General features: G+C 38.5%; 5 protein-coding genes across 15 annotated transcripts; 4 read left to right on the forward strand and 1 right to left on the reverse strand.

Moving 5' to 3' along the window:
• Positions 1–3774: 3774 nt before the first annotated feature.
• SYT2 (synaptotagmin 2) lies at positions 3775–27258 on the forward strand (the record flags this gene model as incomplete). The annotated part of the gene is made up of 8 exons (XM_083360582.1): positions 3775–3967; positions 5007–5167; positions 11771–11896; positions 12747–12914; positions 20694–20861; positions 21313–21430; positions 24808–24941; positions 27052–27258. The coding sequence occupies 8 exons, from the start codon at positions 3775–3777 to the stop codon at positions 27256–27258; spliced, it is 1275 nt and encodes a 424-aa protein (XP_083216708.1).
• Positions 27259–40108: 12850 nt separating this feature from the next.
• PPP1R12B (protein phosphatase 1 regulatory subunit 12B) lies at positions 40109–158229 on the reverse strand. Of its 10 annotated transcripts, none has more exons than XM_083361076.1 (25): positions 157905–158229; positions 145799–145929; positions 142701–142819; positions 141164–141323; positions 136339–136483; positions 133273–133347; positions 126312–126385; positions 125461–125606; positions 122468–122580; positions 117554–117754; positions 116534–116616; positions 114784–114909; positions 110723–110908; positions 100630–100720; positions 99754–99951; positions 96353–96536; positions 95272–95384; positions 93400–93441; positions 65021–65037; positions 64451–64586; positions 63338–63442; positions 63059–63109; positions 60396–60446; positions 50315–50494; positions 40109–45267 (listed from the first exon to the last, which is right to left on the reverse strand). In XM_083361076.1, exons 1-24 carry the CDS (start codon positions 158178–158180, stop codon positions 50360–50362), a joined length of 2958 nt encoding a protein of 985 aa, XP_083217202.1. In that variant the 5' UTR covers positions 158181–158229; the 3' UTR covers positions 40109–45267; positions 50315–50359. The 10 variants fall into 10 exon arrangements, 9 of the variants coding, with proteins under 9 accessions (XP_083217202.1, XP_083217200.1, XP_083217201.1 ...); XM_083361074.1 differs by having other exon boundaries at positions 63059–63112; XM_083361075.1 differs by lacking the exon at positions 50315–50494 and adding an exon at positions 111548–111730 and having other exon boundaries at positions 63059–63112.
• An 18366-nt stretch (positions 158230–176595) lies between these two features.
• CSRP1 (cysteine and glycine rich protein 1) lies at positions 176596–210090 on the forward strand. 2 transcript variants are annotated; one of them, XM_083358271.1, is made up of 6 exons: positions 176596–176797; positions 191294–191409; positions 200250–200418; positions 206334–206463; positions 207545–207638; positions 208270–210090. In XM_083358271.1, the coding sequence occupies exons 2-6, from the start codon at positions 191298–191300 to the stop codon at positions 208344–208346; spliced, it is 582 nt and encodes a 193-aa protein (XP_083214397.1). In that variant the 5' UTR covers positions 176596–176797; positions 191294–191297; the 3' UTR covers positions 208347–210090. The 2 variants fall into 2 exon arrangements, with proteins under 2 accessions (XP_083214397.1, XP_083214396.1); XM_083358270.1 differs by having other exon boundaries at positions 176597–176803; positions 191297–191409.
• Positions 210091–218541: 8451 nt separating this feature from the next.
• PHLDA3 (pleckstrin homology like domain family A member 3) lies at positions 218542–224062 on the forward strand. Its single transcript, XM_083357724.1, has 2 exons — positions 218542–219049; positions 221794–224062. Exons 1-2 carry the CDS (start codon positions 218686–218688, stop codon positions 221940–221942), a joined length of 513 nt encoding a protein of 170 aa, XP_083213850.1. The 5' UTR covers positions 218542–218685; the 3' UTR covers positions 221943–224062.
• Positions 224063–252193: 28131 nt separating this feature from the next.
• On the forward strand, positions 252194–264643 carry TNNI1 (troponin I1, slow skeletal type). The gene is made up of 8 exons (XM_083357661.1): positions 252194–252270; positions 254747–254781; positions 257059–257100; positions 257389–257520; positions 258722–258811; positions 259986–260162; positions 262036–262146; positions 263727–264643. Exons 4-7 carry the CDS (start codon positions 257395–257397, stop codon positions 262141–262143), a joined length of 501 nt encoding a protein of 166 aa, XP_083213787.1. The 5' UTR covers positions 252194–252270; positions 254747–254781; positions 257059–257100; positions 257389–257394; the 3' UTR covers positions 262144–262146; positions 263727–264643.
• The last annotated feature ends 12324 nt before the right edge of the window (positions 264644–276967 follow it).

The following is a 276967-nucleotide window of genomic DNA, read 5'->3' on the forward strand; positions in this document are numbered from 1 at the left end:
GAAGCCCCATTAGTGGGATGCAGGCAGCATGCAAAACCACACCCCCTCTGGCTTGCAGTAAAAACTCTCCATGGAACTGGTCCCTGGTGCCCAAAGGGTTGGGGGCCACAGCTTTAGAGTAATGAAAACCAGTTTCAGATATTTATTTATTTTATTTATTTATTTTATTACATTTATATACCGCCCTTTCCCGAGGGACTCAGGGCGGTTTACAGGGTAATTAAAAACCAAATATATGGAGACACTGGACCTTGATAGTGGTGAGTTCTTCATTTTTCACTTTATAGTCGACTTTAAATTTTCCTTCACTCTGGTCTTAATTTATATGTGGTATATATAGAGAGAGATGACTTTTCTGTGCTGTCCAATTGTATGTACCCCATGCACAAAAGCCAAAACAATGATCTCTGAAATGCTGAAAGTCTCCTCTGATAAAAGATTCTGATGCTCTCTGCCAACTTCCCACAAGGAAACTCAATGGGGAAGCCAGTAGGAAGTTGGAAGTAATTCACACTCGCACTGCTTTTTTGCCTGCCTGTGGTCATTCTGTTTCTCTATTTAGGTAAGAAAATATCTCTGAAATGACCCAATCAGACATGTGTTGTATAGGGTTGTGGTTTTTTTTTTACTATTTATCAAATCTGTCTTTAATTCACTGCATACTTGCATGAAATAGTGTGGAGATTGTTAGCTTTATGATATTATTTGTTTTTCTTAGGTTGGATTTTTTTTTGCAAGAAATCATGATCTAAGCTGCAGTTAGCACCAAGTCCTGCTTTTGTTGACAGAGTAGAACTCCAATTTTACTTGAAAAATATCTACAATCAATTTGATTTTGATATTGTTTCCATGGTAGTGTCCATGTGCTACACTTGTTGTTTAGGTTGTTGGAAAAAGATACTGCTACTAATATCAAATTATCCTGGCAGGACTATGTCACCTACTTAATTTTGTATATAAAAGCCTTAATTTTCTCATTATTCCAGATGCTATTTTCCTTCCAACTTAAGCATTCTAGTCACCTATGATAAGTTTGATATCATTTTTGAGTTTTGTATCAAGAAGCTATTGTCACAGGAGAACTGCTTGCAGGTTGTAAGCTTTGGCTGAAGAGAGTTTCATGCCATTAAAGCACCCTTTGTTCCTACCTTCCTCTTCATATGTTCCAAATCCATATGGCACAATTTTACTACAGTCATATACAGTGGTGCTTAAAAGTTGGCAATTACTTTTGGATTTTCAGTATATCTACAGTAGTCCTAAAATTAAATAAAAAGAATGTAAGTAGAAAATGAATAAAAAAAACATATTTGTACATTGATTTATTGAGGAAAATGATCCAAAGCTACATATTTCACAAACTGTAGACAGGTAGTAATGTTTTTTTGAAGAGTAGTTGTTTTCTCCTTACAGTTCTGCCATATGCACCATTGTTGTTCAATTTCTCATGATGGTGGTCTCATGAAAACTGTTGCTAATGCCTTTAGTTCCTTAGATGTTGTCCTCAAGTTATTTGACATCCCTTGGAATATTACACATTTTGTAATTGATATTATCTTAATTTGTGAACCACTCCCAACTAAGGAGTGGTTATTAATTAATTAATTAATTAATTAATTAATTAATTAAATTTTTATACCGCACTTCTCCCGAAGGACTCAGGGCGGTGTACAGGGCAATAAATATCGAAATACAAAATACAAAAGTTAAAAATAAATAAATAATTATGCCCAGTATAATACAATAATTAAAAACTATGTTAAAACCAAACCCAAACCCCAAACCCATCAGACCAGGCTGGATTGTTCAAATAAATAGGTTTTTAGATCGCGTCAGAAGGAGCGAAGGTCGGGGGCCATCCGGAGCTCAACCGGCAAGTGGTTCCATAGGTCTGGTGCACCCACAGAGAACGTCCTCCCCCTGGGGGCCACCAATCGACATTCTCTGATCGGAGGCACCCTGAGGAGGCCCACTCTGTGGGAGCGCACTGGACGGAGGGAAGTTGACGCCGGCAGCAGGTGCTGCCGAAGATAATCCAGACCCATGCCATGTAGGGCTTTATAGGTCATTACCAGCACCTTGAATCTCACCCGGAGGGCAACCGGCAGCCAATGCAGCTCGCGGAGCAGAGGTGTAACATGGGAGCATCGGGAGACCCCCAACACCACTCGCGCGGCTGCATTTTGCACCAGTTGAAGCCTCTGAGTGGTCCTCAAGGGCAGCCCCATGTAGAGAGCATTGCAGTAGTCCAAACGAGAGGTCACGAGTGCATGAGTGACTGTACACAAGGCATCCCGGTCCAGATAGGGCCGCAACTGGCGCACCAGGCGAACCTGGGCGAAGGCCCCCCCTAGTCACAGCTCCTATATGATCTTCTGAGAGCTGTGAATCTAGGAGGACCCCCAAGTTGCGAGCCCTATCTACGGGGGGTAATACCTCACCCCCCATAGTAAGAGATGGAATAATCTGCATTTCCCGAGATGCTGGCACGCACAGCCACTCAGTCTTGTCAGGGTTGAGCTGAAGCCTGTTCTTCCCCATCCAGACCCGGACCGCCTCCAGGCAATGGGACATCACGTCGAGGGCATCACTGGGGTGGTTTGGGGTTGAAATAAAAAGCTGGGCATCATCAGCATACTGATGATAACCAACTCCAAAACCACGAATGATCTCACGCAGAGGCTTCATATAGATGTTGAACAGGAGGGGCGAGAGGACCGATCCCTGAGGAACTCCACAAACGAGAGGCCTCAAGGTCGACCTCTTCCCCCCTGCCAACACCGACTGCGAATGTCCCAGAAGGTAGGAGGAGAACCAATGAAGAACTGTGCCTCCCACTCCCAACCCCCTGAGACGCCGCAGCAAGATACCATGATCGATGGTATCAAAAGCCGCTGAGAGGTCTAACAGGACTAGGATAGAGGAACAACCCCTGTCCCGAGCCCGCCAGAGATCATTCACCAGCGTGACCAATGCCGTCTCCGTGCTGTACCCGGGCCTGAAACCCGATTGGTACGGGTCCAGATAATCAGCTTCCTCCAAGAACAAAGGGAGCTGATGCGCCACCACGCTCTCAACAACCTTCACGAGATACTTCCCTAAGGGGGGGTAGTAATGATGCTGCATTGCTTCCCTTTGTTCATGATCTGCCAGACATTGGACTTGTGGAATCTAAATTCCTTGGATATAATTTTCTAATTTTTCCAGTCTGGTGAGCATAACCAATAATTTTATTTTTTATTTTTTTGAAGTTTTCAGAAATCTCCTTTGGTGAAGCCATGACACACTTGTACATACCTACAGTACAGTAAATACACAGAATTCTGTTGTTTAAATAAGGCAGGACTTCCCATACTTGCATCTGACTATCATCCTTGATTGAAACACCTGATTCTAAATTTTCCTTCAGATGAACTGATAATTCTAGAAGTACACATACATTTGCCACAAATATGTAGTTTTTCATCATTTTCCTCAGTAATAGGCATTTCTGATAAGAGAATTGGGCAATGCAAAGATTATATGTGGTCTTCCTTGTCATTTCACTTTTCATCTAAAGGAGAGACAATCCTTTATAAGATATTCTGAGATACCAGTGCAAATATAAATATAAACAAACTTACAATAGGTATGTAAATTACTTTGAAAAGCAAAATATTAAACCTTGTATATTATGCATAGTGTTACTGTCAATACTAGGAAACATTCTAGGAAAAGTCTGGGCTGACTTTGTAATGTCTCTGTGGTTTTCAGAGTACCTAAAAAGCAGTCAAGATGACTTGGAGCCTTTTCAAAAAACATCCCAAACCTGAACCCATAATAGCAGTTACTACAGGTGGTCCAATACCTCCTACCACTACAGTGGCATCAGCAGTCTCCCAGGAAAATGCAACACAGATCTCAAGTACGGAGGACAATTTTGCAAAATTTAAAGAAAAGCTTATGAATGAAATAAAGCGTATACCTTGTAAGTAACATGATCTTATTTTGGATGTATCTGGTATCAATGTAGTTCTGGGTCTAATTGTTCCATCCTTGCCTTTTCTAATATTTTGCATATCTGTATAATGCAAAAGTTAGACGCCCACTTACCCTCCTTCCCCTTTTATTATCAGTTGCAAGAAATATAATTATTTATTGGATTAAAGAGACCAAACTACTAAAGGATCTTTCTTGAGAAAAGTTGAAGATGGGCCTGAAATACTTTTTTTTTCATTTAGTGAAAAGAGAAAGAAAAAAATGAGAAAGGACTTATTAGAAAGGCTATGTTAATCTAATGGTAGTTTTAAGGTGAGGTAATGTATAGTACGTAATTTGATGCAAACATATTGACTTAATATTTAACAAGTCACCTGAGGTGATGACTCTGTTTATAAAAAATCAAAGAGGGGAAGAAATGTTCTACATTGGGAAAAGGTTCTGCATTGGAAATAGATTATCCAAAGGATCTGCCATTTGAGTAGCAACATTCATAAATGTTCCTAATTTATATCCCTTCCCAATCTCAGTTTGTGCAGCAGTGATGATGTAAGTTTTGGCAGAGATTGATTCTGCACTTAAATAATTACCCCAATTTACTTGGCTACTGTATTGTATCTTTGTTTCTTTAAATGTGTTTTCAATAGTTGCTTTTAATGTTTTGATCTAAATTGTGTAGGTGACCCTGAATTGGAAAATATATAAAAAATGCCATTTTAAAAAAATAAGTTGGTCACTGCAAAATGTGAGAAGAAGCCATCTGCAAAGAGCCTGTCCCAGGTAGTTGAGGCAGCTTCACCCTCTGGAAGTCTTAGAGGAGTTGCTTCAGAATCTTCCTCTGCCATCTCTCCTCGCATTTGAAGTCACGGCCATGGGCAGAAATGGCTTGGGGCTGCACAAAGAGTGCAAACTTTTCCTTAAAAGGATGTGCACAACCTTAGAAATGACATTTGCTGGCTGTACATGTAATGTAAACCTCCAACATTTCCTGCTACCCCTTTCCCCACATTCTGCATTTATTTTCACAGTGCCGCCATGGGCCCTTATTGCCATTGCTGTCGTTGCCGGATTGTTGCTGCTGACCTGCTGCTTTTGCATCTGCAAGAAATGCTGTTGCAAGAAGAAGAAGAACAAGAAGGACAAAAAGGGGATGAAAAATGCTATGAACATGAAAGATATGAAAGGCCAGGTGAAAATATATCATTGGATGAAGACCAGTTAGGAAACTGCAGTTATTTAAGATATGGGGGGAGGGGGGGAGAGAAGCGCTCATGTTTCTGGTGGGCTTACCTAGAGTGGCCATAAAGATTGATCTGCCTTAAAAAAATATACCAAACCAGAAATAAATTAGAACAGGAGGGATAGAAAAGTTTATTGTAGTTTTAGTAGTCAGTGATTACTCTTAAAAAAACAACAGAAGAGGTAGAAGATCAGGACATTATGTCAGGTTGAAGAATTCAGAAAATAAGAATGATAGGCACTGTTTCAGGTGACAAAATACATATTCTCACCTTTGTTCCCTCTTTTTTTCTGAGCATTTTTTTTCATAAAACCAGTTGCTTTTTTTCTGTATTTGATACAACAAAGGTCACTTTATTTTATTGTCCTATAATCTTACTTTACTACAATATCATAGTTTAATTTTAGTATGGCTTTACTACAGTATTACAATTTAATTTTACTTTATTATTTTATTTTAGCACAAAAATATTATGTTGCTATTATTTTGGCAGTCAGTTTCTACTATAATGACAAAAATAAGGATACATTTCCTTCCTTAGAAACCAGGGGCTTCTAATTCCATTTGTAATGAATATTTTAAAATATTTATTGTCAGAAACCTACAGTTCTCAATTGTATATATCAAACATTTCTTTATGTATTATTTATTTATAAATTTATAAAATTTATTAATTATCTGAATTCCAAAAGTACAGTAAGTAGTATACAGGTAAATGTAACACAGAATTAATATAAGGTACACATATTTTTCAAACATTTTTACAAGTAACCAATTTATAAATTTTGGAAGCAACGAAGTGGTTTTTTTAATCTACTTCTTTTGCATATATTTTATTTTTTTCTTAAATTAATCAAGGGTCTTTCTAGGAAAATAACTGCTTTTTTCTTTTGCCTCAGAATTTGTCAAAACATTACATTTCTTAGCTTGTGAGAAAGCATAATAAGGAACTCAGCTTCTGCTATACAAAAATAACTTCTATGTAACCTAGGAATGTGATATTCAGTGTCTCCAGCTATTAGAGGAAATATGGGATATAGATCAGGGGTGTCAAACTGCCGGACTGTGGGCCGGATGTGTCACGGCGAAACCGCACCCATCTCATTGCCAGCAATGGAAAAAAAAGTCACTATATGTCGCAACACATCACATGATATTGCGAGTTTGACACCCCTGATATAGTTTAAACCTAACAGTAGTATTTGAAGTAGATCCTTTTGTGCTTGCAGTATCAAGCACTGTGTTCTTGAGGCTATTCACAACAATTTAGCTTTCAGCCTGTTTGTTTTTTGGTTCTTCAACTACCCATTAACTACCCTTAACATTTCTGACAAAGTTGAGGTGGTTGTTGAGCTGGGAAATTTGGCCAACTCTAGTCTGACACCGCAAGGAATCAAGTCAGATTAAGTAACAATGTAGGCAAAAAAAAAAAAGATGTACCAACACAAGCCCTTCTAAAAGTAGGTTTTCATTTGGCAGCAATCTTTAATAAAGAAAGTCAGAGTATCCATATCAAGAAAAGCATCATCATTCTGGCTATTGAATAGTGACTCTGTGGAAAATGTGGTGCTGTCAAGAGGATATTTTTTATCAGAGAGTGACTGGGAATTCCCACAATTCAACACTTCTCAACAGAGCCATGTGGGGAATGCTACACTATAGAAATCTGGGAGTCAGTCTTCTCATAAAGAGAACATAGTCCCAGCTTTCTTTCTGCTGAAATTGGGATGGTTGTGACAATATAATTAGACAACCAGTTTGGTGTAATGGTTAAGGCACCAGGCTAGAAACTAGTCCCACCTTAGGCACAAAGCTAGCTGGGTGATCTTGGGCCGGTCACTTTTCCTCAGCCTTAGGTAATGACAAACAACTTCTGAAATTCTTGCCAAGAAAAGTGCAGGGACTTGTCCAGTCAGTCTCCAAGAGTCAACACTGACTCAAAGGGACCAAAGAAAAGGACAGCAAAATTAGGCACATCCTTAGCTATATTCAGGCATTCAGAATTCCAGAACTCTCCACGCTTTTGTAGATAATTGCCTATTAAGCATGATTGGCTGGAAGAGAAAAACAGTAATGCATGCAATCTGTGGGTCTTTGAATAAAGACCCTGCCTGGCTCATGATGAAGCCAGTGGCAGAAACAGTTGAAAATACAAAGGTATTTTGTGGCATATTTTTTCTTCAACGTGCAGTATAAGTAGGAGACTAATATTTGTATGACATTGGCAGCAGCAGAGCTTATCTTGGATGCTTACCTGAGAGTGCTTCAGATTTAAGAATGCCCGAATAGAGTTATTCAGTATTTTATTTCATGCAAGCACAGTATTATGTGGATGGTATGTATTTTCTGGATAGATGCTTGGTTATATCTTCCAGATTTCTAACCATAGCAAAGTAAAAATAGGAAAATAGAAACAGGCAAGTTTCAGGCAAGTATCTTTTTTATCCCTTCCTATTGGAGGTTGCAGTGGTTCGAAGTCTAACCTATCTAACCAGTATGTTTCGGGGAGTATAGCCTATAGCATCTGTCTAATATTTACATATAAAGGAAAGAGATGGAGGATATTGTTATAAATGTATCCCCAACACCAAGATGAGTTTGATAGGCCTTTCTGTTAGTCTTATTTATAACCAACACTCTTTTCCCCATTAGAGCTATGGTTCCATTTTAGTCTGTTGAGATAACATAGATGGAAAATGATCACTCACAAAAAGCACAAGAGGATTTATGCAAGGATGGTCTCAGGAAGCAATTTGTCAAAGACCATCCATAAAACTCATAAAAAATTTCTTATGTAGTATCTCATCTCAGTAATTCCATTATTTTATTGTTCAGAGTTATAATACCTGTTTTATAAGCATAAATCAGACTAGTTCAATAGCAAATCACATTAGCAATTAATCTTGAAAAACATCAGGGTATGAATGGTGATGGCTTCTTCTTTCATATATGGATACTTTACTTTAATAATGTGGAGAAACATTTGGTAGTCCATCACTCAAACTACATTAATCAGGCAGTAATCATAGTTGTTTGACTGCAAGATGGGCAGCTTCTAAATTTAATAAATATATACATTTGGCATGACATACTCTAAGGATGCAGAACTCCAACCTTTTTCTTTATTTAAATTGCCCTGTTGTTTAGCTGTTGTAGCCAGTTTTGAGCTGGATTCTCTCTCTACAAAGGGTTTCCTCAGTTGAGGCATGAATTAGTTCTCTTACCAAACCATACAATAAAATACTAACCTCATTTTAATAAAGAGATATATAACTGCAGATGGACTGTAATTCCCATCCTGTCTCACCATTCAGTATTGACCATGTAATTTAAGATTGAGCTTAGAGTTGTTGAAAGCAGGAAGCCATTTACTAGTCATTCCTGATTTAGGATCACAGACTTGAAAATATATTGGAGATCATCTAATCAAGCTTGCTGCTCAGCACACATCTGCAGTATAAAATATAGCTACAACTTCCTTGACAGAGTCTAGGCCATTTTCTTATGCTGAAAAATATTTCCTGTACTATTTCCAACTGCTATTTTTAGTCCTGCCCTTTACAACAATAAAGAGCAAGTTGCTCCGTTTTCAGATATTTGCAGATCCCTATAAACTGAATCCTTTTCTCTGGCCTAATCGTATTGTGGATGTATGTTTTTACAGGCATACAAGAATAGGTACTCGTAAATTCCCTGAAGAATTGCAGAAGGCCCCAGAAGATGTATGAAAAGTTAGTGTTATGAATCACATCTCTAATTACTAATGAATTCATATCGCATAAAAGGCATAAGGATTAGTGATGGACTGGATTCTTTATATGTTGTGGACCCAGTTTTGACTTCTGGTATTTACAATGCCTGAGACCATGGCAAGCTATCAAACAGAGAAGACAACACATGGCTGAATTGGATTTAACCCAGCTTCCTAAGAATAGAAACCATCTGGTTGTTTTGTTTACATTTTTTCCCTTTAAAAGCCAAAGGACTGAAGGCTTTTATGTCCATGACCTCTGTCTCTATGAAATGAGCATGTTCCAAATTAAGTCAACGTTTATGCAATCTACAGTTTATGAAATAATACTCAGATTCTATTAAATTAGAATTTCCAGTTCTCATCACTGTGTTATTCATATCTGAGCAAATATTGATTTCAGCATCCAAGATTTCAGAGAGAAAATTGTTGTGGTTATTAGTGTGGGATATCTAAATACATCAGGGATTGAGATTTACAACCCTCAAGACATTATTTTTAGGTAAACAGGAACTATGGTAAAGATGACTACTAAAGGCAATTAAATTTCACAAGACATTTTCAGTTAGGCCCTCCAGTCATAGTAAGAACAGTTCAAGATTCACAAATGGAAGTTGTGACAAACTGTAAGGAGAACAAACACTTTCCTTTGCCGCGACTATTTTGCCCCAATTTTTATCAAGGAAGCAAAAGATAGCAAGAATGCTTTTCTCCTCTCTAACCTTTGCAAGTCGAGAATCTCACTTGGCTAGATCATTGCAACTATGTGTCTTTTCTTTGCAACTTTATTTTTCATTCTTGTTCTTCATAAAGGGCCTTTCTAGTCACAGGATAGGTCATCCTTGAGAAACTAATTGGTTGTGTTTTCTCTGTCTCTTTCTCTCTCTTCCCTTATGTATTTCTGTGCTTTTTTTTTTTGGGCTTCCAGAGAAACACAGGTCTACTAATACCTTCAGTATTCTTTTATGGCGCTATTTACCATTAAACATGGAAGATGAAATTGGTTGATATAAAACACTATCTTTTGTTTCTCTGATTGGATTAAATGAAACTGAATGCAAAAATAGTGATGTGCCTTAAGCCAAAACAAGATACCTTGATAAGTAAACTTTTTGATCTCCCCAAAGCAGGGCACTTCAGTTTTGAAGCAAAAGCATAACGGAGACCTACTTATGTATTTTTACCATGCTCCTTGTTGAGGGCCTTACACTTGCTTTTACAGGGATACAGTAACACAATGGAAGCGAGAGCTCTGTTTCCATTAGTTTCTTTGGGAAATTGGAAAATATTAGAATATTAGATAGAACTTATTCTATCTGGGGTACCCATCCTTTTTATAGTGCGCCTTAAAAGGTGTGGAATCTACAGTTTCTCAGGAGTACTGTGTGGTGCTGATAATTTGTAAAGTTTTTGTCTCTATAATGCCCTTCTCTTCCTTTTCTGTGCTCTCTTGGTCATCCTTCTGTGTTGTTCTGTCTCCATCTTTTCTGACTAACCTGGATGTCAACACACGGTAGGTCCAATTCAAATGTCAACTCCCTTTGAGGCACAAAAGGGACAAGGGAAGAGGGTTTATGGGAATTAGTCAACAGTGGGCCCACATTCTATACTTAGACTTTGTATAAATTATAGAGTTAAACTTGATGTTATACTTTAACTGAGAAAGATTTTTTTAAAAAAAATCTTTAATTTCTAGTTAAGAAAATGTATAATTAGCTAATCAGAATGAGGTCCAATCCAAATACAAGGTGCACTAACTGAAATAGGCAAAATCTTTTATTTGGTTATCTGTATATCTCATCAAAGCTGAAGCTCTGCCTGAGTTGAATTCATGGAAGAAGCATCAAAAAGGCTTCTCAGTGACACTATGAAGGTCTAGGTATGACAAGTAAAATACTGAAAGAATTATCCAGCATTATTGGCCTGTACATGCTTGCGAGACATTCTGTTCTCAATACTACCATATTGAGAACAGACATTAGTATTTATTTAACCAACTTTAATAAAATGTAATTTAGAAGTATGAGAAAGAATAATGAATGTGTGCTTTGGATAACCTGCATGCATATGCATGTATGAGTGTTTGAATCTCTTTAAAAATTAAGAAAGAAATCATTGGGGTTATTTAAGATTTCTGTTTATTTGGCAATCCCTTCAATGAATTTCTTTATGGGCAGTGCATATGTAAACTGCTTTGTCTGCCTTGGCTACTCCATTTCTCATTGATTTCTCATTAGAGATTGGTGTCATTTGCTAACATACAGTAGCTGGCTTCTTCCAGGATATGGATACATTTGACCATGTTGGCTGAGGAACCCAGGAAATTGCCCACTAAAATATTTAGTAGCTGCTAGACAGGAGAAAGCAGAATTACACTAATACCACTGTTGCAGCGCTTTCCCTGAAAAATTGTAGAATTCACAATTGCTGATTAGATAAGAATTTAGGAGTCAATTATATATAAGATAGTTTGCCTTTAAAAAAACAACCATTGAAGTATTCAAGCTGTATCCTTCACTAAATCTATCAACAAAGAAGAAATAGATTCTCTGTGCATTTGAGATGTGTATGAGAGGAATAAAAAAGTTGCATGTTAGTTTTCTAAATTAAAGTTATGAAGAAACTCACTTCCCCCTCCCCTTTTCATTTGGCCTGGAAATCCATGCTTCTATTGCTATGGTAAATCTGAGTTTCTATACTAACATAAGGTATTGTGTATGTGTATGTGCCTGTATGTGAAAACAAGGCTCTTGATGCATAGTCACTCTTTATGGAATCATGTGTTCCTGTTCCTTTTCTAGAACAAACAGGATGATGATGATGATGATGGAGATGGTGATGAGGAAGGAGAAGAGGAAGAGGAAAAGGAGCCCGAGAATCTGGGCAAGCTGCAGTTCTCCCTAGATTATGATTTCCAGGCTAACCAGGTAATGTATACACATTAATAAATGTAAATAAGAGAAATTTCATTCCAACTTCCTCCACTGGGAGTGATAATGAGGACTGAAGTTTTAAAATTCTTAAGAAAATAGACTTGGAATTGCTGCCAGGCCTTGGGTAGCTCTAGGCCAGCTTGAAAATAGCACTAATAATACAGGAATCAGCCTGATGGCGGGAAGGAGTATGGAGACCCAGAGAAGAGTAGTGCACAGAGATGTTGATTTGAAGCATTAATTGGTTTCTCTGAGTACTGGAAGCTTAAGTACTGGGAGTCTATTTTTAGAGTTCCTTATTAGGTAAACTCCTGGGGTGTATGCAGTTATCTGTGACAAATATTCATCATACATAAAAGGTACTAAGGTTCTACATCTTGTTATCTTAGCAGGTAAACAATAGCTCAATCTATTGTTTTTATTCTATTTCAAATTCCATTTCTTTCTTTTTAAGTGAGTATATATACTTTTGATAGTGCTGTGACCATAATATCATGAAAGAGATACTTGATGACATCTCTCTATCTAGAAGGCAAATTCCTAGGAATTCTTGATAGAGCAGGTGAATGGCTCACCTGAATACTTCTAAACTGCAATTTGCACAACTCATGAGATATTAGAATAGATTTTCCATTTGTCCTAATCAATCATATGCTTTTCTTTAAATGAAGTTCAATATAGCATTAACAGCTCCATCCCCTTCCTCCAAATAACAGTAAAGACGATTAGGAACTGGATAGTAATATAAGTGAGACGTATGTTAAAGATAGGAGGACTAAATCAGATAGTTACCTACTTTGATTGGAACATGCTATTTCAAACCATTTTTTTTCTTTCCCAACAGCTCACAGTTGGAATCCTCCAAGCAGCTGAACTCCCGGCATTGGACATTGGAGGTACGTCTGATCCTTATGTCAAAGTCTTCCTACTTCCAGACAAAAAGAAGAAGTTTGAGACCAAAGTACAAAAGAAGACCCTCAATCCAACATATAATGAGACTTTTGTCTTTAAGGTAAGATCTCTAACCTGCATATTCTTTGTTTGATTAGTATGTTGGCCTTCAAAATAATTTTGCCTTCAAAATAATTTGTATACATCAGTGATCAATACCCAGCCTCACCCCAAATGGAACTCAAAAGGGGAAGACTGGCCCAAAATGTTAAAGCTTAAGGTAGCAAAACTAATACTTGTAACTATATTAAATACCACTTTACAATGCCTTGGTAAGGCCACACCTGGAATACTGCATCCAGTTTTGGTCACCACAATGTAAAAAAGATGTGGAGACTCTAGAAAGGGTACAGAGAAGAGCAACAAAGATGATTGGGGGACTGGAGGCTAAAACATATAGGGAAAGGTTGCTGGAATTGGGTATGTGTAGTTTAATGAAGAGAAGGGTGAGGGGTGACATGATAGCAGTGTTCCAATATCTCAGGGGCTGCCACAAAGAAGAGGGAGTCAAGCTATTCTCCAAAGCACCTGAAAGCAGGACAAGAAGCAACGGATGGAATCTAGTCAAGGAGAGAAGCAACCTAGAACTAAGGAGAAACTTCCTGACAGTTAGAACAACTAACCAGTGGAACAACCTGCCTCCAGATGTGGTGAATGCTCCAACACTGGAAGTTTTTAAGAAGAGACTGGCCAGCCATTTGTCTGAAATGGTATAGGGTTTCCTGCCTGAGCAGGGGGTTGGACTAGATAACCTCCAAGGTCCCTTCCAACTACTTCTTCTTCTTCTTCTTCTTCTTCTTCTTCTTCTTCTTCTTCTTATTATTATTATTATTATTATTATTATTATTATTATTATTATTATTATTATTATTATTATTATTATTATTATTATTATACAATAGAAGACAGTAGTTCTATAATAGCCTACCAATAAATGAGAAAGAGTATTGAAACTTAATGGAGAAAAAGAGTAAGACGTTTGAAAATTTAATAGCAAGAATTAAAATGGCTAGCAGGTTTCAACACTGCCAGGATACTGAAAAAGCTGACTAAACAATACGTGACCCTAGCAATTATGTCTTAGGAAATAGATGTTAGTACCACTGTGATTAAATTCTCTAAAAAGTTTAGTTTTATGCATTGTGCTGTTAGTTATATGCTGTATGCCAATATACATGTTAGTAGCATTGTGATTAAATTCTCTAAAAAGTTTTCTTTTATGCATTACTGTATGCCAATGCATGTGATAGTGCTGTGATTAGTTATCTAAAAATTTTAGTTTTATGCATTTTACGCAGTTCATTTTGAAGAAGCAATCTCATTTGCTTCACTCAAGAAAAAATGCTACCAGTTTGTCTTGACAAAGCAGTTTAGGTGGCCTCTAAATTCTGTAGGGCAGGCATGTCAAACACAAGGCCCGGGGGCCACATGCGGCCCGCGAAGTGGTTTCATGTGGCCCGCGAAGCCATCCTGGAACAGTGAGGGAACGGCCCACCCTGCCTTGGCCCTGGCCCAGAGACCCTCAGATCTGTCCCACTCCTGCCCAGGCCCCCACCCTTGATGCGAACCATGTAGAGCTGGCCACACCCACTCAGTAGGCCATACGCACTCTAGCCACGCCCACCCAGTAGGCCACGCCCACCCTGGCCACACCCACCCGGCCCCCTGAGGGCAACCGCAATGCTGATGTGGCCCTCACTGAAATTATAGTTTATAGTTTATAGTTTATTTGATTTATATACCGCCCTTCTCCTTGGTGGGACTCAGGGCGGTTCACAGGGCATACATAAGAAACACTATACAAAAATTAAAAAAGAATTAAATCCATGCCCAATTAAAAACAAAAGTACAGATTAAAAACAATTAAAAGCCCATAATCCCCCATCAGGCCAGACCAGCTAATTCGAACAGATGGGTCTTCAGGCCCCGACGGAAAGTTCGAAGGTCTGGTGCCATCCGGAGCTCCACCGGCAATTGATTCCATAAAGCCGGAGCCCCCACAGAGAAGGCCCTCCCCCTGGGGGCCACCAGTCGACACTCCCTGACTGGCGGCACCCTGAGGAGGCCCTCTCTGTGGGAACGCACAGGGCGGAGGGGAGTCGATGCCGGCAGCAGGTGGTCCCTGAGGTAACCCGGACCCATGCCATGTAGGGCCTTAAAGATCGTAACCAACACCTTGAACCTCACCCGAAAGACAACTGGTAACCAATGCAGCTCGCGGAGCAAAGGTGTAACATGGGAGTACCGGGAAACTCCCAAGACAACTCTCGCGGCCGCATTCTGTACCAGTTGGAGCCTCCGAGTGGTCTTCAAGGGAAGCCCCATGTAGAGAGCATTACAGTAGTCAAGGCGAGAGGTCACGAGCACATGAGTGACTGTACACAGGGCATCCCGGTTCAGATAGGGCCGCAACTGGCGCACCAGGCGAACCTGGGCGAAAGCCCCCCTAGTCACGGCCACTATATGCTCTTCCAAAGTAAGCCGTGAATCTAGAAGGACTCCCAAGTTGCGAGCCCTATCCACGGGGGGTAAGAGCTCACCCCCCATAGAAAGAGATGGAACATTTGGAATGTCCCGGGATGCCGGAATGCACAGCCACTCAGTCTTGTCAGGGTTGAGCTGAAGTCTGTTCCTCCCCATCCAGACCCGAACCGCCTCCAGGCAACGGGACATCACGGCGAGGGCATCACTGGGGTGGTTTGGGGTCGAAAAGAAAAGTTGGGTATCATCGGCATACTGATGATACCCAACTCCAAAACCACGAATGATCTCACCCAGCGGTTTCATATAGATGTTGAACAGGAGAGGCGAGAGAACCGACCCCTGAGGAACTCCACAAACGAGAGACCTAGGGGCCGATCTCTGCCCCCCTGCCAACACCGACTCCGAGCGTCCCAGGAGATAGGAGGAGAACCACTGAAGAACTGTGCCTCCCACTCCCAATCCCCTGAGACGCCGCAGCAAGATACCATGGTCGATGGTATCGAAAGCCGCTGAGAGGTCTAATAGGACTAGGACAGAGGAATGTCCCCTATCCCGCGCCCTCCAGAGATCATTCACCAGAGCGACCAATGCCGTCTCCGTGCTGTACCCGGGCCTGAAACCCGATTGGTAGGGGTCCAGATAATCCGCTTCATCCAGGACCAGAGGGAGCTGATGCGCCACCACACTCTCAACAACCTTCGCAAGAAAGCGAAGGTTGGAGACTGGACGAAAGTTGTTCAAAACGGCTGGGTCCAGGGCAGGCTTCTTGAGGAGAGGTCTCACCACCGCCTCCTTCAAGACGGTGGGGAAATAACCCTCACTCAAAGAAGCAGATATAACCGCCTGGAGCCAGCCTCGTGTCCTCTCCCTAGCTGCATAAACCAGCCAGGAAGGGCACGGGTCCAACAAACATGTGGAGGAGCTCAGCCTCCCCATAATCCTGTCCACTTCATCAGGGGTCACAGAATCAAACTCTTCCCAGATAACATTGACAAGACCGCCCGTGTCCTGATCGCCTGACTCTGCCCAGCTGGAGTCCAAACCGGTCCGAATCCGAGCGATTTTATCCGACAGATGATGACTAAATTCCTCGGCACGACCTTGCAAGGGATCCTCCCTCACCTCCTGATTGAGAAGTGAGCGAGTCACCCTAAACAAGGCGGCCGGGCGATTATCTGCGGACGCGATGAGGGTGGAGAAGTAATTACACCTCGCCACCCTCATCGCTGCGAGATAAGACCTAATATAGGTTCTTAACCGCAACCGGTCGGGTTCGGATCGGCTAGACCTCCAGCAGCTCTCTAGGCCCCGTTTCCGGCGCTTCATCTCCCGGAGCTCCGCGGAAAACCATGGAGCTCGCTGGGATCTGCGCCGGGTCAGGGGCCGCAAGGGTACAACCCGGTCAAGTGCCTCAGTGGCTGCCCTTCCCCAGGCTTCCACTAAGGCATCAGCCGAGCTGTGAGCAGTGGAGGCAGGTGGGGACCCCAGCGCCGCTTGGAATCTATCAGGATCCATTAAGCGTCTGGGGCGGTACCATCTAATTGGCTCCGTACCCCCACGGCGGGGGGTGGCAAAGCGGAAGACCAGCCGCAGGAGATGATGATCGGTCCATGACAGGGGCATAATAAATGGAGAGCCCCCACCTAGATCATCCAACCACCGTCTAGATAAAAAAATCAGGTCAAGGGTGTGGCCTCCCTCATGAGTTGGCTCTGAAATTACTTGCGTCAGGTCCATGGCCGCCATGGAAGCCATGAACTCCCGAGCTAGCTCAGATGAACCTCCCAGGGATGGTAGATTGAAGTCTCCCAAAACTATAAGTTTGGGAAACTCAACCACCAAACCCGAGAGGATATCGAGCAGCTCGGGCAGGGCTGCCGCTGTGAGACTAGGCGAAATGTACACCAGCAGCAAGCCCAACTGCGCCCCAGGACCAAATCTCATGAAGAGAGACTCACACCCGACTATCTGAGAAACGGTGGCCTCCCGCGGACATAAGGTCTCCCTAATGGTAACCGCCACTCCCCCACCCCTACCTTGAGCTCGTGGCCGGTGTAGCACCCGGAAACCTGGTGGGCAGAGGTCAACCAAAGGGACCCCACCCTCTGGGCCCAACCAAGTCTCCGTGATGCAAGCCAGGTCCGCATGCTCACCCTCAACTAAATCCCTAACGAGGGGAGCTTTATTAACCACGGACCTGGCATTCAGGTACACCAGCCGGAGCTCAGGAGGCTGCACATCCCCGCTCCCGGGACCTCGGGGAAGAACCAGAGGGTCGGAGCGCCTCACCGCTTGAAGACAGCGGAGACGGCCCTCCCGGTAACGATATGGCCCCCTGTCTATCCGCCTGCTGCCTTTCCCCGTCGTGGGAATTGGTAGTCCCACGACCCGCTCAAGAGCCCCAGATGTAACCACAACCCGCTCCCCCCGAACGCCGTCAGACCCAGGCCTGGCCTGCAACAAAGTTGTTTGGCTACCCCCCACCGCCAGACAACCACTACCCCCCACCCCCTCCCCAACCCCCTAAAAAATTTAGCTAAAAAATTAACCAGGGGCCTCTTATTAGGTTTATATCGAGAGCCCCTGACCTTTCCCGGCCATCTCTCAGGGTCCCAACAATTGGGCCCCTCATCGAGATTAGGGAAAGAAAAGAAGGCGGGACGCACCCAGGAGAGGGGGGCACCCCTGAGGGCGAGCAAGTCCGTGTCGGAATATTGATGCATCCAGTCAGCAAGTCCAGAGAGGGCAGTCCAATGATTGAAACCAACAGGAGGATCAAAGGAAAGGAGTGGGACATTTGGGCCATCCACCAACCACTGCCACTTGATTGGATGCTCCCAGAGGCACACCACAACCCGTCCTCTCACAACGGGACGCGAGTCTGCCTCCGGGGATGGTCCAAAATGCCCACCCTGGGTGGGGCAACACCCACAGAGCTCCCACCTCTATGGGGCTGCCGATGTAAAACAGGCCACTCTCCCACTGTGGCCTGTACCCAGGTCCGTCCCAGTCCAAAGGGGAAAGAAGGAGGCAAATGGAAAGTTAATAAATAAGATAATAAATAAGTGAATAAATAAGTTGGCAGTCCGTTGTATCGCCATCGTTGTCACAAATGTCGTTGCTGCTGCCATCATCTCAAGCAGCCAAAAACCAACGAATCGCTGTCGCCATGGTCGTCCTCTCCACCGCCCAAAGCAGCCCGAGGACGCCGCCGCCATCGCCACTTCCATCGTCAGCAATAACTCAGAACCCGCACAAAGGGCAGCCCTATCAGTAAAATAACAAGCAGCTGTCTTCTCCGCCGCCAAACGGCCCGAAGACGCCGCAGCCGCCAACAAAACGGCACAAGCAGGTCCAACAATAAAATGTCTCCACCGCCGCCGCCGCCATTGCCACTGCTGCTGCTGCCGCCGCCGCCAGAATAATCTGCGAGCTTCTCATACAGGCTCTCCTCCCCTCTCACGGAAGCGCCGATCAGCTGGGGCTCTGAAGACGCCGCGAGCTCCAGGGACGCCGAGAACGCCGCCGAAAACGGCCGAAAGTCGTCCGAAGCAGCAGCGCCGACCCGACAGCCCAGGCAGCCCAGGACAGATGAAAACGCCCCTGCTGCCGACCGCAGCCTCCTAGGAGAGGTCCAGAGACACCAGGGCAGCAGGGACCGGCTAGCCGAAAAAGCCGAACCCAGCAACGCCGCGGGAGACAAACAGGCGAGGGAAAAGCGACGCGCAGATGGAACAGGCCAACAGCTGAACTGCCTCCTCATTTGCCTCATAATTCATTTCGTGGATCAAAATCCACATCCCCTACTCAGCGGGCCCAAAAAGACCCCCTGAGGGACTCCAAAAGGACGCCCCCATAGCCGGAGCTCACGGAGCTCAGCCTGACACGTCCGCCATCTTCAAAAGCCGGAAGTAAAAAAAAAAAAAAAATTGAGTTTGACACCCCTGCTGTAGGGTAATGTTTTGGAATATGGACATAATATAAAGACGGACATAATATTTGTCAAGGCCAATACTGAAAGCTCTTCAGCCTTTACCTTTGAAAAACACTACTCTCCTCTAGTTAGTGATGGGAGTGAGACATGCTAGCTAGGAACTTCTCCAAGACATTGTGGCTAGAAGACCTGCCTGCCTGCCTACCTACCTCCTAGTGCCCAGGAGCTTCACTCTGCCTTGGAAGCAAAGGATTGCCTCTATTACTTCATCCAACAGTTTTGAATTGAACCTTCACTGAAATAAAAACTCATTTGAAGTTTCATACACTCTCTAAGCATGTGAGAATATAAGCAATATTATGTTAGTATGACTTTCTGCTAAAGAGAAAATGGGCAGATCCATTTTTTCCACTATTTAATATGAATGTCTGTCTTTAAACCATTCATTAACATCTACAAGCCTTTTTTATTACTAGGAGAATAAATGGAATTTTAAAAATCCAGATATTAAGTATTATGCATTTTTTCTTCTTGTATTGCAATTTTTAGTCCACTTTATTAAGCTGATTCTCATATTTACTCAATATACTAGAGGAGTAATTTTATTTTTAATTAGTAACCAGATTTTAATCATAATGCTTTCCTCCTTTAAAATTCAAAATATTTTGAAGACAATATATTATTTAAAACAGCAAATTAAAATCAATAGCAAAATAAGAAATAATTTGAGGCAAAATAAGCATCAAGTCAAGCCAAAGGAGAACAACCATTCTTTCTACACAAAGATCTGGTCATTTTTGTAAAGCTTTTAGATGCAGGGACGTTGCTTAAAGTGTCCCTTTAAAGAGTAGTTTAAAGAAAACTCTTTACCAGTTTATCTTGAAAGGTAATGTGATGCTCTTGAAATCTTAAAAGTTGATTATTTCTTGAATGGTACTCTAAAGGGGAGCTTCCACCCTAAAACTAAACTAAGTACTTTAGTCTACCATTATTTCATAATAGTGAATATACTTGAAACCAAAGCCACTTGCTTCTACTTTTTGAAAAGTTGTTCGTTTCTTGGTACAAAAGTGGCTGACCATTTTTTGATCCTAGAATCAGAATGTGAATGTAAGTTTAGAAACACTGGAGATCTTTATAATCTTTCAGGCATTTGTACTTTGTTTTCATTATTTTATTCCTCTTTTGCAAGGGCATTAATCAAATTTCATGAAATTAGGCAGCCTATATCACTAGACTAGATGAAAAGAAAGAAGTAGTCTCTTCTCTATTTCTTTGTTGTCATCTAGTGGAGAGCCAGGTTTTTTGCTCCCAAGGTAGGTTATGGCTACACAAGACCTTTCTAAAATGTTTATCAATGTTTCCTTTCAAATGCTAGAAATGCTGTATTACTGAAAAAGTTCTTTGACTTTGTTGTAACAGATTCCATACCAAGAGCTTGGTGGGAAGACTTTGGTGATGGCTATCTATGACTTTGACCGATTTTCTAAGCATGATATCATTGGGGAAGTCAAGGTACCCATGAATACTGTGGACTTAGGACAACCCATTGAAGAATGGAGGGATCTAGAGAGTGCAGAAAAAGAGGAAGTAAGTGTTTTCTCCACTTGCGGTTTGCGCTTCAAAGAACCTAAAGGTGGTAAAGTTTGCAAAAATCTTGTGGTCTATCTACTTTGTAGGGGAGGTTGTCCTCCAAAACTAACAACTTTATATAATATGTTTTGTACTACAGCTCCCATTAGCCCCAGTCAATATGATGATAAGGTAATCTAAAAAGGCATCTGTTTGTAGAGCACTTCTGGGAAACTAAGTAATCTGGTTGTATCCTATGTACCTGGCAAAGGCAGATTCACTTTTCCAGCCAAAGGAAGAGTAACAGAATCAACAGTAGACTGCTGGTCTCCCACGTTTACCGTAAAAACTGCCCAAAAATAACACATTACAAATAAGATAGTTACATTTCTTTCTATCGCAGGCAGAGATAATTTATAAGACACAGTAGGAACTTTGAGTTCATTGTTTTCCCAATTTCCCTCAACAGCCAGAAAAACTGGGAGACATCTGTATCTCATTACGATATGTACCCACTGCTGGGAAATTGACTGTCTGCATACTGGAGGCCAAGAATTTGAAAAAGATGGATGTTGGAGGACTTTCTGGTGAGTGAAAATCAACAGATACCAACTAGATGACACCTCTGAGCTATTCAGATATCTGTCAGTACAAATAGTTCTCCTTCAGGCATTCTGTAGTCAAAAAGACCATTAGAGAGTAGCAGAGATACAGAAACCTAAAATACTATTTGCTATCTAGTGTTTGCCCATGTATTTTTGTAGCTTGGTTAATATGCTTACTTTCTTTTGCAAAATCTTTGAGTACAAAGCTTCTTTAATTTTTTGACATGAAAACAGTCATCAGCGCATGTGCTTGCCAGAGAATTTTCATGAATAGCAGCTAGATTCCAAGATACACAATGAACGTGGGCAAAAGGCTGAATGTGAAGGTAGCAGCACAACTGGAGCATCTTGCCCGTCTGTATTTTAAATTATACCTCCAGTTCCTTATTGTAATTTTCTCAACAAGAGGAAGAATCCAAGCACGTTCAGAGCAGGCAAGACAGAAGGATATACAATCCCTGCCAATCAATAAACTTCATTTCTCCAAAACTCTTACAATAGTAAAGTTAATTAATATGTTAATGAAATAGCTGGAAGCCAAAAACCAAGTTTGGAGAACACCAACATTGTAATATGCCAACTCTTAGCTACACATATTATCTACTTTTCAAATCATTCTGGCCTAGATGTTTTAAAAGCTGGGGGAGCACAGAACAAATATGATTCTCCCAAAATGTACATTTCATAGCCTGCAAATGCAACAAATTAGTATGCCACAAAGATGGGCCTCAGATAGCAAGACATTTTAAGAAGAATCTTCCTGCAGATCTTAACCATCAAGTTTCATAGTGAGGAGGTAGTCTTTTAAAGTCAAACTTTAAGTCACTGAAGACTTTAAAATAAAAACAAATATATTAAACCATGCTTGGTAAGCAATTGGCAATTAGTGTAGAGGTTTCTGTATAGGCATCATAAGGTACCATCTAAAATACTTAAAATAAAAAGCATAAAATACCAGTCAAAAGTGCAGCATTTGGCACCTGCTGCAACTTCTGAATATTTTTTAATGGAAGCATTTTACTCATAGATTCATGGGTCTTCTGGTCCAATCCCTCCACTGGAGCAAGAATCTTTATACCATGTCAGACAAATAGTTGTCCAACATTTGCTTGTGAACTTTCAGTGCTGGATTGCCCAAAATGCCAGGGACAAGTTGTTCCATTCCTCTTAATAGCTATTATGGTCAAAAAGATTCCTCATTATTTCAAATGTGGACTCCCTGTATAATCTATCCATTGGTTCTTGTTCTACTCTTGAACATTATCCACACCCTCTTCCTTGTTGACAGTCCTTCAAGTATTGGAAAACTGCTTGTTGTTAAAGACTGTCAGATATGAGCTCTTGTCCTAATCCTCATTCCTATTTCAGGAATGAAAGATTTTATTTATTTTATTTATTTATTTAATTAAATTTCTATACCGCCCTATTTCCGAAAGAGTCAGGGCGGTTTACAGGGCAGCATAAAATACAATATAAAAATAATATAGAATTAAAATACATTAAATTAATTAAGCCCAATTAAAACAATATTTTAAAAGCTAAAACCCCTTCAGTCCAGGCCTGATAGATCGAAAAACCAGGTTTTCAGGTCCCGGCGAAATGGACGCAGATCGGGGGCGGTCCTAAGTTCCACGGGTAAATCATTCCAGAGGGCAGGCGCGCCCACAGAGAACGCTCTTCCCCTAGGAATAACTCGCCGGCATTCCTTAACCGGCGGTATCCTGAGAAGGCCCTCCCTGTGGGAGCGCACAGGACAAAGGGAGCTTGATGCCGGTAGCAGGTGTTCCCTCAGATAACCCGGACCCAAGCCATTAAGGGCTTTATAGGTCATCACCAGCACCTTGATGGAGTTGTAAAATCACTTTCTCCTTTTTGAACATGTAAAGATACTGTTTCACCACCAAGGCAGAACTCTCATAATCTAGTAGAAGTAACTCTCACCAAAACTATAGTTTAAAATTATAGAATATGCAGGAAAAGTTCATTTCAGATGTTTGGCAACTAAGTATACAAAGTCTGGTTCTGAATGTCAGAACAAACCTGAGGGTTTTTTTCCCCTGAATCTATTGAATGGTGATTCAAAAACTCTGTCCCTACAATGGACAATCCTTGAATACCCTGTTCTCTATAGTCTTTTTATGAACCACATCTCTTACCACTGAAATCCATTTTGGACCTATAAGGAAAATGGACTGCTTTTCTACATTTATGTTTTAAAAAATAACATAAGGAAGAGTGCTGCTTTATACTGAATCCTGACAACTGCTATTTAACATTTTTTTCTTATCACAAACTTGAATAAATAAATAAAATAAAAACATATTTAAGCTAACTGTGTGTGGTCTGGTGACTCACTATCTGAATTCTTAGAGAATCTTGCAGTCATGGGTTTGAAAGATTTAAGGAGCAATGAATGGAACCTTTTGTCTTCTATGACTTAAAAAATCATGTTAACAAGGTTTACATTATTTCTTTTCTGCTTTCCAGTATTCATGCAAAGAAAGATAAAAGGAAAACATTTTTAAGCAGAAAGATTGTTTTAAAAAGAAGTAAACCAAAATTCTAACAAAGTAGGAAAGAAATAAAACACTGTCCTGGATCAAAGCAAGGAAAAGACTTAAAAAATAAGGAAATGGGGCAAGATAGGGCAAAAATCCACTCACTTGGACTGTTTTCTTGCAGACATGTCATTACCCAAACTAAGTAACATCATCTGTAAATAGGCTAAATGAAATGAAATGAAATGAAATAAAATGTAAATAAGTAAGTGAGTAAGTAAATAAGTAAGGCTTCCCTGGAGATCTAGAGAACAAGTTCTACAGTATAAATGTACTGAAGCTTGATGGACAGATATATCATCATCATTATATCAGAATCTTGCAGAAAACATAAGAACAGAAGCAGCAGCCTCCTGGATCAAAACTCTGGTCCATCTACTCCAGCAACCTATTCTCACAATAACAAACCAACTACACAACAAGTGTCCCAGTAGAAGACTTCATATCCAGTCATTCTGCCATCAAGGTTAACAGCCATGAATACCCATGACTACCATGAATTGGTCCAACCCTTTTTGAAATCAACCAAGCTGGCAGCCAGCACTATATCTTGTGGTAGCAAATTCCAAAGTCCAGTAACATATTCCATAAAACATTCTTTTCTCTGTTCTGATTATTGAAGGATTCAGCTTCATAGAGTGACCTCTGGTTCAAATACTTGGGGAAAAGGAAATTGTCCTTTCGTTCACTTTATATATGACATCAACTCTCCGGATAGCCTGTGCTTGATGTTTCGTCTATATCTTTGAGTGGCTTATTTATGCATTTATCTAGTTTCAATTGTATATTCTTATGTTTCAGATCCCTATGTGAAAATTCATCTGCTGCAGAATGGCAAAAGGCTTAAGAAGAAGAAGACTACAGTCAAAAAGAAGACCCTGAACCCCTATTTCAATGAATCTTTCAGCTTTGAGATTCCCTTTGAGCAGATACAGGTTCCCATGTTTCTTATTTGAGGGTGTGGGATGATGCAGGCAGCTCCCAGAAAACTTTGGGTTGGCATATTTCTCCATTATCTCTGACTGCTTCACAAAGCACAAGGGGCAGATCCATAATCTGACACAGGCACTTCTCCATCAATGATGGTTGAACCTTGGAAGGGAAATGAGTTCAAATGGTGCCTCCACAATATCTTGAGTAACTTATCATTATGGCCTTGACATCATCCAGACAGTTGGCCATGCTTGATGGAAATGGTGATAGCTGAAATCTGACATATCTAGAGGGTGTGTGTTTGTAGCAGTTCTTGATTCCCTTTCTCCTAGAATACCTTCTCCTTCCTTTATGCCCCTTTAATAAACGTTTACTTGGAATAAGATTGTACAGGGAACTTTTCAGCAGAGGAGGTTGAATATGAATCCACTGATCCTTATACATTATTCTGATACAGTATCAGACGGATCTTTTGTGGAGCTCAATAGGATAGAAATATTGTAAAGATTTAAGTTTAATTTATATTTCTGAAGTCTCTACTAACGTTATACTGGGACCAAGGAAGGGAAATTATATATTGCATCTTTGTTTTAAAAATTTAGTGTTTTCCACTTGGTTATGTCCAAGTCTGTGATCATGCTGGTTGGGAACTTGGAGAATTAATAGTCTTACCACATACAGAGGATTCAGACTGGGGAGGTTTAAGTTTTTATAAAGGAGAGGTAGGCAGGCAAGCAAGCTGATTAGTTGGCTAGCTATTAAAGCTGTTGCCAAACATCTTTGCTGATGTTCTCAGTCATATTAACAATCCTTGAATATCTCTCTCTCTCTCTCTCTCTCTCTCTCTCTCTCTCTCTCTCTCTCTCTCTCTCTCTCTCTCTCTCTCTCTCTCTCACACACACACACACACACACACACACACACACACACACACAATGTGTCGATGTTCCTCTTGGGTTTAAATCTGTACTCTGAAGATCAGCATGTAGACTGGGACCTAGCTTTATCATGAAAATAATATTTCCTTTCTCTTTGGAGAAACATTGGCCTAGCTTCAGCCTGAAATGATATTTACATGAAGAATTCTTTCTACTTAAATCTTGGAGGTTTTGGAGGTTTTCCAAATACTCTAAATATTTAATTTTATTAATTTAGTAAATGAACTATAACATGTATTATTCACTTTTTAATATAGTCATAGTGTGGGGAACAAAATAAGATTAAAATAATAAAATTAGAGCAAATGACTAGAATGATAACATTAAACCAACAGATTAAAATATTAAAACCAGAATGACAACAGCAACCAGGAATAAAGCAGCATCAATTCATGTAAAAGTCTGGATGAATAAATACATGTTTTCTAGTACCAGCTACAAGTGAAAAAATACTAGATTATATTTTCAAGATCCTCTTCTCTTTTCCCATGAATATTATCATAGATCTTACTAGCCAGCAGTGTGCTGCAGCTGCCAAAAAAGTCAAAGCACTCCTGGGCTGCATTAATAAAGGGATAGAATCAATATCACATGAAGTGTTAATACCACTCTATAATCCCTTGGTAAGATCACACTTAGAATATTGCATCCAGTTTTGGTCACTAGAATAAAAAAAAAGATGTTGAGACTCTAGAAAGAGTGCAGAGAAGAACAACAAAGATGATTAAGGAACTGAAGGTAAAACACATGAAGAACAGTTGCAGGAATTGGGTATGAATGAAAAGAATGGACAAGGAGTAATAAGATAGCAGTGTTCCAATATCTAGAGGGCTATCACAAAGAACAGGGGGTCTACCTATTCTCCAAAGCTCCTGAAGGCAGGACAAGAAGCAATGGATGGAAACTAATCAAGGAGAGAAGCAACATAGAAATAAGGAGAAATTTCCTGACAGAACAATTAATCAGTGGAATGGCTTGCCTCCAGAAGTTGCAAGTGCTCTGTCACTAGAGATTTTTAAGAGATTAGACAATCATTTTTATGAAATGGCATAGGAACTCCTGCTTGAGCAAGGACTTGGACTAATAAGCTTCCAAGATCCCTTCCAACTCTGTTATTCTGTTATTTTGTTAATTTGGCCTTACTAACCATCTCTGTTTTCTTGCTTCTCTCCAGAAAGTGCAAGTTGTAATTACTGTTCTGGATTATGACAAGTTGGGAAAGAATGAAGCTATTGGAAAAGTCTTTGTTGGCAACAATGCCACAGGCACAGAGCTCAGGCACTGGTCTGACATGCTGGCCAACCCTCGCCGCCCCATTGCCCAGTGGCACTCCTTGAAACCTGAAGAAGAGGTGGATGCAGCTCTTGGAAAAAACAAATAGGCAGCTCCATTTTCCAACATCGCCTAATGAACATTCAAAGTGATCCAGAGCTATCAATACCTCAGTTAGGCAACATTTAGTTTTTGTTCTCTTTTCTAAGCTGCAACACTCTTTCTTTGATGGCTGCAAGGGAATCCGGATGAACTCAAGAGTATCCAGGAGGAAGTGGTTTAAAATCATGGTGGTTCCTTCTTTTTACATTCTTCCAAGTAGTTGGTTTGCTGCATGTTCCACCATCTCTCTGTGTATTTTCTCTTCAAGTGTACAGCAAGCTTTTTACTTGGGTCTTCCTGAGACCACCACAAATAACAACACAAAACAGCTTTGCTTTTGCTTGTTTTGGGAGTTTCCTCCTTAAATGAGACCTTGTGCTACAGGATGATACCAGAGCCTGAAAATGTGAGATGACCAGATACACTGTGCTTGCTTTAGAAAAAAAAGCAAGGTGTATAAAAAGGCACTCCTGCAAAACTGTGTTCAGTGAGGTTTGGCCATTAGCCATCTATCAGGAATATTCGGGAAAAGCAATACTGGCACTGGGACATCTCTGAAGATGTGGATAAGTAGTGGATTAATTCTCTGTAATAAGAGGACTAAGGTTTGAAACATACAAGTTGCCAAATGATAATTGCCTGTAATAGCTATCTAATATAGTGGGCCTTCTGTTAACCTTTGAATTTTCTGTTCTTAATTAGAACAATGGAGCAGTACCAGGAGATCACTGGAGCATGAAATCTACAAATGCATGCTTCTGTGGAAGACAGAGTGCAAAAATGTCCTTTTTCTTGGGGGGAAAAAACCCAAACATTGTGGGATATTTATGTCGGGCTTCACAAGCTATCAATTTATGTGAATATTTCACTCTTTCTAAGATAGTCATCTAATTGGTAGCAGTGTCAAGCTTAGATGCATCAGAAAAAGCTACGTCAAGAGTTTCAGGCAGCTTTGCAAATCTGATAAAAATGATAGGCCTCGGTTGATTTGCAGACATTTGCTATCATGCCTTGTTACTGCCATTCTTTTAAAACCACACTAGACTTAAATCTGTTGAGTGTTACAGATTGATTGGTGGAAAATGTTTATATTTATGAATTTGGAATTTAAATGATGTGAAGAAAATGCTTGAGACTGAGGACTGTGTTTTTCTAATGCTGAAGAGCAGGAACTTTTAGATGGTGATGGGTTAGAAACATCAGGAAGCAGTGGCGTAGCGTGGGGGGTGCAGGGGGGGCCGGCTGCACCGGGCGCAACATCTGGGGGGGCGCCCATTAAGCTCGCCGGAGGGGGACGATTCCGCTTCACCGAGGGTCGGAGGAGCGAGCGGGTGGAGCGTAGAAAGCAACCGCATTCGCTGCGCCCAGCCAGAGCGGGATCCCGTCCTCTCGCGGCTACGGATCGCCTCCTTTCTCGGGTGGGGGTGGGGAGGCTTGGCGGCGTCTTGCCTCCCTCTCTTTCTCCCACCACGGTTCTCCTCCGCTTGGCTCTCAACCTGCAAGCCCGGCCCCCCCGCCCCAGCTCCCGCCCCCGTCTCTTCCTTTCCCAGAGGCAAAGGTAACAACTGCAGCTGCCGCACCTGTGGCTGCTTGCTGCTGCTGCTCCTCCTCCTCCTCCTCCTCCTGCCGTATTGACTCTCTGCGGCCACTCGGTTCCCCCTGCAGGAGGCGATCGGGACCGCCCCCCCCCCGACACACGTCGCCAGCAGCGAGAGTTTCCAGCCAGGCCGGCGAATCTTTGGGGCGAGGTGCCAAAGAGAAGGAGGCGGCTTGGCTTGGATAAGCAGCATCTGGGCAGAAAATAGGTCGGGCGCTGCAGCAAGTATGAACTCTTGGGGTTCAGCCTAAGCAGGCAAAGCTGCAGGGTGGGTTGGTTGGCTTTTCCGGCTTTGGAATAACCTTGGGAAGCTGAGGCATTGTAAGTTGGAAGTCATTGTTTGTCGCCTAACATGACATAACATGACATGACATAACAAGATGGAGAAAACTAACCAATTGTGGGATCATAAATCTTGTTGAAGCCCATCATCGCTCCATGTGATGTATGCACTCAATCTACAAACGTAGTCCAAGCCTATTCACATCTGTTGTAAGGTCATTCTCTCGTGGGGTTTATCTTGACGTCCACTAAGAGTGGAACAAACATGCCCCATTAACCATTTTCAACACCATGTCCTCTCTGTCTCATCCTAAATCACAGCTGAGGCACCTTAAAGTTGCCTTGTTTCAGTTTTAAACTAGCATTTTCCCTCTTCTCCAGAGACCCTTTTTTGCCTTGAACCTAACTCAGGGGTAGGCAACCTTGGCTCTTTTATGACTCATGGACTTCAACTCCCAGAATTCCTGAGCTAGTGGAAGAGACTCGAGTGCTAAAATCCACGGGTTAGGGGGTGCAAATTACTTGCCTTGCCCCGGGTGCTGACAACCCATGCTACGCCACTGTCAGGAAGGTCCATCTAGTGGCTAGTAGAGTGCAATAAGTATCTTAAGAAAGCTTAATTTAGAGCTTAATTTAAAGAAAAAGTACTATCAGTTGGGAATTCCCCCTTGTCTCCCCCTCACCCCCCCACCAGTCACATTTAATTAAGGGAGCAAAGCCAGAAATTAATGGGAAAGTGAATCCATTCCAATCAAGAGACCAAAGATACATCAAAAGCAACTGGGCCTTCTCTTGTCTGGCTGCCAAAACATTCATGATTTCTTTGCTAATCCCAGAAAGTCAAGCCATATTATCTTTGTTACCAAGTGCTTGCACTGATTTCTGACACACACACCCCCGCCCACCGCCTCTGTTTTTAATGTAATGCCAGATACAGATACCTTTTCAGACTGATGGTAGTGGAAAGAGGTTAAATGGGGGCTAGGAACTAAGATTTTGAAATAAAAGCTTCTTTTTAGAGTTTAATATAGAATTAGGAGTTAATGAAAAGAGGGTGAAACATCAGAACCATGAGTCTGGTAAAGTTTGAGAGAGTAGCTATTCTATCAGTGACCACTGAATTGCTTTCGTCTGGGATATCCCCGGGGATTAACTGATTGGGGTTGATAGAAGTAAAAGAATGATTTCCAGTTATGAGGCTGAGTGAGCAGAGCTGAGACTTGTGTCCGACTGGTGGCTGTGTAAGTATAGATACAATAGGAACAGATTTTTGAATCAGACAGTTTTAAGAGGAGAGAGAAAGAAGAAATCTAAGGTTCCAGTGTATTCAGCAGTTTTTTTTTTCCTGGCTGTACCTATTTGTCTTGCATCTGGTCCTAAGTTCTAGCTTTAACCATCTGCCAGCATTGCCTTCAAGGGTATTAGTTGCTTTGTCTTTGTGCGAGTTGTGTTCCCTGTAAGGGATCAGGGCCTAACAAAAAGCAGGTTGCTAATACACAAAGCATTCCATTCTGGTTCTGAGTAGTGCTATATATTCAAAGAATAGTTTGCTTCTCACCTCCTTTTAAGTTAAGATAGAAAAAAAGAAACCTTCCAAGTGAGGTCATCTTTATAATTGCTGCATCATCTAGACCAGCATTTCCCAACCTTAGGAACTTGAAGATGCGTGGACTTCAACTCCCAGAATTCCCCAGCCAGCATAGCTGGCTGGGGAATTCTGGAAGTTGAAGTCCACGCATCTTCAAGTTCCTAAGGTTGGGAAACGCTGATCTAGACTGCGAATAAGGACCAAAGTAATCAAAGGACTGCTTGTTCTACTTGTAACTAAAATGTAAACAAATCAAACCATGAACCCCTGTCTGAAGGTGAAGCCAGAAGGATTTTTGAGCTTCCTGTGTGAGACCTCCAAGGATAAGAATTAATGCAAATGATAGACAGGTCGATACAGATGAAAATTGCACAATTTGAGTTAAGACAGTTGATTCTCGTTCTTAAAGCATTTCATTCAATTCGTTGTAAGCATTCTTCTTTTTTTTCTACCTATTTTAACCTGATTAACTCAATGTACAATTAGTGAGGAGGGAGAAACATTACTATCTGCTTAAATGCTTCAAAAGAAACTGCCTTGGCATATCCAAGCAAAGAGAGAAGACAGTTGAAAGCTTTCTGTATGCGCTCCCCAAATCCCCTTCCTTGTTTAATTATATCTAAATAGCTATAATTTTACCTTGCTTCAATGTGAGCTATCACACTTGGAACTTTGACCCTAACTGCACATAGGGACTATTGAAATTGTTCATCACTGGCTCTGAAGAAGTGTATGTAATTGTTTACATGCTTATTGAGAAAAATTAGACTTAATTGAACTTTTCTGTGGACATAAGTTTGATGCAAGCTTGCTCTACAAAGAAAAGGGGTAAGTGAAATGTGTGCCCAATTCCTCTATTGTGCCTCTTAGCTTTAAATACTGCCAGCTGGCAACAATATAAGATTTCAAGCATCATTAATGCATCCTGGTGGAGCTCTGAAATCAGATATGAGTTTTGGTTTAGACTGCATCTTCACTGATCTTGAGAGCAGAACTGCTCTAAGGTGAGAATGTTCTGAGAAAAGGATGAATCTCTTTCCACTAAAAGCAAAAGTTTGACAAGTAAGGTACCTTTCCTGGTGGGATTATAAACTATTGAGGGGATTGTTACCATATCATGTCTAAGGTTAGCTGGAAGAAGGAATGGAATTTTGCTGATCATATTCTTGTTGGGTCTTCTGCTTTTCAGGGTAAGCAGAATTGAAATTAGGCATCATCTCTTTAAAACTGTTACGTATGAGACAGAGGGATGGAAGCAGTTCCCCTTAGAGTTGCCTATAGTTTGGATAGGGTCTGACAAATTCTTATTTTTGCTGTAATCAATTCAAACAGTGATTGTCAAAGTTGGCAACTTGAAGATGCACGGACTTCCACTCAAATTCTGGCAGTGGAAGTCCACACATGTTCAAGTTGCCAAGTTTAAGAAATACTGAATTAAAATATTGTCTCCAGAGACAATAGTTCTTTTGTCTTTCCTTTTTATCACCAGTGGGGACTGCAGAATCCTTTCCACAGCTACAGAATGTGGGATCAGTTCTGGTTTTGCACTCTCCATTGTTTGAGAGTAATGTTTGCTCTGAGTTGCAAAAACATCCTCATCATTCTGTCATTAATTCATTTCTTAGCTTCTTTTCAAGAGGTCATTATTTAAAGGCAGACACGTTAATAGGAAACATGCACCATTTAAATGTATTGATTTGTACCTCTGATCTGACCTGAAATGAACACTTTTTAGAGAGCCCTCAAACTTCATATTCCTTTCTGGCTTGATTGTTTGTACTTATACTGTAAGTTGTATCCATTATAACTCACTCCTTCATTCATACTACAAAACAGATGCCTACCTGAACTGCTTAACTGCATTGGTGCTTATAACCCAGGATAGTGCTTCTACTCACATTGTTACTTCACATTTGAAGAATATTTCTGCCAGAAGAAAGACAAAAAAATGTGCTGAAAGCAAAGGCTCTGATAGTCTTGGCTTGTTAATAATATATTGGATGCACATAGCAATTCATGTTAAAAGGTATATATCGTCAGTTTGATTGACTTGAACAGTGGAAAGAAGATGTCACTGAGGTGCAAGAAGGCTGCTGTATTCTCACTAGCTTAGAATAAACAGTTGAGTATCTTCATTTTTAATAGTTCATATGGCAAAATGGCTACTTCATCATGCAAACCTGCTTTGGTTCCTTCTGCTAATCACCCAGGCCATCCTATCTGAAAGCAGGGAACTGGAAATATTAGTACTAATAAATCAAAACATACCCTTTTATTGAATACAGCTTCTATTTTTATGGTTTAAAATGGTTTAACAGTCAGTGTAATATATTTTGTTGAGTTTCTTTTCTGCATAAAAGGGTTGAGAAAATGAATCAATTAAGCCATCTAAGCCTCATTCAAACCCCATCATTTGTGTGTACTTATGTATAAAATGATTATAGAGATCTAATATTAACATAAATACAACCTTCTTATAAATGATGCATGACAACAAACACAGTATTTAAGTAAAAGCATGCAAAAGCAAAACTCGTACAATATGTGGATTATCATTCATTTTCTAGAAATACAGCCAGGCTACAGACTTATTTTTAAAATGTGGTGTGAATGAATTTATTTTACCTAATGCAATAGAGGGTGATTGTAAAAAAATCAGAGAATGGTCGTAACAACATACATTTATTTTCAATAAAAAGTAATAATTTTTTAAAAGAAAAAAAAGCAACAAAGCATGCTTGGTCCATTAAAATATATACTCGGTGAAAGCAGGGAGGGGTTGGGATAAGATATAACACCAACAAGATGGCAGTAAGTTTCATCGGTGTCTTGTATAATATTTGCAAAACTGGTGGCATTTTTACTATGTTCAGATAGCCGCAACACTGCAGCTTCAATGTTCTGTGTGGTGTTGAAACCTCTACTGTTGAAGCAAATTTAGAAGCCATATTAGATCACGGGCTGCCAGGATCCTGAAACAGGGATTGGCTAACAGGTGATCCTTGCTTTCTCTGCTTCCCTGTCCCTGCTTTCTTTGTCTGTCTTGCTGTCCAACTGTTATGTTATCCACTTGGGTCACTGATGAGTGATAAGGCTGGCTTGAGGCTGAGGCCCTGCCTGGGGTCTGACCTTGTTAGGCTATGAATGGCATTGGTCTGAAGCCTTTTCTTAGCCTGTGTATAGGGGCTCTGGTGGCAGACTTGGGAAATGGAACATCTGGCAGGTTTATCAGTACTCGTAACCTATTTGGCTGTTCCTCTTGGCAAGATTAGGATATCAGTGGCTGTATCTGAGACGCTGACCATCATTTGAATTTCTCATGGTGTTACTCTGGCATGTTGGGGGAAATTTAAATGCTGGGCAGTTTTCCAGAATAGAGAAGCAGTAACTGACACTGGAGCTCTTTCCTTTTTGCTTGAAAAAAAAAATAGAGCTATTTGGCATATACTAGCAGTTTGATCATTTCTGTCACTTTATGCCTGGCAACAGAGTATAAAACATATGCTTTCAAAATTATTTGGAAGAAATGCTTCAGCTCTCACGACTGCTGCAACTGTCTTACTAAGTAGCCATCTCTTTTTCAAGACTTAGTTGGAATACTGAGAAAAAGATACTACTGCTTTTAAAGTGAACTGTAAGTAAATTTTTAAAGCTTGCACAGCTTTACTGCCTAAAATAGTGGCTGCCTTTTTCAGTAAGAATTCTTAGTGGTTAAGAGACCCACAACTGATGCAACCATGTTTTGTGTACTTGGACATTACACTTTGGTGCAAATGATTGTGTTGCACAGCTTCAAACTGAGGAAAGATTGGTGAGCATATCAAGATTTATGTTATGAAGGTAGCACGTTTTAGCTAGAATTTTCAGAATGCTATCTAGCATAATTTAACTAAAATCACTTCTGTGCTTAAGGAATGTATGGCAAAGAGGCCTTTACTTCCTGTAATTTTACAACTGGTTGTTTATGGATAAGAGGACCAGGACTCAATCCTGAGAGAAACAGGCTAGTGTTTAAAATGGTGCAGTATTAATAAAGTATCTGAAAGATCGTCAAGGCAGTTTTGATTAAGACAGTGTACTTGGTCATCAGGGACTGCTAAACTACTACTCTTATGCTACTTGAACTATAGAAATCTAAGCAGTGATGCAGTGCAGAAGTGTTGCAAATGGCCCAGGAAGAAAAATACAGTGCTAACTGGGATTTTCCCCACCTGCTTCAAAGTGCCAGGTGCCTTTGTGCCTTTAGCACTATATTTATGAACAAAGATCAGCATATCATTATTTGACCACCTAATAGCACTTGAGGCTGCTATTAAAGGCATAACTGCAAAGGGAGATGATGGCACCCCAATCTCCAAATTAGAGCAGCTGTATGAAGAGATGGTCCTGATGACCCACTTACAGGCTAGGTTACAAAAGGCTTCAGACTTCTGATACTCAGGTGTAGGGTGGGACCGCAGCTCCTTCCCATTCCAGCCATATTTCCTCTTTGTGATGTAGAAGCTTCCCAAACTGATTAAATTTACTGGAGTTTTCATCTTCAGTTATCTTCCCTACTTCAGGTGCAACATGAATTCAACTCCCCTAAGCCTGCAGGAAGCTGCTTTTAATGCTCCCTACCCTATCCTCATGTGGACTGTTTCTGTCTTTATTGTCAACCTGTTATTTTGTAATGATATGTGTCTCCTTATTAAAGAAATTAGCTGAAATATCTAGATGTTCTTTGTGTTTATTTACAAAGTAGACACACACAAACTTGTTGGATCTTAGAATTAAGAATAACTAAGAATTAAGAATCAATTAAGAATTAAGGGACGTGGTGGCTCAATGGGTTAGGATGCTGAGCTTGTCGATCAGAAGGTCGGCAGTTTGGCGGGTCAAATCCTGAGTGCCGTGTAGCAGAGTGAGCGCCTGTTACTCATCCCAACTTCTGCCAACCTACCAGTTCGAAAGCACGTAAAAATGCAAGTAGAAAAATAGGGAACACTACGGTGGGAAGGTAACAGCGTTCCGTGCGCCTTTGGTGTCTAGTCATGCCAGCCACATGACCACGTAGACGTCCTCGGACAAGCGCTGGCTCTTCGGCTTTGAAATGGAGATGAGCACCGGCCCCTGGAGTCGGAAACGACTAGCACGCATGTGCAGGGGAACCTTACCTTTACCTTTACTTAAGAATTAAGAATAAATAGACCAAGAAATTGATTGTGACAAGGATTATAGACAATTTTGGTAACTGCATGATGATTTTGTCTCATTGTACAACTTTTAAAAATTGCTATTCCTGTAAGACAAAGAAACCGAAGCTTTTTGGATGAGAACTGAAATGTCTTCAAAGAAAAACAAGAAAGTCCAGTTGCCTCGTGAAAAAGCACTTTGGGGACTGGAGTTCAGGGTCCAAATACAACATAGTTAGGGAAACACCAGATTAATATAATCTCAATCATACAGTATAAACAATCTTTCTAAGGCCACCAGCATTTCTATACAATCCTTTCCTTCATTTCTACATAGCTTGCCTTTTATATTTCCAAAGAGCTTGGTTTAAAATCAATCACTAGCAAACCAGCCAAATGTGCAGTTAAAGGTGCTTGGAAAATATATTTCTGACATAGGCGCAATCATGCATTGACATAAATGAGAAATCCAAATTAATAAGGTCTTACTTCAAATCCTATTTCAGTTTAGATAAAATGTACCTCAGATCTCTAAGTGCAACTGATGGATCAAACTACAAACCTGAAAGATTGCAGCAAAGTGTTATTAAAATAATATGCATAGAAATACACTTTGAATAGTTTAGATAATACTGTTGCTTCCAGGGGTAGGCAACCTTGGCTCTTTTATGACTCTTGGACTTCAACTCCCAGAATTGGCTGAGGAATTCTGGGAGTTGAAGTCCACAAGTCATAAAAGAGCCAAGGTTGCGTACCCCTTTAGATCCAAGCTTTGGACATCTGCAAACAGGCATGTCTTTGAGATTCTTGGAAGAAGAACCCAGAAGAGGATCAGATTGGGTGGCACACACACACCGCTATAAAAATGAATTCTTCAAAGTAGGATACTTTTGCACTTGTATGTGAAACGTAGGCACATTGCTGCAAATCTTCACTGGCCTCAGCAGTGAAGCAGACCTTCCTTGCTAAACTGCAAATTTTCTCCCCAATTACTGTACCATCAGGTTTGCCTTCCTTAGAGTCTCACTTTATTTTTGAGGTCATTAAGGCAGAAACTGGATCATTTCTAAGTTACAAGAAGGGAGGAGGTGAGTTTTCTTAGGAAGCTCCTGAAGAATAACCTTTTGAACCTGATTCAAAATAAAACACTTTTGTTAAGTCAAATACATGTGCACCCATTTAGACTCGTTTCCGGGTTGGCTCGCTGTTGCTACGATTGGACTTTGTCCTGGATCAGAAAGCCTTATGCACAAATATGCTTCCTTAAATTTTCCTCCTCCTTCATGCACAAAAGAGGCATTCCATTGACTGTGAATTAAAAAATTACTGGCCAACAGGTGGGGGCACTGGCATTTCAGAGTTCACATTTCTGATGAATTCCTGGTTTGGGGCTAACTATTATGTGGAGAAAATCTGAAAGATAAGAGCAGCTAATTACATATTTCTCACAAATCAACAGCAGAGGTCCTTCCAACCTGTGCTTTTCTATTCTGTAATCATAAATTCAATTGTGTACAAGAAGTTACTTGTTTTCCAGATTATTCTGCTTATTGAAACTGGGCTTGATTATTCCCTCTGGTATAGGATTTAGGCATTAGGGTGATAGGTGGAACATTGTGGCTGTACCTGTAATTTTTCTAAAACCTTCCAATAAAAAACTGTCATGTTCTTCCTGTTGTCTAAAAAGAATAAACATGGGTAATTCCTACTGTTGAATCTTTCTCCAAAATGCTGACAAACTAAACTGCAACAAATGCAGGTTATGCTTCAAATTTTGCACAAACAAGCACCCCAAAGCCAAAACCTTTTTGTAGTGTATATGAATGATTAACTAACTATTTGGGGAAAAAGCACAGTATTAAACACCTTATTGAGCAATGTATCCCCATGACAATTCCATTGTGTGTGGGGTTTTTTCAACTTTTAGATTGCATAATTTTTATTTCACTTGTAACAAAGCAGCCATCCATTGACTTCTGAGATGATGATGATAATAATAATAATAATAATAATAATAATAATAATAATAATAATAATAATAATAATTAGTAGTAGTAGTAGTAGTTAGTAGTAGTTGGAAGGGACCTTGGAGGTCTAACCCCCTGCTCAGGCAGGAAACCCTATACCATTTCAGACAAATGGCTGGCCAGTCTCTTCTTAAAAACTTCCAGTGTTGGAGCATTCACCACTTCTGGAGGCAGGTTGTTCCACTGGTTAGTTGTTCTGTCAGGAAGTTTTTCCTTAGTTCTAGGTTGCTTCTCTCCTTGACTAGTTTCCATCCGTTGCTTCTTGTCCTGCCTTCAGGTGCTTTGGAGAATAGCTTGACTCCCTCTTCTTTGTGGTAGCCCCTGAGATATTTGTGTAACTTGGAAACAGCAAGAGTAAACATACTTAATTTTCTCTTCTGGAACAGGGCCAATAACCAATTTATCACTGATGTGTTTTATGGAGATGCTTTAGAATATCCTGCTTGGTATTGATGGAAATGCTCTGTGGTCAAACTAGAAAAGTGGGGAATACAACTTGCAATACATGGGTACCTCAGTTGCCTTAGTTATCTGCCAGCCTATTACATGCTATATACCAGGGGTCTTCAAACTTGGCCCTTTTATGACTTGTGGACTTCAACTCCCAGAATTCCTCAGCCAGCAAAGCTGGCTGAGGAATTCTGGGAGTTGAAGTCCACAAGTCATAAAAGGGCCAAGTTTGAAGACCCCTGCTATATACAGTAGTCCTGTCAGCTACTGCAACACACTTAATGATTTCTCCAAAATATCCCAACCTTTTGATATTACATGTGAATATCTTCTGTAAAAAACAAACACAATTTCTTAGCACAAGATTGCTGTCATAGGTGAGATGCATAGGTGAGATGCAGCCATGACAATCGCTTTTACATGTAGGAGTTTTGCCGTGTGTGATGGCAGTTCATAGAACAGTGTTTCTGTCTCTGATCAGGTTGGGATGCAATGGCACACAAAGACACCAAAGTCACCTGGTTTTCCTTGCCTCCTATCCTGCAGAAAATAGTTCCTTCCTCTGCTAACCAACCACTCTTTATAGAATTTTAAGCTGGTTTAATGCAACATACTCTTCATCTACTGTGTGAGTGGTTCAGCCTCTCCAGGAAGAAAAAATGCTTACCTATCTATGTAAATGAAGCAATGCAGCAGGGAGCAGGGCCACGTGTTCATGTCTACCAGGGTTCTGGTATTTATTTAAAAGTTAATCTACAGATTAGTGCCTCTTCCAAGTACACTAATTAGCACTCCCATTAACAATGACAGGGAAAGCCACTGGTAAATTAACAGAAAACAAACCCCATTCCCTTCTAGCACTGATGAGGTTACCTAGTTGGATCATCAGCAAGAAAACAACCAAGCTCAAAGAACACCAGGAACTCCATAGATTAGTGCCTCTATACCAGACATGTCAAACACAAGGCCTGGGGGCCTGATCCGGCCCGCGAAGTGGTTTCATGCGGCCCGCAAAGCCATCTTGGAAACAGTGAGGGAACGGCCCCCACTGCCTTGGCCCTGGCCCAGAGACCCTCCTCCTGCCAGAGACCCTCAGATCTGTCCCACTCCTGCCCAGGCCCCCATAGGCACCCTTGATGTGAACCATGTAGAGCTGGCCACGCCCACCCAGTAAGCCATATGCACTCTGGCCACGCCCACCCAGTAGGCCATGCCCACCCTGGCCATACCCACCCGGTCCCCTGAGGGCAACCGCAATGCTGATGCAGCCCTCAATGAAATTGAGTTTGACACCCCTGCTCTATACTGAGACTGAAACTCCATATTTGCATATTGAACCAAGTTGCAGGCAGATAGCTCTATTTATCATTTGTCACTTTGGGGAAAAATGGGCAGACAGATCCTATTTCAGAAAGTCATCTTAAACAGCAAGGCAAAATGTTCATATGGCTACTTCATCACAATGTGAAATCCTTAACTTCCTCATATCAGAATTCCTAGTCTGACTTGATTCACCACATCGTTCAGACAAATTCTCAATAGCGCTGCTTCATTTTTACATCTGATTATGCTTAGCACTATAATCTTGGGCATTATTTCTTAAGAGTCAAGCAAATGCAGTACTAATATATGAAGTGGTGAGGAAACTTGAATCAAAAGAGAAATTGTTTTCATCATTAAGGAAATAAGTCTCACTGCAGGAAAACATACGCTTTCATTAGTTAAGACATTTGGACAGTTATTAAAGCATTTGTTTTATTCATTTATAAATACTATTGTGTTTACAAGCATTATAGATGTGAATATTATTCTCAAACTTTCAAACATATAATACTTAGAATACTATGTAACAATCAGGAAAACAAAAACATTCATCTCAAAATTTGGAAGGCCACTCAAAATAAGTTGCATAAAAATACATTCTCTTCCTTCACGCACAAGCCACTCTTTTCTCCAATTAGTTATGTACAAAGAATTGTAAAATGTTTTTTAAAAACAGATAACACTTAGAATATTTGCATGTGGGAAGTTAATGAGCCAACAGTAGGATGCTGTTCTTTTTTCAGAAATAGCTTTTACAGTAAGAGATTTTGACTTTCCTCAATATTATATCCTAAACAGGAGTGGAAAGATACACATTTTAACATAATTTGGACCCTTCTGTTGGCTCAAGAACATACAGAGTTATATCCACCCAGAGTTCAACTTTCCCCATGAAATAAAGGAATCTTGGGGAGTGGATGAAATCATCAGTAAGTTGCTAAAGAGTAATCTTGGTAAAAAAGCAAAAACAAAAGCTAACTCTTCTTGGAACATGCTGCCTTTAGTAGAATCACACAAAAATATTTCAAACACAGAATAAATGTGATCGAAACACACCATTCAAAGAAAAAGTCTTGGGAAACTGAAGGCTTGAAACAAAGATATTATAGTTGCCTTTGAGAAGCAGACTTTCTGCTTCCCATATTTAATATCCTGAAGTCAAACGCTTTCCTCTCATGTTAGCTAACATGGCAGCAGGCTGAGTGGAGCTGGAAGGTCAAAGTCAGGAAAACAAAGCCTATTGTACCAAAGCTGAAGGACTTCATAAAAATGCATATATGTAAGTGGACAAGGACAATTCTTTGTGAAGGAACATTCAATTTGCGAAAAATCCTGTCAAAATAAGTTCATTTTTAGGTTCTGGTAAGCACTAAAATAATTGAAAAGTATGTGTTGAGAGACATCTGCATATACACTGTAGAAGTCCTATTGGTGTACACTGGGGCCTCTTCTTCAAACTCTCCACAATTTTGGGAAACGATTTGGTTACTTTTCACATCCTGGTAATTTGAAAGAAGAACTTGATGACCCAATGGCTCAGGTTTAAATGGGGGCAAAGGACTACATTCACAATAATAAAATATTTGTATGGGTTGGGTATTCATTAGATGTCCCAGAAGGGACACATACTTTTTTTTTACATTCATATTGTTCAGTTAGGGACAAATGTTAACTTTAGTCTAAAGCAGGAATGGGGGAAGTGAAGGCTTTTGAAATTACTGAACTACAGAATCCTCAACCATCATGTTCAATGGTGACGGATGCTGAGATTCCAGGACCATTTGAAGAGTCACAAGTATCTCATTTTTGTCCTAAGAAGTAACAAACCTTAATCTTTCATATATCAGTGATAGTCCATGGGTTGTGTTTAATCTATATTCAATGCTTTATCAGCAAACAGAAACATGTTTAGCCTTATACTTGAGTAATTCCATGGGAATAAGTGTTTTAAATGGTAATTATTAATATAAACATCCCTTAAGAAAAAAAAGAAAGTGATATGTCAATGACTTTAGATTAGTTTCCAATAGTAAAAATCAAATGCATATGCATTGGAAAATGATCGTTAGATTCATCTAATGCTCCCTGATCATCCAGATTTCACCCATGAATTGTTTCCATTAACAATAAAATAATATGGATAGAAACAAATAAATACTAAGTAAACTTTTCTTAAATACAAATGTACTCATATCTACTTGCTCTTGCACCTACAAAACCCTGTCTTCTGAAAGCTTTTCTCTCAACCTTTTATGTTCTATGAGTTTATCCATATTACTAGGAAGACAGCCTTCTTGTAACGTAAACCAATCTAACACTAAATGGCTATTAAGACTTTCTTCTCTATAGTTTCCTATACTTAGTTTTTTTAACATGTAATACCTCTAATTTCATATGAAACTTAATTTTTAGTAGCCAAATCCCACTGAACATTTCTTTCAGTTTGAAAGGAATAAAATTGTGTTTCTTCTTATGCTTCTTAAAGTACGTGCACAAGGATTTGGAAAAATTCATAGGGAAAAGCTTTCAGAACCAAGAACCAAAGAAGAACCATTCCATTCCCATTTAAAATAAAAACTTCTATTATCCACAAGCTTGAAAGCATTCATGTCACAGATTAGACTTTCAACCATTCTCCTCTATCATTTGCAGATTATGCAGATAACATGTTAGCTGACTGCACAATTAAAACAGAACATTCATCTGAATCTAAACTTAATTAGGTCAGAGCAATAACCAATGACAGGGAGTAATGTTTTTGTTCTTGATATCTTTTAAAAACAAGGAGTCCTGAATTCTTGAGAAAAGTTTACTTGATCATATAAAAAACTTAAAATAATTGATTTAAACATGAATAGACCTTTTGTCTATGCACACATTCAACCCCTCATTAAATCAGGGAGTTTCTTGGAAATATTTCCTGGTTTCAAATGAAAATTTTAGAATAAGCTATTAAACCATATACTAGTTCTTGGGTTGGTAGTTATAGTGTTTAATTCAAATGAAATAAATAACTTCCATTCAAGATTTTCCTTTTCACCATTTTTTGAGAGAAGGAACAAATCTCATTCATATTTCAGGTTTTGGAACTGGGCTAAGATTTTCTTTGCATCAGGATAAAAAATGGGTTCATTTTAACAGTTTGAAGGTGGTTTGAAATCCTTGAAAATATAAGAAAAAAAATATTTAGGCCTAAACCGTTAAGATGTTGTCATTCATCTTAATGACATCCATGGAATAATCAGTTTTTACCCCACTGCCTCCCCCAAATAAAAACATTTTTATGGTGACATAATGGCATATTGGATTGTTTCATGATTAATCAGCTCAGAAAATTCTAGGCAGAATTCAATTTGATCTAATTCCAACTCTTGACTAGATGGGGCACAATTCTTCATAGTATGCTTATTAATGTTTCTCCTTAGATTTTTGGATATTAAAACTGAGGTTGGTTTAAGTTACTATATTCCAGGTATAAAATAACAATAGTAGTATGCAGGAACTCTTACAGAATGATTCATTTTTCATTTTCATGACTGTTTACGATACAGCTTGACAGGACATACTAAAAAGATTTTTGTTCATATCCCTCTGCAATCCTCTATGGGACTGAAATAAGTTAGGCAGTAGAAAAGCAATATCATGAATAAAATTCATTGCAATGACAAAATGTGTTTAGCTTCCATATATAATTGTTAGACTTACTTTGAAACCTGGACAATATCCAAAGTTCCCAAAAAGGTGAACAGAGGAAACCAATAGGCTGCTGAGAGCCTCAGAGCTAAACCAGAAAGCTCTAAGTACAGTGAATGCACTGATCACTACATCCGACTTTGATACGTTTATACAACCAATATCTTAATTAGTCACCTCATAGGTGGCAACTCCTGGCACTTAACAGAATTCTGCCTTTCACTGTAGCTAATAAAAGCAAGAAGAACACATGAGTACACAGAACAAAAAGATGAAAGAGAAAAGGTCAGTCATCTCTTTGTTATAGTAGTCCACAATAGATTTAAAAAGTCACATTGTGTTGATTATTGAGCAATGATGGCAAAATGGTCTGAAGACTACTGCTCACTTGTATCTATGTTTAACTGCTTTTCTTACATCTCAAAGGCTCTGTTCTAATCAAGGTGAAAACGGACTAAAAAGTGTAGCTTCAAAATGAGATATCATGCTTTGGAATACAAAAGAAGAAAGAAAAGAAATGCAGTGGTCAGGATTTGGAAAAATATATTAAATGCTGCAAGTGAAATCTCAATGTTATAACCAGAGAAGCACAGTCTCTGAAGCCGCTAGTATTCTGAGAATATATAAAAGTTAATGTATTCATTTCCAGTATGACCAGAAACCAGGGTGTGAGTGCTACTGATCTTACTGTTGACATTAAAGACAAATGCATTTATGTTTACAACTGTGCAAATGAAACATTGCATTAAATTTCTCAAACATTAGTATAATTTTATCAAGGCTCTCCACCAAGACTGAGAGAGCATTTTGTACTGGACTAAGCACCTCTAACCACCAGCCTTTTTTTAATCTCTGAGAATACTTTCGTGTTTTCAGTTTTTCGCCTATTGAACATTATCTTAAATCCAATTTATTTGTACCGCAATGTTATTACTTCACTGGTAAATTAATTACTTTGCTTATAAAGATATGCTGATGGATTGTGAAGATACATCCTGCATATTTTATACAAGTGGAAATCCAACCTAAGCAATTTTTGCTGTTAAACGTCCTTCCACCAGAATTCTTGACAGAAAAAGGGACTGTAATGTGAGTTAAAGAATGTGGCAGTTATAAGGTGTAATCATCTATTAAATAGTCCTAAAGAAAACAACCATGAAACAAAAATAGTAGGAAGCATCTTGAGGAGGGTTGAAAAGAAGAAGAAACAATTATTGGGCCCCAATATTAAAGTATATTAAGTACTGAGAGATACGTAGAATATGTATTTCCAAGGCAAGACACCATTATGAGACTCCCAAAGAAATAAGCCATCCTGTTTTTCACAGATTGCAGACTCCCAAATTCCAGGAAGAAGAGTAATTCCATTTCACTCCCTATTCCTATTCCATGACAGTATCTTAAGACATGTTCGATTGACACTATAGTCACTTCTATATCACTTATTACAGTAGATACTTCTTTACATCAGATTAAGGTTGGATGCATACAGGGTTTACAGCAGATGGTTTAAGTAGTTGAGACAGTGCCAATCACTCTTTGTCCCTTTGAATAAATTACTCCAATACTGTAAAAATAATAAACTTGTGGTGAGGCATGCTTTTAGAAGAAAGGGGCGGGGTAAGCACTGTGCAAAATAAAAATGCCCAGCAAGTGCAAGGAGCTGTGTGTGTTGCCAACTGGTCCATGGCTAAATTGCCAGCAGTTCTTTCAATCGGAAAATCAGAAGTAGGTGGCAGGGTTGGCAGCTTGTGCACAGAAATCTCCTCTTTCTGCCCATCCTTTGTTCAATATGTTACTTTGAGAGTTTACTGATGACTCGGATGAGTGCTCCATTCTCATCTTTCAGTCGCTGATTGTCTGACTTCAGCTCTGTCAAAACCTGTTTCAAAGACAAGATAGAGCATCAAAACCTTTCTGAGCTGATTACCCCAGAACATTCCAGCCACTGGGGGGGGGGTAATCTAAACAGTAGTAAGCTCTATTCATGAAATGGCTCTTGCTTAGCATATGGCCAACTCTCCTTACTCAATGTAATAGTATTTTACCTTCCTAAAACAGATGAGGGAAATTATTCCAGATATATGCAGAACAGAAAATTATGTGTTGACCCACATGATTTCACTGGTCGATACAAAGCAACAAATGTTGCCTTGCTCTTAGCCATATCAAGGCATAAAATACCCCAAATCAGTCAAGTTATTTTGATGCATAAGACAGAAAATACTATAACCACCTCTCTTCAGACATATCTCTCTAAATAAGATAACTAATAAACCTCTACCCTTTTCATAACATCCAGTTTTCTTCTTAATAATAAACTTAACTAAATTTGGAAAAACAATAGTCTTCTTTCAATTCTGAAAGGAAACTGACTAACTTTAAACACTTTAAGCAAATATATATATATATATATCTCATTTTTGTGTGACAAATCAGTTATGGATCAAAGAGCCTGGTTTAGGTAGATCTTCTTTTACATATTATAGAGTACAAACATACAAGTAACAGTAATGATAAGTTGCTCAAAAACTAGATCTTATTATTTTAATTATTTTAATTCCTATTTCACATACCTGTAGGGAAGAAAATGATATGGACTTCTTTGTAGAAAATGTTTTTAGTAAACATTTGTCAGTGTTTTTTTTTTCTAGACTGAAAGTGGCTTTTACTTTTTTATGTGTTCCCCAAAATAAACTAATAAAAGGTACTTTAGGTTAAATTTTCTTCATTTTTGAAATGTAAAATGTTATTATAGTTGATTAACAATTTGGACTGTGAAAAAAGTGGTATTAATAAATTGTGCTTAAAAATGCCAAGTGATTCTTAGGCAAGGACACTCAAGAGTAATCTACTTTGGGCCAGAGATTTGGATTCTTAATAGTTTACAAAATAGGACGGCTTGTGCACATATTTAATGAATATGCCTCCACTCAGCTCCCAAGAATTCCTATAGATAGGCTTCTGTTGAAAGAAATGACAAAGTGCTTGGTAAGATGAGGAGTACTGAAACACCTTCAACAGCTGGTCCCCAAAGAAAGGGGATCATTTATCAGTGAGGTGGAGCCACAAACACAAATTTATTTGGGATCTCTTGCCAATAAGAATGCACAATTGGCCACTAATAACTCAATGTATCTCTATTTTCATTTGATAGGATAAAAAATGTGTACAAATTCTTAGGTCAATCATGTTGAAATTAAGCAATCCTTAAAATGGTTTACTCATAAAAAGGAGAGGCAATATTTTGATAAGGCATGATGAAGGAAAGGAATCTAAATTAATCAACAAATCAAACAAATAAAAAATATTTCTGAAAATGCATTTAATCCCTACTTTTCCCTTAAATCATCCCGGAATTCTTTTCTCTACAGGAGGTGACTGACTGACAAGGTAACAGAATCTACTCAATTTAAAGGAATCCAGAACTGGTGAGACTATTTTAATCAAGGCTGACTCCACAATAGTGGGTTAGAAAAATAACATATGATTTTGCTTATTTGTACACAAAGGTTTTTATCAAATCTGTGGTTCAACTCTGAGCTACACAATGTGATTTTAACACAGTACTATACATGCTATAGATGGGTATGACTGTGAAAGTGGAAGTGCAATAAAAATACTGTGGATCCTTTCATTTATATATTTTGAAGAAAGTTTAGCATGGACTGCCAAAAGAATAGTCAATCTGGGACCAGACAAAGACTGACCATTTGCTTAATTGAGCATGTGACGCAAATGGATGGGCTGGGAGGGGTAGTAGGAGGCTTTGCAAGGTTGACAAAAGTTTAAGAAAGGGAAGGCTACAGATAAAGTGAATGACTAGATTTTAAGAAATTTGAGAAAATTCTTGGAAGAGCTATCGGTTATTTTAGTTATGCAATTTATCTACTTTGGGCAGTAAACAGCTATCTATATCTATATCACACTGTACATACACACATACATACATATACTGTACATAAGTTTATGTACTGTACATATGTTTATGCATACACACCCACTATTTATTACCAATGGTCCCATAATGCTAAATATATTCTGGAAGAATCATTTCTTTACTAATTATAGAGGCCATGAAAGCAAGCTCATCCTAGTCCCACGGGATAGGCTGTTCCATAGGGGGAATCCCTCACAGAGAATTCTTGCCACCAGGCTTCCTCTCATCGTGCTTCCTAACAGATGGAGATCCTTGATAGGTGCTCTCTGGCCATATAAGGCTTTAAAAGCAGTGATGGATAAAACTATACAACTGTAGGTTATCAGCATGCTAATTTCAATTTCAGTCGGTGCATGGCATCTCCCAAGACCTTCATGAAAATACTAAACAGGAAAAGGGAAAGGCCTAAGGCCCTATAGTACTCATATAAGAGAATATTTGAGGTTTACTTTAATCCCCTTCCACAATTCCTGTACATGCAGTGGAACCACTGTAATCTGGCACCTCCAACTCTCAGAACTCCCATGCAATCCACATATGATACTGTGGTTAACAAACACTGAGAAATCGAGGAGACAAGATTGATTACACTCCTTCCTTTCAAGTCCTATGAGAGTCCCATGAAACAAAAATAGTAGGAAGCATCTTGAGAAGGGTTGAAAAGAAGAAGAAACAATTATTGGGCCCCAATATTAAAGTATATTAAGTACTGAGAGATACGTAGAATATGTATTTCCAAGGCAAGACACCATTATGAGACTCCCAAAGAAATAAGCCATCCTGTTTTTCACAGATTGCAGACTCCCAAATTCCAGGAAGAAGAGTAATTCCATTTCACTCCCTATTCCTATTCCATGACAGTATCTTAAGACATGTTCGATTGACACTATAGTCACTTCTATATCACTTATTACAGTAGATACTTCTTTACATCAGATTAAGGTTGGATGCACATAGGGTTTGCAGCAGATGGTTTAATTAGTTGAGACAGTGCCAATTACTCTTTGTCCACATATGATACTGTGGTTAACAAACACTGAGAAATCTAGGAGACAAGGTTGATTACACTCCTTCCATTCAAGTCCTATGAGAGTCCCATGTGGGACCAATATGATTTCCACATCATATCAAAGTCTGAATTCAAACTATCATGAATACAGACAAACTTTGGCCCTGGCACTTTTTCAACAACCTTTCCACAAAAGCAGAGTTTGAGGACAGGGTAAGTTATCCATTTCTGTTGGATTCAGGACTGACTTCTTGAAGAGTGGGAAAACTCACATCTCTGCTAGAGCTACTCTTCCCTCAAAGAAGCATTGATTACATTCTGAAACCAATTCACAGTCCTCCCCATGATGTTCATTAGTAAGGGTCCAATCCACATGTGGCAGAGCTTAGATCACAGAGACCTCTGCCCACTCTTAGATTGCAGAGAATTCTGTTCTTGGATATGCAAAGGGTCAAAGTTATTCCAGGTATCATCATATAAGGTATCACCTCTGTAGATTCTATACATCCAACTTCCATCTTGGAGTGAATACAGTTTCCAGCTACTGCTAGAGATAAGTCAAGATGAAGAGTGTTTGTCCATGACAGCATTAGGAGTTAAGCTTGACTTGATGGTATCTATACTTAATTAATTAAGGACAGATACAAGATGAATTTACAACAACAACAACTACGATTTTGATAAACATCAAGTACAATATTTTAAAATTGAAAACAGTAGAACTGAGACACAAGAATATGAAAGAAATGCTGCCTTTTCAAGATCAAGTCAATGATCTTCAGAATTTCCTTGGAACCACAAGAATTAGAAGTCATTATTTATTCACTGAACACATTTATATACTGTAGCTGCTCATCTAACTAAGGTATTCTGAGCAGTGAAGAGAAATAAAAACATCATCCAAAAGGTACAAATCCATTAAAGGAAAACTAGATCGAGGCCCTTAAAAACCTCACTATTGGCATATTAAATATGGCCATGGCTATGCTAGAGTTCCATTAACATCTTAAACTCAGTGTCTGGAGTAAAGGAAGTTTTCACGGCCTTCAGGGTCAATGCTGTCTATATCTCAGGGGAAACAGATCCACCGAGGATAGCAAAGCATGCTCAATTTCTTATCTGGTGAGATCAGTAAAAATCATTGGGATTCTACAAGTAATCTGGCATCATGCTATTCAGGGCTTTAAAGGTTACAACCAAAACTTTGAACTGCACTTGGAAGCCTACTAGGAATTAGTGTAGCTCATGTAGCCTTGTCAGTTGGGTGTACTATGACACCCAATACTGCATGTGCTAATGAATTCCACATCAATTGAAGCTTCTTGAATGCTCTTCAAGGGCAATCCAAATAGACTGTAATGTAGTAGTCTTGTGACACAACTGGTCCACAAGATATACTTATGAGAATACTCTCCTGACTACTGCTGCCAGCTGCTCCTTGAACAGGACCTGACTGATCTAGAGTCTTAACTGCATTATTAACTATCTTCTCTGGCATAGAGGTTAATGAGAAGAGGTTAATGTGAAAGATGTAGTTCTACTGTATTACAGCATTATTGAAATGTCACTTTCTAGATGATTACAAGATATTAATGAAAAAAATCAAGTAACTTACTACTGGTTCTTATATCTCAACCACACACCTATATTCTGATCGTTCATTCTACTTCTTTCATTCACATTTTATTCAACACTGTCTTTAAAAGGCAAAGTAAAGCCAAAATATTTTTTAACTTATATTGGAGATTTTTCTGATATGAAACTCAATGGAGAAAATGCATACCTTGAAAAGGAGCAACTCTATAAATCAGGAATGGTATCTCCAAAATAAGGACTATACCTTGAAGGAACAGCACTTGAAAAGGAAATTATTCAATGGCATATTGCTATTGGGGTATCATCCTCCTTATTAAACACGTTTAGGAAGAAAGTAGAATGAGTAGTTGATAGCTCGAACAGATAATAAGAGCAAAGACCTGCCTGGAAGAATGGAAGGAGAGGTGAGATCAACTGGAAGGGGAGGTGCTATAGCTCTTCTGACTCTGGGGGCTCAGCGGACTGCGAGAGCCTGGCTACCACCCGGGTCAAAGCCCTGTTTTCGGCCAGCAGTTGCTCATTCATCTGTCTCAAAGTGTGAATCTGTTTGAGCTGATGAAGGTTCTGTAAAGTGAGACATGGAGGAGATAGACAAAGACAAAACAAAATATAAAAAGCACAGAAACGTGAATTGTGAGGGGAAAAAAGAGCAGCAATGAGAGGTGGACAGCAGTGAAATTGCAAAAGAAACTCAACAACACACTGAAGTGTTAGAAACACTGAAAAGAAGCCAAAGAGGCTGTTCCTTCTGCTCACTTTTCAAATTTAAAGGTAAATTTATCATCATGAAATAAACAATTTTGTAGCTCTGAATGCAATTATAGAGAGAGTTTGGTGAAGTGTTTAAGATAACATGCTAGAAATCCAGACACCATGAGTTCAGGTCCTGTCTTAGGTACAAAGCCAGCTGGGTGACTCTCTCAGTCCTAGGAAGCAAGCAATGGCAAATCATTTCCAAACAACCTCACAAGAAAACTACAGATTATCCAGGCTGTTGTCAGCAGTCAAAACTGGCATGTGCACATTTGTACAAACACACACAAACTTAATTATACCTGTAACAGGCATCAGGGCAATTCTGGGCATAATTTTCCCCCCACTGTCAATTAATGAAAGATTGTCATCTAAGAGCTGGATGCAAAAGTTAAGTGTCTTCATGAATCTCTTCCCCTGACTCTTCCCATCATTTAATGTATATTAAAGGACCAAGAGCCAAAAAGTATCAGAACATCTAGCAATATTTGAAAAGGAGAGTGAATTTGTACAAGTTAGTGATTCTCTGAAATCTTTCACAAATGCAGCCTATCAGTTTGTCTGTGCTGTGCTTTATAATGCCCTTTTCAGTTAAACTGTTCAAGCATTAGGCATCATTTGTGCTGAATCTTTTAAAACGCAAAATTTCCATTTTAAAATATGTGAATATTTCTAACAACTTTATTAAGAAATACAAATAAAATTTAAAACCTTTATTTTCTTCAAAAAGTATCTATTGTAATAAAGATTTCTATTTCTTTTTTTTTTAGAATTTTAGAAAATTTAGTTTAGGATATAACCTTTATATAAGAAACCATTTTTTTTTAAAAAAAAAGGAGATATGTTCAACTATATTCTCTAAAACAGTCAGTCATTGGCATCCTTCAGTCTCGAGAGACTACGGTATCGTGCTCTGGAAAGAGGTCCTAAAGCAGCATCTGGTGTGGCTAAAAAGGCCAATTCGAGAGTGGCAGCCCCTTCCACACTGAGGACAGATACAATCTGTCCTGTCCAGCCCCCAGATTTTGCTGGTTCCTGGACTGCCTCTTTGCCTCAGCCTGCTGCACAAGTGTCTCTTCGAATTGGAGAAGGCCATGCTGTGTCTTTAGCCTCCAAGCTGAGGGATCAGAGGTCAAGGTTTCCCAGCTGTTAATGTTCATTCCCAAGGCCTTTAGATCCCTCTTGCAGATATCTTTATATCGCAACTCTGGTCTCCCTCTGGGGTGCTTTCCCTGCACTAGTTCTCCATACAGGAGCTCTTTCAGAATCCAACCATCAGCCATTCTCACGACATGCCCAAGCCAGCATAGATGTTGCTGTTTCAATAGTGTATACATGCTAGAAATTCCAGCACATTCCAGGACTGCGCCATTTGGAACTTTGTCATGCCAGGTGATGCCAAGAATACATCGGAGACAGTATGGAAAAACAGTATGGAAGTTGGAATGAAAGGTGAAAAAAAATGAATAATTCAAGCAGTATATAATTAGGCCACTAAATCTGTCTATGACAGATTTGTGTTTTCTTAAGAAAATGTAAGATTATTTGTCTAATAACTCAAAATGTAAATGAGGCAGAATGCAGAAATGAACAAAATTATTTAAAAGGTACTCACTATAATTATATTCCCTAGCATATTAATGCTAAAATTATTCTGTTGAAAAACTGAATGTTTACGCCCCAAAATACAAGATAAGTATATCCTTGTAATAACAATTTCCAGAGAAATCACTATACAGTAAATCTAACACAGTAATCTTGCTTTTGATGTTTTTTGGAGTTGATTAGAATAGTTTACAAGGGCATGTAGAAGCAATCAGTTTCCAAATTACAAATCATAACTGTAATTATATTAAATTACAGGCTCCTCCTCTTTATTTCTGCCATTTCAAACACATTAATTAAATCTTGCTCCAGATATAACCACTTTATTTCATACTCCTAGAATTTCTCAGTCAGCCATGCTTTAGGCCAGGCATGTCAAACTCACGATGTCACATGATGTCGCGTGACATATTGCGACTTTTCCCCCATTGCTGGCAATGGGGTGGGCGTGGTTTCAGCATGACGCATCCGGCCTGCGGCCTGGCAGTTTGACTTGCCTGCTTTATGCTAATCTTCAAAGCCACTCATGCTCAGCAGAAATGTATCTGAACATTTGTGCTTCTTACTCTTGTATTTTTAAAGCACTCTCTATTCTAACCAGGAATATAAATTCTGGCAAGTATATGGTCAGATAAGAGATAGCATAGCCCACAGCTGGATAGTGGGAGAGGCAAGAGGCTCAGAAGAGACTCTTCTCAGGCTGTAATGGAGATGGGGGGATTGTACTTTCAGTCTTGCAAGATAGATCTCGGCTTTGCAGAGTAGATCAGATAGGAATCACAACCAGGTGAACTAATTCTACTTTATTTAAAGTTGCATTGCCAAAATCTTGCAGATCTGAAAGAACAATTCTTCTGAGCCTCTTGCCCCACCTACTAGTCACCTGCTGTCTCTTATCTGACCATTCCCTTGACACCATCTTAGCCTAATCTCCTAAGGTCTTTTCCAAATACCATCACAGCAATTCTCATGTAATTACTGCAATGTGTGTATGAAAGAGATTCATTTTCCTGTTGGGCGAAGAAAGTATATAAATCTGCCATGCTCTCAAATCTATTGAAATTAGAGGGGACAAAAACTGGTTTCAGTTGGAATTTGCAACCCTGAGGAGGAGGGCAGGGCATGAGCTTTTTGTTTGTCAACTCCTCCTCCTTCCCACAATTTTAGCTCACCTTTATTTTGATAGATAGTTAATACATGCTAAAAGGTAGCAGTTTTTAAAAAAATCTATTTTATATGTACTGGCAGCCAATTTTATCTATCACGCATATCTCCCAACTTTGTATTAGAGGAGGTTTTGAGAGGTTTTGAATAGAAGAGAAACTAAATTAATTCTCTCCTACTTTAAATAAGTTTTAAAAGCACCCTGCACTACCTCTGGATGTTTCAGACATTCCTTTGAAACTGTGGCTTGCACAAATTAGAACAGTCTTACTCTACTCTGAGATAAAACACTGAAGCACAAACGGTTAAAATCACAATATATGTAGTTCAGTAATCTTGTTCCTATTATGCCGACATGTGGCAACAAACAGCTTTAAGTGTTTTGTGACAGTTTAGATTTTTATGTCTCTGTAAGTGAGCTGCAGACACTAAGAAAAAAAAGTTGCTATACAACAGAATAGGAATGTGATTCAAAAGTGAGCTTTTTGAAAGCTTGATAAGCCTAAATAAAACAACGGCATTGGCAAGACTGAGGTACAATGTAGGTATATTTGCTATATTAAGTCAAGGTGACTCTAGTATAAAAAGAAGCTGCAGACAGATACAGCATATGATGCAAGAATGGACGTCATTCAAAAAATGTAGACACAATGAAAATGGTCTCTATTATTCATTCTCTCTCTCTGTCTCTCTGTCTCTCTCTTACACACACAAACACACACACACACAAAGAGAGAGAGAGAGAGAGAGAGAGAGAGAGAGAGAGAGAGAGAGAGAGAGAGAGAGAGAAGTGGCAGACCACCGTATTTGTTTAAAAAGTTACCTCAATAAATAACTCATGAATAAGGCCATCGGCGGTTTTCATAACTTCACACATACACATTGTGTGCTTCAAAACATTCCAACAGAGTCAGTTTCACAGCTATTTACTTCATCTCTCATTAGTAAGAGGTGAAATGTCCACATTTACAGTAGGTTATTTTAAGTCTTTTTTTCAGAAAAAAAGAATTTGATAGTTATACTATCACAGTAGGAAGGCACAATGTAACTCTAACTGCATTCTAATATTTCTTCTAATATTGCACATTATCAACAATAGATCAAATGCATTCCCATTTCAGTTCTTTTAATAGTTCATCTATAAATACATTCAGTCATGTAGAAAGATCATACCTAGATAGGTGATGCAGCCCATCTCTTGAAGCTGGACTGCAATGTGAACTACTGAAATGTTTTCTTTTAAAGAGACAGAGTACAATTTAAATAGAGCTCAGCTTCAAAAAAATTAATAAATAAACATATGGTAAAATCAGTTTAAGTGTTTCCGTTAATGGTTATTCTGAAACTGGAACTATCCCCAATAGGTCAGGAATTTGCTTTCCTCACAATCATGTTTTTAGAGGTTCAGGAATTCTTATTCTTGAAACAGAAATATTTCAGAAGCCAAGCAAATCTGTAATTCCCTCTTATATAATAGAAAAATAAGCACCAAGAGAAAGACAAACAAAACAAAGGCACAAAAGTTTCTATTGTGCAGACAAGCAGTGTTATCCTGTCAAATCAGTTTTACATTATCAGGCCACTAAGGACAGCATAACAGACATATCACCTTACTTCAGCAATCAGAAATTGCTGTAACAGGAGAATGACAGTTCTTCAGAGCAGGTGTTTTGGAGAGAGGTGTATCAAGCAAGAGGAGCTACTTTAGAGGACAATTTCTGCTCCAACTCCTCAAGCACTAACTAGCTTTTTGTTAAGTCTGAAAAGAACTAAAAGCCCAATAAAGAAATAAGAAAACCAGAAGCCTGACAATAGCTGTCCTTTTAATGAATCCACTAATATCAAGAGACTTTTCCCTAAATTGTGACATGGAATAGGCATATTTCAAGACTAGGGCTGAAGAAGAGAGAGAGAAGCTAATTTACAAGAATTCAATGAATTATGCAGGAATAATTTCTCCTTTTGGATCAGGTCTACAGCTCGGTAGTTCGAGACCTGAGTGCTGTGAGACAGAGTGAGCTCCTGTTACTTGTTGAACCTAGCAGTTTGAAAGCATGTAAATGCGAGTAGATGAATAGTACTGCATATAAGCATGTGATAATGCTGCATATAACAGCATTCTATGTTTAGTCATATGCTTTGTGCAGCAGCATGATGCCATGATATCCAAATGATGGCGGAAACGTCTCTTGACAAATTGTCAAGAAGTGGAGATGAGCACTCCTCCCTAAGTCAGTCACAACTAGTGAGGTAAAACCCATGGGGAAATATTTACCTTTACCTTTTTAATAGCCGCTTTGGAAGAGGAGATGGATGCAGGATTGTTTTGTTTTGGTGGACTTAAAAGTTTGAGTGATCTTTGAAAAAAATATTATGCGCTTCTATAGTTTTGTGAGCAGGTGGTTCCATCATAAAACAACATGTTTTAACATGGCCATTTTGGTCAGATAACTTAGAAAGTATAAAGGTTGGGAAAAGTTGCTATGTAAAGATATTCTGTGTAAGATTCCTACATTTCCAAAGGCTAGGGTTCATGAAAGTTGGAACTCTTAAGATTATTTGTAGAAACCTTCAGGGAATTTTCATGGCTAATTAAAGAAAAAAAATCCTCAATTTATGCCAAAGTCTCAGAAGTAGATATACATTTGAGAAGAGCGGGACTGGCATCTCCAGTAGTGACATGAAAGCCCTTGATACTTTTCCCATCCACAAGAGAGAGGGTTACAAATCAAGTGCACCTCTGTCAACAGCTACTGGCTGCAAAACAGGTGGAAAGGTAGGCAGACATTTCTAAAGACAGCAAAGGGACAACATTCAACCTTTGTCATCATGACTTCTGTTTGGTAGTTCTGGTAGTTTCATTTTGTACAAATCATGGACATTATTTATCACAGTATTACTAAAACATCTTCAACATCTCAGTTTGTCTCTGGTCCCAATTCAAAGATACAGATTTTAACTGTAGAGAATCTGTGGGAGGTACTTACTAAAGTGCAGCCCTATGACTAGGAAGACTAAATTTCCATTATGACATTTGGCCAGCTGCTGTTTCTTAATTCAGTCCACCTAACAGGTTATTGTAAGGACAAATAAAGAAGATTTGTACATAAACTGCCTTAAGCTGAAGAAAAGGTGGGATAAAAGATGAGATGATATATTGGAAAGAAGCCTGTTTTTACATGTTCCTATTCACATGATTAAATTTGAGACTTTAATTTAATTTAATTTAATTTTAATTTAATAATATTTCTATACAGCCCTTCTCCCTGAGGACTCAGGGCGGTTCACAGGGCAGAATAAAATACTAAATACAAACATTAAAAAGAGATTAAATGATTGCCCAAGTTAAAACAATTGGAATACAATTCTAAAACCCCAAGATAAGATTAAGAAACCAAAAATAAAAAACCCCACCAATCCCCATCAGGCTAGGCCGGCTTGAACAAACAAAAACGTCTTGAGATCGCGACGAAAGGAGCGAAGATCGGGCGCCATCCGGAGCTCTACCGGCAGCTGATTCCACAGCTCCGGAGCGCCCACAGAGAAGGATCTCCCCCTGGGGGCCACCAATCGACATTCTCTGATCGGTGGCACCCTGAGGAGGCCCTCTCTGTGGGAACGCATAGGGCGCAGGGAGCTTGATGCCGGCAGCAGATGTTCCCTAAGGTACTTCCGGCCCCATGCCACGGAGGGCTTTAAACACCGTTACCAGTACCTTGAATCTCACCCGGAAGACAACTGGCAACCAATGCAGCTCACGGAGCAGAGGTGTAACGTGGGAGTATCGGGAGACTCCCAACACAACTCTCGCGGCTGCATTCTGTACCAGTTGGAGCTTCCGGGTGGTCCTCAAGGGCAGCCCCATGTAGAGAGCGTTGCAGTAGTCCAGACGAGAGGACACGAGCGCATGAGTGACCGTGCACAAATCATCCCGGCTAAGATAGGGCCGCAACTGGTGCACCAGGGGAACCTGGGCGAAGGCCCCCCTAGTCACAGCTCCTATATGATCTTCCAAGGTGAGCCGTGAATCTAGGAGGACTCCCAAGTTGCGAGCCCTATCTACGGGGGGTAATAGTTCACCCCCCATAGCCAGAGGTGGAATATCCGAATAAACCCGGGATGAAGGTATGCAAAGCCACTCAGTCTTGTCGGGGTTGAGTTGAAGTCTGTTCCTCCCCATCCAGACCCGAACCGCCTCCAGGCAACGGGACATCACGTTGAGGGCATCACTGGGGTGGTTTGGGGTCGAAAGGAAAAGTTGGGTATCATCAGCATACTGATGATACCCAACTCCAAAACCACGAATGATCTCACCCAGCGGTTTCATGTAGATGTTGAACAGGAGAGGCGAGAGGACCGACCCCTGAGGAACTCCACAAATGAGAGACCTCGCGGTCGACCTCTGCCCTCCTGCCAACACCGACTGCGAACGTCCCTGGAGATAGGAGGAGAACCACTGTAAGACTGTGCCTCCCACTCCCAATCCCATGAGACGACGCAGCAAGATACCATGGTCGATGGTATCGAAAGCCGCCGAGAGGTCTAATAGGACTAGAACAGAGGAATATCCCCTGTCCCGAGCCCTCCAGAGATCATTCACCAGCGCGACCAATGCCGTCTCCGTGCTGTGCCCGGGCCTGAAACCCGATTGGTACGGGTCTAGATAATCCGCTTCATCCAGGACCAGAGGGAGCTGATGCGCCACCACACTCTCAACAACCTTCGCAAGAAAGCGAAGGTTGGAGACAGGACGAAAGTTGTTCAATACAGCTGGGTCCAAGGCAGGCTTCTTGAGGAGAGGCCTCACCACCGCCTCTTTCAAGACGGCGAGGAAGATACCCTCACTCAGAGAGGCCGATATAACTGCCTGGAACCAGCTGCGTGTCCTCTCCCGGGCTGCATAGACCAGCCAGGAAGGGCACGGGTCCAATAAACATGTGGTGGTGCTCAGCCTCCCCATGATCCTGTCCACTTCCTCCAGAGTCACAGAATCAAACTCCTCCCAGGTGATATCGACAAGACCGCCCGTGTCCTGATCGTCAGACTCTTTGCTTAAGATACCATCCTTGCTGAGATATATACTAAATGAGCACTCTTGGAACAGAACTTTGCCGTGCGGGTCTCTTTATTATTTGCAGCTGATACTTTATTATAACATTTTAACACTTTTTGCTGCAATAGAACTTTATAAATTATGTTCTTTCTACTATTTTATAGTTACACTTTTAATTATGCTTTTAGTTTCAGTTTGTATAATTTCAGTTTAAATTTTAGATTTGTTTTTAAAGTTGTGTAAGCTGCCCTGGGAAAATTTATTTTGAAAGCTGGATTATGTACTTATCAAATATATAAATGTATACATTAGCATTTTATAATTATGGTGAGGTTGGTTGACATGGAATTAAAAAAATGATTCTAAAAAACACACTCTGAAGCCTTCCAACTCTCTGAATCCTCAGAGATATTCCATTTCACATAAAATCTGAGGTAGGGATCCTTACTCTGGAAATCATGCTTCATCCAAAATAAGTGTTCATGACTTTCTTACATAATTACCAATTGTGCATTTAATTTATATAGTAATTAAGGATAGAGAAAATACACGTAGCAAAAGAAATTCAACTAAACATCATCAGTAATAATTTCAGAAGATACAACGGATTTCTTGCAAGGAAATGTTGGCTATTGGCTCTGTTAAGTGTCAAAACCTTTGAGACTTTAAGTTTTAATATATTGATACTAGGTTAAAAAGTTCAAACTACATTCTCATATATTGTAATATGTACCAAATTTACATGTGAATAATTGTGGATACTAATCCTGGATATCTGTAGAGTCATAGTAATAATAAATGTCAATACATATACATATACACACACGTATGTGTACATGTATGTAATATCACATAACAATCACAGTCAATGTTTCCCAAGTATAGTAGCAATTTTCTGATGTGTGGCCTTTAGTACCCAGAATTTGCCTGTAAGCATGGCCATTGTTAAGAATACTGGGAGTTGAAAGCCATACATCTGAAAATTGCCAGGACTGGGAAACATTAATCAAGGTGCAGAAACCACCTACATTATTTAGTAACTTCTCTATCTTTCAAAATACACAAAATGATTATTCATATTTAATGGACTTAAAATTATTGATAAAAAGTTTTCCTTTACCACATAATAGCACTACAATCTTGCCTTAAAGTTGCAATTCTTATGACTCTTTTGAATACATATGCTTAAAACAGTAACATTTAAGGCTTATTTTAATCTTTCATCTACTGTTGGTTTTTGGAAACAGCTTCTTGTTTATTAGTTATTTCTTAAATTTATACATATTTATAACTCTACAAGTAGCAAAACTATTGCCTTCCAACAGAATATTTTCCCACTAAAAATATAGGAAGCATTTTTGATAATATGAACTGATCTTCCCAGTGTTTCATATTTAAAAAATCAAGTAGGAATAAAAGCTTCATTTTTATAAATCATAAGAATTCAGGTATATCCAAAGACAAGGCATTTGAGAAAGGAATGTAATAAGAAAGACTAAAATATTTGACTTACAAGGAGGAAAATCATTTATAGGTAAAATACTGTTTCAACTTTTAATTAACATTCAGTTGAATCAGTAGGCCAATATTAGAAAGGCTTAGAAGGAATCCTTAGTAGCCAAGTTTGAACACAATACAGGCACAGATAACAACGTTTTGGTAAAATTGCTGCAGAATAGATTGCATCAAAATGTGGAAGAAAAATGTTAGAAAATGCTTCCAACTCAACCGGAAAAGTATACCTGTTAGCCAGCACCGCTGTTTTGAATGAGTGAATTTAGTTAGAAGATTTGTATAAGATTTTAATTATGATTAATTCTATTCCTACATGGCAATTTAAAAGATGCTATTGGATTTAGAAGATGGCAGATAAATGGTACATTTTCATACCTTCATCTCTTCTTCCATTTCAGAAAGTTTCCTTTCAAGGGCTCGTTTTTCCTGTTCAGGAAATATTTTCACAGTAATCATCTTTCATGAGATTTGAGAAAGTACAATAAATCTCATAGGCTTAAGGGTTTTCAAATACAATACAGTCTTACTCCAAGGCAAAAATCCCCTCTGTGCCATATAATACTTCCCGTTACTCAACTCTTTTTCATTATCCTTTCTCGTTTCTTTCAACCCCAACTTCGAATGGACACAGTAGCTGTATTCTTTCAATTTTTGATTCTATTTGTTTCGTCACATGTGCACATTAGAGCCAAACCAATTTCCATACATCAGTAACAGATCTTTTTTTCTACTTAGATAACAAAAATGACACAGCAAAGGGCCAAAATCTTGCCCCAAACAATTAGATATTTTATTTAAATAATGGGAACTATGCACTGGACATACCATTCCATAGCAAACAATGTCGATACCACTGACACCCAACAACCAACATCCATCTTTTTTCCCCCAGAGAATAGCAGCAAAAAAGAAAGGGGATGGTTAGAATTAATTTATGACCAATAGAGTTTTCATTTCATTTTGGTAAGATTGGCTGTTAGGCACTCTACAAGACTATTAAAAGTCTTATATACTGATAGGGCTTGGAAGAAACTTAACTTTGTTACTAATTAGGCTTGATAATGATTATATAACATATATGCGTTTCACCTGTAGGTCTGAATCACAGGTAGTCCTTGACTTAAGAACACAATTAGGACAAGTAATTCTGGTCACAAGTCGAGTCACCTTGGTGTAAATCCAGCTTAACCAACAAAAATTGGCAAAAAAAGTCTGAAATTGTGATCACATGTAGGTGGGACACTGGAACTGGTTGTAAATATGCACTTGTTGCCAGTCAAATTGTGATCATGTGACTAGGGATGAAGTGATGGTTGTAACTTTCAGTTTAGGTGATAACTGACATTTTCAGAGCTGTTGTTAAATAGTTGTTAATCGAAGACTACCTGTATGCTGAAAGTTTTTTTTAAAAAAACTATTATCCTCAAAAGTAACCCTTTCAAGTAATTGGAATATCAGATATTAATGTTGATATTTTTAACAATTTTGAAACAACAAATTATTCTTACTTCAGATTTTCAAAATCAAAATGAAATCAATAAATACTCTTATTTATTATATAGCATTTACTGCCATACAATGAGAGCAATGTGTAGGTCATATATAGTATTAGATTTACCATACTGCAAAATCCAAGCAGTTATAACCAATTCTTTAAAAAATAAAGTTCTTTAAAGTTAATAAAAATACGGTAAGCTAGCCTGAGAGCTTATTGTTGTTGTTAGTTGTGAAGTCATGTCTGACCCATTGCGACCCCATGGACAATGTTCCTCCAGGCCTTCCTGTCCTCTACCATCTTCTGGAGTCCATTTAGGCTCACGCCTACTGCTTCAGTGACTCCATCCAGCCACCTCATTATTTTTTATTATTATTATTATTATTATTATTATTATTATTATTATTATTATTATTATTATTATCATCATCATCATCATCATCATCTAAGCATAAGTATCAGCTACCATTTCTTGAGGGCAGGGCCCTATTCTCCATCACCCCAAACCAAAGCAATTTCTAGCCTTCCTTTCATGTATTACAAATAGTGTATTGCATCTTTTGTTGCTAGAAATGGTATTGTCCAATTCAGTTGCTGAATTTCACTTCATTGTAAACAATCACCTCCACTCCAATTGGCTACTGTGTCATGTGGCAGGATCTAGACAATGTTGCCCTGGGCTATTTGCCCCACCTTCCCAGAAGGTAGGAACCTGAGATTTCCCCCCCCCCTTAATTTCATTCTACCTGCTCTCCTCCTTAGTTCTACTCTATTTATCTGCCTGCTTCTAATATGTTTGAATCCTTAGCAATTATGAATAAGGGTAGAAAAGGAGCCAAAGAAGAGAAGGAGTCAGATTGTTGGACTAGTGATACACTGGATCTTTTATTTAACAATTTAACTGGTATTAGTGAAAAGTTGAATCTTCGTGTGTGTGTGTGTGTGTGTGTGTGTTTTCTCACCAATTAGTCAAAGAAATGGTAGATTTCCTCCTCCATCACCTTTTTTGAACCAGGTGAAATTTACTGGGGCTCTACCAGTTTCCCCTTCTAGCAAAGTGACAAGAATGTGAAAATGGCTCTTCCGTCACACTATATAAGAAGGGAGAATGGAAGGGTGAGTTGGTGGAAGGTGCTCCCACAAAATATCAGAAGAAACAATGAAAAAGAAAGTGATTGGTATTTTCTTTTCCAGTATGGATGGAAGGTATAAAGAAGCAGGGGAATCCACCAATGGCCAGCCATGGTAAGCTGGTTCTGATAGAACACCATGCTGTCAACATAGAACAAAGGAATGAAATCCAGAAATTAACTTCTTAAGCTGCCTTCATTTCCAGTTTACAGAGAGGAGCCAAATAGCGTAAAATGCAGTGCAGAAAAGTTCTGAGAATTCAAATAAGTAACTTCAAGAGCTAGGTATTATCCAGAAATAATTGGATGCTTTGGGAATCTTTTGCTAGGAAAAGAATAATATTTCTGTTTTGCTTTGCTTTTCAAAGTGCTAATGCAATCCAAGTAGATTCTGAAAACCCATAAAGACTTACCTTTTTTTCCATCTCAAGCATGCTTGAACGATCTGAGCTTTTCTCCAGTTTCTGCTATTGAAAACAAACAAACAAAAAACTTTGTTGCAAAGTAATATTTTTTTGCAGTATTGTTTAAAACAATAATCAAGTATTTATCAGAAATCCAGACTATACATAGATTATTGCACTCAGTGTTTTTTCAGGTACTATTAATTCTCTTATCAACAATAATAAACACTTTTTTATTTGCCTAGGTTTTTTTTTTAGTACATCCCTGATTTCCTAGAATTTATTTACCTGAGTTAGTTTGTCCATTTTTGACTTAGTATCTGCGAGTTCCACCTGGGCATCTTGCAGTTTAGATTTCAGTTTCTGATTTTCAGACAGGGCACTCTCATACAGCTAAACAGGAAAAAAAACACAAAAGTGGAATTATACCTCAGTATTAGATAATATTCCATCTACTGAACAATCGATGGTGACATACTGGAGAATGATGGTTTGCAAGACTTGCTATTTCATATCCTCTAGAAAATCAAGTTTTATTGCAGCTCATTTAATTTTCAGCCAACATCTTCGGGTAACTGCATAATTTCATGACAGTCCTGCATCACTCCAGGCATATCCTTTTAGTTCATGTGGAATGAAAGTACAGCCTGGAAGTGCTTCTCATAGCAATATTTTGAACTTTACCAGATAAAATTCAGTTTAAAATGATGGTTGGTAAATTATTTGCAATTTGCAATGTTTCATATAACATTTTGGCTATTGATCTTCCAAGTAAACCAAATATACGTTCAAATGCATCTCGGAAAATTACTGAAAAAATTAGACATTATATTCAAATTGTACACCAACATTTTCTTATTCCATACAAAGGGAAAGGAATCAAAGTCAACAACTTCATGGAAAAGGCAAACATAGGAATGCAAATACAGTTATTTGTAATATTATCCAGGCACATTATTAAACTTATTTGAAACTGGACTTTAAAATCATTTCCTTGATATATTTCTATTTCTGTCTTTTATTGGGGCTTTGAATCTGTATTATTTCATTGGCTTCTTCACTGGTTTCCAGCCACATTTGAAACCGCTTGTATTAAAACTGATAAAAAGAAAACAATGGGGAAGAAAAGAAGAAGAGATAATCTTATCCAGCGATACAAAAAGGATAGTGTAGGAATTGGATTTGGCCTGGAAACATCTTTGTTTGCAATTCCCAAAGACTTCCAAGTGGGTAAGGTAAATATTTTGTATTTTGCATTGGGAAAGGTTAAGAGCAAAATAGGCTTTACCACCTGCCTCCCATGATACCTGATTCCCTGGGCATGTGGCTATTGAGACAATGAGAGAAGCCTAGCGCAGGCTTCAAATGAAAAGAAAAAGACAAATTTCAGCAGCGGCCCACCTTTTTATAATCCTTGATACTATCATCTTCTGTTCTGCTGCTGAGAGCGGCTCTTCTGGTATAGGCACTGCTGCGGCCTGAGGGTCGGTCACTAGGGGTATCACTAGTGACAGTGCTTGAACTTGCTGAATCCAGCCTGAAGTTAGATATAGTTTAAAGCAGGTTCATTCACTTTCAAAATCATTTATAACTTCAGGGGGGGGGGGGGAAAGTTCTTACAGAAGAGATACCCAATGCAAGGACAGAAAAATAACAAACTACTAAAAAATATTTACCTTTAGCTTAACATGCGTAGAAGTGAAAGAAAGAAAGTTCATTCAAAACTGACAGGAAAATATCATATTTGAAAGGCAAAGGAATTCAGATGAGAGGCGACCACACTGGTCAGATAAAAGATGGTAGTCTTGAAAACAAATACAAGGCCTCATGGGTATAGTTCCATAAGCAGTTAAGAAGAAGCTATTCATTCTGAAAATGTTTATGTTTATGTTTATTGGATTATATACCGCCCTTCTCCCGTAGGACTCAGGGCGGTTCACAAGGTATTTAAAATAACAATACAAATCTTACCTGGAGAGCCTTTCATGCTGTAAATAGAGATAAAAGAAGCTTAGATTAGCAATAGCAATAATAAACAGTTTTAACATTATAGCTGGAAAGCTGAAAGTATGACGATTATGAAAGTAAATGACAAATAACTATACTACAAATCCAGCAGGGCAGTAGCTCTGGAACTTATCTAGCAACTCTTTGAACTATTTTAAAATATTGCAGAATAACTGCAGTATTGGAGTTAAAAATCTTTCTTAAAACATACCATCAGATATTTCTGGCAACATCAGGATGACCCTGGTTAGACTAAAGTATCAACACGAACTTTAAAGAAAGTGTTTATATGGAACATATTTATATTAAATAAATGCAGAAGTGCCGTATTACCTGAAGCTCTTTTTATAACATTGAATTCTCATTCTTATATTACTAACTAGCATAGACAGTCTTATATTTAGGCATTTGTCATTTGTTACAGAAGAATGAAACACATATTCACATTCAAGTACACTATTCTTTCTGGAGATCTAATATCTAATGGCAAAGATTTTTCCTTAAAAACTTTAAGGAAACTTTCTATCAAAAGACTATATTTGTCAAACTAAGTGGTTTGTTTTCACATTAATTACATAAATAATTACAGAAAAATCTGTGAGCATTTATGTATAGGAAAGATCTATAAGCACATGCAGAGATATTAAACTATATACGTCTGACAATAGACATTTCTCTTTACTACTTAATTCTGAGATACTGCTTTGTATATTTAATAAGTCTTGATGTAACTTTTTAAATCAGAATTTATTTTGATTGCATTTTTTCAGTATCGATCTTAAAAATAATCACATGCTTTCTGTTTCATATGGAAATTGTACTACAGTTATATTAATTAATCTAAGTAATGTTTATCACATTCTGATGTGCAGCTGCTGTTATTTCTTAGATATTTGTTCTCAATTCTGAAACGGAACTCTTAAAATTTCTTTACTTAATACAAAATTGACAAATCTGCTCCAATTTTTTTTATAAACTGAACAACTTATAATTTATTATATTTAAACTAGATAACCTAAGCTTAAGATTTAAGGCCACATTAGCTTTCTAAATTTCATACTTATAACTTAAATCTATGAAGTAAATTATTTAGAAGTAAAACCTCATTTTATGACAATTATAAAAGTCATGTTTATTTTGCCAAGCAAATTGTTTTCTGACCATCAACATTTCACTATCCAACATTTGGATATTTTTCTGACAATGGCTCTAACAAGTTTTGCTGCCTAGAATAACTTAATACACCATTATTTTGTACATATATTAGGCCAAAGTTTCTTTTGCCAAAAATAGAGAAATACAGAGATATATGAAAACTAATGCCTATGCTTTAAATAAATAAAATTAGTTTTAATGGAAGCTTTCCATAACATGTCAAACATATGGAGGTAATCCACTTAAAGTATAGCAACGTAAGTATTTATATTCCACAAAGCAAAAGAACAGCATCTAACCATCCTTGTTTGGGCTTGCAAGCTAAGCAGGATTGAGGCTGGTAAGGACTTGGCTTGGAAACCACCATAGAATTCCTTTTAGCTGTAAACTACACTGGGAAGTAAAAAAATATATATTCTGGAAGAATGTGGCAGGAAATGATTTCTGTTATGCAGAAAACTGTATAGATATGACCATGTAGTCACCAATCAAGCACCAGTAGGGAGATTTTACTTAGAATACTTTCAAACAGAAAATTTGTCAAAAGAGGAAAGCACAATTCCAATTAAAGTACTGAGGCCGGCTAGTTTTCTCTAATAACATTACTACGAAGGAAGTATCTGTGTGAATATGCAGCATTCATCTATTTAAGAGGGGTACACGGCAAGGACTGTATTTATTTGAAAAGAAGACAACCCTGCATTTCCAACAGTTTCCCTTTTTATTCTACTCTCAGTACGTTCAAGAAGCCCTCCTATTTTAAAGACAAAGTGAGGGGGAAAAATTAATCTTTCTAGCAGACAAAGTTGGTATATCATTCTCAGGCATATCATGTACTGTATTCAAATATAAATGTAAAAAAGTGGGTTTGAGAGTATGTGTGTGTGCGTATAATATATAATTTCTATGACTGAGGAACAGAAAGATACGCCATCTTTCCCTAGCAGTGCCTTACTGAAAACGTATGTCCAGTTTTACATTTTAATTAAATACATTTTGAGCATTACATGACAATACAGCTTAGATGTGGTACAAAGAGAAATCAGAATTAGGGAATGGTACAGTTATAGCAAACAGAATGAAATAATTTATTAAAGCAAGGGGTATCATGCTGACCACACTTTTCAGGAAATTAGGTTCACTGAAGCAGAAGGAATTGTAACTCAGCTTTTGCCAAGCTAGTCAAGTGAATAAAAAACTAAGTAAGTCACAAGAAATTATTTGAATTTTTCTAGAGTACCTATTGGAAAGCTCCGGCCTCTTCTGTGCTTGTAATCCTTACCAATATTTGGTTTGTTGCATCCCACATAAATCTCGATTGCATAATAAAGGTTATTAAATCTAAAGCTGAGACTAGAGTGAATTTCTGTGTCATAGACTGCTTTTTTTTTAAAAAAAGCTGAGTCTTTACTTAATGCAGCATTGTTAATGAATGCATTTTAATTAAAACTGCAAAGCAGCTTGCATGATATATCCAGCAAAATTGCTTACAGGTTTTTCTTAAAGAAAAAAGGCAAATATTAATTTGGTATGGCAAAGAGAACATCATGTAAAGAAAATGGACCTTTTCTTATTTGTTTTGGTGCCTTCAAATCAAGTGTTAATTTTTGACAAATGTGTGTACAAGTTTTCTTGGCAAAATTTCAGAAGTGGTTTCCCATTGCTTCCTTCCTAGGACTGAGAGATAATGACTGGCCCGAGGTCACCCAGCTGGCTTCATGCCTAAGGTGGAACTAGAAATCACATTCTCCCAGTTTTTAGCCTGAGATCTTTAATCTCTAGGATAGATAACTACCATTGATGATGGGCCACAAACTGTACTGTAATTGGTATGGAATGTGATTGTTCTTTCTGTATTTAGGCTATTAATAGAGTTGAAAGGGAACCTTGCAGATCAGAGCATAGCATAAGAGAAACAATATGTTTCTTTGCACATTAGTATCTTCCACATCCCTCTATAAGAGTAAATGCAGGAAACAATGAGAGGGAAAGTGTCAAACAGTTAGCTAATAACTGAGAGTTTATATTTTGTTTCCTGAATAGAAAGCTGCAGCAAAACCAAAAGAGAAGCAACAGTTTAAAAGCAGTAACTCAGCCAACCTACAGAACACTAAAAAGAGCACCTGAGAGAATTTTCCCAAACTATTTTTGGCTGACCCAACTGTGAGCCTGTGGCAGTAGTGAAATAAAGAAAAATGAATAAATGAAACTGCATTGCTATGAATTTTTTAGTTTCATTGTGCTTCCTTTATTTCTGTTTTTAATAAAAAGGAACAGGGCTAGGTACTGGAAATTATTCTGCAATGTTGACAACAAAGGGATTGTAAAGAGCCAGGAAAAACATATCGTTTTGATTGTAGATACGTGTAGGATTATGGAACATTATAAACTTACTTTTAAAATTCAAAAGCATTCACAGATGGTATAAGTGTAATTAAAAGCATGTTCTTGAAATTTTTACAAGAATGCAGTTTTGAAATGGGGAACTGGGGCATAAATAGCCACTTACTCTTTACCAAAAAAAGAAAAAAACTCATTAAATTGGCTTCAATTATTTACTTCTGTTATCAGTACTTAATCCCCCCAAAAAAGGAACAGAGAAAGGAGAAGACTCTAATATTTATATTTCTGCAAACAAAAAAGATTCTACTACAATTTCCAACACCTGGGTTCAAAAATTACAAAAGTATTTTAAACTCTGTAGCAGAATTTCGTTTGCATCATAGTGTTCCAAATTTGTGCCCAACTATTGTGCCCAACGTTAATATACTATACCAAAGGGGAATTGTGAAATGCCAATTGATTCTCCCTTCGCGATATTTTACAAAAATATTTTATATTTTCTTTATTGTTGGTTGCATAATTTCAGACACTGAAAAATCATGTACAATATATAGTGCAAATAGTAATAACACAATTAGATCAAGCTATGTGAGATATGAAACCCTTAATCTAAAAAGAAGGGGAAACAAAAACATGTTACCCCTTGGATGATAGAACTGAGTCTGTCCTTCATTTACATCTTGTTCCACTGTACTGGTATGCAAAGGAGACAGGAACTTTAGGGTATTTCAAATTTCATGAGCAGGGAACAGCTTCTTTGATATATATCAGTCCAGAAGAGATGCAATCCAGTATCCTTACATGGAATGTATATCCAAATTTATAATCCCAGTATGTGAATGTGTGGGATAGATTTTTGCATTTAATAGTAGTGGTGGTGGTGGTATTAGCACTGTATTTTATTGAGTGTATGCTTATAACTTATTTACTAGTATTGGACCTTTCCACCTAAGGAAGAAAGAATACCTAGTTGACCTTGAAACATACTGAGTAGCATTTTAATACCTGGTAAGTATTTGGGAGGTTGATACCAAAAAAGTCCAGGAACAAGCTAAGTTAGGATGTCAATCAAAGATTCCAGAAGAAATTTAATTTACTTACAGGTTCTTGCCAAGACAATAACATGCATGAGAATCACTGCAAGAATTGGTTCCCAGAATGACAAAAAATAAAACAAACTATTAGGTAAACACCCAGCTGTGAACATGTCTTTCATCAGTAAAGATATTGTCTCCTCCCTGGTTGATTAGAAAGCTATTAGAAAAAAATGCTACCCAATATACAGAGTGATATATTGATTCTAAATGAAAGTAGTTTAACTGCTCAAATATTTTTGTAATTCTATTATAGCCCCAGTTCTCCTGCTAAAGAAAGCATCATGCCCTGAAAATAATCACTTTTGGTTTAAACAGCTTTTCTATAATATTAGCAATAAAAGTGAACCTTAGCAGGAAAATATGAATCAAGGAAAGAACAATTATGTACATGATTGTTAACATAATTATGCATAACTTTTCTTTCCTTGAGGTTTTCCAACTCATATTTTCCTGCTAAGGTTCACTTTTTATTACTAATAATTATGCTGGTGATAGTATATGATTTATTATATAATTTCAACTTCTACTGGCACTTAATAGTTTTAACTCCCAATAAGTTAAGCCCATAGTGTATTACATCAAAAACATGGGTTCAACATTTAATAACAAGGTAATCAGATTCAAATATGATGAATATCAAAATTTATATTACAATATTGTAGCTGTGCTTTTGTTCTTCTAGGGGTCATGAATTCAATAGGCATACATGCTATGAAAACTGGGCCTTCTCCCTTAAATGCTATTTAGCGTTAACATACAAGAAATGCAAAATAGACAATAGCCAAATTGCAGCCCACACCTGGAAATTGTTCCGAGGACAAGATAAGTATATAAAAATATATAGCAAAAGAAATCTCAATTAATGGAGCCTCGTTTCCTTCCTTAATTAGTTCTAGTTTATTTAGTGTTTATTCTCTCTTCTGAAGCCAAAAAGAACAAGAAAAAAATGAAATCTGATGCATATTTTTATTGAAAAAGCTGAGAAACATGCTCAGATGTTACAATTAGCAATAATAAAGTTTAACTCTTCATTATATTGTTTCATATTTGCTTTCAAGCAAAAAACTATGCATTATATGGGAAACATGTACCTGACTTGAAGATTATTTTTCTGTTCACTGTTGAACTCTGATGACTATGAAGGACTAGGCCTGACATATTAGTATTTTTGAAATTCTGAGTAGCTAGAATCTGTTTTCTTAAACAGATTAAAGGAAGGAAGCCTTAAAGGTCTTCTCTTCCTTCTTGATTTTTGTAGTCAGCATCTTCTAGAAATGAACCATTTTATAAGAAACTGCATTCAATATATGCCTTCAAGTAACATTATTGATATTGTTGCTATTGTGTCTTACATCTGACCTTCCCTTGGGCAAATGATTAGGCACTGGAACAGACAGGTCTTTCATCTCACACGGAACAGCTGTTCATATAAGAATATCACTGTAATTCTAATATGGTCTTTATGGGAGTAATATGAAATGTTTTTAACATCAATAATATACCAATTTTAATATAGGAAACAAGTTCTAGCATTGCTCTTTCATTTCAAGAGTAAAACTGGAAGACAGTTCATTATAGCATAAGGTGGCTATTGAAAAATCATAATCAATTCTGAAACCTAGAAGAATCTACCTTCTTCAGTTACCTCTTCCAACACTGATAGTATGAATATTATGTATGGAAGCTATTTACTGTCTTACATTTTTCATCACTAATTGGAACAGTAGTCATAGAAAGTAAATACTTTACACAAAGTAGATTATAGGAATAAGACAAAAGGCAATGAGACAAATATTACTAAGGCTATATCTATCTATCTATCTATCTATCTATCTATCTATCTATCTATCTATCTATCTATCTATCTATCATCTATCATCTATCTATCTATCTATCTATCTATCTATCTATCTATCTATCATCTATCTATCTATCTATCTATCTATCTATCTATCTATCTATCTATCTATCTATCTCAAGTTATCATTAATGTTTCTTAAATATCATGAACATTTTGAGAGCCAGATTGGTATATGGCCTTTGGCCATAGTTGCCTACCTACTCTTCAAGTAGAAGCTGTGTATCCAGGAGGACCCCCAGATATACTCCAAGTCTGAATAGAGCAGTGTCATTCTGTCCAGAACTAAAGATCAAAATCCTTCAGTTCCCAGATCCAGGGAATTCAGAATCCATAGCCACTCTGTCTTGGCAGGGTTGAGCCACAATCTCTTCTACTGTTTCTAGTTATCATACCTGTCAGATACTAGGACAGAATCTCTTCAGCTTCACTTGGATAGCTGTCAAAAGAGATGTATAACTGGGTGTTATCAGTTTATTGGTATTATTTCACCTCGCAGTGATGGATGACTTCAGCTGGTGGTTACATGTAGATATGAAAAAGAGGGGGGAGAAGTTAAGAGTCCTGTGACAGCCCACAAAGCACAGATGGGGGGTGCTAAAGCTTGACCATTCCTCTACCACCAACACAGATGGTGCTTCAAAGGAAGGAGAATCATTGCAAAAATGCAAAATATTGTCCACCACTCCCAGTCTCTGATACAGAGGTATTACATGGGTTAGGTTGATGGTATAAAGTTCACCTAAAATCAAGAGGGCCCACTGTTTAATGGATCACTCCCATTCTAAGCTTGCAATAGGTCATCAATAAGCACTATTTCAGTACTATGCCCTGGTCTGAATCTCAACTGAAAAGATAATCTGCTTCGTCCAAGGCTCTCTGAAGTTAAGAGGCCAAATGAAGACATTGTTGGAAACTGGATGAAAATTGTCCAGATTAATTGAATCCAAGAATGTTCTCTTGAAGAAGGGGCCTATCACCATCTCTTTCAAAGCTAGAAGAACCATTCCTCCCCTCCAAGGGGCATTGACTACCAATTGGACCCACTCATGTGGATTCTTGGAGGCCTCAATCAACCATGAGGGACATGGATCTAATATATATGGGCGCCGCTATATTTTCAAAGTCCCTATCCACCTCTTCATGATTAACAGGCTTGAACACATTCTAGATAGGTGCTACAGTCACATTCATAGGACGCAAACTTAAGAGTGAAACAGAGCGACTTTATTCACCAACTGCTGAGAAAAGCTTCACAGTGAATCTGTAATTGCTCCACCAATTCTTACTGAGCCAGAAGGGCCTGCTGGCTGACACTCAAAGACATAGTAATGTGGATAATAAGCTTTTTTCACTGCCCATTTTCCCACAAGCAAGATTCCAACAAAAGTTCTTACAAGTAGTCCTCACTTAACAACTTTAATTGGGACCATATTTTTTGTTGCTAAGTGAAGCAGCCATTAAATAAAACATCATGTGACTACATTTAGCAACAGCATTTCCAGTAGTCATTTCCTGGTTGTAGTTGTTAGATGAGAACCTCATGTTTCTCCTGCTCTGCCCTACTGTGTGCTGCCCTATACTGTTTCAGTTCCCACCATCCACCTCTCTCCCAATCTCTGCTCATTTGGCCACCCTTGTTCTCCACCACTCCAGCCACCCTGTACCTGACCATTGCTGTTCTCCCCAGCTGCCCTTCACCATCTTTTTCCTCCCTTTGCTGACAAGGCACACTAGGCTGAAGCACCAGTTGGCCATGTGGTGGACATGTTTTCAGCAGCTGCCTTGGCTGGGTGCACTTTGTCAGCAGTGAGATAAAGATGGCAAAGGTCAGTTAGGGAGGCAGATATGGTGCAAGGTGGTAGGGTGCAGGTCAGAATATAGGGTGGCCAAAAGGCCAGAGATGGGAGAGAGGGGCAGTATAGGGAGTTTACATGCACATGCAAGCACCCAAATTTTAATCACGTGAACACAGAGATGATTCAACAGTCATAATTTCAAAGACCAATCATAAATGCCATTTGTTCACTGCTTTGAATGGTCACTGACCATACCTGTCCTTGCTTTGGTTTGTGTTAGGGTTAGGGCATTCTTGATTAATTCTCTGTAGGCCCTCTGAAAACCAGGGTACCTACCAGGATCTGTCCACAGAGACAATCACCAGGACAATCTTAATGCCATAGATTCTTTCCAGGTGATGACCAAGGCCTCAACTGAACTCTATATAAAAATCTTAAGAAGAAAAAAAATCTAAATTCTCTCTGTAACATAAAAGGGTCCACGAGATACCTGGGATAGGCTATTTCACTTTAGACTTACTAAATTGAATCCTAAGTCTCAGAGCTACAGATTTTGATTTACTGCTTCATTTTATGTCTATCAGTAAAACTTTAGGCTTTGCTTCGTTATGAATTTTGCTATGGTATGAAAACTCTAAAATTCTGGTTTTCTTTGTTGTGAAATGTCTCTATAAGTTTGTTATCTGCTTTTTCTTTCTGAACATTGTAAAATTAATAAATTCCATTGCCACTCTCTGAACTTCTGTTTCACCTTTTTTTCCACTAATTTGAATGTGTAATTCTCTAAAGATTCAAGGTGCTGGTGATGACCTATAAAGCCCTAAATGGCATGGGCCCGAATTATCTTAGGGAGCACTTGCTGCCAGCATCAACTTCCCATCATCCTGTGCGCTCCCATAGGGAGGGCCTCCTTAGGGTGCCGCCGGTCAGGGAGTGCCGGCGGGTGATCCCCAGAGGGAGGGTGTTCTCTGTGGGCGTGCCTGCCCTACGGAATGATCTGCCTGTGGAACTCCAGACCGCCCCTGACCTTCGTTCGTTTCGCTGGGACCTGAAAACCTGGTTCTTTGATCTATCTGGCCTGGACTGAGGGGTTTTAAGTTTTTAAACTTTGTTTTAATTTGTTGGGCTATTAATTAATTTAATTCCTTTTAATTCTATTTCTATTTCAATTTTTATATTGTCTTTTAAATTTTGCCCTGTAAACCGCCCTGAGTCCTTCGGGAATAGGGCGGTATATAAAACTAATTAATTAAATAAATAAATAAAGCCATTCTTTCATCTTATTGAAACAAATATGTTGCTCTCTCTCATTGCATTGAATAATCTGCTAAAATGTCACAGACAACTTTTTATTTGATTGCCCTGTATGTTAATTTCAAATATTGTTTGTGCCGTCTTCCCGATACTGTCATTTGCTCATTATTTATTTGCTCTTATGCCTAAGTCTTAAACAGTAATATTCTATAGTTTTGAATGGTCATTATAGTTTTTATAGTTCCATTTTTGGAGTGCCAGAATGCATCAACCTGTTTTATTAGTCTGGTGCTGCCTGTAGGCTCCAGAGCTTGACAACAATACGGAAGTGGTTACTATTGCCTTCTGAGAGGTTTCTTATCAACATTCTAGTCTTGCTAATGTTCCTGAAATTCTCATGTATAATTAATCAGCTTTCATGATTAGCCAAACTCAGCTAGGTGCTGCTATCTACATTGGCCCTAGTCTAATGAAAATGCTGAAAGAAATGCTTCCCCATCTACCAACCCCATAAAATTTAGAAGAGGAGATACATTGCAAAAATATAGTCTTAGAGCAGACATGTCAAACACAAGGCCCAGGGGCCGGATCCGGCCCGCAAAGTGGTTTCATGTGGTCCATGAAGCCATCCTGGAAACAGTGAGGGAACGGCCCCCACTGCCTTGGCCCTGGCCCAGAGACCCTCCTCCTGCCAGAGACCCTCAGATCTGTCCCACTCCTGCCCAGGCCCCCATAGGCACCCTTGATGCAAACGATGTAGAGCTGGCCATGCCCACCCAGTAGGCCATACGCACTCTAGCCACGCCTATCCAGTAGGCCACGCCCATCCTGTCCATACTCACCCGCCCCCGAGGGAAACCGCAATGCTGATGCAGCCCTCAATGAAATTGAGTTTGACACCCCTGTCTTAGAACAATTAGCTTCAGATGACTCAAGCAAACAAACAGACCCTTAAGGGAAAACTAAAGATAAAATCAAGTTAAATCTCATGAAGGCTTGTGCCTTCATGACCAGGCTCTAATTATTCTACTTTGGATACATTATTCAAAGAGTCAACTCTCTGGAAAAGGCTCTAGTGGTGGGAAAAGTGAAAGGGCACAGAAGAACAGGACAAAAAGCAATAAGCTGGATGGATTCAGTAACAGTAGCATTAAACAATCTGAAAGACCAGATTAGGGATAGATCATCATGGAGGAAATCTATTTATAAAGTTGATAGGGGTCGATGCATAATGATACACAATTAATAACAGCAGAGTAAATAGTCAATTGATTTGTGTGTTGTGGGAGTCAAAAAGAGTAAAAAAAGAGCATGGGGCGAAAACCCCAAACCAAAGCCATTCATGTTTAGTTTCTTGCCAGTACTACCTGTACTGTTTATTTACACAATTTTCCAACCTATGATTGATTTATCTTTATTTTATTTTATTTATTATATATTTACTTATTTTATTCTGCAATTATGCAAATCAATTTAATTTTAAAATTAAAATGTCTACATAGGATTGACATAGCTATTCCATGTTGTAATTATACAGAAAAGAAGCAAGAAAGCTACAAAAAAAAGAGGGTAGGCATGTAGATGAAGGGTGTCTTTTTAACTTGTTTACCATTTGGCGTAACAAAGGACTGATTTATTTCCTTAACAATGAATGTTGCTGAGCCTCTTAATTGAAAGAAGAAAAATGCCTCATTAAGCAATCAACTGAATAGAGAGTATAGATATGGTCATTTTACATGGCTTCAATGCTTTTCAAACTGGAAGATATTAATACTCTCGGTGTTGCTACTGAAGAGGAGAAGAGAGATCACAACAATAGCAAGAGAACTGAGTGCAAAGGGATAAGACACAAGAAGGCAGGAGAAAATAAATGCAAGGTCAGTTCAGAAAGCTGGATGGAGGTAATGAAAATTACTAATGAGGCACAACGAAGCAATGCGGAGCTGTAATAAATACATGGTAATAGAAATAATGGGATAGGAATTCCTGAAAACAGCAACCAACAGCAAAAATAACATGTGATCTTACAACTTAAAAAAAAATGTTAACAATGATTGTAATATTTTTTTCCAGAGATAAATTCTCAGCCAAGAGAAACATTCTTCATGACTTGAAGTTAAAGGAAGTAATTCATATTTTCCATCAAATTTGCAAAACAAACAGAAGTAAACATATGCCACAGCATTATAAAATAAGCATTAGGTGTTAGTTTGCCTTTATTTGATTCTTTAGAACTGTTTTTAAATTTTCATAATGTGATTGTACTGTATGAAAAAAAAATCCCCACATCACCTTTAGCACTAAAGTAGATTTGTAGGGGACATTCGGGAAAATGAGAAGATCTGGGATTCAGTATATCCAACCAACACCATGGAAGCACCCTAGGTTTCTGCCATCACAAAAGTAGAAAACTCCTGGTGAAGAACAAAGTTCATACCGTTCCGAGATTAAAGGAGTGCAATCTTTGTCCCATTTTTGGCACAGCAAATTTCTTTAATCTGGTACACCAATTCCTACTTTTTTTTTACAAATAAGACAATGTGGACACTACATATCTGTGGGAAGTTTGTAATGACCATTGCTATAGAGAAACACTTCAAACAGTTCAGTACTCCCTAGTGATAAAAAGTAGGAGTACTGTTTTGATCAACTAATATTACCTCGTCTCTTTTTAAGCTTCTGAGACAGAAAGGGAGCAATTAAAGAAAATGTCTGAAGAATCTGAGTCCTCAAGTTTCTTTGTAATGCCTACTTGCAAATTCGAAGTTTGTCATTTGAAGAAATAATATGAAACAGAACAATGACAATTGCTGTGTGAGAGATCCAGACTATTTATACATCATATCATTACATCAATATTACACCAAACTTTAAAATGAAATATTTAAATATGTTGGACTTGAGAAACACAGCAGTTTAACAAGCTGTTCAGGTTTTGTCTCATTTCTATTTTAAAAAAGTATGTGCTGGTACAAAATATGTAGCTAATGCAAATCCTGATCTTTATGAAGAAATAGGAAGCAGTAACTACAGATAAAATTAAGTGTTTTCAAGTCATTAAAGTTTCCTTCATAATAAAGCCTTGTTAGGGCTTTACTGTACTCCAAGACGTTAAGGTCAGAAATGAACTGTGCACGGAGACTACATTTAGGATATGTAATGTGTAATTAAGACAAGCCCTTAGGAAGTTGAAATAAATATATAGAAATTAAGTGACTGCTTACTCTGAACGTCTTTGCAATCGGGGAAGGAGATGATGGGGGAGAATCAGATTGAGACTTTTTGCTTCGAGTATACTCCTTATTCCTGGTATACAAGGAAGACATGGTCCATTCAGGGTGGTAGCAAGGCAACTTTCAGTAGCAATAAGATAGTACTCCTCTGTCTCTGGCTGAAGATGTTTAGTGATGTCTAAAGTAAGAAGAAACTGGTTTGACAATTACAGTGTTTTATCCATTCTTCAAAGTTTTAAGTTTCTAAGCATCCAGATAATGTTTGTAAAAACATATTATAGTCAGCAGTATTTCATAATTCTTTAATCATAGCAAGATAGAACCAGAGCGCTTCTGTAATCATACAGAGTCAGCCTCAAAACTAAATCAGTCTTCAGATCTTCTAAAATATTTCTTGCTAAACAACAGTTTCCATATAGCAAAGCCAGGATGTTTCCAGATAACCAAACAAAAGAAATCTGATCACAAAAATGACAAACCCTAAAGACTGGTAATTTGTCCAGCTAGGAAGAGAGTTCCAAGAAAAGCATTTTTAATCCACAGCATTTATGAGGCAGATCTTCATTGCTGGAACTGAGCTGCATCATCAGTGAGAAAGTACAAATAAGGAAGGAATGCTGCTTCAGAAAAGGGCAATCCAGATGAAGCTGTGTTTTGTTCCGTCCTCCAAATCAGGAACGCCTTCACACACTTGTGTCTTCCCTCCCCTTTTGCTATTTTCTGACATTCCAAATTCTTACTTGCTCAGTGAGGAATGCTGGAGAAAAGCCAAAGGCATAGATTCACTTTCAACTTGGGATTTGGACTGCTACTTGTATGAGAAAGTAAGCTATCAGTTCCAGAAGCCCAGAAAGCTTCAAGGTAGACATCTCAGCAGAATTCAGCAAGCTTGTACAGACTAAAAATCTAACCATTGTTTAATATAATTGTAAGAAGAGCTTACTGCTTTTACAAGATTTTTAACAGTTTGGAATCAACATTAGGTAGGTCAGGTACAAGGAGTGGAAAAGTAAAGTCTCTTAAACTTATTAACTGAAACAGATTACTAGATTTACATAAGATATATTAAATTATATCTCCATAAGGAACAAGTATTCTGTTAAATTAACTAGCACAGTTCATAAAACAGATTCCTCATAGTTATATATTTGCTAAATTAGTTTGGATGTCATCACTTTACTAAGAGGTGCATATAAACATCACACTTATTTTAAAAAGAAAACATTTCAAAATCCCCCACTTTGTGAACCCAACAAGCTTGGTTTTCCAGAATTAAAAACACAGTGGCAGCAGGCAAATTCTGTATGGTAAATCCAGATTTAGTATTATATAAAAGTAAGATTGATGAAATAATAAGACTTGATTAGCTATTACTTATTACCGTCAGACTGATTTCAATGGTTCTAATTTAACCGTGTTTGGAGTCAATCAAGTTGATTACAAATCTCAAATTAAAATTTCCACAAGTATTTTAAAAGGCTTTATTATCATTAAATTGCATGTAAAATAAGTATATAACAATCAAGTAAATCTTACTTTTGCCTGTTAGAAATTAGAACAATTACCACCATTGTCACATTTTCTGCTATTCAGGAAGAAGTCAAAGATATAAGGAACAAGAGGTTGTTATTCCTGCTTTGCTGGACAGGACACGAGGAGTAACAATATCCTTTTGGCAGTTCAAACTTGCCCTAGGACAGTGGGAGAAATGAGACTCTACCTCACGTGTTTTTCAGTGTCCCTTCCCTCATAACTCTGCTTACTAACAGAAGTACCACCTGTTCTGATGAGCAGTTTATTCATTTTTTACTGCCAGACGAGAAGGTTAACATCTCTAGAAACATTACAAAAATTATTTTGGCTGCTATTGCTTTATGCTGCTTAATCCATTTCTAATGTTAAGGTCTTGTGACTATACGAAATTTTATTATGCTTTTTATACTGTTTTACATTTTTTAAAGCCTTTGTTATATTCCACCATTAATCAACCACAATAAGGTTCTCCCTATGTCTGTGTGTGTGTGTGTATAGACAGACACACACACACACTTAAACACATTTAACAGCTTAGTAAAAGTAATGTAATATTTTATTCATGAGGTAGGTTGATAATTTTATTAATCCATTTTAAATATTTTTTATATTCTGCATCTTGTATTTATAGTGTTTTGTAGTAAGAATAATTTTGTTTTTGTTAATCAGTTAAATTGTCTATGTATTTGAATCTTGCAAAACTTGTTACAAAAATGTAAATAATGCTGACCAATGACAATAATAAAGATAAAGAAGGAAAGGTCATTTTCTTAGGAAACGCAGTGTGCAATTTTCAAAAAATTGTCTGTTTACACTAAACTTGCTTGTGAAGGTTGATTTCTGTGGATCCATGTAATTGTCTCATATCTCAAAAAAAAATCTAAATGCACATTTGCTGATTTTTTCCCTTTTTCTTCATACTTGCTTGGCAAATGATAGCAAATAAAAGCAGCCTAAGATGCCAACGAAGAGAGTATGAAACCATTTTGAAGGAAATCTAGCTTAGCCCTCCAGTTAATAATCTCCTAATTATAAACATGCATAATCTTTTTAAATATTATGTCAATATACCCAGAACAATAGAGTTATTCATAATCGGCAGCAGTTTAGCTTCTTCTAGGAGGTACTTAGCAGAGTGAGAAGGGAAAGCAGAACTTTGCATTTAAAGGGAAAACAAATCACGCAATTCAGTTTCTGTTGAGCCAGTTTTAAGACCCTGAACTTACCGATTATAAACATTCCAATTTAAAACTTTAGAAAAGAACTAAAAAGGACACTTGGCTACAAATTCAGAATTACTTCAACTGATTCTGCCTCTGTAAGTAGCACTCATAAACCTATTCTCCCATTTTAATAATTTCTATGGGAATGCCACAATAAAAGATCAATCTTGGCATTGTTCTAAAAAGGCTATTAATAGAACATTTTTAAAAAGTTACAGTTTATGTTTCAGCTCCAGTTATTCAAGTCCCTAAAATGGCATTTTCTCCAAACCAAACAATAGTTCAGTTCAACAAGAACACTGCAGGGAGAGGAGAGCTGTCAGTAAGATATATTGCTTATTAATAAGGACCTTTCTTCATTCTCAAAACATTCTCATTAGAAATGAAATTTAATATTTACATTTACAGCATTTATTAGCCACCTTTTGAAGATAACATTTGTAACAGGATGAATCATTCTTTTAGTTTAGTTTAGTAACTAGAAATTAATGGAACCAGAAATGTAATACTGTATACTGGTAAAATATACCTTGACGATTTATTTCAATATATTAGCTATAGTAACTGCAGAAGTTCTTCAAGAAACCTATATTCTGCTAGTTTTCAAAATATTTTATAAGGCAGTCTATTCCATAACAGATAGTCTATATGTTTTGCTTGCCTCGAATTAATTCAGAAATTATCCAAGATTTAATCATGGAAAGAATTATCTTCCAGCTAGTTAAATTACATATCCCAGTACATCAACTAGAGGGAAGATCAAGGAGCCTAACACTGTTTTCTCTTACCTATTGCTCATCTCTGTCACTAATTAAGAGATAAGCAGCAAAGTTGAAAAGAAAAAAAATTGGTAAGTCGACTAAAGAAAACTGGATATTCTGCTGTTCAGATTTTAATATGAAACAAAAAAAGTTTAACCATTTACTTCTCAATAGAGTTTTTAAAAACCTCGATATTAAGAATTTAGTCAGTGTCAGAACTCACAATATTCAATATATAACCTTCTGAGGAACCCTTTCTGAGTTTCAGAAAACACAACAGAAGCAAGCATGAGACAGTGATTGCTCCCTTTTCTTCTATGTGGCTAGTATGTGTGATGGAAGGAAAATCAACAGAAAGCAGTTTAGGATAGCTTTATAATTCTACTTCCACAATATTCATATTGTACAAAACCTTTGGGAGCTGGCTTGCATGAAATTATTCTGCAAATATTTATACAAAATGCTGTTATTTGGGAGGCAGCAAAGAGCAGTCTCAAACCTTCACCTAGTCTAGTGAGCACTGTGGATTTCATCATACCTAAATAGAGCTCATATATACTTAAGATACTGAATCTTAAGATACTGAATAGTTAAGATACTGAATGCGCTCCCACAGGGAGGGCCTCCTCAGGGAGGGCGTTCTCTGTGGGTGCGCCTGCCCTATGGAATCAATTGCCAGTGGAACTCCGGATCGCCCCCGACCTTCGTTCGTTTCGCCGGGACCTGAAAACCTGGCTTTTTGAGTTAGCTGGCCTGGACTGAGTGGGTTTTAAGGTTTCTCAATTCTAATTTTAAATTTTGGGGCTATTGATTTAATTTAATTTTATTTTTTATATTGTATTGTTTTAATTTTGCCCTGTAAACCGCCCTGAGTCCTTTGGGAAAAGGGCGGTATATAAATTTAAATAAATAAATAAATAAATAAATAAATAAATAAATAAATAAATAAATAAATAAATAAATAAATAAATAAATAAATAAATAAATAAAAATAAATCTGGGTTTTCCCATTGCCAAACTAAATAATTTCATCCATGAACACAAACAATCACTTTAGCTATCTCTAGCAAAATGAATCTCATCTACCCAGCTTAAAATGCACCATTACACTAAAGAACATTATCTCCATTTTCTACTATATTTCCGATACACAAAGTCCATACTGGCCTTTTTATTTCTTTAATTTTCTCTCCCATAGCAGTGAATGCTCACTGGGTAACTTGGGGACAGTCTCCTTTTCTCAGATCAGCTTAACTCAAAGAACTATCATGGGGAAAATGGGAGGAGAGAGTTATTGTGTAGCCACCTTGAGCTCCTGAATAAAAGGAGAGATATAAGATAGACAGATAAATAAATGAGGGTGAAGGTTCATTTTCCAAGCTTGTGGGTTGGTTTCCAAACATTTCATTACCAGGCTAGGTAACACCTTCAGTGGAGTTTAGGAGATGTCAGTGTCAGTGTTCTTCTGTTTATAAGGGCTTCAGGTGTGGGTGTGTCAAGTGAGAGCCTTGTGATGGGTCTTGTAATGGGGAGGTTACAGCAACTCAAGGTCATTAGGAGGTGAGAGGAGATAAATAATCAAAAATGAGCTGAAGAAATTATGCAATAATTTCCAATAAAAATACCACTTGATATTTCAATTGAAGATTCATTAATAGTCAAAGTAACTCAATCTGAACAAAGCATGAGATATAAGTAAATTCTGTTTACGGTTTGCAAAATTATGACAAGTGTTTAGAAACAAAGTTAAAAGAAGGGAAGTGCAACAGTTCAAGGAAGAACTACCATGTCTGTGATCATGACATGATGTATGATTATTGAAGGGAGACAGAATAGCTAAAAAAAAACAACCACCTAGAAAATAGAAGGAATGTAGTATCGGAATAAAGTCTATTGCTTGTTTTTGCATTTTGAATAGGAACATACCACACTACAACTTTTAATTTCAACCTCCACTTTCAATCTTACTGTTTAATCTTCTCTAACATGCAGAATCTTATCACTTCAGAGAGCTACTGCTTTTGGAAAACTTTCATATGACTCACAAGTTGATACCTAACAAATGAATGTTTGCTTTTGTTTTTTTGTTGCAGTACTTATGAACCACCCCAATCTATTCTGGGTGTTGCAAAGTAGAAACAACAAAATAAAAGAAACTACCAGAAGCGGCTGGTAGTTAATTCTTTAAATACTCATTAGAACAGAAGTTCTTCAGATACTTGCAATAGGGATTGCATGCAAATCTGGGAGGATGGTATTCCACTGCATGGGAGTTGCTACTGAAAAGCACTCTACCTTATACTAAAAACTGTATACTGTGAAAAGGTTTTGTGTTGTCAGGTACAGAGAAATTGGCTCTAGTCTAAGCTAAACTGATGTAAAAACAATGCAGCTACTTCCTATAAAAGAAAATAAATCAAGTTTTTTGACTGCAGTCAACTGCTCTAACATCAAGCTTCAAGTTCTCCCAATGCAGGGGTGTCAAATGGCCGGCCCGCGGGCTGGACATGTCACCAGGAAACCCCACCCACCCCATTGCCAGCAATGGGAGAAAAACCTCTGATACATTGTGCGACATCACATGACGTCACGAGTTTGACATGTCTGTCCTAATGGGACTGTCACAGAAGCTCCCTTTCAGCAATTAAACACACAGAAATTTACATGTCCAATCAGACATCTGCCTTTCCTGACTGATATACTGACTGGCAGTCAAGCTTTTTTTCTGTTTGTTGAACAAAATAAGGGTCACAGAAATTCCTTCTGTATTAATTAGTATTGTAAAATATTTTTTTTCAAAATTAGCCACAGATTTCAAGTCTTATTTAGTTTATCCATAACTCTGATTAAGAAGACAAACAGAAAGGCAGAAATCCACAGGAAGAACAATTTTCTTTCATCCCCCACAGGCCATAATCTTGGCACATTTGGGAGTTTAATCACATTTAGGTAAATTTTAGAAACAAACAATTTCATTTAAATACTGTATAAGTGGCTAAAGAGAACAGTATGTACATGCAACAAAAATAGCTATAGGCTAAAAAAATGAGGAAAGAAGATCCATTCCCACTTGAAGGCCATTTTCTAGGCTTCAAGCCAAGATATGCATGCTAGACAGACCACTTTTCATTCAAACACTATAATTTAGTATATTAGTATTTTATCATTTATAGCAAAATCCATAAGTTTAAAACTATAGTATAATGAAAGTATTTAAAATTCAAAAGTAATTTTTGTAGGGTTTTTTGTCACTTGAGACACAATAACATCTGAAACAGAAAGCAGATGCTGTTTAACAAGTCAAGAATTAGGTGAAATTGCCAAATTGCATTTTATACTACATTTGTTAGAAAAATGGTGCTGGTCAAAGTTAAATATACCTTTCTATAAAGTCACTTAGCATGCAGGTCAATTATCGAGGCCAAAAAAAGAGCATTAAACGTGGTGTCACAGAAAACTCTTGAGAATATAATAGATAGTCAAGAAAATAAACACATTTACTCTCCTTTGGACACATTATAGTACGTTAAGACCTAGGTCTTTAGAGAAGCTCTAATGCTGGGACAAGAGGAAGGAAGGAAGGGAGGGAGGGAGAAAGGAAGGGAATGAGGGAGGGAGATGACCAATAGCGAAGTGGATGGATGCAGTTACAGTGGCAATGAATCTACTCTTGGGAGACCTGAAAGACCAGGGTAGCATTCTTCATTCAGACCATCTCCACTTTAGAAAAATAACATTTTCATGGACCAAATATCATAAAATGCAATATACATTACTGCAACATTGTATAGCTTTATTAATTTTTTAAAATAAAAGTAAAAAAAAATAAAAAACTAACATGAAACTAAGTCAAGAGAGAGGAATACTAGACAGAATAAAGAAAGAAATAGCAGAGATGCAATAAAAATATTATAGAAAAAATACACAGAAAAATGACTTCTGACTTCTACAGCAGATATAAATCTTAACTTCAGCTCTTGCTATACAATTACAACATAATAGTTTTTTATAATCCATAAATAATGCTTGTCATCAAATCCATATGCAATGATTTCATTTTACAAGTTTCTAGTACAAATTAAGATGGTCTACTTTATTTAGAAATTTTAATAGAACTTTAGGGTAAAAACTTTTTTTTTAAAAAAAACTGATTATTCTCAACTCCCTCTTCAGATAAAGTTTCATCATTCTGAAACAAGGCTACTGAATTAGACTGAAGTTTCTGTGGACTTTTCTGATAGTTATTTATGTTACTTGATTCTGACATAATAACAACCATAACAGAGTCAAAGCAATAGATCTTTGACATCAATCTTCAAAAGATTAGTAGCATAGCTCATTCTCTTAAGATGGTGATTTGCTTGGGAAGCATTTCAAAGAAGACAACATGCCACAGAGATTCAGATAATTAAATGTTCTGAAGTGGTCAGTACTTCTCTGGAACAAATACAGAAGGATTAAAGTTGGCTGAAATATTAGCTTGATCATTTGGGAAAGAAGGAAAATAAAATTACTTTTAGGAATTATCTTTCTCTATTATTACCTTTTCCCTTCTTCCCATTCATTTGGTTTTTTTTAGTTTTTTAAAAACATTTTATTAAGTACAAGAAATTAAAAACATTGAACATAGTGTATCATCTTTGACGTATATCTTTGTCTGATCATTCCATATTGGTAACATTGCATGTAGTACATTAGAAAGTAACTATTACATCTTTATATACCACTATACATTCCCAATTAACCTTTTCCTACTTATATCCATTCTATCGACTTCTTTTTTCCCTCCATTTGTAAAATTTATTCCATACCATGTAGTATTCTGTTTCATCCTGATCTTTTAGTTCTTTTGTCATTTTGCCCAGTTCTGCGCAATATAAGATTTTCCTTATTAGCGCATCTTCGCTAGGAGCCTCAGCTACTTTCCAGTTTTGAGCAAGCAAAATTCTTGCCGCCGTTATGAAATGTATGATTAAGTATGTATTGGCTTTATGTTCTTTTCTAATATTCCTAATAATAGTGTCTCTGGTTTGTATTGAATTTTTTGACCCGTCATTTCCATTATCCATTTCCAAACCCTAAGCCAATAAGTCTGTGCAAGCCCACCAAACATGAAAATATGTACCCTTTTCCTTACATTTCCAGCAGGTTGGTGAGTAACCACTATAGATTCTTGCAAGTCTGGCCAGCGGCAGGTGCCACCTTTAAAGCATCTTATAAAGATTTTCTTTATAAGGTGTCGCTAAAGTAATTTTATTATTACGTTCCCAGATTTGCTGCCATTGATCCAAATTTATAGCAAGCCCCAAATCTATTGCCCAGGTAACCATCGTTTCTTTAACTTGTTCCTCATATAATTTATATTCTAACAAATATTTATATATGTTTTTAATTTGTTTTTTCTCCGGACCTAGTAATATTTTATCAAGCCTCATATCTTGTCTATTAATTCCCCACTCTTTCTTGTCTTTCACAGCTTTTATCTCTTTGATTCCGAAGGAAGACCAGGATGCTACTTTAGTTAAAAATTACAGACCGATATCGCTTTTAAATACAGATTATAAGATATTTGCTAAGGTTTTGGCTAATAGACTGATGAGGGTTCTGCAACAGGTGATTCATGGGGACCAAACGGGGTTTATTAGTGGAAGACAAATGAAAACTAATGTGAGACATATAGTTGATGTGTTAGAGTTTTTGGAAAGGCACAACCAGATCTCTGCTGCGCTAATCTTTTTAGATGCTGAAAAGGCTTTTGATCAATTGAACTGGCAATTTTTGTTGAAAGTTTTAGACAAAATGGAATTTGGGGAAAATTTTTTACAACCGATTAGGGCATTATACCAAAAACAAACTGCCCGAATTATAGTTAACAATAGTTTGACAACAGTATGTAATATTGAGAAGGGCACAAGGCAAGGGTGTCCGCTATCGCCCTTGTTATTTGTGTTAACATTAGAGATATTATTGGTTAAGATTCGGAATTCGGAAAAAATTAAGGGGATACAAGTTGGAGATCAGGAGTACAGATTGAGAGCATTTGCAGATGATCTGGTTGTTACAGTGACCCAGCCAGAGAACTCTGTTGTGGACCTGATGGAGATAATAACACAATATGGGAAGGTTTCTGGATTTAAAGTAAATATACAGAAAACTAAAATTTTGGCTAGAAACATGACAGTTTCGCAGAAGGCTCTCCTAGAAGGATTAACTGGATTTGAGATTGTTAAAAGGGTTAAATATTTGGGGGTGATTTTGTAATATTTTATCAAGCCTCATATCTTGTCTATTAATTCCCCACTCTTTCTTGTCTTTCACATATCTCGCTTGTATTTGAAGATAGGACCACCATTCCAAAACAATTCCCTGTTGTCTCAGCTCTTGTCTTTGCTTTAGATGACCGTTCTCTGACAAAATGTCTTTATATGTGATAACTTTATCTTGCCTATATAAGTTGGGGTACATGACTGCTTCTAATAGTGAAAGCCAACCTGGAGCTTCTATATAGTGTTGGCTTTTAACAATATTCCAGCTTTTTATTAGCTCTTGTCGAACTTTGTGTATCAAGAAATAAATAAATAAATAAATAAATAAATAAATAAATAAATAAACCTTTATTGTCAAAGTACAACATGTGTACATTGAGATTAGCTGAGCCTCCCCCCGTGCTCTCTCCCCCCAACACACAGTGACAACGAACCCTCCATCCTACCACACCATGTGAACCAACTACACCACACACCAGCCTCCCAAGTCAATTCTGCATAAGTTCACAGAGATTATGTCCCATTTAAAAGCCTAACAGCCCATGGATAAAAGCTATTTTTCAGCCTGTTGGTATGGCTGGCTATATTCCTATATCTCCTACCGGATGGTAGGAGAGTAAAGAGATACCGTCCAGGTTGTGAGTAATCCCTGAGAATCTTCCTCACTCTTCCAAGGCAACGAGCCCTGGCGATGTCATCCAGTGGTGTCAGGGAGCAGTATTGGTGGTTTCTGCTTTTTCCCGTCCATAAATGGGCATCCCAACCCATGCCCCTCTAAATATAGGCATCTTTTATTAGTAATCCAGTCCCTAATCCACGTCAGGGCCGCTGCTTGATAATACAACTCCCAATCCGGAAAACCTAGTCCCCCTCTCTCTGGCATCCTGTAAAGACTTTTGTTTTATTCTCACCTTCTTGCCTTGCCACACGAAATCTAAAGTTAATTTGTCCAACTCTTTAAAAAATTTTTGTCTAATTGGATTGGTATATTTTGAAACAAGAATATCATTTTAGGTAGGATGTTCATTTTCACTGCCGAGATTCTTCCAAGAAGCGAAAGGTTTAGGTTTTTCCAGCAGTCTAAATCAACTTTTGCTTTATTAGTTTTCCATAATTGTCCTCTTTGATTGATGAGCAGTGTGCAGAAATAACAATTTTCAAGTATTTTATTTTAGGAACTATTTGTACCCCTAATTTCTTGGTAAGATTTTCTTTTTGTGTATTGGTCATATTTTTTACTATGATCTTTGTTTTGTCCCTAATTATTTTCAAGCCTGCCATATATGGAACCTATAAAACCATCATGAACAAAGATTTGGTTATATAAATATATAACCATAGAAGAATTTTATTTTGTATGAGCAATTTTTACTACTTTTGAAATTATAGAAATTTCAAGCACAATTAATCAAATATTGTTTTCTTTATAATTATCTTTCAAAATTAAATGTAAGATGACACAATATTTTAACATTAAATATGTTTAATGTTTAATTAAATAAGAATGTCCACAGCATCCTGAATGGCCATGCATAAAATTGCCCTCTTATAGCTCTGCTGAGTTCTGTTAATACAGGATTCTCAAAAGGCAACTGGACTTTCTTCATTTTTGTTCCTTGAAAACATTTCACTTCTCATTCAAGAAGCTTCTTCAAGTTCTGGTTGAATGGGGGGGGGAGGAGGGGTATGGAAGGATTTATATTCCTTAGCAGTTATTAGCACTTTGAAGGTCAGTCATTAACTGTCTGAGATTTGTTGAGCCCACTTGGGGGTTTATCTCTACCCTTAGGTCACCTGAATCACAGTGAAATGGGACTGCGAAAGGACTGTGTTGTAGACAGGAGATAGGTGTGTTGTATCTCTCCCTCTCTGTTGAGGTAGGGCTGTTCAATTTTAATGTAAATGGCCTCTTTGACCCCTCTTTCAAACCAGTGGTCCTCTCTGTCCAGAATATGGACTTTGCTGTCTTCAAGTGATCAAAATAAATATACTACTTACTTCTAATACTTAATTTTTTACTTCGAATATCACACGGATTCTCAAACTTAGAAGTACTAGAAATGCTCGCGGTAGGCTTGCATAGCAAAACAAGTAACAAAGCTCAAGAGCAAACTGTGGAAACCTTATAAAAAAATTGCAGCAGGTTTTCCTAGGCAAGCCTGTAGTTTGGTTGTAGGGAGTAAAGTGCAGAGTAGGCTTTGCTAATCACTTGGTGACTTTATTCTGATATCCTGCAAATAGCATATATCACAGAAAAAAAATATTTGGAAAAAAAAAACAACTTTCAGTAATATTTTAATGCCACAGATAATTTCTGATTATCAAGCTGATATATTAGAAACTTCTTCCCATGTCCATTCATAATTCAATAATTATTTTATCTTAGCTACCTAAAATTATCTTCACTCTCTTCTAGGGATGTGAAACTTATCCCAGTATCACTGCATTGTTCTAGGAAATAAAACGTGCAACAGGAAATAAGAAAGAAAGAAAGAAAGAAAGAAAGAAAGAAAGAAAGAAAGGAAGGAAGGAAGGAAGGAAGGAAGGAAGGAAGGAAGGAAGGAAGGAAAGAAAGAAAGAAAGAAAGAAAGAAAGAAAGAAAGAAAGAAAGAAAGAAAGGCATCAGAATCCACATATTCACTGAAGCAGTTAAAAGTATAATACGCTACTATTTAAATAGCTCTTCTTCCCAATCAGCTACAAGAAATTCATCTAAATGCAACGACTAAGTAAACATGCAATAGCTTCTGACAGGGGCATACCTCACCATATTAGGTAGTCAATATCCCAGAAAACAGAAAGGAGAACATAAGCCTAATAAAGTCATTGCTCTTAAGAGGAACGAAGTTTCTGATAATAAAGCAAAGAAAAGAGAAACAGATACCACACAGATCAGCAGAAATAGCCCTATGATTGAGAATTAGAAGGATTTAAGCAGGGCTCTTTAGCAAAAATGGAAGTGTAATTTTATTTCTCCAAGGAAATGTGAAATTAACAAGAAAAACAAGATTGTATATACTTGCATAAAAGATACAATTTCTTCCCAGTCAGACTCAATTAGTGGTATTTTTGTTTTACATCCATGTAATTTTTTTCACAACACTGCATACCATTTACGCAATTCCCTTTGGACGTAAGTTATGTATGCAGAATGTGGAAAAAGTATAAGAAATAGTAAGTTAAATAAATTAAAAGCATCAAATAAGAAAAAGACAACAATACACAGTTAAAACTAGTTTATACAAACAGCAAATATTCCACTTCTCCAACTTTGCAAACTTTGCTTTGCTTTCTTCATGTCTACATATCACTGCATACACTGGTTTTCCATTCTAAACCACTCTGCACATTCCATTTATTCTTGTATATGTTTAATTCAATCAAATACTGCTCTTGTAACATTTGGTAACTAAATTTCAAATCCACTTGTACTCCTGCCACATGCAGAATTTTCTGTTAATAGTTAAGGACATACAGTTTTGGTAAGCTAAAAGTGCAATGAAGGTCTGGTTTTACCTTATACCTAATCATGATACTCTATGCAAACTATTATCTCTAAGTTAGATACAACCTTGCAAGTTAATATACTGTTACCTACAACTCAGAACACAAATATATGCAGCATACCAACGTTCACTCAGGATGCAAAACAATTACAATGGACATTCCTCCTTAAATCAAAACTCCCTCAGAAATAAATAACAAATGTGATTCCCACTTTCACATACTCACTGATAAAGACTATTTCATATAACTAGTTCCCAACATTGTGTAACCTAACCTCATGCTTATTGCAATAAGCCTGCCTACTGTGAATGAATGTTCTACAGTATAGTACTCACAGATATGGTTTTCTATGCTCTTGAATCAAACACATTTTCCATAGTTTTAGTGCTCTGGATATTAGTAGTTTCAGGTAGTAATTCAATGTCTCAAGCACTACTGGATTTATGCTCAGTATTTCAAAAATTAGATTATGTTAGCCATGACTAAATGATTTTCTTTACAGACAATTACAGTAAACAGAAAAAAAATCTGGAATAGAATAAAGCATTATTAAAAATAATAAAGACCATTGCCACTTACAGATAAATCACATTCAGAAAACTAACAGTAAAGTGTGCTTCTTCTGCATTTATAGAATGAATTTGAAATCTTTCTATATTTAATATAAATTTTCAAAGTCTCATATTTGATTAAAATTATTCCGAATTCTCTCAGAGTTTATGTCTAATATAAAAATGCAAAAGAACTGAATAAAAAGTTCAGGTTACTTTAGAGTCTTAAAACAATCTATAACAGAGTTGGAAGGGACCTTGGAGGTCTTCTAGTCCAAACCCCTGCCTCAAGCAGGAAACCCTATACCATTTTAGACAAATGATTGTCCACTCTCTTCTTAAAAACCTGCAATGTTGGAGCACTCACAACTTCTGGAGGCAATTGTTCTAACTGTCAGGAAATTTCTCCTTAGTTCTAGGTGTGTCTTTCCCTGATTAGTTTTGATCCATTAATATAATATTAATAGCCTTGGTGGAACAGTGGGCTGATGCCTCCTTAAGTAACACCAGCTGCCTGCAATTATTGCAGGTTCGCATCCCACCAGGCTCAAGGTTGACTCAGCCTTCCATCCTTCCGAGGTAGGTAAAATGAGGACCCACATTGTTGGGGGCAATTAAGCTGACTTTGTAATAATGCCGCTTGGGGGGTGTATGAAAGCCCTAATAAGCAGGCATATACATAGAATGAAGGCTACTGCTAAGCTTGTAAGCCGCCTTGAGTCTTCGGAGAAGGGCGGGATATAAATGGAATTAAATTAAAATAAAATAAAAAATAAAATAATATTGTCAGTTTTTTCCCATGGTCTACAAAAAAGAGTAATTTACTATCCTATTACTCAAATGTAGCCTGTTTTCAGTTTTTCCCTTTACTATATTGATCATTGGTTATATGTCTTTTAAGCAGACTCTTCTAACTGGCCTATGTGTCATTACATATAAAGATATTACACTGTCATACAGTAAATCAGATTTGACTAAAAAAGGTTGAAAAAGCCAACTGAAAAAAGAACCAAAGTTTTGCCTAATTTCTGAGTGGTTTAACTGTTCCACATTATTAATCAACTTGGATAAAATTTTATAGAAGTAAAAAAATCTGATGTAAATTGTTTTCTCACTTTATGTTGTAGAAAGCATCCAAAAACCTACCACATATTGGTCTAGAGATTATTGGTCAAGATTATTTGATATTTTTCTCAGTACAACTGTCACTTCACAGGATGAAAAATGAAAAACTATCTTATTTTCTATACATTGGATTTCTTAATATTTATATAGAAAATGTTTTTTTGTATTCTACTCCTGTTGTTTTGCCACTTCTGGTTTTGGCAAAAGCATAAAACTGATTTATGGCTTGGCCATTCCAATCATATCATAAATCAGTTTCATCCATAAGTGGCTGAGCAAAATATAAAACATGTTGTATTTGTTTTCATAAGCAGTGAAGTCTTGTTCCAAAGATTCTGCCTTGCTTTTATGTTCTCAGCAACTCCCTCTATAGCCTGTCTTTTATTATTACATATCAAGCTAGTAAGCTATAGTTTAGAGAAATACAAATAAAAATACTGATTATCATCATTATTATAGAAGGGTAAGAAGAGAATACCTATTACAAGGGAGAGAAAAATAGTCCAAAATGTAGTGGGAATGATTTAAAATCAAATTGTTTCTTTTAAAATGTAAATGAGTTGAAAAAACAGTCTTGGAACCAAAATTTGACATGAAACAGCTCATGAACAAATATCTATCTATGTCTGTTTGCTTACCTTGTCCTCCATTACTTCTTCAGTACCATCTATTTCTTCATCCTACAAAATAATCATACAAACGTTTGAAATAAATGAGTTTTCTTCATAAGCGAACTGAAAAACATACTTAAAGAAACCTACCAAGGCAGACAATACTCATTTTTATAGTATTTAGAGAATACTATATCAGAGAATACCAGAAAAACTTCTGGTAAGTAATATTAATTAAAGCCCTGAAATTGTTTGAATGTTTGAACATGAATTTCCAGCTAAATTGCAAATTAGCTGACTGCAAAATGAGTTTAGAACATAATGAAAACTATTTTTAGAAAAAGTTCTCCTAAGAATATTAGAAACAGAGTGGCTAGATATACCTTATATCTGTATCTCTTATCATAATATAGTAGAAGCATGCTATCAATATGCAAGGTCTTGATTACCCATTTGAACAGGATGTTTCATTACCCATTTGAAACACTATAAGTTTCACTCTAACATGTTTCTTATTTCTCCAAACTGTGAGTTGTATGACTGTGATTTCTGAGACTTGTTAGTGCAGGCTTTTCAACTTTTTCACCCATTGTACCACTTTTAGGATATGCAACATCCAAGGACCACCAGTTAGTTGCCTAGCAAGGTGTCAAAAACCTGATGATCCCCCCCCCAAAAGGAAAAAAAGTGATGAAGTACAGGTAGTCCTCAATTTACAACAGTTCGCTTAGTGACTGTTCGAAGTTACAATGGCACTGAAAAAAGTGCCCCCCAAGCCACAACTGAGCAAGATACCTGCCTGCCTGCCCAGCGGCGCTCTTCCTCCTGTCCAAGGTTTTCATTGTTGTGAGGATTCTGTTAAGGATTGGCAGTGGGGGTGGGGTGGTGGGTGTCTGGTTTTTATTCCCCCCCGTCCACTGGGTGGTTGCAGCAGGTTTTGGTCACTTCACATGACCCTGGGACACTGTGACCGTTATAAATATGAATCAGTTCCCAAGCATCTGAATGTAAATCACAAGACCCTGGAGATGCTGCAACATTCCAGCTGATTGGTGCTTCTTCTGGGCTTAGCAGAAGCGCCAGGATCAGCGCCGAGCTCCAGCTGGAGCCTGGCACTGATCCTGGTGCTTCCGCTGACAACCCTGCAGCTCCAGCCATCTCTCGCTCAGGCTTGTATGGTGCTGACACCGGTTCAGATCATTCCCCTCCCTCGCTACCACTTTTCAATGATGGTCACGTACCACCTGCCAGGTGCCAATGTACCACAGGTGGTACCCGTACCACTGGTTGAAAAGCCCTGTGTTAGTGGTTACTGATGTGAAACAGCATGTTAAGCAGTTCATGGGCTTCTAAACCAGCTAGATAAATTTCAAAATTGATCTTGGAGTTTCAGTAACTTTCCAAATGTGTGCTGGAGATTGCAAAGAATCTGAGAATTACACCCAGTAGTTCAGTTAAGGAACTATGATTTAGCTATATTCTAGATAAGATGATGAGCAAAACAGTGCAAATACATGACTGCAATGAACATTTAAAAGTTTGACAGACTAATTTGTAGCAAAATACTATTGAAGCTCTTGTGAATCGATTAATTACTTAAGCTTGCATCCAACAGTACTACATTATTATTTTAATTAGGGTTGTATACAGTAAGCTATTGTTTGCATTTGATTGGTTTTTAATCAATTTTATTCCTACCTTTAGACTAATTTGACTTTCTAAGCAATATAACAATTATAGTTTCGCTTGTATACATTGAAGGTCTTTTGTTTTAGAATTACATAATGCCCTATGTCCTTAACAATTAGGTAGGGGTATATGTCTATTCCTCTATCCATCCCAGTGGATCAGAATTTAATCTTTCATTCTTTGGTTTCATTTATGAATGACAATACCTACATCCTTTGTAAAGAAAGAGATTCCAGTGCCTCTCCGTCTTTCTTTTGGTCGCCTTCTCTCTCTTACTGACTGCTTGTTTGAAGTTCTGTCATCCAGGTCCTGACCTTCGTATTCTTTTAAAAGAAACATAGCTTTAGCTAAAAATAGTAATTTATTCAACCATGGGACCATTTTCAAAAGAAGGTAAGATAGTACTCATACAGAGGGATTTTTTTTTCAGCCTTATCATCTACCAATCTATATTTAAATGTTTAACACCAAACCACTCGGTCTATCTAGTAGAGGTAGTCCTCAGTTAATAACCATTTGTTCAGTGGCTGTGATTTGCATCTTTTCCTGATGGCTTCCCAGAAGCAAAATCAATGGAGATGCTGACAGGAAAATTGCCAGTGGCTTGGATAGGTTTCTCCCACCCACGGACACCTCACTGTGCTTGTGCCTCTCCCTTGGTCACTTGTGCACACTTGCATACTTTCTCCCATCTGGCAACAGCCACTCCAAGCCCTAACATACTAGTGCTGCATCTCTCCACCACCTATGCACTCTTTGTTCCCTGTCCCACCTGACAGTCACTTACCTGCCTGCTGGCCTGCTTGCAAGCCTCCCGGGACTTGCAACTTCCTGCTGGCTCCCCCACCAACTTTGGTTGTTGGAAGGCAGCAGGTAGTTGCAAGGATATACTTGATGAGTGACCAACAGCAATGGTTACTGAAGGGGTTGCTAAGCAATGTGATCACATGACATTAAGCTTTATGACCGTCTTGCTTAGCAATAGAAATTCTGGCCAAGTTGCCATCATAACTCAAAACCTGTAATGGATTCAAATATTGCAAGAGATTACTGATTCAAAAAGAGAAAGGGAGAATTACTATTCTTCCCAAAGAAAAGGTACAAGATTGGCCGCAAATAATTGTAATAAAACTACTTGAAGAAAAGTATCCTCTCTCTCTCTCTGAGTGTATGTGTTTGCGTGTGAGTGTGAGTGTGTATGTGATGCTGATGGGCTGATATATTTAATATGCCTTTCATACAGACACAGATTCAAATAGTTATAAAATATAGCAATATAATAAATAAATACCATTTTTCTCCATGTTGCCAGCTGATGTGCTTTGGTAATCTGCTGAGCTCAATGAATCAGGAGATACAAATCTATTTGTCTTGGGCATGTGAGAACTTGAATAAAGACTGGAAGTTAAGGAAGGAGAGACAGCAGTTGTAGGTTTGTCTTGTTGTGCTAGGTATCTCAATCGACGACTGGAAGACTGGAAGAAAAACACAGGCAACAGCAATTGGTACAAAGGTAATGAACAAAGGCTACACGCTCAGATTAAAACTAACAGCATTATATCCCTTTAAGCAGAGTTGAATATATATGTATACAAAATAGTACTCATTATATTCTTACTGTTATGTATATAAAAACCAAGTGTAAGAGCTATAACTAGGTGAAAAAAGAGAATATATATATAGTCACTCATGTTTGGATCAACACATGATTCAACAAATGTAATGTGTAATGGGGCTCTCACTTCTAAAACCCTTATGTGGGCCTAGTTATTTGTCTGCTCCGGTTTCTGACTGTCCTGTAAGATTTGACAGTTGGTTCTTTCTGGATCCCATCAACTAGGAGCCAAGGAAGCAGGGCTTCACTGCCATGGCATCTTCCCTCTGAAATAACATTCTCTCCCCCCAAACCCCAAATTTCCATGATCCCCACCCAACTGGCCTTTCAAAGAGCACTGGAAACATGGCTCTTCCCCCAGGTCTTGGGTTAAGGGTACGCAGAGCTTTTTTCTGTTTTAATCGCTGCTGACTTTATCTTTCAGAACTGATTGGTGTTCCCTCTTAATGACACTAATTTTGAGTGCTATCTTTTTATTTTATTGTTTGTATATATTAAGCAGCTCAGTGTAATTGGAGTTTTGGTGACCTATAAATTTAATTAATAAAATAACAAAAACAAAAACCAGAACTTTTTGGACCAGGATTGATCACCTCTACCCACTATAAACATTATATTTTTTATAGTTATGATCAACATGTACCTGCATCTTAGTCCCACTGATGATTTCAAAATGATTTAGATTGCAAATAATGCAACTAACCAATCTTAATTTTTTTCAGGACTCTGAACAGAATATATTTCAAATGAAAGAAAGCTTCATTTTATATGTATTAGAAAAATAAATATTAGCAATTATTTTCTGAGATCTTCAAATATCTAGATCTTCTTTTTCATTGGGGCATATAATCATCAAATAGATATTGATATGAGTCTTTGCTGTTGGCAGCTGATCAGGAATGGTATTCTGGAAGTATAGTAAAGTACATTAACTCAGTATACAGGTGAAAAAGGCAGATTCTCTGCTGTACTTTCCATTTAATAAGAATTGAAAATAAAATTGACAGGATTATAACTCTGTTTACGATGCTATGGCTAAACATGGAATAAATGTTGTATATAAAGGATACATTATCTAACTAATTCGGACTTCAGCTTCTCTGAGCCCAGACCAGCGTGGGCAATAACAAAGAATTGGGGAACAGTAGTCCCAAGCAACTAGACAGCAGCAGGTTGCTTGTATCTACTCTTCATAGTTCAGGTTTCTCAATCTCAAAATGGATATGTGCATACATGAAAATAATTCCTCCTCTGAGTAAAAATGAAAAACTGAAGGCAGAAATGTATAAAATTACTTGTTATATAAATAAAATTGTTAACTGTAAGATTTTTATACTCAAAAAGCAGTAATAGGCCTAAACTGATTTTAAAAGGGGATTAGATACATTCATGGAAGCAAATACTAATAGTTTTGATGGCTATATATCAGTTCTAGTATCAGAGCTGATTTGATATAATACAAGTAAGAGGGTACTATTATAACCATTCTCTACTTCTGGGTTTCCCATAAGCACCTGGCTGACTTTTCTCTGATCTGGCAGAACTCTTAAATTATAATTATTCTTGTTCACATCTTCCGCAGAAGCTATTTAATGACATTTAAAAGGCATTTATCAAGTTATGACATCTGGCCCTGCCCTTGAAATAAAATGTCAACACTACTAACACAGATTTGTTCCAACAAGTTATACTTGGACAGATCATAGTCATTGTCATTGCTGTGACAATGCATGTCCACGCTCTGACAACTGAGAATCAGCAGCCATTTTACTTTTGTTTTTAATGTGCCTTTTCTGTTCTTTTAGAGTTCAGATGTAGATGGGGAATGGGGTAAATGCTTGAGGTTTTAGCTAGCCATAACAATGCAGAAATGTGGGAACTCAAGGATGTTGTCTGATAAGCTTTTGGCAGGCTGAGGAGCCAGAGAGAAAAGCCCAGGTTTTGCGCTAATTGGGAAATGTGATTTATGACAGCTTTTGTGGGGTGGGAATTGCAACTTGTTACTTTGTAACTGGGGGAGGGAATCTCAGTTTTGGGTTCAACTATGTAAGTGCTGATACTTTGTTTCCTAATAAAATGTTCTTTAAGGAAGAATTATTGCCTTGAAGTTCTTTTATTGGTTTCATCTATTAGAACCATGACAGTCATTCTGAATACCGTGTTTCCCCAAAGACCCAGCCCGATAGTAAGCCCTATCTTGATTTTGAGGGGATGGGCCTAATAGAAGCCCTATTCCAAAACTAAGCTTTAGTTTTGGGCAAGGCATACCCTTAAAAATCAAGCTAAGGCGGGAGTAAGGGGTGAAGCTGCCCCACGCACCCCACACCCACTTACCTTACTGGTAGGACCACTACAGTCAGGCCTCCCACACCCCGACACCTGTCACACCACTGCTTGACTTCTTCTGTGGCCACTTGCTACCACTTGTGACGGGCCACCATGTAGCGCAATGCGCCATTGCTGATCCTCCCGGCAGGACGCCGCATGGCGCTTTGGGCCGCTTCTGTTGCTGCCGGCAGGGGGCCATGTGGCACTTCAGGCGGTTTCTGCTACGGAAACAACCCGAAGAGCCATGCCGTATCCTGCCACAAACAGCAGAAATGGCGCAAAGCACCATGTGGTGTCCTGCCAGGAGGAGCAACAGTGCAATGCGCCACATGGCATCAAGCCACAAGTGGCAGCAAGCAGCCGCAGAAGAAGTCAAGCAATGCCACGACAGGTGTCGGGGTGTGGGAGGTATGGCTGTGGTGGTCTTAAGGTAAGACATTCTCTGAAATTAAGACCTAGTGCTCTTTTGGAAGCAAAAAAATATAAGACCGGGTCTTAATTTTGGGGAAACATGGTATCAGTATAATCAAATCTGCTGATTAAGTGGTATATTTCTTCACAAAGATCCATTGCTATGGTATAAAAAAAAGAAAAACATTAGAGAAATGAAAAGCTACTTCTTTTAATAACCATCTTGTAGAAAAGATCGGATACAAATTAAATAATACTTTTTCCTTCAAACATAATTCAAATCTGTTACTCAATAATTTTGAAGAAAAAAAAAGGTTTTTTGTATGGCTTCCACTTACCTCTTCATCCAAATTTCTAGTCCATGGTGAGTTGGCCTCCTTGGATTCTGTTCTGGCAATATCTTCTTGTTTTCCACAGCTTCCGTCGCTAGTTCTAAGCCTGTCTGATCTTTCACTTGGCTGTTCCTGAGTAAATCGCTCTGCTCGAGACCGGCTAAAAGTTTTCTCTGCCTCTTGCAGGTCTGTAAGTGTTATACCCTGACAAATAAGACAGTCTTTTTTAATGTGGTGTCTCTTTACAGCAGGGGTCCCCATCCCCTGGGTCAGAGACCAGTACCAGTCTGAGGCCTATTAGGAACTGGGCTGCATAGCTGAAGGTGAATGACAGGCGAGTGAACAAAACCGAAACCACCTCAGGTCCAAGGAAATTTTTTTCCATGAAACCAGTCCCTGGAGCCAAAAAGGCTGGGGACTATTGCTTTACAGTCAATAAAAATCCCTTCATAAATTATCCTTCCCACAGTGAATAAGCTTAGTAAAATTCTAATCAGGGCATAGTCAGTCCGATTAAGTAAACTCAAAGTTGGGAATTGCTACTTCAAAGTATGCTAACTTAATTATCTATTAAATATAGCATTTCCAAATATTCAATATGAAGTAATGGCAAATAAACATTTCTTCTCTGATGAAAAATAATTAGCTTTTTAAAAATAACAATTTACCTATCATATATAACTTGTTAATAATATTCTTCCTTGAAAATAGATATAAACTTTGAAAAATAATATAAACTTATTTAAAGCAGGCCTTTTAATGACCAAAGATGTGTAAGATTTTTTCCATTCCAAAGTGGATTAAAGAAAAAAAACTACACAAGACAAATTAAATAATTTAGAAATCACATTACCTTCTTCTATAGAAATTAATATTTCTTACCTGGGTAGATCTGCGAGTCTGACGAGCTTGCCTAGATCGAGCTTTCCTTAGAGATTCTGCTTCTTCATCTCTTACAGGTGTCAGATATGACCTAAAGTATAATAAAAAAACAACAATCCTTTAAACAGAAAAATAGCTTATGCCAATAAAAATTTCTGCTTATTCAAACAGTCCAGGTTTTCATCTGCTGCAGGGTATGAAGAGGGACCTTACATTAAAAATAAAACATGAAAGCAATTAAATTATTGAGTTAGGGTTAGGGTTACTCTTAATCAGTACAGCTTCCTTAAAATGGATACATTTAAGAATACATTGACAATATATAATTTTGAATTATATTAAATTGCAATATTATACATAGGCTATGTTTTAGCTATAGATGGGGGTCAATAAAAACCACCTGGGCAACTCTAATTTGAATTTCAAGTGTTATTTAGCAAAAACATAAATTGGAAACTATATATTGGCATTTCCTCCCATTTGTGTTTTGCTTCCTTCTATGCTAGGCACAGTACATTTGCATTTGAATACAGGGTGCAGTATTCCTGTAATGGCATATTTTGGGATATTTGGCTATGTAAAGATCATATGTGACAAGGCCTTGAATCCTAGGTCTAAATTCTCCTTGTTCAAGTTTCTTTCCTGTTGTAACATCATTACTACTAAAAAAAATAGTGTAGAAATTATTGTATTCTGTTTCCACAGTGTCTTGCACTTTATTTTTTTTAATAAATACCTACATCCAAGTTATCAAAAAGACTAACACCTTCTCTTTCAGCACACCCACCAAAATAAAGGTTAGTCATGACACAGAACCTGAGAAATTGAAAAAAATGAAATAGTTGATGAGATCAGCCATGCTAATTGGAGCTCATGGAAAAAGTATATAGGTAGTCCTCAACATACGACCACTACTGAGCCTAAGATTTCTGTTGGTAAGCGAGACAGTTGTTAAGTGAGGTTTGCTCCATTTTATGACCTTTCTTGCCACAATTGTTAAGTGAATCACTGCAATTGTTAAATTAGTAACATGACTGTTAAGTAAATCTGGTTTCTCTATTGATTTTGTTTGTCAGATGTCAATGCTGGGTTTTTTTTAGTTTTTTAGTTTTGCCAGCAGCTAATTTCTATCTTCCGTTTTGCCACTCCCCGTCGTGGGGTTGTTGAACCAACTAGATGGTTCTGCCCTAGGCGCTTAATGGACCCTGAGCGGTTCCAGGCGGCGCTTGGGTCCCCACCTGCCACCTTAGTTCACACCTCGGCCGATGCCTTAGTGGAAGCCTGGGAAAAGGCAGCCACGGAGGCACTCGACCAAGTTGTACCCTTGCGGCCCCTGACCCGGTGCAGATCCCAGTGGGCTCCATGGTTTTCCGCGGAGCTCCGGGAGATGAAGCGTCGGAGACGGGGCCTAGAGAGCTGTTGGAGGTCCAGCCGGTCTGAATCCGACCGATTGCGACTAAGGTCCTCTATGAGGTCTTATCTCGCAGCGATGAGGACGGCGAGATCTAACTAGTTTGCTACCCTCATCGCGTCCGCAGATAATTGCCCGGCTGCCCTGTTTAGGGTGACTTGCTCCCTCCTTAATCAGGAGGTGAGGGAGGAGCCCTTGCAGGGTTGAGCTGAGGAGTTTAGCCAACATCTGTCGGACAAAATTGCTCGGATCCGGACTGGTTTGGACTCCGACTGGGCAGAGTCTGACGGTGAGGACATGGGTGGTCTTGGTAAGGTCATCTGGGAGGAGTTCGATCCTGTGACTCTGGAAGAGGTGGACAGGATTATGGGGAAGCTGAGCTCCACCACATGTTTATTGGACCCGTGCCCCTCCTGGCTGGTTTATTCGGCTCGGGAGGGGACACGAGGCTGGCTTCAGGCAGTGATAACTGCTTCTTTGAGTGAGGGCAGTTTCCCCGCCGCCTTGAAGGAGGCGGTGGTGAGACCCCTCCTCAAGAAGCGTGCCTTGGACCCAGCTGTTTTAAACAACTATCGTCCGGTCTCCAACCTTCGCTTTCTTGCGAAGGTTGTTGAGAGTGTGGTGGCACATCAGCTTCCTTTGTTCCTGGAGGAAGCTGATTATCTGGACCCATACCAATCGGGCTTCAGGCCCGGGTACAGCATGGAGACGGCATTGGTCGCGCTGGTGAATGATCTCTGGCGGGCTCGGGACAGGGGTTGTTCCTCTGTCCTAGTCCTATTAGACCTCTCGGGCGGCTTTGGATACCATCGACCATGGTATCTTACTGCGGTGTCTCAGGGGGTTGGGAGTGGGAGGCACCGTTTTACGGTGGTTCTCCTCCTACCTCCCCTGCTCTCTGCACCTGCGTGACTATCTTATCATGTAACCATAGTGAATCTCACATGTCCAGCCATGTTATGGTTTCAAACTGTTTTGTGCGCATGTCTAGAAAAAGTTTCTCACAGTTACTCTGTTACTCTTCTTTCTCTTCTGCCTGACGAGAGAATGTAGTCAGTTTAGGTCTTTTGTTTTCTCATTAAAAGTTTTACAGTAGAATATGCCTCGGATTTCTTTCTTTGATGTTCACCATGCGAATGAACCACGGTCCATCCTCTGATAGGAAGTTTAATTCTTCCGTGACATTTGGTAGCATGGATTGTTTTTATTTCATGATTTATGGCTCCTGATAAGAGTTTAGGCGATTCAGATAGCTAGTCCAGCAACTGAGGAATGCTGTGATCTATTTGAAATATGCCATGGAGGAGAAGAAGGAGGAGAAGAAGGAGGAGGAAGCCCGTTAATCAGTCTGTTGCGGAGGCTGCTGCTGAGGAAGAGACAGCTATTTCATAGGAACAGCTTCCTTCCAGTTTACAGACTCTGATTGCATCTGCTACACATCTTGATGAAGACCAAGCAGCTTCTGATTCCAGGTCAGTCGCACCATTTTCTGATTTTCCAGACCCTCAAGCTGATGCCCCAGTAGTAACATATGCTCATGGGGATCAGGCTGATTATGAGAGGCATGGTGCTAGACCTAAGGCTTCACTAGGGAAGGAAGTGATGTATTATCCCCCTAGCCCTGAGCAAACTATGCATGAGAAGGCTCTTCAAAGCTATTGTCATCAAATTGAGATGTTTGAACAAGAGCTGCAAAAGGCGAGGATGTGTGCAGCATGGCATACGAAGCATGGGAGAGCCTCTGCAAAAGTTGATCACATGATCCCAGGACACTGCTACTGTCATAAATATGAACCAGCTGCCAAGCATCCAAATTTTGATCACATGACCATGGGGATGCTGCAATGGTCGTAAGTGTGAAAACAGTCATAAGTCACTCTTTTCAGTACTGTTGTAACTCTTAACAGTCACTAAATGAATGATTGTAAGTCAAGGACTATCTGTAAAGTAAAGTAATGCTCTGACTTTATCTGATCCTCTTTGAAAACTATCCATATTGGTGTCCATGATTACATTTAGTTGTAGTAAATTTTAGTTTAACTATGTCCTGTGTAAAGTAGGATTTCTTTTTGCCTATCTATAATCACCAATTTTGATCTTCTGAAACAATGAATGATCCCAGATTCTAATACTGTGAAAGAGAAAGAAGAAACTTATTTACTTTTGTCATGTCCTTCCTAACTCAACTGTTTTGATAAATGTATATTCCATGTTTCTTCAAGAAAGTCAAACCTATCTACATAGCATTCTCTCCTCCACAAATATAATTTTGTGAAGTAAACGTGACTCAAAGGCACCATTTGTCCCAAATCACTAGTGAGTATCTGTGGTTGAGTGAGGACTTAAACCCTAGTTTAGTCCAATACCATTACTGTCATTTTGCAATATTATCAGCCTAAGAAAAAATTGGAGGAGAAGGTATAATGAACATTCTTGTCCCCAAATTCCTAAAGGAAAAGTAGCATAGAAGTCAAACAAATAATGGCTGAATAAGATTTAATTAACACTGTATAGTATTGTCATCTATATTATGATTTTGAAAATTGTAAAGTACTTTAGTGTCAGGCAGATTATTTTAGTTGAATTCATCTGAAATGATGGGACACATTTTCAAAGTAAACAAAAGGAACAACATAATTCAAGAAGCATCATTCAAAACTCAAAAGTAGTGGAAAGTAGTATCTCATTATTATATGAAATATGACATATGATAAATAATATCTAGCTAATTTGTGGTTTAGACAACTGATTCTTCAAGTAGAAATTAGCAGATAACTTTAAAAGTTAGAAAGTATTCCATTTGAGATTAAAAAGACAGCAAGTCATCTACTGCCATCTTGTGGAATGAAAAAATCTAGAAAGATGAATATCTACAAGGGAAAAAGACAGGCAATTGTTTGCCTTAATTACAAAAGACTTGTAAGATTATACTTCCCTCTACTTTAAATATCAGGATGTATGTCCGCATAACCATTTAAATGTTAACTTTTACTACTAAAATGTTTGCTTGAAGGAAAATAGTTAAAACTTTAGCCAAACTACTCAGTTTACAAGTCTGCTCACAGTTCCAGCACAAGGTAGATAAACAATTAACTATTATTTTCTGAGCATAAAGACCTAAAAAGAACATTGTTAGTTAAATATTGTGGTCAAATTAAGCAAGCATGCAAAATCAATTTAATTAAAATTAAAAAATACAGCGCAATAGACAATACATAAATAAATAAAAGGTATTTTAACTATTTTGTTGGGAGGAAACAGCAATTTTAGAATAACATTTTAGGATATCATTAACATACCCATATTTTTCTTCACATCCTTTGTAATGATTGCAAGTATATAGGTTTATATGCTTGTATTTATAAGTTATAAATACAGTTAAATAAGTTACTTGCTGCTCTGTTTTATCTGCCTAATTTCCCTTCACCTTCACTTTCAAAATTAAGTCTAAAGATCACCAAGAATTCCCACCTTGAACCTTTACAGACAGACTGCCCAAGAAGCTGAAATTCTTGCAGGGACCACCGCATAGGAAATCATAAATTCAATAATAACATACAAGTCCTGACCTCTTCAACAACAACAAAAAAAATGCAGCTTGCTGTCTGATAAAGCAACAGTAAACTTTTCTCTTCCGAACATGGAAGTAATAGGAAGTCTGAAATAGCAGACAGAATTCTTCCCTATCCTACATTATCATCAGCACTGGCAGCTTGCTTTCTAAGAGGACAAACTTATCGCAAAGCAATTAACAATGAAAGCAGGACTGATAAGCACTTTCAACAGTAGGTGTTGGATGACTGCAAGCTTCTTTAAGCCTTAGTCCTTTGCTGTCCAACCCTAATATAGCATGAAGGGACAGATTACTTTTAGTTCCCTACAGACTAAATTCGTTAAGAACATTTAACCAGGTTAAGGTTAACCTTAACCAGTTTAAGGATGCAGTGAGTACACAAAGTACTCTGGCTAGTTCTTCTGGGCCTAAGCATAATTATGCAGACATAGACTGTTTCGTTAATTTATAGTTTTGTTTATTGTGCAACTTCAAATTCAATTGATTTAAGAAGACCCAAGTTAAAGAATCAGTCACATCTTAAAAGGACAATTCTGGAAACCTTTATTTTAATGAAAATATTACTGAGTGCTATACACTATACAAAAACTTGTACACTAAAAATATCTGATTCTATAACTTACAGCATAGGAACCCAAAGCTTCAAGCCAAAGCTTCAAGCCAAATTTAACCAACAAAATCCCTCCATCCTCTGAAATGTTTCCTGAAGCCTCTCTTCGGCCTGCTTTCTTTTTTTCTCTTGATACTTGCAACTTTAAATACTTCAGATAAGCAAACAATATCCCAATCAAGGAACTGGGGTTTTAGCTTTTAATATTGTTTTAATTGTTGGGCTTATGTAATTTAATCTATTTTAATTTATACTATTTTTATATCATATTTTATGTTGCCCTGTAAACTGCCCTGAGTCCTTCGGTAATAGGGCGGTATAAAAATTTAATTAAATAAATAAATAAATAAAAAAAATAAAAATAAACTGCCAAACATGTTAACAATAAATAACAACCCAATCAAGCAAACACCAAGATCACTCCCACCAACAGGGACAAAACAAACCACTAGTATAAAAGAGAGCAAACCCCACGGCCTACGAGCACTGATGATGTTACCTAGTTTGATAATAAAACATCTGCAAGAAAACATCCAAGCTCAGAGAGCACCAAGGACCACATACTTTAAATAAATGGCATCACATTAAAGCAATATTTACTGTTTGTTTTTCCAAAAGTAGTATAAAGAAGCCTCTCAACATTCTCTCAACATTTGCTTTGCTGATACTATGTTCTAGAAAGAAGATACAGACAGAGCCAAAAGTATTTGTACCTTCCACTTTTTCCCAAACAATCCCAATTTGCCATAAAATAAGTTGCAACTGATACAAGTAAATGGCCACCGCTGTTCTTTATTCCATAGTACATTGAGCAGGAATTTTACTTTTCATATAGGCCTTAATATATTCTTGTAAATAATAAAACAAGTGAAAATAGCCCGGACATAATTTCGGTACTTATAATAATTACTTATAACTGGTGCTTACTATTTACAAAAATGTGTTAAGTCATAGATCAAAAACAAAGTATTCTCTATGGACTACGGAAGAATGGATGGTGGATGCCAAAAGTTGGCCACATTGGTAGCTTAGCTTCTCATCTATCATAGTTTTCATAGAGAAGGGACACATATAAGTTGTCAAAAACAAAGAAATCTTAAAAACATTATTTTTTTAAAAAAAATGAGATGGCAAGTAGACATTGAAGAGGCTGCGGGAAAGAGTAAAGGGGGAATCTAGCTAGTAGTAAAGTTGTTATCATAGCTTATGTGAATTGAAAGAGAGACTATTGGAAATGGAATGTTGTTCTGTTGGTTTCTATTCAGTGTAAGGCTAGCTGGGAAATCTAAAATGAAGTGAACAGTTGACCCTAATGAGGATTTATGGGATGCAGAATGAGACTTGGAGAAGACAAAGTTAAGTGTTTGAAGGTATAATCCAAAATAAAAAGAACACTGAAAAGAAAAAGCACCATAGGAAACTTTTTTTCAAAAGCCATGGGCCACAAATTAGATAGAAGTACAGAAAATCAAAGGCTTGCTTATCTGAAGATCATTAGCCAAAGTGAGATTGTCTGTCAGGTCTATAGACTATGAAGGATGGTATTTTGCCCATACATTTGACAAGCCCTTTCCTTAAACACATATGGAAAAATAGGACTAGTCCTAATATCTAATGATATAAGGGAGTGTTTATATGTTAGGAACACAATATGTTATGATTGTATAATGAAAGATATGGCAAAAACTATTTTGCCATGTTGTGCTTACTAGAAAAGGGGGCAAACTGCCCCCACAAAAAAATGTAAACCCATTAGCAGAAACTTGAAAGTGCTTGTCTGCTCCTACAAGGCATGGCTGATACTAAAATTGTTTCGTACTATTTCTGTAAGTTCCACAAAAAGGAACAAAAACTCGAACCTGTGTTATTCTGTTTGTTTCAATCAGATACTGGAACATATCCTATCACACCTACCTGAATATACTGTAATTCCATACTAGCAGGAGCCGTGGTGGCACAGAAGAATGCAGTATTGCATGCTGACTCTGCCCACAGCCAGGAGTTCGATCCTGACTGGCTCAAGGTTGACTCAGCCTTCCATCCTTTCAAGCTCAGTAAAATGATGGCCCAGATTGTTAGGGGCAATATGCTGATGTTGTAAGCTGCTCAGAGTGCGCTGTAAAGCACTGTGGAGCAGTATATAAGTCTAAGTGCTATTATTATTCATTCTTTTATTAATAAGGTATATTCTGTACTAGGCAACTGAATGTCTCCGAGCTTTTGGGAAAATAGTCAGCTTGATGAAATAATTCAAGGTAGTCTACCACAGCTTACATCAGTTATCTGGAAAGAGATCAGGCATCAGACCAGTTCACAAGAAAGCTGTTAAGAAAAGGCTCTGTCTTAACAGGGCTGAAAAGTAAATTGGATTCTAAAAAGAAAGTAATCCAGTTACTGATATATGTGGCAATTTTATCTTACCAAAGATAAAGTTACCCCTGCAACTGATTTTGTTAAAGAAGAACAAGAACAGTATTAAAGAGGATTCTTTTCCTTTATTTCACCTATCAAAAGCCTAGCAAGTAGTATAATAGGAACAATCAATATTTCTTTGCTATTAATATATTAATCTGGAATGAAATGCTTAGGAACAACACGGTGGAGCTCAAGTTCTGTTTCTATCAGGCATTTCTGATCTATTAATAGAGTTATATAGCAGCCACTTCAAATTGATACTGTCCAATATTGTTTAGTTACTAAAATGTATGCAGCGCAAACTACTTTTGCTGATATTCATGCACAAAGGACTGTCCCTATGTTTCTCCTTTCTAGATATTACTGGAACAGGTTAAGATTGGATTACATCAAACGTGCTATCAGCAAAGTATGAATCAGAACTGTACAATCAGAGCTCGTACATAAAACCTGCAGATAGGGGACTGAACAAAGAATTGCACTTTCCAGATATCTTTCAGCACCATAAAGATATGAGAGTGAATCAAGAAATTAGAGCATCCAAATCAGTGGAACAGCACACTTTTGAAAGGAAGGACATTCCAGAGGGCTTACTTGTTCCTCCATAAAGTTAGCAATGCATTTAAATTTTAATCCAGTGACTTCAAATAGACAAGCAGCCTGTTATGGAGGCATCTTAATGATCTAATATTAGTCTGGGAGTTTATGTTATTGTTGCTAAGAGAAAGCTGTAGCTTTGGGAACAATGAGTTAGATAAATGTCCTACTGTGACAGCTGCCACTAAATGCTGACATCCCAAACTATAATACCTGGAAATATCTATCATTTTTCATGTTAAGCTTCTATTAAAAAACTTCTTAAAATATCGAGTGATCTGTCTTTCTCAGCACCTATTTTAAATCTGCGAATTGCTCCTTGTTTAAAAGTGTCATATGCTTTTAGCTAATATGAATATTCAGCAAAGCCTAATCAACAAGATCCTAAAGGAAATCAACCCTGACTGTCCTTTGGAAGGACAGATACTGAAAGTCAAATACTTTGGCTACCAAATGAAAAGAGAGGACTCCTTGGAAAAGACCCTGATGTTGGGAAAGACTGAAGGCAAAAGGAGAAGGAGACAGCAGAAGATAAAATGGTTGGATAGTGTCATCAACGCAGTGGCATGAGTTTGGGTAGACTCAGGGAGACAGTGGAGGACAAAGGGGAGCTGCCGGGCTATGGTTCATGGGGTTATGAAGAGTCAGATATGACTTAGCGACAGAACAACAACAAAATCAACAAGAAAATGAAACAATTGGCAATTCCAAATTCAAATGTAACTCTCATTTTCTACCATGATCCACAAAATAATGTCCAAGGGTCATTAAGTTGGTTAACAAAAAAAATATGTTTTGAAGCATTCCCTTTTAAAGAAATGGTAATTACAAAATGTGTGAGAAGAACTAATTTATATTCCAGAAATCTTAGATCAGATAGCAATCAGACTGCAATTTATTTGCTTGAACTTACAATCAAAGAGCAGATCAAGAATAAATCTGTAAAATTATGAGCAGATACTTGCAGTAAAATGCAAGCGGAATTTAAAAATGTGTTGAGAGAAATTCTAAGATTCAGTTATACAAACAAAAATTCTTTAACAAGAATTAATAGATAAAATGTAAACGCTTTTTACATTGATTCAACTTTTTAAACAGAATATTCATAACTCGTTCATCCATGGAAGAATTACCAAACCAAAATTGAGTCAAGGATCCATTTACTTCACATTTCCTGAATGACAACACTTATATCAGGAAATAGTTCATAAAATAGTGAAGAATTAAACTCTCTCAAATATGTTATTATATAACATGAATTTTAGTGTGAAAGTAATTTTTATATTCAAAAGTATATAACATGGCTGAGAGCACAACTTGAACTGTGCTAAATTATATGACCATGTTCTAACAAAAAGCAAAGCAAATTGACACGATTGTTAAAAGAAGGCAAACAAAAATTGGAAAACTTAATATGGTCTTACCTACCAGTGGATCTGTGTCATGCAGTAAATGCAAAGCATAACCCCATAAAAGGTTCACTAACCTCCTTCGATCCCTGGCATCACCAGTAGATGACTCTGTTCCAGTCAGTGAGTTAGAATTAGTAGTTGTAACACCATTGGAACTTCCAGGTACAGTGAGATTTGTTATGACACTTAATGGAATGCTAGAGGAGACAGCCTCTGTGCTCTTCTCTGTGGTAGAGTCACTTTGTTGTCGGTAAGGGGCTCTGAAACATACAAAATGACCTCATAAATAATTGTAAAACACCTTAGGAGAAGGAAGAAAAACAAAGTGAATTTCACTGTTAACAGAACAATTATCTGGGACATTTTTTTACAGTAATAGTGCTTTCTTCTTAGTGCATAATGACAGTTAATATGATTAAAAGTGTTAGAATAGGAATGAAGATAGATAATTCCCCAAACATTGCCCACCATCAGGTTCAGCTAGCCATTGATGTGTGCCGTTGTGCCCATAGTAAAAAAATGACAATAAAGGTGATCTTATCTTAAGCAATTGAGCACAAACAACAGAAGAAAAAGTTAACAACCAGAGAACTGTAATTAAAGAATCCAAGAAGAAATATCTTAATATAAATCAATCAGAATAATAAAGTTGAGTAGCTTTGAGGTGTGTTAGGATACAAATGTCTATATCTCTTTACAGCAGGTGCTTCTTTCTCAGGATCGTACAGCTGCTCGCCTTCTTATTGCCTAAATAACATATTAGTTGCAGCAAAACCATTGGGAAGAACATTCAGAATGAAATATTATGCCACCAGGAAAACCAGTGTCTTGACAGCAATAATACTGGGTTCCTTTATAAGCCCTCGTCATTATGATCTTGGCATATTATGCTCCCTTACCTGGTAGACTGGTAAACTGATGTTGTAGTGTTAGACCTGGTAGATGTTGGGCAAGGGGCAATTTGCCACTCTGTGCCCAATGAGGTAGATGAATCAAGAATAGTAGATGAGGTAGTAGAAGATGCATTGCGATTAGCTGAAATGTAGGGAGTGCTGATTTCACTACTTCTACCAAATGAAGCACTGTAAGACAGCAGAAAAATCAATTTCTTCATAAATTCTCTAGATATAATACTAAGACCAGCACATGACCTATTCAGTGCTCAAGAAATATTCCATAAAATGAAAAGAGAAATTAGAAATCAAGAATTGCTCTTTGGGTTACGATCAAGTGCTTATCATAATTGCCTAAGTTAAGTCAAAGAAGCAAGATATTGGATCAAGATTGAAGAGAACAAGCAATAAGAGAAGAAGAAGCAAAAGAAAATATGTGTTCATTGGCAAATATGTACCTAAATAAAATTATTCTGTTTGATAAAAGAATGAATGAAAGAGTCTAGACTAAGAAGAAAAGGTCAGAAATATCAAAGTTTTTTTTTAAAAAAAAAGTTTGCTAAAGTAGAATTCAAGGATGAATGATAAAGTGTATATGAAAATGCAAAAGACAAAGGAAACAAAATTATTCCTAACTTCAAGTTAGCCTGCACAAAAATATGGATATCAATACGAATTCCACAAAACCTCACAATCCTACATTAAGTTTTATAATACAGGTTGCTGAACCTATCAAAGATAATCGATAAATATCTCCACTTTACTATATTCAGGGAGGCACGACTCAGAAATAAAAAAAAATCATGTCATATTGATGATATATACTAACAGCTAAAATGATTTAATATTGTATTTGACTAATCGTATAATTATGTTTAAAATGTTTAAAATACTACATACAATATTTAATAAACTTGGTATAACATTCACATCTTGATGCTACCATGATTCTGCTTGAAAGAATGTCTACGTTTCCATAATAGAAATGGATTCTCATAGAGGATATATTAGTAATGATTGGTAATGATCAAAGAAATCATAATTCAGGTTGCTGCCAATACAAGAACTTTTTAGAAAGCATAAAAATATTTCAGAAAGATCACTAAGATGCAGCAAGTTCATTCAGCACTTGAAAATTGCTTTCTAGAAATGCATCAGAAAAAAAGATATGCAAAAAAATTAAGTGACTAAATGAACCAATTCTCAAATTTATTATTGAGTGTTTTTGTGGATTTATTCCTATTGAAAGATACAGGTGAATTGTTTTGTTAAGTACTAAACACTTGTAAGATGTACAAGAATAGTAATAGAAACTACCTAATGATCAACATATTCAATTAAATTGGGACATGAATCACAGCAATAAAAAATTCCTTAGAGATTACTCATAGGATCAAGATGGAAAAAAAAGAGATAAGGTTGAAAGATACATGCCAATGTGAGCAATAGATCTGACATTATGTATGCAGACTGCAGCATACAGTAGAATACATCAAATTTAATCCTTTCTTAAATAAACAGACTATTGTACCGGAAACAATATAAAGCAGACAGTCAATAATGCAAGAGTTTAGATTACAGCTTGCAACTTATCTGTGATCAGATAAATTTTATATTATCAAAATGCTGTGATTGTAAACAGACTAATTAAAAATTAAAATTTCTACTTTTTGTTGATCTAATAGGCAACAATGAATAAATAAATATCAAATACTTTAAACTCAACATTCTACTTAAACTAGCGAGTTGGTTTAGCAAAATAAAATGCCGCTATGAAAAAAAACCTGAAGCTTCTCTTATGTTTGATTACGATCCAGCTCTACATTTCTTTGGATTCCTATTATGTTGTTTCCTTAGGATATTCAAGAATTAACAAAACGATTTATCCTATACCTGATAATTTGAGCAAACTAAGGATTCTATGGATTGTAAAATCCAAGGACACAAAAGCTGCAACAAATCCTTGAATCAGATTAGAAGAAATGCAGAGTCATATAAATTTAATAAATAAATAAACAAATATTTTCACAAGAGTGTTTGTAATAGGCCTAACTAATAAGAGCATAAACAAAGAGGTCATTAAAATATTTAAAGCTATGTTTATAATACTGAAATATTTTTTAAAAATGAAAACGAATTGCATTGCAGGTAAGAGACTATGCCTATTATCATGGGAATTTATTTCTAATTGAGTAATGGGTCTATCTTCTATGTTCTTCTCAAGCTTTTGCCACCTGTATTATCCCAAAGCTTACCTAAACACGTGCTATCTCTTTAAAGACAGCTTGTGAGGGGGGAGGAATAATTTGTTTTGCCATTAGACTATTGGGCTGACATTACTGAGTACAATTCATTGTTAGGATAATTTACATGGAGAGGATTCAAAAAGTAATATAGCTTCCTTATCAGAACATAACTTGAGATTAGTACACATTTTAGTTACATTATCTAATGTGCCATTCCTGATATAAATGCCACATTCTCAGCACATAAGCTACTGCTGCCAAAATGTTTTCAAGTCTACTTTTAAACTCATCTAGGCTAAAAAATTGGCCATGTCTTATTCAGATTTATCCAAAAAATCCTGGATAACTCCTACAAATCTCCAGATGTTTGAATTGCACATCCTGACCTCTCAAATATGGCTTGTCCCCAGACTGTAATAACGCTGAAATAGATTTTTTTAAAAAAGAACTATATTTATTATTTCTATTAATGATTTGAATTGTTATTCTTTATAGCTACACTAGTATATATTTATGTCAGACTGTTTGTTTTTAAGATTAACATGATCTCACTACTTTTATTGATCTGCATAATCTTTTTTCAAATAACCCTTTCTCTGTAAATAATAATGTCTGCATATTTGTTTTCCAGGTTTTTTTAATTACTTCAAAGCAAATGAAAAAAGTGTATCATATTAATTTGCATATCACACAAGAAACAAAATTTTCTTCAATGATACCCACAACCTCCACTACAGTTTTAGATTAAAATAATACTTTCTTATATTTCACAAGTTATATTTTCTATATGGATAAAGTTTTTCATATAGAAAAAATAAAATGTTGATAAATCATTGGTCTAATTATGCAATCAAAAGAGGCAAGTAGACATGCTATATCATTTATCTTTTGGCCTTCTTTTTTTCTGGTTTTATGGCAGTCAGAATTTTTCCTAAACTATTTAAAAATAATACAGCCTTATATGCTTTTCCACCAAAAGTTTTAAATACACCTTACCTTTTCATATAGGTAGATACATAGGTGGAAGGTGTACCAGTTGTAGGGGCTTCATTCCCCTTTGGATCCTCTCTCCATTGTTGACGAGAGTAAGGACCACTCCGCACCAAGTTAACAGCAGATTCTCTAAAATGGCAAATTGGGAAAGAGATGGGGTAATTACAATTTTGTGTTTTCTATTCTTCAATTCTGACAATCTATGATAAGACACAAAGACTGTGTTAGGATAACATTATGTTATGCGTGGTTTAGCCCCAAACATAACCAAAGTCCTCCTCCCTTAACCTATATAAGCTAAAAATCACCATTCTGAGGTTCACTTTTAAATTGCTAAATCAACTGAATGCACTTTGATGAATTGTTCTGTTCAGCAGTGCTACTAAGCTGCATTCAGTTGGCACACTAAATTAAAAATAAATAAGGGATAACAGCAACCTCTTAAGCTCAAAACCATTAGAATTTGCTGGGACTGAGCATGTCACCAAAATCACCAACAGCATTGAGAAATACGCAGGTAGTCTTTAACAGCAGTATTTGAACTGTAATCACATTCTGATCTATTTACCCAAATCCAAGCAAAATGCATGGTTGCCAAGATCAAGCTAACACTGGAGAAAAAAATACTAGAAAATAAAAACCAGCTGTTTAAGACAGAGCATTTTATATAAATATCTTCTATGTTCCTGAACTGTCACTAAATGCTTCAAATATACCCTGAAAAGATTAAGGATTAAAGAATGATTAAGAATCAATTTTGAAGGACAGTTCTAATAGATAACTTTAAAATATTATGTAGTTTGAGTAAAGTGAAAAATATATATGAACATGTCCTGTGCTCCGTGCTTATTTTTCTATTTTATAGTAACTGAAATATGTCATTCTAAAATGGATATGTCATGTGAACGTACTGTACATGAAAAAAATATATATATTCAATTCTCTCATCATTTTTAAGGTGGTGATATAAATGAACTACAGCCTTGATGCAGGTCCAGAAGAGATGCCAGGGGCACAGTCTTTCTCTGTTATCGGTGAATGGTTTGAATATGTTGGGTCTGAGGATTCTTATGACTGTGAGCTTGGCCATTTGTTAATTCATTCCATGCTAGCTAAGTCCATCTAGAACAGGAGTCTGCAACCTTGACAACTTTAAGACTTGTGGACTTCAGCTCTCAGAATTCCTCAGCCAGCATAGCTTAAAGTCTTAAAGTTGTAAAGGTTGCAGACCCCTGATCTAGGAGGTGACCCGTGGTTGGGTTTTAGCACTTGTGAATTCTTGTTTGAGGGAAAAGGCTGTTCCTGCATCTCATAAGGAGGTGTCACGTTTGTCAGATGGAGAGTTATATAAATTTGAGAAATAAACAAAGAATAACTAATATATAATGGGAACATATATTACTGTATCAGAACAGTATTTTAGTTATATAACTTACATAACTTTAGTTATAGCTTAATGATAAAATGACTTGGCTGATCTCCATATGCTAAGCAGTCTTGGATCTGGTTGGTATTTGAATGGAAAAATTCTATGAAATAACAGGCCTACTGGCTAGACCAGGAAACTGGGGGGAAAAAACACTGCCAAGAAAACTATGCGAACTTGTTCATGGATTTGTATTTTATTGCAAAATGTAACCAACGTGTAGGAGAAATAAGGAAAGAGAGGGGGAAGGGAGAAAAACTGTCCCACAGATTCAGGTCATAAATATTTACTTCTATAAATCAGGGGCCATTACTGAAAGGCTCTTACCGGTTTTCCTTTTCTTCAACGTCACCTGTATTATTTAATCTTCGAGGGGATATTGAAGCAAAATAAATTCTATTATCCTTGTCCTGTTGAAATGAGAACAAATTCTTAACTTACAGCAATTTTGGGTCAAAAAATAATTATCTCAAACAGTGGCTGAAAAAATTATACAATTTTGAAATAAACTGTTTGAAATTAATTGCTTACCAAATTTTTACTAATAATTGCGCATAAATCCATTACAGTATTGTCTCAATTCCTACTTTAGAAAAATGTTTTACTTTTGTACAATTGTACAAAAACTTTGTACAATTTTTCTATCTCATACATTTCAGGACATGAAGCTTGTTTCAAACCCATAATTTTCTTATATATTACATACTGATGAAACCGGCAACTTCAGGAAGACATTAGGGAGAGACCAGTACCCTGGACCACCCAGCACTGGAATGTCTAAGGGCTCAACCCCTTCTTCCCCAATAATATTCGGAAGGATACAGAGAGGTTCTTTATCTCCCTCCAAGTGATCAATAGCCAGATATTAATAGATGGCATAACGTATCCAGAATCCATTTACTTGGAGACCAAGTATCAACTACAAGAATTATCTTGGACATTTGGATCCAGGAATGGTTTTTTCAAACAGAGCACATCATTGCCTTTTCCAGGACCAATAGCATCAGAGCTGAACCAATCCACAGAGAAAATACAATTAGAAGTAAATGCTGGATAGCATTGACCATGGTCAAGATCAGCATCAATATAATCTGTGTCCATAATTTAAAGTGAAGGAAAAGTGTTAGTTTTTGAAAAATAGAAGATAGATAACAATCTACCATAGGCTCCATTCCTCAAATGGAGTTTAGTCAATGTGTGTATAACAGAAAAAGCAAATCCTAATTCAAGTTAACAAGTATAACACTACACCAAAAAAAAAACCAACAACAGCAATTAGATTATTTAGCATTATTTTAGTTTTCAAAACATGGATTTCAAAGTCAGGGAAGCCAAATTATTCTGTACCTTCTCTTGGTTATCTAATAGTGCAGATATCCGAGGGGTTGAAGAAGAGTGGTAGATGGAGCTGCCTTTCTCTTTGAGAGTGTCAGAGGGCATGCTGCCCTCACTAAGTGCATTTTGGCTGCTAGTTTTCCTCAAACTTAGCCTCCATGATGATGGTGATTCATCTTTTTGTTCTTCAGTCTTGTTGAGCAATGGATTACACTGTAAAATATGATAGAGTGGCTTGACATAGCTGGAACACTCTCAATTACCTAATTCCAACACTATGAGTGTCAACAAGTGAACAATGACTCAGAGAGGTTGTAATTCCTTTCACTTTATGTCTTTAAGCAGACTTTAGCCAGTCATGTTTCACTTGAATTCCTGCACTAAACAGCAGCTTAGATTCAATAGCTTAAATGGCCCCTTTCAGCTCTAAGAGTTTGTCCCCTCTTGAGCAACTAAAATGATCCCTTTATATCTCACAGATGTTTTAAAGTTACTCAAAGGGGATCTCCGGGGTACATGTTGGCTTGAGAAGGACATATACAGTGGTGGGATTCAGCTGGTTCATACTGGTTCAGCAGAACCGGTAACTAAGTTTTGCTGAGTTCGGAGAACCGGCTGAATGAACACTGCTTCTGGAAGTCCGTTCTAGGCCTCAGAGGCCTGGAGGAGGCCTCCCAGGCCTAGAATGGCCCGCTGGAAGTGCATGAATGCCACTTCCAGAAGTTTGTTCTAGGCCTTGGAGGCCCAGGCCTGCATCCAATAAGAGAACTGGTTGTTCAGGTATTTGAATCCCAACACTGGACATATATGTTCTCTAGGATAGCACATTCTACTGAATGACAAAACAATTCACCGCCCTGAGTCCTTCGGGAGAAGGGCGGTATAAAAATTTAATAAACTTAAACTTAATTGCATATTAAATGCCAAGACAATTGTATCAAAATATCATTTTTTTCTAATTAAATTTATATAAAATGTGATACCTACATTTATAAATATGTGTGTTCCCCCCTTACATGTACACCCACACCAACTCTAAAATGCCAATTTGCCCATGTTAGTCCTTTTTAAAATCATGCATTATTCGATCTTGTTTAAACATATTACTATGATTTTTTTCATTTTAGAAGTGAGAGTCTGACTCATTCAAAACAAGTTATAATATATATATCAGAGGTATTATTAAAATACTTAGGTTCCAATAAACAGTTTAATTTAAGCTAAAAGTTCAACCCCTACTAACCATTTCAACATCACCTAAATAAATCAGAGGTATTAAATTAATTTATACTGTAATCCAATTAGTATCTAAATAGCCACATGCCAATTGGAGTGCTTAAATTGATTTGTCTAATAGGTTTTAGATGTTACATGATAAGCCATATTTTAAATCTGAGCTGGTCCTAAATCCTATGTGATATACTATTAGTAGTAGTAGTAGTAGTGTTGTGACTATTTTAAATGTATTGACTGTCCAACTCCAATTGATACTATGGTAGCAGATTGCTAAATTTCCATGCCTAAGTCAATCTCTAAATAGAAGTCCACATGTGAAAAAGAAATAAGAGTATTTCTGGTTTCTCCAAGACTAGAATCTAGAGTACAAATCACAAGAAGATGTATACTCTGATCATAATCAGTAAGAAAGTTAATTAAAATATTTGGAAAGAAATATCATCATTCAAACTTACAATAAAAGCAATTAGTGCATAGTAGACACTGGAGGCAGGTGATGGTGACATAAAGAAATATCCTAATTCTGACATACTAAAGCCAGCAGACTGATATAATGCTTTTGAAGGATTCATCTTTCATTTTGCTCTTCTGTGTCTATGAGCCACTCCACATGCAGCATTTAAACCCTCCCATAGTATGTTTGCAAGGCTACATGCTATTATTAATATTGGCCAGCAGAAGTGATTAACTGCAGCTCTGTTGCAGTGCATAGGAAACTACTGCAAAAAAAGATGCAACCTTATAAGCATTGTGGCTTTGCAGTAGGCCATTTCCATTGTAGTAGGCCATTCCCACTTCAGTCAGCCTATTAGTCCTTGACTCTCCCCTCTTATTGTAATTGTTAACTCAAAGCTATGCTTGAAATTATAAGCCACTGGTTAAACCACTTTAGCATCTTGAGAGTGTCTGAAATTGTTTTGTTAGAATGTGAGTAAATAGTCAATTGGCCAGTTCTTTAAACAGAAGGCAGGAACTAAGAGAACTTTGAAAGAAAAAGGAAAAGAAAAATATATAGTTGACAATTGGACAGAGACAAAAAGAGTAAGAAAATAACTAGTGTATCTTAAACAAAAGGGGAGGAAAAAGTCTGCTAAGACCTTGAGACAAGCTACACATGCCTTGTGTAATAACGGAACATTTATCCTTAAAAATAATTTTGTATGATATGTTCATAGAATGTTATTTGTTCATGACCAGTATTCATGATCAATGGGTAAATACAAGGTTGAAAGTAATACTTGCTGCCAAATGTCTAACACACTTTGCTACCACATAAAGAATAAGAGATAGCAATATCAATATAAAATCAAACTTCAATCTCTGAATGTTTGTCTTTTGATTTTCAGTGATATTTTAAAGAATACTTATCTAACTTGAAATATACTTGGAATAAATCATGCAACTTCTGTATAAATAAATCCTGATTTTGTTCCATTCAGCAATGTTGCAAAACATGTTCTCATCCCAAATTCAGAGCAGCAGCTCTGCAGCTTCCACCACAGTGAGCAGCTTTTTAAAAAAGAAAGGAAAAAAAACCCCTGATCCCTGTTACACAAATGAAGCATAAGGTAATGGCAAAACCGGAATGCAGGGGACTGATGGGATGTTGATTTTTCCATTCTCCTATTGATCAGAGAGGGAGCATTGGCCAGCAGATGCAAAATTCTCAGCAACTGCAGAGAATACAGTCATAAGAGGTTTTGAAAATGATCCCTGTAGCCTTTTCATTTTGCAATCTGACCAAAATTATCTCGTTTAGTTACAATTGGCTATGTATTAATTACTAATTAATATAGAGAAATGAGATGTTTTAATTACTTGGGTTTTCATAGCACTCAACCTTTTTATTTTTCAGATGGATTACTACTCATTTGTAGCTTCCACAGCCCTCTTCTGTATGTTTGACTCACAGAGGTGTCGTCTCCTGTTTATGGCAGTTGAACATATTTTGGAAATATCTAAAGAGCAAATGATAGTTGCTCCTACAGGTTGCTCCTACTGCGAAGTTAGTTAGTTAGTTAGTTAGTTAGTTAGTTAGTTAGTTGGTTTATATACTGCCTTACTCCCGAAGGACTCAGGGCGGTTTACAAGGCAAAATTTAAAAACAATACAATATAAAATTAAAATAAAATTAAATTAAGTTATTCAACTTTTTCACTGTATTCCAGGTATTATCACTGTATAGATTCCAAAGAGCAGTAACATTAAGCACAGCTCCTCTTTCTTCATCCTAATGGTTAATAATTTCCCAAGAAGCAGGAACATTTTTAACTAAACCTTACATTCAAACAAATGGTTCAATACCTTACATTCAAACTAATTTAACCTATTTAATGAAATGTACTTATATAGCACTACACAGCTCACTTTTATCATAAGGAAATTCACACTAATTTCTTCCAATCTATGCTTTCTGTTTTACTGAAAAAGAAAATGCTTAAATATTAACATGTTCAATTCCACAATTGAGCTGTTCTAACATAGCTCCCTCAGAATGTTCTTTGGAGTGCATAATCAGTGCCAACTTTAAAATATTTACAATTCAAAGAAATATCAACATTCTCTTATATGAACACTTGCAGAAACTATGTCTTGATTATAGTGCTTTCAGTTGTACATGATACAAAAAAAACTGCAAACAACCTAACAGCTGTCCAATAATCTCTCTTAGAATTCAGCATGCAGAACAGACAGTACAATTTTCATGCATACTGGTACACATTACAGATACAATCTTACATTTTATAACACTGACTATCTAAGCTCCTGATAGTTTATGACAAAAACAACATCATAATGAAAAAGTAAATATTAAAAACATTTCACAAATTGTTTAAATAATGCCAAAGGAGGTCAGTTCTCCCAGTCTGACTGCGCATCTATTACAGTCAATAGAAACTCAACAATGATGAAAATAACTTAGATATCAAGTACATTTATTACTGACTAGAAACTCTTTAGGGACTTTTTGCTGAAAATGGAAAAAATGAATTGGAGAGTTATGGATCTCGTGATTAGATAGAGTAAAATGTGATGTAATTTTAAAGAGGGAAGATAGATGATAAATGTATTTATAATTGTTGTGAAACAAGATTGGGAGCTGCTTCTTTACATTTTTTCTTTTTCTTTTCTTTTTCCCCTTTTCATTATTTATCATTGTTTACCCTTTGCTCTTTTTCTTAAATTTGTATTGTTTTTAATATTGTATAAAATTCTTCAATAGGAATGATGAAGATACTGAGAAAAAAACATGATTTTTTCCAGACTAAACAGATGAACAATTACAGAACTTAACACCATTGAGGACATGAACCCATTTAAGACCAGGATTTTTGCAAAAAACTGCAGTCTGGCATTTCTGTATAAAATTAAGTGTATACAAAATAAGCATAATATTTACTACACTTTTTATGGCATTGTGTTGCTGATTAAACTGTAGAAGGATGGGAAACAACGGTTTCGGTTCAAAACCAAACAAATACCAACAAATATGTCAATCAACTCAAAGTCAGTTCTTGAAGGTTATTTACCACAGTACTATGTTTTTTCAAAATAGAACATAGCTTCATTCTTTGAATGATTACACAAAGTAAGTTCCATTTAATAACTGAATTTAAGAAGTCATTCTTTACAAGATTGAAACTTTAAATTTAATCTCTAACCCCTTACCTTAATTCACTGTCTACTTACTTTTCTAGCAGGAGCCATAGTAACAGTGTTATGTTCTGGGGGTAGTATTTGTTCTGTGATGAGAATTCTGGATTCATGATTGGAATGGTTTGCAATAGACTCTTCTTTGTTCTCTAAGAAGATGGGTGACAGAGGATGTAAGATTTGCAGACATTCTACAATAATTCTAGATTTAACTGAGTGATGTGTTCTGGGCATTCTAGTCCCGTTCTTTTGAAATGCTGCAGTTAAACATATATGCCCATTTGAGTTATTGTAAGTTAATCAGTATATATTTAAAAACCCATTGTCCTACTGTATAGTCTGAACAAAATGTTGCCACTGTGGAACAGTGATTTTTTACAATACCTACTGATTTTCCACACATTATTTTAGAAAGGGCTATAAAAGTCAAGAAACTAATAAATTCATTCATTCAATCTGAAGATTTTGATCCCAAATTTAAATAAGTGCGAAACTACTTTAATCTAGGCCATGATTGATTCATCAATAATTGCTGTGCCTGAATTTATGATAAAAATATCATTTGAAACTGGTTCTGAAATGTAAAATGAATGAAGTGGCAATTTTTTATGTGCTGTGTACTTTGTCCCAGTCTATTTTAGATTGAACTCTGTCTTTAAAAGAGATTTTCATCAGGCCTTTAGAAAGAGCTAAACATCAAGTACTAAGGAAGTATTAAGTTTGAATTTTTGTACATTTTATAAGATGGCAATAAATGGTAAGAACATTGTCAGGCACAAATTTCTGGGAATGCAGAAAGCTTCAGATCATCCTGTGATAAGAGGTCAAGATAAAAATGCCTAAATCTGAATACCAGAGTTGGGTATACATGCATCCTACCCCCCAAAAAACCCTACAAACTGCAAGTCACATCTTTATACTAAAAGTACTATTTCAGAAGATGCACATGAAATGTGCCAGTATGAAGTTGCAAGTTCTTGCATGCATTCATTTATAATACTCTATATCTGAAAGTTGGTGTCAACAATAAACATTGGCCAGCCAGATACTACTTGATGCAAAGTTGAAAAGAGACCTCAAGAATTAAATGAAACTTACATTTCTTTTATTAAAATAATTCCTTGACCACTTTATCTACTTCTGTAGAAGCAAATAATTTTCCAAGGTGACAAAGAGCACCAACATTTCCTAAGCTTAGGCATGTTCAAATAAGGAGTTCAGAGATGGAACTGATAAATTATGTATATCCATACCATAGGTTTTTGCCATTAATTCTGTATTTGCTTTGATGAGTAATTACTTGTTTTGATACAACTGACAGTACAATATAATGCTGCACCGAAGCAATATATCTTGTTGCAGTCTTCCAATTTTTAATCTAAAAAAATATGTAGATAGAAGTCTCCTAAATTTATGCAGTACCATGTGCATTAAAAAGCCACTAATGTATCTAAGAAAAGTGAAGGAAGCTGAGTAATTTTTCAGGGAAAAACACTGCTGTAAACAGTCATTTATTGTATGAAGAAATATGTTTAATTATGACTGTTCAATAGATTTGAGCATTACTTGCTATTTGCCTACCAAAGGACAAGGGGCTAGGGATATAGTGAATCATTGCCATCAATGCTCTCCAGGTACTTCCTGAAGAAAGTGGGTGGGACTTTGTAAGAATGTGTAAAATCATTCCAAATATGAACCTCCATGAAATTGCTCTTTCAGGCACTTAAATTTAAGAAAACTCAGACCACTTCCAAAATGCAGAAAGCAGCTTCTTTCATACTTGGAACAGCTTTTTCTGCATTCAAACTGCAAAATCTTGTGAAGTTTCACAATCATTTGAATTCCATAGATGCTGATTCTTGACCCTGTTAATGTGAAATGATAGAAAATATTTGTAGCTTGGGTGGTAGATGCTAGTGGTGGTTTGTTCTCTGAGCCTGCTGTTTAGCTTCCAAACATTTTATCACTAGCCAGGTGACATCCTCAGCAGGGCTTTGGTTGAAGCATCTTGTTTCAGTTCTTCACTGCTTTTATTGACCTCATATGGTCATGTGTTTGGTGAGTCATGTGACTGGTTGGTCATGCTGTGTGACATGCCATGTGACTGGCTGGTCATTATGTGTGAAGGTCACCAAGTGAAAAAGTGGTTGGTGCTGGGGTTGGTTGGTCACTCAATTGATACTGCTCCTTATGGGTCCATAGGCTGTCTCCAAGTTGACATGTTTGTTGACAAATCAATTGGTTAAATGCCAGGCTTTGATGAATTCTCATGCATGGCATGTGGCGGATAGAACAAAAATCATTGGCCATGCCATCACATGCCACGCAAGTGAATTCATCAAAGCCTGGTATTCAACCAACAGATCTATCAACAAACATGTCGAATATGAACCCATAAAGAGCCATATCAATCGAATGGCCAATCATCTGGGCACATGGTCTTCCAACCACATGACATGAGATCAATAAAAGCAGAGAAGAACTGAAACAAGACATTGCAACTGAAGCCCCACTGAGGATGACATCTAGTCTGGTGATGAAACATTTGAAAGCTAAACAGCAGCTTGGAAAAGAAACCACCACCAACACCTATTAATGTGATTGTATTGAGGCAGAATTACTAGTAAACAGTAGACTAGATTACTAACCAAGTGGACTAAATGTAACTAGGTTACTGTCATAAGAAAAAACTCTCAAGGGGGAGCAAACAGGTTTAAATTTACTTAATGGTGAAGGAATGCTTACTTGGTTGGCACAGAAAAGTAGAGAGAGAAACCTGGAGGATGGGATGCATTAAACTGTCTGGAATTCTAAAAACAGGGATTTCACATTGCAAGATATTGTCACCAATCTTAACTAGCAACACTCTGTATTTGAACTGACTGTCTAAAGTGTATGCTTATGTAAAAGTTCTAAAAATGACTTCAGCAGTGCAGTTTCATACAATTTTCTTGCTCATAAAAGAAGGGAAAAAAATCTGTTTAAAATATATTACTTTACTTATTTATTTAAATAAATAAATATATTACCTGCCTCCTTTTCAGTATCTGACTCTGAAACTTCATCTTCTTCGGCTTCTTCCTCTTCCTCAGAGCTGGAACTACTAGATTCCTTGCTCTCTTCTTCTGTCTCTAACGATTTCAAAGTATCCGCTTCATAAATAATCTTCTCTTTGCTGAGGTAAAAACCAAGAAATGTATTTAAGAGAAACAAAAAATAATCAAAGTAAACTGGTTAAGAAATTGAAGACTGCCACACATGAAATCATTTCTGCAGAAAAGTCGAGTGATTAACTAATTCCCTTTATTAAAATTCATGCCCCCATTTCAGTATCACAAGTTTATAGCTTTTATGAATATAATGGAACAGGAAGAGAAAGCTACTTGAAGGGAAAATATATTTTTTTAAAAGGAATTGGCCAGTTTCTTTAGAATCGCATCAGCAGAGTACTGAAATTCAATAGCACAAATTATGAGTAGTTTTAGCCCTGGAGCAGAGTACTTTTTGATAAAACAGCATTAAAAATGAAGCAGAGCTTGAAAAAAAATCTGTTTAAGCACTTGAGCTTTAGAAGCTCAAATTAAATTATACTAATTTATAAAATTTATATTCTACTACTTTTCAAGGAAGTCAAGACATCACATATGGGGAATCCCTCTTACTTTATTCCTCTTAAGAACTACTTGGTATAGTAGACGGAGCTAAGAAATAATGACTGACCCAACCCACTTAGTAAGATCCACATCTGGATGGGGAACTGACTCAAGTTTCCTGGATTCTAGTCTTATGTTTCAATCTCTAGTGCTCGCTTCCTCCACTCCATTAATTTAACATCAAATTTCACAATAAACACAAAAACATTTTGGACAAAGAATCTTACTTTTTGAGAAGTCCACTTTGTACTTTACCATTCATATCAGCTTCAATTAATTTGTTTGATTCTTCACTACGGAGCTGTCAAAAATGTAATTGGAAAAATATGTCAACAAGCTGTTTCTGTTCTGTCTAGCATGTCAGCATAGGCAAATGGCAGGATTACAACTCTTTCAAGCACTTCATTTTTAAGGTAAGGAGAATTTATTATGATAAATATATAAAACTGAGATACATATATGAAACAACCATACTGAGTCACTCACTAAGTTTTTCAAAACAAAAACATCAAGGCACTTCTAGTCCAACCCCATTACTTCATAATAATCTGCTTTTGAAATATGAAACCAAAGCATCAATATTCTCCAAAGCACCTGAAGGTAGAATATGCTCCAAAGCACCAAGATAGGACAAGAAGGAATGGATGGAAACTAATCAAGGAGAGAATCAACTTAGAACTAAGGAAAAAAATCCCTGACAGAAAAATTAATTAGTGGAACAAATTGCCTATAGAAGTTGTGGGTGCTCCAACACTGGAGGTTTTTAAGAAGAGATTGGACAAGTATTAGTCTGAAATGGCATAGAGTTTCCTGCCTGAAGAAGCAGGGGTTGGATTAGAAGACCTCCAAAGTCCCTTCAAACTCTGTTATTCTTTCATTCTGTTAAACTGGAATAAGTCAAAAGTTTAAACTCACTGAAGCTGTTAGGTTCTAAAATATACTAACACGTATTTACACACATACATAATTAAATTCAGGAGACCAATCAGTAAGCAAAATTAAATGTTTCTTGAATGGTAGGGTTGGCTTCCTGGTCTAGCCAAAGGAAAAAGCTGAGGAAAGAAAAAAGATGCTGACTGGCCAAATGAGGAGCCTACATAAGTCATAGACTATCTATACCACCTCTATGATTTCTCCTGATTTCTTTTCAACCTACAAACCTTACACTTTAAGCCTCAAGGCAGAATTAACTTTCAATATTTTGCATCTAAACATAAGTACATAAACATAAGTATAGCATAAACTGGAACTGGACCACTCTCTAAAGTAACAAAAACCTGGAGGACTTTCAATTACTGTACTAGGAAATATGCTACCCCTTTTTGTAGCAAGATCATTTTCATGTTTTATGCATTATTATTCTGAAGAAAAACTGAAAGAAAAATGTTTGTATTCTTCTGGAACAGAAGTTATTTATATTAGATAAGCCTCTATATTGGCCTACGAGCACGCGTGTGCGCACACATACACACATACAAAGGGAGAGGTTGCAGCAGTTTTAGAAAAAAAATCTCTATTCCTTTTCAGAAATGAATGTTTCATTATTAAATTATACTAATATTATAGTTCCAAGTTATTTCCTTCAAAGAGAAAGTTTCAGAATTAATTTACCCTTTTAGTATATTTTTTGTGTTGTTTTTTTAAAAAAAACATTTATGAAATGGGGAGATAACCCACATTCCCTAAGAAAAATAGACAATCTGAGGAAAACAAACTAATGGGAAAATGGATACAGATACCACTGCTATTTTTTTAAAAAAAAAATCTCTCAGAAAACTAGGCAACTTGGAATGGACTGTTTATTCAGTTAACAAAGTTATGTGGACTTGAGTTCCCAGAATTCACAACATATTGGCTGGGAAGTTTGGGAGTTGATATCAACGTATCTTAAATTGCTAAAGTTGAGAAATACTGATATAGAGGATTTTAATTGTTTTTGAAATAGCTAAACATTCTTCAGTTACTTCCTCTCCCCTCATCTCCATCTGGTACTGTCCCCCACATTCTGTTTCATAGCTTTTATTTATTTATTTATTTATTTATTGATGGGATTTATATCCCGCCCTATCTCCCGAAGGACTCAGGGCGGCTAACAACAAAACATATAATAAGTACATAGATCAAGATAAAATGAAATTGAGAACATCAGTGCAATAAAAAATTAGAGAATTTAAAAATGAATTAAAAATACTAAATATAAATTAATTGAAATGCCTGTCAGTCTAGGTCAGCCTGGTGGAACAGGTGTGTTTTGAGGCCGCGGTGAAAGGATTGGAGGTTTTGGGCCATCCGAAGCTCAGGGGGGAGCTGATTCCATAGGGCTGGCGCTCCCACAGAGAAGGCCCTCCCCCTGGGGGTCGCCAGCCGACATTGCCTAGCTGACGGTACCCTGAGGAGGCCTTCTCTGTGTGAGCATACTGGACGATGGGAATTTGTTCCCGGCAGCAGATGGTCCTGCAAGTATCCTGGACCTAAGCCATGTAGGGCTTTAAAGGTAAGTACCAGCACCTTAAATCTCACCCGGAGGGCAACTGGTAGCCAATGCAGCTCACGCAGGAGGGGTGTAATATGGGAGTATCGGGGAGCTCCCATCACAACCCGTGCAGCTGCATTCTGCACCAGCTGAAGCCTCCGGGTGGTCTTCAAGGGCAGCCCCATGTAGAGAGCATTACAGTAATCAATACGGGAGGTAACGAGTGCGTGGGTGACTGTACGTAGGGCATCTCGGTCCAAAAAGGGGCGCAATTGGTATATAAGACAGATCTGTGCAAATGCCCCCCTAGCCACGGCTCCAATGTGATCTTCAAAACTGAGTCGTGAATCTAGGAGGACGCCCAGATTGCGTGCTCTATCAATGGGAGGTAACATCTCTCCTCCTATAGTCAGAGATGGAACCTCTTGGACTAAACGAGATGACGGTATGTACAGCCACTCAGTCTTGGCCGGGTTGAGTCGAAGCCTGTTTTCTCCCATCCAAATCTGTACCGCTTCCAGACAACGGGACATCACATCAAGGGCATCACTGGGTTGGTTCGGGGTGGAGATGAATAGCTGGGTATCATCAGCATATTGATGATATTTCACCCCGAAGCTACGGATGATCTCTCCCAACGGCTTCATATAGATGTTGAACAGGAGGGGCGAGAGCACCGAACCCTGAGGCACTCCACAATTAAGAGGCCTAGGGCTTGACCTCTGCCCTCCTGCCAACACCGTCTGCGAACGGTCCGAGAGGTAGGAGGAGAACCAACGCAGAACGGTGCCTCCCACTCCCAGCCCCTCAAGACGACGCAGTAAGATACCATGGTCGATGGTATCAAAAGCCGCTGATAGATCAGGACAGAGGAATAACCTCTATCTCGGGCCCGCCAGAGATCATTCACCAGCGCAACCAATGCCGTCTCCGTGCTGTGCCCCAGTCTGAAACCCGATTGGTACGGATCTAGATATTCAGCTTCCTCCAGGTTCAAAGGGAGCTGTCGTGCCACCACGCTCTCAACCACCTTCGCAAGGAAGCGAAGGTTGGAGACAGGACGGAAGTTGTTTAAAACAGCTGGGTCCAGTGCCGGTTTCTTGAGGAGGGGCCTTACCACCGCCTCTTTCAAGGCAGCAGGGAAGTACCCTTCACTCAGTGAGGCATTGATAACTGCTAGGAGCCAGCCTTGTGTAACCTCCCGAGATGCATAGACTAGCCAGGAGGGACACGGGTCCAACAAACATGTGGCGGCACTTAGTTTCCCCATGATCTTGTCCACTTCATCCGGAGTCACAGGATCGAACTCTTCCCAAATGTACTCGGCCAACTTCATCGTTTTCCTCTCGTTAGATACTGCCCAGTCAGAGTCCAGACCAGCCCGAATCTGAGCAATTTTGACCACCAGATATTTACTAAATTCCTCAGCCCGTCTATGTAGGGGGTCCTCTCCCGTCTCTTGACTTAAAAGGGAACGGACCACTCTAAATAGGGCGGCCGGGCGATTATCTGCGGACGCAATGAGGGTGGTGAAGTAGGCGCGCTTTGCCACCCTCATTGCCACAAGATAGGATCTAGAAAAGGATCTTAACTGTGTTCGGTCAGACTCAGACCGACTGGCTCTCCAAATGCTCTCTAGGCCCCTTCTCTGGCGCTTCATCTCCCGCAGGTCCTTGGAGAACCAAGGAGCGAGTCGGGACTTGCGCCGGGTCAGAGGCCGCAAAGGGACAATGCAGTCGAGCGCCTCCGAAGCAGCCTGTTGCCAGGCATTAACTAAGGACTCGACCGGGTTGTGGGAGAGGGAGGTGGGAATCGGTCCAAGCGCCATCTGGAATTTATCTGGGTCCATCAGGTGCCTGGGGCGGAACCACCTGGTCGGTTCCGCCTCCTGACATCGGGGGGTGACGTGACGGAGGCCCAACCGCAGGAGGTAGTGGTCTGTCCATGAAAGGGGTTGTGATGTTGGAGTAACCCCACCCAGTCCATTTAGCCACTGCCCAGAGACAAAAATTAGATCCGGCATGTTTCCTCCCTCGTGAGTTGGGTCCTGAGTAATTTGAGTCAGGTCCATGGCCGTCATGGAGGCCATGAACTCTCGGGCCACTTCTGATGCACTGCCCAGGGAAGGTAGATTAAAGTCTCCCAGTACCATAAGTTTTGGAAATTCGACCGCCAATCCTGAGATGGCGTCAGGTAGCTTGGGTAGAACCGTTGCTGTGCAGCTTGGAGAGAGGTATACAAGAAGTAAGCCCAACTGACCACCAGGACCCCATCTTAAGAGGAGGGATTCACATCCGTCTATCTGAGGGGCAGTGGCCTCCCGCGGATGGAGGGTCTCTCTGATAACGACTGCCACGCCACCTCCCCTACCCTGAGCTCGAGGCTGATGTAGCACACGGAAACCTGGAGGGGATAAATCAATCAGAGGGACCCCTCCCTCTGGGCCCAGCCAGGTTTCCGTGATGCATGCCAGGTCTGTGTCTTCCTCCTCAATCAAGTCATGGATGAGGGGAGCTTTATTCACAACAGACCTGGTATTAAAATAGATCAGCCTGAGCTCAGGAGTCAGTCCTCCCTCTTCCCCAGGGCAGCAGGCGAGAGCCAGAGGGTCAGAGCGCGCCACAGCAAGAAGATAGCGTGGGCGTGATCTCAGAGTACGATATGGCCCTCTGCTCCTCCATCTGCTGCCATTCCCAATTACTGTGGGGATCGGTATCCCTGTCCCATCCCCCTAGTTTACAAGACTCTCCTCGGCCCTCATATTGCCGCGACCATTGGCCAACTTAGGCTGAGACAGGTCCGGTGGGATCTTCCCCTCATTCTGCTGGGCCTGACCCTCCCCCCTCCCTAACCCTTCAAAAAATTTTAAAAGAAAACCCAAGAGCCTCTTCTTGGCGCCATGCCACCTCTCGGGGTCCCAGGACCCGTCATTAAGGAAACGGCGGCGTAGGTCTGATGGCCATCTCTGAGAGAGGGGGGAAGCTCTCAGGGCAAGTAGCTCACTTCTGGTGTAAGCCATCAGAGGTGGAAATAGGAGTAAAGGACGAGCTGGTTGGAACAACTGCATATCAAGACCACAGAGCTGAAGTAGTGGCTCCTGAGAACATGGTCACCCTCTCACAGTGATCAGGATCTCAGGGGTCACCATCCAGCTCTGGGTAGGTCGCAGGAGGAGAGAGAGTCCGGTGAATGCTAGCATAGTCTGTTGGTGGATAACTTCGTAGCTCCGGTGATGAGCGGTGGTAGTTCATCTATTTCCATGCCTAAGATGTCATCGCGACCGAGGGGCTGTAGTCAGTCTCCGGTGAAAAAATGAAGGAGGGATTATCTGGATTTAAAGTATGATCCCGAGAGGATAACTGCTATCTCGGGGGCCTTTCGGCACATCCCACCTCCAAATAAAGCTTCAGGTGGTCCCTGGTGAATTCCGCCCTCCAGACCAGATATAGGAGGGTTTTAAATGGCGCTCTAGCCTACAGACGGTGGCCATCATCCCACAGACCTCCGTGGGGGGGGAGCTCGATGATCTTATAGATGGGCAGATGGGGGGCAGCAGCCACCAATTCTGGAGCCTCGCCGTCCGGGCTACCTTTCTGGGCAGCCCCAGGTCGTTACAGTTCCTCCGCAGGTGGCTGCAGGACTGGACCGTTTGTCTGTCAAAGTATAGAAAAGCTATACTTTTCTCTTGCCCCATTGCCATCCTGTTTCTCCCCTTTGTTTTTGCTGAGATGAGAAATGCAAATAGTGTATTTCTCTGCATGAAAGTGGTTTCTGTGAGAGACTGTGAATGGCTCTGAGTGAACAGATAACAGAAGCAATTTTATAATCTTAGGTAACAAGCATCAGTTTTAATCAATAGATATTAATTTGTAATGCATATTTGTCCTGACCTTGCCATTTGCAGAAGTATGGCATTTGGCAAATGTATATGTATAAATCTGGTATGTGTGTTATATATGTATATCACCCACATATATTATACACATTCATATATTTACACGTAAATGGCAACATTTTCAGAACTGGTATCAACTAGTTGCAATGTAAGGAAAATGAGCACTACACATCTCTCTCTCTCTCTCTCTCTCTCTCTCTCTCTCTCTCTCTCTCTCTCTCTCTCTCTCTCTCTCTCTGGCCATTTTAAATTCACATTTATCTTCTTTTAGAGCAGCCAAGAAAAGATATTCAAATGCTGTGATAGGTCTATTTCCTATGACTCCCCATGGAAATGAAAAGGCAGGATAGGAAAAATAGGCTTTTAAGTTTGGTGTCAGAGAAGACTCCTGAGAATACTGTAGACAGCCAAGAAAACAAACAAATCAATCATTGAACAAATCAAGTCAGAATTATCACTTGAGTACAAATTACCAGGCTCAGATTATCCTACCTGTAACATTTTAGGTAGAAAGCTAGTGGATGGACTCAGTAACGGTGGTGATGACTAGACTATTGGAAGATCTGAAGGTGAGGGACAGATTACACTGGAAAATATCTATCTTTTTGGTCACTAAGAAAAATGACCTGGTGGCACATAATCAGTCAAACAAGTAATTTTATCTATGTTATTTTTACTGTTTATAAACCACTTCAGTCAACACGTATGCTTTATATGTAACCATCACAAAACACACATTTTGTTGCATTCCACTACCTAAGAAATCATAAGAATAATATGGACAAAAATTCTTTGATTAAGAGGGGAACCCAGAACCTACCATATTCTGTTTCTTCTGCAACATCTCTAAGTGTTCAACCAATCCCTCATCAGCAACATCGAATGGTGTTTGACCCTAAAGGCGTGTATAACAACAGCAAACATTTATTCTGGACTTGACATTTCTTTAACATGAAAAAAAGATTATTTATGTCTTTGTGAAAAACAAATTTAAAAATATGCAAAACTACAAAAATTTCAAGGTAACCCTTTTTCTTAGAAATGCTTCCTGTGTATTTTAACTTGTACTCGTTGCCAAATTAGCTTATACCTGTATTGTAGTATGTATTTTTCATCATATAGCCAGATATAAGTATGGAGCAGGAAATATACGGCTATTTGACATATTGGGATGTCAAAATATCAGATATTAACCACAAATAAAAACATGCTATAGCAATAGTATCAAAATTATATGTTGTATCAGGTGAATTAGAGCAGATACAATATTCCTAATCCAATTTCCAATCATTCCGCTTTCTATGACAATTTCTCCATGTTAGTCCATGGTTGAAGATTATGCCAGTGCTAATCTTAATATTAAATGGATAACCCATGACCCATTGCGCCATCATTTCAGAGATATTTCCTTACCTAAACAAAGAAACAGAATGAACGCAAGTGGGCAAAAAAGCATTGGAAGGGACAGTGACTTCCTGCCAGCTTTCCTTGTAGGAAGCTGGCAGGGTGCATTGGAAATCCTGATCACGTGACCTCAGCTGACCAAGGCAGCATAGCAGCATAGTAGCACTGACTAACTTTGCCAAATTTCAATCTCACTGAAGACATGGGTCCCAGATTTTGGATGCATTCTGTAAATTAGCCCACTTGAGATACGCTGATTCAAAAACTGTCCTCATGTAATGTATCATTTTGCCCAATTGCGGGTTACAAACCATTAAACACATAAGAGTTTTAGCAGTATACTGGACAATCCATTACTCATTAGGTCATCCTTTTGCAGATATTTCCTTACCTAAACAGAGAAACAGAATGGCTATGGAGGATTGCTATTGTTTGGGTTTTAAAATTAAATAATATCTTTTTATTAAAGAACAAAGAATAGCAAGACAATCGATTTATCACTGCTACTTTAATTGAGGAGTTCGTAAGACAGAGGATGCCAATTATCTATCCTGACCTTTCCCTATATACAGCTGAAACTAGCAGTTTCTCCAGGGAATGACAGTGGCAGACTTTGGCCACGGTGCCAATATCAACAAAAATATTACATTGTGCATTTTGCCTCACTCTTTCTCTGTTGAGTTGCTTGTTATTGAAGGCAGGTATTGTCATGTTGATATACTTTTGCAGTAATTAGTGTTTGTCACATACTAAGTTGATCTTCCCTTTCCTCCTCCATCTTTTCTTGCTTCCTTATTCTGTACTTTTATGATTCTGGAGATGTGCAGCCTTTTCATCCTGTTTCTTGACCTCTCTCTTCCTTGCTCCATCTCGATATTTGGAGTCATCTCTTGACTATGACATCACCACCACTTATATTTTTTTAAACCAGTGATACAGTGCATGTTTGTGTGCCAGAGAAGGGGCACATAAAGCAATAAAAATACCTAGCCCTTTCTTCATGCACCTTAAACTTGTTTTGTTTTTTTAAATTTAAGTGTCACCCAATGAGTCAATTCATTGCTTCTTGGTGAGGGCTGGGCAACAGTCATGGAATGTTGAAAATGTAAATCACACAACTTACCCCATTTGAGGTATCTTGGTTCAAAAATTGTTGCCCTATGATGCATCATTTTGTCCAGGTAAAGATCATCACAACTAAAGTTTCAGTAGTCTACGGATTAGTATATCACTAGCTGATTTTTCTTTTCATAAAAATGTATAAACTGACTCTGAAATTCTCATTAGCTACAACTCCAGTCACAATGAAAACAGTTAAAATATAGAAGCAGATGACAACCTGTTGTATGCATTTATGTCCTAGAGAATAGGAAATAAAGCTCCCAAGTAACAAAGTAAAATTACTGAATTCCATAATTTCTTCGTCAACCAGACTACCCACAAGAGTTTAAAAAAACAAACAAAAACTTTTCGGAGAACTGATGGGCCCAGTCCAGAGGCATTTATATTGTCAGATAAATTAGCTGGTTTCAAATCTGTTTGGGTACTTCTCATGAAGTTTTCTATGTATACTAGCTTCAATTCACTTATGCAATTATGAAGAAGTCTCCATGAGGTCTCCTTTTAACCTCCAACTACTTAATTTTTGAATCCACGTGCTGTGATTGTTGGGAATCATTTTTTTTAAAAAAAATGCAATTTGTCACTTAATTCAGGGTCATTCAGGGAGGGATTCTTTATTGGTTTTTTTTTAAGCTGTCCTGCTACATTCTCTTGTTTTTGTATCTACCTCACCAAGTTCTTTCTGTCCTTCAGTTGAAACATTTTGCTATCTTATTCATTCAAATATAGCATCTTGCATTCCTATAAAGAACTTCAAATTATTAGTGAAGGACCTATTGAATTCTGTTCTAGATACCATACCAGACATAGATACTCCATACGTTCTTCAACTGTCCACTGAAACTGTTTTCTTGCAGATATATCTATATCTATATATAGATATAGATATAGATATATAGATAGATATAGATATATAGATATATATGCCTGATTTTCCTACATAGTTTTGGATCCTTTCTCATGTTTTCTTCCCCAAACTGGGAAGAATAACAAAAAAAAACTTTATAATACTCATTTTATAAAAGACAAAAAAAGAATGAATATTTTTATTTATGCTGTTGGCCCTGAAGATATTAGGTGAACTATTACAGTAAACCCATTGTCATGGTCAGGTTAAAATTACAATTTAAAAATAAACAAAACAGAAGAAAATAGTATTCTAAACAGCATACAGAATACATTTTTACCTGATACAGAGCATAAAATGTACATAATGCAATCCATTTAAATGTTGAGTAATGCTGAACCACCGATAATAACATAAATCAATTTTAAAGCTCACCATTCGACATTTATTTTTTAAAAAATCCTTCCTCTCTGGGAGTATTTATGGTATATTGCTAGTCTAAGACTCACTAACCAGCTTGTTCCTGATGTCCATATCACAGAGTGCTTCAGCCAAAATAGTGCAAGCTTCTTTCACCCCCCAGTGTGCAGCAGCATGGAGTGGTGTCCATCCATCATTGTCCTGAATATTTACATTAAACCCAGCTTGGATCAAGAGTCTAAGGAAAAAATAGTAAAGATGGCAGCAATTCAGTCTTGTAAGTTAGGAGACACTGTAAGCAGCATGCAGTGGCTTTGTGAATGAAGCTTATCCTATGACAGAGATTAGTGTGATCAAGTAGACAGCTCTAAATGGTAAAAAAAGAAGTCAAGTTTAAGGAAAAGGATAAAATAGCTTCTTCCTAACAATGATGGTAATTAATGATTGACCTTAGAGATGGAATTGAAGAATCCGAGAAAAAGAGAGCTCAAACAGATTTTTAGGAAATGCCTTAGACAAGCAGAAGCAAATCTCAGAACCAGCCAAAGCTGAAGCAGTGGCATTATCTTGTGGATTAACTTCTGCACAATGACATTTAAAATTATCATAAATTAATCTTATTGACAAAATTATTTAGCCCACCATTGTCCAATTTAACTGCAGTTCAGCACAAACATATTCAGAGGTCATCTCCAGTCATGTCTGAAATTAAAACTAAGACTTGCAAATGTTTTATCTCTAGTTGTTCTTTCTTCTGGATGGAGTCTTTCTTAGCATAACCTGGGAATGAGTCAGAAGCATTTTAGGATTCTATGGCTACCATTACAACCATGGGTCTAACATCAATCCAGATTATAACAGGTCTGATTCACATTTTCTGCATCTCTTGAACTCAGAGACAATGGGGTTCTGAAAGCAGAAGGTTTTACAGAACAACCAATTGCCATGATCAGATAACTTTCTTGTAATCATGATTTGTTAGCCCCACCAAACTCTTCAGGAGCCATTAAAATGGCCCACTTGGGCTTTCAGAGGGTGCTTAGGAAATGAACAGACAATTTAACAATTTTATTGAATAGCTAACTAACTAATGCAATATAGGCATGATGAAGGCACTAGATAGGATAGTTCTCAAGTGGCCTCTTCCTGTCTGCTGACCCAGGAGCCTTGGATCTGGGAGAAAAATCAAAAGAATATAAAGTAGTGCTGCAGAAAATAAATAACACAATTGGCTATAGTATATAGCAAGCTCATATCTGAGTCTAAACTGTGATGATAAGTGTAAGAAAAGGTTGGCGCTTCTTGGCATCTTTTGTATTAGTGGAATGTCATCCAGCCGCAATGTCACTTACAAATGGGCCCAAAGAGCTTAGCATTGGCCACTGAGACTTCTCTAAGCACTTTATTAATAATATCATTACAGCTTATTTTGTAATTACAATGCTGGCTGGCTGGCTAGACTCTGAAGAGATTCATCTTGTGATAACATCTGAGATTTGTCTAATCCTGGGAACGATAAAATGAAGAACACCCTTTGTGAGTGATCTAAGTCCATATATACTAATATGCCATGGAATAAAAACTATTAGGTTCAAGTAGTGAATATCTTTGGTGTGAAGAGAATAATAATACTATCAATCCTGTCAGACCCCACGAATCAAGAATGACACATGGAGTTACTTAAGAGTAGTTTCCTTTATTGTCCTTCACTTATAGACAAGATCCTGCCAGCCTAAAGCTACTATATACATACAGATATACCCTGGGAATAGCTAGGGAGGAGTCATTTTAACCCTCTTCATGCCAAACAAAGCTCTTCTATTTCTTTGCCCTCTGGAAAGCAGCCCGGCTCTCCTGGGATTCCAGGCTACATTCCTTCACAAATCATTCTGGGTAGCCTGCAGGTGGTGCAGAGTAGGAGCCACTGTTTTGAAGTTGCAGAGTTTAAACTAGCACAAATGTAGAGTTTAAACTAGCTACTTTATTACTCTATGCCAAGTCCATAGGACTCTTGCTGGTGATGACCTATAAAGCCCTAAATGGCTTGGGTCCAGGATATTTCAGGGAACACTTGCTGCCGGCATCAAGTTCCCTTCGTCCTGTGCGCTCCCATATGGAGGGCCTTCTCAGGGTGCCGCCGGTAAGACTGCCGGCGGATAACACCCAGGAGGAGGGCCTTCTCAGTGGGTGTGCCTGCCCTTTGGAACCAGCTGCCCGTGGAGCTTAGGACTGCCCCCGACCTTTGGTCATTCTGCTGGGACCGGAAGACCTGGCTCTTTCAGCTTTCTGGCCCAGGCTGAGAGTTTTTAAATGGGGTTTTATATTTTTTTCAGGGATCAAATTTATTTATTTTTAACTGTTTTTAACTTTTGTATTGTATTAACGTTTTTAAATACTTTGTAAACCGCCCTGAGTCCTACGGGAAAAGGGCAGTATATAAATTCAATAAACGTAAACTTAACTTAAACTTAAACTCTTCCCAGATTGGCAGATATATCTGGGAAAGACTAGATAAGACTCAAAGGCTGTCTCGTGTTTATGTAACAAGTCAATGGTAATTCCTCATTTGATACCCCCTCCCGCCTGGGACAGTTGTTCTCCAGCACTGACAGATGGAAGGATTAGACAAGTTATTGCAACCTTCTGTTTCAAGTGACAGTTAATGTTACTTTTTTACTACTACCCCAAAAGGAACCTATATACCGTACATATATTACTGAACTTAATATATGGTGCAGCACACATATACAATTATAACATTGCTTCAACTGGAGGTCAGTTCCAAATCAATACTCCATAAATCAAGTCATAACTGTTATCCCATTAGTTTCTAAGAATCTAAAATTAAGTAATTCAACCTAGGAGGAATTGTTGTAAAGAACTAGAACTCAGCACCCTTCCATATCACTACAAAATCTCTTACAAGACAAAATAAAAATAACAGATTTCAGAGATTCCAGGATCTCTTAATACTGATATCTCTAAAAAGTCAAAGGAATCATTCTAGGTCTAGGAAATGTTCAAATGTAAAACATATGACATTTCTTGAATGGAAGTAATAGAGGAATAAAAAATAAGGAATAAAAATGGTTTATACAGCATTGGCAAATACAGAAAGCAAGCTTTCAAAACTGAGATCAAAAAGTTCTGCTTTCCCAAAAATGAGCACTTAATGAACAAAAGAAATGTGTTGTTCAGTTTTTCAAATGCTGATGCTTCCAATACTGCCATTCTGGTTTTCAGTATGCAACAGTAGCAAAAAAAACAGGCAGATATTTATTTATTTATTTATTATTGGGATTTATATGCCGCCCTATCTCCCGAAGGACTCAGGGCGGCTAACAACAATAACGTACAATAAATACAGAAGTTAAATAAAAATTAAAATTAAAGGCCCCTGTAGAATAAATAAAAATTAAAATTAAAATAAATTAAAAATTAAGAGTTAAAAATTAAAAACATAATTAAAATCCCTGTCAGTCCAGGTCAGCCTGGTGGAAAAGGAGTGTTTTGAGGCCGCGGCGAAAGGACTGGAGATCTGGGGCCATCCGAAGCTCGGGGGAGCTGGTTCCATAGGGCTGGCGCTATTACATGCAAGTTAACTGATATTTTCTCTGAAGTTGATAAAACAAGCAAATCTTATCCCTACATAGCAAAAGTGTGTGGAAAAGCCTTTATCCTAAAAGTAGAACCCTAATTTGTATTTACTAAGTTTGATGTACCTTAAAAAGAGAGACAGGCAACTGTTTACCATTCCTGTACTGTATTTGAATATCTGCTTAAATTTTTTACCAATACATAAAAAAAAGAAATACCACCTGAAAAAAGATGTCAAAGTTAACTTCATAAAATCAGGAAAATAAACAAGTGAAACTTGGTGCTTCTCTCATAAATTGAGGGCATATATTGGTCCAGTATCTGATTTTTTTATTGTAACCGATACTGTGCTTCAGTGGCTAAATGGCCTAGACATTGGTATTTGAACATAGATCCTTTTAACATTTATATTTCATTGTGATTTACTAATCTAGGTGAAATGTTAATATATATTGCCAATCCACGTAGGATATGTCTACACCTAAATAAATAGGGAAGGGTAGCCCATGCCACAAACAACATCATTATTTCCACTTTCCTTGGAGAAACCAAGGCAGGAGGTAGAAAATGCCAATCATAAATTTTATTTATTAATCAAATTTATATAGCTGCCCATTTCACAAGCAACTCTGGGCAGCAGACAATAATCCAGTAGAACAAAAGAAATATAGAACAGTCATTATCTAAAGCCATTATCTAATAAATATTACAAACATTTAAAACTATAAAAGCAAAACTAAAACAGAACAATAATAACAGGCAGAGGAGCATTAGAGGTGCCACCCCACTAATTCATAACAATCTTATAAAATTCTAACACGACTGGGTTTGACTATTTTGCTAAACTTTAACTAAATTTCTCATAGTTTCTGCCTGCTTCACTAGGCCCAGAAAGGAGGAGATGCTCTGGGTTTCTTTCATCAATTAATGTATTACGGTAGCTTCTCTGTGGATGTACCTGCTCTGTACAACAGCATCTCTCTGGAATTCTACTCCTGCAAGCCTTTTGAAAGGCTCTGAAAACTGGTCATTTCCCCAGGCATTTGGGCCTGGGTTTGGTTATATGAACTCTGCTGGTGAGGTAATTTTTAATGATTTGTGATCTTAAGCTTGGATGTCAATATTTTAAATCTTGAATCCTACCCAGAGTCACTGATATGAGATGGGCAACCATATAAATTTATCTGTAAATGACAAAATAAGCTGAAACCTAACCAACTACATTATGGCTCACAGTGTATTTGAACCCAGCAATGTAACTCTTTTTGGTTGCAGTTATTCTCATAGTTTAGTATAGCAAACAATAAAAAGAGATCAGTACCTCATCACCTCACAGTAGCCTTTAGCTGCAGCTACGTGGAGAGCAGTAGCACCTGTTCGAGGGTGCTTTCTCTGTTCAATTTTCCTTCTATTTAGCCACTGTCGGGCATCTTGCAACATTTGTTGTTCTTCTGCTTTTCTGGCCTGATCAAGATCCACTCCTGGAGAAATAGACTGCAGGTGTAAAAACACTTCGAGGTAGAATAAACAATGATAAAACAGAAGGGGAGCTAAATATCCACATTATTACAATGGAAGCAAAATTAAGATTTTTTTGACTACATATTTTTAAAAACATTTTTTTTTGCTCTTAGGGGTATAGCTTTTTTATAATTCTACTGAATAATATCTGATGTTTTCAAGTCATTCTGAAGAACAACTGGCACAATTACTAGTTTGTATGGCCAATGATTATGCTTCATCATCAACAAAATGCTGAGATGCTTGTTCATGGAATATTTGCAGAAAGTTATAATCGATGATAGAAAAGCCAGTTTCCATCTCATGGGGTGAAATAAATCTACTAAAATTCCCACCTCCAGAGCATACTGGTTTCCTTACTGAGAAACTTAGATACATTATTAACACACTGAAAATGAAAAAAAAAAACATACTAGTCAAAACTATCTATTTCAGCATTTCTCTAGAGTCAAAATATCAAGATGTTTTCATATGAATCTTTATAGGAGAATGGAACATTTTTTATACTAAGTTTATTTAGGAGAATAAATCAATTAGCATATTGATAATTATGATATAAAAATAATAATAAGTCACACTTTTAAAATGACACATTTTATCTAAAATTTAAAGAGATTCCACAGAAAATTAAATATATTTAGAAATGAATGGAACAAATAGTTTGCAGACACCTAAAAGACCATCAATGTTAATTTAGCTTTTTATCAGCTGAGGAGAATCAAACTGGCTTCATTTCTGAGATAACATACTGTAATTGGCAAGAACTGCACTTTCCGCAGTACTTTTCTTTATAGCTTTTGGGCAACCATCCATATTTCCTATACAGTAAACGGCCAATCACCAAACAGTAAAAAACTCTCAAGGGTCTATGAACTAGCTGTCTGTATAAAATTATCCTTTGTAATTTCATATGAAATATAAAGCAACATTTTCCATATGTCAAACTCGCTTTCTCCTCTTCAGAGGACACTTAGAATGTCTATACAGAAAGAGTGAATGAGTGTTCAAGCTGCAGTGCCAAAAATACACCGGGCAAGAAATTTGGATGGTGATCATATGGGATAGTTAAGTTTTGTAAGCATCCCACAGAAAACCAGTATGTTGCTGTAAAATTTTGTTTTACACATATACAAAATTCATTCTACAATAATACATATGCAATATTTTAAGATATTTTCAGAATGTTTATCTTCCTTTTCAAAAATCATAAGAGGTGGAGCCAAATTTAAGAATAAGTGGATTCTATTTCATGCCACGCATCTCTGTTCCTGAAGAAAGAGCAAGAAAAAAATCCATCAAACAAAATCTAGTGATAAGGAGATGCCTAATTGCCTTACCCTGTTTCTTTACTTGTTCCAAAAGCAAATCTTTCATGGCTGCTTCCTCTGCAAGGTCAGATGGGACTTCACCTTCACTGTTCACAGCAGCAACACTGGCCCCGTGACTTATCAAGTACCTATATGGATGAAAAATAAATGAGACTCAACTTCAACACAAGCTTAATTTATGTGACCCTCAAACAAGGCAAGTCATCAGATAAGAAATATTCCATCACAGGAAAGAAGCAATGATAGTTAATTTTTCAGTTAACTGAGAAACTGTAATAGGTCTATAATCTTTTGGAAATACCAGGGATTTTTCCCCATGTTAGTAATATTAAACTACTTCGTTTTTTTAATGCAAAGGGATCATTTATTCCAAATATGCATCTCTCTCGTTCATCAAACCTTTCTATGCAAAAAAAAGATTACAATTCAAAAAGTTGAGTTGATTGTTATGGTTTGGCCAATTTATATATTCTCATCTCAAATTCCTCTTGCCATTGCAGTATTATAAAGATCATTATCAAACTTTACAATGAAATCATATCTTCTCAGAAATAAGTCCCACTGAGTTTAGTGAGACTTACCTCCAGGGAAAATATGGACAACAGTTCCACTTATTAAATTTTCTGAAGTTTGCATTCCTTACATCTCAATTGGTTCCAACAGTAAAAGGAACTCTTAATATCACTGCACTGGATCATCGATTATATTTATCAAAGAAAGCTAATAGAGACTGTCAAATATGGAACTCACCATCCCATCCCATTGCAATAATTCTGTTTTGAAAGAAACATTCTTGTACAGTGGCATTCTTCTGAAAGTGTTATATTCCTATTATTGATGCTATAATAATGGGTAGAATAAGAACTTTCCGAAACTGAGGACCATACCATTTCCCAGAAACCAAGGACCCAAGGAGTTACGTGCTATAATGCTATCATCAGTGGAAACTGGGATGGAATTTTCAACCTATTTTTCCAGCTTGGATAGGGTATGTTTATTATCATAATTATCAGAGATTCATCATTAAACATAATGATCAGAGATTCATCAACCTTATCAGAAGGTGAGGATTAGGCTTTGCTTTATTAGAGGTAGTCTTTGCTTACTAATAACCCTTGGGACCAGGACTTCTCTGTGAGGCATGACACCACACAATTATGCTGATTTATAATAGCAGTCCCAGTTGCTCATTAGGCAAATTCCACATGGTCACAGGGTTCCGCCGTCACATGATTACCATTTGCAACCTTCTGGTGGCTTCCTTCTTGACTCTGCTTGTTAGAAACCAGCAGTGGAAGTCGTAAATGGTGACCACATGACTTCAGGACTATGACATCGTAATTGCAAGCCAGTTGCCAAGTGCCTGAATTGTGATACCATGACTGTAATGGCCACAACTATGAGGACCCATCATAAGTGCTCCTCGTTCAGTTCTGTAGTAAATTCGAATAGTCACTGAATGAGTAGACATTAAATGAGGTATCATCAATATGCTGATGATATTCAAATTTACATCTCTCTCCCTGGTGATCCAAGTGATGTGACAGCTACCTTCTCAACCTGTCTGGAGGCTGTGGATGAATGGGGTACAACAGACTTCAGCTGAACCCTGGTAAGATGGAGGGAGTGGCTATGGGCTCAAGGGAACTTGGAATCTGGGGATTTATTATCTTTAGTTCTGGATGGGGTTGCACTACTCCATACAGATTCCATGCATTATCTAGTGTTTCTCCTAGCATTACCACTCCTGCTCAAAGAGTTGTGGCTAGGAGAGCCTTTGGAAAACTTTATGTTGTGCACCATTTGCGCTATTTCCTGGATTGTGAGACCCTGCACACTCGTGTCTCAATTGAATTACTGCAGTGTGTTCTACATGGGAGTACTCCAAGTATTTGGAAGCCACAACTAATGCAACTGATGCAAAATGTTCCAGATAGTTCTAGAGGCCTCTCAGGTGGCAGATGTAACATCATGAGTTGTCAGTTTGCTTCTGGGTCTAATTCAAGGTGTTGATCATTAGTTTAGTTAGCCTTTTATGGCATGGTCCACGGTATCTGAGGAGCAGTCTCATCCTAGTGGGACCAGTCCATCCCACTAGTTCCAGTGTAAGAAGCCTAGTTTGGATCTCATCTGCCAAAGAATTTTAGCTGGTGGGATTCAGAAAAAACGCTTTTTCTGCTGTGGCCCATGCCCTCTGGAATAGTTTCCTGCTAAAGTTTTGCCCCCAACACTCCTGGCCTTCTGGAAAAGCCTGAAAACCGGTTCTGCTGGTTGGCCTGGGGCTACCTTGAGGGGTGGCTGACAGGGTAGAAAGAAGATCCCCAGCCTGATATTGCCACCCTCTTTTAGTTTCCTGTCTAATCCTAATAATTTTAATTGTTTTGTATTACTTTTACTTTTTTAATATATTGTAAGCAAACCCACAGTTGCTGTATCTGTGAGATGGATGGCATAACAATTTAATGAATAAAGAAATAAGGGCTACCTGTGTTACCACTGTTGTTATTAATTTTTCCTTTGTAGCATCTCAAAAATGAAATAACAGCTGCTATGCATTTGGAATCTATTCCATTAACTAAAATTCAACATCTCTGATGTTATAGAGTCTTCGGGTATCAAAGATCCTATTTACTTTTCATAGGATTTCTCTAAGGAACTAATTGCATGTAGTGTTTTTGATGCTGTTAAATAATAATACCAACACAACATAATCATCCTAAATTTAAGACTTCATGCACTGCTGAAGTGTCTTAAAATGTAAATCAGAGAGAGATATTAAAATCAGAGTTACCATTGCAATATCCTGACACATTCAGCTTATTGTTTTTATTAATTTGATCCCATTATTCATTGGGTTTATATCCCATCTTTCTACTTATTTCGAGCATTCCATCATTTGCCCTGAAGATTTAGAGGACTGCTGATAATTTCTATTGCTTCAGCTAATACTTTGTAAAGCATACTCATACAAACAGAAATGTACCTATGTTTTAGCCTCTTAGGTACTTGCTTGTGAATTCATTTAAAATTATTGTCTCTCTCACAACATCTGAAACTGAAATACCGGTAAATCAAATGCTCTTTCTAGTCACACTGAACTCACTCACTCTGCTATGTTCAGATAACCACAAGATGCAACTGCATGAAGTGGGGTCCATCCCTCGTTATCTTGCTGATTTACATTGGCTCCATATTCTACCAGAAATTTTACCATGTCCAGGTTTTCATCTATACAGGCCTTTGGAATAAGAAGGGAAGTGGGAATGAAAAGAGAGAGAAAGAGAAAGATTAAAATGAGCAAATATCACTTTCCGTTTTAATAGATGTAAATGATAGCAGGGACTTCACTCTCATACTGAGCCTGCCTTTCTTTCAGCAACCATTGATATCTTCATACAGCCTGGTTCTCCTTTCACTATGCAAACAAACCAGGAGTCAACTCCCCACAAAATGATCTTTTTGGTATTCATTTTAGGAATGGCATCAAATCCAAGAAGCAGATTAAAAGGTGGAACAAGTTATTCCAGGAAAGCTTCAATGAAAGAGATTATGTCAGGACATTCACTGGAATGATATATGGGAGAACTAAAGCAAGTAAGATTTCTGCAAAATACTTAAGAGCCTATTAGAAAAAAGGAACCATTACTTAACTTAGAGAAAATAACGTAGTAGGGTTTTGTTTGTTTGCTTGCTTGCTTGCTTGCTTTTGTGTTTGAGTCAGGTTTGGAGATTTTTTATTATTATTATTATTGCTGGCAACAGTGTGGAGAGGTGTCTGAAGTTCTTTTGGCAAAATGTTTGAAGTGGTTTGCCATTGCCTCCTTGCTGGGGCCGACAGTGACTAGCCCAAGACTGTCAATTCTAATCTCACCTTAGGCACAAAGCCAGCTTGGACCAGTAACTCTCTCTCAGCTTAGGAAGGAGGCAATGGCAAACCACTTCCAAAATCTATCCAGGCAGTCACCTAGAGTCAACACTGACTCAAAGGCAAATCTAAAGATAAATCTATCTTTATCTTTATCTTTATCAGAGATCTGCACAAAGTGTTTGTCTTCTCAAGTAGGTTCCAAACATAAAATGTTCAAGGAACCTAAACAACTTTAAGAAAACAACATGTGCAAACTTTATGATAGGTCAGGTGTATTTTGTGCACTGAATATGAAAACAGAACTGATATACATATTGAATAAAATAAATTGTTTTTACAAGTATAATATACTGGCTTCCCAATAAACAAATTATTTAAACGAGAAATAAAAAAGTACTTGGCAATGCTTCCTACATGCCATAAAGAACTATGTCTATCAAGAGTCAAAATTGGGACATTCTGCAAACATGCTAAAATATTAAGCAAATATCAGGCTTGTGCTGCACATTTGTTTGCAAATAAATTATATACAATTGTATAAAAAGAACTACTAAGTATAAACTGCAGTGTAAAAATAACCACTAAGAAAATAATCGATGTGGAAAAGAAATTTACAAGTTATTCCACTAATAAGAATCCAGAATATAATGGTGAGCTCACATATCCAGAACGCATAAAATAAAAATACTATATGACTCACATGAACTCTTTGGGAAATGATCTGATGAGTTGCAGAATGCTACCTCCTATATTCTATGGCTTCAGGATGTTCTCTTAGCCACTGGCTAAAATGCAAAACCCATAACAAATAAAATACAGTACACAAGAATAACAGAACTAATAGTTTTCTTACTGGTACATGAGAGAAGCATATAGAACCACTTATTTAACTGCTGTTTAAATCCCTTACTATGGTTATTTGACTGGCAAAGCAAAGCCTAACAGCTGAAATCCATTTTGTATAACAAGCCCTAATATAGTAGAACAAAAACTGTGGCTTGCAAGTTGTACGCGGTCAACCAACCTGCCAGTAGTGGGATTCAAATATGTTAACAACTGGTTCTCCGTGTGGATACCATTTCCAGAAGTCCATTCTAGGCCTGGGCAACAAAAAATTAGCTACCGGTTCTGCCGAACTGGTGAGAACCAGCTGAATCCCACCACTGCAACCTGCCCACCCCAATATCAACTGCTAGCTATTATATAGATGGGGCCATTTATTCCATTAGTTTTATAATACAAGAAAAGGTATACTAGGTTCAAAAGAGATGCAAAGAACTGGCAGACATGATCTCAGAACCACTGAACTATATTTTTCAAAGATCCTGGAGCACTGGGGAACTACCAGAGGACTGGAAGAGAGCTGATGTAGTTCCCATATTCAAAAAAGGGAAAAAAAATAGATCCAGGAAATACAGACCTATCAGCCTGACCTCAATACCTGGGAAGATTCTGGAAAAGATAATCAAACAACAAATCAGCGAACACCTTGATGCGAACAAAGTTATCACTAAAAGCCAACATGGGTTTGTCAAAAACAGATCATGCCAGACAAATACTTTTCAATACTGTTTCATTTTGTTGCCTATCTTACTCTGTACACCGCCCCGAATCCCTCGGGAGAAGGGCGGTTTATAAAAACAAACAAACAAACAAACAAACAAACAAATAAATAAATAAATCTTATTGCATTCTTTGACCAAGTGACAAAACTAGTGGACCAGAGGAATGCTGTAGATATAATTTACTTGGACTTCAGTAAGGCATTTGATAAAGTAGATCACAACCTACTACTTGATAAGATAGAAAAATGTGGGTTAGATAGCATCACCACCAGATGGATTTGTAGCTGGCTGACAGGCCGTACTCAGCGTGTGGTCCTCAATGGAACTGCATCTACATGGAAGGAAGTGTGTAGTGGGGTGCCCCAGGGCTCTGTTCTGGGCCCAGTGCTCTTCAACATCTTCATCAATGATTTGGATAAGGGGATAGATGGGGAACTCATCAAATTTTCAGACGATACCAAGCTGGCAGGAATAGCCAATACTCCAGAAGATAGGCTTAAGATACAGGAGGATCTGGACAGACTCGAACACTGGGCACTATCTAACAAAATGAAATTCAATTGTGAAAAAAGTAAGGTTCTACATTTAGGCAGGAAAAATCAAATGCACAGGTATAGTATAGGTGGTACCTTGCTCAATAGTAGTAACTGTGAGAGGGATCTCGGAGTCCTAGTGGACAATCACTTAAATATGAGCCAGCAGTGTGCTGCAGCTGCCAAAAAAGCCAACACAGTGCTAGGCTGCATTAACAGAGGGATAGAATCAAGATCACGTGAAGTACTAATACCACTTTACAATGCCTTGGTAAGGCCACACCTGGAATACTGCATCCAGTTTTGGTCACCACGATGTAAAAAAGATGTCAAGACTCTAGAAAGAGTACAGAGAAGAGCAACAAAGATGATTGGGGGACTGGAGGCTAAAACATATAGGGAACGGTTGCTGGAATTGGGTATGTGTAGTTGAATGAAGAGAAGGGTGAGGGGTGACATGATAGCAGTGTTCCAATATCTCAGGGGCTGCCACAGGAAGAGGGAGTCAAGCTATTCTCCAAAGCACCTGAAAGCAGGACAAGAAGCAACGGATAGAAACTAGTCAAAGAAAGAAGCAACCTAGAACTAAGGAGAAACTTCCTGACAGTTAGAACAACTAACCAGTGGAACAACCTGCCTCCAGAAGTGGTGAATGCTCCAACACTGGAGGTTTTTAAGAAGAGACTGGACAGCCATTTGCCTGAAATGGTATAAGGTTTCCTGCCTGAGCAGGGGGTTGGACTAGATCAGGGGTGTCAAACTCAATTTCATTGAGGGCCGCATCAGCATTGCGGTTGCCCTCAGGGGGCCGGGTGGGTAAGGACTGGGTGGGCGTGGCCTACTGGGTGGGCGTGGCTAGATTCGTATGGCCTACTAGGTGGGCGTGGCCAGCTCTACATCATTTGCATCAAGGGTGCCTATGGGGGCCTGGGCAGGAGTGGCACAGATCTGAGGGTCTCTGGCAGAAGGAGGGTTTCTGGGCCAGGGCCAAGGCAGTGGGGGCCGTTCCCTCACTGTTTCCAGGATGGCTTCGCGGGCCACATGAAACCACTTCACGGGCCGGATCCGGCCCCCGGGCATTGTGTTTGACATGTCTGGACTAGATGAACTCCAAGGTCCCTTCCAACTTCTTCTTCTTCTTCTTCTTCTTCTTCTTCTTCTTCTTCTTCTTCTTCTTCTTCTTCTTCTTCTTCTTCTTCTTCTTCTTCTTCTTCTTCTTCTTCTTATTATTATTATTATTATTATTATTATTATTATTATTATTACCTAAAGTGAAATTACTTTTTTCCTCACCTTGTAAAAATAATTTTCCTGTTGTTCTTTTTTCTACTATTGTCCACATCTGTTGTTTTGAATGCATCACACAAATCACTGCTTTTTTTTTTAATCTTGGTCTTTAACCAATGCAGTACATATTTTCTTAGATAAATGTTATCCTTTTTATTTACCTTTACTTTATACATCTTTTTTGCTTACTTTTACAAATATATAATCTTTCTTTTTTTCTTTCTCTGATTCATTTTTAATATTTATCCCTTTTATATTCCACGTCACAATAATCCAGACAGCCTGAGAAACACTGAAAGCTGCTACCCATAGTAGCTTTAGTCAACCAATGCTATCACATAACGCTTTTTAGAAAACTATAGAAAGTGTACACTAGATTACCAGCTTAGTCATACCTTTGCAATTTGCAGTATCAGTAGTTGTGGGATTCAGCCAGTTCGTACCAGTTTGGTAGAACTGGCAGGGCTTTTTTTCTCATAGAACGCTCAGAATGGAGTCCCGGCACCTTTTTTGGATGGAACCTTGTAGGGTAGGAAAGGCAGGTTGTATGACATGTGTGAGTTCCGGCACCTTTTTCTTTTACAAAAAAAGCACTGAGAACTGGTAACTAACTTTGGTTGAGTTCGGAGAATCGGCTGAACCCATGCTGCTTCTGGAAGTCCATTCTAGGCCTAGGAAGCCTGAAGGAGGTGTCCCAGGCCTAGAACAGCCCATCGGAAGTGCATGGATGTCACTTCCAGAAGTCCATTCTAGGCCTGGTGGAGGCCTACCAGGGCCTAGAATGGCCCGCCAGAAGTGTGTTGATGTCACTTCCGGAAGTCCGTTCTAGGCCTCAGAGGCCTGGAGGAGGCCTCCCAAGCCTAGAAGTGCATGGATGTCACTTCCAGAAGTCCATTCTAGGCCTCGAGTTCCAGGCCTGCATGCATGCAGAGAACTGGATGTTCAGGTATTTGAATCCCACCACTGAGTATCAGTATCAATCAATTTTGGCCCAGGTTGACTGCATGCACAACCAATGCTCCATTCAACCACCACAATCCCTATGTGACTTAGCATCTTTAATGTAGAGATTGGTTTGCAAGCCAATACATTGTTGCCCCATCTTAACCGATGATGAAATACATATGGTGCACTATATAGTGCACCGGTACATACTAAAATGCTAAAATGTCAATCATGTAGATTAATTTGAATAGATATTATAATTGAGTTTATTTGGCTACTTACATGTTAATTTATGGAACTAGGTTTCATGAAGAATAATTTGTTTTTAATTGTACCCTGACTTTATTTTGCTTGCAATATTGTACTATTATACAATGCATTGTATATTTTACAACAAAACATTGTCTTCCTTTGCTACTTCTCATTTCCTACCCTCCAAATCAATAAATAAAACAAACAAAACCAATGAGAAATTAGTTAACCATGTACTTTTAAAAGTGATTGTGTGCTTTTTTTCTAAGCAAGTCCAAATTGTTTCTAATTTTATTAAATGCTCATCCAAAAAAGGACAACTTTTTGGGGATTGTAAGGACAGTTTTTCATATTTGAGATGTTACAAAGGCACTGAGTATGTATGAGTCAGCAAAGCATGACCCAGTAACTGTAACTCTCACTTGAAAATCAGTTCTAGGTTCACTAATGATTTACATTAAAATAATTGTATTATTACAATCTTTAGAGAAGATAAAATGAAATAACCTTTATTGTCATTTTTTACTGCGGGCACACTGGCACACATTAAAAATGAAATTCTGTTGCTTGCTCTCAAAGGTGTACACATACATAACACACATATAAACATGCTATATAAAACACATGTATATAGTTTTAAAAAGTAAGAGAGATTAAGTACATAGGCATGATTTGGGAATTATTACAGATAAAAAAGACAAAGGAAACAACAGGTGACAGAGCAGACAAAATGATAGTGATTGGTTATAACAGAGTCTGGCTCAATATTATGGACTTCTGTTTTGTTTTTTCTTCTTCTTCCCTTTTTAAAATGATAATGGAAAAATAACCTGGTGCATTTGCTTGGATTTTGCACAGTGTGTAAATCAAGGCAAAGTTATATACGGCCATTTTGCTCTTTTCTCTTCAGTCAAACTCAGATTTCCTTTTTTCTTGCAAATGTTCAACTAAATACATTGTTCTGTACATTGCCATGTTTGCATGTTGACTAAGGCAACTTAAAAACCTCACTTCTAAATGGATAATATGATATATTATACATTTAGAGAAGGGGAGAAGCTGCACCTATCAATTCTGCCCTGCTGCAAATGAGGACTCTAGAAATAACTGGCATTTTTTTCAGATCCACACTTTCAATTAGGTTTATGGATAATCTTTACTCTCTAAGAATGTAAGGCATAGTCCCATTTTAAAAACTGCCTTGTCTTGCTTTCAGAAAATTTTAAGATTGTAGATTAAATGTATCTAATATATATATCACACAGAAAGCTCAAAATTACATGGTAGTATAGGTAGTCCTCGACAAATGAGCCCAGAATTTATGTTGCTAAGTGAGAAATTTGTTAAGTGAGTTTTTGCTCCATTTTACAATTTTTCTCGCCACATTTGTTAAGTGAATCACTGCAATTGTTAAATTAATAACACAGTTGTTAAGTGAATCTGGCTTCCCCATTGACTTTGCTGGTCAGAAAGTTGCAAAAGATGATCATATGACCCCATGTGCAATGCGACCGTCATAAATATGACAAGCATCCGAATGTAAGTCACATGACACTGGAGATGCCACAACTGTCATAAGTGTGAAAAATGGTCAGTGCCGTTGTAACTTTGAATGGTCACTAAATGAGCTGTTGTAAGTCAGGGACTACCTGCACACACAGCAGCATTAAATCAGATCAACCAGCAGATTGAAGCAACAGCACCTGTTTGTCTCTTAAAAATTTGGTTTCTGTAATATTTAATCAAGCCAAATTCAATTCAAAAAGCAATAATCTAAAGCACAGTTTCTATTCAATCTATGAACCATACTTTGATGCCTTTTGAGTAACTCTAGCTCAAGCACTCCAGAATCTTTGCCACTACTGTTATATTGTTGCAAAATGCTTCCAGATTTGGTCTGGCATACTATTCATTTCCCTGCGATCTAATTTTAGCAGTTTCTTCCGCTAAAACAGGTACAAGTTCTCACAGTCCAGGGACCATTGCAGTTTGTTGAGCATGTCTAGGGATGAATTTCAAAATGAAAGAACTAAGGCCCTACTTAGGAAGAGGATTTCAGAAATTTTAAATAGTAAAGCACTTCCCTTAAGCACCTGCAAACCTTAAAATTACTATTTTGCCTCTTAAAAGTACCCCAAAATACAAAGGGAACCATTTCTATCTCATTTAATTGGGTAAAACTAAGGCCAAACTTATAGCATTGTTTTTCAGGCTCAAAACATTCTTTCTTGTATTATTTTGTATAGAAAGATAGAACCTTGCTACTCATGAAGCAAGAATAATTACTGTGTATTTTTCAGGGCTTAAATGCTGCTCCAACCAGAACAGATTCTTAGCAATTCCCACTCTGCAATGATTCCATAAAATGAACAACTAAAAGTCTGACCTGCAGAAGAAACAGCATGAGGAAAATACCCACTCAAATAACTGATCCATTCAAAAATAATAATAATAATAATAATAATAATAATAATAATAATAATAATAATAATAATAATATTTTGAGTAACAAGATACATCTCTTTACCTAATTATATTACTCTTAAAGCATTTTTATAGGCAGATTTTAGATTCAATAAGTAATTTATGAGCGCTTTATAGCTCAAACTAAAGTTCAAAGGCACTTTAAAGAAACAACAGTAGCTGCTTGGAAGACTAAAGTGAACACGTTATAAATAGAAGCCTGTTTTTCATGTGGTCCGGAAATGGATGGTGAGCAGTTGTTGTGTCAGATCAGAAGTTTAGAATATCCATCACCCAAGTTTAGCTAGTCCTGAAAGGACACTGACACATAGAAGAGTAATACGTGATCATTCAGAAGCCTTCTGATGATTAATGCTAAACTAACAGAAGGTAGAGGTTGCCCATATATGAAGATGGCTAAGTTGTATTACTGCATTTAAACAGTGATTTAATAGACAACTTTTATCTTGCAGTTATTGAAATTTAGCCATTTACAAGTACGGAAAAATGCCTGAAGTGTGCAAACTGGAATTGTAGAATAAATGTAAAAAGGGGGTTGGGTGCTATTCTGCTATTTCTCCAGCAGGAAATCTATAATTGATCCATAATTCCTTTTGCAAATGTTCACAGAAGGACTTAGTTCCACTCAAACAAAAAGAGCCGAAACAAATAACTGCAACAAATATCCCTTATACCAGCAAATTATACTGGAAAGCTATGGAATTTTATAAGACTATATGAAACTGTATCCCATTGTTAACATTTTCTAATTAAAATAGTTATTCTAATTTCATCATAAATCGTATTTCTGAAAATGTTACTTTTTCATAAATTTTGATATTTTAGATATTCTCACCCTTTAACAGATTCACAGGGCAGCAAACAAGACTTAAATTGACAATAAACCAAGTAAAACAAAAACCTAGAATTCTTCAGAAGCAGAATTAACAATGCTAAGAAAACTAAAAAGCCTGGGAAAACAGGGACTTTGCCTGATGTTGAGCTGACGGTTAAAATATATCTTCAGCTGGACAAATCTAGGAAGAGCATTCCAAAATGCAGGTTCCATCCTCGACCTTTGCAGAAATCCACATCTCAGATACTGGGAACCCACTAAAAGACTATGAGAAGGTAGATTTATGACAAACAGTGTTATTTGGACTTTAGCTCCAAATAATGTTTTTTTTTTAACAAACACATTATCTGTTCTTTCACAAACCATTCAAAAGTGGCCTGAATAATTTACATTTGATTATGATGTTAAAAGTAAGTACACTTGTCATTTGTGATCTAAGCAGATAGAAAACGAAACCAGTCATAACACAACATGTATTAATGTCCATCACTCATACCTGCCCCCAAATGATAGTGACCTCTAAACCAAGCTTCAATAGCACACCACTGAAGCAAGGACCTGTCAAGTACATTAAAGGCAGAGCAACTAACAGCAAATCTTAAGATTTTGTACTTGGCCTGTCACCAAGGCCTTTAGTGCCAGAATGAATAGAACAAAGATGAGGATGAGTTTAGATAATGATGCACACTTTTATTTTTGACTCTCGGAGGTGGTTCAGCAATAAAGTCACTCGTTGCCAGTCCTAAAAACACATTTGTTATTACTAATTTTAGTAGAAAGCAACAAATAATTCAGGATCTCTCACTTAAATAGAATGGAACAATTTCCGGTGGGCTCAATATTGCACAGGCTTTACGCCTAACTCAGTGGGATCATGCTGAAGAAAACCAAGCCGGAGGATGAATGCCACTGTGTCATCAGTCACTGTCCCTGATTTCACACAATACTTATTATATCTGCCAAATGTTCAGCTAGGAGTCATATCCAGAACTCTCTGAAATAAATTGTTTTACTGGCAAGATGCTACTCTTCTATATGGAATATCATGGATACTGTTTACATATCATATCATTTTTTCAGAGCTGGAATATCAGGCAGTAAAGCAAGTCATTTTCTTCAGGAATATGCAAGACTATGGTTATTTTCTACTGTTTAATTCTTGTGAAGGTCACAGCTAGCATATTGAGAGATTATCAAAATACTATCAGAATGAAGACTCCTACAAAGCCCTCAACGACAAAACCCTCAAAAAAATCTGAGAATGTATGAAGAAAGCTGCACCATCACATGAAGGCTTATTAGATATATTAAAAATTGCATGGTCTACAATTATGACCAAACCCAACTCTGTCTTCTTAGAAGCCTTTGTGTCTATGAATATTTGAAAGGTGTATGTCATTAAAAAAAGACTAAAAGTATGGTAAGATTTCCATTGGCTGGGACATAATTCCTTGCCCCTCCCTATATCTAAAATTATTTAAAAATGTATACCAATGAAATATTTTGCATACTATATAGGTGTTCGTATTACTGAAATCTTACTTAGGCAATTTGTGTCCATCACATAATAATAGCTAAGTAAATAATAGACAAAACATGCAAGCTTGCTAGGTATTTCTCAGTGTTAAATATTTTCACTGTTGCATTAGAAAAAGTAACACAACACGAGTCTAAATAAAAGAATTAAATTTTGATGGTAGCCTCATTTAGGGAGCAGACTTTTGAGGATGCTTCTGGTGCTCATTGCACGTTAGGAATTCTATTAATAGAATTCAGTGTTGCTTATCTTAGGCCTTGGCACCTTGTGGTCTCTTTAAAGGTTGCCAAGGGAAAAGATTTTGAAAGTCACAAGTATCACAGCAAGTCCAGTACAGGACACATTAAAGCTACAGACCACACAGCCTATAATTTTAAAATATTTTATTATTTTAGCAGCATGTTAATTATTTGAGGTCATTGGATTATGGTCATTATGGATTTTCATATTCTGCAATATTAACTTCAAATTAATGTTTTGTTTTAGAACCCTAAGAGTTCTATTAAGGAAGAATCAACAAACAGGGGAAATACTCTATATACTGTATATTGTGACAGGTATTTTTTACTGAGGTATATTTCATCAGAAGTAATATTTCCTACTGGAAGTAAACACAAATCAGGATAATTTGATATCAAAAATTCTTGTACACTTCTCCATTTAAAGCATGTTACCAAACTAACCTGACCTTGCTCATTTCAAAACAAACAAAAAGAAAAAAATCTCTTCCCTATATATTTATACTTTTGATGATGAAAGCAAAGACACAATAACTTTAGACTAGTCAAATGTATCTTTCCCCTTCAGATTCAAGATTACAGAGTATAAAATGTGTATTAGTAAATTGCAGTCTATATTTCAGCGAGAATAATTATTTGGGTAGCAAAAGTTTTCTGGATAAAAAAACCACAATAATCCTAGTAACAGAAATAACAGACAAACAAAAGACTGTTGGGGTTATATTATAGGGGTTAATTCATACAACATAGCCACAGGAACAGTACTTTTGTTTATATGGCAAAGGTTTTTTTTAGATTACGTTCAAATAAAACAAAGCCTAGAAACAAATAAATAGAAGAACCGATGTCTAAAATCTGCTGCATTGCCATTACTATGCAACTAAGTATGTATAGGTAGAGATCTTGTTTACTCTTAGTTGAACTGTTCACAGGCATAAGCCTAAACCGGGCTGTCCATTTCACCTAGATGACTTTTCATGTCATCTAGGAAGAAAAGGAAACACGGGATGGGCAGGAAAGCAATCTGGTGACTATGGAGAGTCCCATCAATCTTCCCAAGGAAGGAAGCAATACAACAGTATTAAGTCTAACGGTGAATGAACAATTTCAGGACTTACAGAAAGGAGCCCTGGGAAAGGGTAAAAAGGCAAATTGAAGGAAAAACAATCGGTTCATTCACCGAATTAACCCTCTCCACTCATCTGAGAAACCATCCTCCACAATCTCAAGCTTTGTCTACAGCCTATTACCCTACGCCAGCCATCTCCTCTGGGCAACAGCTACCCTAAGCCCCAGCGGTACAGGACTTGCTCGCAACCCGTCCGAAGGGCATCCCAAGCACAAGCAAAGGACTGGGCAACGATCTCTCATCCATCGCTCTGGACCAGGGGTCGGCAACCTCGGCTCTTTTATGACTCGTGGACTTCAACTCCCAGAATTCCTGAGCCAGCTATGCTGGCTCAGGAATTCTGGGAGTTGAAGTCCACGAGTCATAAAAGAGCCGAGGTTGCCGACCCCTGCTCTGGACGGATAAATCCCCGGAGATTCCAGGGATGACGAAGAGGGGAGAAAAGCGACCACTTGCATACAGCCGCGCTCTCGCCCTCCCCATCCCCGGCAGCTTTGGGGCGTCGAGGTGTTGCGGGCAGGTGCTCCGCCCTGGGTTACCTGATGCAGCGCTGTCAGCCCGTCTACGTTGGCCGTGTTAAGGCGGGCTCCGCGGGCCAGCAGGCGCTTCACCTCCTCGGTGTCTCCGCTGGAGCAGGCGGCCAGAAAGACGGCGCCGTCCTCGAAGCGCACACGGCCCCCAGCGCGGTGACGGCTCCGGGCGGGAGTCACCGGCTCCAGTTCGGTCAAGGAGCCTTTCCAGCGCTTCAGCTGCTCCGCCCGACGCAGCCTCGCCGATTCGGCCCGCTTTATCCCCAGGTGGCCCGGCTCCGACATGGTGGCGGTAGCGGCAATGACAGCCGACCTTCCCCGTCGGTCTAAGAAGTGCTAGGAGCGCGCTGACTGCCTCAGCCCGCTGGAGAGCGCGACGGCCCGACCGCCATCTTCCCAACTCCCCCTCCCCCCTCCCCGGAGTTTCTGTGGCGCGAGCGCAGAGTTCATCTTAAAGGATCATGGGAAAAGTAGTTCGAAGGGACTTCATTGAGTGGGTGTCCCAGGGAGGAAGATACTGGTCTTCCAAGGTTGTCTTCTCTCCCTGGAGTCGGAATTAAGGGAGAAGTGGTATAACCCAACATTTTTGCTGACACGAAAAACAAGTCATTTTTATTATTACCACTTTCAATAAGCACGTTTGAGCATTTTCCCCAGCAGCAGGTAGGTACTTCTTGCGTACCTTAAGGCAGTGTTTCTTAAACTTTTTTGCTCTCAGCACCCTTCTCACTTTGAAAAGCCTTGAGAACTCCAAAATAGCCTTATGTGCATTATAACCACTAATTTTTAACATATTAAAAATTAAAATTGATGCATTTGTGGAATATGTATTTATTGAATCACAAAAATAACCATATTAAAGTAAACTCATTTGATATTAACAGAAATATGCTGGTCATTTAAAAATACACATTTTTAGCAAATAAAAATAATGAGAAGAGTGACATTGATTTAATTTTTTGTAAATACTTTTAGTATCTGGCAAATAATATATAACTTGATTGAAGTTACACCACACCTGACCTCTTAATAGTGTCCCTGGTACTACATTAAGAAAAGTAGTAATCAATCCAAATGCAAATTACATTTCAACTAATTAAATTTAAGTATAGTTAGTACAATTGCTTCCCAAATGTTTACTTGATAATTTCTCGCTTTTAGATAAAAAATGCACAATTTGGTGACAGCTTTTGAACATCTCTGGGAGCCACATATAAAGCCACATATAAAGGGAGGAGTTCGATCCTGTGACCCTGGATGACGCGGACAGGATCATGGGGAAGCTGAGCTCCACCACGTGTTTATTGGACCCGTGCCCCTCCTGGCTGGTTTATGCAGCTCGGGATGGGACACGAGGCTGGCTCCAGGCAGTGATAACTGCTTCCTTGAGGAAGGGTAGTTTTCCCGCTGCCTTGAAAGAGGCGGTGGTGAGACCCCTCCTTAAGAAGCCTGCCTTGGACCCAGCTGTATTAAACAACTTTTGTCCGGTCTCCAACCTTCGCTTTCTTGTGAAGGTTGTTGAGAGCGTGGTGGCGCATCAGCTCCCTTTGTTCCTGGAGGAAGCTGATTATCTGGACCCATACCAATTGGGTTTCAGGCCCGGGCACAGCACAGAGATGGCATTGGTTGCTCTGGTGAATGATCTCTGGCGGGCTCGGGACAGGGGTTGTTCCTCTGTCCTAGTCCTATTAGACCTCTCAGTGGCTTTTGATACCATCGACCATGGTATCTTGCTGCGGCGTCTCAGGGGGTTGGGAGTGGGAGGCACTGTTTTTCAGTGGTTCTCCTCCTACCTTCTGGGACGTTCGCAGTCGGTGTTGGCAGGGGGGCAGAGGTCGACCTTGAGGCCTCTCGTTTGTGGAGTTCCTCAGGGGTCGGTCCTCTCGCCTCTGCTGTTCAACATCTATATGAAGCCTCTGGGTGAGATCATTCGTGGTTTTGGAGTTGGGTATCATCAGTATGCTGATGATACCCAGCTTTTCATTTCGACCCCAAACCACCCCAGTGATGCCCTCGACGTGATGTCCCGTTGCCTGGAGGCAGTCCGGGTCTGGATGGGGAGGAACAGGCTTCGGCTCAACCCTGACAAGTGGCTGTGCGTGCCGGCATCTCGGGAAATTCAGATTATTCCACCTCTTACTATGGGGGGTGAACTATTACCCCCCGTAGATAGGGCTCGCAACTTGGGTGTCCTCCTAGATTCACAGCTCTCCTTAGAAGATCATATAGGAGCTGTGACTAGGGGGGCCTTCGCCCAGGTTCGCCTAGTGCGCCAGTTGCGGCCCTATCTGGACCGGGATGCCTTGCATACAGTCACTCGTGCTCGTGACCTCTTGTTTAGACTACTGCAATGCTCTCTACATGGGGCTGCCCTTGAGGACCACTCGGAGGCTTCAGCTGGTGCAGAATGCAGCCGCGCGAGTTGTGTTGGGGGTCTCCCGATACTCCCATGTTACACCTCTGCTCCGTGAGCTGCATTGGCTTCCAGTTGCCCTCCGGGTGAGATTCAAGGTGCTGGTGATGACCTATAAAGCCCTACATGTCATGGGTCCGGATTACCTACGGGAGCACCTGCTGCCGGCATCAACTTCCCTCCGTCCAGTGCGCTCCCACAGAGAGGGCCTCCTCAGGGTACCACCAGTCAGAGAATGTCGACTGGTGACCCCCGGGGGGAGGGCGTTCTCTGTGGGCACGCCAGACCTTTGGAACCGCTTACCGGTTGAGCTGCAGATGGCTCCCGACCTTCGCTCCTTCCGACGTGATCTAAAAACTTATTTATTTAAACAAGCCGGCCTGGTCTGATGGGTTTGGGGTTTTAACATTGATCTTAACTAATTTATTGCATCGGGCACAATTATTTAATGTTTTTTTAACTTTTGTATCTTGTATTTTTGATATTTATTGCCATGTACACTGCCCTGAGTCCTTCGGGAGAAGGGCGGTATAAAAATCAAATAAATAAATAAATAATAAATAATAAATGTAGCCTTCGAGTCTCAAGATTGAGCCCCTGTAAATTAACAGAATTAAATGGCAACAAGGAAGGTCTGAATTGATGGGCCGTTTCCACACATAGAATTAGCCAAGTCACTTGTTTTTTTATTCAGAATAGTATAGATTAGTATATGCAGTGTTTAAAATGAACATGGATTATAAATACAATAAAGAATGGAAAAAAAGAAGGAAGATCATCTAATTCAAAACCCTATTCAATGAAGAAATCCACTATTACAACATTCCCAATAGATTTATTCATTCATTCATATGGCTGCCCATCTCAAACAGATAATTCTGGGCAGGTACTATCATCCAGCCTCTGTTGAGACATTCCAGTGAAGAAGAATCTACTATCTTCCCAGATGGTCATTGGTGAGGAACTCCTGATTAGGAAATGTTTTCTGATCTCCAATCAAAATCTATTATTTCCTTATAGTTTAACTCCCTTGTTTCTTGTCCTCCCAACTAGAATATATCTGCCAAATCTTCTTCATGGCAGGCTTTCAGATACTTGAAGATAATTATAGCTAATGTGTCTCCAATTTTTTCTGATGAGTTTCATTCCAATCCTTTTATCATTTTGGTTGCTTCCTATTGAACATGCTCCAATTTATCAAATGTCTTGCTCACAAAATTTGACCAATCCAGAATAGAGAGAAATAAGTGCTTTTCTTGATGTTTACACTATAGTCGTCTTACTTATGTTATACTGTTGGCTCAGATTCAAATTTTGATCCACCAAGTTTACCTGAATCCTTTTCACATGTACTGTTGTTACCCAGTATATCTCCCTTATATTTATGATTTTGTTGTTTTTCTGCCCACATATACAGTTGCATTTTTCCTTTTGAAATTAAACTTTCTGGTTTCTATCTATTTTTTTCAACTTGCCAAGATCCTCCTAAATCCTGATACTGTCTTCTAAGATGTATATAAAGAAATCTAAAGGTCTCTTTAGAGAGAAAACCAGAGAAAAATATGATTTGAGGAGTTCTGTTGTAATCCTGTTGCTATCATACTATCTTTGCTAGGAGAAAGACTACCTTCTCTTCTTCATTTTAAAGTTCCCCACAGCTCTCTTTCTTGCTTTGTGAACCTAAGTTGCTTTAGCATTTTAGATATTCTTGTAAAATGATGATCCTTTATTAACTATAAGCCTCACCATAGAGTTTCATCAGTAATTTGGAAAACTTGCTATTCTGGAAAGATAAAAGAATGAGAATGTGTGCTTCAGCAGTGTAGTTTTCACATTAATTAACATGTTTATTTATTTAAATTCTTTTAATATTGTTAGCGCCATCTTGTGGGTGATATTGCTCTTAGCATTTTAGACTTGTTAGAATAAAATAATTGATCTAAAAAGGGTCTTCTTTTGAATTACTGGGTATCATTTATAGAAAACATTAATTTTATAAATATGTTAGGAAATTCCTACAGCAAGACAGAGGAAGCCAATATACTATACAGCTCTATGTTATATTTATAAATGTATCCATTACTATGGCTTTCATCTATACCCAGGTGGCGAACCTATGGCACGCATGCCACAGGTGGCACACAGAGCCTCTGTGTTGGCACACACATCATCACCCCAATCCTAGGCCTTCAGCTGGGTTTTATAAAAACTTTTCGCTCTAGGCATCCACCACCATGTGCAAAAATAAATAAATGGCGATGTCCATTTTCCTGTATGAGTTCATGGTGACCTAACCCTAAGTGGAATTTTCCTCCAATGGGATTTTCCCATGTATTTTTCCAGGAAACATAGATAGGGCAGCCTAGAAAAGTAAATACCCTCCTAACCATACCCAAGCACTCTGAGTTTGTTGGTGATATCCATTTTGCTCTATGAGTTCATGGTGACTTAATCCTAATGCTAAGTGGAATTTTCCTCCAGTGGGCCATGTCCACTTGGCACTCAACAATAAGTGGGTTTTAGGTCGCAGTTTGGGCACTCGGTCTCTGAAAGGTTTGCCATGATTGATCTATACTGACCACTGTGAAGCAACAACTACGGTATGTATTTCTCTACTTCAGGCAGGCATTATTACTGTTAAATCAAAAATTAGAATTGAAAGTGTTTTCATTGAATATCTTTGTTTTCTTCAGCTATTATTATGTTGTTTCCAAGTGTTATCTGGAGCAGTCTTTGTGCTATAAAATGTGCAGTTCTTTCTTTGAATTTTCTGATTGTTCACTAACATTCCTCTTGCTAATACAGTTTGTCAAATGGAGAATTTAGTTTTTCTACATGGGATTATTGTTCAACTTGTTTTGAATACTATTCTAAAATTAAGCTGTTATATAAGGTAATGTCTAAGAACAACATTGCTGGCCTTTTATTTGCTGTTGCATGCATTATGGTATGCAAATAGAAAGTATGCAATTTTGAATATGTATCTACTACAATTAAAAATATTGTGTTTTTAATAATTCATCCTGTTGAACTTTTATTAATTTTTCACCAGGGCAAAACATGTCAATTCTGCTCATGAACTGGGGGTGGGAGGGAGATTTGTGTCATCCTTTGGACATATTGTTAACCAACAGAACATTCTCACCAACCAAGCAAAAATATAATGCTAGAGCCTACATCTTTACTTATCCAATATGTAGTGTTCATGTTGGATGATACAGTAACCCAGAAAACAATCTTTGCTCATGGTAATTTTATCATGGCCCTCACAAAACTGTATTTCAGTCATTCTGGGAAGTGTTTGATCTCTCCTGTTTTTTCTTTAATAATTCCAGCTACAATAAGAAGATTCTCAGAATCTATGAGATAATACATGACAAAGGAGTCTCCATCTACTGTAATCTCCATCTAATCTCCATTTTTCAGAATGTTTACCTATACAGACATATGCATGATAATACAACATGTTGAGTTCTATTTTGTAGAATGGAAATAGAACCTCCAATTCCATTTGTGTATAAGCCTTTGCTAGGCTTAGCAGAAATGTCTCCAGTTCTAGGCAAGGGACTATTGCTCAGCCTTTAATAGTAAATTAATGATAACTTTAAATTGCCATTGATCCTGGCAGTTTCATTCTTTTAGAACAGGGGTCTTCAAACTTGGCCCTTTTATGACTTGTGGACCTGCCTGGCTGAGGAATTCTGGGAGTTGAAGTCCACAAGTCATAAAAGGGCCAAGTGTGAAGACCCCTGTTTTAGAACCAAGCAGCCAGGGATCTAATTAGTTTCTTTGAGAGAAGAAAAACCCTGGCTTCCATACAAGCCAACTCAGGTTCTACCTTTTTGCTTATGGCTTACACAGGTGGACATACTTTGTGAAAACTTGGGTCTAGCATTTTCATGTAATATTGCCTTATCTTTATGTAAATATGGATGTTAGTGTGTGGGGATGCTATCTGTGAACACAGACTCAACATCAACCAATACTTTTTTCAACTTACCCTCAATGGTTTCTGTGATGCTAGTTATAAGAAAGCCACATTAATCTATGGTGATAAAAAATCAGAAGTCTTCAGTTCACAAATGTGTGTGCTTTTTAATAAAATCTGTTAATAGGTAAAGATCCTTATCAGCCTTCTAATTCTGTGTCACCTCCTCAGCTGATCACAGGTCATTTGTCATACATTCATTTGTTTTCACAACATATGAGTCTAACATATTTTCTTTATTATATTTTATGCTACCCTACAATTATCACTCCAAAACAAATGATTTTTCTTCCTGTATACTATAAGTTAGATCTCTGTTGTTTGCATATCTGAAATACTGCTTAAATTCACATGATGTTTTAACTAGTTTCAGCAGAACCAATACCCAATTATTGCCATTGAGTATTGCCATTCACTTCTGTTATGAGCTGTTTTGCTGGTTTAATTTTAACTTTCTGTGGCAGGGGTCGCCAATCCCCAGTCCCGGTCCATGGCATGCCAGAAAGTGGTCCGCACAAACCAGTGAAGCCCCATCTGCAGGATGCAAGCAGCATGCAAACTTATGCCCCCTCCGGTCCATGGAAAAACCTCGCTCCATGGAACCGATCCCTGCTGCCCAAAAGGTTGGGGACCTCTGTTCTATGGTATAAATTTCCAGGTCATTTAATAGCTATCCTTGTTTCCCTTGCAGCATCAGTTTTGTCATCCATGGCATGCATGATTAAAATAATGATTTGGTGCTTTGCTTTAGCAAATGACTTGTTTCTTTCCCCTGAGTAACAGGCTTTCTGAACATTTATTTACATTTTCTGCACTTGGCTTCTACTGTAGCACTATTCATTCTGACCTATTACTTCCTGCATGCTACTATAAATTACTCCCATTTGCTTTCACTCCTAAGTGCTGCTGTATAATACAGTTTCCATGGAGCTATCCCCAACCTCAAATGTTCTTTTAAATGCTAAAGCTGCCTCTGTTAAAACTCTTTTTTTCTTAGTTTTTCTTTCAGAATTCCATAGAGTAGGCAAACTCTTAAAGTATCCTTCAAGCCTTTGCTGAACTTGCAATGTTTGAACAGCTTTTTAAAATTTCCTTGCTTTCAAGGATGGGGGAGAAAAAAGAAATAAAAAAGAAATGCACTCCCCTGCCTACAATAATATTGTGGTCTCCCCCTCTCCAAATTAGGTATCCTTAAGGCCTCCAATGTAAAAGCCTATATAGGGGCTAATTTCTCTAGTTCTCACCTGACTCAAGACCAGAGCAGTTCCTTCTGCAGAGCAGACTTGGCTTGTTTCTCTGCCAGCCAGTTTCAGGCCATAACTTCTGAGAGTTGAAGTCCACACATCTTCAAGTTCCCATGATTGAGAAACACTGGTCTAGACTTATTCACATCTCCAGGATCCTCACCTGGAAATCTTCTTCCAGTTCAGTAGTGACTTCTACAGCTGCCTCCATCTCTGCCCAGGCAAATAGTCTACTCAGCATTTTGTTGCTCAGCTTCATTTTTAATGGACAGCATCTCTGGTAAATCTGCAAGATAAAATACAAAAAGAAAACTTCTCCGCAACAAAACTTGACTGTTTAAAGATCCCCATGAGGAGACATATAGGACTATATGCAGTGGTGGGATTCAGCCGGTTCGCACCACTTCGGCAAAACCGGTAGCTAATTTTTTGTTCCCCAGGCCCAGAATGGACTTCCGGAAGTGGCATCCACACAGAGAACCAGATGTTCACGTATTTGAATCCCACCACTGACTATATGCAGTGGTGGGATTCAAATATGCGAACAACCAGTTCTCTGTGTGGATACTGCTTCTGGAAGTCCATTCTGGGCCTGGGGAACAAAAAATTAGCCACCGGTTCTGCCGAACTGGTACAAACTGGCTGAATCCCATCACTGACTATATGTCAGTAGACATGCATCTGCAAAAGAAACACGCCTCACTTGGTAGAGAAAAAAAAATTAAAACACAAAAATTAAAAACACATTTCTAGCCATTGGGGCTCATTGTCAGCCACAAGCCCACATTACTACCTCTGAAACAGCCATTGGTTCAACCACAGCTTCCTGCTCAAGTAGAGGGTTTGAAAGTGGAACAGCTGGAGGCCTTGGCATCTTCTCTGGTACAAGTGTTTACTCCCACCTGGCTGCATTCTATTTTTTCAATGTATTTTATTAATTTTTTTACAATAGCATTCTTTAGTGCTTAGTAAACAGCATGTTGTCTGGGTTCAATGTTTACAAAACAATAATTAATTCTATAATTCCATAATAAATATGTTAATTAGTGATATATTTCTTTGATCTTCTCTTCATCCAATGGTATTCTTCTTTTATCAACATTTAGCAGATATCCTTAAAATTCAATACATATAAAGTTAAACATATACCTTTTTCTTGTATTTATACAAGTAACAATAACATCAGCACATAGCATCTTTTTATCACTTTATATTTCAGTTGTATTTATAGTAATCATCTTGTTAAATCACTATATGTCCTGTTTGCAAAATTCTTAATTTCTCCTCTGTATTCAAACCATTCTTATCAGTCATAGTTTTCTCAAAGTTAGTAACCTTTAAATCCAACCTTTTCATTCATATACCATCCCAATATTTTCACATTTCATATATTATAAAAAATACTATACTACCTGTATGTCTTATCTCTCTTACTGTGAGACCCCTTTATATCCATAATATATCTATTCTTTTAACTATATTCCAACAAGTGTTTAATCAAGTAGTATTTCCTCAGGTAGATCACATCAGATCTTTCAAATCCGATTCTAGCCTTCTTCTCTTGCCAAGTAGTTTTCCAAATTAGTGTATTCAACTTACCTAGGAGTTTTTCCTGTATTTTTGTGAATGCTATTGGGAATAGAAAAAACAAGTTAGGTATTTTTTGTCTCCCAAACTTTAATGATTGTCCTGGTTGCTCTGAGTAGGCCATACGCACTCTAGCCACGCCCACCCAGTAGGCCACACCCACCCTGGCCATACCCACCCAGCCACCTGAGGGCAACCGCAATGCTGATGCGGCCCTCAGTGAAATTGAGTTTGACACCCCTGCTCTAGAGTCCATTTGTTAGACTTTCTTTCCAATCTTCAAGTTGATTTTGAGGTCCTAAAATATAGAATATCTTTTCCATTGTTATGGTAAAACCTTGCAAATTTTCTTTTGTTTGGATTAGTTTGTAGTTCTCCTGATCTATAGTTTCTCTTTTTGGGTTGCTGACCTCTGATTTATTTTCTGTTATCTGGTCTATTCTTCATTCTTTTTCATCATTTTCTGAGAATTTTTTACTTGTTAAGTTTAAGTTGGAAATGTGCTCATTTATGCCATCAAAGTTGTTTTTAATCTCATGATTTGAAATTATTATCATTTGAATCTGTTGCAGCATTGTATACATTTCCTCCTGGAAAGTATTTGCCTTGTCTTGAATTATTGCCCCTGCAGATCTCTGATGTTCCAGGTTGGGGCTTTCAAAAGAGGATATTAGATGTAGTTTCCTGCCACTTTTTAATAGGTGTGCAGCATCCATTTTATCTCCCCCTTCCAGATGTTCTTTCACCAATACCATAGTCTCTGTGTTTCACCTTTTAAACCAGCCAATCTTAAAGTCCAAAGAACCAAATTTTATATAGTTCTTAAATTTATATATATATATATATATATATATATATATATATATATATATATATATATATATATATATATATATATATATATATATATATATATTCATGGCCAAAATTGTTGGCACCCTAGAAATTTTTCCAGAAAATCAAGTATTTCTCACAGAAAAGTATTGCAGGAACACATGTTTTGCTATACACAGGTTTATTCCCTTTGTGTGTATTGGAACACAACAAAAAAGGGAGGAAAAAAAGCAAATTGGACATAATATCAAACAAAACTCCAAAAATGGGCTGGACAAAATTATTGGCACCCTTTCAAAATTGTGGATAAATAAGATTGTTTCAAGCATGTGATGCTCCTTTAAACTCACCTGGGGCAAGTAAAAGGTGTGGGCAATATAAAAATCACACCTGAAAGCAGATAAAAAGGAGAGAAGTTCACTTAGTCTTTGCATTGTGTGTCTGTGTGTGCCACACGAAGAATGGACAACAGAAAGAGGAGAAGAGAACTGTCTGAGGATTTTGAGAACCAAAATTGTGGACAAATATCAACAATCTCAAGGTTACAAGTCCATCTCCAGAGATCTAGATTTGCCTTTGTCCACAGTGCGCAACATTATCAAGAAGTTTGCAACCCATGTCACTGTAGCGAATCTCCCTGGTCGTGGACAGAAGAGAAAAATTGATGAAAGGTTGCAATGCAGGATACTCCGGATGGTGGATAAGCAGCCCCAAACAAGTTCCAAAGGAATGCAAGCTGTCCTGCAGGCTCAGGGAGCATCAGTGTCAGCGTGAACTATCCGTCGACATTTAAATGAAATAAAACGTTATGGCAGGAGACCCAGGAGGACCCCACTGCTGACACAGAGACATAAAAAAGCAAGATTACAGTTTGCCAAAGTGTACTTGAGTAAGCCAAAATCCTTCTGGGAAAACGTCTTGTGGACAGATGAGTCCAAGATAGAGCTTTTTGGTAAAGCACATCATTCTACTGTTTACCGAAAACGAAATGAGGCCTACAAAGAAAAGAACACAGTACCTACAGTGAAATGTGGTGGAGGTTCAATGATGTTTTGGGGTTGTTTTGCTGCCTCTGGCACTGGGTGCCTTGAATGTGTGCAAGGCATCATGAAATCTGAGGATTACCAAAGGATTTTGGGTCGCACTGTAGAGCCCAGTGTCAGAAAGCTGGGTTTGCGTCCGAGATCTTGGGTCTTCCAGCAGGACAATGACCCCAAACATACATCAAAAAGCACCCAGAAATGGATGGCAAGAAAGCGCTGGAGAGTTCTGAAGTGGCCAGAAATGAGTCCAGATCTGAATCCCATTGAACACCTGTGGAGAGATCTTAAAATTGATGTTGGGAAAAGGTACCCTTCCAATAAGAGAGACCTGGAGCAGTTTGCAAAGGAAGAGTGGTCCAAACTTCCGGGTGAGAGGTGTAAGAAGCTTATTGATGGTTATAGGAAGCGACTGATTTCAGTTATTTTTTCTAAAGGGTGTGCAACCAAATATTAAGTTAAGGGTGCCAATAATTTTGTCCGGCCCATTTTTGGAGTTTTGTTTGACATTATGTCCAATTTGCTTTTTTTCCTCCCTTTTTTGTTGTGTTCCAATACACACAAAGGGAATAAACCTGTGTATAGCAAAACATGTGTTCCTACAATACTTTTCTATGAGAAATACTTGATTTTCTGAAAAAATTTCTAGGGTGCCAACAATTTTGGCCATGACTATATATATACATATATATATATATATATATATATATATATATATATATATATATATATATATATATATATATATATATACACACACATATATACACATACACATACACATACACACACACACACACACACACACACACACACACACACATATATATATATATATATATATATATATATATATATATATATATATGGTATATATATATATATATATACATATATATATATATATATATATATATATATATATATATATATATATATATATATATATATATATATATATAAATAAAATCCAGTGTGTTTCCAATTATCAAAGCACCAATGAAGGCAGTATTTCATAACATTTCTTCTGTTCAAGAGTCTTAGAATTTATCTTCCAGCCAAGGTTGCAGTCCAAAATGTTTGACTATCCAGTAAAATTCCCCCCTAGAAGATTAGCCAATAGTTAAAGTTTTTCTTTTTCTGCAGACATTTGTTAAGCAAGATCACAGGTTAGTAAATATTTATAATCCTAGAAGGTGAGCAGTTTTTGAAGCAAATATAGTTCTCAATTTGTGATATATGGTCCAGTATGTTTACTTTCTTTGTTCCCAGCTTTTCTCTATTTGGCTGAAAATTATTAAAGTTCAAGGGAACAGATTATTCTTTGTTTCTGGGTGTCTTGCCAATTTCTGAGTCAGTGTTGCTGTTGTTCTATGTCAGTAGTATTTATTTTCCAACTTTTCAAACAAAGATACACACACACACACACACATATGTATATGTATATTCATCAACACTCTTTCAGATGTAAAATCTTAACGGTTATTCTTAATTTTCAAATTTATCAAGACTATAACATTATTAATTTCACTTCAATGTATTTCTTTCCCCTGTGAAGTTAATTTGTCACTTCCATCTATGGAAGGTTGGTGGTATAATCCCCTCCCTTCTCACTTTCAGATGATTTCTTTGGTGATTTTTTTCCAAGGGAATCAATTACAAAATAGAAGACAGAAGATCGATCTTCTCACCCAGTTGCAAGCACGATGTTCACTGTTGTTCTGGTTTGTGCTCTTGGACTTCGGCTGCTGGTAGCTTGGACTAGCCTTTCTCCTGTTGGGTTGAAGGGCTTCCCCCAGATTGAGCAGATCAACCACCATCATTCCACAATCATCAGAGTGCCCCTCCTTTGTTGCCTCTCTGGGGTGACATTTGACCCAGTTAGGGTCCCCTGACAGGGCAAAATCAGCTGTGGGGTGCAGAGCCTGCAATCCCTCGGACACATCGCTACAGGGTGAAACCGGAAATCCCCACCTGGCTGCATTTTAAATGGAAGGAAAAAGGGGGTGACCAAGATGAGGGGAAAGCTTTTATAGAACATGAACTAGAAAGAAGCTGAAGAGTGAAAAGCAACGTGTCTCAGGGAGAGAACTACAATGGAGTGACATAAAGACCTTGAGGGAAATTGAGAAGGACTCTTGGAGAAAAATGAGGGAAAATTAACAGAGATTTGAATACAGGAAATGAAAAGTGAGGGGGATAAAAACTAAATAATGGTTTAGCCCACAAATGGTGTTAACAGAATGGTTAGCAATATTTAACAAGTGTCTTTTGTAAATCCAGTAATAAAAAATTATCCAGGTCACTTTCTTGGTTTGTCATTTGTATTTCCTTTTTCACTTTTAAAACATCAGTCAGGTTTTGCTGATTCAGTGAAACATCCATTTCTGAATTATACTCTGATGTAATGGAATGTGAGGAAAGGAGGAAAGTGATACTGCCTTGGAAACAATCAAGAAAGAGAGGCAGGAGAGCAAAGCATTCCAAAATAAAATAGACTTTCCCTTCTTGTCCTTGGAAAAATTCAATAAGATGAGACCATTGAAAAGCAGATGTTTTAAAATATGGTTTCGAGCTTCTAAAAGCTAGTCAAAATGCCCATGGAATGAAACTTCAGTTTAGGTTTAACTGGAAGAGTGCTGCATGTTTGGTGGCTTTGAAGAAGTCTGTCTGTGGTCATCTCTCTGGGGTTCTATGGCAGAGAAAAAATATGTTTTTTTTCTTTGTATTCCTGAACACTTTTAAATTCTGGATATTCTTTAATTTGCTCTTTTGAGTCATGATATATTCTTCATATTCCTTTTTTATAATTTTTTAAAGAATTTTAATTAAAAACTAACCAGAACTAATATAAAGTGAAAAACGAAAAGAAAAATCCAGTCATTCAGAAAATAAAAATAAAAAGAACCTTACTATTTTTTTATAGCAATTATAAGTACAAATACAAAATTATCTCTTAATTCCATGGTTACAGAAACAAACGTTTTCTTCTTTTTTTTTCTAATCATCAAAACCGCAAGTCATAAGTTTTATTTTTTCCTGTTTCATGCAAAAAGTCTAGAAGGGGCTTCTTTTTTTTCACAGTTCCTTTAATATACCACAAACTAACCAATGAAATATAAACATTTTTTCAAGTATTTAACATTTGTTATATCAGTAATGCTATAGGTATTATATATCGCCATACATAGATACATACACGTAAGTTTGGGTGCTGCTCGTCCATTTCCCCTTTCACTGTATCCACCCTCCTTCTCTCTCTTCCCTCTTCTCTACTTTCTTTCTCCCTTTCTCCTTTCTTTCCTACTTCCCTCTTCTTCGTCTCCTCTCCTCTTTCCCTCACCACTCCCCTCCCGTTTCTCCCCACTTCTCCTCCTCTTTCCCTCCAACTTTCCTACTTCCTTCCCCCTCCTCTACTCTCTTCCCTCTCTCCTCTCCTTTCTTCCCTCCCATTTCTCTTCCGATACAGTTCAGGGGTGATGTCCGAGCAGCTCCTCTCCTTAGATTTTCAATGTCTATATTAGGTATGATAATATCCTTATCTCCTCATTTTTCTTCAATCTAAATTAGTGTTGCTGTCTTTTAAGCATATTCTCTTTTTCACCCACTCATAAAATTTTCCCCAAATTTCATAATACTCTGACTCTGTGTTATCTTTAATTATCATTGTTAATCTATTCATTTCTGCACATGCCATTATTTTCCTGATCACCTCTTCTTCTGGAGGAGCTTTCAGTGCCTTCCAGTTTTGTGCAAATACAATCCTAGCTGCAGTGGTTATATGAATAATCAAATATGTGTTCTCTTTACTATATTTCTCTGGTAAAATACCCAACAGGAATATTTCTGGTCTTAATTCTATATGTTGTTGTATCATCTTTTCTATCCATGATTTGATTATGTTCCAATAGGTTTTAGCTTCTGCACACGTCCACCACATATGACAGAAAGAGCCTGGTATTTGATGGCATTTCCAACATTTCATAGATTTGTCCTTAGTCATTTTAGCTAGTTTTTCTGGAGACATATGCCATCTGTAGAACATCTTGTACATATTTTCTTTATTCGCTGTCGCCATTGTCAGTTTATAGTTTCTTTCCCACAGTTGCTGCCATCTACGTATCTAATTCAGTCGTATATCCAAAATTTCTTGACCATTTTATCATTGACTCCTTAACTTGCTCCTCCTCTAATTCCCTATATAGTAAGTAGCTATACATTTTTAATCCATTTTTCTTCATTTCCCATAAGTATTTCATCTATGATCTAACTCTGTTCTCCCCAAATTAAAACCATCTATTTTAGCATCTTTTTCATATCTAGATTGTATTTGCGTTCTCATGTACCAATCCTTCTTTATTCCTTGTTCCTCTAATTGTTGTTTGGTTTTCAGCTTCCCCGTTTCTGTTAGTAGGTCTTTATATCTTATAATGTTTCCCATGTTAAACATATTTGGGTATATTAACGCTTCCATCGTTGAGAGCCAATCTGGCTTTATTTTCTCCCAAACCATCAATAAAGAATTCCTAATATAATGTCTCTGGAAATAGCTGTGTATTCTATTTTTCCCATACCATATGAACGAATGCCATCCCAACTGTAAATCATGTCCCTCTAATGTCAATAATCTTATTCCTCTAGAAGGGGCTTCAAGTCAGCAATAAACACACATATTGTCTTTTCTCTAATTGAGGAAGTCAATTCAGCTACCACTGCAAATTCCATCAATTCCACCAACTCTCTATAGTGGGCAATACTTCTATGCATATAATAATGACTTTTTTCCAGCTGTTTATCAAATTCGAAAGAAAAATCTTTGGTTTCAATTGCATATTAATCCTTAAGATCCTCTGAACTGGTGCTATGTATTTGCACCCAAAATTTTCTGGCTTTTTTGCACGTCCACCAATCATAATAAAATGTCCTTTCTTGTTGTTCATATTTCCAACATAAATTTCAGGTAACTTTATACATTCTAAACTATTTGTCTGATGACATATACCACAGGTCGGCAACCTGCGGCTCCGGAGCCGTCTCTTGCGGCTCCCAGCCGCCCGGTGCGCGCGCACCTCTTCCAACGGGCAGTGGTGCGCGCGCACCTCTCCAAATGGAGAGTGGCACCGCCCGTTTGGAGAGGTGCACGCGCACCTCCCCGAATGGGCGGAGGTGCGCGCGCACCTCCCCAAACCTTTGGAGAGGTGCGCGCATACCTCCGCGCGAATGGGCAGCGGTGCCGCTCTTTCAGGAAGCCCGCCGCGGCCCGTCTGTGAAGCTGCCGAAAGCGGCAGCTTAGCAGACGGGCCGCGGCAGCTTTCGCAAAGAGCGGCGCCCCTGCCCATTCCGAGAGGTGCGCGCGCACCTCTCCGAACGACCGGAGGTGCGCGCGTACCTCCGCGCGAATGGGCAGCGGTGCCGCTCTTTCAGGAAGCCCGCCGCGGCCCGTCTGTGAAGCTGCCGAAAGCGGCAGCTTAGCAGACGGGCCGCGGCAGCTTCCGCAAAGAGCGGCGCCCCTGCCCATTCCGAGAGGTGCGCGCGCACCTCTCTGAACGACCGGAGGTGCGCGCGCACCTCCCCAAACCTTTGGGGAGGTGCGCGCGTACCTCCGCACGAACGGGCAGCGGTGCCGCTCTTTCAGGAAGCTGCCGCTTTCGGCAGCTTCCTCAAAGAGCGGCGCCGCTGCCCCTTCGCACGGAGGTACGCGCGCACCTCCCCAAAGGTTTGGGGAGGTGCGCGCGCAACTCCGGTCGTTCGGAGAGGTGCGCGCGCACCTCTCGGAATGGGCAGGGGCGCCGCTCTTTGAGGAAGCTGCCACGGCCCGTCTGCAAAGCTGCCGAAAGCGGCAGCTTTGCAGACGGGCCGTCGCCATCGGGCCACCGGGAACCGGTTCCATCTCATTTTTAAAAAAATGGCAGCCGCGTGCGTCCGCGCATGCGCAAAAAACCTTTTTGGGCATGCGCGTGCATGGACACACGCACGCGGCTCCCTCTTTTTTTAATTTGTGATGGAACCGGTTCCCAGTGGCTCTTTTTCTTTTTTAGGTTGCCGACCCCTGACATATACCAATGATACATCATTTTATAAAAGTTCTCTTTCAGGTTATAACATAATGTCAATTTCAGTCTTTTCAGCTACATAGTTTCCCATTGTTCTCTTTGTACATTGTAACCAAAATGTTTAACCCATTTTATTATACATTCTTTTACTTGTTCATCTTTCCTATGCATCTTGTAATACCTGATATTTAACAATATTCCTTTTAAATGCTGATTGTTATTATGTGATTATGTTGTTTTCTTATTCTGCCTTGTAATAAAACTTTACAAAATAAATACAAATCAGACATTCAGATCTTTCCAGTAAGGAATATTAAAGATTCTGCATCACCACATGCAATCTCACATGTGAAAATACAGAAATGTAACTAGAGGTCATTGTCAGAAAGAATGCTTAAAACTGAGAAGTACCATGTGAGGAATAGAGATCTTCAACAGCAACCTTCACTTGCATTTTGCCTCGCTGTTATTTCTTTTTAATCAACCTATCATTGCCAATAACTCATTTATTCTAATTATAGGGAACCCTACTCCTTGGTTACAATAAGGTGTATTGCCATTTTAATTTGGAATTGCTTCAAAATAATTGGTTTCAGGTTTAAAATCTGAAATCTGATCTGGATGTTTCCTCCATGATATACAATACTTCTGATTTTAGAAGAAATGGCATTTTTGTGTACCTGAATGACCTTAAAAAACCGAGTTGTAGTATTGCAATTTAACAGCAGGAGGCATCTGCATTCTGAGCTCTTATTCAAAATTAGAATGGTTGTGTTTTATGATATCAGTTATTCTGTGGGAAGAAAATGTTACTTCATCAACTAATAACATTTTAAACATGTGAATCAATTCTTTGCTTCCTTTAAAAAACAGCAATAGTAAACAATACAATCATTAAGGTGTCTAAAATTCATAAATGAATAAGTAACTCACTGTGTACAGTTACAAGATAACATTTCACTATTTTAGCAATGGGGATAACTAAAAAAAATAAAATGATGAAATGTAAAAAGATGCAATGAAATCAACTAGATTTCAAATCCCTCATTTTGTATTTAACTACAGAAATGTAGCTGCTAAAGAAGCACCGGCTGAAAGTCACTGTAAATTTTGTACTTCGGTTCCAACAGCTTCCACACCCCATTAATGAAAGCTGATGGAGAATTCTGGGAGTTGAAGTCCAAACGTCTTAAAGTTTGTCAAGTTCCCGGTGCTGTTTAAAAACTCGTTTGGGGAATTGAGGGCTTTCCAGATGTTGACAGATTTTCAGCAAAAGTGTGTTCCCCAGAACAGCAGGGAGCTGTAGTTTAGCAGCTCAAGAAAGTCATAGGTTCCTCACCACTTTTCAAGTTCTTTGACAAGCGCAGCTGCCACCGGAAAGTTCCTTTTAGGTAAAGAGTTGCGTTCTGAGAAGATCGGTCTTGTCCGGCTCCCGGAATAAGGAGCAAGACCCGCCTTATTGCTTGCCAGCCTGCTTCGATTGCTTCAGGAAACACCGAGGGCCCTTGTGATGACATCAGCCCGTTTGTGGTGTTGAGTGCAAAAAAAAAAAAAAAAAAAGGGTCAACCCCAACCCAACGCGGCCCTCCCTTTCGAGCCTCTTCGGACTGGCTGGGCGCTGCTTGGGGACCCGCCTTCTCCCGGAGAGAACAAAACAACCCCTCTGCTCCGCGGATTTCTGTGCCACGCCAGCTCGGGTGCCAGAAACAGGACGTCGGAGCGACCAACGAACGCCAGCTTAACCTACAGGTAAGGCTTGTATTTTTGCCAGCTCTATTAACGCTCCCCTCCTCCGGAATCAATCTTAGCTGCGAGCGACCCGTGTGAAAGCAGCGCCGCCGATCTCTTGCTCCTTGCCCGACTTAGGAAATCCCCACTTGAAAACGGGAGGCGATTTGCGCGCTGCTCGCAAGTTAACCCACCCAGTAAGGGTTTTTTTTTAAAGGGTGGGGGAGTTACCATTAGATTTTCGCTCTCCTACCCCATGAAAAGAGTATTTTTGCTGTGTGTCTGATCAGACTCGCTGCTTTATTCCAATACATTGAGCCCCTGCAGCAAAAGCCCCGATGAACCCAGTGGCTCTGTCTTCTAAAGCAGGGGTCTTCAAACTTGGCCCTTTTCTGACTTGTGGACTTCAACTCCCAGAATTCCTCAGCCAGGCATGCTGGCTGAGGAATTCTGGAAGTTGAAGTCCACAAGTCATAAAAGGGCCAAGTTTGAAGACCCCTATTCTAAAGGGTGCCTGAACTCGAGTTACAGTATTTCCTGTTTTCCCCCCTCAGTATATGACAGTTCTCACTCCAGATATTGGCAACATTTCGGGGGTCCAGTGAAGTAGTAATAGGGTGCCGTTCCCTACACGTTTGCCTTTGTATTTACCACTATTGAATGACATGCCTCTGTTGACAAAGAATACTCGTTCAGGTTTACCCCTTGAAATCTGTCTTGATATTTAGAGATAGATAACTTGACAGAGTTGGGACAGCTGTTACCAGGATTCTTGAACCAGAAGAATGTTACAAGCACTCCATTCTTGAGGTGATTAAAGTCTGTGTGCACTTTACTTCCTTCCTGATGTTTGAGATTTATGGGAATTGCACTCCCAACACAGTTGGAGGATGTCAGGCTGTGGAATGACACTAGAGTATGTCTTAAAGTCATTAGATGAGTTGTAAGAGAGAACATAGTTTGTTTTTGCTAACCTGTATTGTGAGAGGTTGTTGTAGTTAGTAAACTGTAGTTTGCTTAATCTGTGTGATCTAGCCTGCCATGGTTTCATCAATAAACCATAACTAAAAATACTGGCATAGGGTGAGAGGCACATTTAGCTATTTAGTTGGTGGGCATCTGCTAATTTTATCTTGCTGAACTCCTGTTTAATGCAGTAACTTGCAAATAAAAAAGATTATTGAGAAGATTGTTCTATCAAAGGAGAAAACAACCAGTTATCTACCGTATAACCCAAAGAACCTGATTTCATGGCCAAATTTCTTTTACTTGAGAATTTTTTTATGTTCGGATGAAATCTGTAGACTAAAGTATTCTAGTAGACCACAACCTACTTACACTATTCTAGATGAGATTCTCTCAGTGTCATGAAAAAAGTGGCCTTTGCTACATTAATTTTTAAAATATAAAACAGTCTGATGAAATTTTAATGGCCTCAGGTGCTCATTTCTAGCATTTTTGGTAAAATCCTTGATCTGCATAACATAAAAAATGTCTTGTATTCTTTAACAAAATGCCTTAAGGTTATTATTTCTAGCACTTTAATTATAAATTATCAGTCTGACTGACAAGGTGATTTGAGCTGACAGACAGCCTTGGACTCATCCTTTCAGAACTGCGGGAATATGCTGCACACCCACTGCTAGCTTAGACACTGAGGATATTCAGTCTGTGATTATGTCTCTTTTCTCTGACTTAGAGTCCGTATCTCATTAAAGATATGATAAAAACTCCTTTTAGTGAAATGGAACTATATTTTTATGTCAGAAAGAGAATATTATGGACTGGGGAAAAGTGGAAATAGCCCCCATACATAGTAATGTGCCATGCTATAAGAAAGAAAGGAAGGAAGGAAGGAAGGAAGGAAGGAAGGAAGGAAGGAAGGAAGGAAGGAAGGAAAATGCCAGTGTAAATTGTACTTTATACTTAACTCCAGCCCCTTTATTCATAATGCACTGGGATCATTTGCATTTTATAGTTTTTCTAACCCTCTAACTTCGTTTTAAGATGCGTAAATAATACTAAGTAATATCATGAGGCTCACATTTTTGTACAGAAATGAGAGTAAGTGCTAATATCTGGTTTTATATATTGAAGCTTGGCTTACAAATCACAATAGCTAACCAAACAACAATATAATATAGCCTGCCAGGGCTTTTTTTCTCATAGAACGCTCAGAACGGAGTTCTGGCACCTTTTTTGGATGGAACCTTGTAGGGTAGGCAAGGCGGGTGGTATGACATGTGCGAGTTCCAGCACCTTTTTCTTTTACAAAAAAAGCACTGTAGCCTGCTATATAAACTTTTGTCAGTGGGTTCACACACCTTCGTAAACCATGGATTGTTTTAACCACAGTTCATTGAATAAACCATAAAAGGGACCATCATCTATCATGCTTGTGGGGAAAGGTTCTAGGTACAATAGTGCTATATAGGAATAATGTCATTTTACTTGGTGTAGTGCAGTACTTCTTAAGGATTTGACTCATCTATAATGCTAAAGGATGTCCATTTATGGTAAAAATTCTGTTACTCAATAGTCTGATTAGTGACTGTTTCTTCCTCAATAGACTAAGCTTTGAAGTGTGCTAAGATTAACAGATTATAAACTTTAACATGTTGACATAACAACCAAAGAAAACAGTTTTGCTTCTGGTTGTGTTTTTATATGGATTTTTTATTTTTTTAATATTTGAATGATAGCTGTGTCTCTGCTCAGTTTTGTCTGACACAATGAAGAGACTACCTGAAATTAGATGGCAAATCTCTGACTGGATTAACATGTGCTCTCCTGTGCTTATTTGAGTTTTGTTGAACTGGCTGGTTTCACACAGTAGACTAAGTTGTAAACTATGGTTTCAATGCACAATTATTAGAGTCACACAAGACATTAAGTCAAAATCAAACTTGATTTCATGTTATAACTTTCAATATCAGTTTCTCATCTTAACATGAAAACATCAATTATATGTATTTTGTATGTTTGTGTGTGAAGGAGACCAGAATAGGGATTGTGAGGAAGCAAATTTAGATGCTTCTTAAATGAGAAGTATTAAATAATCAACATATGGCAGCATCTGGTTGATTTTTGGAGTTCAGAAATTAACGCATATGATACTTGGATGAGACTATCAAGGAATCACAGGGCTATAGGTTAGACTTAAAACTTGAATATAACCTAGAATAAGGAAGTGGCAAAGCATTTTGTACTGCTGCCAAAAAAAAACCCTATATGAATGTGTCTGAAGTCATCAGGATCAGAATAGGATTCCAAAGAAATTGGCTTTTATTAGCAATTTAAATGCAATATGATCTAGCAATTCCTATTTATTCTCAAAAGGTGTGAGTTTCTAATCATCTTTCTCCGCAACTGCAACAGAATAAAAAGTTGCATCTGCCTACAGCAAAACAAAACAAAACAATAGGGTGAAGCAACTTTTTCCTATACAATGGAGAACATGGATTATTTAGTCCAGACCCAGACTTCCCTTATATGTGAATTAGCATGTGTCTATAATCTTAAATAAGGAAAAGTAGAATATACCATGAGTCAAACAATCTCTGGTGATTACATGAACCACGCCCATGTACATTTCTTAGTAATAATGTGGAGGGTGTTTCCCCCATTGCTTCCTTTCTTTTTTTAGTCTAATCTACTCTCTAGCCCTCTGAAACCAGAGTTTTCCTGACTTTCTTCAAATAAGTACTGAACTCCCCAATATTAATTTTCTTGTATTGAGATTGTCTTCTTATTCATACTTTTCTGGTATTACAATATCTACAGCTACTATAGAGGGATTCATACTCTGATTCTCATGTTCTCAGAAAACAACTTGATTATAAACAATTAAAACTTTAAATTGTTTTTTTCTAAAATATGGGGGAAAAGATGGAAAGGATCATCTATAGCAGTGATGGCAAACCTTTTAGAGATTGAGTGCCCAAACTGCAACCCAAAACCCACTTATGTATTGTCGGGTGCCAGGTGGGTGTGGCCCATTGGGTGGGTGTGGCCCATTGGGTGGGCATGGCTGCAGTGGTAACAGCACACTGGGTGGGACTAAAAAGTTCAATCAATTCCAACTTTGCGAGATCTTTTTTTTTCCTGCAAGAAGTTGAATTTGATTGATTGATTAAACCTTTTTTTTGCACACGGCGGCAGAGGCCTAAAGCGAAAAGGTTTTATAAAACCCATCTGAAGGCCTAGGACTGGGGCAACGGCACGCGTGCCCACAGAGAGGGCTCTGTGTGCCATCTGTGGCACGGGTGCCATAGGTTCGCCACCATGGATCTAAAGGCTAGTATATCTTTAAAGATACAACAAACAACTCTTTCTGAGTGCTTAAACAGAATGATTATCACAAGGCAACCAATTTTTACATAATCTCATTCTGATCACTTTTGTTTCCCCAATTTGTACTCTATCCAACTGTCAACTGTTTCCTCCTGACTTGCTTTTAGCTTACTGACTGTCTGTTAGTATAAAAAAAATGAGTTATTAACTCTTGCAGTCTAGTAGAATAACAAACTTATGTCATCACAAGATGTATCATTTTGCCTTGCCTCTAAGCCACCTTGAGCTTCCCAAAATGGAAAAGTGGAATATATAATAGGTCAGTGGGTAAGTAGTCACCCGGGTTCAATAATTAATATGTTTGACTTGTACAAGAGGAAACCAGGTTCACATCCATCCTCAGCAAGGGAAGGGCAATGGGTGACTTTGGGTCAATTACTTTTCTCAGCCGAAGCTACATCTCATTGTTGTAGGGGTAAAGAGACGGAGGAAGCACTCTGTATACTACCTTATGCTTCTGAACAAAAGGCAAGTTATAAATATGAATAAAAGTGATACAGACTACATGGATAACTAAGTGGACCAATAGGATCCTTAAGAAAACACAATGGTATTACCATTTTTATGTAGGCATACTCAAACAATTCTCATAACAGAATAATAATTGAATATAATACAGTAAATACAACTTTCTACATGGGATGGAGTAATCAAAAACTTGCTCCTAATAACAGACACATGAATGTCCTTAAGAAAAATATATTTGCCACCAATTTTGTATTACATAGGTACAGGTAATCCTCAACTTACAACCAATCATTTAGTGACCATTTGAAGTTACAACAGTGCTATATAAAGTGACTTCCAACTTTTTTATTTATTTTTATTTTAATTCCATTTATATCCCGCCCTTCTCCGAAGACTCAGGCCGGCTTACAAGCTTAGCAGTAAGCCTTCATTCTATGTATATGCTTGCTTATTAGGGCTTTCACACACACCCCAAGCGGCATTATTACAAAGTCAGCTTAATTGCCCCCAACAATCTGGGTCCTCATTTTACCTACCTCGGAAGGATGGAAGGCTGAGTCAACCTTGAGCCTGGTGGGACGCGAACCTGCACTAATTGCAGGCAGCTGGTGTTACTTAAGGAGTTACTTAAGCAATGTCCCTACAGTCAAAAGACCAAAATTTGGGCCCTTGGCAACCAGCTTGTATTTACAATGATTGCAGCGTCATGGGGTTCTGTGATCAGCATTTGCAGCCGTCCCAGCTGACTTGTTACAAGCAAAATCAATGAGAGAAACCAGGTTTGCTTAACATCCACAGGAAAAAAAAAGTAAAATTGGGCACAATTCACTTAACAAGTGATAGAAGTTCCAGTCCAGTTGTAATCGTTAATCAAGGACTATATGTAATTCTAAATCATCTTGCTAATAAATATACATGCTCATTTCAGGTAAATAATTTTATATAGAGCACAGAAAGACGGTAAGAAATAAAATGCCAAAATATGCCAACATTATTAATGGCATGAGATAGCTGTATCATACCTTTTTTCTCTGTGTACACTCTTCTTTCATACATTTATTCTGCAATTGGACCATCACTTTAGGACTAAATCACCTCACATTATTGTTCTTTCATAGAAGTTTTCCACTTTTATATGAAATCTACATTCATTCAAAACCCATCCTTCTTGATTCTAGTTTTTCTTTTTCTAGAAACCACCTGTACTTCTTAACTAACATGTTGGAGTTTTACATTTCTTTTGACACATTCAATTGTCACTTCCAATGTGGGCAGAAGTACTCTTATTTCTGTTTCTTATGATTACCTTCATTACCTTCATTTTCATAACAGACTATGCACTGTCTTTCTACTAACATTTGCACATTTTAAAATTACTCCACTCAGTTCCTTTAATTTTAGAAAAAAATATACTAAGATACACAAATTCATATACTTGTTCTAGGTTTTTGACATTTATGTATATCCTGCAATTGTATGCTCCATTTTCCTTATCAAAAACAAGTACCGGTATTTGTGGTCTTTGATGCACTAATTTTCATTTTTAAAATAATTTTATTAAAAGTTTTAATTACAATAGCAAAGTATAATACAAGCTAAAAAAGAAAAGAATAGCAAGAGGGGTTTAAAAAAGTGCAAGAAAACAAAACAAAAAAAATAGAAAAAGAAAATATCCTAAGAAAGTGACTTCTCCATTCTTGCCACCTCAAGTGTAATCAATGTTATTATCTTTTCACCTCCTCTTAATTAGCAAATATAAAATAGTTCATCCCACAACTCAAATCTGAATTACAGGCAAATCTAATGTGTAGTGTCTTCTCCAGTCCAGGAGTCAGCAAGAAGTCCAAGCAAAGTCCTAAAATAATATTAAAAAATGCAAAGCTGCTCATTCCATATCTTAACTTTAACTATAAGAAATCCACATTTAGAACGCATCAAGTGGTCCCAGTACCCCAATATAAACAAAAGGCTGAAATTTAACATGACAAAAAAGGACAATATCTCCTTTAAAGAGAACAAGCTCACAAAGATTTGTTACATGAAGTACAAAGACAATTAGATAAGACAATTTAGATCCTCTTAGAGTAAGATATATGAATTGACTGTAGAGACAAAGACTCCAACATATTAACTGTAAATATATCCAATTCCCAATATTTTTCTACTTTGGATGTCAGCAAGTCCAAAAAGAATATGTCACATTTTAACCTTGATCCAATAAATTAACTTTGTGTTCCTTTCTATTGTGTAAACAAACTTGCTTTTTTGGCATAAACTTGCTTAATCCATCCAAATGTCTTGCCTCAAATGTCTTCAAAACTTTAAAAAGCCTCTTCTGTCAATTTAAAATGAAGAAATTATTCCAAATACTCTCCACAATTGACATTTTTATTTTCTTCTTGATTTTTACAACCTCATCTAATTAATTTTTGTATGTTTAATAACAAATTTTTATTCATGTTCCTAGATTTTATTGCAAATCGTTTTTTTATAAGTGCTTCATCTGGAACTGATTATTCCTAAGAACAAACAAGACTGATATCAATGATTCAAGGTCCTGATGCAATTCCACAATAATGTGTCTGAATGCCATTATAAGTTGCTTATCTTGTTAAGTCTTTTGTTATGTCTTCAATATCGAAAATATTTTTCCCCACAAAAATACATTCTTTAGGATTAATTTCCAACCCTTAATACTCAAAATCAATATTCCAATGTTTATAAAGCCCTTAATCTGTTTAGCCAAAACCTTGTAAGGATTGAAGGCGCTCACCCAGTGTCTCCAGCCTTGTCACTTTGAAGATGTCCAACTTTCTTAAAGCAGCGAATTCAATTAGGTCTTAACTTACAACAGCTCACTTAGTGACCGTTCAAAGTTACAACAGCACTGAAAAAAGTGACTTATGACTGTTTTCACAATTACAACCTTTGCAGCGTCCCCATGATCATGTAATCAAAATTTAGATTCTTGGCAACTGGTTCATACTTATGACTGTTCCAGTGACCCAGGATCATGTGATCACCTTCTGCAATCTTCTGACAAGCAAAGTCAATGGGGAAGCCAGATTCACTTAAGAACCAGGTTATTAACTTATCAACTCCAGAGATTTACTTTTAACAACTGGGGCAAATGTCCTAAAATGGAGCAAAATTCACTTACAAATGTTTCACTTAACAACATAAATTTTGGGCTTAGTTGTAGTCGTAAGATGAGGACTACCTGTAATTAATTTCCAAAGGTGATTAGCAAAGGAAGTGTGAATTTAGTATCCTTTGGAAGTTCAGGTTGCAGCTGGAGCAAGTAATGGCAAAGTCCCTTGGCTTCCAGTTCTTATATCCTCCAGGGACTATTGCCTGGTACTCTTTGGTTTCCTACAAAGTTGGATTTTTTTTTGTTTTTTTTATGCATTACTAATTAAAAATCTGAATAGGAAATGGGTATTAACACTATGGATAACTGTGTAAACTTAAATGTTTAAAAAAGCTTTACCTAAAAGTTACAGAAGAACGTAAATGGAAATATATTTGAATTTTGGTTCAGATCTGCAATCTGAAAAAGATCGATAAATAAATCTCTAGACTTCTATCAATCTGCCTAGAAAAATGACAAAAATGGTAGTTGCATTTTATCCCAAAGAATGCTTTCACCTTTGTAACTATCCTGAAGCATTTCAATGTCTTTCTTTAAATTCTGTAATAGGCACTAGAAGAGGAATCGCTTCAGTTATCTGAGTCATTAGGCAGGAATATTACAATCTGAAAACCGTCACTTACTAGGAGAGGAAGTATTCTGAATATTTTAAAAGTATAAAACCAAATATATTTAATAATTAAAACCTATAAAACCAAGCCACCAAGAGTAGCCCCACAGCAAGCTAGGTGGCAAATAAATTTAACAAATAAGTAAATAAGAAGTGCTTGATCATATATTGTTGACTGGGATTATGTATAAGATGCCATGGTGTGTGTATAAAAAAGAACAATTGTATTTGTGTTGTTTTTATTATTTTGGGTTCTGAACCATCCAGAATTATTTTTAAGATGGTGACCATATAAATTTCATATTTATAATAATTTCAGAGGAAATTATTCAGTAAACATCTGTGCTTTCAGAATAAATATTTAGAAAACTGAAGCTATTTCTGTTTGATTATGCTGATTATTGTTTATAGTAAAACATCTGATTTGATTAATGACTTCGAAATTTCATTGGGGTTTCTGTAGTTATTATGTAAATATACTTTTTTGTTGCATAGAGAAAATATTTCCAGATGCTTCCCATTAGTTTTAGGAAAGTATTTAGATTGTGTGCTTTGCAGATATTTCCTGCACTTCTACTCTCAGTTTATTAAATGGTGAGAATTATGTGTAAGTTTCCATTCCATATGGAATTGTATTGGTGACCTTTTTATTTCCTGAAATACAACAGATGATATCCAAAGTCAAGCAAACAGACTACTATGCCTTTAATCAGGATATCTTACTAATCTTCTCATCCCATCTCACTTTGTATGCCCCAGAAATGCTACGATGTGTTTCTCATCCAATTCTCCAATTTGTATGGCCAACCATTTCAGGAAGTGATTCTTGGCGGTGGACAATCTTAAAAAAAAAGAAAAACAATTTGCCATTATAAATATAAAAGTTAAGGTACACAATAGCTAAAGAGGTTGTCACAATAAATGTTTGTTAACATAACCAGGAGACAGGACCTCCATATACTCAGGCCCAGCACATAACCAAGTATTTAGGGCCTTACAAGAGGCTAACAGGATTGAGGTAATTCTAATCTCCGGAAGAAAATTGTTCCAATTATACACTATTTGATAAATGATAGTATCTCTTAGGGACGCGGTGGCTCAGTGGGTTAGGACGCTGAGCTTGTCGATCAGAAGGTCGGCAGTTTGGCAGGTCGAATCCCGAGTGCCGCATAGCAGAGTGAGCACCTGTTACTCGTCCCAGCTTCTGCCAACCTAGCAGCTCGAAAGCACGTAAAAATGCAAGTAGAAAAATAGGGACCACTACGGTGGGAAGGTAACAGCGTTCCGTGCGCCTTTGGCGTCTAGTCATGCCGGCCACATGACCACAGAGATGTCCTCGGACAAGCGCTGGCTCTTTGGCTTTGAAACGGAGATGACCACTGGCCCCTAGAGTCGGAAACAACTAGCACGCATGTGCGGGGGAACCTTTACCTTTAGTATCTCTTTAACGTCTGTTTTTGGCAATTTTTCCTGTATTTTCTTTATATCTAACATAATTATCAACTTCATTTCCAACTAAATCTCCTTGCTGTACTTTCTTGTAAAAATACAATTAAAGCATGTTAAGGTAGTTTGATCTTAAACACTGAATGAGATCAAATATCAAAACACATGTAAGGGATAAGTGAATGGATTGAGAAGAGAGAAAAGATAGGGAAAGTAGTAGTTGAGTAAGGTTAATGATATTCTCATAAAGAGAAGACCTGATGTGGACATGGAAGCAAGGATGATGTCCAGGAATTGGGATATATGGAGAGGGGTAGTGAGGGAAAATGGTATAAACTCATTTTAGGCATATTCTTTTATTTCATTTCATTTCTTATTTGCTTGGGTTTACTGTTTTTTGTTTAATCCTTTCATGCACTTGGTATAATATAGCATTATGAATAAATATAGTATACAACTTCACTGCTGAAAATAAAGAATTTTGATTTGTATTTAATATCTTAGGTAAACTGCAACTTCACTTATGTCTAGTATTTTTCATGTTCATTGCATTTTTGAACAATATTATGTTGGATCAATTTTCTTATAGATTAAACTGGTTAAAGTTTAATTTATCAGTATAAATGAGAACAGACTAGAATCCAGTCACTAGATGAAATCATTTATCATTGACGCCAGAAATAAGAATTGAATGGATGAAGTCCATCGCTTTCTGAAATGGAGATTATGCTGTTTCAGCTGATAGCTATCTATACAACCTTGTCTGGATTTAAAAGCTAAACAAATTTGGGCCTTGTAATTAAGACTTGGATGATAAATTGTTAGAGAATATCAGAAGTGCAGACTTGACAAGGAAATTGGGAAAAAATCCAACGCAAAGGCAAAGTATTACATTTTGTTGCCAATAAAATGAAATGGATGTTTTTCTAAAGAACATTGATGTCACTAATCTTATTATATTCCAAAGAATATTTTTTGGTTAAATCTAAAGCTTTATCTTAGCAACCCTGATTAAATCTGTTAAGTAAAAGTATTGATCCAAATGACTTAGCTTCTTTAATAGCATATTTAAAGATGTACCAAAGCTACAGAGGAGACAGTAGTTGTATTCATTTTGTACTCACTTAGCTTGGCACAATCAACAGTTTCTTTTCTATGGATGAAACACATACTTAAATTTGCTTGATTGTGAAATACTTGTTGAAAATGCTTCACTTTCAAGTCATCACATTAATCCTGTTCTTAGCATGGCTTATCCATGTGAATACTTTAATTTTTCTTCTGGGAGAGTCTGAAATAATAGTAGTTTGAAATCTAGTCTTTGTCATTTCTATTTAAAGGATTTTGTGTAGCGCTGCTGGAATGGGTTTGAGACCAAATTAAACCAGGTAACAGTAAGCTAAATAGGTGAATAGACTAAGGCAGTTTCCTGTGGCCTTTTTAAATTAATAATATATAAGTATATATGACTTTAACTATAATTAAATTGTAACCTCCAGAGTATTTTGATTCCCTGATTCTCTAGTAGATTACTGGAAAATTAAATTATGTTAGTTTATTAGTTTTCTTTCATCATTCTATCTGCATTAAAATAACCTGAATTGGCATTAATCAGAACTTTGGCTTTTATCTAACATGGCCTCATTACAAATAAAACCAAATAAAACCAAAGTCATGGGAAGATTAGAAACTGGCATTAGACACATCCACTGACATTTTTGCCAGTGAATTTCCTTTTCAGGCTGAGTTTGAAAGCTTTCTGCTGATGTATTTTAATTTCATGCATTCTTTCATGCTTCATATTCTCTTCATATTTCATGGCAGTACTCTATTGATTCAGATTGTATTGGTAACTTTCAAGTTGTAACAAATATTTGATCTGACATTCAAGGCAGTCAGTCTTGTCCCTTGGTGGCTTCCTCAACCACTCCTTACTTCTCTCTCTCTCTCCCTCTCCCTCTCCCCCCTCCCTCTCTTTCTCTCCAGAAAAATAGAATTTAAGATTACAATATAAAATATATTCTAATCTTAGTTTGGAATAACAAAAACCTTTGAATCCTATTGTAATTTGTAATATGCTGGTAGCATAAAAATTACAGTTCTCTTTTGTGAAGGTGATGGCAGGTAAATGAAATAAACTTGGATTCTAGTGTAAAAACTAAATATCTTCCCTTAACTATCCACTGGTCACAGTTTTATCACAATCCAGACATCTTTTGCACAAACCTTGAAAGTATTAGGAGGCATTCCAGGTTATCAGGAAGTAGTTTAATTAGTTTCAAATCCAGAAGAAGACATGTTGAGAAATGCATTTTTCATGAGAAGCCACTGAAAATTATTCTTGACCTTGTCTTTCTGACCTCTAGTCAATCTATGTCAAGATCACATAGAGCTTTCTTTGCCAATGGTACCCACAAGGGTTTTATTTTATATGTATTGCTTGTCATGGCTGCACATTGAAACAGTTCTTTAGGGACACTCCTTTCTGTTGAAAGGCAGGACTAGTTTCTTTCCTGGCCTGCTGCCCTAGTGGAAGGAAAAAAAAACCCACTGGAGCCTGTCGGTTCTATTTCCTTTTAAGGCAATCTGTAGGAATCCAAGGTAATCTAATGATTTGACTGAGAGGAACATAAAACACAGGTAATTTGCAGGATGAGGAAAGGCAGTTGTGGCAAGAAGGCAGGTTTTGTTTTTAGTTTTCATTTTACACACATCTTTTCTTTGGACAAAACATAGTAGTTTGGAAGTAGATGGTCCTGATATTCACAAAATGCCTATATTTTCCTCTAATATTACAACATTTCTTTCTTATTCTTAATGCAGTCAAGGTATTTATATCAAAAGGAAAATCTCTTGAAAAGGATGGACCTCAGACTTCACTTCCTTGTACCTCAGACACTGCTTTGTGCTTCACAGGCAGGCCCATTGGGCAACTCTGCTTGGAGAAGGTTTTGGAAAGAAACTTGAAGGTCACCCTGTTTTAAATCAGGGTGAATAGACTAATTGAACTTGCAGAGAATCGCAGCAGATCTGCCTCGTTTTTATGAGATAGGAATGCAGGCTTTGCTAAAATTTGTTATTTCAAGATAGAGGGGACCTTTCCTTCTTGTGTGCCTAGTCTTTTCCTCACTCAACCCCCTTGTAAACTTGCAACGTATGCCTAGAGATGTTATGTGTTGTGTGTTTTTTTGTCTATTTGGTTACATTAGCACTGCTCTTCAAAAAGCTTCTCTACATGTGGTGGTTTTGTTTTTTTTGGTAGGGTACTTTAATGACAGGAAAAGCTTTGTTTAAGTTTCCTGTCTTAAACAGCTATTAAAAGATACAGAATGAACAATAGGTTCCTTCCTTATATGGGATTAGTTCAACATGGGGTGAGGTAGCATCAAGAGGCTGATTATAATATCTGGTTATATATCTCAGCTGTCTGCCAAACAGGAGATGGAGTAGAAGTGCTGACCCAGTGCTTGAAGGCTGTTAACGTAGAAAAGAATAGATTTGGATTGATTGCATCCAGATCAGTATAGCTTTGGGTCCATGGGCCAGGTGTTTCTGGAGTAGTACGATATTTGGCTCTGAATAGGGTTATACTCCCCCACTTAAAGTTTGTCCACAACTTGGGAATCTTCCTGGACTTGAAGCTTCTGCTCAAGGAGCAGATAGAAGCTGTGGTTAACAGGGCTCTTGCATAATTACCTCTGCTTCATTAATTGCTTCCATTCCTGGATCAGGAAGCCTTTTTTGCAGTCAGTCATACCATAATCACCTCCTGTTTGAATTACTGTATACACTCTACATGGAACTGCCCTTGAAAAGCATTCAGAAGCTACACCTGGTATTAAATTTGTATGAATGCCCAGACAGCAATGTATGTCTCCTGTTTGATCCCACTGAATTTGATCCCACTGACTTGTAGAAGCCATGATTGCCAGTTGGCTTCCAGGTTGTCACCTTTGTGACCTTACATGGCTCTGAATGTGTTTATCTCTGGGACCACCTCCTCCTATATTTAGATCTAACTATCTGATCAGATAAAAAAACTCAATTTCCCCCAGACCTCATCTATCTGAAAATGCCATTGGATATTGCACCTGTGCGTTGGCATTCCCTTCCTAGAGAGATCCATTCTTTATTACCTCCTGGTTTCAGGAGAGTCTTGGCTTTGGTCTCTAGCCCAGGAGAAGTCATGTTCTGAATGTTGGAATACGGTGGTAGACCTTTAGCTTTGTTTTTGTTGTTTTTTATCCATTTTGTTTTTTTCCAGTGGGATTATTCATTTTTATGATGATTGTTAACTATACAGAGCTGTAGTAAAAACCTGAATTCTGTCTGATTTTGCTAAAAGGCCATTTGGGTAATTTCTCAGTAGAGATATTAACTTGTTGACTCTAAAGCAGCTTCATGAATACACACAGTTAAGTAATACGTACATCCTTCTTCGTTTATTTTTGAATAGTTACATGTATTTCATTTATTTTCTTTACAGGATGCCAAACTGGGGTGGAGGCAAGAAGTGTGGCGTATGCCAGAAAACAGTGTATTTTGCAGAGGAGGTACAATGTGAAGGCAACAGTTTCCACAAGTCCTGCTTTTTGTGCAGTGAGTCCAAGATTTTATGTAGAGGTTTTGTTTTGTTTTTTACCACACCAATACGCTGTACCTAACTTACTGTTACCAGAATTGTATATCAACAGTTTCCTTCAGCTGCCAGTGAGGAATAAGTTGACATTGGGTTTTTATTTATTTTTTTATTTTAATTCTATTTATATCTCGCCCTTCTCCGAAGACTCAGGGCGGCTTACAAGCTTAGCAGTAGCCTTCATTCTATGTATATGCCTGCTTATTAGGGCTTTCACACACACCCCCAAGTGGCATTATTACAAAGTCAGCTTAATTGCCCCCAACAATCTGGGTCCTCATTTTACCTACCTGGGAAGGATGGAAGGCTGAGTCAACCTTGAGCCTGGTGGGATGCGAACCTGCACTAATTGCAGGCAGCTGGTGTTACTTAAGGAGGCATTAGCCCACTGCTCCACCAAGGCTCTTTTTTCCAGTGGGTGCCATCACAGAGCAATCTTTGTTTTGATTTGGTGCAAAATCAGTTGAAAGAAAAGCATATTTTCACCAAAAGTATTTATAGTTACGTAGCTCTTTTCTTATCTAATTCATTGTTTTGCCTTAAAATTCTTAGCTCCTGAATTTAAGTATTGTTAGATTCCTTGGACACAGATGGGATGAAATAGAACAAGCTGATCTAGTAGGATATAGTATGAATCTTAAATAGTATACCAACAAAGGAAGAAGAGAGAGAGAAAAAAACAGTTAAAGACTATAAGAATCCACCTCTCCCAGCTAGAAAAAAAGGATCCATGTAACGCAATTTTTCAGCATGGAATTACTTAATCACTTTTTCCATTGTGTTAATAAAAAGCTAGGTCAAAGGCTAAGAATGAATATGTTTCTTCAATACAGTGTTTTAAAAATCCAGAGAAAACATTTCTAACTATTCAAAAAAATTTTTTTGACTCCACACTCTATTATTTCAAACTTCTTCCTAAGTCAATAAAATGCAATTTAGCATTAACGTGTTTGAAAAAAAATGTATTTTCCAAAACCAAGCCTTTGTCCTGCTGGGATTAATGGTGGAAAAACGTTAATTTGACCTTCATTTCAGCTAAAAGAAAAGCCAATCCCCAGCCAAGTTATCAGAGGGGTCACATAGTAACTTTCTATTTGTGCACATATTGCCTTTTCCCTTTTCACTTGTATTCCACAAAATAAGTCAAAATATAAGCCCCTGGCAAAGTTAAAAATTTGGAAAATTAACCTTTTTGTTACAATTTAAATAGAGAAAAACCTATAGATCTGTTTAGTTCTGAAGACAGTTCAAACTTTGTGTGTACAACAGCTACAATAGGTTTACTCATCACTCTAAGCCAACATTAGTTATAACTTACCATGATGTATGAACTCTACTTCTTTGTGCATGTACATTGAAACACACGGTCTAATCTTCAAGTGGGGATGGGGTTCCAATGAGTAAGGGTAGTAATAGAAATGGCATAATTCCTGTGTTCCACTAAATAAGATTTTTAATTGTTGGGACCAAGAGCATGTCCCCTCTGCTGCACCTGATGAAGGAAGTATAGAACTTTGAGAAATGTGAACGTATAATGAAACTGAGGGAATACAAGTAGCCAGACCCACCATGCCACGTGGTCACACATGTCCCCTCTCTCTGGCCCCTTCCCCTTTATAAATAAATAAATTGTATTGCTCTCGTTCTTTGACTTTCTATTGCAAGCAGAAACAGATGATTCTTATTAGAAGATTAAACTGATCAGTTGCAGAGGGCTTTTGGAATTAATGAAAGATTATATAACAATCAGCTGAAGTTGTATATTACATTAGATCAGGGGTGTCAAACTGCCGGCCCGTGGGCTGGACGCGTCATGAGGAGCTGTGCCCACCCCATTGCTGGCAATGGGGAAAAAGTTCCGATACATCACGTGATGTCACATGACGTCACGAGTTTGACGTGTGCTTTAGGTTGTATATTGTATACTGTAGGTTGCCTATTTCTGGTCAGGAAGTTTCTGACTAAAAAAAGAAACTTATCAGAAAACCACCTACTTAGGTCAAATGTTGATCCCTACTTTCCTTTCCATGGGAAAAGCAAATTAGGAAGCTGTACTTCCTAGGGCAGGGATCCTCAACCTTGGCAACTTTAAGACTTGTGGACTTCAACTCCCAGAATTCATCAGCCAGCAAAGCTGCCTGAGGAATTCTGGGAGTTGAAGTCCACAAGTCTTAAAGTTGCCAAGGTTGGAGACCCTTGTCCTAGGGAATGCCCAGGTTTCAACTTAATTTACAACTAATTTTAGATATCCAAGTCTTTTATCAGACTAAAGGTACATTAGTTATTTTAAACATACAAAACAAAAATTCTAACAATTCACACGAGGATAATGGGGAAGGTTGATTGTATTATTTTTCCGTTTCATTCACTAGTTACAGTAACATATTTTCAATTTTGTTGACATACTCTTGCTCAGTTAGAAGTATGTATAATGCAAAAGCTTGAACTATTGAAAGATACGTCATAGCAATCATAAGTAGGACTCAGTGGGATAAATAGAATCGCTCCTTAGTCTTGTGTAGAATCACAGCCTAAATAATTTTGCATCTTATTTACTGCTAGCAAATATATTTTGATTATTACATATAGATTTTTTTCCCATGGATTTGTATAAAATTATTTAAAATTAACATCTGATCTCTCTACTCTAGATATTATTGTGGTTCTGATCTACTAAACAATGAATTTGTAGATTTTATAACTTCAGAGCCACCTCCCTCCCCCAGTGAAGTTGGGAATCTGACATACAGCCTCTGCAGCCAGCTGATGTTTAGATTTTGATAGAAAGCTTTTTGTTCTTACTCACAGCCCCATTATTGCATCCAGGGTTGTTTTATATTCATGCCAGTCAGCTGACCTTTTGTTTTTGCCTTAGGAATCTCATGTATTCTAAGACTTGTTTTGCTTGTTACATAAGGTAAATGGTAGCTTAGTAGGAGGAAATATAACTAATAGTACACAGGACCTGGCATTCCCTCAAAACACTAAAGGGATAGATTTCCTTAAGGTTGACCTGCTACAGTAGCTGGAAGCCATGTTTTTCCTAGAAGTGGATAATCGTAAATACTACAGTAACAAAGATACTGCTCTTGGAGCCTGCTTGATTTTTTTAAAAGAAATCTTATTCCTAACATCTATGGGTATGCAAATTGGCTCCAATATGATTCAAATCATTGTTACAATACAATTCACAGTACTAATTCAGGGGGAAAAATCATTATTTTAATCTGAATGGTTAACTCAGTTCAGAAAATCAGTTTGTAAGTATCTAATTTGATTCAACATTTGCATGAATTATCAGGCCAGTTCATGTTTTTAAATAATAATTTTATTATGTTATTACAAAGAAAGACTAATACAAACTAAAAAAAAATAGTGCAGAAAAGAAAAAATAAGAATATAGTAAAGAAGAAGAAAAGAAATATATAAAGAAATGACTTCCCCCTCATTACAAGTATAAACAATGTTAATAACTTGTCACCTTCTGAAATTTTTTGAAAAACCCTGCTATGAAAACGGTAGGGATTAGGCAATCTCTGAGAAACAATCATGACAGATTCTCAGAGATTACCTAATCCCTATGGTTTTCGTAGCAGGGTTTTTCAGAAATTATTTGTCATTGTGTCCTCTCTAGGGCCGAAAGTAAGGTCTACCCCAAGATCACCCAGCTGGGTTTGTGATAAGGTTGGACTAGAACCCATAGTTTCCTGGTTTCTGGACTGATGTTTTAACCATTATACCAAACCCTCAACCATTGTCCCATCTCTTATCTCTAAACAAATCCTTAAAGGCTCATCTCCTTTCAGTCTTGACCAGCAAAAGTCCATTAAGGATTACCAGAGATAATAGCTTTCTATTTGCTGGCTCTTCAATCTGCTGCAGTTGTTCATTTCTTCCTCTGAAGTCCCAAAAATCAGCCCAGTTCAGAAAATTGATTCAGTGATTTGACCAAATTCTCTTTGAATCATCTTTCCAGGCAAAAGCTTCATCCAGCCCACAGCATTTTTAGAAATGCTGTAACAAAGTGTTTTGTTTGCCAGTATGCCTGTTCGTCCTAAAACCTCATACCTTCTGGTGTGTGTGTGTCTGTGTGTCTGTGTGTATAAAACAAATCTTTTTGTTATGAATCAAGCTTTTAAGCTGCCTAGCCTATAGAACACTGTAAGTTGCTAAGAAAAAAATAGGCTATACAGTTTGGCTCAGCTTAATTGTGGTTTTTTTTGTACTTCTGCCATATATAATAGAATTGCTTCAGTGATGGAAATGGCTAACAAATTAAGTAAAACAAACAAACAAATGTTGCAGTCAGAATTATATTTCATTTCAAAGTAATGAGACTAAAAATGCCTGAGTATCAGAGTAAGATATTATGAAATATGGTGCATGCAGTTGGGTGATATTATTATTTTACTACTACATTCCCCAGCAAGGGAAGTTTTTAAATAGAGAATCTTCAAACTGACATGGAATTACTGGCAAAAAATAGATCTTTCAGTTGGTTGGCTAAGAACTATTTTCCAATTTGAAAAATACCTGTTAATGAGTTTGGTACAATTCTCCAGAAAGGCATATTTTAGAGCTAAATTTGAGTTGTTGGATTCAATGGCCAAATATGAACTCTTCCACCATCTGCTATCTCATGAGAGGACATGTACTGTATATGTGGTGCTCTAACCATTGAAGATATTGCTCATATTTTGTTTGATTGTCAACTATATGCCCCTCTTAGGGTTAACATTTCTACTCAAAAGAACAGCCCACTGAGAATCTGAATTGCAGACTGTCCTATTTCCTCCTGGGATCTACTGTATACAGTGCAGATCTGCTAAATTTATAGATGAAGCAGTTGAACTAAGAACCCGTTACATCGAACAGGCTGAAGTCGCCTATAAAGTTGATGTATTGATTTGAATATTGAGTCTTTTTATTTACTACATACAGTATGTATTTTACTTCTGTATTTTCATTTATCTATTTTACCCAGATCCTGTATTTTATTTTTGTTTTATATTTTGGATATGGTCATAAGATTAATTAATTAATAAACTATCTAAACTATAATCTATATCAGGGTCCTCAACCTTGGCAACTTCAACTCCACAAAGCTGGCTGAGGAATTTTGGGAGTTGAAGTCCACAAGTCTAAATGTTGCCAAGGTTGAGGACCCCTGATCTAGATTATAATAAACACTGGGTCATCCTTTCAGATATATTCACTAGTGCAGAGGGACTGGCAGAGATTGCACAGAATTACCCAAGCAATTTGGGACCTTCCCTGCAAGGTTCCCCATTGACTTTCTTCCTTCAAACTTCCCAAGAAAGAGAGTTTCAGGTCCAAAGCTGCCACCATGCTTCTGCCATCATCTGCAATCACATGATCCCCATTAACTTTCTCCCAGCAAGTTTCCCCATTGATTTATGACTGTAGATATTGTATTAGTATATTCCTAAAATCACATATTTAGGGTTAAAGGCTGTCAGCTCACAAACAAGAAGCTGCATTACCAAATGTATTACAAGAGTGAACTTAGATGAGATAGAGTAAAACCATTATTGTGTAATTTATTATGAAACTTTTACACCTCTTATTTTAAAACACCTAAGGTATATCAGACAGTAGCAAATAAATACTTTAAATCTCTAAAAATTAAATTATAGTTTTCATCAGTAACTATCCAGAAGGTTTGGAAAACAAGAAGTTCTTAATTTTTTTTAAAGTGTTTGCTAGTCTTGATAGGTTCTGATTAAACTTTAGGGTTAGGGTTTAGTTGCTCAGAATGAGCTTTGCACACTGACTGTATCAAATTTCTTGGGTGATAATTTCTCTAGAAGAATGACTAAACTAGTAATGAATCAATTATTATTGCATTAGTTATAGCAAAGAGGTTTATAGTTCAACATAACTTAATAACAAATTAGAAGTGTAAATGAATCGTGGGCTCCTGCTATATCAAAATAGGCACTATATTTATATATGTGGGTGTGCTACAGAATTATCAAAGGGAGAGCATCATTCGTTTCTTTGTTTGTGCGCTTGTTCTCAATACACACACACACACACACACACACACACATTGAAGGTTTGATGACAAGTGGATTAATATTTAGGTGAGTTTTGCAATAATTCATCAAAATTTGCACAAAGGGCTAGGTAAATGATTACTTTTCTAAGATGGGAACAAAACTGTTGTGATAATATCACAAACAGGTTTGGAAAACTAAAATATCATTGGTAAAAGCTGATGCCTTAAATATGGCTCTGCCAGTGCAAGGCAAAAATTTTTCTTAAAATTCCAATATTCAAACCACAGTAATTTATAGGATCTTAGGGGCAGGGAAGCACAAACTTAAAAGAACATAAAAGAAAAATTAGCTGTTTCTTTATGGGGGAGGGGGGGAAGTTCTTCTAAAGATCCTCCTTTCATGGCTAAATATTTTATTACTGTTCCTGCTAGTGGTTTTCTCAGCCAACCCTTTGCCAGCCCAGGGAGACAAACACCATATTTGGTCATCAGGACGGGGAAATTCAGTCTTCGTGTTTTCCATATATAGAGACTGCTCCTACTGTTCCCTCTACTGCATTCCTGAGAGAATGTTTGATTTTCTATTTGCATTCCTTAAGAGTAAGGCAACTTATTGTGGCTCAAAAGGCTCTGGCTGTTAAAGGCTAGCTGCTATAGTCCATCACAACAAGAAGAGAGCTTTGGTTGCAGCCTATCCTGGAGCCAAGTTAATATTTTTTTTTTCTCACAGGCAATTGCTGTTCTAATCATATTTTAATAAATGACAGAATCCAGCCTCTCTGGACAACACACACACACACGCACACACACACACACACACACACACACACGTTGTATTTTGTCTATACTAATATCTATGCCTATGGTCTAGTAGTTCCAAAATAGCCTTATGAACAGTTTGGTCTTCTGTCGCCTGAATTACAGTAAAGCAAATTCCTTAGTCGCCATGTAGCCATCTTGAATGTTGTTATTGTCAGATGACGTCAGTTATAGTAATGAACTGTGGCTTTAGTGTTGACTTTTTAGAGTATCTCAGTCTGTGTTGATGGGGGGAAAGAGTGCTTTAATAACTGGCTGATGGCTCTCAGCATCTCTGCTGGAATGGGGAAGCTGATGGGCTCAACTTCTCCTTTAAATTTATCTATTGTTAGTTTACTAGAGTCCATGCCTTCTCCTCTTTCCACCCTTAGTCATCTGCTAAGCTGCACTTTACTCTGATGGCTGCTCCACTTCTTTTCCGCTTCTCCCACGTAAGAAGTTTTCCCCAATGCAAACCCATCCACAGATGCTAGCAGTGGTTTCCATCTATGCTTGGATAATTGGTATGTCCAGGTGCTGCTTGGGCCCACTTAAAGTATCCCAAGAAGAAAAAAAACAAAGGAAAGACAAGAGCGCATGCTGGCCACTCCAAGGCTGATTTAACAATTTTTAAGACACATCAAGCAATATACTACTACTGCTAAATGTAGAAATCTAAATATACTGCAAATAGAATGCCATGTAATTGGCCAGCAAAATACTGTGATATACAGAAAACTTTACTATGAATGCAATAGAGTAATAAATACATCAAATGCCTTATGAGTGATCTAAATTTTGCATAAAAATCCTAATGTGGATTGGCCACTCTCACACTTGAGACTATTTCCTTTGATGGATATCAAATTGGTAGTTTTGGTGGTTTAAATAATGTGGCATTTTTTTATATCTACCAGTCTTTTCTTCTGAGTATCTTGCCTGCTGGCCCCAATTCCCTGTTTCCTACCTGATTTTTTAAAAACTCAACTGTACAATCTATGTTTGTGATCAAAATTATCCCTATTAATGTGATGCTTTACCTCTCCCTGTGTACTTTTTTTCTAGACATTCTATGGGACAATCTCTGATAGGAAAAAAAGGTCATAAGTCTGGTAGCATTTCTTTAACTAATAAATTTTATTAAGAGGCATAAGCTTTTGTAAGACTCCTGATTTTCTGTATTTCCTGTATTTCTATTTGTGAATGGAAGTTCAGAAATAAAATAATAGAGTTTATGGCTGAGCAAATTGCTCAAGTTAAATTGTTCTGTACATATCCTGACTTGTAGCTTTTTTTTTGCTCTGTGCCATTTCTGCAATTAGATCCTTTTATCTTTGTTGTGTTAAAGAAAATGTGTGTGAGAAAAATACTGATTTAATATCTCCAGACCATATCTTTTGCACTCCAAAAGAAGATAGAGGTACATTTGGAACCAGCTGCCAGTGGAGCTGAGGACTGCCCCCGACCTCCGTTCATTCTGCCGGGACCTGAAGACCTGGCTCTTCGAGCTCTCTGGCCCAGGCTGAGAATTAATCTTAATTTTAACTGGGGCTTTATTTATGCAGGGACGAATATGATTTTTTTAATTTGTTTTTAACTTTTGTATCTTTGTTTTTTAATCACCCTGTAAACCACCCTGAGTCCTTCGGGAAAGGGCGGTATATAAATGTAATAAAATAAATAAATAAATTTAAAAAAGAAAAATGAAAAGAAAAATGAGCTATAAAACATCCTGATAGATAGCCTTTTATCCAAATTGGTTCCCTCAGTTGTATTGTAGACCAACATTATTGAAGGCACTAGATTGGAAAAGATGGCAATAATCTTCCATGCTATATGTTGTTCACCCTAAATAATGTACTATTTAGTGTCGTTTAGTGGTTCCACAAATATCCTAGTTGCCTATATTACAAATTGGGTCCAATACTTAAGCTTATAAAGATGACATCTGATATCTTTGTCCTTCCCAAATGGCTGTAGTGGTTTGCAAGAAGAACCTGGATAGCACTACGGTGGCTGTGCATGGAGAAGAGATCTACTGCAAGTCATGCTACGGGAAGAAATATGGACCAAAAGGCTACGGATATGGACAAGGAGCTGGGACCTTAAGCATGGACAAGGGTGAAGCATTGGGGATCAAACCTGAAGAGTGAGTTGTACTAATACAAAAATCTGCAAAGTCTGATTGCTTAATATATTTATTTGAATTTATATCATTATTCAAATGCCGTGGTTATGAAGAAAGCAGATGTTACTTTGGTAAAAATCCAATTTGCAGCAAAATAGGCTTTTAAATTTCTGTTCTGAAACATAATCCTAGGTCCCAAATGCAATTCACTGTAAACCTACCTAGATATAATTGTGACCTATTTATATGAAATGCTAGATTTTTATTGAACTATTGAGTGAAGGTTGATTTTTAAGTGGGTAAAATAAGGTTGGTAAATTTGTATACCCAGCATTCTCTAGATCCCTACAAGTCTTGTTCTCTGTTCAAATGTATATTCTTTTAGTTCTGGGAAGTAAGCATAGCTAGAAGAATTGTGGATGCCAGAAAGTGTTTGGCCAATGCTGGTTTGCATTCACTGAGATTTTGGAGTGAAAAGAAGAGCAGCTTACTAGATAGCAGAGGCAGGAGTTATAGCAGGTTCCAGAGCCAACTATATGTTCAAAGCAAAAGCTTAGAAGTTTGATTAAAATTTCTTTGACCAGTAATTTAGCACAGAAAAATACCGTATATACTTGAGTATAAGCCGAATTTTTCAGCCCACTTTTTGGGCTGAAAAATTCCACTTCGGCTTATACTCCAGTCAACAAAAAAAACTTACCGAGGACTTGTGCGCGGCCGAGGCTTTGGTGCTTCCGGGATCGCCCGCACCTCTCCCAAGCCACCGCCGTCCGAGACCTGCCGAAGTTTGGGGAGGTTTGGGGAGGTGCGCGCGCACCTCCCCAAACTCCGCGCCTTGCCTGCCTGCTTCTTTCCGCAGCGGAAAGAAGCAGGCAGGCAGGGCGCGGAGGAACGGAGACTTGCCGACGTTTGGGGAGGTTTGGGCGCCTCCCCAAACCTCGGCAGGTCTCCGTTCCTCCGCGCAGACCTGCCGACGTTTGGGGAGGTTTGGGCGCCTCCCCAAACCTCCCCAAACCTCGGCAGGTCTCCGTTCCTCCTGCCGACCTTTGGGGAGGTTTGGGCGCCTCCCCAAACCTCCCCAAACCTCGGCAGGTCTCCGTTCCTCCTGCCGACCTTTGGGGAGGTTTGGGCGCCTCCCCAAACCTCGGCAGGTCTCCGTTCCTCCGCGCAGACCTGCCGACGTTTGGGAAGGTTTGGGCGCCTCCCCAAACCTCCCCAGGTCTCCGTTCCTGTTTGGGGAGGTTTGGGCGCCTCCCCAAACCTCCCCAAACCTCGGCAGGTCTCCGTTCCTGTTTGGGGAGGTTTGGGCGCCTCCCCAAACGTCCCCAAACCTCGGCAGGTCTCCGTTCCTGTTTGGGGAGCTTTGGGCGCCTCCCCAAACCTCGGCAGGTCTCCGTTCCTCCGCGCAGACCTGCCGACCTTTGGGGAGGTTTGGGCGCCTCCCCAAACCTCCCCAAACCTCGGCAGGTCTCCGTTCCTCCGCGCAGACCTGCCGACCTTTGGGGAGGTTTGGGCGCCTCCCCAAACGTCCCCAAACCTCGGCAGGTCTCCGTTCCTGTTTGGGGAGGTTTGGGCGCCTCCCCAAACCTCCCCAAACCTCGGCAGGTCTCCGTTCCTCCGCGCAGACCTGCCGACCTTTGGGGAGGTTTGGGCGCCTCCCCAAACGTCCCCAAACCTCGGCAGGTCTCCGTTCCTGTTTGGGGAGGTTTGGGCGCCTCCCCAAACCTCCCCAAACCTCGGCAGGTCTCCGTTCCTCCGCGCAGACCTGCCGACCTTTGGGGAGGTTTGGGCGCCTCCCCAAACGTCCCCAAACCTCGGCAGGTCTCCGTTCCTGTTTGGGGAGGTTTGGGCGCCTCCCCAAACCTCCCCAAAGGTCGGCAGGTCTCCGTTCCTCCGCGCAGACCTGCCGACCTTTGGGGAGGTTTGGGCGCCTCCCCAAACGTCCCCAAACCTCGGCAGGTCTCCGTTCCTGTTTGGGGAGGTTTGGGCGCCTCCCCAAACGTCCCCAAACCTCGGCAGGTCTCCGTTCCTGTTTGGGGAGGTTTGGGCGCCTCCCCAAACGTCCCCAAACCTCGGCAGGTCTCCGTTCCTCCGCGCAGACCTGCCGACCTTTGGGGAGGTTTGGGCGCCTCCCCAAACGTCCCCAAACCTCGGCAGGTCTCCGTTCCTGTTTGGGGAGGTTTGGGCGCCTCCCCAAACCTCCCCAAACCTCGGCAGGTCTCCGTTCCTGTTTGGGGAGGTTTGGGCGCCTCCCCAAACCTCCCCAAACCTCGGCAGGTCTCCGTTCCTCCGCGCAGACCTGCCGACCTTTGGGGAGGTTTGGGCGCCTCCCCAAACGTCCCCAAACCTCGGCAGGTCTCCGTTCCTGTTTGGGGAGGTTTGGGCGCCTCCCCAAACCTCCCCAAACCTCGGCAGGTCTCCGTTCCTCCGCGCAGACCTGCCGACCTTTGGGGAGGTTTGGGCGCCTCCCCAAACGTCCCCAAACCTCGGCAGGTCTCCGTTCCTGTTTGGGGAGGTTTGGGCGCCTCCCCAAACCTCCCCAAACCTCGGCAGGTCTCCGTTCCTCCGCGCAGACCTGCCGACCTTTGGGGAGGTTTGGGCGCCTCCCCAAACGTCCCCAAACCTCGGCAGGTCTCCGTTCCTGTTTGGGGAGGTTTGGGCGCCTCCCCAAACGTCCCCAAACCTCGGCAGGTCTCCGTTCCTGTTTGGGGAGGTTTGGGCGCCTCCCCAAACGTCCCCAAACCTCGGCAGGTCTCCGTTCCTCCGCGCAGACCTGCCGACCTTTGGGGAGGTTTGGGCGCCTCCCCAAACGTCCCCAAACCTCGGCAGGTCTCCGTTCCTGTTTGGGGAGGTTTGGGCGCCTCCCCAAACCTCCCCAAACCTCGGCAGGTCTCCGTTCCTGTTTGGGGAGGTTTGGGCGCCTCCCCAAACCTCCCCAAACCTCGGCAGGTCTCCGTTCCTCCGCGCAGACCTGCCGACCTTTGGGGAGGTTTGGGCGCCTCCCCAAACGTCCCCAAACCTCGGCAGGTCTCCGTTCCTGTTTGGGGAGGTTTGGGCGCCTCCCCAAACGTCCCCAAACCTCGGCAGGTCTCCGTTCCTGTTTGGGGAGGTTTGGGCGCCTCCCCAAACCTCCCCAAACCTCGGCAGGTCTCCGTTCCTCCGCGCAGACCTGCCGACCTTTGGGGAGGTTTGGGCGCCTCCCCAAACGTCCCCAAACCTCGGCAGGTCTCCGTTCCTGTTTGGGGAGGTTTGGGCGCCTCCCCAAACGTCCCCAAACCTCGGCAGGTCTCCGTTCCTCCGCGCAGACCTGCCGACCTTTGGGGAGGTTTGGGCGCCTCCCCAAACGTCCCCAAACCTCGGCAGGTCTCCGTTCCTGTTTGGGGAGGTTTGGGCGCCTCCCCAAACGTCCCCAAACCTCGGCAGGTCTCCGTTCCTCCGCGCAGACCTGCCGACCTTTGGGGAGGTTTGGGCGCCTCCCCAAACGTCCCCAAACCTCGGCAGGTCTCCGTTCCTGTTTGGGGAGGTTTGGGCGCCTCCCCAAACCTCCCCAAACCTCGGCAGGTCTCCGTTCCTGTTTGGGGAGGTTTGGGCGCCTCCCCAAACCTCCCCAAACCTCGGCAGGTCTCCGTTCCTCCGCGCAGACCTGCCGACCTTTGGGGAGGTTTGGGCGCCTCCCCAAACGTCCCCAAACCTCGGCAGGTCTCCGTTCCTGTTTGGGGAGGTTTGGGCGCCTCCCCAAACGTCCCCAAACCTCGGCAGGTCTCCGTTCCTGTTTGGGGAGGTTTGGGCGCCTCCCCAAACGTCCCCAAACCTCGGCAGGTCTCCGTTCCTGTTTGGGGAGGTTTGGGCACCTCCCCAAACCTCCCCAAACAGGAACGGAGACCTGCCGAGGTTTGGGGACGTTTGGGGAGGCGCCCAAACCTCCCCAAAGGTCGGCAGGTCTGCGCGGAGGAACGGAGACCTGCCGAGGTTTGGGGAGGCGCCCAAACCTCCCCAAACAGGAACGGAGACCTGCCGAGGTTTGGGGAGGTTTGGGGAGGCGCCCAAACCTCCCCAAAGGTCGGCAGGTCTGCGCGGAGGAACGGAGACCTGCCGAGGTTTGGGGAGGTTTGGGGAGGCGCCCAAACCTCCCCAAACAGGAACGGAGACCTGCCGAGGTTTGGGGACGTTTGGGGAGGCGCCCAAACCTCCCCAAAGGTCGGCAGGTCTGCGCAGAGGAACGGAGACCTGCCGAGGTTTGTGGAGGTTTGGGGAGGCGCCCAAACCTCCCCAAAGGTCGGCAGGTCTGCGCGGAGGAACGGAGACCTGCCGAGGTTTGGGGAGGTTTGGGGAGGCGCCCAAAGCTCCCCAAACAGGAACGGAGACCTGCCGAGGTTTGGGGACGTTTGGGAAGGCGCCCAAACCTCCCCAAAGGTCGGCAGGTCTGCGCGGAGGAACGGAGACCTGCCGAGGTTTGGGGACGTTTGGGGAGGCGCCCAAACCTCCCCAAACAGGAACGGAGACCTGCCGAGGTTTGGGGAGGTTTGGGGAGGCGCCCAAACCTCCCCAAACAGGAACGGAGACCTGGGGAGGTTTGGGGAGGCGCCCAAACCTTCCCAAACGTCGGCAGGTCTGCGCGGAGGAACGGAGACCTGCCGAGGTTTGGGGAGGCGCCCAAACCTCCCCAAAGGTCGGCAGGAGGAACGGAGACCTGCCGAGGTTTGGGGAGGTTTGGGGAGGCGCCCAAACCTCCCCAAAGGTCGGCAGGAGGAACGGAGACCTGCCGAGGTTTGGGGAGGTTTGGGGAGGCGCCCAAACCTCCCCAAAGGTCGGCAGGTCTGCGCGGAGGAACGGAGACCTGCAGAGGTTTGGGGAGGTTTGGGGAGGCGCCCAAACCTCCCCAAAGGTCGGCAGGAGGAACGGAGACCTGCCGAGGTTTGGGGAGGTTTGGGGAGGCGCCCAAACCTCCCCAAAGGTCGGCAGGAGGAACGGAGACCTGCCGAGGTTTGGGGAGGCGCCCAAACCTCCCCAAAGGTCGGCAGGTCTGCGCGGAGGAACGGAGACCTGCCGAGGTTTGGGGAGGTTTGGGGAGGCGCCCAAACCTCCCCAAAGGTCGGCAGGAGGAACGGAGACCTGCCGAGGTTTGGGGAGGCGCCCAAACCTCCCCAAAGGTCGGCAGGAGGAACGGAGACCTGCCGACGAGCCGCGGCCACACAGGGTATTCCTGTGTATTCAGGCTTGCAAAATGGCGGATCGAGCCTCTGCTGGCGGCAGAGGCTTGCAGAACGGCGGATCGGCTTATACTCGAGTCAATAACTTTTTCCAGTTTTTGGGGGTGAAATTGGGGGTCTCGGCTTATACTCGAGTCGGCTTATACTCAAGTATATACGGTACCTGTAGCAAATTAATTTGAAGGCTATAAAGTATAAAAGTATGAATTTGTTGCAGCGCACCTATAAACCAGCCTATTTATCATTTTAGTAAGAATTTTAATTACAATAGTTAAAAACTAATACAAACTAAATTTAGAGAAAGAGGAAAGAATGGAAAGCATAAAAAGTGCAGGAAAAAAAATGAAAAAGAAAAAAACCCAGTCTGTTTTTGTAATTCATTGTCAATTTTTTTTAACTTGAGTATCCATTATTACAGTGATAACAAATATTGGGAATATAAACAAATTCAATGGTCTTATAATGTTTAATATTGTAATTTCAAAATTATGAATTCCTACTGCTTTTTCATATATCTTATACTCATCAGCTAAAATAAAATCAAAAATCAAAAGTAGTCTTACTTTTTATGTATCTATGCCCAGAATACTGATGACTTCTTTCTTTATATCACCAGCCCTTTTCCACACACTAAATTGGGAATCCCAAATATTTTCCTCTCTGACATTGTCTCTATGTACACTCCTGGAAACATGAAATGACTGTTTCCCTGCTTCAACCTCACAGATGTCATCCCCATTACCCAACCAACAATCCTAATGCATCCAGGGTTGCCCAAAAGGTGGGTGGTGCTGATGGCTGCCCTCGCTGTGGACAGGCTGTCTATGCTGCTGAGAAGGTGGTTGGAGCTGGAAAGGTGAGAACTATTATTAGTAGATAGTAAATATGAATATATTAATTTAGGCTAAATTGGGCTTTCTCTTTTTGTGTTTATAAAAGTTTGCATATTACATTTTACACTAATTTTACTAGCTTTATTTGTGTAATAAATTCATAAGTGAATATGTTTGTAGGAAAGAATACAATACTTTTCTTTGAAATTCTATGCTTCAGGATGTCTAAAACGTGGAGAATGTGGTGCCTCTCCTTTTGCTACTAATGTACAATTCCCAGCACTCTTCATCACTGGCTGCTGGGCATTTTATTCATTAATACCAAGGACAACTCAGTTTCCTATCCATGTGATAAAGGTTAGCAGTACAACTGAAACTAAGCGATTATCCAAGACTATAATTATTAGTGAGAAAGATAGTTGGGGCATGCATCTGAAAATAAAAATGTTAGAATCAAGAAATAGTCACTTGTTACATACAGATACGGTCGTGCATTGTCTGCAAATTTAATGTTGTAAGTTCTGCAAATTCAGAAAAAACATCAAAATCTACTTTCTTTTTATGAAAATGTTACAATTATCTTTCAAAGTGGAATTATCTTTCAAAGTAGAGCCTTGGTGGAGCAGTGGGCTGATGCCTCCTTAAGTAACACCAGCTGCCTGCAATTAGTGCAGGTTCGCATCCCACCAGGCTCAAGGTTGACTCAGCCTTCCATCCTTCCGAGGTAGGTAAAATGAGGACCCAGATTGTTGGGGGCAATTAAGCTGACTTTGTAATAATGCCACTTGGGGGGGGGGGGGTTGGTGAAAGCCCTAACAAGCAGGCATATACATAGAATGAAGGCTACTGTTAAGCTTGTAAGCCGCCCTGAGTCTTCGGAGAAGGGCGGGATATAAATGTAATAAAAAAAATAAAAATAAAATAAAATAAAATAAAATAAAAATATTGTCATACAGGCCAGTATAAGAAACGGGAAGCTGCTAGAAGGATTGCTGGCCTTGTACATCAATTCTTTGGAGGGCAGTGCTTTCCTAGTTAAGCTCATGTAGGATATGAAAGTGAAATTATTCCATACTAACAATATGTCTTCTGTATTATGCTCAGTCATGGCACAAGGCCTGTTTCCGATGTGCAAAATGTGGCAAAGGCCTGGAGTCTACAACTTTGGCTGATAAAGATGGAGAAATCTATTGCAAGGGTAAGAGCTGCTACTTCAGGATGTATCACTTATGTTCATAACTAATGGCTACTTGCTAGTCAGGTATCGGATGCTAACGCAGATGTTCTCTTATGGAAAAATATTGCAAAATCTACAAATACTGTTTATGCAATGAGTTATGATTTAGAGGTTCAGGAGAGTGCCAAGCAGATGCCTTACATGTTTCTTGTAACACTCATTTACTGGTTTGATTTGCAATTTGATTATGGAGCAGCATGCCTCAGGTTATCTACTTGAGAGATGCTTTCTAATGCTTGATTGCATTTGGGTACATAAGATACTATACCAAGTCACAGTTCTTTTGATTACTCCATTTAGCTGCACTTGCCAGTGGGAATGGCTAAACAAACTAGATTAATAGTGGGTAGAAGTCCCATTGATCAAACCTCTATTGAATTTCTAAAAAGAGCATGACAGGCCCAGTGGGAAAAAAGTATGTGACAGAAAACACAGTCAAATCTTAAAGCAGACAACCAGAAAACAGAAAGATCTTGTTTTCCAAGCACATGTTCACTGGTAAGTCTGTAAACATGCTTACTGTTTATGACTCTTCCTGAGCTCAGAGCCTGTTTAATTGCTGATTGTTTCTTCTGCTGCTTCTCTCCAACAGGTTGCTATGCCAAGAACTTTGGACCTAAAGGCTTTGGCTTTGGCCAGGGAGCAGGGGCACTTGTCCATTCTCAGTGAAGAACTAGATCCCAGCAAGTTTGAAGCATCCTTTCCAGCACCAAATGCTTCGCCACAGCTGAGTTTATCCAATCCAATCCTTAGCAAGAATAAGGCTATCTTGCTAGTTTGTATGTATTAGTAATACAGTAACAATCTGCTACTCCTTTTTGCTAGATGGGCAGAGTCTTTCAGAGGGCCTTATTCCACGCGTCCTTTGAAGCCATACAGTAGCCCCAAACTCACCATGGCTCATATTAGAATAATGGCCTTCTTTAACATACCTCCATGCATTCAGTCTTTGTTGACATTTCAGACGGCTGCAGAGCACATAGCTGCTTTTGAATAACAAACACTGCAACAGTTGTCTTCCAAAATCTTTTCCCAACCTGGGAATTTAATTTGTATTAGAATATATTTTATGATACTAAGTTATACATTAACAGTCTCATAAATGAGTGCTGTGGAAAGTATCAGTGATCATTATATGCTAGGATGCAAAGCTGCGAATTAAGAAATTAAAGCACATTCCTCAAATTTTAGAAGAAATATAAATAAAAAACACCTTAGCTCTCAAGCTGAAGTAAATACTGCATTTTCAACAAAAATATGGATTCATCAGTGGCCACTAATTAAGATGCTTTTGTACATTGGTTTGGTAGGATTCACTTTGATTTTCAAAAGACCAAATTTCCAATTTTTGAAGATCAGTATGCATTTGTTTTGTTTTTTTTTACATTCCTAAAATGTTTGACTTTAGAGACAATCAGAATCCACCATTTTTCTGGATTCCATTTTTTTAAAAACTGGGACTATTAATATCCATTTTGTTGCTGCTTCATTTTTGCATTTTTCCACTTAGCTGAATAATTACTGAATTCACATATTGTACTAAGTTAAAATATGATTTGGTTGAATTTGGCTTTGTATGATGTATGAATCCAACCATTATATTTTAGAAAACATGGTTTGTAGTTTAATGTGATGTATGAACCAAGCAAAACAGCCTGTTCACTTAAAAAAAAATCATACCTTAGATTCAGTGCCTTAGAATGATATGTGAATCCCTATTGATAAAATTAAAAAGAGATTAAGAATGGATTGGAATTCGTTTTTTAAACTATGGAAAAGTAAGAATGGTAGATATCTTCATCTTTGGGACCAGAGTTGACAGTTCTAGTTCCTCCTTTTGTTAAACATAGAAGACTCCTGCTTTCACAGTCTTTTAAGTTTCACTGTTTTTTTAGTTTCTTAAACTGAAAAACCCTGTTCATGGACCCACATCATGCTAAATAGTTTTAGTATGAGCCTAATGCACATATTTTTCATTTATAATGCAGCCTATTTAAAGATTTAATCCCTGTTCAGTACTTAATATGGGGTTAAATTAAAATGCAGTAATTCTGTACACACAACAAAGAAACTATACCAGTAGCATTTTACACTTTTGTTATTATCAAGGTTGTCCAGTGCTTTAAAAACAATTTAGAAAAGAAGCTTCCAAGTGCATGTAGATACAATAGTAGTAATTACAATTGTCCAAACATAACTTTCCCAAGATTTTACTATGGTGGCAGGGACAGCCATATGATCCTGAGAAAATATATGGTTACTTTAAAATGCATTAAACAGGTCCTACCTTCATGCGTCCCTGTGCTTTGAAGTTTTCTTTTGACATGGAATCCAAAGTGCGGCATATTCCTATTACAAACATAAACTGTGTTCTGAGAAATTTCTCTGCCTTTAATAAAGCAGTCAAAATGAATCTCGTGTGTTACAAAATTTTGTTGTTGTTTTTTTTCAAATTTGATGGAATGTTGGAAAGAATTCATGAGAAGGGGCTCAGGGTTCCACGTCTCTCCATCAGCAGGATGATTCTTTGAAAATAGAACAGTCAGGCCAAAGTTAGTATGGCAGAAGGAGCTGACAAAAGAAGGCTCAAGTTCCAAAATGGGTCAGATCTACTTAGCACTGGGACAGGGGGGAAAAAATCACCCAGACTAATTAATGCAAAGGGAGGCAGAGCCTCTTGATTCTGCTGAAGATTCCATTGCAAAAGTTCTGCCTTTTCTAATGCTTCTCTTCTGCTCACATAACCACCCCCACTCGCATGACGTGTTGGGTCTACCGTTAAGGAAATGGAAGCAGTTCCAGGATCTGAATTTGGTATGCTTGCTTTTAATAAATGTAAAGAAACCCGCTTGTTTTAATCTGTAGGGGAGTGCCTAAAGATTTGTAGTCACATCTTACAGAAACCAGAGCCAAAAGGATGTGTGTTTTTTTCCTTGCCTTTTGTGTACACCGCCTCCTCCTTCCCCCCCCCCCCCGCCTTGGTCCCTTCTCATGCCTGCCTAAGGGATCCAGAGTACAGAAACTCATCCCAAGAGTCACTGCTGGAAATCATGTGACCCTCCAGTCTGATCTCAGGAGGCAAATTCTACGTAATATGGAAAAAAAACTTCCTGAGTGTTGGGGATTTTTTTTCAGATGACCTCCGATAGATTTCAACAAGAGAAAAGGCCAATCAGAACGCTTGAGCGTTATGCTCACAGATTCTGTGTCTGAATGAGACACCAATTAAAGGTGGGCTTTTCAGATGAACTTCATGTGTTAAAACCTGTCCCTTTCTTTATTTAGTCAAAGTGGAGGTAGTGTGCTCCTTCAGCAGTGTAATTTAAAACACATTGTTTTGTGCTATATTCATTTCCATTTTAGTTTTATAGTTTTGCAAAGCAAGTTTTTTTTCCTCATGTCAAAGGAGAATCTGTTGGTATTTTTTATGATCTGATTTTATTCACTTATAACTGTTTTTTTTTCCATTTCTTAGAATCTGTTCTTAAATTACCTTTTACCCTTGTTCCTATGGGCTAAGAATCTCACCTCTCATTCTTTCAAGGCAGGCCACCCTCCCAAAATGATCCTAATGGTTTAGAATATTTACACAAACACACACACACACACACACACGAACAATAAGGGCAACAAACTAAACTGAAAAAGTGAAAAAGTAACTTAAAAATCTAAAAGTGAAATATGAAAATAGAACAGGCAGAAAAATAAATAGAAAGATTTAAAAATAAATAGACAAAGTGGCTTTGGATATTCTTCACTGCATTTATAAGTGCAACCACTTTTTAATCTCTCTCTCTGAAGTTACATTGTGACTTTTTTCCCTTTGGTTTAGAATGATTTAGAGTCACTTAAAGTCACAATGCCAGAACGAGGTCTTCTGAATATAAGCATTTTACATGCAAATTTGCAGCAACACAATTGTGCTGTCCTGTTGTTTTTGTGCCGTTCCGGTTCTCAAAAGGTCTGCTGACCTCTACTGGCGGTGTTCTGGATATTACATATAATACCTGTTTTCTAGGAAGACACTGACTACACATTCCCAGTACTGTATTCTCAAATAAAAATGCCTGATTTCCTATCCATGGGTGGGAGAGAAATGAATGCTAAAAAGAAATTTTGTTTTTAATTAAGTTGGCCAAATTTAATGTCTTCGATATTTCAGGCTGGGGTCTATATTTAGTTCAAATGGTATACCAGTCTTGGGAGCAGACAAATAAGGGTGTTTGCTTCTGTAAATCAAGTCTAGTTAAAATAAGAACAGCTGGAAAACCATTGCTATGTTTGCTTAAATGGATAACAATGCTTATAAGGCAGCAGACAGGCAGGCAGGCAGGAAGAATGAAGTTGAGTGAGGGGAGAAGGGTTAAAGGAGGCAGCTGAACAGGATAAAACAATCACTGTTATAAGAAGAACTACTAGTATTCCATGTGATAGTCATTCTATAATAAAACATTCAGGAAGTTTTATTACTTTTTTTTTTAAAAAAGAGAGAAATAACTTAGTAAGTACATCATCTGTTCATACAATGTTACTTAATAAAAAGTTTTAATTGTCCATAATCAGAAACTCCTCTGAAGAAATGAGAGAATACCCTCCCCCCATACAATGTTATCAGGAAAAGAACTGATAATAAAATAACAAAGTATATTTATTTGGATGTGTAGCAATGATATGTTAGGTAAAGGTAAAGGTTCCCCCGCACATGCGTGCGAGTCGTTTCCGACTCTAGGGGCCGGTGCTCATCTCCGTTTCAAAGCCAAAGAGCCAGCGCTTGTCCGAGGACATCTCTGTGGTCATGTGGCCAGCATGACTAGACGCCAGAGGCGCATGGAACGCTGTTACCTTCCCACCGTAGTGGTCCCTATTTTTATACTTGCATTTTTACGTGCTTTTGAACTGCTAGGTTGGAAGAAGCTGGAACGAGTAACAGGCGCTCACTCTGTTACGTGGCACTCGGGATTTGACCCGCCAAACTGCCGACCTTCTGATAGACAAGCTCAGCGTCCTAACCCACTGAGCCACCGCATCCCTAATGATACGTTAAGCTTTATCTATTAATACAAAAAATATAGTAGAAAAATATTTTTGTTCTGTTCGTGTTCTGACTTTCATTGACCAGCTCAAGTGAACATTTCCTACTTTTCCACCATCAGATAAGGCAAACTTAACTGAGAGACCTCACTCTCCCGAAATAACCCAGTGAGCTTCTGTGGCTGAGGATAGACCAGAATCTGGGCCTCTCAATCTTATTCAACACCTTAACCCCTACATTGGCTTTTTCTATCATAGCAGTCGAAATAAACCCCATTTTACAGCAACTGGTTGTAAATGTGAGCCACATGGTCCACTTAACAATCATGTGGTCATTAAGCAAATCCAACGTATCTAACAGCCTTTTCTGTCATTTTGTGCTAGAAAATGACAAAAAAAATTGCTAGTCATAGTCACATGACCACGGGAAGTTGCAACTGGTTGTAAATGTGAGCCAGTTGCCTAGTGCCTGAAATGCAATCATGTGACAATGGGAGCAGGGGAGGGATTGTAGCAGTCGTAACTTTGAGTTGCAAGTAGCTTGTCCAAAATCCCTCACAACTTTGAATGGTGGTTAGGCAACTAGTTGTAAGCCTAGGACCACTAGTAGTAGAAAAAGAAAAAATGAAATTAAGAAAGAGCTATATGAATATATAGAGAAAAATATTCTCTGTGGAGAGAAAACAGGATGCTAACCATATGGATTAAAAACGCTGAATGAAAACAAAGAAATCATGATTAACATAACAAAATATGCTTAATTTACTAAATATAGCAAAACAAGCCAATGCAAAAGAGAAAAATACAAACAAAAGAACAGTATCCTTAATGTGATTTATAAAACTATCTATTCAACTATATTGACATTTCTACATCTATATATTGAATTTTGTAGTGGATGGCTGTCTCTGTAGCCACAGAAGCCTTCTGTTCTTCAGATCCTCAGCCTGCTCTGCTTTGGGATAGTAGCTTGGTGGTCCCTGGGATGATCCCCTAGCTTCCCCTAACTCACTCACATCTTTTCCCTGACTCCAGTTCAGTGGTGGGATGCAAATACCTGAACAACCAGTTCTTTGCTTGGACGCCACTTCTGGAAGTCCGTTCTGAGCTGGGGAGGCCTCCCAGGCCCAGAATGGACTTCCGGAAGTGGCATCCACACACTTCCGGTGGTCCGTTCTGAACCTTGTGAAAAACTAGGGCATCAGCCGGTTCGCCAAAGTCAACAAAAAATTAGCTACCGGTTCTACCAAACCGGTATGAACAGGCTAAATCCCACCACTGCCCCAATTTGTGAGAGATATTGATGGGGCTCTCACCGAATATAAAGTCAAAATGCATATTATTATTATACTAGTACAACATCCTTGTTTTTGGAAAATTCAGCCTTATTTTCTTGAGATAAATAAATCTTACAAGAGTTAAATAAGACCAAACTTTGTTAGAAGAAAAAATTAAAGTACCTTTAATGATAAAGCAATAAAATGTAGAACTTTTCAAATTACAGATTAGCAATTTAAGAGAAAATTTCAGAGTAAAATACAATATTCTTAGAAGACTGTAAAAATGTATGGTTTGAATAAATGAAATCTGCAAACTCAGAAAAATCATGGAGACAAAGTTGTTAACTAAAGATTCTAAAGATAAAATAAAAAATACAATATAAAATACGGAGTAGTTGAAGTACACACCATTCCCTAACTTGTATAATAGTGAATTTTTATTATAATAAGAAATAATTATAATAATTCTTATTGAAATAGGAAATAATAGAGAAATAAAAGTCCTTGATTTAGCACCACACAGGAAAAAGAAATTGAATGCAAATTCAAGGCTAGGCTGATAACTGCGTTTTCTTTTTCTAAAGCAAACATTCCTCTGCTTCACGTCTGGGTTTCCAAGTTAAGGAGTGCTAGTTTTGCTTAGTATTTGGATGGGATGCATTTCTACACTAGTCTTCCCCTTTGACCTACAACACTGCCTCTGAGTAAATCTTTCTTAAAACATTAAAGGTAAAAGTAAAAGTAAAGGTTCCCCTGCACATGTGTGCTAGTCGTTTCCAACTCTAGGGGCCGGTGCTCATCTCCGTTTCAAAGCCGAAGAGCCAGCGCTTGTCCAAGGATGTCTCCGTGGTCATGTGGCCGGCATGACTAGACACCAAAGGCGCACGAAACGCTGTTACCTTCCCACCGTAGCGGTCCCTATTTTTCGACTTGCATTTTTACGTGCTTTCGAACTGCTAGGTTGGCAGAAGCTGGGACGAGTAACAGGCGCTCACTCTGTTACGCGGCACTCGGGATTCGACCCACCAAACTGCCAACCTTCTGATCGACAAGCTCAGTGTCTTAACCCACTGAGCCACCGCATCCCTTTTCTTAAAACATTAAGTGCACCTATTTTGCAAAATACCGTTAAATGGTATTTTACTTCCTGACATACTCCCACCACAGCTTCAAAATCTGTGTAAAATGTATAATGCTTTGCCACGCTTTCGTTTTGGGGGCAGGTTGAAGTTCATCTGACATTTGGGGAAATGATCGGTAGTGTGTTTGGAGGAGTGTTGAGGGGTATCCCCCTCTGCTCTGCTCGCCTCATAGTCTTTGTTCTCTCCCTTAGCACTTTATTTCCCGATTTCCTTCCATATCCTCTTGCTGCACCACTTCCGATTTTAAAACCTTTTCCCCGGGTTTCCAACAAGGTAGAAGAGATAAGAGCAGAGCTCCATTAATTTGTTTGGAGAAGCAAATAAAGTTTATGGACACTATTCCTCTTTAATAGCTTCTGAAGTAATCTGACCTTAATTCTGTCCTATTTAAGGGGAAAGTGCTATTTCATTCTTCCACTGATTGTTATTTTGAGAGATCTCTTTACCTTTAGGTGCAACAGCTCTGCTTTACCTGATTGCAGGGTCAGAAAATAGCAAGGAGTAGCGAACTAAGATTTTTGTTGTTTGTCAGTCTTTATGTCAGACAGGTCCCTCCCTCCATGTCCCTCTTTTATAACATATTCCTTTTAGCTTCCTTTCGCAAAGATGTTTTCTCTCCTCATGCAGAGATACTTTGTGATTTCTATATATTCCGCTCTAAGTCAGTTTAGGACTGCTGTGGTAAAATTAGGGTAGTTAAGAGTAATATTGATTTCCTCCTTCCATCCTATATTCGTCCACTAAAGTTTCTGGACAATTCCAGGATTACAGCCCAGTTTTAGACGAATACATTTTACTAAAACACTTGATTTTTTCATGAGCCGCATTTCTGATGAAGTGAGTTGCAATTTACAGAAAAATGTGCTAGAAAAGTGGATTACCAGATAGAATTTTTTGCTACCATAGACTTAACATGGCTCTTCTACAGATTTTGGACTGGTGATTGAAAGCAGTAGTTTAATAGCTTCACCACCAGAATAATTGCAGTATGCTGCTACTGTGAAGTACATGTTTACTAAAACATCATTCAGTGTAGGAGTTTAAACAGCAATACTTAAAACCTAAGGCAATAACAGCAGTAACAAAATTAACAATTTATGCAATGCTACTTCTAAAAGTGTGGTATTAGGACTACACACACTTCATGAATGATTCAGAAGACATACAGTGGACCACACACAGACAGGGCCTAAAAAATTGGGCTCCTCTAATGATTAACAGGGAAATGCTCAGAATTTCTCATTAATCATTTTTGAAATGTGCAAAATCCTAAAGAATATGGTTAAATAGATGTCCATAGGAATCTATGCAATTTTCTTTCAAGTAAACATACAAACAATTGCAGGCTTCAGTTGCGCTAAAAATATCTGGATAGATTCAATAATGGTTTGATACTTATTACAAATACAACATTGAGATAATAAATGTGACTCATGTTTCCAAATTTATGTTCCAGTTTCTATTCCTCTGTTAAGAGCATTCATGTTCCAAGTTGCTTTAAAATATTTTGCATATCATGTTTCTAATCTACATATACTTGGAGACAACAATTTATTTCATTTGCTATCTAATAACCTATCTGTAGAGTTTCAGCGTTGTTTTAGTTCAGCATTATGAAACACCTGCACAATTAAAGGCATGATTAAATAGTCAGCTGAGTTTATGCTCATAAATGGAGACTATAATTTGAAGCAGAAAATGAATAGTTGGAAAAGATGCAACTCCTCTGAAAAGGGGAAAGAGAAGCCAGGTGTTGTGCCTCACAAAGAGAGGACTGTGAACCTCTGTCCTTGTCTTCTACCATTTATGTACTCTTGGTATCAGCCATTGCAAACTATTAACAGAACATATGAGGAGTTGCACAGGAAAGCAAAGTTTGTGCGGTGAGCTGGACTAGGAGTACACAGGGGTCTACAATTTAATTTCTAGGATATGCAGCAGTCAATTTTCACATTACCGTACTTGTCCTTTGGATAGGGAAATTTTCCATTCTGCTTCTAAGTACCGTAACTGTTCTCATCCTACTGACTGTGCATGTGTTAAACAATCAGGTGAAACATACTTTTATTCACGTGTCCCTCCTCCACAAATCCTCTCTGCATAACTCAACCTGCCTCTTCTAAACATGTGCTAAGCACCATCATCGCCGCTTTTCTACTACGAATCTTCCCCTCTCACATCCGCATGTGAGACGTAGTCTGGACCACAGCGGTCCAAGTGAGGGACCTCTAGGGTCAGGACTACAGGGCTTGCCCCTACCTAAGTACACGTCCGACGTAGTCTGGACCACAGCGGTCCAAGTGAGGGACCTCTAGGGTCAGGACTACAGGGCTTGCCCCTACCTAAGTACACGTCCGACGTAGTCTGGACCACAGCGGTCCAAGTGAGGGACCTCTAGGGTCAGGACTACAGGGCTTGCCCCTACCTAAGTACACGTCCGACGTAGTCTGGACTACAGCGGTCCAAGTGAGGGACCTCTAGGGTCAGGACTACAGGGCTTGCCCCTACCTAAGTACACGTCCGACGTAGTCTGGACCACAGCGGTCCAAGTGAGGGACCTCTAGGGTCAGGACTACAGGGCTTGCCCCTACCTAAGTACACGTCCGACGTAGTCTGGACCACAGCGGTCCAAGTGAGGGACCTCTAGGGTCAGGACTACAGGGCTTGCCCCTACCTAAGTACACGTCCGACGTAGTCTGGACCACAGCGGTCCAAGTGAGGGACCTCTAGGGTCAGGACTACAGGGCTTGCCCCTACCTAAGTACACGTCCGACGTAGTCTGGACCACAGCGGTCCAAGTGAGGGACCTCTAGGGTCAGGACTACAGGGCTTGCCCCTACCTAAGTACACGTCCGACGTAGTCTGGACCACAGCGGTCCAAGTGAGGGACCTCTAGGGTCAGGACTACAGGGCTTGCCCCTACCTAAGTACACGTCCGATGTAGTCTGGACCACAGCGGTCCAAGTGAGGGACCTCTAGGGTCAGGACTACAGGGCTTGCCCCTACCTAAGTACACGTCCAAGTACTTCCGTGTTAAACTCTGGCCACGTGCCAACGGTGCCTTTCGAACCCGTGTGCGTTTGCTGCTTTTTGAGAAACGAAAGCATCCCTCCAGCCGGCCGACTTCCGTGCCCCCTCCTCGCTGCTTGCCCGAGCCGCCGCGTACGCCCGTCGGCGGGCGAATGGCTCTTCCAGCCTCCGCAGGCAGGTCGGCTTCCAAGCCGGGCCGACCCCCTCGAGGCTTCCAGCGGAGCAGTCCCGCGTTTGGGCGTGAGCGCCGTCTGGCAGGCAAAACTGGGGCGAGGCTCTGGCGGAGCAGGAAAGGAATGCGAGTGGGAAGCAGAAAGAGCGAGGCGCAAGCTGCAGCGGGCATGTAGCGACAGATCCCGCTAGCAGAGAGGCGCGGGGAGCCGGGCCCGGGGCTCACGCGGCAGAGGGCGGGCTTTCGCCTTCTCCCCGGGGAAGCCGGAGGAAGAGGAAAAGGCGGCTTGGCGGACCCACGCGGCCGTTTTTCCCGGGCGGCGCCTTCCCGGCCGGAGCGTCTCGCAGCCCCCCATGGCGGCGTCCGAGAAGGTCCTGCGGGAGGGGGTGCTGGAGAAGCGGAGCGGCGGGCTGCTGCAGCTCTGGAAGAAAAAACGCTGCCTGCTCGGCGAGAAGGGGCTGCGGCTCTTCGAGGCCGGCAGCCGGGGCTCCACGCGCTGCAAGGAGCTCGCCTTCGCCCACGTCAAAGCCGTCGAGTGCGTGGAGTGGAAGCAGCGGCACGTCTACTTCACGGTGGTGACGGACGACGGCGCCGAGATCGACTTTCGCTGCCCCCAGGAAGACCCCAGCTGGAACGCCGACATCACGCTGGCGCTGGTGCGCTTCCAGAACCAGCAAGCGGTGCAGATCGTGCGCGCTAGGCACAGCTGCAGGGCGGGTGAGAGGCCGGGAGAGGGCAGGGGATGAGCCAGGAGACGTTTTAGAACAGGGGTCTTCAAACTTGGCCCTTTTATGACTTGTGGACTTCAACTCCCAGAATTCCTCAGCCAGCTTTGCTGGCTGAGGAATTCTGGGAGTTGAAGTCCACAAGTCATAAAAGGGCCAAGTTTGAAGACCCCTGTTTAAGAAGATGGCGCCCGGCGGGTCTGCCTGAATTAATCGACCCGGAGGGTACGATCTCTAGGGAAAAGGCGGACTTTGCATGGAGGCGGGTCGCAATTCATTCCCCGGTACCTCCAGTTGGACATCTATCTCCAGTGGCGAAATTAAGAAAGATTTCTGCCTGCCAGCAGGGCCGGTGCCCGCTACCGCCGCCAGGTTAACGCTAGGATTCTCTGCACAGGCCATGCTGGCTGGGGAACTCTGGCTGTTGAAGTCCACACATCTGGAAGTTGCCATGGTTGAGAAGCGCTGGTCTGGAGTAGCTCATATTGTGGCTCAGGACAAGGCTCTCCAGAGCCATCATGATTTGCTTTATCATGGTTTATTGAATAAGCCACAGTTGGCTGAATTAATAGATGATATTAAACTATAAACCATAGCTAAAAACAATCAGTGATTGAATGCTCACAGCATGTTAAATCAAAAATAAACTAAATAATAGGTATTTATATTTAAAATTCCATGCAAAGAATGGGATTATTAATCCTTCAACCCTAGAGGATGGGTAGGATTTCTACCTGAGATAAGTAAAGCGAGGCAGGCAAAGTAAGATGTATTGAATGATAGTCAATCTTGATAGCTGCAGTGTGTTGATATATAGGACACTCCTATATACTAGAAATAATTGTATGAATGGCTAATTTTTATCAGAGATGCACAACATGATGTGGCCATTGAAAATTTTGCAATGTCCTACAGAGCTCCTCTGAAAGTTACATTTGTTTCTAACTGTTAGGGTGTTGGACAGGTTTATTATAATCATGAAGGTCATAATAATTGTATCTCATGGGTCTATTGTGTAATTACATTTCAATTCAGTGATTTTTTTTTAAAAAAGTTTTTATCTTAGTGCCATTAATTTTTTGGACAATGTTAAGCCACCCAAAAGCCACTCAGCCCCAAAAGAATTGTGCATCCTGAAGGTAATTATTTACTGCTTTGGACATTGGGCAACTGAATTACAGAAGTAGAATCGGGTTGAAAGAAAAGAAAGTGGAAAGAAAGCTTCTCCCACAGACCAGAGAAGAAAACCTGACACCCAACAGAAGAAGGCTTGCAGATGAATTTGTTTAGAGACAGATCATTAATGCATCTAACCCAGGGGTCTTCAAACTTGGCCCTTTTATGACTTGTGGACTTCAACTCCCAGAATTCCTCAGCCAGCCACGCTGGCTGAGGAATTCTAGGAGTTGAAGTCCACAAGTCATAAAAGGGCCAAGTTTGAAGACCCCTGATCTAGCCCAACATTGTTGACAACAGCCGCCCACTTTCTCCAGGCCTCCCTGAAGGAGTTGAATTTAGAGTGGTTTGCATGCAGGAAGGTTCTGAGTAATTGAGCTATGCCCTCCTCTATTCTCAGCCCAACTAAAAACAAATGAACAAACATGGCTGGAATACTATATTCTTTTTTAAGCTGGGAGGTCAGAGGTTCAGGATAAAGTAAAATGGAAAACAGTAGGGAGTCCGGGACTAGAAAGGAAGTAAATAAACCACACAGCATTCTTTGTATCCAGTCCTTCCCAGTAGGGAAGATAATGTTCAATGAGGCTACACACCTCTTACAGAGAGCTTTCCATTAATGACTCAGCTGTACCCATTTTGTGCTTGTAGCACTATTTAAGTTCACTTTTGTTTAAATATTTAAGAACAAAGGTTGACTTGGCAATGGCATCTCCCTGTGCTTTGATTATTTTACCTGGAACAGCAAATATTCTCCGGCAAAAGGATGGCTACTTTGTTTCCTCATAGTCTATTTCTACTCAGATATAATTTGATAGTCTGACTGATCAGGAGGACTGAAATGGATATGATCCATTTCTGCCATTTTGTTTTTCTATTGTATTTAATAGATGTGCTTTGTTTATAAAAGGGAGAAAGGTAAAGAGTTCAGAACAATCTTATTCTCTCGCCTCTTTCTAATTAAAAGAGGTAGCTCTCTGCAAGGTCTTCCCTGTCTATATCGGGCCGGATGCATCATGTCCACCCCTTATTGCCGGCAATGGAAAAAAAGTCATGACATGTCACGACATGTCACATGACATTGCGAGTTTGATACCCTGTTCTATATGAACCTCACCAGAATCAGGAGGGAAGAATTTAAAGGGGAAAATTAGTAATTTATATGCCTTTACCTAGCTGTCTGCCACATGAAATAATATTTTTTCTGGAGTTATGCAAAACCAATTCAGCAATATGATTTTTTTAATATGGGATATTTTGTAATTCTAGATAAGAGTGTGGTGTGGTGGGATGGAATTGCAGTTGGGGAACTACAGTATACTGTTAGGCAAAAGTATTGTTTTAAAATCATTATTTTTATGTCAAGAGTGTTTATGTTCATTTTTATAGTATTTTTCTGTGTATGATTTATAGTACTTCCTGTTGCCACAAATCTGTGAGAATGGCACATTTTAGGCCAGCATGATGTCTTTCTTGCAGTACAGTTAGGGAGTCTGCATGGTTTCTTCTATGGCTTAACTCCAGTCTAACTGTTGATTTTTCCATCCTTCCCCTTTCCAGCATTTCAACAAGGGTCAACTCCAACCAGCCAGATTCTGGTGAATGGTTCTAAGAAATCTGACTCTCCACTCAACATGGAGAGGGTGGAGGAATTGATAGCTGTGACTTCACCTGCTAGTGGACAAAAGGCAATTTCTAGCTGGAACTGAATGAAGACATCTACTTTCTTTGATGCGGCATCTCTGCTGCAAAATGAGAAAAAGCCTGGTTAAGCCAGCCAAATATGGATCACAACAGTGGTTAGAAACAGCTTTTGTTTTTCTCCTCTGTTTTTTCTATGATACTTAAGAACTTGGTCTGCAGATAAGGCATTGAGAAAGTTTCCTATTGGACTGACAGTTTGCTTTCTACTATCATTAGTCTTACCTATAGTGATGGACAACTACTGTGATTCAGGAGAAAGTTGCAGCAACTATGACAAAAAGGAAACATTCCATCACTTAGTGTGTGACCCAGCCTGATGCAGAGTGAACAGTGCCGGAATAGATCGAACTTCCAAGTGAGGAACATATTTGCTATTGAATCTGAGCATGTTAGATATGCTATGGCGGTAATTTCATGGTTTAAAAAGCAGAGAATCAAGTGGCTTATATGGAAAGTGCAATTATGACCCTGCCATTCTGACCTAAAAAGTCACAGGTTATCAGGAAGATGCTGCTGGAGTAAATGCAGAGAATTAAAATATATATATAAGCACCTTAAGAAGCAACCCAGTAGGGTTTTGGGATCCTGAAACTTCTACAAATGAGTTGGTTGTGTGTCCCGCTGCTTTCTGCCACAAAGTTAGCACTTGCTGGGCCAGTGTCCTGACAATCCATAATTTCAGCTCAGTGAATCATATCACCATCTGGTATTAAGTAACATTGCTTTATTAAGTAAGATTCTTTATATCAGACTTCTTAGATACTAGGGTGCAAGCCTAAAGATAGGAATTTGTGTGTAAGGTTGAAGGGTTGTTTATTTCAGTCTTTTGAAGACTGAAGCATGCCACCATCTTTTTCTTCCACTGTCCTAAGACTTATTTACTTATTTGGGGGCATGGGAAGAAAGCAGGAAATAGGTAAGCACCTGCATTCCCTTTTGAAGCATAATTATGAACCCAAAATAGAAGTGGGATTGTCCTTATCCCTTATGGTACAAAGATAGAGAGTGGGTGCCTACTCACCCATCAAAGAGGCCATTTAACCCTTATTCAGGAGTTATGCCTAACAAATAAAACAGTGTCAAATAGGAGTATGCACTGTCCCCAATGTTACTATTCCTACTTTCTAATTCCCACTTTTTCATCTTTGTGGAAACTCCTTGTTCTTGTGGAGAAGGACACTAACTTCCTAATGTTCAAATGACTGCTTGCTACCCTTCGTTTTTTCCTAATCACATCCAAAACCACAAGGGGGAAAGATCTACCCTGGAATAGGTCTACCCCTGCTTGTCTTGATCTCTTCAGACCAAATACTTAAACAGAGCTTATGCACTGTAGAATTGGACGAGATCTGACACAGGAAAACTATTAGTAAGATTATTCATAACATTTCAAGAAAATCAGTGCACACAGTTGTCTTTGAAACATGTTTTTTAAATCATTCTTCCCTAGCTACTATATGCTCATTATTTTGTAATTATGCAGATTTATACCAATTAGGAGCAATTAGTTATAAAAAATAACTATGACCTTAGCTACATGAAAGCCAAAGGAAGATTATGGAAAGTCTGTCAGTGATAGTTTGGTCGTTAATATGAATGTGAAGACATTTTCTATATTGAGTTTGGTGTGTGTTGGTCATGACATGCAACTTCACAGTTTTAAAATCTGGATCTGTACATTGTCTGCTGTCTTGCATAATGTCGGTGACCATCAGTAGCATCATTTCCTGTAGATGATGAAAATACTGTTCTGCTGTGCCAATCGCTCAATCTCCTTTGCTTTTCGTTGGTCCATGACTAATGATGGCATTCCATGTTGTCAGTCTCCACTGCTACTTCCTTCTCTGGGCATCACTGCCATCATTTAACTAATGTTGACCAACTATAATGAGCAATGATAAATCTGTTTCTGTACAAGCTGTACCTCCCAAACTTTGATAAAATTATTAAGGATACTGTAAATCTTCCAAATAAGAAGTAATATGAAAGTGGGTACCCTGTTAATTGCATTAGGAGTTTTAGAATAAATTCTCTGATTCAATAAATTAAATAAATATCATTACAACAATTTTGAGTATTAATATCTGAAACGTTATGGTGCTATAAAGATCAAGGATTTTTTTGTTTATCCTTTCATTATAAATAATCTCAATAAATTTATCAAAAAATAACTAACATGGCTCTGGTTTTAATGTTACAAAATGTTACGAAGATTGATTTTAAAAATTACTCGTAGGAAAGCCTTCCCAAACTGCAGTGGGATTTCTCTTATATGTCACAATCATTTTGCATTGCAAAAAATGTTCTGGAGAAAGTCCTAATGCGCATGCTTAGTTTTTATAAAGTACAGGTAGACATCTCTGGTATTGTACTGTATATCCTTTTGCATAGAGATAACTCTTCTCTGGACTGTGCTGTTGAGGAGGATTGGAACAACAGATACACTTTTTTTTCCCCAGGAAAACCTGGCCCTCATTTCGGTTCTCTAGAAGAACTTCTGTATTCTAAGATTTCATAGAATGGCTAGAGTGCTATGTTACAGTGCTTTTGCACCCAGTGTTTGGACTTCTGAGCTCCACTTCTGATCTACCTAGTGGACTTCTCAATCCACATTCTACCTTTTCAATGGTTAACACATTCTGCACTTTTAATACATTGTTATTGCAACTTTTGTAAAGTGAGGAGAAATCAGTTCTGTTGGTTTATAAGATAAGGCAGGTAAAACTCTTTCCATATTACATATTCAAATATCTTGTCAAGGGCATATTATTGACCCATGCTTTTATAAAGGCTCATTGTATTGGCAGTTGCCACATCTTCAGATCTCCATGTCCCATACTACCTTTGTTAAAAATTGAGCCAACTCTGGCAGACTATGCCAGAAGTCAAGATGATCCAATATGGAGGTGAAAATTAAACCAATAGGATCCCAGTGCCAGAAGAATTAGAATCTCAATATTTTCTCTCTTTCAACCCATTCTTGCTTTTTTGTGCCTGTACGTTAAAATCAGTTCAACTGCATTTCTTCATCTACTGCAAAATCCTCCAAAATACATCAAGAAAAAACATACTGTTAGTTCTGCTGGGTTTTATCAAATAGTTATGAATGTCATAAGATTTATTTTCTTCCCTCTCCTATGATAATTCTTGAAGGGGGTGGCAATCATACTTTGCACATTTCTTTCCCATGGCCTTTGAGGCTTATTCACCCCTCGTTCTCTCTATCAGTTCATCTTTTTCTTCACTGAAACTTGTGCAGATCATGGTACTCAATATTTCCAAAATACTATCTGAGATGATGGAAATCATTTTTCTGTCTGCATCTATGTGCTGTTATTATCGAAACAAGAAAGGGCAAAGTCACTGGATTGGGTCCGGGTTATCTGAGGGAACTGCCGGCATCAAGCTCCCTTCATCCCGTGTGCTCCCACAGGGAGGGCCTTCTCAGGATACCGCTGGTTAGGGAATGCTGGCGGGTTATTCCCGGGGGAAGAATGTTCTCTGTGGGCACACCGGCCCTATGGAACCAGCTCCTCATGGAACTTAGGACTGCCCCCGACCTTCGCTTATTCCGCAGGGACCTGAAAACTTGCCTCTTTGAGCTGTCTGGCCCAGGCTGAGGGGTTTTAATTTTTATTAGGCTTTAGTTTTAAATTTTAGTTTTAAATTTTATTAGGCTTTAGTTTTAAATTTTGGGGAATTTATTTAATTAATTGTTTTAATCTGATTTTAATTTTTGTATGTTTGTTTTAATCTTCCCTGTACACCACCCTGAGTCCTCTGGGAATAGGGCGGTATATAAATTTAATAAAATAAAATAAATCAATAAATAAATCTTCTGCTATGTCTCATTAAATTTTGTATGGACTTTGTGTGTGTGTTTAGATGTTCCGTCCATGTCTTTTTTTTTGGGGGGGGGGGTAATTTGTATTTTGAAAAACTTACATAGTAAAAAAAAAACGATTAGCAGAATCCAGCATGGATTTGTTAAAAACAGGATGCCAAACAAATTTTGTTGCTTTCTTTATAATATGACTAGATTAGTGGACCAGGAGAATTGTTGTGGATGTAGTGCCCTTAAGACTTCAGAGAGGCATTTAACAAAACAGACCATTGCTTCTCTTTTGATAAACTGCAACTATGTTTGATTGTTACTATGTGGTCCCCAATGGATTTATGTCAACATGGAAGGAGATACACACTGGGATACCTCAGGCTTCTGTCCTGGCCCAGTACTTTTTAACATCTTCATAAACATGTAGATGTGGAAATAGAAGGAATGAGGGATCCTTACTGTTTTCTGAGCTTGGTTGTTTTCTTGCAGACATTTCATTACCCAAACTAGGTAACATCATTACTGCACTGCTGATTTCAGCTAGTTTGGGTAACGTAGCATCTGCAAGCTCAGAGAGCACCAAGGAACCCTCATTTCAACCCTGAGCTACAAATATTCTCTATTAATACAACAGATGCTCATAAGTTTTGTGGATGACAGCAAAATAGGGAAGATTTCTAAACTTCAAAAGACTAGCTTAAGGTTCAAAAGGATCTTAATAGACTTGAACATCAGAATTTATTCAACAAAATATTTTTCAGTTGTGAGAAATGTAGGGTTTTGTACTTCAGTAGGGAAAGCTAAATGCAAAGGTACAGGTAACTCAGCAGAAATATTTGCCAGAAGCATCTGGATGTCCTGCTAGACCACAGATTAAGCATTGTGCCACAGCTATTATAAGAGCCAATGCAACTTTGGGCACATCAACAGATATATAAGATTAAGAACACAGAAGGTCTTAATACTGCTCTATGTACCATGGATCAGACCATACCTGAAATAGTGTATCCAGTTTTGGTCACCATAGTACAAAAAACCTGAGAAATGAAGTTGTTAAGAAAAGAATGGTAAAGGATATTTGTCCAGGATAGTATATGGATTTCTGCTCAGAAAAATGGGTTGGACTAGAAGACCTCTAAGATCTCTTTCAATGCAATGATTCTATGAATTCCCAGTCTTTTCCTCCAAGACCAAATCTATGCATATCACACAACTTGCCTACTGCACCTAACTAACCTGCTGTTCACTTGGCTTCAGTTGCTTTTCAGCCATCAAATTGTCTTGAACTGGTTTTACCTAAGTGCATGCCTGCTTCTTGTCAAAGAAAAGCAAGAACAAATGCTTGTCTCCCTGATATTCCACAACACCCAAATACATTACCCTTTTTCCTTACTAGAAGAAGCTTTGCTATTGATTTATAATTTTTTCACCCACATGAGCAGATGCACCACAACTCACGGTGTCATGCTTTTAGTTTTCTGCCAAGCATTGGTATAGAAGCAAACATGGACCATCTGCTCTTTTATTGGAACAGAGTTACTCTCCTATTCCTGCATGCACAATACATAACGACCTTCTAGAATGCATGGAAAGGAATTGTCTCTGTGTTAGAAGGTGTCCAAGATGAGGTCTGACCTAAGGTCCGGGTTTTTGCCCAAGAGCAAGTAATGTGTTCGGAATAGGAAGGTCTTATATTTTCAACATGCAACATAACAAGAAAGAGACGGAGCTTGGAAACTACAGGTTCTTTGGGAAAGAAATGCTGTTCTGTTTTGCCAGAAAAGTCTGAGTCATTTGCTCTTGAACTGTGAAGAATAAATCCTCTCCACTGACCTTTAAAACTTGCACCAGCTGCCTAAAAATGTCTGGGAGGAATTGTATGAGAATAACCACATGTGGCATAGCACTGACTTGACCAGCTAGAGGAAATATTGTCCCAGTAAGGCAGTGTTCTGCAGGCTCTTTGTTGAAGCACTTCTTCTCTTCCACTTCTCTTACTTTTTTTACTAGGATTCACCCTTCTCTCTTAAATACTGTATGCCATGTTTCCATTCACGGTCTGACTCAGGTGTAATCAGAAACCAAGCTTTAGCAAGCTTTAGGCTAATATTCCAAACTTTTTTGAGATAGGAAGAACATGGGGCATTTTGACTCTACAGGTGAAATTCAAACAATTAGAATATTGTGTAAAAGTTCATTTATTTCAGTAATGCAACTTAAAAGGGGAAACTAATATATGAGATAGACTCGTTACAGGCAAAGCAAGATAGTTCAAGCCGTGATTTGTCATAATTGTGATGATTATGGTGTACAGCTCATAAAAACCCCAAATCCACAATCTCAGAAAATTAGAATATTACATGCAATCAATAAAACAAGGAGTGTACATAGAACAATATCGGACCTCTGAAAAGTATAAGCATGCATATGTACTCAGTACTTGGTTTGGGCCCCTTTTGCAGCAATTACTGCCTCAATGCGGCGTGGCATGGAAGCTATCAGCCTGTGGCACTGCTGAGGTGTTGTGGAAGACCAGGATGCTTCAATAGCGGCCTTCAGCTCTTCTGCATTGTTCGGTCTCATGTCTCTCATCTTTCTCTTGGCAATGCCCCATAGATTCTCTATGGGGTTCAGGTCAGGCGAGTTTACTGGCCAGTCAAGCACAGTAATCCCACGGTCATTGAACCAGGTTTTGGTGCTTTTGGCAGTGTGGGCAGGTGCCAAGTCCTGCTGGAAAATGAAGTCAGCATCCCCATAAAGCTTGTCTGTGGAAGGAAGCATAAAGTGCTTCAAAATCTCCTGGTAGACTGCTGCGTTGACCCTGGACTTAATGAAGCACAGTGGACCAACACCAGCAGATGACATGGCTCCCCAAATCAACACAGACTGTGGAAACTTCACACTGGACTTCAAGCATCTTGCAGTGTGTGCCTCTCCATTCTACCTCCAGACTCTGGGTCCTTGGTTTCCAAATGAGATGCAAAAGTTGCTCTCATCAGAAAAGAGGATTTTGGACCACTGAGCAACAGACCAGGTCTGTTTTTCTTTAGCCCAGGTAAGACGCTTCTGACATTGCTTGTTGTTCAGGAGTGGCTTGACAAGAGGAATACGACATTTGAAGCCCATGTCCAGGATCCGTCTGTGTGTGGTGGCTCTTGATGCACTGACTCCAGCCTCAGTGTACTCCTTGTGAAAGTCCCCAACACTTTTGAATGGCCTTTTCCTGACAATCCTCTCCAGGCTGCGGTCATCCCTGCTTCTTGTGCACCTTTTTCTTCCACACTTTTCCCTTCCACATAACTTTCTATTAATGTGCTTTGATACAGCACTTTGGGAACATCCAACTTCTTTTGCAATTACCTTTTCAGGCTTTCCCTCCTTATGGAGGGTGTCAATGATGGTTTTCTATACAACTGTCAGGTCAGCAGTCTTCCCCATGATTGTGATTCCTACTGAACCAGACTGAGAGACCATTTAAAGGGTCAGGAACCCTTTGCAGGTGTTATGGCTTAATTAGCTGATTAGAGTGGGACACTTTGAGCCTAGAATATTGCACCTTTTCACAATATTCTAATTTTCTGAGATTGTGGATTTGGGGTTTTCATGAGCTGTACTCCATAATCATCACAGTTATGACAAATCACAGCTTGAACTATCTTGCTTTGCATATAATGAGTCTATCTCATATATTAGTTTCCCCTTTTAAGTTGCATTACTGAAATAAATGAACTTTTGCATGATATTCTAATTTTTCAAGTTTCACCTGTATATCATCGTTGTTCTTGTTGTTGTTATTGTTGTTGTTGTTACTCTCACAGAATGTGTCTCAGTGGACATGGTCAGTCACAGAGCATAAGTTTTCCAGAAGACTGGTGAGGCTGTCCACTAGCACTTGTCTCTGCCAATATTCTCTTACTACTGGTATCCCTATGTTTGGAGATGGTAAAAGAGAAGAAGAAATTATTGTGCTGTTGCATCAAGGTGCAAGGAAATCTAGATAAATAACAAGAACTCTTTGTAAATTCTTTGGACTGTATTACACACCACACTGAACCATGAATTTCCAGAGTTCTTACAGCTTTCACCCAAATGAGAAAAGCAGTATTTAATTGTCACACCCATTTCATATGTATATGCCACTGCACTGAATGATAAAAGAGCCAGTTTATCTGTCTGTCTGTCTGTCTGTCTGTCTGTCTGTCTGTCTGTCTGTCTGTCTATCTATCTCTATCATCCATCCATCCAGAAAAATTATATGGCCACCCAACTCACTGTGACTCCAGGCAGCTTACAGAAATAAAACTCTAAATAAATATAAAACCCAATAAACTCTCAACCCCCTGGTGACAACAATCAAACAAACCATATCACCTTGGACTCCCCAGACCCTATAGCAAAACCAGGCCTTTTGAAAAAGTGTCAAGGTTGGGGGCAATTTGATCTCTGCTGGGATGATGTTCCACAGAGAAGTCACTTTTTCTTGGTTCCATTAGTTGAAACTCCTTAAGAGTGGGGACCCATACCATATCCTGCCTCACTGCTCTTGTGGGTCATTAGATGTAACTGGGAAAAGATGGTCCTTCAAATAATCTGGCCCCAAACCATTTAGGGTTTTAAGATTATAACCAACACCATGAATTGGACCTGGAAGCAAATTGGCAAACAATGCAGCTCTTGCAAGAAAGATGACACATGTGCAAATGTAGACTTGCATAAAATCATGTGGGCCACTGCATTTTGAACTAATTGAAGCCTCCAGATACTTTTCAAGGACAGCCCCATGTAGAGCACACTGCAGTAGTCAAGACAGGAAGTAACTTGAGTGTGGACGGCTGTGAGCAAGGCATGTTGGTCCAGGGAATAACATAACATTAGCCCCATTTAAATAAATATTTTAATTCATTGCTGCGACAAACAATTGAGAGCCTAAAATACTTATCAGTTTACTGCAAATCTCCCAAGTATATACCATGATAATCTGAACCATGTTCCACCCATCCACAAGTTACTGCAAACCATTGTTTTTTGAAATTAAATATCGTAGAGAACTTTAGCCAGCATAAAATCAAGCATAGGTGTTTTCACATTTATGTCTCCCATTCACTGTAGGAAATAATCTGAATTAGCCCTTAGAATACAAAATATCCAGTACTTCCCATCTTTGGATGAGTATGCCCAGCTCGATTTTCTTGAATAAATTGCTATCTGAATGTATCTCTCATCTAGTGGGAAGTAAATCCAGAGCACCTTTGCAGTATTCAACCTTCCCTGCCTGAAAAATATGCAAATTGATTGTTGATGCCTTCCATATTTCTGACTTTATCTTTTAGTTAATGCCAAGTCACAATTACAACTTAAAACATAAGCTGTAATTTCTTCCTGTACAATTGCTAGGATAGGAAATAGTGCCTGGGATATGATGAACACTATCAATATGTAGCACCCAGAAATTCCTCACAGTAAGTGTAGTGTGGGAAGTCCCTGTGGATCTGTTCAGATTCTGCTTGTGTATGAAACAGCAAATGGAGTTTTGGAGAAACATTAGGGCTTGTATAGATGCATTCAGTATAACTTTATTAGTGAAATGCAGCCTCAGTTTATCTAGATGGATTATTTTGTGCCTTTAAAGTGATGTTCCACAGAGGTAGTTCATGTTGCTCCATCTGCTTCCTCTGGCACATATAACAGCACACTACAAATACAGAATTTTCTTCTGCATATGACAGTACATGGACCAAAGTCTCTTCAGATTAAAGTACATGGCAGATTAGGCACCTGAAATGATACAAAGTGAAGCAGTTTCTCTTTTTAGAAGGGGTTTGTTCCCACACCTTCATGAAGATATTCTCAATTTTTGACTGATCGTTCAGATAGATCTACTTTGGGGCTACTTATGACCCAGATTTGAAGTTCCAATGGTCCTCCCGCTGTAGTCACATGGCCAGACTCTGGGCACTCAATAGTCAGGCCACATTTATGGCCATTTAGAGTTTCCAGCAGATGCATAACTGCCTTTTACAATGGTTTTGCCGAAAGCCAGCATTTACTTCCAGTTTTTGGCAAAATCATGCCCATAGCAAACCATTGGTTCACTTAATGACTGCCACATTCACTTAAGGACCTCTGCAAAAAAAAGTCATAAAAATCAGGTTAGTCATGTGACCAACCCATTTTACGACTTACAACAGTGATAGGCAGGCTCCATTATGAGGACTACCTGTATTTTGGAAGGAAGTGCTGTTCTTCAAGCATCATCAGGAGAAAGCTTTGCACAACCCTAAATTTTGTTAAATAATTAGGGAAGCTGCACACCTGAACTCCTTCCCAAGGTTGACTTGAAAGTCCAAAAACAAACACTTGCTGTTGTAAAAATTTGATTTGAAAATCCATAATGACATATGAGACTGAATATAGTCTTTGCAGTTATCTGCTGCAGATAATCCTGATCTTATATTCAGTTTTCCCAAGGTTTTGAAGTATGAGTGAAAATGAAAATGTTATATTCTTACCTTAAACTAAAAGGACTTGCTTATTGAATATTTTTGCTGTATGTGTCTGTAATGCAATAGTATTACAGATCTTCAGCTTAATACATTGACTGAAAATACACAGGAACAAGACATAGAATTATGCAGTGATAGGCTGCTCTTGGTTAGTTTTTTTTGCACTTATAGAAATGAACATTTCTTCAGCATATTTTATTAGTCTGCAAAGAAATTTTCTTTAATTCAACCGATGATCCTAAATACTTACTGTAACAGCTTGCTTTATGCTGATGATATGATTTTATTATCATACTCACAAGTAAGATTACATAGACTATTAAGAAGATTCAGCTCTTATTGCCAGGATAACTCCCTAATCATTAGCAAATCTAAATAAAAAATAATGGTGTTTGGAAAAAACCATCAGAGACATAAGTGGCAATTAGATGGTGAACCAATTGAACAGGTTTAACACCTTTGCATATTTGGGCGTAACCAGTGCTTTTTTTCTAAAAAAAAAAAAAAGGTGCCGGAACGCTTATCTTGGCGGGCGCAGGAGGGGGGCAGGGGGGGTAGGGGGTGGTGCTGCTGCAGGGGGTGCTGGTAGCGGGGTGCCCCCCTGGGGCTGGAGCCGGCATGGCTGGTGCTGTGGGAGCAGTGGGGCCTGCTCTATATGGCGGGGCTGTGCGGGGCAGGTCGTGGAGGCGGTGCAGGCCAGGCGATGCAGGGTGGCCACTTAGGCATGCAGGGTGAGGCAACGGTGGCACAGGTGTAGCAACAGGTAGGCCACCAGCCTGGCTGACACAGGTAAGCACAAGGAAGGAGTGCACATGGACTCCACAGAATCCACCTCCCACTCCTTGTCCTCTCTTACTTACCTAGTTGAGATGGTGTAGTTGGGCAGCAGGGAGAGATGCAAAGTTCCTGCCAACTCGCCTTCACTGCAGACAACTTGCCGGTGCAATGTTTGCCGGCCAGGTCTTTTGGCATGCTCAGCAGCAATTCCTATTGTCTTTTGAAAGCCAATAGGCTTTTGAAAGCCAATAGAGGGAGTAGCATAGCTTTTGCAAAAGACAGAAGCAGATGAAAAATGTGAGGTTCTTTCCTGTTGGCTTTTTTGACTTAGCTGTTTTAGATTCTAAAAGTTTAGTTCCTAAAGAAGTAACCCTGTAAATAATTTTAATGTCCTCCTCTAGTGCTGTCTCTTTTATGACTCAAGGACTTGAACTCCCAGAATTCCTAAGCCAGCATGGCTCAGCTTGGAAACCTCTCCCTTTCCCCTCAGCATGGCTGGCTCAGGATTTCTGGGAGTTGAAGTCCATGGGTCATAAAAAAGGGCCAAGATTGCCTAGCCCTGAAATAGGCTTTCAGAGGGAGCTTTTTTTTTTTTGCAAAAAAAAAAAGGTGCCAGAACGCCGTTCTGAGCATTCTATGAGAAAAAAAGCCCTGGGCATAACTTTTTCCAAGACTGGATCTTGGACCTGCTATCATCAACAGAGTACATTTAGAGCAAAAGCCTGTTTGAATTTACTGCTCAAACTAAACAACCATAGTTACCCAGGGTCCCTAGCCCCCATTAATCAAGGTTTATAAGGCTAAGGTTACCACAATGCTCTTGTATGGAGCAGAAATTTGGGGTCTTTACTCAACCACAGTCCTAGAACAAACACAGTCCCAGCATTTGAGATGTATTTTGGGTGTAGATCCAAGAACATCTGCTGCAGCAGTTAGAGCTGAATTGGGAATTCATACAATTCATGCATTATCTAAAATTAGAGCTTATAACTACTGGTGCAAAGTTAATGAAATGGAGACTGATAGACTCCCGAAGTTATGCCAACTAGAGCAAATAAAACTACAATCACAAATCTCCAAACTAAGAAATTTTGTAAGAAGCTGTGACCTTCCTATCTCTTGCGTAACAGGAGAACAATTCAAAAAAAGAGTTGCCCAAAGAATTAAGGATATAGAAGCACAAACTGATACAGCTATCCTTAGTAAGGTGGGTAACTTGAAATGGCTGAGTAAATACAAACATACTTTTCAAGTAGACAGTTATTTGAAGTTACAACTCCCAAAACATCTTAGGGAGATATTTACGTGAGCGAGATTTGAACAGCTTGACACAATGGTCAGATATGGGAGATTTCATGCTGTACCCTACGATGAGCGTCTCTGCATTTGTGGAGTGGCAGAGGTAGAAGACCTGGCTCACATCCTATTTGACTGTTGCCTGTATAAGAGGATGAGACACAGGTATCTTGGTCTATATACCAAACAAATGACCCACTGGGATCCCCATATCAAAATAACTTACCTTTTGTCCGGCCAGAACTGGAAAATAACATTTAACGTAGCACAGTACTTTTAACAAAATGGTTCGGTTGAGATCTGCATATGTGGGACTGATTGGGGTAGATTGCAAGGGCGACTCTGAAATATAATTTTATCATATTTTATCTATATCTTAAATTATTGTACACTATTACAGTTTCATCTTAGATTGTATTTTATTACCATTTCATTTTAAATAGTATTTTATTCTAATTCCATCTTAAATTGTATTTTATCAAATTCCATTTTAAATTGCTTTTATCAAATTTTAGTAACAATTTGTTGCTGGAACTTTGCACTTTGATATGGCCCAAAGGCTAATCAATAAAGACTTTATTATTATTATTATTAATTCAACCAGAGAATTTCTTGATATGGAATAAAAGATCTTTTGTGACATGGAAGAATAACATGGCATATGTCCACCAAATCTTCATACTTGCCTGGGTCCACACATTCTGCTAAGACATAATATGGTTTAGGATATTGTATAATCCCAGCCAATATAAATAAATATAATTTATAAATTAGCATGTCCTGCAAAACTAATTTTATACGTATATATTATTTTAAAAACTGCGATTTTAAAATTGTGGATTTTAGATTATGTATGAATCTAACATTTAGAGAGTCATGTTCCACTTCTCCAAATCTGGTAAGGCAAATAAGGCTTATTTGGGAAGGCAAATAAGGCTTCAGCTGGTGCAGAATGCAGCCGTGCGAGTTGTGATGGGGGTTTCCCGATACTCTCATGTAACACCTCTACTCCGCGAGCTGCATTGGCTTCCAGTTGCCCTCCGGGTGAGATTCAAGGTGCTGGTGATGACCTATAAAGCCCTAAATGGCTTGGGTCCGGGATATCTCAGGGAACACCTGCTGCCGGCATCAAGTTCCCTTCGTCCAGTGCACTCCCACAGGGAGGGTCTTCTCAGGGTGCCACCGGTAAGAGATTGCCGGCGGACAACACCCAGGGATAGGGCCTTCTCAGTGGGGGTGCCTGCCCTTTGGAACCAGCTGCCAGTGGAGTTGAGGACTGCCCCCGACCTCCGTTCATTCCGCCGGGACCTGAAGACCTGGCTCTTCGAGCTCTCTGGCCCAGGCTGAGGATTAATCTTATTTTAACTGGGGTTTTATTTATGCAGGGACAAATATAATTTTTTTAAATTTGTTTTTAACTTTTGTATCTTGGTTTTTTAATCACCCTGTAAACCGCCCTGAGTCCTTCGGGAAAGGGCGGTATATAAATGTAATAAAATAAATAAATAAATTGTTTGCAAATTATGTAAATCAAGAGGTAAGCTAAGAAAGTGATTCTGCTGCTATCCTCAGTATTCTTAGGGATGCAGTATAAACAGTGGCAGGACCAGCACAACATAGAAACAGGCATCATATGTACGGCTCATGCAGGCTTAAAATGTGTGTATAACCTCTAATAAACATCCTGCATAAAGTAATCCAACATCTGATGGTTTCTTCAAGTTAACTTCAGATGGCAACTGCAAGATCTTTTTCAGATGAATTGTCTGCTGCTTTAAGATGTCTGTCTGAATGCTTTGAATATTTTTCCCAGGCTTTTCCTAAAAACAGATCTCTTCTATTATTCAGTTCAGAAATATTTCTATGGAGATGACACACATTATGGGAGGATACTGTATAGTTTTCTACTGCATTGCCTTTTGAATCAAGGAGCATTTAAGAGGCAATCAAATGCATTAGAAAATGAAAGATGAGCAGCTAAGAAGTCTCATCCATAGTTTGGATGTTACTTGGAAGATAAATTCCTTGATCAGAGGCCTGGCGTTGACTTGTTTAAATTTGTGCCAGCTATCACTCCCCATTCATTTGCCTTGTGCCTCTGACCCCCTCTCACACTGCAATCAGGAGAGGACAATGCCAATGATTATCTCTGTAGAGCATGAAGCTGAAACCTGCTAGTTTTTGCCTGCGACTGTTTTCAGCTAGTTTCCTTGGTGATTACTCAACCCTTCCATATTACAGTATTGCTTTTCTGTTGCCAAGAATGTGTTAAAAACATATATGAGATTATGAAACCATCAATAAATCAAGTGACTATCGAGGGTGGAGGTTCGTTCTCTGAGATTGTGGGTTGATTTCCGAACATTTTGTTACCAGGCTAGGTAACATCTTCAGCGGAGTTTAGGGGATATCAGTGTCAGTGTTCTGCTTGTAATGGCTTTGTCTGTTCAGTAGATCTTGCGATGGGAGGGTCATGTCAGGTGAGGGTCTTGTGATAGGTCAAGTGTGGGTCTATTGTGGGTCTAAGTGACTATTACTTCTATAATAATTTATAGCATCAAGACAAACTTCCAAACAAAGAATATCCTGCAGTATTTGTATTTTGGCAAGCAACTCATTTCATTGCTATGACAGGAGAGAACAAATAGCAAACCAAATTTGGTTTACTCCTGAAAGGTTACGTGATCCATGGCTTGCCATCCTTAAAGGCCACCGATTTGCAGTATAACCACTCCTGCACAATTTTACAGGGTTTCCTCCAGGACAGGGGTAGGCAACCTCGGCTCCTTTATGACTCATGGACTTCAACTCCCAGAATTCCTGAGTCAGCTATGACTCAGGAATTCTGGGAGTTGAAGTCCATGAGTCATAAAGGAGCCGAGGTTGCCTACCCCTGCTCCAGGAGAAGGAATACAATCACGGGAGTAAGGAAATGAACGTCCCTTCTTAATTATTACCTCACTGAACTCTGTTTGAGGACTGATGGATCCTTCAGAGCAGATGTCAGAACAGGAAGAGGAACAAGGAGAAGTTGTTGCTCTTCAGATGTGAGGGAAAAACTTTGGAAAAGTTATAAGAGCAAAAAAAGTACTGAAACATCCCTGGGTCTGGCACAGTCTGTTCTGGGAAAAGAATCAGAGGATATCTTGGCTGCAGAACTTGTTTGGTTTTGATTCTTCTAGAAACTTGCTAGAACACGCAAACTGGTATCACTTTCAAAAAAGTCGAAGTTTTCTTGTAATAGGGCAAATTTTCTTGTTTATTTTTTTCTGTCTTTTTGCTAAAGGGCATGTATTCTGCTTGATTAGTTGGAGTTCTTATATCCAAGGCCAGGGATCCTGGACTGGAAACTACCTGATTCATTTCAATAATCCTATAATTAATCCTATAATCTTGAACATTGCATAAAGAAATTTGCTTGTTAATATCATATTTTATATGATTCATTAATTCAGTTTCAGCACTGCTCATATTTTTTTCCTATAATAATAACCATAATATTGTGCCACCAATTTAAAATTATTCACAGCTGTTCATAGGCACATCGATATTTGCAATTATGTTTTGGTGAGTCAATGTGGTTTTTAAAGGATTGATACGAGAATATTGTGCTTTCTATTTGCGATAATATAATTGGAACTGGGCTGCAAAAATACAAGCAACTACTAGATGGCAGCAAACAGATATGCACAATGCTAATATGTGGGCCAGATTTGCTAGTAGTATGAATTACTGACTGAGCACCCATTTTTGAATAGTGGTAGTGCTAAATTTCCAGAATTAATTAAAAAGAATTGGCTATAGGGGAAGCAGATAAAATGATTAAAGCACATCTGTATTGTTCTTTTGGGATACTCCAGACTGATATCATAAGATCAGAAATGCAAAGTTAAAGTTTTGTCTAGTGTTTAAGGCACCAGGCTAGAAACCAGGTGACTGGTTGTTCTAGTTTCACCTTAGGCATGAAAGCCAGATGGGTGACTTGGGCCAGTAACTCTTTCTCAGTTCAACCTACTGCACAAGGTTGTTGTGGAGAAAATAGGAGGAGGAAGGACTGTTAGGTATGTTTGTTGCTTTACGTTATTTATAAAAAAAAGTAAAGGAAGAAAATAAATAAATAATAAATGACAGAAGAAGCTGAAAAGATGTAATCTACTGGGAAGTTCTGCCCCAGGTTACCTGAAAGATAAAATTCTTTTATTATAGATCTCTGTTGTAACATCAGACTGTTGTCATGATATATTCGTCTCTATTGTGGCATTTCTGATGTCTCAAAATGTAGCTGGAAGTTTAGGGAAATTTGTTGCTTTCTCTTTCATATTAAGAAACTGCTTCCAAATCAAGGGTGACCCCTTGTGGCCAATCTGAATGCTACAGAAATGGTAAAATACACAGACCAAAATGACTTCTAGAGTTGAGATAGAGTAGACTACAGTAATGCCGTATAATAATAACTATCACCATCTTACAATCTTACTCTGTACTTACTAGCTAGGATCATGCATCACATTCACTTGGGATTTGTCTTGTTTGGTCTGGTTTATAACCATTTATGACTGTTTAATCAAACAGCCAACCAATCAACAACGACACCTGAATTATAAACAAAGACCGGTATGTTGGAGCATTGGATTTGTTTCAAATGGCCAAACTCTGCTTTGAATAGAGTTTTGAGGGACTGCCTCTTTATCTTCCAACCATAGTTTGCTGAACAAAAAAATAGCTGCCATCCTATGACACAGTTTTCAGGCAGTTTCACTACCTTATCAAAAACAGATTAGAATAATAATAAATGACACAAATTAAATGGATGAAGGTGGTAGCATCCTGCTACATGTGAACAGGTCACTTTAGAGAGAAAGCTGCTTAGAAGGGATCCATTCAGAATGGCATCCATCTGGCCAAGTGTTTCCTGACCCTTGGTAACTTTAAGGTATGTGGACTTCAATTCTCAACACGCTGACTTGGGAATTCTGGGAGTTAAAGTCCATACATCTTAGAATACAGAATAACAGAGTTGGAAGGGACCTTGGAGGTCTTCTAGTCCAACCCCCTGTTCAGGCAGGAAACCCTATACCATTTCAGACAAATGGTAAAGTTGCCAAGGTTGAAAAGCACTGATCTGACCATTAACTTATACACGTTGGTCCTTTTCAAGTATCTATTCAATACACCTCTTTTAAGGTGGCTTTTTCTAAATTGGCCTCACCCAGATTTCAGCCACTGCAGTCCCTGAATTTATGCTTAACATGCTTGAAGGGCAATTGCTTTAATTCCTTCTCTAACCAGCTCTTGAGCAAAATGTGTCTTGCTATCTCCAGAGGACTTTCTTGTTCTATTGTTTATAGTCTACTTGTTTAGTTAATTTTAGTCATATTTTGTCTTTCTTCTTTTTTAATCCTTACAGTGACAAATGTAAGGATTGGCTGAGCTGAGTGAACATAAGTAGCTCTGCATCACTCAATGAGTCTCAATAATTTGAGCACAGATTCGAACCCTAGAGTCCCCAATTCCAATCCAGCTCTCTACCACCATCGCCTGCCACTTATTCAGCAAATTCATTAACTGCTGCCCTGTTTTATGCCATCTACTTCCTAAAAGAGAGTTTTGAACTGAATTCTGATGTGCATCATATATTGAGCTTCATTGGTCTCAAACCTGTCAAGTTGATACAAGTTCCCTTCTAAATTAATACTAAATTTGTTCTTGCAGCAGTAAGCAATGTTTTTGTTTCTTTCTTTCTTCTCATCCCATCTTGGCAACAAAGAACTGTAAAGGGTTTGATCAATCAGGATGTGGTTCTTTGTAACGCATGACTTCTCGGGAGAAAAATCCTTGTCTTCAGCAGGGCTTATTTCAAACTGAGAGTATCTAGAATTGTAGTCTCACAGTGAGGAGAAAACAGTGGCACACAAAGACTTTAGCAACAATATAACCTAAGCTAAATCAAGAAGTCTAGCATCCTTCATCATATGGACAAATGCACTGAAATAAAATTTTTGTCTTTTCCAAACTAGCAGCCTAAAGCATCCACCCACCACTACATTACTGATTGAAAACCTCATTGGTAATATATTGCTTCTTGAAACTGGGAAAAGTCACAGCTGCTTTAAAAAAAATTACAGGTAGGCAGGATATCTTTTGCCCCCATGCACTTGGCAAAACTTTTTAGAATTGAATGCATAGTGCTGCTCAACGATACTATAAATTGCTAATGTGGAAATAGTATCGTGATTTTACAGAAGATACTAATTAGCATAATTAGGAGCCTTGGTGGAGCAGTGGGCTAATGCCTCCTTAAGTAACACCAGCTGCCTACAATTAGTGCAGGTTCGAGTCCCACCAGGCTCAAGGTTGACTCAGCCTTCCATCCTTCCGAGGTAGGTAAAATGAGGACCCAGATTGTTGGGGGCAATAAGCTGACTTTGTAATAGTGCCGCTTGGGGGGGGGGCGAAAGCCCTAATAAGCAGGCATATACATAGAATGAAGGCTATCGCTAAGCACATTGGTTTGTGCTTAAATTGTAAGCCGCCCTGAGTCTTCGGAAAAGGGCGGGATATAAATGGGATTAAAATAAATAAATAAATAAATAAATAAATAAATAATTATCATAGATCAACTTAACACAGCTTGTACCTGATAAATGTAGTTGAACTTAACAATATTGGCACTTTGTACGTGATGAAGATTAATATTTCTAGTGGTTCTGGCAAAGGGTGAGAAAAGCCAGGTTCAACTCATGCATTTTCTCTGTCTTTTCTGACTCACAGGGATGCTGTATACAATGAAAGAAAAGAACCATTCATGCTTTCCAATTTTCCTTGAGGTATAAAAATTGACTCCTAGAGGAGATCAACCCTGACTGCTCTTTAGAAGGCCAGATCCTGAAGTTGAAACTCAAATACATTGGCCACCTAATGAGAAGGAAGAACTCACTGGAGAAGAGCCTAATGCTGGGAAAGGTTGAGGGCAAGAGAAGAAGGGGACGACAGAAAATGAGGTGGCTGGATGGAGTCACTGAAGCAGTAGGTGTGAGCTTAAATGGACTCCAGAAGATGGTAGAGGCCTGGAGGAATGTTGTCCATGGGGTCATGATGGGTTGGACACCACTTCACAACTAACAACAACAACATAAAAATTGACATAAAAGAAAATAAACATATATAAATAAAATAATGTCGTTCGTTGGTGGAAAGGAGGAATACAGATTTTATTTAAAAAATGAACTAGTGTTGTCTGTACTACACTATATATCAGAGTATATAACCTTTTCTTAACTTCCAGAGCTGTTGATATTCTCCAGAGATTTTCACAGAACAGCAGTGCTGAACAGAAAGGTAAAGGGCAGAGGATCCTTTATTGGCTGGAAGGCAATCATACCTCCAGAAGTAGCCTATGTTACCATGCTGCAGGAATGAAAATTGAGAGAAAGGTTGCTGAGGAAGACAAAGCCATTTTACTTTCCTTGGCTTCTGATCAAGAATGCTGCAGCTGCTTCTGTTCTTCTGGGGTGAGAACACTCCGTGCCCCAAGGAGAGACATTCCTTTGGCCTGCATCCCAATTGGCAGATGCTCCCTTAGCTGCTCTTTGTCTTTAGAAGAGTTGATACCAATCTACCTTCCTTTTCTTAAGCTCTCAAACAAGAGAGAGGTAGGTGTCATATATGTCATGACCTCCTATGTGACATTTAGGAATGAGGGATTTTCTATTTTTACACAGTGTATATATCCTGTTGGTGGTTTTGCTGTTCTTTACTGTCCTCTAGAGACAACATTGTCTCTAGAGGATGGCAAAACTGTCCTCAGTTTTGCAAAAGCATGCAAAACTGAAGCCTGTGTGGATTGTTTATATTTAGTAGTATCTAAGGTCAAATGATTACATATGGGAGAAATTTAAGGGTTCAAAATTTCTAGTTTATTACTAATATGGAATAAACAGTGTTGCACAAAAACAACCAACAGTAACAGAAACCCAAAACAGGATGGAATTAGTGATATCAGATCAGGCATCCATCTAACTCAATATTGTCAGTTCTGCATTAAATAAAAGCAAATGCCAACAGATACTAAAGGAGTAAAACTGGGATCTTTGTGTGAAAAGCACATGATTTATCACTGAGCTACAAACCATCCTGAAGACAATAGTTTAGTTTTGGAAACAGAATTATTGGGACAATAACAATTGGTTGATAAAAGCGTTTGGAGAGAACCACTGATCACTGAGCTTTTATGACATGGTTTCAAGTGATGCAGAAAGATGCTTTACTGACCTGCATAAATAACCATAAAAGAGGATTTAAGAAATTCAGAGTTAAATGGACTTAAAAAGTTGTAAGTTATGAAAGTTATATTGAGTGTGATTCTGTAGAAATCCCCCCTCTTTTCTCGTCAGGATGCTCAAGGTGTTGGCAATGGTTTGCTTGCATGGTGATGAAAGTGTAGGCTGCCTTGACTTTTATGCTTCAGGCTGTCACATATTTTAATGTTATCCCCTGTTATTTATTTAACAACTACAATGAAACTACTGAAAAGAATCAAATCTGGAAATTTGTGATAGGATGTTCATCAGTATGGAAATAACTGTCTCCAACCCTCTTTTTCTGAGGTCTTGCATTAAAATACCCCTTTTGCTTTTGTTCCTTCCAAGGTCCAAAAACTACAAAAGAGGACCACATTCTTGATGAGATGGTCTTAATAGGAAATGTTGGCAGGCTTCCATATGAAAGCAACAGACGTGTTGTCCTTTTGTGCACCTGGATAGGGTAGAAAGTAGAGACCTGGCATCAAAGTAGAGACACACATATTAAGTTTGGAGGCAGATGAATGGGATTTGTTCTGAAGAGAAGCTTAACAATGTTTTTCTTTTGCTTGGAACAGGAATAGGTGTTTCAGTCTATAGTTTCTCTGTGGGTAAAGGTTCTCCAGTATACTGCAAGATGGTACTGTATAGCAAATTTCTATCAACAAATCACCAATAATTGCTGGTAGGCTTCCTTTCAATTTCCTGCCCAAGAAAGAAATGGAAAATAGGCATGTTAAACTGTTTGGGGATTTGCCCCCCCCCCGCCCCTGAAATTACACTTCCTACAATGGAGGATCCAAAAAGTTGAGGTAGTAACTTTGATTATGCGATTGCAGCCACCATCTTAACATTTTTGCCCCTCCCTACCACTGCTTTCCCTTCTTTCTCAGGCAAGTCCATTTCATTACTGCCCTGCTTTCTGAAGCTCTCAGCTGCCCAGAACAAGCAAGGCACTCCTCCCTTTCCCACCACCCCCAGTATTCATGATTTTCTTCATGAATAGAGTCTTCTGGCAGCTGCTGTTGAGGACTGGCCTAAATTCCACTCTCTTTTGACATTTCATAGCTGGCAAAGAGCAGCAGCCTCTGTGTGTTGGGGAGGGGTGATTGCAGGAATTATCTTTAAAGAAAACAAAAGTTCAGCTGTTGTTTCTAAAGATGTACCACTAGTACTCCTGTTGGTAGCTATTGCTTTTTTAAAGGTCAGAGGGAGAGAAATGGATGAGGAGAGATAGCTAAAGAAGCTCTTTGTCTGGAGGGAAATGATGGCATTTTTCTGGGTGTAGGGATAATTTGGACATGGCTCTCAAAAGCACACAAGCAGGACGTGTACTCTCTTCTCTGATTCAATGCATGGACTCAAGCAGCCACATTCCAGGAACCGACCAACATCCCCTTTGGCATGAACATTGTTTTGTGTTTCCTCTCTGTAGACGGCATAATTTTATCAGAAGTAAAGTGGGAAATAACTTCCAACTTTGCAGGACCTAGCAAAGGGACTTGGAGCCTGATATTTTGGGGTACTCAAGTGGTAGAATGAGGTTTTACGGCTGCTTTAAAAATATTAGTCTCCATTCCCTGCATTATTTCCTAATGTAAGAAACAAGAACAGAAGGGGCAAGCATTACAAAGTTAATTACCAGTGAAAGAACATGCATGCCAGATGGTCACCAATAATTTTCACTGGTTAAAATTGGCCACTCAAATCCAGTTTCCCTACCTCACAATTGTAGCAATATTATTATATTCATGTATACATATATATTTGTAAAACATGGCTTGCTTAACTATGAGGAATCCTTGGTTCTCTCTGAGCTTGGTCTTTTTCTTACAGACATTCACATTACCCAAATAATCAATGCTAGTAAGGAGTGGGATTTGCTCTCAGTTTATATTTTAGTGGCTTGTCAGCATTGATGGAAGTGGTCTTGGAGGTTCTTTGGTTGGGCTGTTTAGTGCTAGCTTGTTTAGCAGTTCCTTGATTAGGGTATTAATTAATTCTCAATTGTTGGTCTGATATTAATTCTGATGTTAATCTATGCTCATCCTGGTATTGATTGATGGTTGGAGAGGTCTTTTTGTTCCCTTTTTTGGTTTGTGGATTGTCTCTTTTGCCCTGTATGTAAATGTTGTTTGTGTCTGTGTGTCTGTTGATGTCTGATTTGACAGAGTCACAGGCTTCCAGGAATTGTCTAGCATTTTTGGACTTGGCTTGGTCTAGGATGGTCATAGTTAGCCAGTTGAATTTATGTTTAAATCTGTCCATTATGAAATTAAAGCATTTTCATCCTCTCTTCTGACTACTAGTTGGTGTTCATGGATGTGTTCTGTTAGTCTTCTACCATTTGTCCTACTGTATGCAGTGGCTGTTGCAGTCTTTACAGTTCTGGATGATTCCTGTTTTTTCTTCTACGGCTGCTGGGTCTTTTGGTTTTCTTAAGATGTTTTGGAGTACTTGAGTTGGTTTGTGTGCTAACCTAATTCCATGTGGTTGTAATAGTCTGTTGGTGGTTTCGGAGATATTTCTGATGTATGGCAGTGTTATCTTTTTGTTAGTTGTGCTATATTGGGTTGAATGGTGAGGCCCACTAACCATGTAGAGATTTCCATTAAAAGTTTCATTTGAAGAATGCCCACTGATAATTTATATCAGTATTTTATTTGAGTCCTACTTGCTATTATGGATGCCATGCAATACTTCTTTCTGCTTTCTCTAGAAAGGAAATGCATCAGCAAAAGAAGACAAAGAGAATTTTGCATAAGATCTAAAAAGTTGTATATGTTAATTAAATACATAAATGTAGAAATATATTATTCAAATTTAAGGTTAATTAAACATGGAACTCTTCCCATCAAAATTCAGAATTGGTCAGTTTGAAGTACACCTTGAATAGCTTGCTAAAGTAGTAACTCAGCAATTAAGGAAATATCCAAATGTTTTGATGTTCCCACACTTATCTACACCTACAAGGTGTGCTTTTAAATTATTTAATAAAGTTAGAGATCAACGAGTCTACATGACAGCTTTTTTTTGCTCTATTTAATTAACTGCTTTGCCTTGGTAGTCTGATGGTTTTAGATTATCCCAGGGAAGGATTTTGAAAGAACAAAATAGGTTTGTGACTAATTTTGACCTTTCAACAAAGTTGAGTGGGTGACTTAATTAAGCTGAATTAATCTCATATCATTAGTTTCACTGGGGTTGATCATATTTAGGTGAAAAAAACCCAGCTTTATTCCTATCAGTCACCCAGAAGTAGCTATTCAGATAGTCCTAGATAAATAAACACAATGGAGCCTAGAAGTTGGGTTGTAAGTTGTTGCAGTTATAAGTCAAGGCATCACTGTCACCAGATTCCATTTTAAAAACACAATGGACATAAAGTGAATCACTGTGGTTGTTAAGCAAGCCTTGTGGTTGTTAAAGGAACCATGTGATTAAATCCAATATATCCAATAGGCATATTTTGCTGTTTTCTGCTGGAAAACGGCTAAAAATGTTTCAAGATGTGGTTACGTGACCAAGGAGGCAGCAGTTGTACCTTGGAGGATGGGTCATAAATAGCTTTTTAAAAGTCTATCTGTAAAGTATTGCCAATGTGTGCTCTCCATTCACACCCCCAAAATTAGCTCCTAACAATCTTGGGGAGAATGAGAGAATTAACCAGTGTAACAGCTTGCCTTCAGAAGTTGTGGATGCTTCATTACTGGAGGTTTTTAAGAAAAGACTGGACAGCCATCGATCTGAAATGGTATAGGGTCTAGAAGAGTTCCAAGGTCCCTTCCAGCTGTATTCTGATTAAATTGAGAGTTTTGATTTTTGCACATTTTAGACATGGCTCAAAGCATATTCCTTAATATTCGTCTGCCACACGCCCCTCTGTCCAGTTTGTGTTTCCTGTTGCGAAATGGACCTCACTCCATTCCCAGAAAATCTGGATAGTTTCTTGTCCTCTAGAGTGGTTGAAGCTCTGCTGGGGAAAAATCATATCACCCTATCGATGACTTGGTGGTCAAGGAGGCTGATGTAAGGGAAAGACAAAAAAATAAATAAATTCTAGGGATGATTTGAAGATGCTGTAGTACAAATAGCAGCATGACAGACCTCCTATTGAGATTTGATGTAGATAGTGAGGTAGGGATTCTTGGCAAATGCTTTGTGTGATATTACCATACAATAATGATTATCAAAACATTTTCTGCTTCCAGTATTACTGTGTACATTCTTAGTGAAACATATACAGTACTGTGCATGCTTCAAAAATGATTTAGAAGATGTGCTTCAAATGCTAGTCTACTACTTTATTAAAGCAGCACAACTTTTTTCAGGCTTCTGAATCTTTTCAGGATCCTGGACAAGAATGTGTCTGGCGAATAGAAGAGCCAATCTGCTGCAATGATTAAAGCGCTATGGTAAAAACCAGGAGACTATGAGTTCTAGTCCTGCCTTAAGTACAAAGCCAGCTGGGTGACCTTGAGCCAAGCACTCACCCTGAGCTCTAGGCAGAAAGCAATAACAAATCAGTTCTGAAACCTGCCAAGAAAACTTCTGGGTTTGTTTATTTATTTATTTATTTATTTATTTATTTATTTATTTATTTATTTGATTTGTATACCGCCCTTCTCCCTAAGGACTCAGGGCGGTGAACAGTGACATAAATAACGGAATGCACAAATACAGATATTGAAAACAAATTAAACCCTAATTTTGCCCCAATGCAGAAGATAGTTATCTTAAAACAATAATTAAAACAGAACCCGTCAGACCAGACCGGATTGCTTAAACAGATATGTTTTTAGGTCGTGTCGGAAGGAGCGAAGGTCAGGAGCCATCCGGAGCTCAACCGGTAAACGGTTCCATAGGTCAGGTGCACTCACAGAGAACGCCCTCCCTCTGGGAGCCACCAGACGGCATTCTCCGAACGGCGGAACCCTTAGGAGGCCCACTCTGTGGGAGCGCACTGGACGCAGGGACGTTGACGCTAGGAAGTCACCAGAGGTCAACGTTGACTCAAAAGCACAGAAAAAACAAACATTCAATAAGTGGTTCTTAGTTCAATGTGTGGGGAGGAAGAAGAATTTTTAAAATATCCCAGCCCTTTTCATCATATGAAATATGCTTTCTTTCTGAAGCTAAAATCTCAGGAAGAGAGTATCTTATGGAATGCAATGTGACAACCCCAGCTTGAAGATCTCCCAATGTGTTCCACTCTAACTATCAGTCTCCAGAGAGCTTGATCAGGCTGGGAAAGGGTAGAGTGTAAGTAAGACATACTTTCCTTTGAGAAACCTCTCTTACTTATTATATTGGATTTAAAGAAATGTTGGAATTCCACGTAAATATTTATTTATTAGATTCATGCCCTGCCATATTCTCAGTAGCTTAAAAAAATACAGTGAAGTGACAGTTTGAACAACTACATAGAGTACCAACATAAGTGTGACACAGAATGAAATAATATAAGTTGGCAAGCCATTAATTTAGCCAGATCATGAAAATACTTTCAGAAATAAAGGGCAGTAATGATGGGCTGGGTTTAATTTCCAACGGGATGCCATTTCAAAGCAATAACTCTGCTACAGAGAAGCTGTGCCATCAGGTCTTGCCTCACCTCTTGGAAATGTGGAATCATTAATGGCTACTCCCTGTAAGATCTGATATGTTGGTCAATATAGATAGAAGAAGGCAATCCTGTGAATACCCAGGAGCCAAGCCATGAAGGGCTTTATGGATGAATACATGCTCTTTACATTGTACTTGGAACTTATTTGGTAACTGAATAAAAGGCTTTCAGAAATGGTTTTTTTTTGTGATCCTCAATCAGGAGTCTGTAAGAAAGAAAGATCAGTTATAGTTTCTGAATATTCTTCAAGAGCCCATATAGTGTATGGCTATAATCCCCACAGGTAACAATGAGGGCATGAATCAATATAACTATGTTCTCTTGTACCAAGAAAGGGCATAAATGGAAACCCAGCCAAACCAGCCCAAGATCTCCTGGCTGCAGTCTTCAAATCAAATATATTTTTCTCAGATTAAGAGTTACGTTAAGCTGTGGGGACACAGAAGTTAGAATGCAGTATTGCAGGGTGACTTTGCTCACAGCCAGGAGTTTGATCCTAAGTGGCTCAAGATTGACTCAGCCTTCCATCCTTCCAAAGTTGGTAAAATGAGGATCCATTGTTAACTCTGTAAACCACTTAGAGAGTGCTTTAAAGCACTATGAAAAGATACATGTCTAAGTGCTATTGCTAGTAACATAGTATTGATCTAAATTGTGTTATTGGGTAAACTGAAGTACCATTGATTTCAGTTCAGGACCAAAGTCAAATTTTCTTAACCTCGATTCAGTGTACTGCACAATTATGATTCTCAATGATAATGTATAATTTGCATTTGTGCTGTGAAGATGATGTTATCAAATTTATCAAGTGAAGAGATAATTTGATTTGTCTCGAAAATATATTTCAAGACATGTCACTTCACTGTCTTATTTTAGCCTTCTCTGATATCTGCTTTTGGAAAAAGGAATGAAGCAAAGAAGAGCAAAGTAATGCAACATGGCTGTTCTGTGCTTTTGACATAAGAGGATTCAGTTGGTTTGTAAAACAGCCCCAAGAGGATGTTTTGTTTAAACCCTTGTTAAAATAAAGCATATCTTGAAGATCTGCCCAGCTCAATTTTGGAGATAGGAGCTACCCCTGTCTAGACTAGGAGTCCTGGCTCAAATAACTGAACTTTGTGTGCAGACACACACACACAGTTGCTCTGAGAATATGTAAATTGGGTGCAGAACATGTTTACTGCCCTGAGCTCTTCAGGATAATTGACTTTTAAAATTGTTATAAATACAGAATAGGTTTGCCTTGTTGATCTTTTGGATGCACACCCTGGCAGTAGGGCAGGAGAAACCCTATGCCTGTTCCTTCTGTCAATCATTAAAGTTGAAGCTCCTGCTTATATTCTCTGCCTGAACCATAATAGCAGCAAGGATTAAAATGCCAGGCATTGTCCTTCCCAGACTATAGAATAGTGTTCTCATAACTTCTTCTCTAAAAATATATGAATGAACAGGTGCAAGAAAAGCTCATGGGTGTCAGAAAGGGAGGTGAAATGCACTCATTTAAGAAAAGAGATAGGGGACAGTTAACAAAGGCCACCCCCCCAGTAAATACTGGGGTTTTCCTTGTATTTGTATGGATTTGAGATAAAATTATGGATTGCTCAATTTCTGATTAACCCAGTTTCTGTGCAATTCTTTAATCATAGTTCTCATCCACTTTTATCAGTCCTGGCTGTAGATTTGTCATACATATGATCTGTCTGATCAGACACAATGTGTGCTCCTATATTTTGTCCAAATCTGACACTTAGTGAAATGTCCAACCAAAGGTCATTTTGCAATAACAATAGCACTCTCAGTTGGTAAGATATTTCCTCTATGATTGCCTAGGTCAAGGGTAGGCAACCTCGGCTCTTTTATGACTCATGGACTTCAACTAGCTGACTCAGGAATTCTGGGAGTTGAAGTCCATGAGTCATAAAAGAGCCGAGGTTGCCTACCCCTGGCCTAGGTCCTCCTTTATAGCCCTTTCTTTGAAGATATTCTCTGTTTCAAAGCTGGCCAAATTCTTCCCCACTATTTAGGAGTTACTTCATTTCCATTTAAATTACCCTAATTATGTATGCAAATATTAGGCAAGTTGTTGTCCTCTGTTTCCCTGTCCTTGCATGGCATTTCCTTTGGGAGAGCTAAGTCTAACTGGCCATTGTACTCTACTTTTTTGGTTTAACTTTATCTCCATCAAAGATCTTATTTCAGCTGCTACATTGGCTGAAATGTAGGAAAGGCAGTCCACAGGAAAAAAACCCCTTAATTTCCAGCTCTTCCAAATGTCCTACCTAAGCAATGCTGTATGGGTTTACTGTTTTCAGGGAGTCTTCCTAAGTCATACAATATCCATGTGTGGGGCTATTAGATGGAGATGAATTGGTAGAGTTATGAGCAGTTTATATGCCAGTTCAATCTGGTTTGTGTGAATGCATGTTAAATATTTGTGGCTCTTCTTGAGGGACATCATGCTAGGCTGTTGCACTGAGCCTTGTATCTATTCTTGGCAGCCTGTGCCTCAACTACTTGATCAAATACACACACACCCACACATGCATGCACACATACATATATACTTCTTGTGGGAGGAGGATGCCCGGCACCCTACACTTTGGAATAATTATGCTTTTATTAAGTTTCAAAAGATCTTTTAGTTCCCTCACAGTTAAACATGGAATAGGTGAAGGAATAGCTATGTATGTGTGTATATATTTAATCATAGTTATTTTCTGTGTCTGGGGATGATAAGGAGCTGACTGATAAATTACCATCAAAGCTGCCTATTGCCTAATTTCAAAAATATTAGGCCTTAAATTCAACACACATGTATTGTTCTGGTCCCATTACCTAATTAAAAAAAACATTATTAGGCCTTGACTACAATCACACACACAATTGTGCTGGCCCCAGTCTCTGTTTAATTCAGTTAAATATGAGGAAGTGTGCAACCTACCTCCATTCTCTATAATAGTCTCACAAGTAATTTGAAGATCTATTTACTGTTATGGCTCAAAGAGCAAAAACTGGGTCAACAAAAAGCAGGGCAAGGATCAGCTTCTGCAGCAGCTGATATTGTACTAGAACAGGGGTCTTCAAACTTGGCCCTTTTATGACTTGTGGACTTCAGCTCCCAGAATTCCTCAGCCAGCGTGCCTGGCTGAGGAATTCTGGGAGTTGAAGTTCACAAGTCATAAAAGGGCCAAGTTTGAAGCCCCATGTATTAGAACAAAAGAAGCTGCAATATCACAGCCATAACTCTTTGACTTTTAAATCTTGCACTATCCATCATGGCTTGTTTTTTTCTGGATTATCCTCTGCTTGACCCTCCTTTTTTGATGATGCTGGAAACAATCTGGATTTGAGAACCTGAGCTTCTAAAAGCATTTACTCAATCACTGAATCATAGTATTTATTATCCAGTACTGTTTTCTCAGGTCTGAAATGCCAATGAATCACCAGATTTTGGCTTTGTTACAATCCACCTAAATTCAGCCTGAATCCATGCCAGTGCCAAGAGATTCTGTTCTTGGCTTGCTAGATGCTGAGTTTTGCAATTTTTGGCTTTACTCTCCAGCCTTCCCAATTCAACAAAAATATCAAGAACAATAACAATATGTTAGTTCTGATAAGAAGACTTGGGAGACATGAATAGAAATAGGTACCCAATTTCACCACAGCTTCACTGAAACTGAACAGGGTGCAACTGAATGTATACATTATATATATTCTTGGGTGCTATATTCTTCCAAGAGTATTGGAAAAGTAATGGACGAGGTGCATATGTGAGCAGTTCACAAAGACTAGACAGTAAGGATGTGTGGTCTGTGGGTAGACAATTCACAGTATGGAAGCAGGCATACCAGAAGGGTATTTTTCTCCGTTCTATTTTTACTGACCAGTTGTAGTCAAGCTTCAATTTATTACTCCCATCCTTTTCTCTTTCGTTCACAGTCTGAGCCTTTCCATTCTCCAGCCACCATCTCTCTCCTGCCTCTGGACTGCACTAGGGTAAGATGCTTGATCAAAGACTTAGCCTTGAGGTAATCATATACTAAAGGAACTGCAATGATTTAGGTTCAAGCAGGGCAAAATAATTATAACTTCATTGCTTTGTTTTGATCAGGCCAGATGGGAAGATCAGGCTGGCTGAACAGGACTTCATACAACTTCTTTTTGCATGATAAAACAATTACGTTGGCTAGGCCAGCCACGGGGAAACTGAGATGTCTTTTTTCTAATTATTATTTAATAACTTATATACATAAAATAGATTAGCAAGGTGCTTAAGGGCAGTTTTAGCTATGAATCATTAGATCTCAAGAGAAGTGCTTATGAAAAACCTTGGGAGCAGATGTGAATAATTATATATGATTACAATACAAATATGTGAAGCAAGCCCACTGAAAATTGGCATGCCTAAACATCCATTTTCTCCCACACAAAATTCCAGCTCCTGTTCAGCTGTGGAAAAACGGCAAAGACTTATTTTCCTTATCAGATTACTAGGAGCCCATTTTTGCTTGTCTTTGCCTTATGTGCTGAACTGTCTTCTCAGTGTTTTGTAGGTCTCTTGCGTTTTCTTAACTTCATAATGATGAAGTCAAACAAACAGCTTAAGAAAAACTAAACTCCAAAGTAATTTATCTAAGTAGAAATACTATAGTATTTGATGAATTTATTTTTGAATATTTTCAGTAGCACTCACACAATATTAAAAACTCTACTTTTAAATAATAAGAATACTCTGCTTAGAATCATTTTTTAGATTTTTTATACTCTATATAAGCATTGCAGAAATTTCCAATGATGACCTGCAGAATAATCACATATATAAAAGTAAGAAATTTGCATCTGTTAAAATTAAAAACTTTTGTTTTGAATTATAGATGTGGAGTTTGCAGCTTTTACATTTGTTATGGAAAATGCTCAAAATTTGAAGCTAATATGGATGAATTGTATTGAAAAAAATGAAGATTACACTATTTAACTTTGATTTAGGCCTCTTTGCTGGAGATAGGATTTGAATACAGAAACCATAGCATAAGGTCTATTTATCAAAATATTTAAACTGCAAATGTCTGTACAGAGCTTTAAAAAAGCCACCCAGGCACTTTACAATCTAATCTTTTTTAGTATTTTAATGTATTTCAGACAAGTATTATTTTTAAATCTCTTAATAAATATTCCAATTGTTACTTTGGAGTCTTCAAAGATTCAGGACCCAAGAGTCTGCAGGCAAGGGGTACAAGTGTCCGGGGTATCTACGTTTGAGGGCTTTAATATTGCCCAGTACTTTCTGCAGACTTAATACAAGACTGACAAAGGAGAAAATAGTACAATAAGGATAGGGAAGGGAGAGAAGGCAGACACTAAAGGTCCCCTTGCTGCCCACCCCCTGCCCCATCCCCATCCCTTTATAACAAATTTGATTGTGTGAGGTACAGTGATCATGGCCAGGCAACTAAAAGCTAGTTAGCCACAAGATGGCAGCAGAGATGCGGGAAATGCTCACTTGTTGGATGGTAGCAAGGACATTTTTGCCTTTCAAAGATGTTAAGCCCACCCCCCACCTCCCCCCAAAAAAAGATGTTCAGAAGGGTCTTGAGGGCAGAGTTTGAATGCAAGAAGTTGATAGAGAAGGAGAAATACTTTGAGGACTGAGGAGAAGCAACTCTTGCCTGCTCATGCTTGCTGCTGTGAGTAAGGCAGCAGTGGGAATAAGTGGCTATCAGATTCTTCTCCTTCCATTCTTCTCTCAGTTCTCATCACAGGGGTGGGACTTGGCTTCTGAGCTCTCTCAACATTGGGGGATCCATTTGAGAGTTAAGCTCTATTTATGAACCTGTGTCCAATTCTATGCTTGTTCCTCAGAAGTAAAAACCATGGAATTCACTTTGTGCTTTCTAGGCTTTATGTCCAGAGTTATCGTCTGAAGTTATACATCCAGGTCTGCATTTAGGATTCAGTGGTTTTAGTTTTAAGAGAACCTATACAGAGAATATCCACAAGCTGGAACTGATAATATTGGCAAAACTGTTATATTGTAGATACGTACACAGAATGCTTCACATAAATGCACTCCAATTTATTATGGGTCATCTTTTTGATTTTAAATATATTTGATTTTATCCAGTAATAACAATAAAACAGTTTTTTGTTGTTCATTGTCATAACAATTATTTTTACTGTTTGTTCAATGGCATTTACCACTCCATTAGAGCTGCCACTCTCCCCTTGGGGACAAAACATATCAAGTGCTTCATTGCTGGGAAATTCTATTATTCTATTATTCTATTATTCATTCTCACTTTTTCTAACCACCTGGAATCTTGGAATAAAGAAATATAAAATGAATATAATACAGAATAAATGGAGGTTGCTTATATTATGCATCATTGTTGCATTCATTTTTAAATGCTGGAATTGTTTCATTTCTTGTAACTCACTGCTTTATTTTGATTTGATTTTTTATTTTGATTTGTAGGCACAACATTTATTTCCACAATGCCTGAAGTGTGAGTAAATATTTTATTTTCCCCATTGGCCGAGATATCCTACATTCACATGTGGTTCAGATTAATCATCTGACTTTGATCTCAGAATGATTGCAATTTGAAATGTGATCCTTGCTATGAGTTTGTTGGTTAAAAATCTCAAAATGAGTTGTTCCTCCATTTACCTTCTATGTGAAGTAGATAAATGAGGTACTTAATATTGCACTATAGGTTTCTTCACCTCTCCTCCATTTCATTCTCTGCCTGTTGAGAACAGAACTTGATAAAGAGCTGCTGTTTTCCAATATCCAATCATGTCTTGGATACAGTTTAAATTTTATACCAAGCGTGTATGTCTACTCAAAGGTTAGTCTCATTAAGTTAAATGGGATTTTCTTCCAAACTGGTGATTACAGGACAATTTTTACATGGTTACTTGTATAAACAATAGCTCTCAAATTAAACTAATCAAAACACACTTCTGGGTTTAGTTTTAATATGAGAAATTTGATATTCAGGTTTAACTTTTAAAAGAAAAAAAATCTCTAAATTAGAAACCCATTCATTTTTGGTCTCTTGATTTTCTTTTCAGCAAGCTTTATAAATGAAGGCTACAAGCACTGAATTTTCAAATTTGTAAATAAATTACTACCAGATATTTAACCTTTAATGGGGGGGCAGACACTTTGGAAAATTAATATTGTAGTTACTATTATAAAATGGGCTTCAGGCAGGCTTTCCCTATGTACCATATGAACTGCTGGGTTTGGCCAGTTACAAATTACTCCCTTACCAAAGGCAAACTTGCTCTCCTTCATTCACTCTATAACCCCTCCTCTGACATCTTGACAGTCAGGTGCCTGTCACTGAGATATATCAAGGTGGCAATCACTTGGATTATGGGTTTTTCAATGTTGATTCTACCTGTGATATTTCTTCCCTCTCTATTAGGCAAAGAAGTGCAATACAAAATGTAAATGAAGGATTCCTACATATTTCTCAGCAATGCACAAAGGTTTTACTATAGAAAAGCTAAAGTGGAAAGTAGAGATTTGCCAATCAGTTTTGATTCAACACTGAATATTGGTGATATATTACAAATCATCCACCAACATTCCAATAAATATCACTGGCTGAGAATAGATGCGGAACCCAATTGATTACCAATAGTTACAGACCATTTACAGATCATTTTGAGGTCAAACATATAAACTAGTTTTGCACAGCAATCACTAAATGGCAGAAAAAAACTCAAAGATTTTCCAATGCAGCAATGTGTTCCATAAATGATCAGGATGAGGAATTGATAAGAGTAGCTTTTACCTGGGGATAGCTATCCTTTTGTTTAAGGAATGTAATTACCTCATAGTCAAAATATGGCAATTCACCAGTCAATTATTCAAATGTGAGTACATTTGCAGATGTGATCAAGTGTGAAAATAATTCTTATTGTCTGAGTCTAGGCTCCAGTATTTAATATATAAATGTTTCCATTTTATGGAAAGTCCTCTAGAAAATTGTAGTTCAAGGCATGAGGACAGCACATATTTTGGGAAGGCTAGGTTAAAGAACCATAGTAGAACGACATCATTGTGATTATTATGACTATTATTATTATTATTATTATTATTATTATTATTATTATTATTATTATTATTATTAAGAAGAGGTTTTAACAAGGCTAATAGTACAGCTAATAAGACAACAGCAGATGGGAAAATCCATCCTGATCAGTGCAGATCTGCAATAGGATGGGAGAATAATCCTAAACAAAAGAGGAAAAGCCACAGCCAAAGCAGTGGTCAGATGACAGAAACAGCAGTGGTCAGCCCAAAACAGGAATGGAATTTGAGAAAGTGTGCTAGACTTGACCCTCCCCTGTTCTGCTTAACATTTTATTTGTTTGTTTATCAATCATATTTATTTGTCACAGTAAGGGAGGCGGAAGGCACATTCATATTTGTTACTTAAGCCTATAATAAAAGTAGTTTTAGTATTCACAACTTTGGTATTCAAGTCTGGCCTACCTCAAAAGGCAGACAAAATCACTAAGGAGTCCAGCGTGATAACATGTTTTTACTCACTCATATTTTCAGTATCTTGAGTAGAGTATTACATTTCATGTATTCATTCTGTTCTTTCCACTTTTTCCCTCTCTTTCTTCCTTCTCCCAAATGAATTTCTGTAGGGAGGTAAGTACAGTTCCAGGATTTATTTTTCTTATCATTTGCCAGTATGAATATGTGATTATCACTGTGTTGTTGAAATGGTGCCCTTGATTTCTTTTATTTTTGCTCTTTAGAGGAAGCCCAAGATCACAGCTTCACGCAAACTCCTTCTAAAGGTAAGTCATGATGCAAGCTATGATGCATTAATTAAAGTCAGATACTCTTGCATGTAATGGTACAGAACAAATTCTCCTATGTAAATTTGGGACAGCCTTCCCAATTTTATTTGCTGCTCATTTGTAGGCAGAAGGTTGGAGAACTGGATGAAGGCTTCTGCCTTGTGCATTATAAATAGGAATTCTTCATAAACCTTTGTTGTGGCTGATATTTCAGACTCATGGTGAAAAAGGTATTTTAAGGTTAATTTTAAGGTATTTCAAATGTTTCCCTATTTTTTTTCTTAGAGTTTAATGCTGGCTAAAGCCAAAGAAGAATGGGATCAAGAACAAATAGACAAACAAGGAGAGAAGGAGAGATATTTGGCAGAAAGGATAACACCTATGCATATCAGTGGGCTTTCCTATTCACAACTCCAGGTAGATTTTTGGTTTAGTGGATGTCTAGGTGGACATGTTGAATTACACAGGACTCTGAGGAGCTGTATTAGAAGTTTAATTCAGAACTCCAGTTCATGCCATCTTTTCCCTTCCCAAAAGGTGGAATAATACATATATCATTGGGGTTTTTAAAGATTTCTTAAAATTCTACCTTTATATATATATTTATAAATAGCTCAAGGTGGCGAACATACATAATGTTCTTTCTTCCTCCAATTTTCCCCACAATGACAACTTTGTGAGGAGAGCTGGACTGAGAGTGATGGGTCAAGATGCCATATTGTCTAAACTAGATATAAGAGATGCTTCAAGAAACTGGGGAGAAAATTATCCAAAAATGTCACTTTTGAAGTTTAGATAAAATGAGAATGTTTGACTGACATTTGACAGATTTTTCGTCACCACAATTTCAAGTTTCTCATATTAGTAGGGCAAAATACTGTCGCCACCTCTGTGCTGTCATGCAATAGCAGTGCTGTCACTAAAACAAGAATCAAAAGAGGACATATATTATTGTGTCATCTGCATTATTTCCATATTTAGATTGATTTATTAAAATATTTACATACTACAACTGAAACAGAAATATTTAAACTTGAGTCATACAGATTGTTGTCTTATTTAAAGTAACACCCTTCCTCCACCCCCACCCCCACCCGCCGATAATTATGTGTAGCTTCCACCAGATTGGCTCTGGTGATTTTTCCAAATTTCATGTTTGTCCACCATTTCATTATTTTTAGGTTGTAAGAAACAATGGTGCTTAATACTTCAGCGTTACATTTTTCTTTCTGTATATAATCTGTATGTTCTGCACATTTGCAATACTGTATGTGTATATATGTATTAAATGTGTCCTAAATTGCCACAAAAAAGTAAAGTTATTTTTAGACCTTGATCATCCATGAAGAATGTCATATATCTGGCTATGGAGTCTTTTGGGATCACTGAACAGAATGGCTACCACAAATACTGATATCAAATGCTGCTGATTTAAGATCTTTACAGTTCTGAAGTTCTGATCAAAAGAATATCAGGGCTGACAATGTCTAGCATTGAAACAATGCCTAACCAAAGTATCTGATCCTATATATTCCCCCAATGAAATATCAGTAAGAAATAACCCGATCCAAGGTCTGGAAAAGATATCCTTTGACATTTCCCCCTTTTAATTGCACAGGATCTGTGTCGGGAGCTTCATGAGAAAGTAGACATTGTAGATGAAGAGAGATATGATATTGAAGCAAAGTGTAACCATAACACACGGGAGGTAAGAAGATGGAGAATGGTTCTTATTTAAATTCTCAGATAAAAATAACACATTAAGGCAAAAAACAAGAAAGTATCATTGTCTGTAAGAAAATATCCAATATAGATTAGATAACAGCTTTATGAGGCAGTCTTAAAGATCATGAACTATTTTACCCATTTTGTTCTAAAATGAATTCTGGCTTATGTTTCTGACTGCAGAATGGGACAACTTACCACAGCCAACTCACTGCAGGACAACTTGCCATGGACAACTTGCCACAGGACAATTCAATAATTCAATTTAATTATTTAAAATAATTTAAAAATTATTTTAATTTTCATCATTCACATTTCATTTTGTTCCTTCTTTGGCATCCTTTCCTTAATGATTCTATTCTACCATTTCTTCAATATTCGTGTAACTCTTGTCCCTCGGCAAGTTGTCCCACGGCGAGCTGGCCATGGTGAGGTGCCTTGTGACAAGTTGGCTGTGGTGAGTTGGCTGCAGCAAGTTGTCCTAGACCAGGGGTAGGCAACCTCGGCTCTTTTATGACTCATGGACCTCAACTCCCAGAATTCCTGAGTCAGCATATGCTGACTCAGGAATTCTGGGAGTTGAAGTCCATGAGTCATAAAAGAGCCGAGGTTGCCTACCCCTGTCCTAGACCCTTTTGCCTGCTGGCATAAGGTAACCAGAATGGAGCATTTCCTTGTCTTAAATTGTAAATAGGAAGATCTTCAGAATCTTCCATAAGAGCTCTGGATTATTATTTTTAAATATGGATTCCAGGCTAATGTTCTATATATAACCTTATATGTTTTCTTGCTTTAGTAGAGATGCTAATTCCCCCCTTAGCAGTGAAATGAATAAAACGTGGGCAGCCTGAAAGCAAGGAAACTGAGATTACAAACCACGGCTCCTGTTTTTCCGAGGCTACTGAATATTTGTTTATATTATTTATATTCCCACCTTTATTAATTTTTATAAATAATTGAAGGCAGCTAACATACGTAATACAGAATGCAGAGTACCTTTCAGCAAAATAAGCTTTCCAAAGCATTCCTTCTTGTAACCTAGCGAGTGGGCTGGACTCCTACTACTATTTTCCTGGGAAAGAGCAAGTCTTTTGTTTGTGTGTGTGTGTCCTTAGATCTCTTACAATACATGACCATTTATATTGTCTATTCTTCAGATTAAAGACTTGAAACTGAAGGTGCTTGACCTTAGGGGAAAATTCAAGCGTCCTCCCTTACGCCGTGTCCGGGTGTCTGCAGATGCCATGCTTAGAGCTCTGCTTGGCTCAAAGCACAAAGTATCTATGGACCTGAGAGCCAACCTCAAGTCTGTCAAGAAGGAGGACACAGAAAAGGTCGGGGACTGGAAATCCCACCTATTGCCTGTATATCACGTTTGCTCAGTGTCCCATGTACTTGCATTTTTTAATGTCATCATGAAGAAATATATTCTTACATTTTCTCTTGATTAATCTTCTTCCGTAGAGCCACATGATGGCCAGATGGGTGGCATATAAATTTAATAATAAATAAATAAATAAATAGATATTCCTTACTTTTACTGGTTCGTAAATGAACATATTAAATAGATTGAGGATTGTAAAAGGTATATGGAACAGGAACTAAAATTAAGACAGCTTCTCCCATGAAGGATGAGAATTGTGAAAATTGTTGGAGAGCCCACTCATTAAAGTAAAATTGATAAGTTCATCCATATGATTTGCAATTCTCTATGCCCTGCCAATAGGAACCAGGATTTTATCATGGAAGAAAACCACTCTATTTTGTTGCATCTTCTAGACTGGAATTTTCTTGGTCTACAGGTAGTCCTCAACTTGCAACCACTGGTTTAGCGACTACTCAAACTTACACTGGCACTGAACAAAGCGACCTAAGACCAATCCTTGCACATGGCCATTGCAGCATTCCCAGAGTTATGTGATCAAAATTGGGGTGCTTGACAAATGGAACATATTTACAATACAGTAATTCTGCATCCCTGAGTCACATGATCACCAATTGCAACTTTCCCAGCCAGCAAAATCAATGGAGGAAGCCGGATTCACTTAATGACCATATGATTTATTTAACAACTGCAGCAATTCACATAACAACCATGGAAAATGTTGTAAAGTCAGTCATAGCTCATTTAACAACCACCTTGTTTAGCAACTGAAATTCTGGTTCCAGCTGTGGTGAACATTTGTAGATAAGAAACAATTGAATATAGTACTTGATGAAAAAAATAAAGAAAAAGGCATATGGGCCACTGAAATATCTGTAACTCTTAAAGATGACAATAAAAAAAGAGTTAAAGCAAGCCAGAAATGAAGAAATATGTTACTGTCAGGTGACTTAAACAAAGGGTTATCAGATCTATAGATGGGTTTTAGCATACCAGACATTGCCAGCTATGCATAGGAGCAAGTGATGATATGGATGTTTGCAAATATCATTCCGGGATAACTAGTCACTCAATACACAGAAAATAATTTTCAGCAGCCTGTCATGAATAACATAATTCAACCACAGAGATCATCACTTTCTATTTATTGTATTGATTCCCTTGGATGAAAAGTCAGTGCTTAGACCTGTATATGTGAATCTGTCCATTGACTTTTTTTCCAACATCAATGATTAATGGAGAATATTTCATAAGAAGTAAAGGAACCCACAATGCACATGGCCAGTTTTGCAAGGATATTGATGAAGGAAATAAAAGGTTTAATGATTACATATAATTACACATATTTTTACACATAGTAATAAATCTGAAAATAGATCTGAAAATTTTTAGCATATGGTAAATTCCAGACAGAGCTAGCCTGGATAGAGGCATATATTCCAGTGCTTAAACAGTACAGTTTTGATTAAAATTAGAAGATGCTTTGATTCTGTCCATTAAATCTTGGTTCGTATATTCATCTTTACTCCCTGAATGCCAAAGACTGCTTTTTTAAAATAACTCTTCTTGAAGAGTTTATTGGTGCTCAGCCTGTCTAGATTCTATTTTCTGCATATATTAATGTATGTCAGGAAACCTGCCAGTACAATATATCCTTATGGAATCCTTCCTATATTAACTATATTTATAAAAGTTTAGTCATGTGACCTTACATTGTATTCCTCAACTTTCTTTTCATATAGCATATACAGAGTGAATATCTTCATCTCTACTTGTACAAGTTAGCCCTCAAGTAAGGACTAACATCTTGGTTTCCTTCACAGGAACGTCCAGTAGAAGTGGGTGACTGGCGTAAGAATGTGGAGGCCATGTCAGGAATGGAAGGCAGGAAGAAGATGTTTGATGCTGCCAAATCACCAACAGGACAATGAGAAGTATACCTTTCCCCCAATGGCATCCTTTTAAAATATTTTATTAGTTTTGTTAAAGATCCCAAACTCAAAGGGGCTATGGTGCCTGATTGACATTTCCAGTGTTAAGATCTTGGATACAACTGATTTAATGGCCAAAACATCAGGCCTTTATCTTAGCACTAGTCAGCCCTATCTACTTACCTGAAATAGTTATTTGGAGGAAATAACACATTTTCAGCCCAGGCAGCAATTGTGTGAGATTGGCCTCAAAAATCTAAGCAGAGTCACACCTGAGAGAACACCAAGAAATACCATCACAGGTCAGGCTTGAAAATAAAAAACAAATAGTCTCAAAAGCAGTGGCAAAATACTTCTTTGTTGATGCCAAGAATTCTACATGAAGTCATCATGAATCAGGGTTACTTGAAGAAGACTTTATTTATCTCATATTGGATTTTCTATAAGGTACATTGTGGTTTTGCACCTTACCTTAATTTTAAAAGAATGATAGTGTCAGAAGTTTAGAAATTAGAGGTATACCATCATGCCATCTGAGCATAAATGACCCATTAGAACTTTGACTTGCTGGCTCAGTTATGGACATTTCAATTATGGTATAATGGCTGAATGTCAGAGAAAATAGCCATACAATAACTTTTCTGAAACATGTACTTTGTCTTGGGCACAAATCTACACTCTTGTTTGTGCTTTGCTTTCTATGCAAATCTAGAAACAAATCTCATTTTTTTTTATTTCTAGTCTTAACCCTAGCCGGTTTCCCAAATAATCCAATTTCCAATCACAAAACAAGAAATGCAGTTCACTGTTATGCACTTTTCTTAGAAATATACAAAATGGAGGTGTACAAATCTTGCAAATCTTCTTTCTTTTTTTGCAAAGTAAAACTATCTATTGGCAAGCTCCTTAGTGTCCATTACAAGGCTAAATAATTAACCATTGGTTTGGCAAAGGAAAGTTGTAACCTTACAAACTTAAGCCTGATTGTAGTGCTGACCTTTTCTAATTCATCCAAAGACTTAAATGCGAATTTGTGGGATGGTTTAATAAACATACAAGTCAGTTTGTTCTTAAGAAGATACAGTCTTTCTTAGTGAAGCATAACGTATAGGGTAATTTAAAAAACATACCCTTTCTTAATTTCTGACTGCTTTCCTTCTGTCTGGTCCTTGCTGTTTTCATGTGACAAAGATTGTGTGCATTTTACATGTTCATTGCTTTCTGTATTGCTGTACAATTTGGTTACAGTTATTTATTCTGATTTCTTAATATGCTTTCATATATTTGATGGTGTAACAGCTATGGTATAGCACAACAAAACTAGCTATAACAGATTTTTGTAGAAAATTGTGTGTTACCCACTGCAGAAACTAGTGATCTATATTATGAATATTCCTCATGGTTCCTAACTCTTCATTTCAACTGTGGAAATCATTGTTTTTGTTATTTAACTTTGGTCCTTGCAAGTCACAGTTTGACTATGACAGCATGCGTTTTTTCAGCACAGATGTTCTACTGTAGGTGTTTTTCCTAGAGTTCTATAATGTAATTAACTATTATTCTGCCTTTTCTATTTATTTCAGGTCATATTTCTTTCATAGAAACATGAAGAGCCCTTCCATAGAGCCTACGTGCATCACTTTTTTTTTCTTCTTGGTGCTTCCTGTGTCTCATTATTTTTCTGCATTATCTATTGTACCACAGCATTTTTGGACATTAGGGAAGGTTTTATTACAGGTAGTTCTTGACTTACAACCATTCATTTAGTGACCATTTGAAGTTACAATGGCACTGGAAAAAGTGACTTATGACCAGTTTTTACACTTACAACTGTTGCAGCATCCCTGTGATCATGTGATCAAAATTTGGACCCTTGGAAAATAGCATATTGCAATGACAGTTTATGACAGTTGCAATGTCATGTGTTCACCTTTTGCAAACCTTTGACAAGAAAAGTCAATGGGGAAGTCAGATTCACTTAACAACTGTGTTACTAACTTAACAGATGCAGTTATTCATTTAACAACTATAGCAAGAAAAGATGTAAAATAGGGCAAAACTCAACTCAACAACTGTCTTGCTTAGCAACAGAAATTTTGGGCTGAATTGTGGTCATAAATCGAGGACTACCTGTACTGCAATTCATGCCATCAGGCCAACAGGAACTCTTGCCTTCTTGCCAGGCCGTGTCCACACAATGATTATTGCCACAATCTGTCAGTATAGTACCATCTCTGCCATACAGAAAACATGGGAATTCTGAGTTGATGGCATTTGAAATGCAGAAAGAAAGCTGGTTCTTTATCTGACATCATGTCAGATCAGAACTTTGCTCAAGAGATGCCATCACTTACTGACTGAAATGCAGCCCACACTGTAACTACAGAGGGTTTAGTGCTTGCTTTATTCAGCAAGAAAATCTTTCAACCTGTTCCATGATATATAATTTGAGATATGCAACTATACTTTCTCTGTATTCCATTAAAGAAAAAAAATGAGTAGCATCAAGAACAAATATTCAGATTCTGTGTTTCTTTTGGATTTTCCAGATAATGGTGGATAGACTGTATTATTGCCTGTAAAATGAAATTTAATAGCAAATATCTGTAGCTCTGGTGTAGGATGAGGGTGAAGGTTCGTTCTCCAAGCTTGTGAGTTGGTTTCCAAACATTTTGTTTCCAAACTAACTAACATCTTCAATGGAGTTTAGGGGATGTCAGTGTCAGTGTTCTGCTTATAAGGGCTTCAGGTGTAGGTGTGTCAGATAACATCCTCACCTGACACACCCACACCGGAAGCCCTTATAAATAGAAAAACACTGACACTCCTTAAACTCCACTGAAGATGTTACCTAGCCTAGTAATGAAACATTTGGAAACCAGCCCACAAGCTTGGAGAACAAACCTTCACCTTCATGAAGTTTAATTGTGGTGGAGGTTCATGACCTGTACGTAAGCCATTATTATTTCCACATTGCCAGTTCTCATAGTGGTTCATGCTACAGTTGGTATTTCTTTAGACATATAAGAAACAATATTTCATACACAATGTTGTCTGGCCCATTAAGATTTTTCCCACCTGAATTAGTTGCCCAAAATGTATTTCAAGTGGGCAGACCTATCAAGTAGATAGAGCTATCAAATAAAATATATAGTTATCCTGCTTCTATATTCTTCGGAGAAGGGCGGGATATAAATGGAATTACCGGTAAAATAAAAAAAATATTGTAGCTAGTCTGAACACCTTTTTCGGACATTGATTTTCACTATAGAAATTTAACTATAGTTGACTATATTGACTATTGAACTGCAAAGCTTTTAGTTATATGGACAGAACAATAATGACCATGGTATTGACAATAGAATTTCCTGATGTTTTGCTGGCATCTGTGGCTGGCATCTTCAGAGGCAAGGTGGTCTGCTACAAGAAGCACTGCAGACTATGACCACTCAGAAGCCAGCATGAACAATCAGGATCAAACAGCACTAAAACCACCAATTAGGATTGGCACAAACGAAGAACCAATGTGAGACTAGCCTTCACCAGCCTGCACCAAAAACAAACCAGTTTGGCTAAAAACCAATCAGAAGTCAGGTCATTTTGGCTTTAAAGACAGCAGCCCAGACAGTCCCTATTCAGTTGCTTGTTGTCTATGATTTCCTTTGAAGATGCCAGCAATAGTTGCTGATGAAATGCCTGGAAACTGCTAGCTAGACTATGATCATTAAATCTTGAAATTCAATATTGTTCCTCCAAAACCATCTTTTTCAGCCTAAGGTCCTGCATGGACCTTATAAATTCAAAGTGCCAGTGTGGTGCAGTGGTTAATGTGTTGCAATAGGAGTAGGAAGACCTAGGTCCTAGTCTTCCCTCAACCTAGAAACTTGATTTAGTGACCTTGGTACAGCCATTCTCTCTCAGCCCAGTCTTGCAGGGTCCTTGATGTGTAAGTAAACTCTGGCTATGGCTAGGTACCTTTTTATAAGTGTGCTATCTGCCCTGAAAAAAGACAAAGTAAGCAGGTACATTAGGAAATATTTTTTTCTGGAGAGGAACTAGAAGAGATGGCAAATAGTGTACTGAAAAATTGTAGTCTAGCAACTGGTTATATCCCTGTGGCAACCAGCTTGTGATTGGGCAAGGCTTCCTCTGCAGCCAGTTTGCAAGAGCACCTATAGCAACTTCTCAAAATACCAGAATGGGTCTACCACCCTAACAAACATTTAAATACCAAATCTGGTCTGTTTCTAAAAGTTCATTTTGAATTGATATACAATGTAAATAATGAAGTAAATGTAATTCCAGATGTTACCAGTTGATGGCATCACCAGATAGGTTCTGTATTCTGAACTATTATAATTGCTGGGACAAAATTCCTGTAACATTTTGTTCATTGCAAAATCAATACAGCATCAGCAGATCTTAAAATGGTGGTGGTATCATCTTCTGTTAGAAAAAAGTTTTGCTCATCTGGTTGTCCAGGACAAAAAAATTACAGGGTTTCCTTTGAGGGCCAGCCTCATTATTATGTACTACACAGCTCATCATTTAGAACAGGCATGTCAAACTGGCGGCCCACGGGCTGGATGTGTCACACATAGGCCACACACACTCCAGCTCCGCAAAAGCAAAAAAAATCACAATACATCATGTGACATGATCGACCTGTGATCTAGAGGGTATTAACTGACATTTCATACAAAATAAAAAGGAGAAAAAAGTTTCTTTGCTCAAGCATTTCTAGTTTTATTGTACTACACACTGGGACTTTTAGCTTACGAAAACTTACATAGAAGTCTCCCTTCATTTTATTACTATAATAACCACTCTCTGAAGCAAGTTAAACTCCTGTTGTGAGTGGCAGCAGCGTTGCGATCGGCACAATGAGCCACACAGCCTCCTGCCGCGAGCAGTGGCAGCAGCATGATGCGCCACATAGCACGTAGCCATAAGTGGTTGCAGAATTTGGACAGTGGTGTGACAGGTGTTGGGGTGTGGGAAGTCTGGCTGTGTCAGTCCTTAGGTAAGCGTGTATGAGATCCCCAAAAATAAGATAGTAAGAAAATATCCCCCTGGTGCCTCTTTTGGATGCAAAAAATATATAAGAGTGGGTCTTATTTTCAGGAAAATACAGTATGCAATAATTTTGTTCCCCTCCAACTACAATTAGTGAGAAAGGGAGAGAAATATATTAAAAAATCAAATTATACTATTTTTTTGTGTAGCCCAGTGAATACAAGAATTTTTTTAAAAGATGCTCGTGCTAAAATCTCATACCATTCCATTTTTCCAATGATACCATTTTTTTAAAAAAATGACTTTTTATAGCTCTCAAATGAATCAATAGAATAACTAAATGTGATTTATCAGTGTTTCAACATTTAGACATATTTTTAGTCTAAAAATGTACATGGCAACTCATCTTATATACATCTTAGGGTGGTTTACAAGGACATAATAAAACATAAAATAGCAATAAACCCAGATTTGAAACAATTTATGGTGCCCAAAAAAATTCCCATACATGAACATTGATCTTAGCCCAAAGCTGGTTGGAAGAGCCAGCCTCTCAAGGGCTTTTGGAGGGTAAGGAGTGGGGGGGGAGCTTGCCAGATACTGAGGGTAGTGTATTCCAGTGGGCTGAAGCAGCTATGGAGATGAGCTTCCAAAGTCTGCTAGAAGTATTTTAGGGAATGACTTGGAGTGCACCCATGTTATTTGATTTATCGAATAGGCAGATTTCCACAGGGAGAGGTGGTTCCACAAATAACCTGGTCCCATGTTTTTATAGATGATAACCAGCACCTTGAATTGTACCTGGAAAGAAACTGGGAGACAGTGCTGCTCACATAGCACCAGTATAACATGATGAATTCTGGGTTTTCGAGGCTGGGCTACTTGTAGTTTTCAATTTATTATATCTGCATGAAGAAGCTGTTGTAAGTCCTGTGCTAATTTCTGCCTTCTAATGTTGCGTTTCTTGCTTAGCAAACAAAGATTTCTAGTCTCAGAGTGGATCATTTTGAGGCCTAGGTTTAAGGAAAGTTTGCTCTTAATTGGTCCTACACAGCTTTTACTTCATCTGAGCACTTTGCCACAAACCACAGTAGATCAGCTTTTGCCTATTGTGATGAAGTTTACCAGTAACTAAGTTCATAGAGTTCTTTGTACCTTGTGGGAAAAAATTGCTTGTACCTCATTCAGCAGGAATGCCAGTGTAACATGTGCCAGTAGTTACTCTGGTTTACAAGGCATATTATTCTCTTCTGTTTGCACTGTATTTCCAACTAATAGTATTAGAAAAATTACTACTATTCATACTTCTATTTTAGCCAAGCCAGCTGAGAATTCTGGAAGTTGTAATTCCAAGATGTGAGATGCAAGGAAATAAAACGGCAGTAGAAGTAATTTTGGAAAGAATGTGCATTTATTTCAAATACAGGTACTTAAGACATGGAGATCAAGGGATGCTATCAGAGACTTTATAGCAGCATTTACAAACTCAGCAACTTAAGATGTGTGGTTTTCATACCCCAGAATTCCCAGCTAGCTTTACAGTTGCCAGGCTTGAAAAGCGCTGCTTTATAGTGACTCATCAAGACACAGAACAACAAGGAAGACCAAGGGGAAGCATGCACAAGCAATAACTTCATGGCGGTCCTTTTTCATGTCTCAGAGCAGAGTTGCATGTCTGCTTGTCATGCAGATCTAGAGCATGGTATAATATCATGGAAGATTATCTTCTAAACTGAGCAAAAAAAAATCTTCCTGAAAAGAACAGCTAGGATTCTCTCCAGCACATGACAGATGTTAAAAAAAGTGGTAGAGGGAGTGAGGCCCAGCTGTGTTGCCAGAGTTAAAGCAGCTGTAGGCAAGATGCCCTTTGGGAATCCTCCTCTCCAATTGCTGGAATCCACTCTATTATTTTTGCCACACATACCCCTCTTGCCTCCAGCATTTCCTCATCCAGGAGCTTCTCCCTCATCCCAGCATGCGTTTTCATCTTCCACTATTTTTCTCCTCCCTACTATTGCTGCAGAATGATCTTCTTGTTTAAAAAATTCATCTGAGGAGTCTCCACAGCTCAGCTCCTTTAAATACTGTTGCCAGCAAGCCAGTGTCCAATCCACATCCTTAAAAGGTCCCGCCAGAATGGCCTGACCAATAGGATGGGAGTTATGACGCCACCTGTTGTTGCCGGGTGTTACACAGCTGATATTCAGCTGAGCTGTCAGTATAACAATGCTAAACACTTATATTCAATATATAACAAGGACCATCTGAAACAAGGTGGCTGAGACATCTCCTTAAATCAATGGAACCCCATGGGTGGAATCCCCTCCACAGGGGATGTCCTTCCCGGGACAAACATTGTTGGAGTACTAGATGGGACCCAATTACCTTCTGATAATGGCTTATTTGTGCTTGGCCAAACCAAGGAACCCAAAGGTTTGTCTTTCTTTGCATTAGTCATATTGAAAACAGAATACATAACAGTCCTGGAGGCCTGAGAAAATCCTCGGACCTTGGACGTGGAACACAAAGCAGAGACAAATGAACTGAGGAAGGGGAGTCATCGAATAGAAGGCTGTTCTGAGAACCGGCATGGTGGATGGTATCTGTCTCCAGAACTGCAGCTAAGACAGCCTTCCACAAGTTGGCAGCCTTGAGATGTGTTGGAAGTGAAACGCCAAGAATTTCTAGGCAGTACAGGAAAGGCTGGGAAATGTCTTTAAGCATAGCTGTGCTCTGTGACGTATTTTGTAACATCAAGTCTATTTATGAATGCTCTTTTATCAGTTGCTATCTTGAGATCTGTACAGGTAGAGGCGATCTGGGGGAAAGCAAAACAAAGGTATATTAAGGAGCAATCATTCCTGTATGTCCCTATTGTGCTTTAGGGTTGCAAAACGTGGTATTTTTCTGTGTGTGTTTTTGCTCTGGAGGACTCAGTAGCAGACTGCACTGCATTATGAATAGGCAGCATAAAGGTAGGTAGATTATATGACCTCCAGTTTTGCTTAGGTCAGAAGAACAACTTATGTAAACACACCACACACACACACAGTTGTTTTACATTGCTTATTGCCAGGCTAAAGTACCAGAAACAGAAGAGAGATAAAGTTAAATATTACCTATGCTCTGCCCCCCAGGGAGTTAGTGAGTGCCCTCCTTGAAGCAGGTAAGTGGCTTGCTAATTAAACCTTTCCATGCAAACAAAACAACATAGTACTTAGACTGCATGGTTAAAAAGTTTGAGGACAGAACTTGGTTTCACTTATTTACTCAAAATAAAGAAATAAAAAATTTCACTTCAGTGGCATACCTTCTGGGGTGGAGGGCACAGAAATGTGATGAACAAATAAAAAATAACTTCAGTAGAATTGCATACTGTATATGAAAAGCATTGCAGAGGGACAAAAAAATCATTTTAACCACTTTTTGCTGCACTTGCATCTTGTATCTTTTGATACTGTAGTTCCATAATACATGTCAGATGAGTAAGAAGCTCAGAAACTTGGGAACCAGATTACAATTTAGAATTTGCAAATAGTCTAAGATTACATAAACAAAATGCTTCTGATAGATTTGACAAGCTACTTCAGATCATGTCTTATGTATTTTATGATGTAGCTGGGGAAATGAATCTCCAAATAAGATGTTACAGAAAAAGCCAATCTAAAACTTTATTCTATGTATGCTGTACATAAAACAATATTGCTGTTTATTTTATTTACTTTCTTATTTCCCAGCTTGACTCTATACCTTTATTTGTTTCATTTCTGTTTCTAAAGTCTTTTGCCTTGGCTGGTTAAGAATAGACATTTGACTTCAAGTCAGCCTCATCACTATCTCATAACCATATCACATGAGAATAAGTATGGGAGGTTAATTGATCAGCTACATATTTAATTACCAGTTCTCCATGACTGTGGCTTGGCAAATAGTAGAGCCAACAGGTTTATGTCTTAGCCAGGTTTTTTTTAATGTATCTTAATCTACTACCTTATGTCCTGTTTATGCATTTATTTTCATTCTTTAAGAAGCACAGGAATCCTAAAAGTCCTTAATTATTTCTGAATCTGTACCAGAGCTCTGTATTCCCACACTAACATCTACATTTAGTATGTGGGATCAAAAACATCTCCAGGGCATGGCAGATTTTCAAAAAGTCAAGATAGTGGTCACAACTGCATGATTAAACCACCACCTTGATATTTTTCACTATTCCTGCAGATGCTTATGTAATTGTTATTGAATTTTTTAAACAAGAAGATCAAAATGAATACAAAAGAATATAAAAGAAAAAAGAAAGAAATCAAAGAAGTAAAAATGCAAGAAAAGAAAAACAGTGAAGAAAAATACAAAAGAAAAGATATAAATATGTGGCTTCTGATATTCTTCACAGCAGTTATAATTAAAATATATTTTAATCTTTTTCTAAATCCTCACCACATCACTCTTCTTTCTATAATCTGTCCTGTCTAATCAACAAAGCATAAATCAGAAGTTCATTTTTTTCATTTTTTACACAAGTCTATAAGAGGCTTCCAATCACCAATAAATATAATGTCTTTTCTCTAATCAAAGAAGTTAATTTAGCCATCTCAGCAAGTTGTGCCAATTTCACCAACTGTTCCTCCATAGTGGGTAAGTGTCGACTATTTCTACCTCTGGGCATATAATAATCTTGCCACAGTAATCATATATTGAAATTATCTTCCACGGATTTTGATCCCTGCAGGTGCCTATGGTTGGGTTGTTTTATTTTCAACACAGCTGTAGTATATCTGATCTTTCCATCTCCCATGATAGCAATAGCAATAACACTTAGACTTATATACTGCTGCCTCATGTTTTATAGCACTCTCTGAGCAGTTTACAATGTCAGCATAATGCCCTTAACAATCTGGCTCCTCATTTTACTGACCTTGAAAGGATGGAAGGCTGAGTTGACCTTGAGCCAGTCAGGATCAAACTCCTGGCTGTGGGCAAAGTCAGCCTGCAATACTACATTCTACCCATTGCACCACCATTGCTCTGATGAAGGCCAAGGGAAATTGTGATTTTCCCCATTGACAAGAGTGCATTACTCCACTTTCCACTGTTCCATTGATTAAACATTGTGGTCATAATTGCTTAAAGTCTAAAGTTCTCAACAACTTTACAGATTCCTCTCCAGAGTCATCCTTCAGGGGGTTTGGTTTGCTTCTTTGTCTGTAAGCATATCACTCCACTGATTCTGTTTTAAACTGCTGCTGGGATTGTTCAGGGCAGTTTTGTTGTTGCATATCTTTGCAAAGATTTTGACTAGCAGAACAACTGAAGCAAAGGGAACTGGGTCTGAAACTGGCAAAAATTCCATTTTCTCTTCTCTTTACCTGTAAAGCAGCTGACCTGAATGACCAGAGATTGGTAGGGATAATTTTCTACAAACACAGCATGGGTAGGATGGGATGTGTGGTAGTAACAGCATGGGGGTCGATTTGTTCCCAAACTCTTCCTTGCCATCCCCACAAATCTTCAGGTGCCTGTCTGAAGGCAAAGTTTGCTTTTTAGAATAAATACCCCATTTTTCTATTGAAGCCACTACAGCAATAGGTAACTTTATTTTCCCAGTTACAGCTATTGGGAAAAATGTCTGGCTACAAGTATTTCACCTTCTTTCCACAATCCCATTTTTTCAAAAAAAAATGCAATAGAACAATGGCAGCTTCACAATTATCATTTTATATCAACTATTCAGCTGGTTGGGATAAAGACAACAGCCAAACCAGTGTACAATGTATTTGGGAAATGAGCATGAGGCAGACTCTGATTGAATTGTATTTTTTGCACTCTCTTATTGGTCAGCTGGCAGAAAAAACAAATTTTGCCTTTATACTACTTTACTTACTTTCTGCATTCTGAAGACGACAGCAGTAAAGAGAGATGCCTAGCCAATTTCCACTTGGTCACATGGAAATATTTCTGTTGAGTTAATGCTGGACAAATGTGATAGAAATAGGTGGCAATTATCAAAACTATCCATCATTTCAAGAAATATCTTTTCCAATTAATATTTCTCATGCTCAGTTTTATTAAAACATTAGGTTTGCTTCAACCTCAGCTTATGCTAGGAACCTCCAAGATATGCTGGTTTTCAAATGGCACTTTGGATGAGGATTTGGAGAACTAAAATCCAATATGTTTAGTGAGCAATAAACTAAAGAAGGCTGTGCTAAGAAATAACCCTAAAGTGGAAGATTTGTTATGTATGGCCAGTCCTAATTTCTTTAGGATTTATTATCATTTTTTCATAAGCCAATTTGTAACTGCATCTTTTCACCCAGGAAACAAAATGTTCAAGTTGGGAATCTTAAATAGGGCTAAATTAAACTAAACTTAACTAAATTAGATTCGGAATTTTGACTTCTAAGATTCCAAATACCGGAAAACAGTCATTATGTTTTTATACATAGACATGAAATGTGAGTTCAAAGCTATTATCATAATATGTATCATAGGTTTGCTATGCTGTTGCACTAGAAGCACCATAACTACAGTTATGTCTACTGTAAACAAAACAAAAAAACCCAAAAAAACCAAAGGCATTATAGAGCATAATATACCGTCTCTCACAAACCAGGCCATAAACTCATTCACATTACAATAACAAAATTATACCATAATCATAGAGGGAGAAACAGCCTAAAGTGCATATTTCAAAAGATTTTAGACTGTCTCAGAAGGTCTTAAAAAGACAAGTTTTAATATAACTGCTATTTAATGATGCACTTGTAATCTGCCTCACATATGTAACTGCATCTGAATAACTTTTCTTCTCTACCCACTCCATCTCCTTTTCAAATCCATGGTTTAATCATACCACGTATCTGATGCAGTGAGCTACAGTTCAGGAAAATATATTCCTTTTAAAAAAATGTGTTATTTATTTATTAAATGTATATGGTCTGACTCTGGGCAGTTTACAATGTAGTACAGATAGAAATATAAAAACAATTCAAAATATAAAACCAAATAGATTGCAAAGGATTAAATGTAAACTAAGCAAGACTCAGAGTGGAGCGGAAGAGTTGCCTTCTCTGTTGGCATACCAACCACCTCCAGCCTATGGCTTCTCCATCACCCATGCCAGCTGGCAGAGGCAGATTTTAAGGCCCTTCCTAAAGGTCAGAAGGGTGGGAGTGCATCTCATCTCTGGTGGCAAGATGTTCCAAAGAGTGGGGAACATGGTAGAAAAGATTGTTTTCATAGACACTGCCGACGGGATTTGAAGTAGTCCCCCTTCTGCCAGAAGGAGTGGGGCAGGCTGGTTCCATTGGGGCAAGACAGTTCCTCAGATAATCTGGACCCATAAAGGGCTTTAATAGTGATAGCCAACACCTTGAAGTGCACGTGGAAGCTACTGTTTGTTGGAAAAAAGGGCTACCAGACTTCTGATTTTTGATCACTAGTATCAGGCTAACCAAACATTAAAATAACTGCTGGTTGTTATTGTATGCAGATGGTTTCTTGGAAGCTATTCTTCCTTATTGCCTCAATCATAAGACATTTATGGCCTTGACAATATAACTATAATGTGATATTTCAATATAACATTATCACATTACCATATATGGTAATAAAATCACGATGAAAGGCAAATGTCAGAATGCAATGCAGAGGCAAAATGATAGGAAAGAACTTTCTATCTACCAGGAAAATTAAAGCAGGGAAAAGATTTTTGGTTCATACTGGCAACTAGACATCAATCTGAGGACCAGGTCTGGAACCCAGAGCCAAAGGAGTAAATCACCAGTACTGCAGCAGACAGTTGCATCACTTTCATTTTCCTTCCAACCTTCCAAAAATAATCTATACTCTGCAGTAAGTGGTAACTAATTATGTCTCCCATGATAATCATTTCAGAAATAGTTAAAGTTTTGTGAAAATTCACACACCATATTACCAAAATTGCAAATGTGCCAATCAGTAAAAATATTAGGGATTGCTGTACCATTGTAGGAATGAGATTGCTACATGAATTGCTGCATGGATATCTTTTGTAACCATATCTTAAATTAAATAGGTGGTGTAATCCACTACTGTACTGTTAACTGTTTTCCGCAGTTTCTATGATAGCTGGTCATTTAGCAACAGAATGGGCAACATACGGCCAACTGTATATCATGGAATTTCCACCAGTGGCCACTAATAGGAGTTGCAATTCAACAACATAGGTGTGTCACATTTCATCCATCCTTGATTCAACAAGAAATACTAGGGAAGGAATCTGGATATTCTGCATGTTCTTTACTACTGTTTTACTCTTATTCTGAACTTCTTGAGAATAGAGTCAAGCACAAATAGTGAAGCCTTACCTTAATTAACCCTAACTATGAATGAGTTATATTATCTACGAGAAAAAGATATTGTATAAAAATTAGGCTAATATATGGAATATTTCAATATATTCATAATGGACACTATGGGACAAAGGGAATGCTGCCAACTCACTTAGGTGACTTTTCTTATTTGTTTACATTTTGGATTATTTATTTAAAAATAATTATAGTACTTACCACTTTATGGTTCTTACTGTGATGGAAATAGGCTTTTCAGGTGGGTCTGAATGATATCTCCACCCTAAGAACAGTTCTGTCTTAATTGCTTTGATGGCCTTCATAAGGAGGGAGGATACTGGTAAAATAACAAGGAAAGGGGATAGTTGTTTCTCTGAATTAGTGTTATTATAGCTAATCCCTGAAGAATGAAGCTTTTTGTCCTTAAAACTGTCTTTACAGTCTGTAGCCGTTCCTATTTGTCCATAAGGTAAAGGTAAGGTTCCCCCGCACATGCGTGCTAGTTGTTTCCAACTCTAGGGGCCGGTGCTCATCTCCATTTCAAAGCCGAAGAGCCAGCGCTTGTCCGAGGACATCTCCGTGGTCATGTGGCCGGCATGACTAGACACCAAAGGCGCATGGAACGCTGTTACCTTCCCACTGTAGTCGTCCCTATTTTTCTACTTGCATTTTTTTTACATGCTTTCGAACTGCTAGGTTGGCAGAAGCTGGGACGAGTAACAGGCGCTCACTCTGTTACGCGGCACTCAGGATTTGACCTGCCAAACTGCCAACCTTCTGATTGACAAGCTCAGCGTCCTAACCCACTGAGCCACCGCGTCCCTTTTATTTGTCCATACAATGGTCTAATTCCTTTGAAAGATCTGCTAAGATCTCAGCTAGGGCATCAACTATATCCTATGGCAATGACTTTCAAACTTCCTGGATTAAGACCTTAAGTCCAGGATCTGTTGTTTCAGTCCTGCTAATGGTGGGCACAGGATGGCAGAAGAAGCAAAATTCTGAAGGATTCTTACAAAAGCACTGACTTTTCTGCATTCATGAAAAATTGCTAAAAGCCAATTACAAAGAAAAGCTGGTTAAAAATGGAGGAGAAGGGCTTTTGACTGATTTATTATTTCCCAGGTAGGAACCTTTCATTAAAGTAATGCTATGTTAACCGTCTGCATTCAACTGTCAACAAGAGAAATCCCCCTCCTTTTCTGCCCAAGGGATGGGAGATTGCTTCCAAACCAACCAGTCACTCAGGTTTATTGTATAAGAAAATTAAATTCAGGAAAGAAAAATAAGGGAGGTAACAGCAAGGAATATATTGCGAAAGGGAATTCTGGCTGGTTCACAGGAGTTGCTGTGCCAGACCCCTGAAGCTTCATCACTGACAGGAGATTTTGGTGGGTACCCATACTGGACAATCAATTCATACAATAGAATTGCTGAAAACAACATCTGGGGCCTGAATTCACCTATTGCTTTAACTA

Source organism: Vipera ursinii (genome assembly GCF_947247035.1).
Source record: "Vipera ursinii genome assembly, chromosome: 3".
Classification (NCBI taxonomy): Eukaryota; Metazoa; Chordata; class Lepidosauria; order Squamata; family Viperidae; genus Vipera; species Vipera ursinii.

What these genes read in the sequence shown, in the direction of transcription:
- PPP1R12B (XM_083361075.1), bottom strand. Translation starts at nt 158,180, where the DNA reads ATGTCGGAGCCGGGCCACCTGGGGATAAAGCGGGCCGAATCGGCGAGG. An exon ending in TGCAGAAGAAACAGAATATG is followed by an intron (nt 126,386 to 133,272) that starts GTAGGTTCTGGG and finishes CATTTTTGACAG; the next exon opens with CTCCGTAGTGAAGAATCAAA. An exon ending in AAATGGACAAACTAACTCAG is followed by an intron (nt 63,113 to 63,337) that starts GTAAATAAATTC and finishes TGTTTTCAATAG; the next exon opens with CAGAAACTGGAGAAAAGCTC.
- CSRP1 (XM_083358271.1), top strand. Translation starts at nt 191,298, where the DNA reads ATGCCAAACTGGGGTGGAGGCAAGAAGTGTGGCGTATGCCAGAAAACA. An exon ending in TTGGGGATCAAACCTGAAGA is followed by an intron (nt 200,419 to 206,333) that starts GTGAGTTGTACT and finishes TCAACCTCACAG; the next exon opens with ATGTCATCCCCATTACCCAA. An exon ending in AGGTGGTTGGAGCTGGAAAG is followed by an intron (nt 206,464 to 207,544) that starts GTGAGAACTATT and finishes TATTATGCTCAG; the next exon opens with TCATGGCACAAGGCCTGTTT.
- PHLDA3 (XM_083357724.1), top strand. Translation starts at nt 218,686, where the DNA reads ATGGCGGCGTCCGAGAAGGTCCTGCGGGAGGGGGTGCTGGAGAAGCGG. An exon ending in TAGGCACAGCTGCAGGGCGG is followed by an intron (nt 219,050 to 221,793) that starts GTGAGAGGCCGG and finishes TCCCCTTTCCAG; the next exon opens with CATTTCAACAAGGGTCAACT.
- TNNI1 (XM_083357661.1), top strand. Translation starts at nt 257,395, where the DNA reads ATGCTGGCTAAAGCCAAAGAAGAATGGGATCAAGAACAAATAGACAAA. An exon ending in TTTCCTATTCACAACTCCAG is followed by an intron (nt 257,521 to 258,721) that starts GTAGATTTTTGG and finishes TTAATTGCACAG; the next exon opens with GATCTGTGTCGGGAGCTTCA. An exon ending in GTAACCATAACACACGGGAG is followed by an intron (nt 258,812 to 259,985) that starts GTAAGAAGATGG and finishes TCTATTCTTCAG; the next exon opens with ATTAAAGACTTGAAACTGAA.